This window comes from Rattus norvegicus, chromosome 14 (genome assembly GCF_021556685.1).
Source record: "Rattus norvegicus strain SHRSP/BbbUtx chromosome 14, alternate assembly SHRSP_T2T, whole genome shotgun sequence".
NCBI lineage: Eukaryota > Metazoa > Chordata > Mammalia > Rodentia > Muridae > Rattus > Rattus norvegicus.
The window spans coordinates 43,226,514-43,471,762 of record NC_141547.1 but is presented as its reverse complement, the minus strand read 5'-3'; the positions used below and the strand labels follow the sequence as shown (position 1 = coordinate 43,471,762).

General features: G+C 43.6%; 6 protein-coding genes, 1 long non-coding RNA gene, 1 other non-coding gene and 2 pseudogenes across 12 annotated transcripts in view; 5 read left to right on the top strand and 5 right to left on the bottom strand.

Moving 5' to 3' along the window:
* Nucleotides 1–8,023: 8,023 nt before the first annotated feature.
* Nucleotides 8,024–10,156, bottom strand: LOC148001334 (uncharacterized). Its single transcript, XR_015637437.1, has 3 exons — nt 9,909–10,156; nt 8,359–8,528; nt 8,024–8,185 (listed from the first exon to the last, which is right to left on the bottom strand). It is a non-coding gene; the product is annotated as an uncharacterized LOC148001334 (long non-coding RNA).
* A 224-nt stretch (nt 10,157–10,380) lies between these two features.
* Wdr19 (WD repeat domain 19) lies at nt 10,381–72,722 on the top strand. The gene is given in 36 exon segments (NM_001191679.2): nt 10,381–10,444; nt 13,466–13,557; nt 13,910–13,975; nt 17,369–17,494; nt 26,975–27,090; nt 28,547–28,662; nt 33,970–34,050; nt 35,062–35,174; nt 35,490–35,663; nt 36,493–36,563; nt 37,196–37,368; nt 37,456–37,570; nt 38,357–38,463; nt 39,306–39,428; nt 40,957–41,106; nt 41,888–42,035; nt 42,158–42,362; nt 44,674–44,833; nt 45,010–45,120; nt 47,312–47,421; nt 53,130–53,187; nt 54,490–54,630; nt 54,709–54,791; nt 55,176–55,259; nt 56,368–56,514; nt 56,983–57,107; nt 58,879–58,991; nt 60,561–60,629; nt 62,288–62,365; nt 64,192–64,288; nt 65,588–65,712; nt 68,244–68,325; nt 69,476–69,626; nt 70,173–70,296; nt 72,025–72,101; nt 72,383–72,722. Coding segments are annotated over 36 exon segments (4,026 nt in total). The 5' UTR covers nt 10,381–10,438; the 3' UTR covers nt 72,492–72,722.
* A 2,806-nt stretch (nt 72,723–75,528) lies between these two features.
* Rfc1 (replication factor C subunit 1) lies at nt 75,529–150,400 on the bottom strand. Its single transcript, NM_053547.1, is given in 25 exon segments — nt 75,529–76,862; nt 78,035–78,226; nt 79,734–79,947; nt 81,975–82,120; nt 85,430–85,547; nt 85,666–85,820; nt 87,137–87,235; nt 87,561–87,656; nt 88,684–88,821; nt 88,996–89,087; nt 90,705–90,819; nt 92,054–92,166; nt 92,806–93,163; nt 93,507–93,611; nt 96,491–96,670; nt 99,349–99,456; nt 102,183–102,454; nt 104,573–104,660; nt 105,644–105,721; nt 111,366–111,443; nt 112,312–112,544; nt 120,287–120,409; nt 123,279–123,354; nt 131,950–132,078; nt 150,315–150,400. Coding segments are annotated over 25 exon segments (3,396 nt in total). The 5' UTR covers nt 150,318–150,400; the 3' UTR covers nt 75,529–76,775.
* On the top strand, nt 124,725–124,853 carry LOC120096833 (small nucleolar RNA SNORA77). Its single transcript, XR_015637769.1, has one exon. It is a non-coding gene; the product is annotated as a small nucleolar RNA SNORA77 (small nucleolar RNA).
* Nucleotides 150,401–163,914: 13,514 nt separating the features above from the next.
* On the top strand, nt 163,915–164,505 carry LOC108352828 (40S ribosomal protein S13 pseudogene; annotated as a pseudogene).
* Nucleotides 164,506–165,991: 1,486 nt separating this feature from the next.
* On the top strand, nt 165,992–217,851 carry Klb (klotho beta). 2 transcript variants are annotated; one of them, XM_087582520.1, is made up of 5 exons: nt 165,992–166,768; nt 202,625–203,129; nt 207,942–208,210; nt 211,323–212,466; nt 215,779–217,851. In XM_087582520.1, the coding sequence occupies exons 1-5, from the start codon at nt 166,667–166,669 to the stop codon at nt 216,165–216,167; spliced, it is 2,409 nt and encodes an 802-aa protein (XP_087438646.1). In that variant the 5' UTR covers nt 165,992–166,666; the 3' UTR covers nt 216,168–217,851.
* Nucleotides 169,948–170,469, bottom strand: Rpl32l5 (ribosomal protein L32 like 5; annotated as a pseudogene). The gene has a single exon (XR_015637436.1). The product of XR_015637436.1 is annotated as a ribosomal protein L32 like 5, transcript variant X2 (transcript).
* Nucleotides 217,852–219,758: 1,907 nt separating the features above from the next.
* Rpl9 (ribosomal protein L9) lies at nt 219,759–223,003 on the bottom strand. Of its 2 annotated transcripts, none has more exons than XM_087582701.1 (8): nt 222,948–223,003; nt 222,492–222,630; nt 222,289–222,404; nt 221,768–221,863; nt 220,844–220,976; nt 220,449–220,529; nt 219,959–220,073; nt 219,759–219,837 (listed from the first exon to the last, which is right to left on the bottom strand). In XM_087582701.1, exons 2-7 carry the CDS (start codon nt 222,535–222,537, stop codon nt 219,967–219,969), a joined length of 579 nt encoding a protein of 192 aa, XP_087438827.1. In that variant the 5' UTR covers nt 222,538–222,630; nt 222,948–223,003; the 3' UTR covers nt 219,759–219,837; nt 219,959–219,966. The 2 variants fall into 2 exon arrangements, with proteins under 2 accessions (XP_087438827.1, NP_001007599.3); NM_001007598.3 differs by having other exon boundaries at nt 222,492–222,538; nt 222,948–222,970.
* Nucleotides 223,004–223,110: 107 nt separating this feature from the next.
* Lias (lipoic acid synthetase) lies at nt 223,111–240,360 on the top strand. Of its 2 annotated transcripts, NM_001012037.1 has the most exons (10): nt 223,137–223,244; nt 223,692–223,861; nt 225,507–225,600; nt 226,725–226,805; nt 229,019–229,233; nt 231,127–231,255; nt 233,437–233,582; nt 234,961–235,031; nt 236,198–236,309; nt 239,900–240,360. In NM_001012037.1, exons 1-10 carry the CDS (start codon nt 223,200–223,202, stop codon nt 239,956–239,958), a joined length of 1,122 nt encoding a protein of 373 aa, NP_001012037.1. In that variant the 5' UTR covers nt 223,137–223,199; the 3' UTR covers nt 239,959–240,360. The 2 variants fall into 2 exon arrangements, with proteins under 2 accessions (XP_087439207.1, NP_001012037.1); XM_087583081.1 differs by lacking the exons at nt 225,507–225,600; nt 229,019–229,233; nt 231,127–231,255; ... (2 more) ...; nt 236,198–236,309; nt 239,900–240,360 and having other exon boundaries at nt 223,111–223,244; nt 226,725–226,809.
* A 4,362-nt stretch (nt 240,361–244,722) lies between these two features.
* The window catches only part of Ugdh (UDP-glucose 6-dehydrogenase), a 23,479-nt gene continuing 22,952 nt past the window's right edge, over nt 244,723–245,249 (bottom strand). Inside the window, 1 exon segment of the mRNA NM_031325.2 lies at nt 244,723–245,249. This exon segment is cut by the window's right edge and continues 308 nt beyond it. The gene's annotated coding sequence lies outside the window, so the exon portion shown is untranslated.

Genomic DNA, 245,249 nt, shown 5'->3' with positions numbered 1-245,249 from the left:
ATGTTAAGATTCTGCTCTGTGTATTTACAGGTTGTTATTAATGTTCTCAAGGGATGGATGGTACCGGGCTTTGTATGTTTAAGTGGGCAATTATATCTTATCAATTGGATCTAAGATTATTGTGCTGTGTGTTCTTTAATGTGTAGATTTAAGTGTAATGAAGTGTGGGGTGACTGGTCTGGCGACTGGCCACTGTGGATTTGGGATGTATTTCTGCCAAGATATCTAGCAGATACCTTGGGGCACTGCGTTGCCGGACCTAGCGAGGTAAAAGACACCAATACTTTTTTTTTATTTTTTATATTTTTACAACAACACACAACCATCTGTAATGGGATCCAATGTCCTCTTCTGCTGTCTGAAGACAGCTATGGGATACTCATATACATAAAGTAAATAATTAAATCTTTTTAAAAGTTTGAATAGAATGTGCTCCCTCCTCTGTAGAACAGTGAGGGCTGCATAGGTTAGTGAGCTTGCGTGCATTGCAAGCACACAATTGTACTTGTGAAGAGGAAAACAAGCTTGGGACAAACTGAAGTGAAAATTTCTGGTTGTGTCATGTGATGTGGACTCATGTGATGTTTGGCAGAAGCAAGACCTGTAAGAGAACACATGATGTTTGGAGAGTGTGTAAGTAGGACACCACAGACAGTGATGGACAGTGATGGTCAGTGATGGACAGTGATGGGGCACTTGCATTTCTTGCAGACCAACATTTGGTTGGTCTTGCTTCCTCACTGATCTTTCACTTTCTGAGAGACACACGACAGAGAACTTCTCCGTGTGTTCCTGATGGTTATGGTCACGCCCACTGACGGTGCAGATTTGGTGAAGGCCTGGCTGTTTTTGTTGGATCATGCCACGGGTGCTGATTCCTGTTTGGTGAACTGGACTGTTAGCAGTATCCTGATAGCGGACATTGAAATCTCCCCAGAGAACTCCTTCTAAACAGGTCCATGTCCCCTTGTTCTATTTACCATCTTTTCTCCCCTGCCTTTGGAGGGTGGGCTAGAAGGGGGCTCAATGAGAACCCTTACTAAAGTAGGTTTTGAAAAATCTAAGCCTACAACAAGTTAATAATCAACGAAAACATCTCATTCTAGGTTGGGTCTGAGTTCCTGGGTCTTGTGATCTAGGGATGTGGCCACAGGTTTTTGTGTGCACCATGAAAAGAGTAAATAATTCTGAGTATAAGAGTAGAGAATAGATGATTAACCAGTCTAGATGAACAAGACTTCAAAAATAAGACGTAAAATAGATGACGAGCTGTTTCTTGGTAATGTTGTCAGCTAAGCATAGGAAAAACTATAGACTGGCTTGCTTAAACTTTGTTGATCAATGACAAAAGGATTATTGCTTTGGGGTTGCAGTGAACTTGTGGAGAGAAAGATAGATGAGAAATGTTTAGCGAGTGTTGCCTTAGTCCTTTGTCCTGCCCAATGTCCCCCTTGGGGACAGTGGGTGAGGTGATGTGGAATCAACAACTCAGACTCTGGGAGCAGGTGAAAATGCAGGGGCAAGCTCCTTCATTAATGCTTGGGGAGCACCCTTTCTACCCTCTACCCGCATCCCATTGTTCCCAAGCAAGCGTGTCCTCCAAACGGCAGTTCCCAGTTGGCTGTCGTGTCTGCATCACCAGTCTCTGGGCTCTCAGCAGGCTTCAGTTTGGCTCTCATGAGCGAGTTGCCTCCACAGCTGCTTTGGCCTCACTTGTTGTTTACCCAGAACATTTATGAGAAAGCGCTACCACCTTGTCAGTGAGCCTGCCGTTCCTCCCACAAGTTAGGTGTGCGTTCCAAAAGAAGAATACATAATCAATAATCATTTGTACTTTCCTTTTGTACAGTGGTTTTAAACTGTTCTTGAAGGATATTTACTTGTGATTGGTTTTGGAGAATATTATCTTGTGACTATGAGGTAATCTTTTTTTCTTACATAGGGAATTTTTGTCTTAGGTGGTATATAAAGGGTAAGAGAAAATAAAGTTGTTGGAGCTTGCTCACTGGAGCTCGGTTCATCCACCAAGTGTGTGTGCCTGCTTGACATCATCACCAACGCCACGTCCCCTCCTTGGATCACTGAACAGACATTGTTGGAGTATGTGTGGCCTTGAGCTTCGAGGTCTCCTATATTCAAGCTATACCAAGTGTAGCACATAACTGTTTCTGCTGCCTTTGGATCAAGATGTAGAGCTCTCAACTCATTCTCCAGCACCAAGGCTACCTGCATGGCCGCCGTGCTTCTCACCATGACAATCATGGACTGAACCTCTGAAACTGAAGCCAGCCCTGACTAAATGTTCTTTTTTTAGGAGTTGCTGTGGTTACGGTATCTCTTCACAGCAATAAAACCCTAACGAAGACAGTAGGCCTGAACATTTTAGAAGTTAACCTAAGGGTAAAAATTTAAAGAGTATTTTTTTTTGGTTCATTTTTTTCGGAGCTGGGGGCCGAACCCAGGGCCTTGCGCTTCCTAGGCAAGCGCTCTACCACTGAGCCAAATCCCCAACCCCTGCTCTCATTTTTTTTAAGAGCTGAAGTATACTTTTTCTAGCCACCACCCTGCTCCCACCATTTAGTTAAACTGGCAAAGTAGTCACTTCATGGGCATAAAGTATTGGTTTGTTTCTGTGATAATTTTCCTGGCTCATCCAACCTATGGTGCACAAGACTCCAAAGATTAAACTTTGGGGAGTATATATATGAGCTAAAAACAAAAAACAAAAAACAAAAAACTACAGTTCTATATTTTAAAACTTGCTCTCCCAGGAGTGGTGAAACACTTACAATCCCAGCACTGTGGGATAGGGATCTGAGGTACATGAAGATCAGACCATCAAGATCATCCTTGGCTGCACAGTGAATTTGAGCAGACTGGTATATATTATACCCCAACTCAAAAAACAAAAGTTCTGAAGATCATTTATAGAGGACTAGAGAGATGGCTCAGAAGTTAAGGGCACTTACTGCTCTTGCAAATGACCTGAGTTCAATTCCCAGCACCTGCATATCAGCTCACATCTGCAACTCCAGTTCCAGGTGATTTGGTGCCCTCTTCTGACCCCCAATAGAACTGCAACTCATTATACACACACACATAGACAAAATACTCATACATATAGAATACAAATTTTTGAAATTTTATTTACAGTATATTCTTTATAGGATATTTTAAATTATCATATATCATAGGATGTGTAATAAGGATAATGTCTTAGTCATATTTATAGAATATTTTTATTTCTTGGTATGATGTCACACTGTTATTTGATTATCCATCTGCCTCAGTATGGCAAGAATTTTCAGATGCCAATTTAAGGGCTTAGGGGTAAAATTTTAAAGGTCCTATATTCATTTAATGTTAGAATGAAGTCATTACAAATGATTCTGTGCTTATAATTTGCTGAAAGACTCTGTATGTCTTGATTACCCAATAAAATCTACCAGGGTACAAGGGCCCTATGAGGTTAAATGATGGTACAACACTGTCCAAGGAAGCCAATTACTTCAGCATTTGCCATCCAGAGCTTTAAATCTGAAGAACAGCCAAAATCAAGTCTTCATTTTTATAACTATATAAATGTCATCTAAATGTGTCCACCACCAGCTTTCCCAAAAGCAGCATGCCATAAATACCACGCTGCATGTGCTCATTGATATGTGCTGCTGGGTTGTCGCCTTGGCTTAATTACAGACCTCTAACAATAGTGGACTTTCAGTGGCAAGTACAGTGTGTCAGCCACTGCAGCTTTAGTGAGTACGTGCTGTCCTTTGGCTGATGACGGAGGAACATTTGCAGCCTTGCACTGTTGTGCTAAGTTGCATCCCCCCCCCCTTTTGAATGGTCATTGGTATCAGCACCATCCTCCTTGCTGTCAGTCTCCATGACTGCAGCCTCTGGTACTTTTGCAGCCTTTAGATACACCACATTAGCATTTCTGTCTTCCTCACCAGAAGACCGTTCCTTTCCCTTTCAGCCACATTCAGATGGTTCTACCGTGGCATGTTCTGGCCAGTTCTTTTGGTACCTATTTCTGTTCTATGCATGTCCATCATGATATGTGATACTGTTCCCCCAAACAAAGACTTGCAGTGACCTAGTTTTCATCTAATTAGACCCAAACCCAAGGGACCTACTGGTCCAGGGCTGCAATGAAGCCCCGCAGGAAACTCTGTCCTGAAAGGCGGATGGGATGGGAGCACCTGGCAGGTGCTACCTCAGAGTATCGGGAGGGACTGTCACAGGTGTCTACCTCCTTGCTTAGGCTGGCAACTTCTAGAATGTCTGGCTTTTTATTAAGATACATTCCTAGTCTGACTCATGAAATTATTCTTTGCTTCTATTTGAGAAACAAATTCAACTCCTTTTGGTTTTGTGGTTGGTTTGAAGTAAGATCTCACACAGCCTATGTTGGACCCCAGATTATTAGAATGGATGCTGCCCTCAAACTCCTGATCCTGCTGCTTCTACTCCCTCAGCCTTGGAATTACAGAACTACATACTGGGAATCTTTGCTTCCTGAGGAGGGGGGATCTAATCTGTTTAAGATCAGAACTCTTCCAGCGCTTGAGAGGCAGAGGCAGGCAGATTGTGAGGTGAGTCTGAATCCAGCCTGATCTACATAGTTCCAGGACTGCCTGGGCTACATAAAAAGACATTGTCTCAAAAGACAAAATGTTTATCCCGTTGCACTGTCTTGCTTCTGACTTGTGTTGGTGCCTGTGGTAAAAATGACCATAAATTCGTTGTGGCTCTCCCCCTCAAGAGGTCCAGTATATATTTCCATTCCTCTTGAATCTATGCTGGATGCGCACGTTGCTTAACCAATAGGATGTGGTGGGCATCACTTCCTGCCACTGCACCTTCCAGTTTTGCCTCCTATGACTCACTTATGGGAGTCCATAAACTCAGAGTCCAGCCACTGTGTTCTGAGGAGCCCAAGCCATAAAGAGAAACAGCATTCAGCAGGCTACTTGTGAAGAAGCCTTGACCGATGTCTCCAGACTTCTTAAGCCGGTGACTAGCATCTAACATCATATGCATGAGCTATCTTGGATCCAAGCACTACGCTTACAAAAGTCACACAGAAAAACAATCACAAAGAGCCTAGTCAAATGCAAACTGTGCAATAATAAGACAGTCACGCGGAAACAGATGTTAAACTCACTATAACTAGTTTTCATGTTGACTGACTCTGTTGGACTCTACTGGGAGAAGCTGAACATTTGCCATTCCAGACTTCTGTCCATAGAGGCATATACCTCGCTTCTTACATACACTGTTTTAACCTTTGTGGTAGAGAACAGAGTGCCCAGACCACCCTACTACACTTATTTATAATTACTAATATGAATATGACATTTGTATGGCCTTGTGAAACAAAACTATATTCCTTTATTAAAAAAACCTTAAGCTAGGCAGTAACAACATACTTGTAGTCACAGCTACTCAAGATGCACAGACTAGAGAATCACTTCAGCCCAGGAGTTCAAGACCATTCTGGGGAACACAGTAACATTCTATCTCAAATAAGACCAAAGTCAACACCATTTTCTGCCTAGAAAACCTGTCCCTCTTCATGCTCTCTCTTATTGTGTATATTTTAATTTTTCTTCCTTTAAAATTAAATTTATTGTTTGTTTGTTTGTTTGTTTGAGGTGGGGGCATGCCTAAGTGTCACAATTTGTATGCACATGTCAGATGACAATTGCAAGAGTTCTCTTCTTCCACCATGTGGAAACCAGGTATTGAACTCTGGTCATCAGACTTGGCAGCACCACTCTTTTTTTTTTTTTTGTTCTTTTTTTTTCGGAGCTGGGGACCGAACCCAGGGCCTTGCGCTTCCTAGGCAAGCGCTCTACCACTGAGCTAAATCCCCAACCCCGGCAGCACCACTCTTAACCGGTGAGCCATGTTGCAGGTACATCTATTACCTAATGAATATTTGACACAAGGAAAGATAAATATGTCAATATTATCACATCTTGAAGGTGCTTGTCACTGATAATTTTTAGTTTAAATCCAGTTATTTTGTGTGTATGGGTATTTTGCACTGCCTGTGTGCCTGGTGTGCATGGAGGTCAGAAGATGTCAGATCCCATGAAATTGTAGTTACTGATGATTCTGAGTTGTCATGTGGGTGCCTGGGCAGTGAACCTAGATCCTCTCCAAGCTCAGCCTGTGGTCTTTACTACTGAGCCAATTCTCCAGTCAGCCGCTGCCACTGGTATTAAGTACATAAATTAGGAATGCTCTCTAATATGATATAACAACTGGACTAATTACGGTTTTACTGAGCAAGAGTGCTACTAATTTGTAACCCAAGTTTGCTGCCCAGATCTTAAAATGCCCTTTCCTTAGGTTTTATGAAGTTCACCTGTCTTTTTTTAAAAAGCTTACTTGAGATGAAATGTATACACCACTAAATCCACCATTTTGAAGTGTGCAATACCCAACAGTCACAGAATTGCAGAACCAGAACCACCATGTAATAGTCTAAAATTTTCATCACATTTCAAAAAAACACACACACTGCTGTTTTTCTATATGTAAAATTGACCATTGAATGGAGTCCTAGGTGTCTTTTTCTCTGCTTTTGTTCAAGATAGTGTTTCTTCTTGTGGCTCTACCTGTCCTGGAACTCACTCTGTAGACCAGTCTGGTCTCCAACGCAGATATCTGGCTGCCCCTACCTCCTGAGTGCTAGAATTAAAGGTGTGTGCCTCCATAGCCCAGCAATATAACCTCTTCTCGTAAGCAGCTTCTTCCTCTTCATTTGTTTGAGTTGTTATAATGTGTGCTAGTCCTCAGTACAATGGATTATCCATTCACCTCCTGAAGAACACGTTGGTTTCTTCAAATTTTAATAACTATGAAGTTGTTATAAATGCTAATGTCTGGGCTTTGAATGGTATGTTTTCATTTTGTTTGGGTAGATACAAGGAGTACAAGTCCTGGGTCATATGGCAAAGATACCCTTAGCTTGGTAGGAAAATGCCAAACTCTCCTCCAAAGAAACCATTTGTCATCTGTTGAGCTCTTCTGACTAGGATTTGGTCAGACATGTTTTATGCATATTTCAAAATCTTTGGTTTTTTGTTTGGATTTAAAGTTCTTTGTTTTCTTTATTGGTGTTCGGTTAGGTTTATCTTTTGCACATGTGTGCATTTGGAGGTCAGAGGACAGCTTTCAGGATTCTGTTCTTTCCTTCTAGCATGTAGTGTTGAAATTGAACTGAGAATGTCAGTGTTGGCAGCAAATGCCTTCACTCCTGAGCCATGTCCTGGCCCTGCCTTCAATTTTAATGAAGTTCCATTTATCTAGGATTTCTCCTATGGATTGTTCTTTCACACTATTCTCAAAACGAAATCACCAAAACCAAGATCGCTTAAGACTTTCTTCTATATTGGCATCTTAGTTAAGTTTTTACTGCTGTGAAGAGACACCATGACCAAGGCAACTCTTAAAAAGGCAAACATTTGATTGGAGCTGGCTACAGTTTCAGAGGTTCACATGGCATCATACAGGCAGACTTGGTGCTGGAGGAGCCAAGAGCTCTGTATCTTGATCCAAAGAGAGTCAGGAGAAGACTCTCACTGGGCGGAGCTTGAGCACTAGGAGACCTCAAAGCTCACCTACACAGTGACACATTTCCTCCAACAAGGCTACATCTATTCCAACAAAGCCACACCTCCTACGAGTGCCACTTCCTGTGGATCGAGCGTATGCAAACCACCACAATGGTCTTATTTACAATTTAGCATTTCATCTGGTCTGCAGTACCAATGGTTTCAAGTATTTTTTGTGAGAGACTTCTTTCAGATTCCCTTGCACGTGGACATACAGTGGTTCCAGCACCGTGTGTTAGAAAGACAATCCTGCTGCTTCATAGTGCTGCTCTTGCTCATCGTCAAAGATCAGTTGCCTACATCATTTTGGACCTTCCCCTGGGATGTGTTGTGACCTACCAATGTGTTTGTCTCTTCTATCGTCATTACCACACAGTCTTAAGCACACTTAAAAAAATTTTCTTTTTACATTTACTTTATTTAATTGCAGTGGGGAATGTGTGCTGGGCATACATGTGGAGTTCAGAGGGCAACTTGTAGAAGTCAGCTCTTTCTACCACATGGACCTAGAATCAAAGCTGGCAGAAAATGTCTTTACCCATCTTATTGGTCCACTGAAAATAATTGAAAAATAAATAATTAATATTAGTGCACATGTGAGATGCAGGACATGCGTGGTGGCCAGAGAATGACTTTGTGGAGGTGGTTTTCTCGTTCTACTCCAGGGATCAAACTGAGGTTGTCAGGTTTGCACAGTAAGGGTTTTTTACCTGCAGAGGAAGCTCACCTGCCCTGCCACAGTCCCTTGATGGTGAAGTCTTAGAATAGGTCTTTAAATCAGATAGTCTCGGTGCTCCTTCTCCTTTAACAATGGAGTGGTTATTTGTAGCTGTGCCCATTTAAAAACTTAAACTGATCCCAACAGCGGTGTGCCTGTTCTGCACCATCTGCTTCTCCCTATAGATTTCAGAATCCACTTGTTAGTAAACCGGTTAGGATCTTATAATTCCACTAAAGCTACAGACCAACTTGAGGGAAAACTAGCATCTTACAATTCCGAATCTTATGATGGGTTATATGGGTTGCCTCTTCATTTTAGTGCTTTTAACTTTTCATTACATTTACTTGTGTGTGCTGGCACACGTGCCATTGTGTCAGAGGACAACTGTGGTAGTTTGTTCTCTCCTTCCACATTATGTTGGCATTCTGCTGTTTCCTGGGATTAAGTCGTCAAACTTGGCAACAAGGACCCTTACCCACTGAGTCACCTTGCAGCCCTTTGAATTCTTTTAATATGTGTCTTCAGTTCTGGACTGTTCTTCATACCGATCATGTAAATACGGTGCTAGACTTGGGGCTGCATTACATTTTGGGTGGCATTCATATAAATGGCACTGATCTTTTATTTCTGATCTGCTCGTTGCCGAAATAGAGGGGTGTGACTAATCTTTGTGTATTAAGATTATATCCTAAAGGCTTGATATAATTAGCTGTCTCTCTCTGTGTGTGTCTCTCTCTGTCTCTCTCTCCCCCTCCCTCCCTACTGATTTTCTACACACTCATACACATCATCTACAGTTTTTCTACCTCCCTCCTCAAACAGTCTGCTCCTTTTTTCTTCTTATTGCATTAATAGAACTTCCACCAGAATTGAGAAAGAGTCACAAAAGGGAACATCCATGCCTTGTTCCTAGTGGGACCGCTTTCAAAATTCTTAGCATTAGGTACAACATCATACTGTTTACAATTTCTATTGTATGGGTTTTTGTTGTCTTGCTTTTGCTTGTTGGGTTTTGTTTTTTAAGAATTTTACACGTTAAATTTTGTCAAATGCTTTGTTATAGCTATTGATACAACCATGTAGGATTTTTTTTGTTGTTGTTGTTGTTGTTTGGGTTTTGGCTTTTTGTTTTTTGTTGTGTTTTTTTTTTTTTTGGTTTGACAGTGTGTGTGTGTGTGTGTGTGTGTGTGTTGTTTTTTCCATTTGCCCGTTACTACTGTGACAGGGTAAGACAGTGCAGAAGTTTCTCCATCTTGTATACTTACTGAGGCCTTTTTAGGCTTGACTACAATTTTATCTCATTGATGAAAAGTCCTGTGGAAAATTGCCCTACTCTATTCTAGGAACCCGAGGTTCTGATGCCCCGCTAGTGTATCTTAGCTACAGTTAAACTGACTGCAAAAATCCCACTCCCCTCCCTCCAGCTAACTGCTTACGCTTAGCTAAACTTCTTGTTTACCAGGCTCAAATTCTTTTTTTTTTTTTTTAACTATCCCTCCCCAACCACACTAGTTAAAACTGCCTTAATGATCTTGAAAGAAAACGACTTCTCATACCTCATCTCCTTTAGGGCAAAATCAAAAAAAAAAAAAAAAAAAAAACCCTGAAAGAGAAAGTGAGAAATGATACATTAGTTTCTCCAAGCCTTCTACATGTGGACCTTGTAGAAGCCGTTTGGCTCATGAGCCAATTCCTACTCCAAATTTGCAAACGTCTGAGTTCTGCTTTTTTTTCTTTACTGGAATCCTCTTCCCCCATCTACCAGTGGCTTCTGCTCACAGAGCTCAAGACCCTATCCGTCCGCAAGGCCCGCCTTCCTGACAGCCTGACCCAATCAGAGCTCAGGCAGGAAGTTGACCAGTCTCCAAGCATTCAACTTCCCGGGGCTTAGCTCCACCTCCATCACGTGAGTCTATCTACCCTGCCCATCTCTCTCAAAGGAGGGCGCCAAGGGAGCCACGCCCCACGTTCGCTGATTGGTTGCTGTTTGCACGGTCTCCTGGGTGACGAGAACGCGGTAGCCGGGTGGGGGAGTTCTGTTGCGCCTGCGCACTTCCAAGATCGGGGTTGCCGCTGGAGCCTTGAAATGAAGGTAAATAACTTACAAATGCCCGCGGGATGAGAAGACGCGGACCACCTCTGTATTTCTTCAGCTCTCGGAGCGCGACTCTGAGGAGTTTGTGTCCTTGTGCCTCCTTGGAAGTGCTGAGGAGTGGGGAATGCGCCCCGGGAGCGGGCGGGAGGGGATGGGCTTTTAGGGATGAAGGGAAAGCAAACTCTGGAGAGCGGGCCGGAGAGGGAGGCCTGTGGCCTCTGGAATCTGGTAGAAGCCTGATATGAGGATGCCCGAACTATTCAGCGCCTGGAACCAGTCGCTGTGGAGGTGACCCGATATAGCGAGCTGCCTCATTTCTTGTGGCTTAATCCTGGGCAAAACAAGCCCAGAGCCCTAGGGAGAATAAAAAGTCTCTAAAACAGTAATCAAGAATTGCTTGTCCTGTGACTTGTCCTGTGTGCAGAACCCTGGTCGCTAGAACACATGATGGAGAAATCTGCACACCTATGTGCGTCCTCCACTACACTCAGGTTTTCTGATTGGGTTTGTTGTGAATTACACCGGGCCAGCTGCTTCACTCCTGTGATTTACCTCAGAGATACCTACCCCACACTGCTCTGGCAAAGAAATGGAAAGTCCGATTTTAAAATGGTTTTAGCTTTCCTAAAGCTTCTCCGTGGCTCTTGTGGGTTCGTTGGAATTGGCAGATAATTTTGCATGACTTGCTTCTGAAGGGTGATTCACTTTCCAATGTGGAGTGTCAGAAATCAGCAAATACTATTCTCTTTATAGTTGAAACTCCTGTGCTTGAGAGTTACGATGACTTGCAATAAGCATACCTTTGGTTCTCTGGTTGGAAAGCTGTAACTTTTATCTCTTGAATGTACCTAGAGCAGCTATGACTCTGTGGAAGGAAACAGTGTAACCTGTAAGATCACAGCCCAAGTCAGATCTGCCATGGAAGGAATAAAGTCAGGTTTAAGGATGATGTATTCCCACAGATGCAGAAGTAGGATGCTCTTGAATACCTGAGTGTCCATGCCGGACAAAACCCATGTGTGCTTGGGATCATAGCGCACCTCTACTTTAAGTTGCGGCTCCAGGACACTGGTTTTCAGGATGTGGGCACAGAGTATGTTCAGATAGCATTGGAGGGGTTGTGTTGTCACTCAGATCAGAATCTTCTGCCACAGTATCTAAGCTGCATCTACCTGGATAAGAGTGTGATTGATTAATCTACAGTATTTAAATCAAATATGTCTTCATCTAGGATCATGTTCCTAAGTATTCTATATTGTAGCAGTCTGATATAAGAATAATATAAGTCAATGAAATTTCAAATTTTTTACTAAATAGCAACAATAAAATTGTTAAGGAAACAGATAAAAGTGTGATAATACATTTTGTTTTGCTGAGTATCTCTGAAATTTATATCATCATATAACAAAAATTATCAATGAAGCCAGCATTCATTGGTGTCAGTGAATCAGCCCACATCTCCAATCCCATTACTCTGTGGAGCTAGAGGCAGGTGGATTCCTTGAGTTTGAGCTTAGCTCTGTCTACATAGTGAGTTCCAGGATAGCCAGGGCTATACAAAGAGACCCTATCTGAAAAACAAACAAATTGTTCATGGTATCATTTGTGTTTCTCATAGTCTTTGAAATCTGACATATTTTATAATTATGACAAATGCAACTATAAGGACCTCAGTAGACTGTATCAATGTAAAGGTTCCCCACGTGATATATTGCCCAGCAAATGTGCAATGTAAATATATGATGAAGAAATAGGTTAAGTAGTGAGTAAAAGAAGGAATTTTTTTGTACTTTTTTTTTTTTTTTTTTTTTTTTTTTAGAGCTGGGGACCGAACCCAGGGCCTTGTGCTTGCTAGGCAAGTGCTCTACCACTGAGCTAAATCCCCAACCCCCAAAAGAAGGAATTTTAAAGGGGCTGTAAGCATCTTAGGTCTACCCAAGACTTTTAAATAGTAATTTTGATCAACTTAACCCCCAAATCTGTGTCACATAAATTCATGTTTAAATTCTTTCAGCATGCATAAAGCACGTGACATGTTTTTATAAACATGGCATGTTTTTATAAAGTTAACAATTGAAGACATTTAAAGGCATACACCTTTAATACCAAAGGCAAAGGCAGGTGGATCTTTATGTGTTTGAGGCCAGCCTGCTCTAAATAGCAAGTCCTAGCCAAAGCTACATATTGAGATGCTGTCCCAAAGCAGTTAAATAAAAGAACAAAACAAAGTTCTATGATAATCTCTCTTTTACCTTGAAGTCTGTTCTAGTTTCATTCTGTTGCTGTGATAAAGTTACCTGACAAAAACAACTTAGGGGAGCAGGTTTAGTTCAGTTTACAGTTCCAGATTATAGTCCATGGAGAAAGGGAGGCACAATGGCAGGCGCTTAAAGCAGCCAGTCACATCACACCCTCAGTCAAACACACAGAGAAGTAAAGGCATGCATTCCTGCTTGCTTGTTCTCAGATCATTTCTCTTTTATAATTCAGGACCCACTGCCTAGGGAATGGTGCCTCCCACAGTGGGTCTTCCCATATCAAGATAGGCCAACCCAGTGTGAAAGCCCCTCATTGAGCCTGTCTCCCCAGGTGCTCCCAGGTTGTGTCAACAGTTAAAGCTAACCATCACAAAGTCCGTTCTGCTGCACCCACTACTTATATAAGTTCATTGACGTTGGTTTTGTTTTGTTCAGTTTTTAATTTGTTTGTTTGTTTTGAAACAGGGTCTCACTCTGTGTCCCTGGCTGGCCTGTAACTCTGTGTAATCTAGGCTTGCCTGCCCTCACACTCACAGAGATCCCGCTGTCTGCCAGGGGTTAAGCCACCGTGCCTGGCTCGTACATTTATTTATTTATTTATTTATTTATTTATTTATTTATTTATTTATTTATTTATTTTTGAATAAACATCATCATTCATTCTGCATTCTACATATCTGCATGATTAAACTTTGACATATTTTCTGACCAATTCCTCATTTTTTTAAGAATGTAAAACTCATGTTTATTTATTTTTTAGCGCGTTTTCTCCCTGCTAGAAAAGACTTGGCTTGGTGCTCCAATACAGTTTGCCTGGCAAAAGTCATCAGGAAACTACCTTGCAGTAACAGGGTAAGAAAAGAGTGAGTTTGAAATAGTGGCTGTGTGTGTGTGTGTGTGTGTGTGTGTGTGTGTGTGTGTGTGTGTGTGAGAGAGAGAGAGAGAGAGAGAGAGAGAGAGAGAGAGAGAGCGCTCACCTAAAGTGTGCTCATACTGTCTCTTCCGTGGAAATTCTTGTGTGATCGATCTGTAGTAGAAAGAAACACTACCATTAATATCACAGCCTTTTCCTTGGTCATAGCCTTTTAAAATACAAATTATAAAACCACCATGAGAGAACACTGGCATCAGATGAAGTCTACTTTTTAAATGCATGGATAAATAAGCAATATTGAAATAACTTTTTTGTTCTACTTGCTTTCAGAGCTGACTCTGTTGTTAAAATCTTTGATCGCCATGGCCAAAAACGAAGTGAAATTAGCTTACCTGGGTAAGTGCAGGGTTGGACTGAAAACATCAAGCTTTGCTGCCTAAAGCAACAAGAAATTACTGTCTTAAATCAGACTGCATCTGGGCTCTCCAGAGGACAGGTCTAACTCCCAGCACCCACATGGCAGGTCACAACTGTCCAAGATCTGACATCCTCACCAAACATACACACAGGCAGAACACCAGTGTACATAAAATAAACAATAAAAATTAAACCAAATGAACAGCCCCGTCTGTTCTTTTTGTTTTGTTTTCTCTAATTATAAAAAGGATTGCTTTCTTTAGGCCGAAGTTAGTAAAGCATGTGTGTGTCACGAGTTAGAGTTTATATCTGCATACATACATAGTCACAGGGAAGCTTTCTGTCAGTGTGATAAGTGAGTCCAAAATGAGGTTTCTCTGGGGCTGGGGAGATGACTCTGTGGTTAAAGCACTTGCCCCACAAACAGGAAGACCAGAGTTCAGATCCTGAGAACACATAAATACCAGGGCAAGGGGAGAATGGTGGTTCACCCAAAGCCTACACACACACACACACACACACTCTCTCTCTCTCTCTCTCTCTCTCTCTCTCTCTCTCTCTCTCTCTCTCTCTCCCCTACACATGAAAATGAAAACAAGATTACAAAATAAGGATTTTCCCATTAGGAATACCCAATCTGTATCTATTTTGGCCTTTCCTCTCCAGCATATCATTAGAGAAAAGTTCCTTAGAGAATGAAGATGTCTTCGGCTGTTGGGAATCACTGTGAGTTCAGTGTAGAGTAGGCACTCAGTAGAGTAGGCACTCAGCGGGTACTAACGTGGAGACTCCCTGGCCCCAGTGGACTGTGCTGCTGTGCTTTTCACTGACTCTCTGCTCTCATAGTTCCCTTTATCTGTTGCCCATCTCTCCAAGTCAAGTGGTTTCCTTCCCCAGCTTCTCCCGCCTGTCTGCCTCATCCTTCTGAAGCGTGTTTCTCCATCTCCCACGCTCCTCAGTGTTGCTTCTGATTAATGTATTTTGAGAAATGAGATTAAATTAGTTACTTAGTGATTATGCCTAAAAGAAGGCACCCAGTAAAAAGGCTGCCCTGAGTACATTGTGGGAGCTTCATTGTTTATCTGTGACCCCTGTTTCACTTGTATAAGGACCTCATCTAAACTCTGCAGCTGGATTCCTGCTAGTTGAATTTGACCAGAGAGGATCTCCAGACCGATAAAATGCTAATTGTCAGTCTTAAGTTGGCAAATGATAACTTTGTCAACGATTTGAAAACTTTGCAATTCTATGCTCCCCAAAATTTCTAAAACTGTTAAAGGAAATTAACATTCTCAAACACATCTTAACCATTTGAAAAATAAAGTAATTGCCAATCAAAATGTAAATCAAAGTATGTTTTAGCCACTACCCAAGAGCAAAGAGTGGCCAGTTGAAAAATAGCATTGTATAAATGAAGTCTGTTTTTTTGAGAATTGGAGAAATTATAAAATTAAAAAATTACATCTATGATATATATATATCATCTATGATATATATATCATCTATTATATATATATTTCTGAGATAGTATCTCATATAGCCAGGCTTGCTTTGAACTCGGTATGTAGCTGCGGATGACCTTGAACTCCTGATCTTGCTCACTCGTTCCACCAAGTGCTTGGTACTGACTGTCTAGTTAGGGTAACTGTTGCTCTGATAAAACACCATGACCACAAGCAAGGGGGAGGGAAGGGTTTATTTGACTTACACTTCCATATCACTGTTCATCATTAAAGGAAGTCAGGATGGGAACTCAAAAAGGGAAGGAGCATGGAATGAGGAGCGTTTTCTCGGCTGCCTTCACATAGAATTCAGGACCATGAACCCAGAGGTGGCCCCACCCACAATGGGCCAGTCTCTTCCCTATCAATCACTTGTTAAGAAAATGCTCTATGGGCTGGCCCATAGCCCAACCATATGAAGGCTTTTTCTCAGTTGAGGCTCTAGCCTCTCTGATCACTATGGTTTGTGTCAGTTGGCATAAAACTAGCCTGCATAGCTGGGCCCTTGAAACACAAACAAGCCATTGTTAAGCCATAACCTTTCCCTCCTTGTTCATCCCTAAGACCACACATTAATAAACACATCACAATATAAAGTCCCACATACTTAAAAAGTTCCACAGCCTTTAAAAATTCAAACACTTAGAAATTCTGTCTCTTTAAAATATCCAGTCTTTTTTCAAATCCAGAGTCTTATAAAAGCTAATGTCTCTCAACTGTGGGTTCCTGTAAAATTAAAAAAATAAGTTACTTTTTACTTTGGGAGGGAAGAACCAGGGCACAAAGGAAAACCAAACTCCAACTGTAATTAACTCAGTGCCCAGTGTCTAGGATCCATTTCTGGGCTCCTGGGCTCCTCCAAAGGCCTTGGGTCACTTCTCTGGCCCCTCCCTTGGCAGCACACACAGCTTGTCTTCTAAGCTCAGCCAGAGTCCACTCCACTGCTGCTGCTTTTCTTGGTGGTCATCCCATGGTACTGGCATCTCCAAAGTGCTGGGGTCTCTGCTGTAACTGGGCTCAAGTTTCACCAATAGCCTCTCCTGGGCTCTCTTTATGGTACCAAACCTCAGCTTCTCGTGTCCCCTTCATCCTGGGCCTTCAACTGCTACTGAGGCTGTAACTTCACCAAAGTCCCCTCCTAGCTTCTCACAGTGCCAAGCCTTAGCTGCTGTCCATGACCCCTTCATCCCTTCAAAACCAGTACCAGCTGGGTGATATTATACTGCCAAGTTCTGTGGCCAACATGAGGTGCAACCTTAGCCGCCTCTGGAACACAGCTTCTGTGTGCTGAGGAATCACTTCCAGAAAATTTTACTTCAGTGATGCTGGTCTCTTCTAAATCACTGCTAATGTCTCAGCTTCAGCGAACCAGCATCGATTATCCCAGCAAAGCAAAGGTGGTTCTGGAGTTTTGTTAACCACAGCTGACTCAAGCCTCAGCTGAGCTTCACTCAGAATGTGCATTGGCCCAAATAAAGTTCTTGACACTCAGAACTGCAGAAGCCGGGCCTCCACCCCCTATATCTCTACCTTCCGCACGCCCACAGAATACCTCACCAAGCTTTAAACTCTCAGTGGCTTTTCTAGACCAAAGTTCCAAAGTCCTTCCACAGTCCTCCCCAAAGCAGCATAGTTCTGTCCGTCACACAGTACCTCACTATCTCGCTGCCAACTTAGGCTAACTAGAGCTTCTACTGCTATGATAAAACCCCATGACCAAAAGCAGGATTTATTGGGGAGGAAAGGATTTATTTGGCTTATGCTTCTATATCATGATCCATCAGAGAAGGAAGTCATAGATGGCTGGGTGTCTGTTTCTTCCGTCTGACGTCCGAGACATGGATAGTAATGGCATCCTCTTTCCTAAAAGCAACTGTGTTGCCATGGATTGGGACAAAGATGGTGACATCCTGGCGGTGATTGCTGAGAAGTCCAGCTGCATCTATCTATGGGACGCCAACACAAATAAAACCAGCCAGCTGGACAACGGCATGAGGTGAGGACACCTTCGCTTACTAAGTGGTGATCTTAGCGCTTCTGTCATTTTGTATCATTTTATTAATGTCAGTAATTGCACTTTTATTGGGATGTATATATATGGATACACACACACACATAATGGTATTTTAACAGATGCATGCATTGTGTACTGGTCACATCAGTGTAATTAGCAATTCCCAACTTTGTAGTTATTTTTAAATCACTGAGCAATGTTACTGTTTGCTGTCTTCCAATTATTTTTGAAGTTTGCACTGAGAAATGTGACTCTCTGTCCTTTTACTGCTGAAAGTGTTTACTGTTCTGATTTTGGAGACACAATGATGAATCCTCCTCCCCTTTTTTTTTGAAGTTGTCTTTTTGGTGTTTTGTTTCATTTTGAGACAGGATCTCATGATGTAGCCCTAGCTGTCCTGGAACTCACTATATAAACTAGGCTGGCTTAGAACTCACAGAGATCTGCCTGCCTCTGCCTCCTAAGAGCTGGGATTAAAGGCATTTGTGTGCCACCATGCCTGGCCATGAGTTCTTGTTATTGTCTTGCTTTGCTTTGGTTGTGGGTTTTTTGACACAAGATCTTACATAGCCCAAGCTGACCTGGAGTTCATTGTGTAGGTAAGGATGACTGAACTCTAATCCTCTTGGCCCTGCCTCCTAAGTGCTGGGATTACAAACCTACACCTGTATTAATTTTCTTATGAAAGAAAAACCCTATTTCTTTTATGGTTGTTGTGTGTAATCCTCCCATTAATTAGAATAAAGATGATTTGGCCACTCATGGTGGCACATACCCTTGATCCCCCAGGAGCAGGCAGATCTCTATGAATTCGAAGCCAGCCTAGTCTACATAGCAAGTGCGAGGACACACAGGACTACATAGAGAAACCCTGTCTTAAAAAATAAAAACAAAAGAATAAAGATGTTATGACTGTGAAATAGCTTCTTTTTATTAGTTAGTTAATGTATTTACTTTACATCCCAATTGCAGCTTTGCCCCCTCTCCTCCCAGTCCCTCCCTCTCACTCACCTCTCCCACCCAACCCCTCCCTTTCTCCTCTGAGAAGGGGAGCCCTCCCATGGATATCAAACTGCCTTGGCATATCAGATTGCAGTAGGACTAGTGCATCTTCTTTTATTGAGGCTAAACAAGGCAGCAGTTAGAGGAAAGGGATCCAAAGGTAGACAGCAGAGTCACAAACAGCTCCTGCTCCTTCTGTTAGGGGTTCCACGTGAAGATAAAGTTGTACATCTGGGGGCTGGGGATTTAGCTCAGTGGTAGAGCGCTTACGTAGGAAGCACAAGGCCCTGGGTTCGGTCCCCAGCTCCGAAAAAAAGAACCAAAAAAAAAAAAGTTGTACATCTGTTGATATGTTCAGGGGGCCTATGTCCATCCCATGCATGCACTCTGGTGGGTGGTTCAGTCCCAGTGACGCCCTACAAGCCGTTACTTGATTAGGTTAGTTGATTCTGTAGATTTTTTTGTGTGTGTGTCTTTGTCCTCTCTGGCTCCTTCAATCTTTTCTCCCTCTCTTCCACAAAGTCCCTTGAGCTCCACTTACTGTTTGGCTGTGGGTCTCTGCATCTGTTTCTATTGCCTGCCGGGTGAAGCCTTTCAGATGACAGTTATGCTAGGCTCCTGTCTGCAGTTATAGCAGAATATCATTAATAGCGTCAGGTGTGGGGTGTTCTCTCTCTCTTGGCATGGGTCTCAAGATGGACCAGTCATTGGTTGGCCATTCCCTCATTTCTGCTCCTCTTTATTCCTCCCCATCTTGTAGGCAGGACAAATTGTGAATCGAAGGTTTTTATGGCTGGGTTGGTGTCCCCTCCCTCATTGGAAGTCTTACTAATTACAGGAGGGGCTGTTTAAGGTTCCATATCTCCATTGCTAGGAGTCTTAGCTAGGGTCAACTTCATAGATTTTTGGGAGTTTCCACTGTCATAGGTTTCTAGTTCATCCCAGAGATGCCTCCCACTGATTCCAGTTCCTTCCCCAGTTTTCTCTCTCTCTCCATCCTCACTACACTTCTTTGGATCTGTGGATTGTAACATGGTTATCCTGTGCTTTATGACTAATGTTCACTTATAAGTGAGTACATACCATGTTTGTCCTTCTGGGTCTGGTTTATCTCACTCAGGGTGATCTTTTTTAGTTCTATCCATTTGCCTGCAAATTTCATGATGTCACTGTTTTTAATAGCTAAGTAATATCCATTGTGTAAATGTATCACATTTTCCTTATCTATTCTTTGGGTAAAGGACATCTAGATTGTTTCCAGTTTCTGGCTACTATGAATAAAGCTATTATGAACATAGTAGAGCAAGTATCCTTGTGGTATGATGGAGCATCTTTTGGGTATATGCCCGGAGTGATATAACTGAATCTTGAAGTGGAACTATCCTCATTTTCTGAGAAACCACCAACTTGATTTTCAAATGGCTATACAAGTTTGCACTCCAGCCAGCAATGGGGGAGTGTTCCCCTTGCTCCATATCCTCACCAGCATGTGCTGTCACTTGAGTTTTTGATCTTAGCCATTTTGATGGGTTTAAGATGACTCTCAAAAGTTGTTATGATTTGTATTTCCCTGATGATGAAGGATGTTGAACATTTCTTTAAGTGATTCCTGGCCATTAGAGCGTCCTCTGTTGAGAATTCTATGTTTAACTCTATACCCCATTTTTAATTTAGGTTTTTGGGGGTCTTGAGGTCTAATTTCTTGAGTTCTTTATATATTTTGGATATCAGTCTTCTGTCAGATGTAGGGCTGGTGAAGATCTTTTCCCATGCTATAGGCTGCCATTTTGTCCTATTGACAGTGTCCTTTGTTTTACAGAAGCTTTTCAGTTTCTTGAGGTCCCATTTATTAATTGTCGATCTTAGTGCCTGAGCCATTGGTGTTCTGTTCAGGAAGTTGTGTCCTGTGCCAATGCGTTCAAGGCTATTCCACACTTTATCTTCTATCAGACTTAGTGCACTGGTTTTATGTTGAGGTCTTTGATGAACTTGGACACAAGCTTTGTGCAGGTGATAGAGATGGATCTATTTGCATTCTACATGCAGATTCAGTTAGAGCAGCATCATTTGTTGAAGATGCTTTCCCTTTTCCATTGTATGGTTTTGGTTTCTTTGTCAGAAATCAAGTGTCCGTACGTGTGTGGATTTACTTCTGGTTCTTTGATTTGATTCCATTGATCAACCTGTCTGCCTTTATGTTACTACCATGTGGTTTTAATTACTATTGCTCTGTAGTACAACTCGAAATCAGGGATGGTGATATCTCCAGAACGTCTTTTTTATATAGGATTGTTTTAGCTATCCTGGGTTTTTTGGTTTTTCATATGAAGTTAAGAATTGACCTTTCAAGGTCTGTAAAGAATTGTGTTGGAATTTCGATTGGAATTGCATTGAATCTGTAGATTGCTTTTGGTAAGATAGCCAATTTTTTTGCAATATTAATCCTGCCAATCCATGAGCATGGGAGATCTTTCCATCTTCTGAGGTCTTCTTCAGTTTCTTTCTTCAGATCTTTCACTTGTTTGGTCAGACTCACAGCAAGATATTTTATATTATCTGTGGCTATTGCGAGGGGTATTATTTCCCTAATTTCTTTCTCAGCCTATTCGTCATTTGTATAAAGAAGCACTGCTGGGGTTTTTTGTTTTGTTTTGTTTCTTAGTTAATTTTGTATCCAGCCACTTTGTTGAAGGTATTTCTCAGTTATAGGAGCTATAGGTAGAATTTTTGGGGTCACATATATACTATCATATCATCTGCAAATAGTCTCCTTTTTAATTTGTATTCCCTTGATCTCCTTTAGTTGTCTTATTGCTCTAGCTAGACTTTCAAGTACGATATTGAATAGATACAGAGAGAGTGTCCTTGTCTTATTCTAGTTTTTAGTGGAATTGCTTTAAGTTTCTCCCCCATTTTATTTTATGTTGGCTATTGGCTTGCTGTATATTGCCTTTATTGTGTTTAGGTGTGCAGATCCAAGGTGCATATCTTTAAACACAATAAAATCAACTGTGATCTCTCCAACACTTTTATCATGAAGGGGTGTTGGATTTTGTTGAAGAGTTTTTCAACATCTAATGAGATGATCACGTGGGGTTTTTTTCTTTCAGTTTGTTTATATGGTGGGTTACATTGATGGATTTTTGTATGCTGAACCATCTCTGCATCCCTGGGATGAAGCATAGTTGACGATGGTGGATGATGTTTTTGATATATTCTTGAATTTGGTTTGCAAATATTTAATTAAGTATTTTTTGCATTGATGTTCATAAGGAAAATTGGTCTGAAATTCTGTCTTTGTTGAGTCTTTGTATTGTTTAGGTATCAGGGTGACTGTAGCCCCATAGAATGAATTCCGCAATGTCCTTTCTATTTCTATTTTGTAGAATAATTTGAGGAGTATTAGTATTAGCTCTTCTTAGAAAGTTTGGTAGAATTATGCCCATCTGGTCCTGGACCGTTTTTGGTTAGAAGACTTTTAATAACTGTTTCTATTGCCATATGTCCAGAGCCACCCATCTGCTCATGCCTTTCTTTACCTGAGCTAGGTGTTTTCCACTTCATGGGCCCTTGTTTCCAAGTAACATATGTGGGGGTTACCACCGGCAAAGAATACTGGAGACTTTCTGCTAGCTTGCTTCTACACAAGAATGAGTTTCACTCTATTGTTAGTTAGAGATATTGAAACTTATTGTAGGTAAGAAGTTTCTGGGAAATCAAAACTTATACCATTGGTTTCTGATGTGATGAATGTTTATCATTACCCTGACTACCAGTTTGTGTTATGTGATTTTTTTTCTGCTTATGAGCAAGTGCTTTTTGCTTGATTAAATGAGACTTGATCAGACTACTGTCTTGTCTCCAGTTCTTGCGCCTCTTGTCCCATCCATCCCACTCCCCTCTCCAGGGTCTCCGTTGGTATTCCCGCAGGCCAGGACAGCCACAGGGCTTATAGATCTTCTTAAATTGTTTGCCTGATCTTGATTTAACTTTGGCAAGTGGTATTGAGCAAACCATCTATTTCGTTTAGGTTTTTCAATTTTGTGGAGTAAGGTTTTTGAAGTAAGACTAATGACTCTTTGGATTTCCTCAGTGTCTGTTGTTATGTACCCTTTTCATTTCTGATTTTGTTAATTTGAATATTCTCTCTACCTTTTAATTAGTTTTGCTAAGGATTTGTCTATCTGGCTGATTTTCTCAAAGAACCAACTCTTAGTTTCATTGTTTCTTTGTTCTCTTCATTTCTTTTTTTTTTTTTTTTTTTGGTTCTTTTTTTTGGAGCTGGGGACCGAACCCAGGGCCTTGCGCTTCCTAGGCAAGTGCTCTACCACTGAGCTAAATCCCCAACCCCTATTTCTAATATATTAGCTTCAGCCTTGAGTTCGATTGTCTCCTTCCATCTAGTCTTCTTGGGCATGTTTGCTTCTTTTTGTTCTAGAGCTTTCAGATGTGCTGTTAAGTTGTTAGTATGATATCTCTCCAGTTTCTTTATGAAGGCACTTAGTGCTATTAACTTTCCTCTTAGCATTTCATTGTGTCCAGTAAGTTTGGGTATGTTGTACCTTCATTTTCTTTTTCATTGAATTTTAGAGTCTTTAATTTCTTTCTTATTTTCTTGCTGACAGTGATCACTGAGTAGAGAGTTGTTCAGTTTCCATGAGTGTGTAGGCTTTCTGTTGTTTCTGTTGTTGTTCAAGTCCAGCTTAATCCTTGATAGTAATAAAATACAGAGAGTTTTGATCTTCTTGTACATGTTGAGGCTTGTTTTGTGACCCAGTATGGTCAGTTTGGAGAAGGTTCCATGAAGTGCAGAGAAGAAGGTGTATTCTTTTGTGTTTGGGTGAAATGTTCTGTAGATATCTGTTAGGTCTATTTTATTCATTACATCTGTTAGTTTCATTATTTCTCTATCTAGCTTCTGTCCAGAATGACCTGTTCATTGGTGTGAGTTGGGTGTTGAAGTCTCCCACTATTAATATGTGGGGTTCAATGTGTGATTTAAGTTTTACAAATGTGGGTGCCCTTGCATTTGGGATATATTCAGAATTGAGACATCTTCTTTGTTGATTTTTTATATAAAGCATCCTTCCCCATCTCTTTTGATTAATTTTGGCTGAAAGTCTATTTTATTAGATATTAGAATAGCCACTCCAGCTTGCTTCTATTTGCTTGAACAATCTCTGTTGCTGAGGTATGTTTCTTGTATGTAGCAGAATGATGGATCTTGTCTTCATATCCACTCTGTTAGCCTGTGTCATTTTATGGGGGAATTGATTCCATTAACGTTGAGAGTTATTAATGACCAATATTTTAAATTCCTGTTAGTTTGATGATAGTGGTTGTGGTGGTGGTGGTGTGTGCCTCCCTTCTTTTGGTTTTGCTGGTGTAGACTTAATTTATTTCCTATGTTTTCTTGAGTGTAGTTAGCTTCCTTGGGTTGGAATTTTCATTCTAGTATCTTCTGTAGGGCTGGATTTGTGGATAGATACTGTTTATATTTAGTTTTTAATGAAATATCTTGTTTTCTAAGGTGATTGAAAGTTTTGTTGAATATAGTAGTTTTGGGCTGGCATCTGTGGTCTCTTAGAGACTGCAAGACATCTACCTAGGCCCTTTTGACTTTTAGAGTCTCTCTTGAGAGGTCAGGTGTAATTCTGAAAGGTCTGCCCTTGTATTGTATTTGGCCTTTTTCCCTTGTAATATTTTTTCCTTTGTCTGTACATTTTATGTTTAGTTTATTATGTGGTGGAAGAATTTTCTTTTCTGGTCCAATCTATTTGGTGTTCTATAAGCTTCTTGTATGTTTATAGGCATCTCTTTCTTTAGGTTGGGGAAATTTTCTTCTATGGTTTTGTTGAAAATATTTTCTGGACCTTAAAGCTGGGAATTTTCTTCTTCTTCTATTCCTATTTCTCTTAGGTTTGGTCTTTTCCTAGTGTCCCAGATTTCCTGGATGGTTTGTGTCAGGAACATTTTAGATTTAACATTTTCTTTGACTGATGTATCAATTTCTTCTATTGTATCTTCTTCACCTGAGATTGTCTCTTCCATACCTTGTATTCTGTTCATGATGCTTGCGTCTATAGTTCTTGTTCTCTTACCTAGGTTTTCCATCTCCAGGAATACCTTCTTTTAAGAAGTCTTTCAGTGAACATACTGAAAATGACAATGATCAAACAAAATTTATATGGAAAATCTGGAGGTGAGATGACAGCAGTGGTGCACAACGAAAGCCCCTACATCAAACAAAGTAGACAGCAAGGGCATGGCAGAGCGTGCTCTCCCCTCCACGTGTCTCCTGAAAGAAGAGTGCAGGCCATTCACTCAGCATGCATTTGTTTGTTTGTTTAATTTATTTGGTAAATGGGTATGGATGTGTGCATGACAACATGCATGTGTAGATGACTGTATGCATGTGTGCATGACTGTGCATGATTGTGTGTGTACACTTGTATGTGAATTCCAGGGATTGAATTTATGCCATCAAACTTGGTAGCAAGTGTGTTTACCTGCTAAGCCAGACCTGCAATAAAATTTTAACTAAATGTTTACTTTATTCACCTGTTATTGCAGCTAACATTTCATATACTTTATTAGTATTTCACTTCCAAGTATCATCATATAAATGACCTTTCAGATTGAATTCAGTGATTCAAATTGTATCAGCTGCACACTGAAGTTTTGGTGCTCTCATTCCAGGTTAGCCAGGCAAAGTCTTCTCCCACTTAACCTTTATCCTTACTCAATGTTATGGGAAATAGAGAAAAAGAGCTCTAACACACACACACACACACACACACACACACATATGTATATATACATATATATGTATATATATATGTGCTCAGCCAAGATACATCCTTTTTAAGGTTATGAATTGCCAGTAGTTCCTCCAATTTTATATGCCATGTTATTAAAAGCTACTTGTCATCCCCCTGTCCCTTGTGAAATTGTATGTGGTGCCAGTTGTGTGTGTGTGTGTGTGTGTGTGTGTGTGTGTGTGTGTGTGTGTGTGTGTAGACCCAGGACTGATCACTTGATCACTCTCTACCTTATTCACTGAACCCAGAGCTTACCAGTATGGGTAGTCTAGCCACCTTGCTCTGGGGATCCCACTCACTCCTGTCTAACCAGCACTGAAATTACAGGCAGGCCCACTAGGCATTTACACAGATTCTAAAACTCCAATCTGCTCCCCTCACACTTGTGTACCAAGCACTTTGTCTACAAAGCCATCTTCCTAGACTTCAAAAACTACCATAAAAAAACAAACCAAACAAGAAACAATGCTTACATTTCCTGTCACCACTCTAGAGCCAGTGGGACCTGGGAGAGACAGGAGCTGATTATCGAGGTGGAATAAAGTCTCATGCAAGAGCCAACTTTATTCAGAGCATCAGACAATTTATTCTCTGAGGGTTAAGTAGAGTCATGTAAGAAAAGTGTACAGTCACAAGGGCAAGCTGCATGAGGTGAAGACCACACAGGGCAGACAAACTACACATTGCAGAAACATGTTTTTCCATGGGGTACATAAATAAATGACAGTAGCCAGTTGTAATGAATGATCTGAAAGAAATTCACTCCTATCTACTGCACCTGGGAGGAGCATGCACATACATTCCAAAAACAGTTCTGTGTTTTGAAGAAACTGAGTTCTTAAGACTCTGTCTTATTTTCTTGTGGTTTTCTCACAAGCACTCAGAATTCTTCTCATTCAACTCCATTCTTGGGCCATGTTCCAACAGTTTTCACTAAAAATCTTACCATAATTATACTTAAGACCATTCTTAGTAACACAAATCACCCTGTGAATTTGAGGTTCTGTAACAATTGATGTCTAAATTCTATTATTATTATTATTATTATTATTATTATTATTATTCTACCTGCTGCCAATTTTTTTACTCTGTCTCCAATTTTTCTTTTAAACTTTTTATTTATTTATACTATATATAAATTTTATCTTCTATGTATGGTCTTGCCAACATGTATTACTGTGAACCACATGTATTCCTGGTGCCTTCAGAGGCCAAAAGAGGGTGTTGGATCTCCAGCAACTGGTGTTACAGACAGTTGTGATTACCATGTAGGTACTGGAAATCACACATGGGTCCAGCAAGTGTGCTTAGCCTCTGAGCCATCCTCTGCCACCTCCAGAATTCTTTTAGCATGTAGTCTTCATCTAAAAACCATAAACTGTGTGAGTTTTCTGTTTGTTTTTTGTTTTGTTTTGTTTTGTTTTTTTTCGAGACTGAGTCTTACTGTGTAGCTATGGCTGGCCTTGAACTCACAGAGATCTGCCTCTTGAGTGGTAGGATTACAGCTAAAAGCCTATGAACTGTAATGTCACTCTTAAGCTTATAAGCAGAAGTTAAAGTTATACATGAAGTATTTCTCAGAGGATTCTTAAGGGGTTATGATTGTGAATTGTTCTGTAATATATATTTAATGTTACAGGGATCAAATGTCTTTCCTTCTTTGGTCAAAGATTGGAAGTTTCCTGGCTGTGGGGACCATTAAAGGAAATTTGCTCATTTATAATCATCAGACATCTCGAAAGATTCCTGTTCTTGGTAGGTTCTGCCTAGAAACACTGCTCACGTCTGCAGTGATTTTCTGAAAGTCGGTTCCATTGTCTCAGACTTCCCTGAGATGGCACAGAAAAATGTGTAGAGAAAGGTTTCCCTGGTCCGTCTAAGATATCTGTCCAAGAAGATCCCTCTCCTGCTTGCTAAGATTTCCTGAAGTGCCCAGGGCAGACTGAATTAAGGTCAGCATGTGTCTTTGGCCATCAGGACATTAACAGTCCGCATTTCCCCTCTCACACCCAGGCTCTGTCTCTAGACATGGAGTAGCTCATATGCGTATCAACGCCTGTTGACCCACATGTTAGTTAGTTTTAGTCAGTGTGGTTGTATTATACTATATACAAGTTTGAATCCACATAGTAAGTGAACCAAAAAATCCTTACCCGACCTGGTCTCCAGTTGAATGTAGACTTTGGAGTGTGAGTAGTTTGCCCATTTGACCTTGCATGGAGAGCTCTGGCTCCTCCCCACTCTGTTCACTTTGAAGGTCGACCCTTTTCATTGTACCTTCACACTGACGAGTGGTAGAGAGAGCAGGGCTAACTGCATGCATGTGGCCAGGAAAGCATGCCCACCACTAAGGGAGGCAGCAAATGCTGGCGATAGCGGCACCTACAGGACACTTGAGGAAGTGCTTTTCATTAAGAGCAGTGAGTCGTTTCAAATTATTTTCACATGTATCTCTTTAGTATTAATTTTAATTCTTTTTCTTTTCTTTTTTTCGGAGCTGGGAACTGAACCCAGGGCCTTGTGCTTGCTAGGAAAGCGCTCTACCACTGAGCTAAGTCCCCAACCCCTTAATTTTAATTTTTAATGATGAAAGATAAATAAAAGCATCACTAATCTATTGTTAAGACCAAACTAAAATTTTCTTCCAGTTACAAAAATCAACTTTTTCCATATGAATTGTCTGTATGACTCCTGTAGACCAGGCTAGCCTCGAACTCAGAGACTTGCCTGCCTCTGCCTCCCAAATGTTGGGATTAAAGGTTCTTATATCAAAGCTGACTTACCATGCACAGTAAAGTGAAGAGAACTTTACTGCTTGGAGATTTGCTGCCTTTAAGATATTATAAGTTTGGGTTGGGGATTTAGCTCAGTGGTAAGGCCCTGGGTTCAGTCCTCAGCTCTGGAAAAAAAAAAGTTTTAAAAAGATAGTACAAGTTTGGTTCTGTGATAAATCAACAAAATTTGTAGAGGGAGCCATTTTTCCTGCTTAGGCCTGTGTCTGTTATCCAGACAAAAAGTTGTTATATACCATTATTTTAATTTCTAGCTTAGTGATGAAGTATTTGATATAAGCTTGCATAGGCACTAAGGCTTTGATGGGAGTAGATCCCCTGGTCTGTTCAGTCCCACAGCACTTAAGATTAGCATCATGCATTTTATATTTATCCATTTTGAGAAGTCCAAATGTCAGCAAAAATTGCCTCTTTTTCAGGAAAACATACTAAGAAAATCACATGTGGATGTTGGAATACGGAGAATCTCCTTGCTTTGGGAGGCGAAGATAAAATGATTACAGTTAGTAACCAGGAAGGCGACACAATAAGACAGGTAACACGCCACCACACGCCACCGTCTCTCTATGTGACACTTCACTTTTCCTTGTAATAAACAGCTTTTTGTCAAATCAATGTATAAAGGTCTATCTAAATCACTGTGTGTACTATGCTTATGATTCCGTATTTTTAAAGATACTGATATCATTTATGTGTGTGAGTGAGTGTGTCTGCCTGCAGTTATGTACATAGACCGTGTGCACGCCTGGTTCCCACTGAGGTCAGAAGAGGAGGTCAGAATTCCTGGACCTGGAGTTACCGATGTTTACTAACCACCACGTGGGCACTGGGAGCTGAACCTGGATCCTCCGCAAGAGCAGCAAGCGCTCTTAACTGCTGAGCGTCTCTCCAGCCCCAGTTTTATGTTCTAAGTATCAGAAACCTTTGTCTGTTCCCACGCATCCATACATATGTGCAGCACCCAGATACACGGGAACACACACACACACACACACACACACACACACACACACACACACACTCCTTGTTTATGTATTACTTGGATTTTTTTCTTTTTCTTTTTTTTTTCTTTTCTTTTCTTTTTTTCAGAGCTGGGGACCAAACCCAGGGCCTTGTGCTTGCTAGGCAAGCGCTCTACCACTGAGCCAAATCCCCAACGCCGATTTTTTTCTTTAAAATGAATAAGTTAGCTATTAAAGGAAATATGTTTACCCCTTTGGTATCAAATGGATTATCAGCTCTGTGGTTCCAGTCAATATGTTTGTAAAGTTTTATTTATACATGCATGCTGATAAATGTCAAGAACTAGAGAATTGTGGACTTGGAATCAAGCTTCCTGATGCTAAAGCCAATACCTTTAATGGATATGTTAAATAGTTTCTGAAGTAATCCTAACTAAATCTCAATTAAGATGAAATCCATCTTTTGTTGAAATTTCCCAAACTTGATTTGATTCTAAGAGGGTCTCTTCTTGCCCTAGTGTACTGTGTAGTCTATACCTCGGTGCCCTAGTGTACTGTGTAGTCTATACCTCAGCACCCTAGTGTACTGTATAGTCTATACCTCAGTGCCCTTGTGTACTGTGTAGTCTATACCTCAGCGCCCTAGTGTACTGTGTAGTCTATACCTCAGTGCCCTTGTGTACTGTATAGTCTATACCTCAGTGCCCTTGTGTACTGTATAGTCTATACCTCAGTGCCCTAGTGTACTGTGTAGTCTATACCTCAGTGCCCTAGTGTACTGTGTAGTCTATACCTCAGCGCCCTAGTGTACTGTATAGTCTATACCTCAGTGCCCTTGTGTACTGTGTAGTCTATACCTCAGTGCCCTAGTGTACTGTGTAGTCTATACCTCAGCGCCCTAGTGTACTGTGTAGTCTATACCTCAGCACCCTAGTGTACTGTATAGTCTATACCTCAGTGCCCTTGTGTACTGTGTAGTCTATACCTCAGTGCCCTAGTGTACTGTGTAGTCTATACCTCAGCGCCCTAGTGTACTGTGTAGTCTATACCTCAGCACCCTAGTGTACTGTATAGTCTATACCTCAGTGCCCTAGTGTACTGTATAGTCTATACCTCGGTGCCCTAGTGTACTGTGTAGTCTATACCTCAGTGCCCTAGTGTACTGTGTAGTCTATACCTCAGCGCCCTAGTGTACTGTGTAGTCTATACCTCGGTGCCCTAGTGTACTGTGTAGTCTATACCTCGGTGCCCTAGTGTACTGTATAGTCTATACCTCAGTGCCCTTGTGTACTGTGTAGTCTATACCTCGGTGCCCTAGTGTACTGTGTAGTCTATACCTCGGTGCCCTTGTGTACTGTGTAGTCTATACCTCGGTTCCCTTGTGTACTGTCTGTGCTAGGCTGTACTGGCTGAAATGCTGCAATGTCTGCTTAGGCGCATGGATAAACCCTCCTTGGTCTGTACTATACCCACAACTGGAAATGGGATGCATTCATCAGCTGCTGCTGTATAACAAAATATCTCAAAATGTAGAAGCTTAAAACATCAGTGTTTCATTGTTGTTGACAAGGAGTCCAGATGCAGGATCTCCCACAAGGCCGTTTCTAAGCTTACTCACATAGATGTTGGTAGAGTTCAGCTCCTTGCAGATTTCTGTTCCTATGCAAAATCACACTGTACACTGTAAGTCCCAATCCCTTGCCAGGTGGATCTCTCCCGTGCTGTGGTTGAATGTGGTTTGTTGCCCCAGGGTTCGTGTGTCTGAAGTTTGGTCTTTCATGTACATACTGTGGAGAAGTAGGGAAACCTTTGAAGAGGTGGAGCGTAGTAGGAGGTGATGGAGTGTGGACAGGAAGGAATTCGTGTAGCTTTTTGGGACTCTTATAACTAAGCAAAGGTTGTTGTAAGACATTCTTCACCTTCACTATGACTTTCCTATTCACACACACCCCTGCCGTGATACTAGGTAGTCTCCTAAAAGACACATGGCCTTTCCTGATAGGTTACCAAATTTTGTGGTACAGCTTTTATGCCTTCCTTATAGCTTTGGGCAATCAGTGGTAGCAATCAGTAAAACTTTAGACTATGAATCTTTAAGAGACAGAAAACAACCTAAATCAGACAGAGTGCAGGCGAAGTTTATCCCAAAGGTGTGTGCTCAGTTCACGAGGCCCTGTGCTCGGTCCTTAGCACCAGTAAATAAGTAAGTAAATAGTAAGCGATTGCAAGTCCCGCATTATGTAAGGCCATGACAGCTGTGGTGGTGTGTTCTCCTGGCTTCCTCGTGTAGCAGTAGAGAAGTGGGTGGGTTACCCAGGATGCTGGCTCCCTTCCACCCCAGCTTCTGCCCTCTTCTAGGATGCATCCTTATTTGCCCGCTGGAAGCTACTGGCCCCAGATGACATCTGCATTTCAGCCCAGGGAAAGGAGGAAGGGAGGCAAAACACAAGAAATCAGTGAAGGAGCTGGGCCAAAAGCAGCCATGTTTGTTTCCATTGCTGTCTTTTAAATGGGCCACAGCTCAGTCATGTGGTCACACCGGCATATGTGCTCGGGCACGTGTGCACATGTGATGTACTTATGCACATGAGTGCATAAGTGTGCTATGTCACAAGAATGGAGAGTAGAGAACAACTTTGTGGGTCAGTGAGAACTTCTGCCTTTTTATGGATTCTGGGACTCAAGCTCAGGTCGTTGGGCACATATGTCAAACACCTTTTATCCATCGAGCCATGTCACTGCCTCAGACTAGAATAGTCTTTAAGAATCTTCTGGCATTCTCAACACTGTTTACTCTGACATGAGTTCTAGTAACCTTACAGTTTTGATCATTCTTTCTGGTGCCCTTTAGAAACGGAACAGTAGATACACTGCTTACGTGCTGCGCGGCCCTGACCCAGGTACCCGCACTGGACATCCCCAGTGCCTACTTGCACTTTTTGTTCCCAAGAGTCATGAAATGATCTTGGGATATATTTTCTACAGTGCATCACAGGAGATCATTACATTTGCCAGTATGTGCTTGCAAGATAATTGTTTCCACTTCCTAACCTTAAGAAGTCTCCTTCCAAAGTTAGGGCTCTCACTGAAGGTGTCCCGTGCTAGGCGAAGTGCACCTCACGTGTTTTGCCTCTTTTGCTGTGTCTCTGTTGTGGTTCAGAAAATCACTCCAGCATCCCTTGTGTGCTTTCACTTCTGTTACTCTGCTCAGCACGTATCTTCCTTCTGGAGGCTAGAGACCACTTTGGACGTCCGTCTTGTTTTGGTTTTGCAGCTTTAGGGATTGAACCTAGAGTTGTGTGCTATGCCAGTGCCCTACCCCTGAGCTTCGAATCCAGACAACTGCATTTGCATTTGAGACAAGGCCTCACTCTATAGCCCAGGCTGGCCTGGGACTCATTACATAACCCAGGCTGGTTTTAAACACATGGCCATCCTTCTGCCTCAGCCTCCTGGAAATCTTAAGTTTTGTTAATTCTACATTTTATTTTTATAAAATACTCAGTTGTTCTTTTAAAACTCTGATTGAACTATATGAAAAGACAATGTATGCATGTGTAAAATAATTATTACACAATAATGATGAAACTCAGCATCATAGAATATGAGAGCCATGCTGAGACATCATCCTCACCTGTCACGCTGACAGATGACATTTGATGTGACCGCATATTCTATTGGGGAAGCTATAGATAAAAATGATAATGCCCTTCAGGATGGACCTTTGAGAAAAGCAGACAAAACTATACAGGCAGTACCAGCCAAACAACACCATTTCCAGAACTTCACCCAGCAAATGGGTGTCCTGCAGCACACAGTACAGTCTGCCAGCTGCAGAGATGGCTCCGCAGTTACGAGCGCTTGCTCTTGTTCAGGGTGGGGTTCAATTCCCAGCACCCACACAGAAGTCTACAGTACGTCGTCACTTCAGTTTCAACGCCCTCTTAGGACTGAGGGCACCAGGCACACGCATGGTGTGTGGACACACATGCAAGCAGAATCATACACATAAAGCAAATCTTTTTTTAAAAAAAAGCTATTGAAAAATAAAAATACAGTCTTCCAAAACTTCTAAATGTGCCTTTTCTCCTTTTTATGAGTAACCTCCTGTCTCTTTAAAGTGTTTATTATATAACCTCATTTGCGCTCTCTCTCTCTCTCTCTCTCTCTCTCTCTCTCTCTCTCTCTCTTGGTTGTGTTTTGGAGACTGTGGATGTCTTACTCCTCTGTGAATTACATTACTTTAAGCTCACTGTGGTCAGTTTGTCGGTGGAGCACTTGGCTGGGTACTTTATGCTATGATGGGCCTGGCTCCTTCAGCTTTTTATAGAAATTCCCCCTGCGGGAACTTCCAGACTGCTTAGTGTGTAAACTGGAACCCCGGGCCACTAATAAGGATAGGAAGGCAGGTTGAGGGTTGCATTTTTGAAATGAACATGTTTTTCCTGACCAGACCACCACCCAGGAAGTAGGCTTCCCTGCTGCCCCCTGTCTCCAGGCTGTGCCGGGCTGCAGCCTGAGCATGCTCACACCCGCTCTGCTTTCAGTGGGGCATCTGCCGATGAGCTCTGTAAATTCTTCCTTGAGCTTTTCTGTCTCCTTAAAAGGACATGTTCTAATTCATCCAAAATTTCTAGGTATTTGTGACATGATTCTAGGGTTTACAATCCAAAATTAGTCATAAACAGAAGCAAACTTTATGCTTTATTAATGATATCTGGAATTAATCTCTAAGGTTTCTTTTAGAGAGGGAAGGAATTGTGAACTGAAACTAGGACTTCAGACATGCTCAGCGCGTGTCCTGTCGCTGAGCTCCAGCCTGGTGAGAGTGATTTGATTATTGAGTTTGTTCACGGTGATGACACTTCTTGCCCCTGTAGACACCAGTGAAATCAGAGCCAAGTGACATAAAGTTCTCCACAAGCAAGACAGATGAGCGGATCTCCTCTGCCGAAAGCACAGTAAGCATCCAAGTTCAAGCCCACGCCCACACTGTTTGCTAGTTTCGCAGAGTATTCAACTTCCTTTTCTCATCTGCCTTGGACTTTGATAAATTTATTGTTTCTTTAAGCAAGATAAGCCTTAGTCTCTCAGACCTAAAAAACTGTATTTGTCATTGCTATTTGCCTCACATCCCAGCAGATGAGGACATTTCCTCTTATGGCTGGGGTTTCTGTGCCCATTCCTATGGCAGCGAGACATAGAAGTCCCTTTAAGAATAGAAATGCTGATTTCTATGTGATTTAAGATTTTTTTCACATTGTCAAATGGTAAACAGAGCTCTGAAAATCATAGCTTATGTTTCTATAACAGGTACAATTTCCGTGCAGGATCCTAGAGTTCTGATAATTTTCATAATCAACATGAAAATGTGTAAGGAGGTGGTGTTTATTTCCTGAAAGACTATGTTTTAAATTGATACTGTTGTGCTTGATGACATTTTAGAATCCAGGAAATACAGCAAGGTGTCATCTCTAACGTAAGTTAGGATGCACTTCCCTCCCTGACATTAGGGTGCCCTCCGGTGACAACTGTAGTTTGAACACAGGGATCACACAGCCACACAGCAAGTGATGGAGAGTGATGCTGAAATCAGCCGGCTTACCCATAGGAATGCACATCTCACCTGGCTGCCTCACAAGCCAAGCGGCCTCTTAGAGTGAAAGATTCTGTACACCAAAGTGCAGAAAAATTATGCCCGAGTCACTCTCCTAAACAGCCCAAGATCCGAGGAGAGGCACAGAGGCTTCGAAAGACTGTACTCAGAGAGTACAGTGAAAATCCTAAAGCCAAAGGCCTTGGCCAGACAACATCGTTGTTAGTTAGGTTTTATACTAGTGTTAGCAGTTTTAGCACATCCAGCTTTGCTTCGCTGTGTTCGTAATGGGGTTCAGCTGTTGGGACTTGTTTGTTGGTCTTCTCATGAGATGCCGAGTAATTCATTCCGCCCATCTCCTGATCTTTTCTGGTAGATAAGTGCGGTAGTTGGCAAGAAAATGTTGTTTCTCTTTCATCTGAATGAACCCGATAACCCGGTTGATCTGGAGTTTCAGCAAGCCTATGGCAACATCGTCTGCTATAGCTGGTACGTAAAAACCTAATTATAGAGAAAACGTGTTTTTCTCTTGCCTATTATGTCTAAGTCCATCTATAATATGGACTTGTATTCTGTATATGATAACCTTGTATTCTGTATATGATAACCTTGTATTCTGTATATGATAACCTTGTGTTCTGTATAAGGCGTTTTTCTCATTGCAGTCTGAGTTTATGTGTAGCACCATGTTGTCTGATACATAGTAGGGCCTTGATGAATTCTATTGTATCACATTTAGGTTTTTGTCATTTTGCCCTCGATAGCGTGTCTCCTTTTTAATCCTTTATCACTTTGCTGCCATAGGTATGGAGATGGCTACATCATGATTGGTTTTTCCCGTGGAACGTTTTTGGCTATTTCTACTCACTTTCCAGAAGTTGGACAAGAGATATTTAAGACTCGTGACCATAAGGATAATCTAACCAGTGTGGCATTGTCACAGACTCTGAACAAAGCTGCCACATGTGGAGATAACTGGTTAGTTAAAGTCACATATTTCTGGGAATGTGGGGGATACTCAAGAGAATCAGCAAAACTTTGCAGTTGATGTGCATGTGACCCACACACTTTCTCGGACTCTTTGAACATGTTTACAATGAGAAAAGCTTTTTTTTTTTTTCCAGAGCTGGGGACCGAACCCAGGGCCTTGTGCTTGCTAGGCAAGCGCTCCACCACTGAGCTAAATCCCCAACCCCGAGAAAAGCTTTTAAGTTCTCTACTTCCTTGTCCATACTCACATGGTCAGCGCTCACATCTCTTGATACCGTATAGTGAAATAGCAAGGTTGTGGAACAAAGACATCTAAAGGTCGTATGCCTCAGAGCAAAAGAATAAAGTGGACTATGCTAGAAAGTCAATCTTGACACTAAAATGGGCATTTCAGATTACATGGGGCACACTCCACCTGCCTCTCCCCTATCCAGCTATAAACCAGGACGGGTATACAGACCGAAGGGCTTTGAAAGCTAGTAATAACAGTCCAATTAAAGGACAAGACCAGAATTTAGAGTGCCACCAACTCAGCAGGGCATCCTCCATTTGTCTGCCAATCTTTCCTAGCCAGTACACACAGCAGCCTGACCTGAAAGTGGGCTCCAGAGCACAGATAGAGGCCGGTGAGGAGGCCATTGACTCTGAGCTGTCGAGCTGTCGCTGCAGAGAAAAGAACACACAGAAGGATGAAAGAGGGGAGGGAGGGTCCAACAGCAGGGCCTGGAGTGGGAGGGCAGGATGTGACTGAAATAATATATAAGAAAGCCAGAATGAGGCCCGTACAAATCTATGCTCCTTTTTCTTTACTTTTCAGCATAAAAATCCATGATCTGACAGAACTGAGAGACATGTATGCTATAATTAATCTGGATGATGAGAATAAAGGTATTGACCTTGCTGAAGCCAGTTGGTATTTTGTCGTCGTCGTTGGGAAGAATCATGATAGTTGTGTGCTTTGCATTCTTGTGGAAGGAATTAAAATTAAAACCTTTCCCTGAAGCACCTTAAAATAGTTTCTTTTAGGAATTGGGTTAAATCGTACTACTGGACTAAACAGTTGGAAGTACACTTTTGGATCAGAAGTATATAGCAAACTTTACCCCAATCCCAGTTGTACAAAGCATGTATCCTTTTGTTCGAGCCACAGGGAAATGACTCAGCACCCATATTCTCTTTTTTTTTTTTAAGATTTATTCATTTATTATATATAAGTACACTGTAGCTGTCTTCAGACACACCAGAAGAGGGCATCGGATCTCTTTACAGATGGTTGTGAGCCACCATGTGGTTGCTGGGAATTGAACTCAGGACCTCTGGAAGAGTAGTCGGGTGCTCTTAACCGCTGAGCCATCTCTCCAGCCCCCCCATATTCTCTTAATAATGGATAGTGAAATGGCAAAATGATTTAGGGAGAAAATGTCTAAAGTGTTTATGCCTTTACAAGAATATGTTTATTTGCTTGTCTGCAGCAGTATATTGTATTTTTGAATGAGAGTTTATTTTACAAATTGTTTTAGGGCTCGGTACCTTATCCTGGACTGACGATGGTCAGTTGCTGGCACTATCTACCCAGAGAGGCTCACTGCATGTCTTCCTGACCAAGCTGCCCATCCTCGGGGACGCCTGTCACACAAGGATTGCATATCTCACCTCCCTCCTTGAGGTCACCGTGGCCAACCTCATTGAAGGAGTATGTAAACTGTATGGTCTGTCCTTTGTGTATAAGTCAAAGCAGCTGTAGCAGTTAGTCCACTACTATTCTAATACTGTGTTGTAGGAACCGCCAATCACAGTTTCTGTGGATGTTGAACCCAACTTTGTCGCAGTAGGGCTCTATCATCTGGCCGTGGGGATGAACAATCGAGCTTGGTTTTATGTCCTTGGTGAAAATGGCAAGTCTAAATCCATGTGTGTTCTTGTACGGAGTTCCATTTCTGTGGCATTTGAAAAGCTCTAGAAGTGATGTCTAAACCTGAGTCCTCCACTTGTCTTCATTCTGACATATTTCTTAACTTTGTTTCCACTCTAAAATCTTTACATGACTTCTAGACAGACTGTGTTCTTTGCTCCTGTAGTAAAGACAGCATGGTATGAGAGTTTCCATTACGGAGGCCCTGGCTTTGAGGTCCCTTTCTGTCTCTGCTAAAGGACTTAGCTACCCTGTGAACTTGACTCTCTGGAAGATAAAGTTACTTTAAAGGGATCAAGAAGCACAGGAGGTGAAATTAAGTGAGTGGCCTCACTCCACACAGTGCCGTTGTTGAGGCACACATAAGCAGAAAGTGCATAACCGACAGCCTCCTTCTTGGTTTTGTTCTTTGAATAATGCTATTAACATATAAGGGGAACTTGGTCTTTCTTTTCCCAACTCTGGATCGGATAAAAAGCCCAGGAAGTGACATCTTAAGTAGGAAACTGTTGACTTCTTGTTACTTAAGCATCATTTGTGTTGCTTGTGATCTTTATTTGTTACTGTTTTGTTCCTCCTGGGCCACTAGGGTACCCCAAGGGTAAACTTATTTGGCAGCTAAAAGAGGCGTTTTCTTTAGAGTGGCTGAAATAAGGTTTAGTTCAGAAGATCCTTGCCAAATATACATTAAACAATCATCTGCAAATGCATAAATGCAGTGCTTTTACCTATAATTTAATGTGTTTAAATGTTTTTGAAATTATGACAGTTGTCAAAAAGTTAAAAGATGTGGAATATCTGGGAACAGTAGCCAGCATCTGCCTTCATTCTGACTATGCTGCTGCACTGTTTGAAGGCAAAATCCAGTTACATTTGGTAAGTATAATCTTCATATCCTGGAAGCCTAATTTGATGTCCCATTCCCAAGTCCCTTGGCCAGGAAACAAGAATGTGCAGACTAGCTAGAACCCCGTGTGGGTAAAAGACGCAGTTGACTTCTTATCACCGTGTCCTGGAAGCCTGTATCCAGAGTGCTACTCACAGCATTCACTGTAATAAAATGGCCTGGGTGGTGATTTGCATCTACATGGAACTGTAGGTGAGCTGTGAGCACCTAAAGAGAACGCACTCACTGCTCTAAGTGGCCATGGTGCACATAGGGATCCATCACTGCTCTAAGTGGCCATGTTGCACATAGGGATCCATCACTGCTCTAACTGGCCATGTTGCACATAGGGATCCATCACTGCTCTAACTGGCCATGTTGCACATAGGGATCCATCACTGCTCTAACTGGCCATGTTGCACATAGGGATCCATCACTGCTCTAACTGGCCATGTTGCACATAGGGATCCATCACTGCTCTAACTGGCCATGTTGCACATAGGGAGGGATTCACCAAACTGCCTCTTGAGCTGTTCCAGAGACTGGCCCCTCTGAGGACAGCGTTCTAGACCAGGGCATCTATGCACACATCTATTTCTTGACTCTGCGTGTGGGAAGGAAATCTGCAGCTGGACAGCAGCTGCATATAAATCTCCCACTAAATAAAGGATGCTCAGAGATGCCTCTGTGGGCCCGCTGTTTTGTGCATAGGCTGGCCTAAGGGAGAGTCTAAGGGAGGAGTTGAACTGGGGAAAGACACTTTCCCTAGCTGTACACCTGATTTACTCAGATAAATCAATGAACTCCTACATGGGACGTCTTTATGTTTTAGATAGAAAATGAAATGTTGGATGCTCAGGAAGAACGTGAGACCCGGCTCTTTCCAGCAGTGGATGATAAGTGCCGGATTTTATGCCACGCCCTGACTAGTGATTTCCTCATCTATGGAACTGATGTACGTATTAGCTTCTGGAAGGCAGAGCACGGACAAGTTCTAATTCTCACTTTACAGTCTCCGTCCTCTTCCTGTTTTTCCTTCCTTTTACTGAATCCAGTACAATAAAGTGACTGACATTTATATACTTCTGTAGAGCCTGCGGCGTGAGCACTTGCTGATTTTAAGCAATTTTGATTGTGTAGTGCAAAGGCTGGGCTCAAATCTGACTTGTGGGACTCTGTCAGCTCCGCTATCTGCTGGTTACCATGTAGCTCTTCCAACCGGGCTTTCCTTCATGTGTACTAACGTAGTCTCCTTTTCATATTGTTAAGATCACTTGCGAAAGCTTGGGTTTAAATGTAATCTCGGTTTTTGGGGGGTTTGTTTGTTTGCGTTTTTAATATATTTTTAATTTAAATCCTATGTGCATGGGTGCTTTGCCTGCATATTATCTCCATGTATCACATATGTGGCCTCTGAGGCCAGAAGAGGATGTCAGATCCCCTCATATTAGAGTTACAGATAGTTGTGTGTCACCACTGGTACTGGGAATTGAACCCGTCCCCTGGAAGAGCAACCAGTGGCCTTAACCGCTGAGCTCCCTCCATCCCACTGTACCCCAATTTCAGGTTTGGGAGGTCTTTGTTTTGTTTAGTCTTTTCTGCAAGGTGGCCTCTTCCCATGTAGCCCTGGCTGACCTGGAACGTTCTGTGTAAACCAAGATGGCCTTGAACACACAGGGATCCACTTGTCCCTGCCGGTGCTGGAATTTAAAGGCATGCACTACCTGGTTTCTTGTTTTCTATAGTACTTTTGTCTAGTTTTCATATCAGGTAATACTCCTCAAAGAACAAGTTAGTCATCTCCAACTCTCTGGAAACATTTTGAGTTGTGTAGACACTTTTTCCCTCTGTGTTCTGTAGGTCCCACCAGTGGAGCCTGTCAGGCTCAGTGCTCCCTGAGCAGCTCCCTGGTGTGGATGTGGCGGTGTACATGGGTAGAGTCAAGCTCCAGCGGGTGCGCACAGCCAAGCCAGATGGGCACACAGCCGGCTACCTGGAGTCTGCGGTCTCACTAGACTCAAGGAGCAGAACCATAGCCAGGCGGTCCAGAGTCAGTTAAACAGAAGTGCATGGCTGTGTGCATCCCTGAGAGCAGGCAAGAGTCTGCTTCATGTACACTTGCCAAGGACCTGGACAACCTCTCACAGGCTTGCCGTGGGGACGGTGCAACAGATTGTGTTGTTTAATTGGGTTTAAAGTTTCCCTAGCAAGTCGGAAATCTATAATGATTTAGTGATTGTGACCACATATCACTAAACACATTACAGTCACTTCTGAATTCCCATTTTATTTCTCCACAGTCCATACCTTCCAAATATATTAAATGCATTAGCCTCTTCCTTTACCAAGATTATTAATATTTTTTCTTTCAAAATTATCTTCTGGATAATTTTTTTGTGGAAAGTCAGTATTTTCTTAACCACATTTTACAGCTCCTTGATGAGACCTTGGTTTTTTTCTTTTTGTTTTTGTTTTTTTTTTAGACTGGCATTATTCAGTATTTCTTCATCGAAGATTGGCAGTTTGTTAATGATTACCGGCATCCTGTTGGTGTGAAAAAACTATTTCCTGATCCAAATGGAACCAGACTGGTTTTCATTGATGAAAAAAGTGATGGATTTGTTTACTGTCCTGTAAGTCTAGAAAATTTGAAAATGTGGGCTGAGGTATAACTCAGTGCTGACAAAATGTTTGTCTAGCAAAGTGTTTGTCCCTGGCTCAGTCTCCAGTGCTAGGAAACCAAACAAAAACTCAAGATGCTCAAGTTTTTAATGCAGTAAAGAAAGAGTGTGGTTGTCATTTCGTCTGTTTCTGAGACAGGGTCTCTCCACTATGTAGCCCCGGAACTTGCTATATATATAGACCACTCTGGCCTTGAACTCATGGTGACCCACCTGCCTCTACCTCAGGGCTGGGATTAAAGGTGTGTGCCACGATGCCTGTTCAAAAGTTTCTTTTAATGAAGTATTCACCAAGTAAAGTTTTCTCTTCCAGGGAGCTGAGGATTAAAGTCCTTTGCTGTCTTCTTTGTAATTTCCTGTTAGTGAGCAATGTCAGGGGACACGTTGCTGTGGAGACTGTATGTTATTGTTCTGTGTAGCCCAGGCTAGCCTCAGCTGTTCAAGTCTTGACTCAAAAGTAAACAAACTGGAAAGTTGTTCCACACATCGTAGCAGTGTTTTAGTAACTTGGAGCCATCGTGTCTAAACTTACAGTTTTTCTTATAAACTAGTCCAGCTTTATGACAATCTGGATTTGCCCGGTAGTTATCATTCTGTTTGAGCAGTTGTGGAGGTAGTGATGCTGGGTCAGAGACGGGCTGGGAAGCCATGGCTGCTGAGGCCTCAGGCAGCCTCTTAACGGGTGGTTCGTAATGTTGGATACTTGAGACAAATTTGTGAGTCGTATTTGTAGGTGAATGACGCGACCTATGAGATCCCAGACTTCTCGCCAACCATTAAAGGCGTCCTTTGGGAGAACTGGCCGATGGATAAAGGTGTATTCATTGCTTATGATGATGACAAGGTATACACCTATGTGTTTCACAAGGACACCATCCAAGGTACCAATCACTCACTGTACTTTTACTGAGAAATGAGTTTCCGTTGTAGTGAAGTTGAAGGCTTTCTGCTGTTTGGGCCAAGCGTTAGTCTGCAGTGTTAAGTGGTCTGCTTTCTGATACAGGATCCAAGGTCATTTTGGCTGGTGGCACTAAACTGCCCTTCTCCCACAAGCCTTTGCTGTTATACAATGGAGAGCTGACCTGCCAGACTCAGAGTGGGAAAATCAACTCCATCTACCTCAGCACCCACAGCTTCCTTGACAGCGTAAAAGACACGGAGCCTCCTGACCTGAGGCAAATGCTGATGCAGACCCTGATGCTCAAGCGGTAGGTAGGAGCGGAAGTGACAGAGCAGCTCTTTGCCTTCGTGGCCTAGCCAGCAGACGTGCACAGCTTCGCTCATGGATAATAGATAATGGGTATGAGCGGCAGGAGAGGCAGCTTGGGTTAAGGTGCTCGCTCACAACATGAGGACCTGAGTTTAGTTCCCAGAACCCACGCTGGAAAGAAGCTGGGTGTAATGGCGTAAGCACAGCTGGGCTGCTGGGCTCTCTGACCAGTCAGCCCAGCCTGCATAACAAGTGTGGGTCAGTTATAGACTTTGTCCCAAGAGCAAAGAAAGGGTAGATGACATTTGAGAAACAATACCCAAGATTGTCCTCTGGCCTCCGGTGCACACTGTACCACACATACATGTACACCTAAGATACACAAACATGTTCACACATACGTATACATATACACATAATAAAGACCATGGATGTGAAAACACATGTAGATTCTAAAGGAAGCACTATTGTCTGATATGGCCTTTATAAATGCTCTACTCTGAGCAAAACTCACAGAGCCACAAATAGCCCTGTTACTGGAAAGTTCTAATTAAACAGTGAAGTTTGACTTTTGCCTTGCTTGAGATTCCTTTTTCCTTATTTTTTTTTCCTTCTTATGTAGGGCAACTGGGAGTTTCTTGTGGCTCTAATTCTTTTGACCATGTCCTGAGTAACTCCTCAGGGTTCTCTAATTGCTCTTCACACATGACTCTCCCCACCATTATTATTGTCAGTCTTATCACCCACGTAGACTGGCTGCAGACACTGTCTTCATGGCTAGGGCTTCAGCTTAGTATACGGCACTCACCTATTGTGCTCGGGGCCCTGGGATCCATCCCTGGCACAGTTCAAAGCAAAACAGAAAGGTCAGCTGTCCTCAGTAGCCAAGGGTAGTGGTCTGCCCTGCAGTCCCAGCGCTTGAGATAATCTCAAGTTTTAGGCCAGCCTGGCCTATATAGCAAGATCCTGTGTCAACAGAATAAAACAAATCTATCTTCAGTTTAAACCTGTATTTATAACTTCCTACCAGTCATTGAACTCCTCAGACCTGTCCTGATTAACAACATCATCTTCTAGAGCAGTGCTTCTCAACCTTTCTAATGTTGTCACCCTTTAATACAGTTCCTCATCTTGTAGTGACCCCTAACCATAAATTATCCTTGTTGGTACTTTGTAACTTTATAATTTTGCTATTGTTATGAATTGTTATGTAAATATCTGTTTTCTTTTTTATTGTTGTTGGCTTTTTGAGACAGGATTTCTATGTACAACATCCCTGGCTTTCCTGGAACTTACTTTGTAAGCTAGGCTGGCCTTGAACACAGAGATCCAACTGCCTCTTCCTCTTGAGTGCTGGGAATAAAGGAATATGCATTTCTGAAGGTGTTAGGAGACCCCCATGAAAGGGTGGTTTGACCTCCAAAGGGGTTGCAACCAACAACCAACAGGTTGAGAATTGCTGTTTTATAGATTTCTATTTTTCCTCTACCTATTACTGTGTATTTATCTAAACACACACACATACACACACACACACACACACACACACACACACACACAGGGAGGGGGAGGAGTCATGGGGAAGGAGTGGCAACAGAGAACATCTGTGCCTGCACATCTATTTGCTGAACTCTGAACTGTATACATTGTGTAGGGTTGAGGGTGGGTTTGTTTTGTTGTTTGAGCTACAAATTCGCAAACTCACAGAGATCCTCCTGCCTCTGTCTCCTAAGTATTGGGATTAAAGGTATGTGCCACCATGCCCAGCCTTATTATATTTAAGTGAGAACAAAAATAATTTCCAACTCTATGTGGAATTTTAAAAGTTAGAATTAGGTGTTAATTGGTGGTGGGAAGGGGCTGATTACAGAGAGTAAATTCTGACTATGAAGAAGGTAAGAAAGGGGGTAGAAGATGTTGCACCAGCCTGGGAACCTGAGCTCACACCCCCACATACATGTGTCTGGGGCTGCCTAGCCAGCCTTATTCCAAAGCCATGAGATCCACACTCAGCCTAAGTCTCTGTCTCAGGCGATTAAGGGGCTAGAGCAGGATACTTTATGTCCTCCTCCAGCCTCTGTGGACACACACAGCTGCACATACATACATACACTCCACACACATACATCAAGACGGTAAGAAAACAATGCAAAGAAAAACCGTTTGTCTTCCATAACTTGCAAGTGCTAATTATAGGTTAAGAAATGTTTTGAGATTTCCCTAGCATGTAATGTCTGGTGACATGCTGTCCAAGAGTCCTTACTAGGCGACAGGCAGAGCAGTGGTTCAGTTTGTGCACTCAACCCTAGGTTTCCTGATGCTTGGGATATATGCAAAATGCTAAACGACCGCACTTCGTGGAGTGAGCTGGCCAGAGCCTGTCTGCATCACATGGAGGTGGAGTTTGCCATTCGAGTTTCCCGGACGATGGGGGACGTTGGCACCGTGATGTCCTTGGAACAAATAAAGGTATGCAGTAGTTCATGAGTCACTAGATCACAGCATAGATGTGGCTTACTCAGCTTTTTACGTTTTCGTCTCAATTCAAACAACTGAATAGGTGGTCTGATAGCTCTTCCTCCTGAGCAAAGCCTTTGAAAGTGAAAGCCTTATATTTCTTCTCACGACACTGCTTTTCCTTGTAGGGAATTGAGGACTACAATCTTTTGGCAGGACATCTCGCCATGTTTACTAATGACTTCAACCTGGCTCAGGACCTGTACCTGGCATCCAACTGCCCGGTGGCAGCCCTGGAGGTATGACAGCAAAGAGAACAGGCAGTCACCCTTCTCTACAGTCAGACTTGGCAGCGCCAGGCACCACGTGGCTTCCTCTCCTGACGTGTAGACATTCAGCTTTCAGAGCCCCTGAGTACTCATTAACTTCAAAACCACTTTCATCCTGCATTCAGTGGAGGTATAAAAAAGGCATGGTGTTGTAGCACTGCTAAATAATTCAAAGTCTAAATGTGTCCAAAGAGAAAAGGCTGTGTATAACTTACAAACTGTAAAAAGGAAAGTAGATGTCGTTTGTTGCTTGTTCATGTTGCCCAGGTGCTGTCCCAAGCTCCTGACCTGTATTACCTCATTTAACCCTCTCAACAATCTATCTTATAGACTAGTACCGTTATTTTCTCTATTTCCCACATGAGGACCTTGAAGCACATTGATCTTCTAGTTCCTGCATGGACCTCTCCTCTCTGTGAGGAGCTGACGACTGCAGATGGGGAACAGAACAGAATGTGGGGCTAAGTTCAGAGTCAGAGGGGAAGGGAGCCTGCAGACACAGACTAGCAGTTGAAGGGCATAGACTAGCCGGCTCTCAAGAGGCAGACAGGAGGAGTGCTGGAGTTCAAGGTCAGCCTGGCCCAAATAACAAGTTCTAGGTTAGCCAGGGCTACATAGCAAGACTGGGGGGGGAGGGGTTGAGGCACATCTGGATTCAGATCCCACCTGTTTGTGACCTTGGGCATGTCCTTTGACCTCTCTCAGCTTAGGTCCTTCTTCTTTAAAGTGTGGATAATGATGCCTAACCCTCAGGGTGGTAGGGCAAGAAAATGAGTTTAGAGTACAATAAATTAGAAGTAATTTATATAACAAGCAGTAGCCAGAAATAAGCAAACAAACCTCGAACTTCTGGTCATCTTTTCTCAAAGAAAATAGATTGCATCTATCTGTTACAATATATTTATATTCTAATATATAATAAAACATGATATTAGCTTCATAAAGGCCCTGAGGTGACAGTTCAGAACCAAGGGCTAATGGCACCCTACAGTTCCTTCAGCCTCCCTTAGCGAGACAAGTTACTTAGGAAGAAAGCCCTGCCTCCCACCTGCTCTCCCTTGCTGGCCATGCAGCCTTGTGTAAGACCTGGCCTGACTTTGCTTCCATTTCTGGATCTATGAAATGGACACAAGAATATTGCAAAAGATAGTTGTGAAAAATGAAATAAGTTCATGTTCTAGACCAGGACCAGGTAAGAAAATAGCACTTGGAAAGATTACTTACGAATTCTTTACAGTTTAAATCAGTGAGGAATGAATTGGACACATTCTTCAGTAGTGACCTGGTATATTGTTTGCCAAATACTTGTAAGACACCACAGGATCCAGAAAGGAAGATGCTTTATATGTTGTGGTTTCTGTTATTCATGTTGCAACATAGCTTCAAATCACCTAAGAAGCCATATCAGGGGCCAGAGAGATGACTCACCTGGTAAGGCGCTGGCCACCATGCCTGGTGACTTGTCTTTGATCCCCAGAACCCACGTGATACAAGGAGAAAACTGACTCCTGTGAGTTGTCCTCTGACCTCCGTACACACAGTAACACACATGTGCTTATGCACACAGACATAAATAAATGTAACTTTAATAAAAAAAAGAAAGAAAGAAAAGAAAGAGAAAGAAAAAAAAAAGAAAAGGTGCATCAGTTCCAGCCAAGTTAGTAGCTCATGTCTGCAATCCCAGCAAGAAACAGACTTAGGAAGGTTGCTTTAAGTTCAAAGCCAGCCTGGACTATGTAGTCTTATTCCAGGCCAGTCAGGAACGCATAGCAAAATCCTGCCTCAGCAATAACAGAAGGAAGGAAATCAATTTCTAAAGTGTTTCCTAGGTTTTTTATTCGTGTCCTTCTATGGTGAAATTTTCAGTTAATTGATTATATTAGCTTTAATTTCTCACTATTGGAAAAAAATACTAAAAAATAAATTTTTTATTAGATTTTGTTTTGAGAGGAGCACAAGCTACCATACTAGCTAAGATTTTTGTCCAGTCTAGAAGACTCTTGTACTGCCTTTCGGACTATATCTTATAGCAGTGTCTTTGTAAATAGAAAGTTTTATTATTTAAGGAAAAAAATGTAATTCCTTTTACTAAGCCTGGCTCTCTGCGGTGACTTTAAAAAGCATGTTGCCTTCTGGACCTTAGGGCTTTGTTTTCCAACAGATGAGGCGGGACCTGCAGCACTGGGACAGTGCTCTGCAGCTGGCGAAGCGCCTGGCCCCAGACCAGATTCCCTTCATCTCCAAAGAGTATGCCATCCAGCTGGAGTTCACGTAAGTCCTGCCTCTGGAGCTTCTCATCAGTAGCTAATTAATGCACGCTACAGTTCCAAACTGTCACAGTTTAGAAGGCTCTTCTTCAATAATGGGGGGGGGGTGTTAGAGTTAATGAGAAAGGAGCTGGGAGTTCTGCATCTTGATCTGAAGGTAACCAGGAAAGATGGGTGTCCTTAGACAGCTAGGAGGAAGCTCTTTTCTGCAGTGGGTGGAGCCTGAGCATAGGAGGAGGCCTCTTAAGCCCAGCCCCACAGTGACACACTTCCTCCAACAAAGCCACACCTCCTCCAACAAGGCCACACCTCCTCCAACAAGGCCACACCTCCTCCAACAAGGCCACACCTCCTCCAACAAGGCCACACCTCCTCCAAGGCACATCTCCTAACAATGCCACTCCCTATGGGCCAAGCATATTCAAATTACCACACTAGGTTATTTATCAAGACCAGAAAATTCAGGCTAGAGAGACAGCTCAGTAGTAGTTAAGAGCACTTCTCCAAGGACCCAAGTTTGGTTCCCAGCACCCACACTGGGTGGCTCACAATGGCCTGTAAGTCCAGCTCCAGGGAAATCTCTCACCTCTGGTCTCTGCAGTTATCCACACATATGTGCACATACTCACATGCATAATTTAAAATAAAGTAATCTTTTGAAGAAGAAACTTCTCATAGATGTAGAGATGGAGAAACCCAAGTCAAAGTCACAGCATTTGGTAAGGTTTGTTCTTGAATTTTTACACTATGGAATGCTAAAGAATAGGAGAGAAAGAGAGTATTCCCTTCCACCTTTCAGTCATGGTTCCAGTGACCTAACGTTCCTATCTCCTGAATGCCATCACAGCAGCAGTTAAGTTCCAACATGTGGAGGGCAGGAGCAGCATCATGAACTGAATTGCATATGGGTGAGAACTGAGCAGTGGTGAACGCTGAGGCAGACGCTCTCCTGAGGATAGCAGCCACTGCCTTTGTAGTGCTGCATGACAGCCCATGGCTCTGAGTAACTAGGACGTTCTCATATTCTTAATTGTGGAGTCATCTCAGCTGCCAGTACTCTTAATTGACACACTATCTTTTTTCTTTCGGTGCTGCATAAAAGCAGTCTTAGAAGTACTCAATAGTCAGTCTTAAGTTAACGTCCAGCTGTGGTCACTGTCCCCAAAGCACAGGGCTGCAGAAGGTATAGCCATTTGTTTTCAGAAATAAACTCACACAGGCACTGACAACACTGCAGCTGGATATTTATTAAGCTATATTCCAAATTTTAAAATATTAGAATTTGGAAAAATGCTAGTCTGTCATATTTACTTAAAAAACATTTTAATATAATTCTGTATTATTTTCATACAATGGATTCATGAAGGATATTATCACACATAATTTATACACACAAACTTTAGTCGTGTAAATTATTATGCCAAAAAAGTACTCTTTTATTTCTAATTAGGATTCCTCCTTTAGTACTTTTCTGCTTGGCTCTGGAGAGATGCTCAGTGGTTAAAAGTACTTGCTGCTTTCCAAAGGACTTGGGTTTGGTTCCCAGCACCAAGTCAGATGGTTCTCAACTGGTCCTGGGCACCAGATGCCCTCAACCAGCCTTCCCAGAAACCTACACACATGTGGCTGTGGCTCACAGGAACAAACCCACGCACATACGCACACACGAATAAAAATAAATCTTTAACATTTTCTGTTCTTCAGGTAAAAGATTTTGGATATATTTCTTTTAGTCATTCTTGATTTAAGATTGCCATATTTTTCCCCTAGAAAGTAAATGCATAGGGCCAGAGAGATGGCTCGGTGGTAGGAACATTTGCTGCTCATGATCAGGACCCAGGTCCAGTTCCCAGCACCATCTCAGGTAGCTCACACCCACCTACAACTCCAGCTCCAGGGGAATCTGATCATCTGGTTCAGTGGTTCCCTACACATGCCCACACACACACGCACACACGCACACACACATGCCCCACACACACACACACGCACACACACACATTCCCCACACACACACACACAAACACACACACACACACAAACACACACACACACACACATGCCCCACACACGCACACACATGCACACACACATGCCCACACACAAACACACACACACACATTCCCCACACACACACACACAAACACACACACAAACACACACACACACACACATGCCCCACACACACACACACACACGCCCACACACGCATGCACGCATGCACGCACACAGTAAACCCAGGGTCTAGGATGTAATTAAGTGGCAAGGTTGATTGTTTAGCATGTGAATTAAAAACAAAAATGTTGTGGGCAGTGGTGACGCAGGCCTTTAATCCCAGCACTCAGGAGGTAGAGGCTGGTGGCTGGAGTTTAAGGCCAGACTGGTCTACACAGTAAGCTCCAGGACAGACAGGACTACACAGAGAAACCCTGTCTCAGAAAAGGAAGGGAAGAGGAGGGGAGGAGACAGGAGGGGAGAGAAAAGAAAATTTCAAATGTAGAGATATCAGAATCTCCGTACACTGCATAAGAAACCAGACACAAACATCCCTGGGAGGTCCTTGGAGCACGCAGAAGACTGACTTTTACGTCTTTATGGCTTTTTTTTTGTAGCCAGCTCTCCCACTTTACCTGACTTGAGTTAGCTCCGACTGGGTCAGTCAGAAGCTTTACTTTGGCAATGGCACATGACCATGAGACTGTGTACTCTCACCCCTGACCCAACACAGCCAGCCCCTAACAGCTCAAAAGTGTCCCCAGTAGTAACCTGAGTGCATGCTCTCCTCAAGCACCCAAGTGGCCTCCACCGCTGATCTCAGTAGCCAGGGCTCTTCCAAGCCCTCGTTGTATTAGCAGGGCGGGTCTGTTAGACCCTGAGAGGCCTAGCTCTGCGGTGGGGCTTACACTAGTGAGCTAGGAATGAAGGCATGGTAAGGGCGGGAGCTAAAAATAGACGCTTCCAAAGTCTTAATTTAGAGTCTCCTAATTGAGCAGGACACTGGGCAAGAGACTAACTCTTCTTGTCAGGAGGTGTCCCCAGGTGGGCTGATATAATTGGACCCAAATTAGACATTCCCACTCAGGAAACTTGCTGACTGTGAAGCCCTGGGCTGATGAAGAAAGTCTTCCTTTCCGAAGCCTTTCATCTGCCAGTAGATTCAGAAACTGAGCGAGCCTCACAGAACCTGATCGTTCCCCGACACTGATGAAGGGGCTCTGAGTGGATCTTAATGCCATCAGAGCTAATTGACTACAGCGGGGGGGGGGGGGGGGGGGGGTTGCTCAGAGGAAGACAGCGCAAGTAAATGTCTTGTGCAAGTCACTGTACTGAGAAATGCAAATAAATCAGTCTGTCAGACCAGAGCCTCAGAAACATTGTTCGTTTGCAATGAGACGTTTTTATGCAACCCCAAGTTTTACAAACCCCCAGGTTTACAAAATCAAATATTTGCTGTTAATTCAGGAAGAAATATACTTTTAAACAGTTCTTTGGTGCTAGAGCTGTGGTTCAGGGAGTGCAGTGCTTGCCCTGTAAACACGAGTACCAGGGGAGGTGGGGCATCCCAACTAGATGGTGGGCCCCAGGCTCAGTGAAAGATCCTATGGCTTTCATGGCTTTGACAATTACTGGGAGTCACCCCAATCTACTCTTCTAACTGCCGGCCTGGCATTGTCCCCAGCATTGTCCCCAGATATCTGCTGTTTCTCTTGGTCATGTGCTCACCATCCATGATCGTTCATCCCCCTCATGGTGGCTTCCCTCTCTCCTCCTCCTCCCCCTCCCCCTCCTCCTCCTCCTCCAACACCCACCTACCTCTAATTTCTCCAGTAATTGTCTGTAGCCATTCTTATTTAACCAAGAGTTTTAAATTAAGGAACAAGGTTTGCACAGCAAAAGCTGGTAAACTTGAGAACTCACTCGCAGGCCTAGACCTCAGTACAGAATTTAGCATTAGAATGCATAGCAGCAGACCAACCCTCAACCCTCACCTGTTCAGAAACTGGTGGAGGCCTGAGAGAGCCCAGCAGTTCAGAGTGCTTGTTCTTGTGAGAACCTCAGTGAGGTTCCCACACCCACATGATGCTATAACACAGTTCCAGGGGACTCAGTGTCCTCTTCTAACCTCTAGGTGTCGGGCACGCACACACACATACATATATGAAGGCTACATACACTCAAGACACATAAAGTAGAAATAATAATGCTTTAGAAAGTAATGTGAAACACAATAGAGACAGATGCCTGAGGTCAGCCTCCGGCCTCCACATATGCATACAAGGTCATGTGCAATTTTGAAAATCGAATTTTCACAATACAATGAGTGATATACTAATTTGATACTTACATGCTGATGAAATGTGGTAGAAAAATGGTCAATATTGTTTTCCACAGTTCAACCATGGTTAAGCTCTAGTTATGCCTTTATAGTTCTGTAAGAGCAGAAGACCTTATGTATAGTGATATACGGCCGATTCTAACACCCATTAGCTTTGGACCTGAGTCAGGGGCTTCAGGCAGCCTTATGGCAGCATGGCAGGAGGCATGCTCAGTAGCATGTGATCAGAGCCAAGGCAGCAGTGACGTCACAGGCCCTGGCATGAATGAGCTCTGCCGGAAACACCTTGGGTTCCTTATGTGTTTGATTTGAATTAATTTTTTACTGCTTTTACTGAACCAAATGCTGTGTGAGCTCCACACCCAGCTATGGGGCCATGACCCACAGTTGACGAAGCTGGTTGTAGAGTTTCAAGTCTGTGTTATTTTCAGTCTTGGGTACAGGAACCATGTTTCTGTTCTGGATCCTCGGTGTACTCAAAGACATGTGTTGAAGAGGTGGTCTCCCGACCATCATCAGAGAGGTGGTAGAACTTTTAGGAGCTGGGGCCTAGTAGAAGGAAGTTAAGTCCTTAGAGCATGCCTCAAACACTGTACTGGTCCCTGGACCTTCCTCCTCCTCTGCTCTGTGGCTACTGTGAGGTGAGCAGCTTGCTCCATGATGTGCTCTTGCCCGATGTGACAGGCAGGGGTGGAGTGAGCATGGATTGAAACCTCTGGAAAGTCCAATCCAACAAAGTAAGTTTACTTTCCTCAGCTATTTTGTCAAGCAACTGAACACACTAGCACAATTACGTCATAGGTGATCCTTTAAATCAAATATTTGTATGTGTATGTACACACACACACACACACACACACACACACATGTGCATGCATCATAGCATATGTGTGAGGCTCAGAGAGCAACTTGCAGGAGTCACGTCTTTTTTATATGTCCTGGGAATCAAACTGAGGTCAGGCATGGCAGTGAAAGCCTCAGCTGCTGAGCCGTCTCACAGGCCCCTACCCAGATTCTTACAGTGTGCATTCTTACAGATATTGGGCATTTGGAAAAACTAGGTCTCTAGGACTATGTGCTTGTCATTTGTGCCCTTAAGGAAGTAATTAACTAACAGTGACCCATAAAATGCACCACAGAGCTCCTGAAATGCCTAACACATCACCCGGTAAGCACCTTAGGACATAGCACAACCACAGTGTTTGGAAGTAGTGAGATAAAAGCATGCTACCCTTTGGATGGACGCTGGCGTCCGTGTAGAAAAGCATTTTTCCTGAGCCATGTGGTGACAGTATCTTTAAAGTTTGTGTGTGTGACTAAAAGACTTAACTATGGATTAATTCACGATTAATTCACTGTGCTCTTTTTCCTTTCAGAGGTGATTATGTAAATGCTTTGGCTCATTACGAGAAAGGCATCACCGGGGATAACAAGGTAACCTGGCATAAGTGCAAGATATGCCTAATGGTCCAGGCGTGTGTTTTCCGTTTTGTTTTAAAATCTGCGTCTTGTTTGCATTTAGTTATTCAGAGCAGGGAGCCTAACTGTCCAGTTGATTAACACTTTACAAGAACCTGCATAAATCGCTTTAAACTCACAAAACTAAAGATGGCAATATATTTTATATCTGTTTGACATTACAGCCTTGATGCAAGCTTCTGACTATGAGTGAAGTAAAATTTTTATTTCACCTCATTTATAAGCCAATATCATTCAGTGAACAAATCGAGGAGAAAGCCTGGTCCATCGTGAGTTACATCACATGATGAGACTCTGAGGGGCCGTGTGCACTGGCTGGGAAAGGCCATGGGAGGCAGGCACAGCTCTGCACACACGAGAACCAGGTTGATCTTTGCCTGTTGAGTTCTTTTTTAATCCATATCATGTACAGATGTGTCACAGGCTAACTATGATTTCATATGGCTTTTGCTCTTATGAAGGCTCGGTAATCTCCTTGGCTGGAGAGATGGCTCAGTGATTAAGAGCACGGGCTACTACTCTTCCAAAGGTCTTAGCTTCAAGCCCTAGTACCCACATGGTCACTATTGTCCTCAACTCCAAGCACATATGGTACATAGACACATGCAAGCAAAATACTCATACACATAAAGTAACAAAATAAAATTTTTATTAAAAAGTCATATATGGGGGTTGGGGATTTAGCTCAGTGGTAGAGCGCTTACCTAGTAAGCACAAGGCCCTGGGTTCGGTCCCCAGCTCCAAAAAAAAGAAAAGAAAAAAAAAGTCATTTATATGCATGATGTTTGTATCTATGTGTATTTGTATATGTGTATGTATATTGGATTACCTAGAGGTTTAAGAGTAACCAGAACTGCTTAGAGAGACCTTCTGTAAACATGGAAGGGTTATAGTTGTCTTTAATGACTTAAACAATTCTCATACATAGTACAGAGATCTTCAATTTAATTAATGATTCCCCTTCTATTTTATTTATGGCATTTATGCTATAATAACCAGTATATTGCTTCTGGATATAACTTTATACCAAGTGGTATAAAGGCATCCTCACAAAGAATCGCAAAACTTCTAAGTATAGAAGACCAAAACCTCTGAAAAGAAACAAGAACTTTGTATCAGCTGATTTTTTTAAGTGTTAATTTCGAAACTGTGAGAGTTTCTTAAATGATAAATGAGAGTACGCTGTAGCCATTGGCTGGGAAAGGACGCCATGTTAAAGTAGGGTAGGATGTGCTAGCGTTTGCCTTGTCGTCACAGGAACATGATGAGGTGTGCCTGGCCGGAGTGGCTCAGATGTCTATAAGAATGGGAGACATCCGCAGAGGGGCAAACCAGGCCCTCAAACACCCCAGCAGGGTCCTGAAAAGAGATTGTGGTGCCATCCTAGAGAATATGAAGGTACTCTCTGTCTTCATAAGTATTCCTGTGCTCAGCTCATAACAAATTCAGTAGCCTAAGTTTCCCTTATCATTGCAGCAATTTTCAGAAGCTGCCCAGCTGTATGAAAAGGGCCAGTATTACGACAGAGCTGCCTCTGTCTACATCCGCTGCAAGAACTGGTAAGGACTGGCCAGGTCTTGTTTCCAAGTCGATTTGGAAAGGGGTTTGTCTGGGCTCTTCCTGCTGCCTATTCTGCTCTCACACTGATTCTGCCTGCCTTCTCTGTAGTTCTCTGTAGACGAGCTCACATCCATAGTCAAATAAAGTTTGGGAAAACAAAACCCTATTCTCATGAAAGAGTTAATGCACTCACCTTTATCTTCCCCACCCACTGGTGGGGGGTGGGGAGGGAGATCAGGAGAAAAGGCAGTTAAATCCAGATTGTGTATAGGAGCCAAGATGTTTGCAAGCTTATAGCTGCACTTGAGGAGAGCTGATACTTGGTCGTGGGCAACTACTCCTGGTTGAAATGGTGTTAATATCATTCTTGACTCTGTTTCTAGGGCAAAAGTTGGCGAGCTTCTACCTCATGTCTCCTCTCCTAAGATCCACTTGCAGTATGCCAAAGCTAAGGAAGCAGACGGAAGGTATGTGCCATTTCCCAGGTCTGTAGAACCCTGAGAGTGCGGCTAGATAGGTTAGCCATGTGCATACAAGTCAAGCAGAGAAAAAAGACATCTAACAAGGACAGGACTGTAAAGACTTTCTAGCATGGCAGACCTGTTAGTATCCAGATACCGTCTGCTGCCTCCTCTACATGAGGCTAAGTACTGGTTTGGGCACAATATGGCACAAACATGGTAGGAAAGATGCCTTCAGCATTCAGAAAGAGCAGAGAATGGATACATGAATCCCATACCGTCTAAGCCACAGAGCAATACTAAACAACAATGAAGAGGGACTAGCTTAAATGTGCTGAGAATTTCTACAACTTAATGGGTACAAGAAACTAAAAACCAGGACTGGGAAAAGCCTGAGGGCAGAAAGATCCAGGGGAGGAAATGTAGTTATGAACTGTACTCCTGAACACTGAGTTCATCCCTGACAGTGATAAGGGTGTGACACCAGATTTAATGTTTATCTTTGAACAAACAACCATGCTATCAAAGTGCTCTGGTTGTATTTAGCTGATGGAAGTTTAAATTTCTACAGCCCTTGAAAAGTGATTTCAGAAGTGTCTGTCGAAAAGCCTTTATAGCTTAGTAATGCCTTCCACTTTAGGAAAGCAACCTTGGGAAATAGAGATACACCTGAATGTCTTGCTGAAATTGGAACAGTAGAATTAGTCTGAGCTGAGAAGTCTTGAGCGCCACCTAGAGGTGAACTCAAAGCTCAAAGATTCCGTATCTTCATGCCTGTATCGAGAAGCTTTCTGTAATTTCCGATTTCTAAAATAATTCCACACTGCTAGTGCAGTCTTCCCACTTGAAATACAGAAACACAGTAGAATGTAAACAAATTACATACTTTTACTTCATAGAAGAAAATAAAATTCATTATTGATCCTTTACCCCTCTTTTTTCCAATCCCTAAAAAAGAATGCATTTTAGTAGAAGAGTTCCTGGCATTTGATCCTGAAGGAGAAGTTCAAGAAAATAGCACCTGCTGTGACCACAATACATATGTGTCCCCACGTTTGCTGACCCCCCAAAAATGACAGCATGAGAGAGCTGACATGAACCCCGTTTCTCACAGGTACAAAGAAGCCGTGGTGGCCTATGAGAATGCAAAGCAATGGAACAGTGTCATCCGCATCTACCTGGACCACCTCAACAACCCCGAAAAGGCCGTCAGCATCGTCAGAGAGACCCAGTCTCTGGACGGAGCCAAGATGGTAGCCAGGTGACAGCACATGTGTTCATTTGGACCTTTTACAAGTGTAAAAGAAAGAGCCCCTCTCCCCTCACCAAATGTATAAATTCTGACTATTATGGTCAGCATATGAGAATATGCCAGTCAGGTATAAATAGATAATGCAGAACTGCAGTTATGAGATAAATTTTTATTTTTACCTGTTTAAAAACTGTTTGGTTTTGGTTATGGTCTTGGTTATATTCTCATTACTGTGATCAAGTACCTGACAAAAGCAACTCACGGGAGGAAGGGTTTATCTTGGCTCACAGTTCATGGGATCCCTGCTGAGCGATGGATGCTGGCCCCAGCTCACTTCTTCCTTTCACTTAATCTGGATCCTAACCCATGGACTGGTGCTACTCACATCTGTGTGGGTCTTCACACTTCAGTCCAACTTAGAAACTGCCTCAGACAGACATGACATGAGAGTCAAGCTAACTAAAGTCATCGTCATAGGTTCTTTCTACAGCTTGGTGACTATGGATCCGCCATCCAGTTTCTGGTCCTGTCCAAATGTAACAATGAAGCCTTCACCCTGGCTCAGCAGCACAACAAGATGGAAATCTACGCCGACATCATTGGTAAATGCCATTACTTTACTTTCCCATAAATGTGATCACAGGGACCCTGGCCTTAGGTCTAAAGCTTGGATGGGTGTGCACACCGGCACTCCTGTGTAACTTATGCGTGCAGACACAGATACAGAGACATTAACCTGCTGGGTTCCAGGGTCCTTACTATCTAATGGTAAGGGGGATTATTACTCATTTGTCAGCCACCCACACTAAACTCTGTCCCCCTTGAATAATGACCCTTGTCCCCAGCCTCTGGTGATCATTATTTTACTTTGTCTTTATGAATTTGACTATTCCCAGTATCCCATATAAGTAGAGTAATAAAATATTTGCTCTTTTGTGAGTGTATGCCCCTATGAATTAATAAGAGCATGAGAAAAATTACTTCAGACTTCAAGGGAACACATCAGCGGGAAGTCATTAGGTAACTGGACAACATAGAGGCCTGATGAGAAAAGGAAGGACAGACAAAATCAGTGTCAGACCTGGAGGTTGAGGCAGGAGGATGGGCTTGAGGCTAACTTGAGTTCTAAGGCCCAGTCATGGATGGATAGTTGGGTGGATGGATGGATGGATGGATGGATGGATGAATGGATGGATAGTTGGGTAGATGGATGGATGGATGGATGGATGGATGGATGGATGTTTGGATATTTGGATGGATGGATGGATAGATGGATGGATGGATGGATGGATGGATGGATGGATGGATGGATGGATGTTTGGATATTTGGATGGATGGATGGATGGATAGATGGATGGATGGATGGATAGATGGATGGATGGATGGATGGATTTTGGATGGATGGATGGATTTTGGATGGATGGATGGATTTTGGATGGATGGATGGATGGATTTTGGATGGATGGATGGATGGATGGGTGGATGGATGGATTTTGGATGGATGGATGGATGGATGGATAGATGGATGGATTTTGGATGGATGGATGGATTTTGGATGGATGGATGGATGTTTGGATATTTGGATGGATGGATAGATGGATGGATGGATGGATTTTGGATGGATGGATGGATTTTGGATGGATGGATGGATGTTTGGATATTTGGATGGATGGATGGATGGATAGAACAGCAAGCTGGATTGTGCTTATGTTGGGTATCTAATTTGGCTTCTGGTTGTTCTGAAGCCCTAGGTGGGTCATAGCTAAGGTTGCACACTCAGTGGTTGCTTTTGTTTGACAATGTGAGATTCAGACTCTGAGAATAATAAGTTCTGATGAATAATAAAATATCATAGCCCAAATGTCCACATAAGCCTCATCCTTTCCTCTCATGATTCCTGTTCTGAGTAAAACAGAGGCAGGACAGTGTTACTATCTGAAGTAATTATGATGAATATGCTTTGTGATGAAAATAGACAAGGTGGTAGAATTGCTGTTCGATCCTGAAGGGCTTTTAGTCTCCTGAGTTTTTTAAGTTTGGTTGGTTGGTTGGGTTTCGTGTATGTGTGTGTGTGTGTGTGTGTGTGTGTGTGTGTGTGTGTGTGTGTGTGTACACTATGATGTGGGAGGGAGAGCACACATGTAACTGTGTTCGGAGGCCAGAGGAGAACCTTGTGGAGTTGGTTCTCTCCTTCCACTTTGAGTAGGTTTTGGGAATCAAACTCAGGTCCTCCAACAGGAACAGCATTGTACTTCCCCCAGCCATGTCCCCTGCCCCAGCCTCCTGTCTTCAGACATCTCTCATCCATACTGTTTTTAGATTGGCAATGAGGTGTTCTACTCAGATGCTGTACTCCCTGAACGTGTGTTGTAGGTGCTGAAGACACAACTAATGAGGACTATCAAAGCATCGCCTTATATTTTGAAGGAGAAAAGAGACATTTTCAGGCTGGAAAATTCTTCTTGCTGTGTGGCCAGTATTCACGGGTTGGTATTTGCCAAGGAAACATACCCTGACACCACAGGAGTGATTGTAGGAAATTAGAGTATTAGAATATTAGATGCCAGTATGCTCCCAGACACTGAGACTTGAAATCTCAGCATGGCTTCTCTTGGCACTGGAGGTCAGCCTGGGCTAAGTACATACTATCAGTGAGCTCCCACATCACCCCTCAGAGCCAGCTTTGAAATCTCCTCCCTCGCACATACATACACAGGCTCCCCACAGTCTCTCACTTCTGCCCCCCTTTAGTCTAAGTACCATCAATGTAACCCCAAGCCAGGTTTCCCTGCATCCGGTTACATAGTGCACTGTGCTCCAGCCTCTAGTCTCTCTGCTTCTAAGTCATCCTTTTGCTCCCCTAGTAGAACTCACTTTGCCTAAGGCAGGGAGTACAGTGTCCAAAGTAGAGGCACTGGGGTCAGGTGACCGTGACCGCTGGGTCATCTGCATCTTGCCTGAGGCAACAGGTGCTGCTGCAAACTACAAACTGGCAAACTGCTGCCACCCAGGAGGCTGAGCCCGAAGTGCCCAATCACAGGATCCTTCAAGAGAAACAGAAGTCTAAGTCTTCCCACTTCAAGATACAGGCCCAAATATTTGTATAATGCCTCACTGACCAAACATGTCTGTGAATGCTGTCAGTTTGTCATTTGTGGCCTTTTAGAAGATGTCCAGACTCCATGTCTGACATGCAGCCTGGGTATCCCACGCTCGCCTCAGCGGTTTCTGTGGAAGTACGCCTCACTAGACACTTGCAGCAACACCTCGCCAGCCTCGACCTCCATCTGTTTCCTCAGTGACTACCGCAGACTTCTTCGTTCTGCACGTCTTTGTCCCCCGGTGACCTTCGTGTCATCTCTCCACACACACAATCATCTTTGCCTCCTCAAAACACCCAGAACCAACTTCCCACATAGCCTTTGTCTTGTAAGTTTCTTCACAAGTGTGTGTTTACAAAAAGACAGCACTGTGTTGGTGTCACCTGCTGGCACCTCTCTCCTCAGAGTGCATCGTGTCAGGCTCCTCCTACTGTTCTTCCCAGACCCCAGCCCAGTCCCCCCAGGACAAGCAGGGTGACAATATATGTTAAATGAAGGAACTGGGAATTCAGCCATAAGCATGTCTGGCTTCATGAGAAGCATACATAAGGCAAAACCATGAATTAAATAATTAAATCTTCCAATGAAAAAGAACACATTTTACATTTCCCTTTCATCGCAAATCAGAACTAGAGTCCTCATCTGAGTCCTTCCATCTTTAAAAACTAGACTCAGCCTTTGAAGTAGATCTGCCAGTGTGGTAGCATACACCTTTAGTCCCAGCATTTAGGAGACAGAGGCAGCCAGGTCTCTGTGAGGTCACAGCCTGGTCTGCACGGTGAGTTCCTGGCCAGCCAGGGAGAGAGACACTGTCCCACAAAAACAGGCAGAAGACCCAGGCTGCACAGGCCCCTGTTTGAGATCAGGCACTCACCCGTTTCACCTGTTTTAAAAGCTGACTTTCCCAGTGCACCAGGCCTGACAAATTCTAGCTGCTGCCCTCTCTCATTTTAGGCACTGAAGCACTTCCTGAAGTGCCCAAGCTCAGAAGATAATGTGGCCATAGAAATGGCGATCGAAACTGTAAGTCAGTGCTGAATTGAAGCTTTGAAGAGTGCCAAGAACTCCTTGTTTGTTTGTTTGTTTGTTTGTTTGAGCCCTTGGAGGAGGCAGGAATTGAGCTCAGTTGGTAGAGTGTACTCAGGGAGCCCTAGGTTCAGTCCCCAGCACTGCTTGGTGGCACATGCCTATAATCCCAGGAAGCGGAGAGAGAAAGATTCAGGATTATCATCTGCCACATAGTGAGTTTGAGATCAACCTGGGCTACCTGAGACCCCTGTCTTAAAACCAAACAGAAATGTCAAATACATGGAAAGATGTACCAAACTGAACAACAAACTCCTTATAGCCATTGTCAAACTGATGGCAGTCAACACACAATCCTCATTCACAGCCCCATCCTCTTTCCTGAGTTGTTTTCCAGCAAACAGGTTTTATCCTTTTCTATCAAGGTAAACCATCCAAGTCCTGAAGACCTACCCTGAAGGTCGTCCTTTGGGTAGAACTTGCTTGTAGTAAATTTGACAAATGTTATTCCATTCCCCTAAGCCCAGGTCTGCAGCTTTCACACTGGGGGAGGTGAAGGCAAGACCGTGAATCCCAGGAACTTGCTGGACGGCCAGCCTGGCTGAAATGGCAGCTTTGGGCATAGTCAGAGACCCTGTCTCAAAAACATAAGGTGAAGAACACTGGAAGAAACCTGACATTGCCATTGGCATGTGGTCCACACACATGCATACGTACGCATATCTGTGAGCGTGTGTGCGTGCACACACACACATACACACACACACACACACACACACACACACACACACACACACCAATGTTTGAGTTCAGACTCTCAGATTAGAATGCTCAGCCTGCATAAGATCTAGTGTGTACTCAAGATATGGAGCTGCTAGTCACTACTCTTAAGAGGGGTTTTGGTGGTGGTATTGGTGATAGTGGGCTTATTTTTTTAATTTATCTTTATGTGTGTGGGTGTTTTGCATGTTCATATGTCTGTACATCACCTTTGTGCAGTGCCTGTGAAGGCCAGAGAGCGTCAAATCCCCGGGACTGAAGTTACAGATGGCTGTGAGCTGTCTTGTGGGTGCTGGGATTTGAACACAGAAGCCAGTGCTCTTACCTGAGCCAACTCTCCACCCTCTGTGTGTCTGTGTGTGTGTGTGTGTGTGTCTGTGTGTGTGTGTGTGTGTGTGTGTGTTTAAGATTTATTTGTGCATATGAAGGAGGAACCAATGGAAGCCAGAAGGTGCAATATCTCTAAAGCTAGAATTATAAGACAGTTGTGAGTTACCTGATGTGGGTGCTGGAATTAAACTAGAGTCCTCTGGAAGAACAGCAAATGCTCCTAACTGTTGAACCATCTCCCCAGCCCCTCAATGTTTTTATTGAAACATCCACGAAGTATATCCTCTGTGTATACACAGAAAAGATCCACTTTGATACAAGCAGCTAAGAAACGCTAAAGCCTATAAGGATGTCATTTTATTGAGGAAGACTACACAGCAGTGAAAAAGGACTCCAGGAAACTGTGTTTCATGTTTACTCAGATCGTTAGTTTTTTAAATTCCATTTCCTTAGCAGAAAGTTGTTTCATCTTCTACCCAGCCCTCACTCCCCATCCCTGCTAAGTTTCAGATGCAGATTTTGATGGTTTCTCTCTTGTGAAACAGGTGGGCCAGGCCAAAGACGAACTGCTCACCAATCAGCTGATAGACCACCTGATGGGGGAGAGTGATGGCATGCCAAAGGTACGAGAGGTTCTGCAGTGTGGGTGTCCGTGCCTAGTATTGTCTTCTCTGGACTTCTGTTCACATGTCATAACTTGGCAGACTTATACAGGTGTCACCCTGAAAGTAGCCACAGTCATGTTAGGAGGTGGCATAAATGCCACATGGACCTGTGCAATAGCTGGCCCCCATGTAACAGTCCCCCCATGTAACAGTCCCCCCATGTAATAGTTCTCCCCCCATGTAACAGTCCTCCCCATGTAACAGTCCTCCCCATGTAACAGTTCGCCCCATGTAACTGTCCTCCCCATGTAACAGTCCTCCCCATGTAACAGTCCTCCCCATGGAACAGTTCGCCCCATGTAACAGTCACCCCATGTAACAGTCCTACCCCCATGTAACAGTCCTCCCCATGTAACAGTCCTCCCCATGGAACAGTCCTCCCCATGGAACAGTTCGCCCCATGGAACAGTCCTCCCCATGGAACAGTCCTCCCCATGGAACAGTCCTCCCCATGGAACAGTTCGCCCCATGGAACAGTCCTCCCCATGGAACAGTCCTCCCCATGGAACAGTTCGCCCCATGGAACAGTCCTCCCCATGGAACAGTCCTCCCCATGGAACAGTTCGCCCCATGTAACAGTCACCCCATGTAACTGTCCTCCCCATGTAACAGTCACCCCATGTAACTGTCCTCCCCATGTAACAGTCCTCCCCATGTAACAGTCCTCCCCATGGAACAGTTCGCCCCATGTAACAGTCACCCCATGTAACAGTCACCCCATGTAACAGTCCTACCCCCATGGAACAGTCCTCCCCACCCAGTTTTTTTTTCTTTTTTTTTTTTTTTCGGAGCTGGGGACCGAGCCCAGGGCCTTGCACTTGCTAGGCAAGCGCTCTACTGCTGAGCTAAATCCCTAACCCCTCCACCCAGTTTTTAATAAACTGTTACAATTTTATTTATTCTATAAATTGTGTAAAATAATCATTGAACCTGTTGGCTTAGCACTGAGTCCTAAAAACAAGTGTTTTTCCATATTTTTAAAATTGTAGAATTAATATAAAGTCATATTAAACATAAGTATAAATCACTATAAGGTCAGGGTGTAAAAGTGCATGTGAGAATCCATAGTCCCTGCAGGTTACTGCAGGAGATCTGCCTTCCCCATTGGTGAGGAAAGGTGTGATGCCCGAAGAAGTGCCCCAGAGCCCTTTGTACCCCTCTGCCCTCATGTGCAAAGCCATCTGCTGTGACAGACTCTAGTCACTGGTGTGGAGAGACAGCAGTGCCCTCATCGTAGGGAGGAGCCTGACTCTTAGTGCCCCTCACCTTATCGTACAGATGAAGTCATGGAGACCCAGAGGTGCTCGGTGACTTGACAAGACAATCCCTTGTTTGCTGTCCCACACCCTCTCCCATTATGTCTACTAATTTTAGTAACCTGGAAACCAGTCCTGAGTACACAGTGAAATTCTTCCATTTGGAATCAAGGGGAAAGTGGTCACTGGGTATTATAAACAAGATGTCTATGGGTGTTAAAACGTTCGTTCTCCAGCCCAGGAGAGGCTGTGTGGAGCAGGCCTCCAGGAAGAGTGCAGCTGGGTCACTCTGCTCCAGAGCCTAACTGTCCCTTTCTGAATAAGGAGACTGAAGGATTAGCTCAGTCACACTTCCTAACCACTTAAAATAAGTGTCTGTCGATACCAAGCCAAGCCAACTCACTGGCCTTTAAAAACCTCCTTCTGTTGCTGGGAGCTCAGTGTGGTTGTGACGGAAAGGCACAGTTACGGGTGTTTCTCCACTTGGCTAATGAAGAGAGTGATGTTTGCTACTGGTTTGTGCTCCAGGACGCCAAGTACCTGTTCCGCTTGTACATGGCACTGAAACAGTACCGAGAAGCAGCCCGGACAGCCATCATCATCGCCAGAGAAGAGCAGTCTGCAGGTCCGTTCCTAACACTAACTGGTTTCTGAGGTGCTAGGGCTCAACCCCCGAGCTACTTCTCCAGCACCAGGTCCCTCCCTGATCAGTTTTTCTACCCAAACAGGTAATGGAGTAAAAGCCAGAAGAGAGTAGCTAGCTTATAGCCTAGGCTTGCTCTGACCCCAGAGAGCCAGCAGATCTCCTTTTCCAGGACTCAGAGAAGGAAAACGCACTCCCTGATCCAAGGGATATGCAGTAACTGCCGAGGCCCTTTTGCTGGGCTGTTTCTTCCTTACATGTGCAGTTTGTCTCTAGGACCACTCCTGTCCTCTCAGCACCCCACAGCATTTCCCTCAAACTGCATGTACTTGGCCTTCACACATAAGAGATGTTGGATATCATGTTGTATCATTATGGACCTGGTTCTTCATAACCTTCAGAACTACTTCCTAGAGTCTGGAGACTAGTTCTGTTCTCTTGTGTGTTCTGTAAGTACTTATTGAATACGTCAGTGAACCTGTCTGGGATCATCACTCGTTTGCTTTCTGCTCATGTTGATCTGACTCCTGCTGTCTCTCAGATGCATGCCAGGAACTCAGGACCCAGAGAGACCTGGGTGACAGCTCTGCCCCTGAGGTTCATGAGTTCAGAGTTGTTATTCAGGGTGACAAGTGCTAGAGTAGAGAAAGAAATATGAGCAGAAGGGAGCAGGGCCTCCTAAAGACGAGGTGTGGGCAGAGATGGAGGATTGGGGCTGAGGATAAGATTGGGTAAAGGACTGGAGAGCAAGAGATGAGGCTGCTGCCTGCCTGGGAGGCCAAGAGGGCTGGGAAGGACAGGCCAGCTCCAGCAAGGGTGTGAGCCTGTGCTCAGAACTTTAACTTGGCTGGACTGCCTTTAGGGAGGTCTGCTGTTGTGGTACTGGGGGTTGCAGCCTCTCACACAGTAGATAATCCTCAGTGGAGCTGTGACACCATCACACTGAAGGGCTGGGGTGTGGCCTGGGGGTGTTGGCTTGGAGTAAGGCTTGAAGTTTTGGAAACTCTGACCTCCTGATGAGGTTCAGAGGAAGGTTAATCAGTACAGGGCTACGGAAGAGTATGGGGGTTCTAACTATGGGCCTGAGGAGGCTGAAGGACTCAGGACTCAGTGCACTTTGGGGATAACCTCTTAGACACCAGCATTTTTTCCCAGTGACTCACTGGATGTTAGTACCATCAACAAAATAGAAAAACCTGTTAGTAGCATGACATACAAGTGGACTTAGTTGTAAGGTGAGGTCTTACATCCTCTGCGGTAATACCATTTTCTCTTTCCAAGGCAACTATCGGAATGCACATGATGTTCTTTTCAGTATGTATGCAGAACTTAAATCCCAGAAGATCAAAATCCCCTCAGAAATGGCTACCAACCTCATGATCCTGCACAGTTACATACTCGTGAAGGTGAGGCCGATGGGAGTGGAGTGGGATCTAAGCTGCCAGGAGGTCTGTTCCCACAATGGAGCCTCGTTCAGGTGCTCCTCCATCTCAGCCGTCTCTGTCTCAGTCCCTATTCTCAAGTAGCAAAAGCAATGTATAGGCCAACTGCAGTGTGGCCTCCTTTATATACCAAGGACAAGAAGTGAGTAGGACAACAGGGACTGGTAAGGGAGCAGCGGGAGAGCCGGGCAGTAGTGGCTTCCTCCTGGGAAGGATGAGACGGGGTGGGGGTTCACGGCACCAAATTCTAGTAACGGGAGGAAGAAAGCTGGGGGCAGCTTCTGCCATGTGTACTTTCCCATGTTTTGGTTTTGTTGTTGTCTTTGAACCAGGGTCTCTCTACGTAGGTCAGGCTGGCCTGTTACTAAATGTATATTGGGCCTTTTTGTTTGGTTTTGGTTTTATATTCTCTGTAGGTGGGGAATGAGCAGGGCCTCGTACATAATAAATAGACAAGCACTGCATCCCAGCCCTACCTAGGGTTTTCTCTTTGTTCTGTTATTAGCTTTAAGATAGTCCTGCTGGTTTTTCCTGGCTGGTCTGGAACTTACCACGTAAACCAGGCTGGTTTTGGAACTTTCTACCTCTGCTTCCCTATTGCCAGTGCTAGGATTTTAAGCATGTGCCACCATCCCTAGTTCCTCTGTTACTAAGATTTACTTATTTGTATTTTTCATTGTGTGCGTCACACACACACACACACACACACACACACACACACACAGAGCATACAGAAACCACAGGCATTAGATCCCCCTGGAGCTGGATTACAGGCTATGATCCACTCAACACTGGTACTGGCAGCGGATCTCTATCTGAAGTCTGTCAAGCCATCTTTTTAGCTCCCCCCATATATATATATATATATATATATATATATATATATATATATATAACACTAAGGTCTTTATAAAGACGCAGACAGGCTTCAATTTACTTATTTTCCCAAAAATGTCAGTACTACCAAATTTCCTCTCTCTACATTGGTGCTAAATCAGTTTATCTGTCCAGCCCAGAGAGCTCATTTAACCTTGATAGCTCCTCATACAGTCATACAGTCAAGTTACAAAGGATTAAAGTCCTAATTACCAGCTAGTTACTGTCCAACAGAACTTTCTAGTAACAGAACAGTTTACGCTGACCACTGTGCTGGCCCCTTGCCTGGCTGAGGAACATTTGACATGGAGCTGGGGCAGCAGGTAGCATAAACTTTTAACTTTGTGTAAATGTTAGATTTGCATAGCCATGGTAGAGCCTATAGGGCCGAAACACTAATTCTAAAGAGTGGGTATTTAGATCCCAACATTCAGCTCTGGGAGTGCAGTTCCCTTGGGCCATCTGGAGGGACCTCCTGGGGCGAGAGAAAGCTGGAGAGGCAGAGAGGTCTTTGCCAGCTTCAGGCATAAGGAATGATGCCAGTGTCTCAGGAGTGCATACCCAGCAAAATGAAGGCAGAAGTGAAGAGAAATTCAGTCAGCTCTCCTGGGCCTGTCACTCCCTCCATGGCTGAGCATCCTTGTGACTTCACCCTTAGTGTCCCGTCTCTCACACTAATAGGGAGCACTGCCAGAACTTTCTAAAATCTGTGGCTGGTATCAAAACCACTTAACCCTTGGGCTGGGCATGTGGCTCTTTTAACCCTAGCACTTGGGAGTCAGGAGCAGGTGGAACTCTGAATCCCAGGATGGACTGACTGCTCTACAGAGTGAGTTCCAGGACACACAAGGCTACCTAGAGAGACCCTGTCTCAAAAAAACCAAACCAAAACAAGGCAGGACAGCGGTGGTGCACACCTTTAATCCCAGGGTTCAGGAGGCAGAAGCAGGCAGATCTCTGAGTTCAAGTCTACAGTGCAAGTTCCAGAACAGCCAGGGGCTACACAGAGAAACCCTGCCTTGAAAAAAAGAACAAAACAAAGATGACAACAAAAACAAAACAGTTTAACGCTGTCAAGGCTGAAGAGATTAATGCAACATTGTCACAGTATCTTTGTGGCTTTGAGGCTGGGCATCTCTGCCTCCTCCACCTGCCTCCCATCCCACCGTCAGCCCTCTTTGTTTCCCAAACCCCATTCATGGTTGCCTCGCTCTGGCCCTCACTTCCCGCCCGAGGCGGAACTCACTTCCTTTCACAAGCCTTCCGCTCTTCCCCCTTAGACCTTGTCTCACTCAGCTCTCAGGTCTCATTGCAACCTAGCCAATCTGTTGGCTCCGTAAAGGCCAGTTTACCTGTTTTACATAAACGATGGACTGACCAAGGATCTGAGTTTACCTTGGGTGGCCCAGGACAGAAGACAATACTGAGCGTAGCTGTGTGCCAGGGACAGGCTGTTGAAGGGAAAATAGGAAGCAGAGCCCAGTACCAGAAGTCAGGCAAGGCTTGAGAATCTCAACTTAGCCATGTTCTGGACCACAAGCAAGGAGTTGTTTGGGGAATGCAAGCATGGACTGGAGCTAATATAAGGCTGCAAGAACGAAAGGTATAATTTGTTTCAGATTCACGTTAAGAGTGGAGACCATATGAAGGGGGCACGAATGCTCATTCGGGTGGCCAACAACATCAGCAAATTCCCATCACGTAAGTTCTGCCCCAACAGGGCTCTGTGCACACCTCAGACCCCAGACAGCTGCTGATGCGTGCACTTCCCCTAGGCATGTTCACAGTTCCGTGTGGTTAGATCTTACCCCCATGATTTCAGGAAGCAGTAGGCTGGGGTTCCTAAGACCACCCCAAAATTTGACACTTCCCCCAGAGCCTTGTACTCCCAGACCTCTGCAAGGCTGAGCACGTTAGTGTAGTAGCTAAGGTCTAAGGCAGAAGAACAGGGTGCCTAGAGCAAAGCCTAAAAGAAACCAAGTGCAGGAAGAAGCTTTTCAGAGTCCCCTCTGGGGATGATCACACAGGACCTGAGTCATACTCCTCCCCCAGGGCAAGTTGGGACACTTACGTCTGAAGTGTGTGTGCCAGGAGTGCATTACATTTGCAACCCAGGGCTCCTGCTGGCAGCTGGTCACATAGGAGCCTTCTGCCTGGCGTGTTCTCACTGCCAGAAAGCAAGTACCACCCCACCCATACATGAGTGCCTCAAGCCCTGGTCAGTCCTGGAAATGGGGACCTTCCCCAAAGCTAGGGCCCCAAAGGCAGGCCCAGTGTTTAAGGTCCTTCTATTGGTAACTGGCTCTGAGCTTGTGCGTACATGTAACTCCTGTCTTTATTTTATAGTAAGCCAGGGCAGAGGGAGGTAATGTGCCCACGATCACAGTGGTATCTCATGTTTCCAAGCCAGTAGGACATGGCTTCTGGGAAAGGTCCCTCTCTCCAGGAAGGCCTGTCATTAAACATTCTTAAATGAACAGACTTCATCACACAATGTGGCAGGTGTCAACACACTTGTTGTAAAGAACTAAATATTAAACATCTTAAGCCATTTGATCTGTTACAGCTGTTTAATCACCATTTGGTGTTAATAACATGTACGTGAACGCACAGCACTAGGTTCCGATAGAACTTTAATCTCTGGATGCAGAAATTTGAACCTCACTTAACATGTCACTTAAAATATTTTGGTATTTCCTTCAACTGTTTAAAAATGTAAAAACCATTCTTAGTTCTGGGGTCACACAAAAGTCTAGAGGGTCCGAGTTCACCTCCCTGTTGTCTGTTTTTGAGTTATCTCACGTAGCCCAGACTAGCACGCCCTCAGCACTTCCTGCTGGCTCTTTTGCAGACATCGTGCCTATCCTGACGTCTACGGTGATTGAGTGTCACAGGGCAGGCCTGAAGAACTCTGCATTCAGCTTTGCAGCCATGCTGATGAGGCCGGAATACCGCAACAAAATCGATGCCAAGTACAAAAAGAAAATTGAGGCGATGGTCAGGTAAGCGAACAGCCACTTCTACTGCCCAATCCCAGCTTCAGGGGTAGGCTTCAGATGGAGCTTCTAACTTACACGTGCTTCATAGAAGAGTGAGACGGGGCGAGTCACCACTGATCTTCAATTTTTAAAAAGGAATAAGCTATTACAGTCCTTTGAACTACACTTACATGAAGTGCTCTAAAGCCAAACATGGCTTGTAGCCACTGTACTGGACAGTTGAGAATTAGGACAAGCACACTGGCCTGGATGTTAGCATCGCTGGTGGCCTTTACCATCAATACACACAAGATGCAGAGGGAAAATCCCACTTGCCCACCAGCAAGGAGACGGCGAGGCCTTCTGTGCTCCGTCTCCCTGTGCAGGGCTGGGAATGCCAGCTGGGCCTGCCAGGCTCACGCACACTTCCTCTTCTCGGGATCTGCGCGCTGGCTGCCTAATAGCTGGGAAGTATTTGAGCCTGTGAAGAACTAGCTCTTCCAGATAGCGCTTTCTCTTTTCCCACTGCACTGCAAGGAATCAAGTGGTATTTGTAAACGCTTTCTCCAGGAGGCCGGATACCTCAGAGACAGAAGAAGCCACGACCCCATGTCCCTTCTGCCAGTTTCTTCTCCCAGAATGTGAGCTGCTCTGCCCTGGCTGTAAAAACAACATTCCCTACTGCATCGCAACAGTGAGTCTCTGTAATGGCCCCTTCTACTTCTGCACTTACCTGACGTGTCAACGTTCCCTTCACTTTCCATATCCATACGCTCTTCTGACCCATTCACCACATTTAAAAATTCCATGGTGGGCAGAGGTGGGGTTCAGAGCACACAGGAACCACAGGGGTGGAGGAGGGCCCTCTTCAGGAGTGCTAGGCAGCATCAGGGTTGTGCTTTCACACTTTTTCTGCCACTTGCTGGCTTTGTAACTCTGCCATCTGTTTCTGCCTGTGTTACCTTTGCGCCGAGGTCAGCTGCACTGGTGAGGTACCACACCTGGCATCCCATGGCATTTGTTTTTTTTTTTTTTTTTTTTTTTTTATTAACTTGAGTATTTCTTATATACATTTCAAGTGTTATTCCCTTTCCCGGTTTCCGGGCAAACATCCCCCTCCCCCCCTCCCCTTCCTTATGGGTGTTCCCCCCCCAACCCCCCCCCCATTACCGCCCTCCCCCCATAGACTAGTTCACTGGGGGTTCAGTCTTAGCAGGACCCAGGGCTTCCCCTTCCACTGGTGCTCTTATTAGGATATTCATTGCTACCTATGGGGACAGAGTCCAGGGTCAGTCCATGTATAGTCTTTAGGTAGTGGCTTAGTCTCTGGAAGCTCTGGTTGCTTGGCATTGTTGTACTTTTGGGGTCTCGAGCCCCTTCAAGCTCTTCCAGTTCTTTCTCTGATTCCTTCAATAGGGGTCCTATTCTCAGTTCAGTGGTTTGCTGCTGGCATTCGCCTCTGTATTTGCTGTATTCTGGCTGTGTCTCTCAGGAGCGATCTACATCCGGCTCCTGTCGGTCTGCACTTCTTTGCTTCATCCATCTTGTCTAATTGGGTGGCTGTATATGTATGGGCCACATGTGGGGCAGGCTCTGAATGGGTGTTCCTTCAGTCTCTGTTTTAATCTTTGCCTCTCCCTTCCCTGCCAAGGGTATTCTTTTTCCTCATTTAAAGAAGGAGTGAAGCATTCACATTTTGATCATCCGTCTTGAGTTTCGTTTGTTCTAGGGATCTAGGGTAATTCAAGCATTTGGGCTAATAGCCACTTATCAATGAGTGCATACCATGTATGTCTTTCTGTGATTGGGTTAGCTCACTCAGGATGATATTTTCCAGTTCCAACCATTTGCCTACGAATTTCATAAACTCGTTGTTTTTGATAGCTGAGTAATATTCCATTGTGTAGATGTACCACATTTTCTGTATCCATTCCTCTGTTGAAGGGCATCTGGGTTCTTTCCTCCCATGGCATTTGTAACTGGTAGTTTTATTTCACCATTAAGACATCAGGCCGGTGTGGATGGTACACACCTTTAATCCCACTACTCGGGAGGCAGAGAGGCAGGCAAATCTTGGAGTTAAAGGCCAGTCAGGTCTACAGAGCTACACAGAGATATCCTATCTTAACCTCACCTCTCCAAGACCCACCATCAGAAAATTAAAATGTCAAATTGGTCCATCCCTTAGCTGATGTAAGCTGTATTTGAAGGGACAGAACTTCACATGCTGAAGTAAAAAGCCAAAGCTTAGTCCATCTTTAAACGTGAGCCTGCTAGGTCAGTCCAGCTCCAGCCCTTCAGCTGCTCTTTCTAGGCAGTCGCCAGCGCTGTACACGAGCAATGACGTCCTGTCAGAAGCCTGGCTGTGGCTGTGGCCTGCTCGGTGTTCAGAGATGACAGACTTCACTCTTACGGTTTCCAGGGCCGACACATGCTGAAAGACGATTGGACAATGTGCCCACACTGTGGCTTCCCTGCGCTGTACTCAGAATTCAAGATGTAAGTAACACAATCCCAGTACCACAAGGGAATTCAGAAACAGGGCTTTTTTTTCTGCCACTCCTTTGCTTTGAGGACCCCTCACTCCATATCCCTAAAGATCCTTAGGGGTCCTTTGAAGGACCTTCTGTAACCTGAGAGCATTTTCCCAGAGAATCTTGTCACTCTTCGTGGATGGACATGTTAAGAGGAGGTGGAAGATTTTCCCATTAGCTTAACCCAAAGATAAAGACATGTTAATTATATATTTCATTTACTCTGTATTTATCTCCCCAAAACAGATTGCTAAACAGTGAAAGCACGTGTCCCATGTGTTCAGAAAGATTAAACTCCAGTCAACTGAAAAAAATTACAGATTGCACCCAGTACCTACGAACAGAGACGGAGTAGTCAGCAGCAGCCCAGGTGAAGGCCTGCACGACCTCCTTCCAGGCCCCGAAGCCCAGCACCTACAACGCAGCTTAATTCTTCCTTGGCACCGACTCCTTTCTGTGTAACATGTAATTGTCAAAGTTCAACGGCCCTGACAAGCTTTTCTTTTCTTTATTTAAATGTTAAAATGCAGGTAATAAGGTTTTCCAATTGGCAAAGGTAATTTAGCCAAGCAGCATCATGAATTCTAACTAGAATGTATTTTATCAAACTATGACGAGTTTTTTTTAATCAACCCCTTAAAACTAGAGCCAGTTTCCTTTAAATGCAAGCTTCTCAGTTGACGATTTACTACACAAAGTTTGACTTCCAGATATTTTTACGTTTCTTTTCCTAAGTCTTGTTGTAGCCACACAAAGCTACATACATACTCCTCCCACCTCACTCCAGGGTCAAGGACTTTCTCAGGAGAAGGGGAGGGGAGGGAAGAGGGATCCCTAACCTGGTTAAAATGGAATCCTAGGTCACAGTCACGGGTTCATCTCCTAGTCTGTGAGTCTGACTCAGTGTGTAGGAAGCAGGGCAGGGCGTCATTTCATGTGCTTGTCGGCCATGTGTACGTTTCTCAAAGTTCTTAGTCCAGTTCAGAACTGGCCTGCCTTTATAAGTCTATGTCAGTTTTATGATGTAATACTTGCACATATTGTTACATATTTGTGGGCTTTTTCACTTTCTTGCTATCTTTCCAACACACAAAAATACCAAGCTCAGGTCATGAGAACCCCTTTGCCCCATGAGCTATTTCACAGGTTTTGAAACCAGGTTTCACCCTAGACTGGGCTGGCCTTGACCTTGCAGTGTCCTCCTGCTCCACTCCCAGGTCCTGGGATCACAGGCTTACGACACCAGCCTCACCGCATTATTATGAGGATGTCTGTTTTCCTTTTCAGAAGGGCCTCCAATCTAGTTAGCTTTTCCTTAGTTTTCTAAATACTCAAATTTTATCAAATGAATTGTTCTTCCCTTTATTCCATTTAGTAGGTTATATTGATTTTTGAGTGCTAAAATCAAGTGTCATTCGGGGGATAGATTCACCTCAGCATGACGTGATTTCTAGCCATCCCCAGCATGGTGCACACACAGCGAAGGCCCTGAATCTAACCCGGCAAATTTCTCTTTCACAAGCACCCCAGCTGCTTTCCAAAATCTCTGGGCAGTTAGTTGCTTGTTGTATTCTGTCCCGACTTTACAGCACTGTGGGGAGATAAGTGTGTATCTCTGCCATGTTAATGGAGCCCTCAGGCTCTATCCAAATCCTGCCCTACATGGACACATGTGACAGATGATGGAAACTGCCACATCAGAGCTCTTTGAAGCCATGTCTTCCGTGAGCTGGGATTATACACTGTCATGTTGTCTCCTTATACAGTGAGCACTGTTGGAGCCACTGCTCCCTGGCTGAGAAGGAACCTCTGTCTAATTTCAAGCAGCCTCAACATTTTCAAATCCCTCACAGGAGATTCCATGGTAATGTCCAGTAGCATGTGGTATAGCACTAGTCAGGAAGCGCCATATTGTTTGTCTGAAAGTCGGGAAATGGGCAGGAAGTCAGCTTTATTACCAGGAAGGCCATTTTACCTGAGGCCCTTCTAAAGGTATCTGTTTGTCCCTTTCTTAGACAGTGCAGCTGAGTAGATGGCATCTCCCCTCAGGAAGCTGTGCCCACCCCCCGGTAGACATAAAAGAATGATTCATGAGACAGGCCAGCTACACTGAGCTGCTGCTGTGACTACAGCGGCACAACCTGCTGTTTACTCCAATTGTACATTTCCTCTTCAAAGGCCTGCATATTCTGTGCTCTGTACCATTAATAGTACATGAATTGTAAATACCAAGATTTTTCTAATAACTTTTATATTTAAGTGTCTCCTTTAAAATAAAATTGTTGACTAGATCCTTGTAACATTTTCCTGGACTTGGATACGTGAAGGAGATAGCTTAGCTAGGGCAGATAACACTGCACAAAGTCATCTTTTAAAAGTGAGTAAGCTTAGTGTCGCCTGCTCATCCTGCTGCACACAGTGTAGACTTGTATCAGCTGATTTCCTGTTGTCTTCCTGGAGGTGAAGTGTCTTAAGTGCCACACTCACTCGCAAGACATCTGTACTTTTCTTGCCATGACCTATGACCAATGTCACCAAAGCCTGAAGAGCCAACAGACATGAGTCCCCGGAATCAGGTGATTAGGCTTCACATACAGTAACCAGCAACTGAGCATGAGCATCAGTACTTAGGGACCAAAGTGCCATGTTTTCTGGTTTCTGAACACCCACCTTCATGGCTCCTGCTGTACCTGTTGTCTTAGGGGCTCACCACACAATACAACTTAATAAAAACACCTCCTCACCCCTGGGGAGGAGTCCTGGCCACCCGGCACCAGGGAGACAAGCAGGCCGCACTCTGAGTCACGAGTGTCAGCTTTCACGTGTGAGCACACTCATTCCAGAACTACAGGAAGATAACTCCAAGAGGTCAAATAGTAAAATTTATCTAAAGGACTACGGGAGATTGTGAGACAGCATCTAAGCAGCCATGACTCGATGTTCTCCATGGAGTGCTCAGAGCACAAGGGCACCACAGGTCACGTCAGGAGCTGCTAGGACTCAATCCCACGCAGACATTTGGGTCCTCATCCTGCTCCCACCTTCCTTTCCTTGCACCCTTACTTCATTCACGTTTAGGGGCTTCAAAGGAAGAACCCAACAGACTTCCATTACTATCCTCATGTATTAAACAGCATATTTACCATTTCTAAACTTTATTCATTTAAATTATAAGTGAACTGAGTGGGCAAGCACTATGCTTTGTTCTGAAAGCAAGCGGATTACCAGGCCATTCCTGGAATGCTTCTCCAATGGAGAAACATGACCTGTTTGTCTCAAAGTAACAGAAATGGAAGAATGTGCACTCGAGAACCATCTATATCCTCTGGGTGTGGAAGCCCTCACTGCAGCAGCCAATTTCAGCACAGAAGAGAAGGGCAAGACTCAGTAGGCTCAGGCTTAAGCAGTGTTTTATTTCCATAATGAACCGATCTCCACGAAACACACTCCACTGGTTAACACACTTTCAACGTCTCCAGGTCTCGTCTCCCAACAATGCCATGAGTCCTCAGAGACAGAGCATGGTCCTTCCTTTATATTCTTTTTGGCATTTACCTCACAGAGGCAGCATAGACCTCTGAGCACTTTCTGATTTAAAAAGAACTAAACAGCTAAAGGCCAGGTTATGGCCACAGCTCAGGGTCCTTCAACAAGCACAGTTCTAGACACAATCTGAAATTCCAGTAGGGCTTATAGACGCCATCACAGGACAGCATTTCCCGGCCAGAATGAGCCTGTGGGTCTGACCCAGCCTAGACTCTGTTTCAACCTGAGGGTTAAGACTGCACGGGGACAGGAATGTGTAGCAGTCCCGTGTCTACTCACCCTGACTAGCCAAGTGGCCTGAGACTACCTACAGCAGCAATGTGGTCAGTGCAAAGGGATGCTGGGAACTTGAGCTCTGACCCTTCACTTGCAGAACTGCAATTCACAGAGTTAGTAAGAAATGCTGAATATTGTAATCCAACCAAATTAATAAGGAGAGTATTATACCAGCATAATAGTTTGCTCTTCAAGGTGACAAAAGTGACCCATGCATCACATGGACACCTGATTCCTGATGCACTCTTTGCGAGATACCTGACTACAGACCAAGAATGCTCGGCTCCAGCTGATGGGTGCTTTGGATTAAGGTTTATTTACAGTTTGACCATAAAATAAGAGCTACCATGTTTTTTAAAAAAAAAAACAAAAAAAAAAAAACAAAAAAACAGCATCAGCCCTCTAAGGCCATTGGAATAAACTTAAGCGTTGGCCCTCTAAGGCCACTGGGATAGACTTAAGCTACAGAAGAGGCCTCAGTCCTGCTGCACCCAGTCTTGGTATGGTCAACTAAAATCTGACTCCAACACCTGTGCACTTCTACTTTTGAGTCTTAAGTCACCTCGAGTCCCAGCAGTCTAACAGTTGGCAAGGGCACTGCAGGGCTGAGACAGTCCTGTCCTCCTCTATAAGAGGTGCACGAGAGCTGGCTATAGACCTTCTCGCTGTACCGTCCTTTACAATGAGACCACCAGGCCACTCCACTGTGCTACACCAAACCTGTTACTCTGGCAAAGGGTGAGGCTTTCGGTCTCTAGACCAGCTGAATTAGTCGAGAGGGTAAGTTAAAAGCAGTTATTGGTAATGAACAAGGGCTTCATTTCTTCGAATTTTTTCCTTTTCCTTTTTTGGACTCCTTCTCTTTTTCTGATTTTGAAGGCTTTGAAGATCTCGTCTTTTTCTGCTGGAGGAAACACACAGTTAATACCCTGATGAGTAATGACACACCAACGTAACCTTTCCCTACAATATAACTAGAAAAGCGAGGTCACGCCAATGCCTCTGAGAAATGACAAGCAAGTTTTCAGCCCTGAACGGCAACAGCACAGGAGCTAAGCTGCACCTCGAGTGAGCCAGGCTCCTGGATTTAGAACACAGTGTTAGGAAAGCCAGAACAAACAAGTGAGGAACTTCCCTTTCTTTAAATCTCTCACAGGACATCTAAGCACAGTCATTCTGTGAAGAGAGAGGAAGCCAATTCAATTGCAAAAGGCCTCTGTCTCCACAGGCATGCTACACAGGAAGACAAAGTGAAAGGTGGAGGAGGCTATGCCCCTGTCTCAGGATTCCATGCCCCATCTAACCTCTACTAGCAAAGACAAACAGTTTTACTCTGATAAAATTTTATATGCAATTTCATGGCTACCACAAAACACAAGAAACAAAAGTAGGCGAAAGGTTGAAAGTGTTTTTCTGTTAATGCACCTGTGGTTTGAAAAGCATATACTAATATATGCTTATGCTAATACATGCATATACTAATATATGCTTATACTAATACATGCATATACTAATATATGCTTATACTTACAGTGCTTTTCTGGGGCATCTGAGATGACTCCAGTAAACACTTCTTGCATGAGCTTCAAAACCTAAGCTCAGATCCTCAACAGCCACACAAAAGCAAGGCATGGCAAGCAGCACACATCTCTAACCTCAGTGCTAGGGAGGGGGACACATGCAGACAGACCTTAAGGACTCGCTGGCTAGCTATCTAGCCAAAGGAGCAAGCTCTGGGTTCACTGAGAGGCTCTGCCTCAAAAACTAGATAGAAATAGAAAGACACTTGACCTCTAGGTTCCACATGTGCTTGAACATACACATGCACACACACACACATGTGTACATGTACTCTTCCTATAGAACAACATAACTATGATGGCCTATTTTCATGCCATAAGTTCACTTAATAAAAAATGAGGCCTATCCTATCACCTTCAATTAAACCGAGCAGGACATGACTGTCTTTCCACCTCACCACACTACCTGCGGAGCACGCCTTACTACCCCATGGCACTTTACACAGAAGGGAGCCCATCTCCTCTGAGGTGCCCTGCCGAGCGCTGAGTACACTACCTTGATCATGGCATCAGTCTCTAGGGCATCCTGCTCTTTCTCATCAGACTGAGTGGCATCTTCCTGTGACTCTTCATTGTACTCAGAATCCAGTGCTGGACCTATGCTGGGCCTCGATGCCTTTACCACCTGAAGTGAGTATGGGGTCAGGTGGGCCTCCTTATTATAGGCTCTTGTGAAGGCTGCTTTCACCTAAAGTCAGAGAAAAGAGGTTACCTGAGCGCTGGACAGCTCTAACATCAGTTAAGTACTGAGAACCTGGGGAACCCCTTTAAACTATCTGCAAACTAGTTACATAGAAACAGAAGTATATCCATTCCCTATGTGTGTTCCTCGAGATCACGTATACTAAGAGATCTTGTGTATACTAAGAGATCTTGTGTATACTAAGGGATCTTGTGTATACTAAGAGATCTTGTGTATACTAAGCACCCCCACCATTACTAAGCTGCATCTCCATTTGTTTTTATTTTATTTGAGAATTTTGAGCCCACAGCTCAAGGGGAAAAAGAGATTAAGAATCAATGGTTCGGCAGAGTGGCTGGCACACCTCTGGAATCCCAGCACTCGGGAGGTAGAAGCAGATGTATCTGAGTTCGAGACCAGCCTGGTTTACAGAGCAAGTGTCCAGACAGCCGGACTACACAGAGAAACCCTGTCTCAAAACAAGGCAAAACCAAAAACAAATCAGTGGTTAGTCTCTGAATCAAAAAATAAGTCAAAAAGAGCTTACTCTAAGACTCAAGTTGGTCTTGACTACAAACCATGGAAACTGGCACCCGTGGCAGTAGCACATGCCTGTAATCCTAGCAGCCTGCGGAGACTAAGGCAGAAGAACACAGGTTCTGGGGTTGCCTGGGCCAAATACAACACAGTGAAGGTCACTCTGGGTAACCTGGTGAGCTGGAGAGAAACCTCAGCACTAGAGTATGTGTCTGGTTTGCAGAAAGAACTAGGATCCATCTCTAGTTCTGGGAAAAGAAAACCAATCTGTTCGTCTTTACTATGGTAACAGTGGTTGCTTCGGAGGACTAAGTAACTTTAATAACCCTAACTTCACGCTTCAAAAGGCAGCCCGCATCCCAACAAAGGAAGTCTACTGTAACAGTAAACTCAGGCCACTGAGCCAGGTAAAGATCTAGAGAGGACAAGTCACAGAGAAAGTCCTCTACAGCAATCCACGGGTGCAGGAGTGAGGCACCAGCCCGTGTTCCTGTCACATCACTGGTGGTCTCCTTACAGACATACCGCCATGGAAGGGTGCAGTGAGACAACGGTGGGTCAGCAGGCCGACTAAGAAAGGTGCCATGCTGCACATTTACAATCCCTGAAGCAGGATTCGGAATTCAAGGTCAACCTAGTGAAGAAAAACTTACAGAAGCCCTCAGGCCAAGAACACACTCTTCCTTTCCCCTCTCACTGATTCACACGTGCCCTCAAGCTCACCCTATTGCCCATCAAGGACATATGTGCACTTGGAGCTCACACTTGTCCTCTTGCTTTTGCACTCAACTTGAGGGCAAGATAAAAATACAAATGTAGCGTGAAGTCTCTCAGTCTTCTCTGACCACTGTCCAGGAAGGTAGCAGACATTCAGGGGGGAGGAACAAACTGTCTACAGTACCCAGAACACCCTCAAGCACTGCTAGCACAGCATGGTCATTTCCAACTGACTGTGGACAGTGGCAGTGCATCTTACCTTGGGGTCCAGCTTGGAAAAGGTACTGGGCTTGCCCCCCCAGCTGCTAACTTCCATGATGTTGTCAAAATCTTCTTTCACCAAATAGTATGTATCCATAAGTGTGACAACACGCTGAACCCCTTCTACTCCTTGTGAGGTCAAGGGTCGTACAAGTGCGTCTCTGATGTGTGACAGGTAATCCATGTTCACTGTCCTTTTGCTGGAGTAAGTTCTGAAACAAACAGAAGGATAAAATGTGTATTTTTTAAATCATGTCAATGGCACCCTATCTCTAAATCTCCACATTAGATCACCAACACCCATGAATCAGGCACAGTTCAAGGTTTTTATCTTTTAAGCAAGTAAACATTTTATAACACGTAAGTTATTTCACAGGTCCTTTTACTGAATACTATGTGGTCCTAGGAGAAGAGCTCTTAGGGCAGCCAAATGGCTTAAGGGGTAAAGACACTTGTCATGCAAGCCGAGGTGCATCCCATTCTACAAATGGCCCTCCACAAGCACTCTGAGCACGCAAATGAAGATATGCAGTAACACGAGCAGAAATGAGTCACTGAAATACACATTCATACCACAAAATCAATGAACTGAAATATCATGAAAAGTTTTTAGCCAAATATCATGGTACATGCTTTCAACCCCAGTGCTCTGAAAGAAGGGGCGAGGCAAGCAGGAAGAGGGAGGGGTGTGTGTGTGTGTGTGTGTGTGTGTGTGTGTGTGTGTGTGTGTGTGTGTGTGAGATTTTTCATTTCAATCAGACCTTGTAAACTGGGCATGAATTTCTATGTGACCCTAAACCGCTGATCCAAATGTAATAGCATTCAGTGGGACACCTAGCCCTCCTCCCCACAGTACTCAAAAGCGGTTTTCTACTTCTTTGCTCTGTGACTAGAAAGCAAACACGATTCTAACTTCCACCTTACTCTAACATCCCAACAATTATATCCCTGTGCTCACCCTTACCATAGCCAAATATATCATTCCCAGTCCCAAAATATTAAAGGCATAAGGAAACCGCAGTTAGATTTCCTTTGTTATGTGCCACTCCTGTGTGAGTGAGTGTTTAATATCTTGTGGTTTCTGACTGTAAAAGACAAAATTATATAAAATACCTCTCTTGCACTTCCTCATGCCTATACTCTGAACCTTCCTGTCTGGATGGAGCAAGGTTTCCCCTAAATCCAAGATTCTGCAGAGCTGGAAATGGCCTATGCCATCCAGAAGCAGGGAAACAGGCTCTGGACTGCTGAGAACTAGTAGAATATTATCAAGAAATAACTTTCTGGGGCTGGCTCAGTGGTTAAGAGCACTGACTGCTCTTCCAGAGGTCCTGAGTTCAAATCCCAACAACCACATGGTGGCTCACAACCATCTGTAATGAGATCTGATGCCCTCTTCTGGTGTGTCTGAAGACAGCTACAGTGTACTTAAATATAATAAATAAATCTTTAAAAAAAAGGGGGGGGGGCCTGGAGAGATGGCTCAGCGGTTAAGAGCACTGACTGCTCTTCCAGAGGTCCTGAGTTCAATTCCCAACAACCACACGGTGGCTCACAACCATCTATAATGGGATGCTCTCTTCTGAAGTGTCTGAAGAGAACTACAGTGTACTAACATATAAATAAAATAAATAAATCTTTAAAAAAAAAAAAACTTTCTGGTGGTACATCACTTTAATCCCAGTACTCCAGAAGCAGTGAGAAGCAGATCTCTATGAGTTCAAGGCCAGCCTAGTCTATAAAGCAAGTTCCAACCCAGCCAGGGCTGTACAGAGATCTTGTCTCAAAATAAACAAAAAATAAATAGTCCTCCTGTAAAAACAACTGAGCAAAATAATATTTCTAACAGTAACATCTATCTTTTCATAATTGCTTCTGGCTTCAAGCCTGGCAATTTTATGCCTAGGTACTTTAAGCTTGGGGGACCACAGAGTAGATATGGAAGTGACCCCTAGCAAGCCCAACACAGCCTGGTGACTCCCCTATCTCCCTTGCCACAGAGCAGCACCTTCAAATCTCCATGACTCTGACATGCACGGCAGCCTCCACTTACAAAGACCTGGTAACTCCAGCACCCACCTAGGAAACCCCTCAGGGAGACCATAACATGTGGTGTTTTAAGCCATTCTGTGCACAGCAGCAACAGACAACCGCAGGTGGCTGAAGACTGCTGACAAGATCTAGAAAAGGCACCTACTAACAAAATGACAGGGGGGCGGGGGGCACGGCTGCTGCTTACCTAAGACTCATGTGCAAGGACAGGTCCTGAACAGTCCGATCATGCTTGCCCATAGACGAGTGCTTTCCCAGCCAGCTTGGGAAGCTGGGAAACTGAGACATGTAGCCCCTCATCAACTCTCCAGGAACAACGCTGGCGTAAATGGCCTGGGAGGAAAGGAGGAAAGTAGACATCGAACAGTCCAGGATTTAAATTTGGTACAGGCTATTTCTCTGGCAGCTCTGCATCCTCACTGTGAGGTATAGAGTAGAAACTGTCCAACTGGAGCATCTGAAGGTAACGCAAAGTGAGTTATAGGACAGGAAGTCATTACAATGGAGCTCTCCCAAGTGAATGCTGGATGCCTTGTAAAAGCAAGAGAGATCAAGCATACATAGTGCATGCTCATGTGCTCGCGCGCGCGCACACACACGCACACACCTCCTGCCTTGTGCCACCATAGCACCCCGTGAGCAAGCTACAGGCTCCTCATCTCCCAAAACTAGGAGCTCAATACACTTCTTTTCTTTAAATCTCATCCAATTTGTGGGCAGTACATTATAGCAATTGAAAATGGTGCAGCAGTCAAAATGGTGCAGCAGAAAGAAATGGGCCACTGATTGCAGTGCACTCGCTTCCTGTCCAAATTACAGGTATAGGAGGCGCCCCCCATAGAAAACAGAACATAGTGACTGGGGAGACAGTTTAGGTAAAACGCTTGCCACCCACGCATGAAGACCTGAATTAGATCCCCACCACCCGTGTGAAAAAGCAGGCATTTGGGGCTGGGGATTTAGCTCAGTGGTAGAGCGCTTACCTAGGAAGCGCAAGGCCCTGGGTTCGGTCCCCAGCTCCGGAAAAAAAGAACCAAAAAAAAAAAAAAAAAAAAAAAAAAAAAGAAAAAGCAGGCATTTACACTGCTCACTAGTAACCTCAACACTGGGGAGGAAACAAGAGGCTCTTTGGGACTCAATGACAGGCCACCAGGTCATCAAGACACTGTCTCTATTTCAAGGGGCTAGAGAGATGGCTTAGTCATTAAGAACATATACTGCTCTTCCAGAGGAACCTCATTTAGTTCTTAGCATCCACACTGGGCAGCTCATAGCTGCCTCTAATGTCAGTTTCAGGAAGATCCACTACATCTGCCTCTATGGGTACCCACACTCATACGCACACATGCACCCAGCACATAGACGTACATGCACTTCAGTAAGTAAATCTATGGAGGGAGAGGGAGAGAGGTCGGCCTGGAGAGGACGGCTCAACAGTTAAGGACACTTACTGTTCTTGCAGAAGACACGCACAAGTAATGTGTGGTTCACATCCACCTCTAACTCCAGCTCCAGAGAAGTGACACCCTCTTCTGACTTCTACATGCATCCACCACATGCATGCGCACACACATTCTCCCTCCTCTCCCCATCTCAAAAGAAAAAAGCTAGGCATGGCAGTACACACCTTTAATCCCAGCACTTAGAAGGCAGAGGCAAGCAGATCTCTCAGATGACAGGCTGGTCTACAGAGAGTTCAGAATTCTAGGACAGCCAAGGCTATAGAGTAAGACCCTGCTCAGAAAAAACCAACAACACCAAACCAAACACAAACCAAGGTAGACAGCACCAGATGAATAATGTCCTTTGACCTCTGGCCTCCTCATACATAAGAATACAGACACGTGGGCTGGAGAGATGGCTCAGCGGTTAAGAGCACCCAACTGCTCTTCCAAAGGTCATGAGTTCAATTCCCAGCAACCACATGGTGGCTCACAACCATCTGTAAAGAGATCTGATGCCCTCTTCTGGTGTATCTGAAGACAGCTACAGTGTACTTAGATATATAATAAATAAATCAAAAAAAAAAAAAAATACAGACACGTATTCTAGCCTCTTCATACATGTGAACGCACACACGCACTCCAGCCTCCTCATACATGTGAACGCACACACGCACTCCAGCCTCCTCATACATGTGAACGCACACACACACTCCAGCCTCCTCATACATGTGAACGCACACACGCACTCCAGCCTCCTCATACATGTGAACGCACACACGCACTCTAGCCTCCTCATACATGTGAACGCACACACGCACTCTAGCCTCCTCATTCATGTGAATGCACCCAGGTACTCCAGTGCACAGAAGTGAAGTGGATGGAGAAGGACAGAGGGAGAGGGAATGAGCATAGGAAGAGACTTCAATCAACCCAGGTCTCCAACTGTCTCAGAGGTCTTCCTGGCCTTGACCAACTGATCTCAGAATACCTGCCACTTCCCAGTTGCCAGTCTCACAGCACAGAACCATTTAGTATAAGCAAGTGACCACACAGGGAGATTAGAGTGTGGACTAGCTAGCTGAAAACAGGATAATCTACCATCCAAGGAAGGTCCAAAATAAAGGAGCCTTCTTTTCTGAAGGTTTTTACTATACTTTCCATAAATGTATTCTCCTTGATTCTACTAACATTTTCTCACAAGGTTCCTCTAGATGATCTTTATGAACTGTAGAAGGTAGAAATACTTCATCAGGAGGACTGACTAGAATTAGTCATCCTTCTGTAGTCAAATAGGGGAGCTTTCTGCAGTATTTTCCTATTAATACTAATGGTTTGGCAAACTTTCTTCTTTTTTTCTCTTTTTGGGAAAGGAAAGGGTGTTCAGACAGGGTTTTGCTGTATAGCCATGGCTGTCCTGGGACTTGCTCTTTAGGTCAGGCTGGCCTCAAACTCAGAGACCTGCCTGCCTCTGGCTCTGCTGGGATTAAACTCGGAAAGTATTGTCATTTAAATTCTGTGGAGTATTTACCTGTGAGTGCACACAGAGATGGAACCCAAGCCGCGTGCACACAAGATAGACCTCCACCATTCATCTGTGCCCACGGCTCTGAGGATCGGGTCTATGTGGCGTGTTGTTGGTCTGAGCAACAATGATCTCCAGGAAATATCCCACCCCTGGTTTTATTTCTTTTGTTTCTGAGACAGAATCTTGATAGGGAGCCTGGTTCCCCTGGTACTCACTCTGTGAAGCAGACTGGTCTCAGACTTACGGCAGTCCTCCTGTGCCAGCCTTTGCTGGGATTACAGGTTTATGTCACCATACCGCCTTGCCTGCCTTCTCTATCACAGCCACACATTTGCTTGAAAATGAGAAATGATGCCTCATTCTTAAGTACAGACATCTTCTCTATACACCTTTAAAACACAGATTCTATATATATTTATCATATATAAATATAAATGCAAAATATTTATAAATAATATAGGGATGTGTGTGTGTCTGTGTGTGTGTATGTGTGAAAAACAACAATTAAAAACAAACTCAGCTGGGGATTTAGCTCAGTGGTAGAGCGCTTACCTAGGAAGCGCAAGGCCCTGGGTTCGATCCCCAGCTCTGAAAGAAAAAAAAGAGCCAAAAAAAAAAAAAAAAAACAAACTCAACTACAGGAACCACAGCTAAGGCAGACCCCACACTTACCTGTGTGGGCAGAAGACTCCAGTTTTGCTTACTCCGGATCTGATTGTCCACTAAGTCACCGTCACATATGCTATCTGCTGCCCGGCTTAAAAGCATCAAGTGCTTTTTCATGTCACCCCTGCAGAAAAGAGACAGTCTGATTATACCACCATCCACTCCCAGCCACTCCTGCACAAGGACCTGATCTATGGTGCTTCAGAGCCCTGATCCTGCCCCTCACTGCCCTCAATGCTCACCCTGCAGCCACAGGCTTTACATGGAGGTAGTTCTCCTGGACAAAGAGGGGTGCAATGGAATAGTCATGGAAAAAGAGATCCGATTTGTCCATCAGTGACATGTGTGCAGTCTCCTCTCCAGCTGCAAACACTTTCCGGGTGACATCAAATGGGCCCTGCCAAGAAGGGGCAGAGAATGACTGAGTGACCAAAGCCTAATGCTGGTGCAGACACTGGAGCAATGGGCATCTTCACTGCCTGCTGTGGAGAATGGTACCCCACGTTAAGGGTCCCAAATGACCTAGAATCATGTTTACACAAAACCCTGCACATAGTTCACAACACTTTTACCACAACTGTGGAGTCTGGAAGTACTGAGATACCTCCTCCGGGGCTGGAGAGGTGGCTCAGCGGTTAAGAGCACTGACTGCTCTTCCCCAGGTCCTCAGTTCAAATCTCAACAACCACATGGTGGCTCACAGCCATCTATAATGAGATCTGATGCCCTCCTCTGGTGTGTCTGAAGACAGCTATAGTGTACTTATATATAATAATAAAATAAATCTTTAAAAAAAAACAAAAACTTTCTCCAAGGGTGGAGAGATGGCTCAGTGGTTAAGAGCACTGACTGCTCTTCCCCAGGTCCTGAGTTCAATTCCCAGCAACCACATGGTGTCTCACAACCATCTGTAATGGGATCTGATGCCCTCTTTTAGTGTGTCTCAAGACAGCAACAGGGGTCGGGGATTTAGCTCAGTGGTAGAGTGCTTGCCTAGCAAGTGCAAGGCCCTGGGTTCGGTCCCCAGCTCCAGAAAAAAAAGAAAAAAAAAAAAAAAAAAAAAAAAGACAGCAACAGTGTACTCACATACATTAAATAAATAAATCTTTATTTTTAAAAAAGAGGAAGGAAGGATTTTGAGTCAGAGCACAGGGAAACTACTGCAGAGTTCTGCAAGGGTAGAGGCACGCCACTGTCCACCTGTCAAAAGACAGAGACTGCAATATCGAGCATGAACCCTAGTAAACTACGGTGTGTCCAGTGTAAATTTACTACCTGAAACTCTGGTGCAGGATGCTTAATGAGAGAGGCAGTGTAGACTGGGGAAGCTTGCATGGGAAGTCTCTGTGCCTTCTACTCTACCTCCATCTATAATTTTGGACTAGTAAAACAGCAAAGGCAAGTGAGAGAGACCTCTAGATTTGGACGTTAAACTAAGCCACTTGAAACAGACTTCCCAATAGTATAATCATGCAGGCCACATATGCAGGCAGAAGGTCCACTGGGGCAAAAAATCACTCTCAGTGATGAAGCATGGGACTTAACTTAAAAATTCCCTTTTTCAGAAACCTGTAAAAGATGGCCACATTTGAGAAAAAGCACACTGTCTGCGTCTGACAAGTCTGTGAGCTCTACATTATGTCTACAAAGCTCATATAAGCAGGATAAGAAACACAACTTCATAATGTAACTAAAAACAGAAACTCATCTTACCAATCTGATGTCCTTCTTGGCCCTCTGAGAATCAGCCTTGGCTTGGTCATAGGTTAGGACCTTACTCTGTGCACACCACATACTGAGATTGTGTAAAACCTGGAAAAAACAGAAAGAAGACAATGCCAGGGTAAGAAATGGCTGCTCTTCTCCTATCCTGTGCAAGTTTCAAGAGTGGGAGGCTAAAGTCCTGGCAATTGCCAAGAGCTGGAAGCTGACTCAGCTTCTCTCCCAACACCCACATGGCAGCTCACAACCATCTGTAACTCCACTTCCAGGGAATCGGATGCCCGTTTTTGGCCTCTGCCAATCTAGGCACACAAGTGGTGGTCAATATGAATACAGGCAAAATACCAATCCACATAAAATAATAAAATTAAATTTAGAAAAGTAACAACTTCCCCAAAATATATATCTAACTCACCTGTCTGACATCTTGATTAGCTCCCAAAATTATTTCATTCATAGCTGGAGGTGGGATCTTTAATCCCTCTTTAAATGCAATAGACAGCATTGCACTCTGAAATTAACAAGCAAGGAAATTATTATTGATATTTTTTTAATGACTAGCACCTAAAATTCTATAAATATTTATGAGATACTTTTAAAAATTGACCCTTGAGCTGAGTGTGGTTGCTCAAGCCTTTAATCCCAACACTCAGGAGGCAGAGGCAGGCAGACCTCTGAGTCCAAGGTTGGTCTGGACTACAGAGATAGTTACAGAACAGCCAGGGCTCCACAGAGAAACCCTGTTTTGAAAACAAATTGACCCTTGAATTTTGAGTGAGCAATCATCATATCTTAAATATACCTCACTGGCTACAACACTGACACTGCCTAAAGTTAAAAATCAACCTTTATATAAATATAATAATGTCATTTAAAAATACTCTGGGCCAGTGTACAGGCTAGTTTTTTGGTTGGTTCTCCCCATCCCCACCCCCACCCCCCGGAGCTGAGGACCAAAACCAGGGCCTTAAGCACTCTACCACTGAGCTAAATCCCCAATCCCATACAGGCTATGTCAACCTGACACAAGCTATCGTATGCCTCCATAAGATCAGGCTGTAGGCAAGCTGGCACAGCATTTTCTTAATTAGTGATTAATGGGAAAGTGCAGTTCATTATAAGTGGGGCCACCCCTGGGCTGGTTGCCCTGGGTTCTATAAGAAAGCAGGCTGGGCAAGCCATGGAGAACAAACCATTCAGCAGCACTCCACCATGACCTCTGCCTTAGCTCCTGCCTGTTTAAACTCCTGGCTTCCTGGCTTCCTTAGGTAGTGAACAGAGATGTGAAAGTGCAGGCCAAGTTGTCTTATCACAGTATTTCATCATAGCGACAGGAACCCTGAGACAACAAGATGGCTCAGTGGGTAAAGGCACTTCCCATCATGCTAGGTGCCTGAGACTGATCCTAGAACCTGTGGTAGGAGAGAACTGGCACCCAAAAGATGCCCTATTACCCCCACATGTACACCCTATCGCACGTGCATGAGCACACGCTCCCCAAAACACTTTTTAATTCTTTGCAATTACAATCATCATACCTTAATCTGTTCAACTCGAGGTCTTTGGAAACGAAGATCAAAACAATAATGAACCAATGAGCGGATTTTGGGGTGATTTCTATCATTGCACATACAAATGATGGGAATTTTCGTATGCTTTATCAGGCCTATTAGCTCCTAAAAGGAAATTTTAGAATATAAAATAATTATTTTTAAAAATAAGATATTCAATAGATTTTAGTATTTTTTTTTTAAAAAAAAGCTCTCAACTGCTACAATTATCCACGCACATAACTTATTTTCTTAATCTAAAAGCCAACAGGAAGACAAAAGCCCCAGTGCTTGTGTTACCTGAATTCCACCCCTGTCCTCATTGCCCGCCATGCCATCAACTTCATCCATGATGAGAGCATGCCTCGCACTTACAGAAGGAGATGCTCCACCTGACCAGGTGTAGGAAAGGGCAGAACACAGTAATATTCAACACACATTTAAATGCCAACAGCTCCAAGAGTTAAGCCATAAAAAAAATTCTCCCAGCCCCTCTGCATTTCCAGTGTCTCTTCCCAACAACTCTCTTAAAGCCCATGCAGAGATAGCCAATACATATTTAAAACCTGTCTGCATAAAAATATGTACCTTACGGTTTTTCACTTAATAAATTTTGGTCATTGATCTATTTCCATCCATCCATATATCAATAACACCTCTCTTCCTTTTAAGATTTATTTTATGTATACAGGTGTTTTGTCTGCACACCAGAAGAGGTAATGTTTACCCCAATAACACTTCTTTTTAATGTAATTTAATATTCTCCTTTAAAATATATAATAATGTAGTTTATTGATAAAATATTAAGATGCTTCTAAGCTTTTATATCACTAATATCTAAATATCCCCATATGTGTGCATGTGTCTACATGTGGGACTATAATATGTGTTTATGTCTTCATGTCTGTATGTGTGTCTATATGATGAGAGCATGTGGTCCACCTGTATGTATATGTATGTCTATGTGCGTACATATATATATATATATATATATATATATATATATATACACACACACATATAACATTATATATATGTTTGTGTGTGTATATGTACATGCATGTGTCAGTATGTGTGTATATGTATATACCATTCTGCACATATTAAATATAATGACAGCTAAATTCCAAGAATTGAAATTCATAGATTAGAAATTATGTATGATTTAGAATTGAGGAAAAATGCCAGACTGCTAAAGAGTTGTATTAACTAACACTTCCACAGCCACGTACAGGAAGTAATATGGAGACATTGCTCATTCAGAATAGTATCTGCCTTGCAAATCCTAGAATATACAGGAAAATCTTGGGCGTGGTGATGTGCACACTTCACACCCTCACACCCACACACAAAGCGGGGGCGGGGGGGAGGTATTTTCTGAGCAATTTCTTTCAAAAACTAATTTCTAACATTAAAAGTACCATGGTTCTATGCAACTCTCCATAGGCATGTGGACCCTTGCCTGATACACCTTCACTTCCCCCATGACATCCAGCCCTCCAGGAACACCTGTCACAACCTTACCTTCCACAGCGATCACATCTTCTAGCTCCAAGTTGGCCCTTTCATTCTCCAAGGGTTTCTGAATAAATATCATCCTTTCACTGCCCCAAACATGATTACCTCCTCAACCGCAGGCCTTATCACTCATGTGAAACAGTGTATTTCTTTTCCCCATTCTCCTTTACAAGATTCACCTATGAATTGTCTAACATCACATACCAAAAAAGAATGGGTATGCACACATTTTTATCACATTCTCAGAAACCTCTAAGACCACAGAGCATAACTAATGCTCCAAAAGAGTTGTGTCAGGGGCCTTTCCTTTCTTGATGCCTCAGGATGCTTAGCACACAGGAGTGCTCACTAAAGAACACGGAAGTGATTTGTTTTCTTAACCACATCTATAGCTCCAGCTCAAAAGGGCACATACATATATAAAGGGCACACACTTGTATAAAGGGCACACACTTGTATAAAGGGCACATACTTGTATAAAGGGCACATACTTGTATAAAAGCCTTTGATGCTGGTGTTGTTCAATGACTCAGCAACAATTGCTTTCAGACTGTTCTTACTCCGAGTATCACTCGCATTTAGTTCCACATAACTGTAGCCCAATTCCTAGTCAAAATATTAAAAATCATTATTAACACAGTGCAAATAATCCTGGGCGGTAGCTAATTAATAAACACAAAGGTTCCAAAAGTCACATTAAAAATGAGTAAAAAAATATTAAGTATGATATCAAAAGGCAACAAATTTAATTATTTCCCATAGCATTAGAGATTCTTTTTTTTTTTTTTTTTTTTTTTTTTGAGCTGGGGACTGAACCCAGGGCCTACCGCTGAGCCAAATCCCCAACCCCAGCATTAGAGATTCTTAAAACACCATACAGACACACAACACACACAGTTTAGTCCTAAAACCAAAGCTGGTAAGCTATGTATGATGGCTCGTGCCAGGTTATTAGACCACCTGCCTCTATCATGGTGGGTGTATTCAAATAACCCTTACTTAATAATGGCTGTCTTAGTGAGGGTTTCTATTGCTTCGATGAAACACTGTGACCAAGAAGCAAGTCAGGGAGGACAGGGTTTGTTCGGCTTACACTTCCATATCACTGTTGATCATTGAAGGAAGTCAGGACCACCAGCCCAGGGATAGCAAACCCACAATGGGCTGGATCCTCCCTCATTGATTACTAATGGAAAAATGCCTTACAGCTGGATTTTACAGAGGTATTTCCTCAACTGAGGCTCCTTCCTCTCTCTCTGAGGTCTGGCTTGTGTCAAGTTAACACAAAATCAGCTAGTATGTGGCCCTAGAAAGTAAGAGGGGGAATGCAAGGAGGGCACCAGGACACAGGCGGACAAACTAAGAAGTTGGCAGTGCTGCAAGGAAAAAAGGAAAAGCATGCTACACAGGGCTCGGTACCACCTGCAGCCATGGCGTCTACTGGGCCCCTAGTAACACATCCTCTACCTATAAGGGAAATGGATGCTTTTGTAATAGCCAATAGAATAACAGGTCTGAGGTGCTTTTTTAATTTCCTTGGTTTTTTGAAAAAGATTTATCTCTCTGTGTCCTGGAACTCACTGTGTAGACTAAGCTGGCCTTGAATCAACAGATTCACCCGCCTCCCCAATGCTGGGATTATAGGCATGCACCACCACACCCAGCCAGAATAATAGCTTTTTTTTTTTTTTTAAAGAAATGACAAACATCACTAAAGCCAAAGAAAATTCTAAAGCTTGACCTTAGAAAAATATACACTGTAGGTACAGACAGACAGACAGACACACACACACACACACACACGAGCTATCTGATCACTGCACTATGACAGGGCACCAACCTGACACACAAGAGAAGCTGTAGTGGTTTTGCCAACACCTGGAGGGCCAGACAGCAGTGCTGCCTTGAAACTGGAGCCATCATCTTTGCTGGCAACTTTGCCAAATTTTGCTGCTAGGGAAGAGAAGTTCCAGAGTATTAGCGTGCACATCTTTCAGACAAAACAAGCAGAAGGAACCCTCCGTGAATGCCCAAGAGCACCCCAGAGCAGAGAGGAGAGTGAACCTACTGCACTACCAACAGCAAACGAGACACAGGCCACTGTGCTGAGACACAGGCCACTGTGCCGGTGCTTAATTCTGCTACTTCTGGTTTCCTCCAGGGCCCTGAGCACTCTCTCTCTCTCTCAGGCCTTCAGACACTGGCACTGGTTTTTCTTCCAGCCCAGTAACACACACATCCCCTTAACCCAGCTCTGCTCTGGGCTCCGAGTCTCCTCTAGGGCTGAGCACTCGCATCCTCTTTCCTGAGCACACACCAGCATTTCTAGAGCTCCCTGCACTCACCCTACCACAGGACTCGCACATGCATTTTAACAGCCGGTTCATAATCTCCCCCACTCGCTGGGGGCTCCTAAAGGGCCTGCTTTGTTCACAGAAGCACCCCCAGGGCCTAATACAGCACTTAGCCCTGAACAAGACTCAGTAAATACTTGCTGACAGGCAAATGAACCGTGCATGAGCAAGACCATGCATGCAACTGAGCATTACATGTTGACAGACACACACAGAATGACTATAGTTGTGAAATCACCATGCTTTTTCTCTTCTGGAGAACTCTTGTGCCAGTTTCTGAGCCAGCGTAGCAGTTTGTTGGCACAGCTCTGGTCACCCTGCTGTCCGATTATGTTCTTGAGTGAGGTGGGCTTGTACTTATCCACCCAGAGCAGGCACTCCTCTCTGCTGGCACTGTGGCTGCCATGAGGCTCCTTGGCGTCCAAGCCCCTCGGACACACACGTTCCTCCTCCTTCACTGCCTTCCGAGGGCTGTGCTTAAGGGGAGTCAGCTTGCTCTTTTTAGGCTCCAACTCCCTCTTGGTTGGACTAAGTTTTCTTTTTCCCTGATCATTTTTTTGGGGTGTTCTCTCCAATTTGGACTTTTCTTTCTTCATCTGAAGAGGAAATCAAAAAGCCTGATGAAATACCAAAGATTTCTATCCTGCCACACATACTCCAGAGGCAAACTGACATAGCCAAGTGAGCTACTGCAGCTAGGCTGCTGTCACAATGGACGATCAGTGTCTGGAGTCACCACCCCCCAGCCCATGCCCAGAAACATGCCCAGAAAGCCAACACAGTGACCATTTTTAAAATAAAAAGATAGGGTCATGAGGTAAACAACAACTTCTTTTAATGCCTCCTCATTAGTTTTAGACAGCAGCACTGTCTGTCACTGTCGCCATGAGATGGGAGGCGCTATACATCACCTTCAATAAACCAGCTTGTCTTACACACCTCAGCCTCAGCAGCGATTTCGTACTTGGATTTTTTGCCCGGCATAGTTCGAATCAGATCCAACAGGCCGTCTTCATCAAGGATTTTTGTTCCCAGAGCTGCTGCCTGTTGATTGAAATACAAGTCATCAGAACTGCATCGAAACAGTTCTTTCTGTAGCAGAAAATCATTTTAAGGCCTACAGTATGAAGAAACACACTGTTAACTAAGTAATGCTGTAATTTACTTTTAATTATTTTTAAGATTTATTTTATTACTTTGGATGTTTAAGTGTTTTGCTCATATGTATGTCTGTGTACCATGAGCATGCCTGGTACTCAAAGAGGACTTCAGATCCCCTGGAACTAGAATTATGGACAGTTGAAAGTGCCATGTGGGTGCTGGGAATTGAACCCAGGCTCTCTCCAAGAGCAAGAAGTGCTCATACCTGCTGAGCCCCAACACTGGAATTTAAAAGAAAAAAAAAATCACCTCAAAATTATCAGTAAAGATGAAATCCAGTAATGGATATATGAATTATGAAAGAGGTTATAAAGCTAGTTTTCCTAGTTTCAACTCTGTTGATGGTGGCACAGGCCTTTAATCCCAGCACTTAGGAGGCAGAGGCAGGTGGATCTCTGAGTTCAACATCTACAGAGCTGTTCCAGGACAGCAGGGCTACACAGAGATCAAAAAAACAAAACAAAAAAACAAACAAAAAGGGGAAAATGTAAATAAATAAATAATCAATACTGAAAGCACTAAGTTCGTTGTGGCGCTCCGGCTTCAGAAGGGCTATTCTCACTGCACAAACGCTCCTATGAGATAGACAGGGTAATGCCACTACACAACACATTTGCAAATTCTTTACCGTTTAAAAACAACCATTAAAAAGAAATGGGACTAAGGATGTGGCTCAGTGGCTAAGTGTGCTGGGTACACAAGCGAAAGAACCTGAAATCAAATCCCCAGTGCCTACATCAAAAGCTGGGTACAGCTGTGTATGTACTTCTAACTGCAGCTCTACCAAGGTGGAGACAGAGGTAGCTTCCTGGACACTGGCCTTGGCCCAGGTTCAGTAAGACTATCTCAAAGGAATAAGGTGGAGAGTAACAGAAAAAGATAAGTAACATCCTCTTCTGCCCATTGCTCCAGCACACGCACGCACGCGCGCGCGTACACGCACACACACGCACACACACACACACACACACACACACACACACACACACACACACACAGAAAGAGAGAGAGAGAGAGAAATGATTGAAAGGCAAGGAAATACAGATTTTGAGACCTACTTGAACTATGAAGCAACAACGTGGCAAAGAATTTAGATAGGAGAGAGAGAGGAGAAGATCAGCCATGGCACTACATTCCTATAATACCAGGACGAAGGAAACAGGTAGAAGGATCCAAGAGTTTAAGACCAGCTTAAGCAATGTGGCAAGATCCTTTTCCTCAAGGAATGAAGGATTAAAGATGTATTTCAGTGTATCTAGCATGTACATGGTCTGGGTTCAATGTCTAGCACAGACAGACAGACAGACAGACAGACAGACAGACAAATAAGCAAGCTCCTTAAAGATGGTATTTTAGGGCTGGCGAGATGATTCAGCGGTTAAGAGCACTGACTGCTCTTTCAGAGGTCCTGAGTTCAATTCCTAGCACCCACATAATGCCCATCTGTAATGGGATTCAATGCCCTCTTCTGATGTATCAGTGATGGTGTACTCAGATAAATAAAATAATAAATAAATTCTTTAAAAAAAAAAAAATGGCATTTTAGTTACAGTTCCTACTATGAGAAAACACATAACCAAAAGCAACTTAAGGAACTTGCTTAAAGTATGTCACTGAGAAAAGGGAGAAAGACAGGAGCTCAAACAGGGCAGGAACCTCAAGGCAGAAACTGATAGAGGACGGCTGCTTACTGGCTTTCCTCTCACAGCTTGCTCAATCTGCTTTCTTATAGTCCCAGGACCAACAGCCCTGAGGTGAGAGTGAGCACCACCCCCAGTGAGCAGGGCCCTCCCACATCAGTCATCAATCAAGAAAATGCACCTCAGGCATATCTAGTGGGGCATTTCTCAACTGAGGCTCCCTCTTACAGAATGACTCTAGTTTGAACTGACATAAACTAGCCAGCACGAGTGAGTGCAGACCAGAGTGGTGTGGCATCATTACTTCTGTGGCTCTCTTTACCTTTGCTCCCTAGGAAGGAACAAAGTCAGGAGAACCAAAGTCCAGCTGTTCCATGCCCTCTTACGACTGACTCGTGTGGCAATCATTTCCATACCCTCTGGCTAGCAGGACTCAGTATGTCCATCTCTGAGGGATACTGACTTGGAGCAGCACCCCCAATCAGAAGCCATGTCAATCAATGAGGCAGCATCCTGGAATGCTGCTGGGACAGAGCCTGTAAGACCCATCCCAGCTATAATGACCATCCCCAATGCTCTATTTCCTGCCTGGCAGACAGCTACCTCACAAGCACAAGGCCAGGCTTGATGCCCATAAGGCTGACAGAGGTTGTGGCTGGGACTCTCTGGGTTAAGCTCCTGAGCTGCTGAAACATCCTAGCCAGTGACTACCACCTTGTCAGGGCAAGTTAAACCAATTAGTCAGGTATCGTATAACTCTACTACTGACCTGCTTCTTCCTCACACTTCCAGTAATGAAACGGTAAGATAGGATCTATAGCGGTATGTATCAGAAAACTCAGAACTTAAAAAAAAAGAAACTAAGTTTGTATGTTAAAAAATTTTAAGTTTTAAATTAGAATATATAAAGTCAAGTAAACTGCAACTATGTTTCCAACTGAGTAACCAAACTGCTTGAACCAAACTTCACCTTGAAGTAAACTACTACAGTAGTCCCAGCAGACAACACAGCATGTGGGATGCAGAGAAGACAAATCTGTAGGGTGAAGGCCAGGGCAGTACCGCAGTCACACTGCCATACTGCAGCAGGCAGGCCCCGTGAGAAGAGGTAGCGGAACCCACCTTGTCACTCTTGGACTGCCCGCTGTCCCGGCCCATGACGAGGTAGCTGGTTTTCTTGCTCACGTTTCCTGTTACTTTCCCCCCATAACGTTCAATTAGAGACTTGGCTTCTTCTCGTTCGATGGACTCCAGCACTCCGGTGATCACGAACGTCAGGCCCTCCAAGCAGTTTTCAGCTCCCTACAAAACCGAGAGAATGGAGCAGAGAAGAAATTGTAAGGACGCTTTTTCCAAAGGAACAGTGGCAGCCGAGGCACCAGCCATCATAACAACCCCAGCAGGAAACCTGGCTAGGAAATTACAATGGAGCTTCAGTGAACCCTGGGGTGAATCCTGTTGAACTCCTTACATAGCTAACTTTGAACAGATATCAAAAGAACAAAGAGAACATACTGTTGGCAAACATTCAAATTGCCTGCTAGTGCCCTTCTCCACTTTCCACATTTAAATCAGTGATTAGTTCTGCACCTCTAAGTAAACAATCAAATGTACCCAGCCCACTGACGCCTGCTGCTGCGGCTGAAGCCAGCTTTGCTTCTGGAAAGCTTATCTAGTATGAGCTCTCCCCACTCCCTCTGAGAGAAAAGCAGAGAAACTGCTAGAAACATAAAGGTAGGAATGCATCACCCACGCCCCCTGGAAAGATAACAGCTAATCTAAGAGCTGACCAGGCTTCTTTCCTCCTAAGTCTGAACTGCAACTCTCTAAGGTGACAAATTTTTAGTTTTTATAATAAATCAGCTAAATTAGACACCCAAACAGATTACATAAGGAGTACACGATATGCTGTGCTCCTTATTACTCTGACCAGAACTGAGATTGGTAAAAGAGGAAAGTTTTGAAAAGAAGTTAAACAAAGCTCGACACATACCCCAGCATCGGCCTGATCAGTCCCCTCCACATAACGAAGCTCCTGCATTTCAAAGCCAACCTCCTGTGTCCTGAGTGTTCTACCTCCCCTGTCCATCCTCCTTTATCTTCAGAAAATGGCAGGCCTCCCAAGGGTATCAACCAAATATGCCATATCAAGTTGCAGATAGGCAATATGTTAATATTTATATTATTAATATTTTTAGCCTTATATTAAGGCTGGACCAGGCAACTCAGTACGAGGAAAAAGGTCCCAAAATCTGACAGAAGAGTCAGAGACAGCCCCTGCTCCCTCCAGTCACTGCATCAGTGTCTCCACTGTTCTACTCATCCTGTTCTTGCTGAGGTCAGCAAGGACCACTACTCGTTTTACTTGGGCAATGGACAAGATTGCATCTGTCTTCTCTTTGTTGGAACTTCCATGACATGATGGACCATAACAATCACTCATCCTAAGAACACCCTTTCTCACTCCCTTCTCTTCTTTCTCTGTGCCTGCATGAGTGGACGCCCTTTCTTTCTCTTCCCCCACCTTCCCTCTCCCTGTGGTGACTCCCCTGGCCTCAATCCTTGGGGCCAATGAGCTCACAGCGTCCCAGTAAACCTGCCTTTAATATAATCTAAAAAGACAAGAACACCTGTTCTTGCTTGCACTACTCTGATGCCACCCATCAGACTTTCTCACGTCTGTCTGTGCCTGCTACTCATCAGGCCCACTTTGGTTTTCACGGTCCATTTCATAAAGAACTGTGATAAGGCCCTCCACTTGGCAGCCAGGGTTTCTTAGATGACAGTTCTCCCTCCACACTAGCGACACACTAATACTGTAGAGGTTCACGTGCAATCAATCCCTCACAGTCACTTGTCTACTGAGCACCCCCACAAAGATACATCACCTAAATCACAACTCAGCCAACATCAAAACACTCTGCCTTGATTTACCCAGATGTTTGTGCCATCACCAGATCATTTCTGGAACCCACTCAGCTATAGTTCTCACTTCCTATTATCGCCAAGTCCTATATGTTTGTCCTGTTTCATTAAAGACCATGTCACTTGGGGCTGGAGCAATGATGCAGTGGTTAAGAGCAATGGCTGGAGGGGCTGGGGATTTAGCTCAGTGGTAGAGCGCTTACCTAGGAAGCACAAGGCCCTGGGTTCGGTCCCCAGCTCCGAAAAAAAAGAACCAAAAAAAAAAAAAAAAATCTCCCAAAGAAAAAAGAGCAATGGCTGATCTACTAGAGGGCCTTAGATGGATTCCCAGTACCCACATGGAGAGCCACAGCCACTGTAGTTTCAGTTCCAGGGGATCAGTGTTCCCTCTAGCTTCTGTGGGCACTGCAAGCACATGGTACACATACATGCAGGCAAAGCTCCCATATGCATGAAATAAAAATAAATAAATCTTTTGTGCATGTGCACACATTCTCTTCGGGACTTAGAATATGCCTCTATGGTTAAGTGCTCTTCCAGAGAACCTGGGTTTAATTCCCAACACCCACATGGTGGCTCTCAACCGTCAACAACGCTAGTTCCAGGAGCTCCAACATTCTCTCTGGCCTCAAGAATGCACCAAGCATGTACATGGTGCATAGACATACATGTAGACAACCATCTGAAAATCCAGTTCCAAGTTCTTGAAGAACATCTTGGACTCCTTTCTCAAAGCACATAACAAAATTACTATCAGATAGGAAGGCACTCGCCATGCCATTCCTTAAGCTCTGAGTAGCACAAAGACAAAGACACGGGACTTCTCCCCAGTGCATGGAAAGGCACATCCCTCCTCAAGCTACTCACTGTCTACAGGAAGACATCTCAGTGTCCACAGCATGAGTCAAAATGTGAACATAAACATCTAGTTCAGAAAACAGCAGCTGACACTTTCTGTTAGTACTGGTTCATTAGCTCCTTGCTGACGTAGCAGTGAATGCACACCAAAACCATGAAGCATTCTCACAGAGCAGCACACTCTTCGTGACCCTTACCTTGGGTATTTCTTTGGAGCCCAGGGCTTTGGGACCTTCTCGATTTAAGTAGCTTCGATAAGCTTGATAATTGGTGCGCTTCTTTTCAGAATCTTCTGGGCTTACAGACTTTGGGCAGAAGAAAAGAAAAAAGACATGTAAAATTAAAATGTGCCTCAAAAAAATTACAGAAAATTCTATTTAAATATTAGATAATTTACATATATTTATATATATTACAGATAACTTGCATATATATATGTATATATATATATGTATATATACATATATATATAAATAAAAATAATATCCACTTCTAGGTTTCTGATCCAGAGATACTGGGTGTGTCTAGGACATGTGTATTAGGGAGGGGTCTCCTAAATAGCTTTTAGAACTATAACACTGTGTCATTATTTATTCTTTCCAATTTCTATTTTATATTGCTTTAACTTACGAGAGTAAGTCCAAATCTCTTGAAGTAGACAAAATATTATTTTGTATAAATAAGTGACATGATCAATAAGATAGTTAAGCTGGTTATGAGTTAAACTATTACAGCTCATCCTAGGATCCAAGTCCCCTGCTGCTATTGTTGTTGAGACAAGAACCCACTGTGTAGACTAGGCTTGCCTGAAAATCACTATGGAGACCAGGCTGGCCTTGAACTCAGAGATCTACCTATGTCTGTCTCCAGAGTGCTAACATTAATGGCATATACTATCATATCTGGCCCCAATCCTACTTAACAATCATTCTCACCCATTGAAAGGGCCACTCAAATTATGGGGGGGGGGGGGGATCTAATTATAGCTGTCTCAATTATGTACCCTGGAAAGCCATATTTTTTTTTCCTTTTTTTCTCCATCTTTATTAAATTGGGTATTTCTTATTTACATTTCAATTGTTATTACCTTTCCCAGTTTCCAGGCAAACATCCCCCTAACCCCTTCCCCTCCCCTTCTATATGGAAGTTCCCTTCCCCGGAAAGCCATATTTTTAACAAGATTCAAAATATGATCCCATAAACCAACTAGGAATGCTATTCATTTGTAACAGTAATTCTTCTTTGTGAAAGTCTGAAATTAAAAGCAACTTTGAATTGTCTACATGCCTGACTGCCTCCTTGTTTGTTCTGAAACAAGGTCTGTCTCACTATGTAGCAGAAGCTGGCCTTGAACTATCAACCTTTCTTCCTCAGCTTCCCAAGTGCAGAGATTACAGGTATGCACCACACCTGGCTATAACTGAAGCATATTCAATTACTATGTCAGAATTATTTGACTAAGATCATTTGAATTTACTAAACTCTGATGCCCCCCCCAACTACTTAAGTATAAGTTCTACATTACTTCTAGTCCAACTACAAAAAACACCATAAAAATGACAGTATCACTTTTTAAATTTTTATTTCCTCCTTCCCCCAAAAATATTACTCTTTGTAAACTTCCCCATGAACTTTAGCATGCCTGAAGAAAAACTCCCCCTGATAAATATTTATTGAAGAAAAATCTGAGGCCAAAAAGTTAACTGATGCTTCAAGCATGTTTATGAGAATTTCCTGCAAACAAAAGCATTTCAACATCTTCACCACTTCACAGCGCGCGCGCGCACACACACACACACACACACACTGGTGATGAGCAGTTAAAATAGGCACTATTCTGCCTTTAATGCTAAATGCCTAAGAGGCATAATGGAATAATGGTTTCTTCTTGTAGATCTAAAGTGCTTCCAAACTGGAAATTCAAAACACCATTATCAGGTTGGAGAGATGATCAGCAGTTAAGAGCACTGTTCCAGAGGTCCTGATTTCAATTCCCAGCACCTACATGGTGGCTCACAACCATCTGTAATGGGATCCAATGCCCTCTTCTGGTGTGTCTGAAGACAACTGCACTGTACTCATATACATAAAAATAAATAAATCTTTAAAAAAAGTTTATCTTAAATATATCTAAAGACAAAGAAAATTTCTTTTGAAGTGCTAGCTGTCTCTTGAGAGGCTCTGCCAGAGTCTGACAAATACAGATGTTCTCAAACACCATTGGACTGAAAACGGGGCCCCAATGGAGAAGTTAGAGAAAGGACTGAAGGAGCTGAAGAGGTTTGCAACTCCATAAGAGGAACAACAATATCAACCAACCAGACCCCTCTGAACTCCTAGGGACTAAACCACCAACCAAAGAGTACACATGGAGAAACCCATGGCTCCAGTCGCATATGTAGCAGAGGATGGCATTGTCTGGCATCAATGAGAAGAGAGGCCCTTGGCCCTGTGAAGGTCAATTCCCCGTGTAGAGGAATGCCAGGGCGAGGAGATGGGAGGGAATGGGTGGGTGGGCAGGGGAACACTCTCATAGAGGCAGGGGGAGGGGGAAAGGGATAGGGGGATTCCAGAGGGGAAATCAGGAAAGGGGATAACATTTGAAATTATGAAAAAAAAAAGAGAAAATTCCTTTTGTGGTTCTGAGGGCCACAGATAGGTAATCTTAGAAAAGTTACTTAAATTCTTTCAGCCTGTTTCTTCATCTTTACAACAAATAACAAAAGTAAATACTCAAAGATTATTGTGAATATTATGGAATATAATTTATGTATATGAGCATTGTTTCATATATATAATAGCGATACATATTGGCTCATTTCCCATATTAATAATGAATATTCTTGAAGCGATTTAAATGAGATGTCTTCTGGGGACCAAACAGGGAGTCAAGTATATTAAGCAAGCACCTGACCACTGAGTTACACCCCCAGCTTCAAATTATGTTTTTACAACAACTTAGGAACATGATAAACAATCCAACTAGAAGCGCCATGTACTCCTAAATTACACACTTTCATAAAGTCCCTACCTCTCTTTTAGTTGGAGAGCCTTTCGTTTTCCTAGGAGTTGTTTTCTCTCCTTTGGGCTCAATGGCACTTTCTCTTTTTGCAGCCAGCAGTTCTGTTTCTTTGTAAGAATTTTCTTCTTGTGCTTTCATAAGAGCCAGCTTGGAGCTGGCCTTGAGAGAGGAGCAGGCTTCCTTCTGGTGAGCTGATCTGCAGGGCTGCTTGGTGCCTTCTGAGCCTCTACCCTTGCCGTACTTAGCAGGACTGTAGGTCTTTCTTCCAATTGAGAAATGCTCTGCTTTTACAAAGGGAAAACCACGTTTGTTATTTGGGGAATATGACAGCCTACATCAACATTTCCTTCAGCTTTCAGCAATGTGATTTTAGTACCACATAGTATCACACTATTTCAAAACACTTACTACTTTAGTTTACACAGCATACTTAATTTTTAAACATATATTCACACAGTATTTCTTTGTGACCAGTTCAAATCAAGAATTGTAATTTTAAATACAAACTATCCATGTGATATATTGTAAACAACACTGAGAGAAATGGATGTAGTCCAATAGTACACTACCTGTCCACCAATGCACTAAGCCTGAGATCAAACCCAAATGGTGTGAAAAGACAATGATGTCCTTCCATAGATATGCTATAAAATATACAGAGACAAAACATATTGACTGGAATTTGTTACACAGAATTCTGTAGCAGTGAGAAACCCCAAATCCTGAGTCATCAAGGCTGAAAAGTACCACACAAGCAGATTTACCTCTATAATCAGCTCATCTATTATTAGTCCCCCACATCTGCAGGCTCCACTCACGGGTCAGCCAGCCATGAAGAGAAAATACTTTAATTGTGTATATACAAACTATGTACATCTATCCTGATGACGATTGTCTAACAATCAGCACATAACTACTTGTATGAAAGTAATCTAATAATGGTTTAAAGTATATTGGAAGCCAAGCTGTCTGTAAACTATATGTAAATTCTACCCTTTTGCATAAAGAGGCTGAGTGTCCACTGACATGGGAACCCACATGGGTCATGAAACTAATGTTTCACAAACAATGAGGGGGCATCTAGGCCATAGGTTTAATATCCCAACTACTCAGAAGGCAGTGGCAGAAAGACTGTGGCTTTAAGTGTAAAGCACAGAATGATTCAAGTCCAGCCTGGATAACTCAGTAGAACCTTATCTCAAAGTAAAAAGTAAAAAGAGAGCTGAGAATATAGTTCAGAAACATCACTTAAGTAGCATGTGCAAAGCCCTAGATTTAATCTCTTGTATAGCAAAGTAAACAGAACAGGGTAAGAAAAGGCAAGGGGTGGGTGACTGCATCAGTAGATGGTGCAGTATCAGGACCAATGCAGAACAGGCCATCCAAGATAATCTGAAGAGCTTCAGATGGTCTGATGACCCAGAGGCTGACCCTGTGACACTTCCTCTAGCATGAAAAGCTCAAGTCATTTGCTTCTGTGTCACCCCACAATAAAACACACATACCAATGGGTACTCATACATTAACAAAGTGTATCTCAATACAGTCTTCATAACATTAAATGCAGAAGGGTGTTCTCCTCCAGTATTTAGCTTTCAAAGTGCAGATAATCTTTGACTTAGGACTGTTCAACTTAAAAGCTTTCAACTTTATCTTAGAGGCAAAGGGGAGAGGGGATGGGCTAGGGTTGTGGATGGGAGACCAGGAAGGCGGACAACATTTGAAATGTAAATAAATAAAATAGCCAATAAAGAAAAAGTTTTCAGGCTGGAGAGATGGCTCAGCAGTTAAGAGCACTGACTGCTCTTCCAAAGGTCCTGAGTTCAATTCCCAACAACCATATGGTGGCTCACAACCATCTGTAACAGAATCCAGCAATGCCCTCTTCTGATGTGTCTGAAGAGAGCAACAGTGTACTCACATAAAATAAATAAATCTTTAAATTAAAAAAAAAAAAAAACCTATGTCTATCAATTTAAAAAAAAAGAAAAAGTTTTCAACTTTTTGATGGTACAAAAGAAACATACGAACAGCAGAGAGATGGCTAATTTTGAGGTTTGATTTTATAGGAATGTGACTGTAAATCAGACTGCCATCTCTGTGGGTTCCACATGCATGGATTCGGCAGCCTCTCCAATATCAGGCATCAGAAGTGAGATTCCCCAGTGCGCTATGCTGCTGACACTCACAAGGCTGGACACTCAGCTGCACTTCTCACTATGACATGATTCAACTGCTGACAGAGGCTTGGAGCACAAGCACATCATGAGCCTAGCAGTATCGTCATCTAAATGGAGCAGTTCTCTGAAACGTCCACCAGACAACTGGTGAGAGAGAAGAAGGGTTAAGCAAAGCTAGCAGCATTCTCTTCTGCAGAGACAAGCGAGCGCCATCTTTACCGTTAGCAGGGCTCTTCTGCTTTGCTGCTTTGCTTAACTCAGCTTTGGCAGGTGAAAATGATTCTCCCTCTTCAGAGTCCTTTCGAGCCTAAAACAAGTTTTAAAAGTGTCAGAAGTATTAAGTAATAGGAAAACTATTGCTATAAAATGTGTTGTTAAAACGAATTAAATTTTAAATTTAAGGGTCACCTTCCAAACCAGCAAGATACCACAATAAACTGCCATCCATTTATCCACAAAAATTACCACAGCAAAGGAAATGTTTAATTACTTCATTTCACTGATAAGGAAACATGTGGAAGATTATGGCAATAATTCAATAGACACCTTGTTTCACCCAAGTCTCCTAACCCGGAAATGGAAGTCTTATTAGTCTTCCTTTATCTCAACTCCCAAACTACTAATACAATATCATGCAGCTGCATACTAAAATAGAAACAAACAAAACAAAACAAAAGCAGGAAAAAATGATAGTGATGACTCAGAGGTTAAAAGCATGAACTACTCACTCTTCCAGAAGTCCTGAGTTCAATTCCCAGCAACCACATGGTGGCTCACAACCATCTGAAATGGGATCTACTGCCCCCTTCTGGTGTGTCTGAAGACAGCTACAGAGTACTCATAAATAAGTAAATCTTTTTAAAAATCCCTTTGATAATAAAGGTAAAAGCCACTGTGTGAGGCAAGCTCTGCTTTATTTCTTGAAACCTTTTAGAAACAATAACATTGTAAATGATACACACACACACACACTGTAAATTTAAACCATGTAGCTAGTGGGAAGGCTCAGCAGATAAAGCCATCGTCCCACATATTGCACCTACACAGGGACCTGAGTTCTGATCCCCAGCAACCATGGGAAAGCCAAGCATGGCAGTGCACTCCTGTAACTGCAAAGCTGGGAAGGACACAAGGAGGATCCTGGAGGCTCACTCCCTGGTCAGCCAACTTAGAAGAAATGGGAAGCTCCGAGGTAACTGAGGTGGAGGGTGAGACCTGACATCTATCTCTGGCCTGCACATGTACACACATGTACACACATGTACACACATACACATGCCATAATGCTACCTTTTTGGTCTTAGGTTCTTCATCCAACAAGGCCAGTGTTCTTGCAAATTCTTCATCTTCATGCAACTGCCTCTCCAGCTATAAAAAGCATAACACAGTAAGATGCTTTTGGCTTTTGTACCTAAAAGTTTTTAAATGTGTAGTTCATATGTTTAGAAAAAAAACAGAAAAACTTCCTAAAAATAAGTCAAGTATCACATGTTCTACAGCATAATAAAGTTAGCATGTTTCAAATTTGTTTATTTCATTTTTAATTATTTATTGTGTATGTGGGTATGGATGCCATGGCACAGGTAAGGAGGTCAGAAGACAACTTGTAAGAGCTGTTTTTCTCCTTTTGAGCCCCAAGTACTGAACTCCAGCCCTCAGGCACTTTCATCTGCTGAGTCACCTTACTGGCCAATGGAGGTACACGTGCTAAAGTGGAATTTCTTCATAAAATCTGAGGTCACATTCTCTCTTAATGTTCTTAGTATAACTGTTCTCCTCATTATGTTTTATGCTTTGTTTATTTGTTGGAAGGAAAATCTCATGTGTATACTTGCATCTATATGTGGGTATGTACACGAGTGCAGAGACCAGATGAGAGCATCAGATCTGCTGGAACTGCAGGTATGAATAGCTCTAAGCTACTGACACTGGTGCTAGCGAATAAACTCAGGTCCTCTACAAAGTCATTACTAGCTCTGAGTCATCTCTCCAACCTCGCCCACCCATCTTTTCTTTTCTTTTTTTTTTAAGATAGGGTCTTACAACACAGTGGCTGGCTAGGAAGTCAGGATGTAGACCAGAATGGCCTCAAACTCACTGAGCTCTGCCTGTCTCTGCCTCCAAAGTGCTGGGATTAAAGGCGTGCACCACCGCGCCTGGCTTATCCTCTCCCAGCCACCCTTGTGGAAGGCCCTGTCTCATTATGTCGTCCTGGATGGTATGGAAGCTTTGTTACACCAGGCTTTGGACTCCTGAAGATCATGGAGCTCTGCCTGCCTGTGGCTCTTCCTCTTGAGTACTGAAGTTAAAGTGTGTCCAACACACCCAGCTTGCTTCATGTGTTTGAAGCTCTAGAAGAATCTCTGGATTGAATCTCAACCTAAGGGACTGAAAATATGGCTCAGCAGTTAGGAGTACATACGGCTCTATAAGACAGCCCAGGGTAGGCTCCCAGGACTGGTGCTGGTAAGTTCAAAACTGTAACTCCAGCTCCAAGGAGTCTGATGCCTCTGACCCCAACGGGCAACTGTATTCATGCTCATACCCAAACAAACACACACACACACACACACACACACAAGTAAAAATAATAAACCTGTTTAAAAATCTCAATCTATAAGAAAAATAATCACCCATGAGACACGTAAACAGGAAATCTAAGAAATTTAAATTTTTGTATCTAATATAGGGAGATAGCTGAGCAATTAAGAGCTCTTGATGCTCTTCAGAGGACCCTACTTAGATTCCCAGCACCTCCAAGGCAGCTCACAACTGTTTGTAACTCCAGTTCCAAAGACTCTCCCAGGCTCCACATCACCAGGCACACATGTGGTACAAATATCTATGTAGACAAACCCCCATAAGCATAAAATAATAAAAAAATTTACAGAAGAGTATTTTCTTTGTGTATGATAGTAAGAACAGACAAATACCATCAGCACTTTAACTACCAGGACTCTATCAGCACAGAGACACCAGAAGCACCTATCACTGCCAAACACTTCTGCTTTCAGCAGAACAGAGCTGAAGACCAAACAATGAAACACACTTCTCATTTTAAACTCACCTCATGTGCCTGGTAAACCTAACCGCCCAGCCTAGTATCCAACAAATCTTACATTATTCAAACAAGAAAAGTCTGCAAACCACCCAGTCTGAAAGAAGGCTGAAAGCTAGGACAAGCTTGATGAGAATGCAGTAAACACGTTCTTCCTTGTAATTAAGAAATGAAGTAGCCACACTGGACAAATAGATCACTAGAAGAGACCACATGCTTACTTACCATGTGCAAGTTTCTCCATTTCAACTCCACTAGCAAAAAGTGTATGAACCCATGCAAAGTAGGGATAAAGGAAGCAGACAGGGCACCCTTACGTGCTTCCTGTACTAGTATCTCTTTTCTACAAATGAACTATATACCTAATTACTGAAGTCAATGTGAACATCTTAATCACAGAAGTAACTGCAACTCTACTAGCAGCATCCAAGGGTTTCTTAACAACACCACTTTTCCACATCATACTCGGTATTATATTTATGGTAACAGAGATTCTGGGTGTTTTAGAAGGAACTGATATACTGATATACTTCCATTAGAAAATGCCAGGCAGGGCTGGAGAGATGGCTCAGCGGTTAAGAGCACTGACTGCTCTTCCAGAGGTCCTGAGTTCAATTCCCAGCAACCACATGGTGGCTCACAACCATCTGTAATGGGATCTGATGCCCTCTTCTGGTGTGTCTGAAGACAGTGACAGTGTATTCACATACATAAAGTAAATAAAAATAAAAAACAAGAAAGGGAGGGAGGGAGGGAGGGAGGGAGGGCAAGAGGAGGGAGGAAGGAAGGAAGGAAGGAAGGAAGGAAGGGAGGGAGGGAGGGAGGGAGGGAGGGAGGGAGGGAGGGAGGGCAAGAGGAGGGAGGGAGGAAGGAAGGAAGGAAGGAAGGAAGGAAGGAAGGAAGGAAGGAAGGAAGGGAGGGAGGGAGGGAGGGCAAGAGGAGGGAGGGAGGAAGGAAGGAAGGAAGGAAGGAAGGAAGGAAGGGAGGGAGGGAGGGAGGGAGGGAGGGCAAGAGGAGGGAGGGAGGAAGGAAGGAAGGAAGGAAGGAAGGAAGGAAGGAAGGAAGGAAGGGAGGAAGGGAGGGAGGGAGGGAGGGAGGGAAGGAGGGAGGGAGGGAGGGAGGGTGCCAGGCAGTGCACACCTTTGATCCCACCACTTGGGAGGTAGAAGCAAGTGGATCTCTGAGTTTGAGACTAGCCTGGTCTACTGAGCTAGTTGCCGGATAGCCAAGGCTACACAAAGAAACCCTGTCTCAGAGGAAAATAGGAAAGGAAAGGAAAGGAAAGGAAAGGAAAGGAAAGGAAAGGAAAGGAAAGGAAAGGAAAGGAAAGGAACGGAACGGAACGGAACGGAACGGAACGGAACGGAACGGAACGGAACGGAACGGAACGGAACGGAACTTATTACTTGGTTATGGCATGTAGTAAAGGACCCTGTGTTTAACACAATGTTTATTGTCATTGACTTCATGTGGCATTTGATATACTGACTTCAGTATTTGATAATGGACAGTTACCATGAATAAAGAGATGTAAAACTGGAGACGGGATTCTTAGAAGATAATTAGGAAAGACTATCAATGATTAACATCCTGAAAGTCTTTCATTAGATTAATAATTTACCCAAAGAGTCTAAAAGAATGTGATAGAAATAGGAAAACAGGGGACTGTGATGTCCTTTGGTTCTTTGGGAAAAAGTAGATAATCCTCTACTGTTCGGCAAAGATAAGGCAAGTTAGGTTCCTGAGAATGACTTCACATGGCCACTCTCACTACAGTGAGTCATCAGGACACCTGGTTAGAGATAATATAATTCCATATAACCAAAAACAAGGAAGATGTTTTGGTTTTGGTTTTTGTTGTTGTTTTGAGACAGGGTCTTACCATATAGTATTGGCTGGTCTGGGACTTGCTATGTAGACCAGACTGGCCTCAAGCTCTTTTAGAGATCTGTCTACCTCTGCTGGGACCACCATACCCAGCTAAAGAATATTTGTAAAACACTAAGTGTGAAGTGTCCGGCTAACAACATGAAGAACCATACAGGGTACTACAACAAGCGCTGAGACATAATCAGCCCTGGGGACAGGACTTGAAAGCTACATATAGAAGGCATCTTTATCACAATTTCAATAAACAGTAACAGTCCTGGGAGTTTAGGAACAGGACACCCACTCTAAGAAACAGGGAAGGGGTCCACAAAGCCCTAACAAAGCTTTAGACGATGAGCACTCCCGGTGAACTTCATCCGTACTCAGCATCTGCAAACGCCCGCTCGTCCAGTCTTCCCACCCCTTTCACCACTCCCTTAGTCCCTCTGCCAGTCCTCTTCATCTCCAATCTGAAGACCAATCCTAAAAGTGTTTTTCTTCAGTTTTTCTCCTCAAGGTGTCATACAGGTGTACAAGTATTAAGCCCCACACAAATGCTAATCACTTCCAAATACTCAACTTCAGCTGAGTGCTAGGCTTGTCTCCTCATTCCTCCACTACCTCCTCTTTTTAGTTCATTAATGTATATCTGTGTGTATGCATGGGTGTTCATGTGGCGCACAGAGAACAACTTTTCTTCTACCTGTACATGGATCCCAGAAATCAAACTCAGGTGGCCAGGCTTCCATGTCAAGCGCTTTAAACTGAGCCGTCTCATGGCCCCCAGCACAGAACTCCTAACTTCTCTGTACCTGCATCCTGTGTTCTGATCTTCGTAACAGCATCACTGTCCATCCAGCTGCTCAGGTCACCTCTTACCATCTCTCCCACTTCCACCCTGACACAAGCCAACATCTGCCATACCCTAGCAATCCCACGCTGGTCTGCTTTTGCCCATGCCCAACCACTGGGAAAGACTTCCATTATCCTGTCTGCATTACAGAAGCCAGTATACTTAAGACCCACCAAGTCATGCCACTTTATTAAAGACTCCAATGTGTCTATCTCACAGAAGCTAAATCTGAAGTCCTAACCAATCAAAGCCCCTTTCCTAGGTACTGAAGATCCATTGTGACCTACAGGACTTGCTGGTAGCTACCCGTCCAAATCACCTAACTTCCTTCTCACTCATTTGTGCAGCCATACTGATCTCCTGAGCACACTTCCTCTTTATGATGCTTACCCTTGCAGTCCTGTGCTTAGTGGGGACTTGAGTAATCAGCAGTGGCTCCCTGTGCTTCATTCTCTGAAACAATGCACTCCCTCCCTACCTGGAACTCCGCTTGCCCTCTTTGCATGCTTGTGACTTCCCAGCATCTTGTTTTCCTCCTTGTAATCACCTACTACCTACAGCCAGGCTAGGAACTCAGTAAGTGATCAATAAATCCTCTTCAAATAAGGGTTTACAGCTCTAACCAAAAGCAGGTTTCTAAGTCAGTGTATATAGTAACTAAGGCCACTGGACAGGGTATGTATGCTCAGAGTGAAAGCAAAAAGAAGACAGGAGAAAACGAAATTCTTTCAAATACACTAAGAAGCCTCCTATTCACAGAACTTCATAACTTTTACATAAATAAGTATGTCAGAAACATCATTTATATTCTACAGGAACTTATATTCTCATATACTTTATTTTTTACACCGAACTCCTAATGAGGCTCAATTTAAAATTAGAGTAGAGCAATCCTGAGCTAATCATGGCTGTGCACCACTACAATCCCAATACTCAGGAAACTAAGGCAAAATTGTGAGTTCAAGGCCAGCCTAGCCTACACAGTGAATTCTGGTCCTGCGATGGATGGATGGATGGATGGATGCATGGATGGATGGATGGATGGATGGACGGACGGACGGACAGACGGATACACGGGGATGGACACATACAGACAAACAGATATACAAACAGACAGACAGAACTTATTTAAAAAGAGAAAAGGATTAAAACCACCTTGACTGTTTGCCTGGCTAACATGAGTTCCAAGCTAACACGGAGCGGACATTGATAATTAACTGCGACGGTTATACCTCTGCATCTTCATCAAGCTGCAGCTGCTTGGCGATGGCCTCATCATTTAATCTGGAATCATCTGGGGTTTGAGAAGACTGTATTCCAAAGAAAATCAAGCAAGATAAGCATAAATCCAGCTAAAAATAAAGTTTTGGGCTTTTTGGTTTTTTTTGGTTTTTTTTTGTTTTTCTTTTTTCTTTTGGAAACACTAACTAAACACATTAGTGAGAAATAGGCCACAATCCATGCAGCCAAAGTCAAGTTTGTGGCTGTTCTGGTAACATCCAATCTCATAAAGACTACTCTACAGACAGATGACTATCATTTTGTTCTATTGATATGTTCAAAAGAAGTGTGCACAGCACCCACACTATAGGTTAATGCTTTGGCCAGCGAAACAGTCTAAAATATTAGCAAATCACTGTCAGCATGGACAGTCGTGAAGGCACAACGAATCAGCGCACACTACAGCTGATGTACCTGTAGGTCCATTTCCTAAATGGCCAGGGAGAACGAATTCAGTATCTGTCAAACTAAAGATCAGCATGGGTGCACTCTGTTAAAACAACATATTATCCCATTTCAAAATGCAATGTGTAAATCAACAATAAAAAAAGTTTACACTTTGAAAATTCCATTTAAACTCTAAGAACCAAGACTTTTTCGTATAATTAAATGTTTTCCTGCTTTCGAGTACAACACACACACACATATTCTAATTCCCATATCTTCCAGAATGAGGATGATATTTATCTACATCACACAAAACTATCTCTATTAATAAAGCATGTTTACTTTATGAATCCCAAGGTTAGTATCCATGAATGGATATCAATTCCATTATGTAGCACAGGCTGGCTACACTAATGCTCTTCTTGCCTCAGTCTCCCAAGTGCTGAAGCTTTGGTGCACACCAGCACACCCAGCAACTCTCACACTCTTGCTTGCAAGCCAAACACTTACCTCTTTCTTTTTGCTCGCCACCATCTTCTTCCCAGATCTCTGGACACTTTCAGTTCCAAAATAATCAAGCACTGATGTCGGTGTTAGTTTTATTGGTGATAACGGTTTACTCTTAGTCTTAGTGTTTTCTTCATTCTTTTTCACGTTTGATGCTCCAAGGTAACTGTTTGTAGATACTCCATTCTCTTTTGATTTGGAGGCTGCCTTTTTACATAAAAAGTCATCGTCTTCATCTTAAATGGAAAATATTTTTGATAAAGCATAGGTCTTAATTATATAAACTAATCATTTTTACCAGCTTTAAAAAAATAAACACCTAATACCTTGAGTTGTTTTCTTCTTCCTATCCTCTGGATCTAACAGACACTCTGCCGTTTACAAGGGCCAGGTCTATGGCTGGCTGCACAAACATTCATAACACACCTACTATATACCAGGCACTGAGGATACAACTAAGGGCTAAGAAAAGATACAGCAGCGAAAGATGCATTCCCAGACCTCACAGAATGCATAGTGTCCAGGAAAAGAAGATACATTAATTTTATACATATTTACATACATGTATGTGTATATAAACAAATACACACATTTTATCTTCAAGCTGCATGAAGAAAAAGTGAAACAAAATAAAAGTAAGGAGTGATTAAGGATACAAGAGGCCTGAAGTCCAATCTCCAACAGTGACTCTGTACCTCCAAAAAATGAATGATTAGAGAGGGGATAATTCAGTGGAAGAATACCTGCATAGCACACATAGGAGACCGCAGGTTCACATCCCAACACCATAAAGGAAAAGGAAAAAGAAGGAAGAAAGGAAGAAAAAGGGAGAAGGGGGGGGGGAGGGGAAGGAGAAGGAGAGAAAATGTCCAAGAAACTGTTCTTTTTGATAAAAGCAATCATCAAAAAAGCCTATTCTTGGGAGCTCAAACTCAAGGCCTTATGTATACCAGACAAGTACTCTCCCCTTAGCTATAAGCCTTTGGCTTTTTATTTGGTTTTGGTTTTCTAGGTAGGGTTTCTCTGTGTATTCCTTGGCTGTCTTGGAACTCACCAAGTAGACCAGGCTAGCCTTAAACTCAGAGTTCCCCCTGCCTCTGCCTCCCAAGTGTTGGGATTAAAGGCATGCACCACCACTGGGCTTCTCAATCCTTTGGTTTTTGAGACAGAGTCTATGTAATTCTGGCTGGCCTTGACTTTCCTACATAGCCAGAGCTGACCTCCAACTCAAACTTCCTGCCCTAATGCTGGGATTTCTAGTATGACCTAACTTACCTGACTAGGGAACATCTCTTTGATAAGCAACATCTGCACAGAGCCATGCAATGAAGACACCTCTACAACAACAGTCAGATAGTGTGAACTGTAAGCCCCAATTACAGTGCTCCCAAGTTAAAGGCAGTGTGGCTGTAGGTAAGGATCAAATCCTATAGGACTCCCTAGCTGATAGAAAGGAACTCGGGTGGCAGCACGGAAGCCTAAGTAGCATAGCACATGTTGGTTAAGTCTTGTCCTCTGGAGGGGACACTGCAGAGAGGGAAGCCATCACAGTTCCAGACAGGATGCTGACTAGGGTGGTACACAGGGTGGTGAGAAGTCCAGACCGGCCACACACATAATGAGGGCTGACATCTGACAGTTACCTAACCATTCATTTAAACTGTTTGTCTTGTTACACTTTATATCCAAAGGGAAAAAAATCCAGCATCCAGGGAGATGCCTCAGTGGGTACAAATGCTTTGGTGCCAATCCTGAACCTGCATTCCATCCCTGAGACCCCTGACTCCCACATGTGTTTTAACCTCCAATACTCACTGAGGCACATGCCCCCATACATACACACACACACACACACACACACACACACACACACACACACACACACACCCCATCCCATATGGGAAACATTTTATCACCAGCCTCTTAAAAAAGCCTCCTTCCCCTTTCTGCTCCTCAGCTACCACATACTCCACACTGTTGTGTTCAGTCTTGTCTAAAGCCTAGATAGGATTAGAGAGAAGATGGCTCATGGTTAAGGCCATTTGTTCTTGCAGAGAACCCAGGTTCCATTCCCAGCATCTACACAGTAGCTCACAACCAGCTGTAACTCCAGCTTCAGGAGAATCCTATGCCCTCTTCTAGCTTCTGCAGTTACTACACACAAGTGAGATATATACATATAGATATATATATATACATATATATACATACATACACATATACATATACATATATATACATACATACATATACACACAAGCAAGCAAACATAACCACAAAAATTAAAAAATAAGTACTTTTGGGGATGGGGATTTAGCTCAGTGGTAGAGCGCTTACCTAGGAAGCGCAAGGCCCTGGGTTCGGTCCCCAGCTCCGAAAAAAAGAACCAAAAAAAAAAAAAAAAAAATAAGTACTTTTTAAAAGAAAATATTATAAAAAAATTATTCTTTAAAAAGTCCATAAATAGCTGGAGGGGAGGGGTGGCACACACCTTTAATCCCAGCACTTGGGAAGCAGAGGCAGGTGGATCTTTGAATTCTAGCCCAGCCTGGTCTACAAGCAAGTTCCAGGACAGTCAGGACTACATAGACAAACTAAGCCATGGGTGGGTGGGTGAGGACACCATAAACAAAGCAGCCACGTAATGAAGTGTCTGAAAATACTATCCAAGCACTTTGCCATAGTGATGGAAATCTAACTACCATAACAGTCTGTAAGTCACGGGACAAAGGCATCCTGTCATGGTGCCTGGATAAAATCAAAACCTCAAGAAAGAACAACTCTATCTCTATACCAACTAGCCACCTTAAACCCCCCTCAGTCTTTAGTGGTTCTAAGGCTTATGTAAAAAGAAGGCAACAGAGGCTCTGTGGCCAGTTATGGTGATACAGCCCTATAACTCCAGCGCCTAGGAAACTAAGGCAGGAGTAACTCCAGTGAGTTCTAGGCCAAAAAGAATCCAACAGTGTAACTTGCTTCCTACAAAGACACAATCACTTAACAGGTTTTGCTTGGGCCATCCTCAAGTAACATAAACCTTCTATAGTCCTGAACAATGTACAGGTAAAACATTCCTGTTTTCTAGTAAAGCTGATTTGTTTCTGTCTGTTAGAAGCCAAAGCAAGCTGTTTTCTCCTCCCCAAAAGCTGTAATGAAACTCTGATAAACAGATCCAAGTCAGATTTCTGACAACTACTTGAAAATCAAAGGCAACTCAACACTTAAAATTTCCCTCCAGGATATTTGTCTCCTTGTAAAAACACCATTTATTTTTATTTATAGACAACATAATCTCAAGTGCGGTAACAACGACCGACTAAACTAGCATTTTCCAACACAGAGTAGAGGAATTGCCTGGGAGAGGAGATGGCTCTGCCACTCTGAGTTAGCCACACTCATCTGTTTGGAAGGATAATGATGAGAGAGAAGGGAATAATGGGAAGGTCTGCAATCAAATCTATTTACAAGCCAAGCAGGACAAACAAATCTAATTCTGGAGCTCCTGCTGCTCAGTTTGGCCTCTGCAGATGGATCTGACTGCCCTGATGCTACGATTCTCTTGGAATCTTCTGGAACATTCCAGAATCCAATTAACAGGGAGATTTCATTAGAAAGATTAAAAATAATTGACTTAGCAACAAGTGAAATCTAAGTAGGGAAACTAGAGTGCAAAGTGTACATATAAAGTGCCTTTTCACCGCTTCTCGAATCAAACCCTGCACTGTCATCTTGGTTTGGAAGGGTAGAGGAAGGTTCAGTTGTTAAGGCTAAAAAATACATGTTATCTAAATGAATAGAAAAGTACTGAGCGGATACCTAGGTTCATGGGTGTGTGCTAAGTGAGACAGACAGTCTCTGCAAATAAGCAGAAAAGCAAAACTGATGGAGAGGCCAGGGGGTCTCATTAATGAATGAGCAATAAACCCTCTCAGGGTCAAAGCAAGTCAGTGAAAAGGTTTCTCTCTTTTGTGTATCACACTCCACACTGTACATCCTGTGGGGAGAAGTGGCCCAGGCAAGTTAAGACACTGAATAATGAAAAAGTAGCATTCGCCGAGTTGATTTAAAAATGTTAATCTAACTACTTCAGTCAAGCTCAAAATCTCTAAACTTAGATTCTTCTATGTAAAATCCTAATATGCAAATTAGTATTGATTCTCAAAAACTATAATCAAATCAACAGACAGTTCTCTTAAGAGACATTTTCTGCTACAACCGTTCCATACTTCACTGGCAGCATCTGTAAGAAGCTCTCAAACACATAGAATATTATGCTTGTTGCAGCATACACAAAACTGCCTAACTCTAAAATTAAGCAAAGAAAAATATTATACCAATCCCCATGATATTTTCTGCTATTTTCCCAAGTTTTGGTTATGAACCTTATAGGGCACCCTAGAAAGTATAGCACCTCCACTTTTTCCCCCAAATTAACTCTCATCATATAAGTACACTTCCCAAAGCACTGCCTCCAGAATTACTGTAAAGTTAGCATTAAAAGAAATGAAGACAAAGAAAAACTCTAATTTCTTCAATCAAACAGCAGCTGCTGGTGAAACTGAGTAAGGCAGCCTTTGGCAATCAAACTCAAGGCCTATCATTTCATTAAAAACTAAAAAGTAAGCACATTCAGTACAACAAGTAAAGGTTAGCTACAAGCATTGTTTTCCTTTTTCTGTAAATTGGGAAATTAATGAGGCTAAACTCATTTTTTAAAATTTTGACAAAGACATAGGACAGATTTAATCAAAGTGATGATAAAATATTCCTAAAGCTGAACTGTAAGCCTGGATGCTTACTAATATAAACAAAAATACTTGGCATGCATACGATCCCTTCCGTCCTTCTCAGGAAGCTTAGAAAGCACTGCACGGAGCAAAGACAGCTCAAAGTTGAAGAGCACATAGTCTGGTCCCCAGCAAGCACAAAAGGCAGCTCACAACTGCCTGTAATCTAGCTCCAAGGAATCAAATGCCTTCTTCTGGCATCCGTGGGCATCAGCGTTTACATGAACACACGCCCTCCAGAACAGACCATAAACATACATAATTAATAATGAAATCAAGCTGGGGATTTAGCTCAGTGGTAGAGCGCTTACCTAGGAAGCACAAGGCCCTGGGTTCGGTCCCCAGCTCCGAAAAAAAGAACCAAAAAAAAAAAAAAAAAAAATAATGAAATCAAATTATTTTTTAAAGTACTACACAACAGAAATAAAGTGTAGGCCATATATATGTATATATATATATATATATATATATATATATATAATCAAAATAGCCACATTTTAAAAAGATAAAGACTGGGTACTGTAACTCAGAGACAGAGTGTAGGTCTAGCATGCTCAAAGCCCTACGTTTCATTCCTAGCATCTAAAACAAAAATGTAAAAACAAATCAAAAATTTGGGTTTTGTTCTGCTTTTAGTTTTGTTGTTTTTCAGACAGTGCCTCGCTATAGCCCTAACTGACCTGGAACTCACTGTCATAGGGTTTTACTGCTATGAACAGACATCAAGACCAAGGCACCTCCCTCTTAGACAGCATTTAATTGGAGCTGGTTACGGGTTCAGAGGTTCAGTCTATTATCATCAAGGCAGGAGGCATGGAGCGTCCAGACAGGCGTGCTGCAGGAGGAGCTGAGAGTTCTATATACTTATCATAGCTGCTATGAGACCGGCTCCCAGGCAGCTAGGATGAGTGTCTTAAAGCCCATGCCCACAGTGACACACCCATTCCAACAGGGCCACACCTCCTAATGGTACCACTCCCTGGGCCAAGCATATAGAAACCATCACACTATGCAGTCTCACAGGGATCTACCTGCCTCTAATTTCCCAAGCGCTTGTATTAAACGCTTGTGGCACCATGCCCAGCAGCAATGGTTTGAACTCAAAACCAAGTAAACAGGACACAGTGTTGCATGCCTGAGGTCTCAGCACTGGGAGGAGGAAAGCAGGGTGATCAGAATCAAGATCGCCCTTAGATCCACAGACTAGGCTAAATGACAGTCTGTCTTCAACATAGAATATCACTAGTTTCTACATTTCAACTTTATGGGGCTGGAGAGAGAGCTCAGCAATTAAGAGCACATACTGCTCTTACAGAGAACCCAGGTTCAATCCTAGCCTCCACATGGGAGCCCACAACCATCTGAAACTCCAAGAGTCCCAAGGGATCTGACATGCTCTTCTGGCCTCTTCGGGCACCAGGATCAAACATGGTGCAAAGTTATACAAGAAGGCAAAACACATAAAATGAAATAAAAAATATAATTTTAGAGTCCTATAGGGAAAATAGAATACCATATAAGCATCATAGTAGGTGGGTATGATAACTAATCTGCCAACCTGAGGAGACCTAGAATCACACGGGGTCAAAACAGGCCTTTGAGTGAAATACAGATTGAGAGAGGTGGAAGATCCACTGTGAGCAAGACTAATCTGGGCTCTATGATCTTGGAGTGGATGAGAAGAAAGCAAGATGAGCAGACATTCACCCCTCTCTGGTTCAGAGTATTGTATCACAGCAACAGAAATATAACTACCATAATGGGTACATTGTACCCCAAAATTTTTAACTAAAACAAGGACAATGCTTTCTTTTACACACACATGCCATGGGCTGATTGGAATGAGTCAGATGTGGTAGCATACACCTGTAATCCCACACTTGGAGAGGCTGAGATAGGAGGACTGCTGTGAGTTCAAGGCCAGCCAGGGTTATAGAGCAAGACCATGTCTCAAAAAAAAAAAAAAAAAAAAAAAAAAAAAAAAAAAAAAAAACAGAAGAAGGGGAGGGGAGACTATAATGGAGAAGGGAGAAGAGACTGTCTACTGGAGGGAAAGGAGATAGTCTAGTGGAGGAGAGAAAGGAGTGTCTACTAGAAGAGGGAAAGGAGACTGTCAGTGGAGGACGGAGAGGAGACTGTCTACTGGAGGGAGAGGAGACTAATAGAAGAGGGAGAGGAGACTGTCAGTGGTCATAAAAGTCTCACATAAGATACTAGCATCTCTTCAGAAGACTGCACTAAAAACTATCCTAGTGAATAGAGAATCTGTATTCAGAGCCTCAACTGAGCCTTTGTGTACCTAAATCAGAAGATACAGATAGCCTGGTCCACAGTTAAAGGCAACTGACATTTTCAGGGTGCTGGAAAGCTTAATCACACCACCTTTAGTTACACAGCCCTATTACCATACTGTTTCCCTTAACCCTCCCATGAATCCAAACTGTCACACAGGTAGCCATGTTAAAGGAACCTCTTAAATATTGCTCAGTGTACCTAAGCAGATATTTAGCAACAGTAAAAAAGCATTAAAACCACTAATCTATCCCCATTTTAAGAAACACATCAGTCTATTAAATGTTTCAAAAAATAGTTCAAGGGCTGGAGAGATGACCCAATAGTTAAGAGGACTAGCTACTGCTGGGCGGTGGGTATGCACACATCTTTGATCCCACCATGTAGGGGACAGAGGAATTTCAAGGCCAGCCTAGTCTACAGATCGAGTTCTAGGAAAGGGCTACAAAGAGAAACGCTGTCCCAGGACAGGGTTTTGATCCCCAGCACCCATAGAAAGGCTCACGGCAGCCTATAACTCCAGTTCCAGGCGATGCAACACTCTTGTGTGAACCCCACAGGACAGACATATATGCAGACAAAACAACTATACACATAAAACAAAAATTCTTAGTTCCCATAGTGGGAATTTAGCTCAATGGTAGAGCACTTGCCTAGCAAGTGCAAAGGCTTTAGGGGTCAGTCCTGGCTCTGAGAAGAATAAAATAAGACAAAATATTCCCCCAGGGACAGGAATAGAGCTCAGTGGTGGAGTGTTAACCTAGCATGCATGAAGTACTGGATTTGACCCTCACCAGTAACCAAACCTTTACCACAGAAGAAATTTCAAAGATGATGATGTCCTTCCTCTGATAGATATAATAAAAAAAAAGACAAAAGGAATACATTCAGTACCTTACCTGTCTCAGAAATATAGGTAACAGGATCCTTCCGAGAGATTTTACCAGGTTTACAAGACACTGGCAATTTTTCTGATTTCTTTTTAGCATTTTTTACTTGCACTGTCTCCTCTGATTCTGAATCTACAAGAGAAAAATTAAAACTGTAAAAATATCAGTGTATTTTTAAAGTAGCCATTATAAGCCAATCCCCTAAGAAGCTTGTCTTGAATCTTTACATTACTTTATTTATCCAGTAATAAACTCATGACTAGATTCATATCATATCATTATTATAACAATAGCCACAAACTAACTGGCTTAACAAACTACACATGTGGCCAGAGACATGGTTCAGTTGGTAGAAGTCCCTGTTGCCAAGCCTGCTAACCTAAGTTCAGTCCCCAGGAACCACACAGCAGGAGAAAGTCAACTCCCCCAAATTACTACCTGTCCTCCACACACACAATGTTATCACACCCACACACATACAAAAGAAAAAGTCTACATAAATACATTATCTTTAACAGTTGAGCAATGGCTGACACAGGTGTCATGGGGGCATCAGCAGGGTTCCCTGGGGAAGAATCCATGTCTTTGCCATTTCCACTTGCCTAGCGGATGCCAAGAAACTAAAGAAACTAAACATAGTGGCAGGGGCCAGGGAGACTGACAGTTAAAGCTTGTCTGGGATTCAAGTGAGTTCAAGGCCAGCAGAAGCAACCTTAGTGACCTTTAAGAGAGCTATGAATATAGTTCAGAGGTAGAATGCCTACACAGCATATGCAACCATGTTCATCCCTTGGACCACACACATACTCACACAAATAAATATCCTCAAGCAGACAGAGTGCTACCATTTCAATGATTTCTGACCTCCTTACACATTTTTGTTATGGGAGTGAGGGGTTAAGACAGACTCTCTCTAAGTAGACCAGGATGGCCTCAACCTCACAGGCCTCTCTGCCTACAAGTACTGAGATTAAAGGAGTGTGCCTTCCTACACTATTAATCTCTCTCCAAATCCCTTCTGCCTCCTACTCCTTAGGTGCACTGAGCCCGTCTTACTTTAGGGTCCTCCGAGCCAACCTGCAGCTCTTCTTTCATTTTGCTCTACAGCCTAAGAGTCACAGGTTCTAGGAATTAACTGTGGGTCTTTAGGAGACAGCACTCTAATACTCTGCTTACCTGGACAGACTACATAATACAATTTAGAGCAAAGCATAAGCACCTAGCAGGGCCTGGTACACAGCTCACCATTCATAAACTCACTGTCCTTCCTCTTCCTTTCTCTACATCTAAAAGTTTTGGTTGGTTTTGGGTTCTGGCTCTGAGACAGGTTTTTACCACAGCCCTGGTTGTTGGAGATCCACCTACATCAGCCTTCCAAGTGCTGGGATTCCAGGCTTGGTTACCACATCCAGCTCATGCTGCTTTACATTGGCGCTTAACAACTGTTTCCAAGAGGAACACATATGCACACTCTCAATATCTCTATGATAAAGTGCACTGAGTAATACTAGAATACTCTGAAAAGTCAGTCCTGAGCTGTACGATCACTGTAAAAGTCACACAGCCTGCATGCTGCAACACACCTGCAGTCTTAGCTACTGCACATGAGGCAGGACCAGCCTGGGCAACAACAGTAAAGCCCACCTCAAATATATACATAAAATCAAAATAAAGAACCAAAAAATTAACACCACACAAATGCTTCCTTAGCTACATTATTTACAACCACTAGGCAGCCAGGGCAACAAGGGTAGCACCCATCTCAATAAATAAATAAATAAACAAATATCTAAATATCAAAATAAAGGATAAAATATTAACAATACACAAATGAAATGCTTCCTTAGCTACATTATTTTATATCCACCAGGCATTAACTGCACATGCCTTTAATTCCAGAATTTGACCATGTAGGTAAGATCAGGAATCCTGTCCTTATCAGCCATAGGGAACTTAAGGCCAACCTGGGCTACTTGGGACCTTGACTTAAATAAGGAAGAGGAGGCCAGATAAAATGAAAATTAAGTCAGGTGTGAAAGACTGCAGTTCCAGCTGTTTAAAAGCCTAAGCGAAACAACCTGTTTCAGTAATGCAAACAGAGCTGGGGATACAGCTCAATGGTAGAGTGCTTGCCCACCAGGCAGAGGGCCTCAGTTCAATCTGTGGCATTGCAAAAAAAATCAATGAATGAATGAACGAACGAACGAACAAATGAACGAGAGAGACATGGGTTCCCGTTCTCAAAACTATATTTAAAGAAAATCCTTCAAATTGAGTTTATTACTTTTTTCTATAGAAATGAAATTACCAAGTCTTCCCATCACACATAGAAAATCAATTTTAATTATTTGCTTTGGGGCCAGTAAGATGGATGGTTCAGCAAATAAAGATACCTACCACCAAGTCTGATGATCTAAATTCAATTCACTAAGAACTACATAGTGATAAGAGAGAACAGATTCCTAAAAGTTGGCCTCTGACCTCCATGCATGCCATGGTACACATTCCCACAAACACAAATTAATTAATTAAATGTAACCAATATTTACTTCAATAGCAGCATTGTAAGGTACTTTTTTTTCAAATTCAACTTCTAGAAATTTCATCTTGGAAAAAAAATTGATGGAAATATTTTTTACAATACGGGGTGAGAATACAGATCAGAGGTAGAACACTAGCTTAGCACATGTAAGGCCCTGAATCTGATCCCTTCACCAGACAGACAGACAGACAGACAGACAGACAGACAGATGAGCAAGCCACACTCACAGTAAATCTGAGACCTGCTACATACTCTTTATCCCTCATAAAGAAACCTTCAGTACATTAAAATATATAGGCTCTGTGGCTTTGCCATTAAGAACTGTTCCAAGGACTACCCACTGGGGCTCTCCCCACACAGTAATTATCATTGAGACTTGTATGTCTCAGACATCAGTTTGGAGATGCAGTTACATGGGAAATAAAAAACTTTGAAGCCTTTAAAAGTCCTCAATATTACCTGAGTCATAGATGATCCTCTTTTTCTTGTTGTGCTGCTTTGGTCTGGAGGCATCCTCTTTGCAGGGATTATTAACCTGTAGACAACAGCAGGGCATAATTAGAACAAAGGAAGCCTGTGCAACTTAAGCATTCTCATTAGACCTGGGCTTAGTAGCTTCCAACTGAAGCAATTCTGCCCCATGGAGATGTCTGTTGATACTAGAGACACTGTTTAATCACAAAGTGGGAGGCACAGGTTTTATAGCACCTAGAATAATAATACATCATGTGACACTACACTCATCTAGCCCAAAATGTCAGGAATGCTCTTGCTGAACTGCATTAGGAGAGGAGATGTGGTTTGCAAATGCTTGGCCCAAGGAGTGGCACTATTAGAAGGTGTGCCTTGTTGGAGGAAGTATGTCACTATGGGGATGGGCTTGGAGACCCTTCTCCAAGCTTCCTGAGGATGCTGTCTGCTCCTGGCTTCAATTGGGTGAAGATGTAGAACTCAGCTCCTCCTGCACCATGCCTGCCTGGATGCTGCCTTCCCGTCTTGATGATAATGGACTGAACCTCTGAACCTGTAAGCCAGCCCCAATTAAATGTTGTCCTTTATAAAACTTACATTGGTCGTGATGTCTGCTCACTGAAATAAGACCCTAACTAAACTGAAGCAATTCTGCCCCATGGAGACATCTGTTGATACTAGAGTCACTGTTTATCACAGAGTGGGAGGCAGAGGCTTTATAACATCTAGAATACACCATGTAACACAACACCCATCTAGCCCAAAATGTCAGGAACACTCTTGCTGAATTGCATCAGGAGAGGAGACTTACAGAAAAAGCTACACTATTATCAGCTACACACTCTAACTAACCCACATACAACAAAGAGTAAAAGGACATCAGACATTGCAGGGTCAAGAGGCTTATTAGAGCCTGCACGTCCCTGAACGCCTTGGCCTCCAGGGTGGTACTACTGAAAGGGGGTGGAAGCTTCGGAGGTAGAGCCCAGTGGAAGGCCCTAAAGGGAGAAGAGGACCCAATCTCTCCTTCTGCTTTTCTGTCTCTTGGTCATGAGGACCATTCCACTTTACCACATGCTCCCACCATGATGTGTTCCTTCGTCAGAGTCCCACAGCAATGAGGCAACAGGTCACAGATTAGAAACCTCCAAAACTCAGAGCCAAAATAACCTTTCTCTTTCTAAGTAGATTATCTCAAGGTATTTTGTGAGAGTAACAAAGCGGTGGACAATACATAGGACAGGTGCTTCCTAAAAATTCAAGATAAAAACAGAAATAAGCTAAGCTGGCAGCCCATCACTAGCACGTGCATGCTGAAAATTTGAAAGCGGGCCAAAAAGGTTAAATATATTTATAAACATCACATTTCTAACATACTCATATTTCCAAAATTTATCAAGAAAGTAGACAAGAGAAAAAAATGATCACTTAGATGAGAATATCTATGTACTTGTGTCCATTAAGATAGAATCTCAAGTGCTTTTTCCATCTGCCAAAGAAACAATCCGGGTGCTGTGGCTGCCTCCACTTATCAGGGGCAATACAGCAGCCGGGGACACAGCCTAAAAAAGAAAGAAAAAAGAAAAAAGAAAAAAGAAAAAAGAAAAAAGATGAAAAAAAAGATAGAATTTCAAAAACATAAGAACAATCAATTAGTTTCAAAAACTAAGGCAAAGGAAGCATTACAATTTACACACACAACAAAGAAGTCGATCTGCAAAGTAAACTAAAGGCAAGTACAGTAACGGTAAAGAGCTGAAACGGACATCTAACCAAGTCATATCCTTCCTAGAGATTCTGCCCACACCTCCAGCTTTCTCACATACTATTTAATAAAATAGCTACAAGGACTTAAAAGGTAAACATTTTGAAAGGCTAAAGAACCAAACCAAGAGATCACCTGCTGAACATATAACAAGAAGCAAGAATTTCAAGCCTGAGTTTGATCAAGATAACTACATGCTAAATCAAAAGAACCAACATTCTTGTGGGAAAATAACAGAATCCAATACAATAAAACCAAAATAATGAAAATAAGAAAACGACTTGTATGGTTACATCAAGACAATGAACCAGGGGCTGGAGAGATGGCTCAGGGGTTAAGAATACTGGCTGGGGGTTGGGGATTTGGCTCAGTGGTAGAGCGCTTACCTAGGAAGCGCAAGGTCCTGGGTTCAGTCCCCAGCCCCGGAAAAAAAAAAAAAAAGAATACTGGCTGTTCTTCCAGAGGTCCTGAGTTCAATTCCCAGCAACCATGGTGGCTCACAACCATCTGTAATGCCCTCCTCTGGTGTGTCTGAAGATAGATACTGTGTACTCATATATAAATAAAATGAATAAATCTTTTAAAAAAAAAAAAGACAATGAACCATAAAGGATCCAGATATCTGATCAAACATAACTCCTAAGTTTGTGTGAGGTGAAATAAAGACGTCCCTCCCCAAAGTAGTTGAGCCTTATCTTAGCTGAAGTCCTGAAAAGAAAAGCTGGCCCTCCTGGAATGAGAGAATTCTTCCTGCCTGACCTATAGCAAGGACATCTGCTTTTTCCTGCCTTTCCACTGGAACTGGACTATCACCTCTGTGGCCTCCAGCCTACTAGATTAGACAGACCCATGAGCTCAGCTATTCTGATCCTCAGGCCTTACACCTGGACGGCAACTCTACCATCAGCTCTCCTGGATCTCCAACTTACGAACTGCAAACCTTGTAGGCTTCTTCAACCCTCTGAACCTAGTAATGAAGTAGTTCATGAATTAGCCTTAGTAATGAATCTAGAGTTGTTTATACCACTGGACTGCTTCACTGCAAAGCCTGGCCAGAGTTTTACTTCTAAAACATGGAATACTGCTATTAAAAATGTATCTAAAAACCAGGGACTGAGTAGAGACTGGAGGGATCTGACATACATGCTAGGAAAAGCCCAGAGTGCCATGAAGGAGCTGTGAAGGGTGGTGTGAGTCCAGTGGGGCTTGTGGAAAAGAATAGAGCCACAGGGCAAACCATCATCTCAGAAAACACGTCCATCTCTATCAACAGCATGAATGAGAGTCTAGCTCAGTGACAGGAAGACCTTGCCTGACTCGCACAAGGCCCTACACTTGGTCCTCAATGTCACTTTAATAAAATGTAAAGAAAAGAAGAAAAATGAAACTTAAAGGCCAACCCACTATGTTTTCTGATGGAAACAGTAATAGGCTTTTGAAAACCACAGTAGAGACCTGAGATGGAGCCAGGCAATGCTGGCACAGGCCTTTAACCCCAACATTCAGGAAGCAGAAGCAAGCAGATCTCTGAGCTTAAGGCCAGCCTGAAATACAGAGTGAGTTCCAGGACAGTCAGGGCTACACAGAGAATCAGTCTTAAAACACAAAAATAAAAACAAACAAATGAAAAACAACAACAAAAAACTTGGTTGTCCTCAGTGAACTAGATTGTTGGGGGGAGGGCGGCAATGGGGGGAGGATAGGGAGGGGAACACCCATAAAGAAGGGGAGGGGGGAGGGGGATGTTTGCCCGGAAACCGGGAAAGGGAATAACACTCGAAATGTATATAAGAAATACTCAAGTTAATAAAAAAAAATAAATAAATAAATATCCATAAAATTAAGAAAAGAGAAAAGATATCATAGGCAAGAACCTGAAATAGTCGATCATTCAGAATCAAGAACTGAAACAAATGAAATATAGACATGCTCACCTGCTAAAAAAAAAAAAAACAAACTTGGTTGTGTCTGGACCTGAAGGTGGGCGCACGCTTTTGATTCCAGCACCAACAAAATACAAGCAGGCAATCTCTGTGAGCTGGAGACGAATGGCCTAAGAGGGAATTCTAAGCCAGTGAGCCAGAGCTAGACCCTTCTAGTTCATTTAAAACAAGAGAGAGAAAGAGGGAAAGAGAATGAAATGAATTTAGATACGGACTAGAGATGGTTCAGCAATTTAAAACCCTTGTTGCTCTTACATAGGACCTGGTTTAACTCCCAGCACCACATAGTGGCTCACAGTCATCTATAACTCAGTTCCTCTTCTAGCCTCTGCAGACACCAGGCGTACAAGTGGTACATACATATACATGCAGATGAAACATACATATAAAATATATTTTGAAAAATCATTTGGTTGTGTTCCAACACTCTATGAAAAACAAGAAAATTCAGTATTGAACTAAAGAGACTCTGAAACAGAATGTTGAAGGCACAAGTTGGGTTCTGACAACTTACGGTAAAGTTGGTAAACTAAAGAAAGGTGAACTAAAGTACTACTAACCAAAAAACAACTATAACTGGATGACTTGGAAAATCCTTAGGACTGTCCACATTGTAAAGATGAGATAGCATAGTCTGAAAAAAGTATCAAGGGTATAGCAGAGCTATCATTAGATACTAATATGAGCAGAAACACTGCCAATTTCAACTAAGAAGATTAAAAACAGTACAAAACAAAGAAATCCGCCTGACTTCTTACAATCCACAGATGGGCCAATAAGATTATTCCTAAGATATCATCAGGACTGACTCTTCACTGTCGAAGGTTAGGGGCACCATCTTGGTTTCAAAAGACCAGACAGCCTTTACCTGAAGCCTCAAAGCAAAAGAGCACTAAAGGTTCACAGGGACAAGACTGCTGCCTAGGCTTACAGGAGTAGAACCCCTGTAGGTCTGCAAGAGAATATAAAACCAGGTTACTACTACTGTACCTTAAAATATAATGGCATTTCCTTTGTTAGCCTCTGGGCTTAGCACTTCCTTCTCAAGGATGGAAATACCCACTCTGTGTCTGTACCACTATTACATATGGTTTCCCAAGAACTTTTGCCTAAAAATGACTTATACCTTCAAACCTTATCTATATTTGACTTAGATGAAATTTAAATGATACTAGTCTTTATACCTGATGGGAAAATGAATATACTAGGAAGAAGGTATGACTGAAGTAGAGTTCTTTTAGGTGTTCATGGATAAAATGTTATAGAATAGACGTTTACATCCCCAAATTCCTATGTTGGAGCTCTAGTCCTTAATCCTAGCACTCAGAGAACAGAAGGTGGACATTGTGAGTTCAAGGCCAGCCTGCTCTCCATAGTCAATTCCAGGGTCTGGGCTTCAAAGTGAGACTCACTCCAAAAAAGTAAGTATAGTTAAATGATTAAAGAAGGGGGTACGGTAAGGTCCTTATCTGGCAGGATCAGCATCCTCGTAAGACTAGCAGCAGAAGGCTCAATCTCCTCTTCTCTCCTTCTGGGTACAGACACCCAAGAGTGAGGGCACAAGGAAGACAGCATCTGGAAACCAAGAGCTCTCACTAGAAACTACATCAGCCAGAGAGACCCCTGATCGTAGACACACAGGCCCCAGAACTCAAAGTAAATGTCTGCAGTTTAAGTCACTGGATCCATAGTATTTTGTTGGAACATCAGGACAGACTCAAGAGCAAAGGCACTTAGAGACGAATCCTCATATATTCCAGATACTGGAACTTTAAAGTGACTACTATAAATATACACAGAACAGAAAAACTATTAAAAAAAATCAACGGAAATTCCAGAATTAAAATAAATACGATTAAAGTAAAAATACTCTTAAAAGAAAACTGGCAATGAAGAAGAGTCAATGAAGCTGAAGAGTTAAAGAGTAAGTGTGGTGGTCCCAGGCCTCAGGAGCATCACTTGATCCCATTAGTTCAGGACAAGCCTAAATGACACAGTAACTCTTGTCTCTGAAAGACATAAAGAATCTTATGCAGCCTGGGGGGGAAAAAAAAAATCAACAAAAAAGGAACAAGTCTCGATGATCACTGAGGCTCTACTAACAGTCTGTGTATTTGTAATTTAAGAGTGACCAGGTGTGCTAGCTCACATCTGTAATCCTCTAATCTCACTCAGGAAGTTGAAAGCCTGAGTGCCAGAGGTCAAGGTCAATCTCAGCTACAGAGCAAGTTCCAAGCCAGCCTAGGCTACATGAGACTGTCCAAGAGAGACACAGAATTAATGAAACAAAGTATATAAATAATAGCAAAGAGGTTCCAAATTTGACAAAAAAAAAAAAAAGAACAAAAAAAAAAAAAAACCAACATTAATGTAAATAAGCTCATGGGGCTGGCAAGATGACTCAGCCGTTAGAATACTTGCTGCTCTGACAGGACCTAGGTTTGGTTCCAAACACCCACATAATGGCTCACAACCATCTGTAAATCTAGTTGTGGGGCACGTGGCACCCTCTTCCTTGCACACCAGACACATACACTGTGCACAGACATACATGCAATTAAAGAGTCATACATATCAGCCTTAAAAAATAGCAAAGCATGCTGGCTCACACCTTCAATCCAAGTACAAAGGGGAAGAAGTGGGCAGATTTCTGTGAGTTCAAGGCCAGCCTGGTCTATATTGGGATTCAGGAATTGCCACACAAATCATTTAGACTCCAGTCTCAGTTAAACAGAGCTGGTTTATTGAAAGCCCACTCCAAGACTGATGGATCGTGACTAGGGAGCTGAAAGCTACTACCTCAAACGTTTCTCAGGGCCAGCTTATAAAGAAAAAAACCCACAATGAGCCCATACACAGTATGGCAGGGTGGTCAGCCCTGACTCAGAATAGTCTGGCTAGCTAGACAGAACAGTTCTAACTGACCGTAAGTGGAACTTATGGTTGTGGAATCTCAAAACATAACAGGGTATTTATTCAACATGATCCTGCTCTGACTCTCGTCAATGATATGAAATAGTTGACAGATATATTACAACAACATTATAAATAGGTGGCAGGCATGGAACAAAAGGGCTCTAACTATGCTGGGGAGGGGGAGGGTGCGCAGGTCTCAACAGTCTATATAATCAGTTCCATATCAGCCAAAGCAATTTAGTAAGACCCTGTCTCAAATAAATATATAATTGTTTTAACAAAAAAATGGTAAAACATAAAACCACACCTACGAGGTTATAGCATGCCAAATGTAAAATTTTTAATGGGATATTTGTTAAGATGCAAAACTAAATATGAGAAAAAAAATTACACACCAAGAAAACAATATAAGGGCTGGAGAGATGGCTCAGCAGTTAAGAGCACTACTCTTCCAGAGGTCCTGAGTTCAATTCCCAGCAACCACATGGTGGTTCACAACTATCTGTAATGCGATCCGATGCCCTCTTCTGGTGCATCTGCAAACAGCGACAGTGTATTCATATAGATAATAAATAAATAAATCTTTAAAAAAAATAAAATAAAATAAACTATTTTAAAAAAAGAAAGAAAGAAAGAAAACAATATGAAAGACTCCTATCTCATCAAATGGGGCAAAGCACAGAGGAATATCTTCAAAGGGTCAAAACAGAAGACTGGCCACTCAAAATTTTATACCCAGCAAAAATGTCCTTTAAGATGAATGCAAAAACACACTCTCATACACACTTACAGCTTCTGTCAGAAACAGAACTATACTACAAGAAATTTAAAGAAAATTCTTCAAGTTGCAAAAATAGTATCAGAAGAAAACTCAGTTTTTCAGTGAGAAGAAGTTTTTCAGTTTTTCAGTACCAGATATGTATACAGAATTTTAAAAAGCCTTCTCTGTACTCTTTTTGTTGTTGCTGTTTGTTTTGTTTTTCTCAGACAGGGTTTCTCTATGTAGCCCTTGCTGTCCTATAACTGTACACCAGACTGGCCTCAAACTTGGAGATCCACCTAGCTTTGCCTACCGGGTGCTTGTACTAAGGGTGCAGCCACCACCCAGCTCTTCCTTGTAACTTCTTTAAAACACATAACTGTTAAAATCAAAATCACAATCAATTGTGGAATATAAACATATGCACGTATAACATATAATACTGATAAATTAACTTACGGAATCATAAAACCTCTTACAATTTAAATACAGTGCAATAGTATTAATTCAAATACACCATTGAAGTCATTTTCTACATTCTACAGCAGCACAGCTGACCTTCTTTGGATCCAAATAACAGAGAATGAATTTTTCCTGCAAGGCATCATACTGAGTCTAACACTATCTACCTGCGGACAGGTCCTTATGCCTCTATGAGCAAATCTGTTTTGTTTATTTAGGTATTTTCTGGTTTGGGGGTTTTTTTGTTTTGTTTTATTTTTGTTTTTTGAGGCCCAGGCTGGCTTCAATCCAAGATATTCCTGCCTCATACTCTTCATCTTCATTATTTCCAATACATGCTATGCCACCACAGATGGCAACTTTTGATCTTAAAAAGGAAAAGTTTTGTTAGTTTGGTTCTGTTTTGTTGTTATTACTGTTGTTTTTAATGTGTGTAGGTATTTTGCCTGCATATAAGTCTGTGCACCATGTGTATTCCTGATGTCCATGGAGGCTAGATGAAGGCTTCAGACTCTGTAAGTGGAGTTACAAATGGCTTTGAGCCACCATGTGCTAGAAATTGAACCTAGGCCCTATAGAAAAACACCCTGTGCTCTTAGTTGTTGAGCCATCTCTCCAGACCAAAATGCAAACTTTTAACAACGAAAAACAGAGCTGAAGAAGGGGACAACAGGCCTGAACACAGCAAACTACAGAGCTAAACAGATTAGCCTGTGATGTTCTTCCTCCTCAGCTTACCAAGCTGAATCTCTAACTACAGCACTCCAGGTTCACTGGACAGCTCACACATACAAACTTGACAAGCAAACTGACCTTGGCTTCCTTTACTCCTTTCTTTCCTTTGACAGTTCCCTCCGAAGGTTTTGTCTTCTCATTCTTCTTTACTGTCTCATTTACAGGCTTTTTTCCACTTGATATAACCCCAAAGAATTTCCGAATGTCCTAAAAACAGAAGAGAAACATGTAAATATTAAATATATAATATTCTAGTTTCAGTCACTAACAAGACAACCTTACTCAAACTGGTCTAACCAAAGTCATCTCTCCAAAGCAAGGTCATATATATTCAACAGCATTCTTTTTATAAATAAAGCCATCTGATAAAATTACCTGAATTAAAAATAATTTTTCTGGGGTAGGAGAGATGGCTCAGCAGTTAAGAACATGGACTGAGTTCCTGAGGTCCTGAGTTCAATTCCCAGCATGGTGGCTCACAACCATCTGTAATGGGATCTGATGCCCTCTTCTGGTGTGTCTGAAGACAGCTACAGTATAGTTGTATACATAAAATAATATTTTTTAAAAAATAATTTTTCTAATGTAAAGTAATATTAATCCTCAGAATATAACCAAAAACAAGGCAAAAATAAACAAGTAAAACTTTGGTCTAGTGGTGGTGGCACACATCTTTAATCCCGGTACTTTGGAGGCAGAAGTAGGTGGATCTATGAGCATGAGGCCAGCCTGGTCTACAGAATGAATTCTAGGAGAGCTAGGCTACACAGAGAAATACTGTCTCAAAGAAAAAAAAATTAATAAAGAGTCTGAAGAGATAGATGGCTGAATGGTACAGCACTTACTGCTCTTGCAAGCGAGCTGAGTTAAATGGCTTACAACCACCATCTAACACCAGAGGGTCAGATGCCCTCTGGCCTCTATAGGCATCTGCATGATGTGGTACACATAAACTCACACAGGTACGTGTACACACACACACACACACACACACACACACACACACACACAGACACTAAGCCATTTTTGACAATGACAGCACAGTTCTGAGAGGCAGGTCGAAGGCAGTGACTGGGAACGCATACACCAATCCCATCATCCCAGGCGGATGAGAAGACTCCACTCAGCACCACCCACAGTCACAGGATATATACAGCCCAGATCATTCTGAGAAACTAGGAATGTTGACAAGATTTTTCTCTACATAATTCTTGTCAAACTCTAAGAGAAAGAGTGCCTACTATAATATGCTCTTTAATTACATGAGCCTGGGTTAAACTACAGAATTTGAATTAATCACACAAAAACTTTACAATATAACTGAACATTAAAAGCATTCAGTTTCCTTATTATTTAACATAGACATTGTCCTTCCTTTCCCTTTTTGTTTTATTTTTATTTGGTTTTGAGACAGGATTTCACTATGTATCCAGTTATACAGGAACCCACCACATAGGCCTGACTGACCTCCAACTCATAAGAGATAACCTGCTTCTGCCCTCACCCCCAGGTGCACACCACACACTCAAACCCTACCTTTCTCCAATTTAGTTCTGAAGAAACAACTATAGAAAGGAACAAACCGGGTTTGGGGATTTAGCTCAGTGGTAGAGCGCTTGCCTAGGACGCGCAAGGCCCTGGGTTCGGTCCCCAGCTCCAAAAAAAAGAAGCAAAAAAAAAAAAAAAAAGAAAGGAACAAACCTTAGAATCAAGAAGCCTAGGTTCATTCTACTTGTGTGATCTTGGACAATTCCTTAATACCTTAATCTGTTTTCTGATAAGCAAAGCACATTCATTATACCTACCCTTTATAAAATGTAAATATGCATCTCTTATTATTTTGGCTCAGCAAAAAACTTCTTCAATTCATTTTGAGATATTATCTACTCACATCACTGAAATATCCCATTTTATAAACTATTTATAAGCAAAGGTATAGGATTTCATATCTTCCTTTCCAGATCTCCCACCATATAAAAAGTTCTAATTTATTAACTAAATCTAAGTTTAAAAAGTATTGCTGGGGTTGGGGATTTAGCTCAGTGGTAGAGCGCTTGCCTAGGAAGCGCAAGGCCCTGGGTTCCGTCCCCAGCTCCGAAAAAAAAGAACCAAAAAAAAAAAAAAAAGTATTGCTGCCAGGTTGGTGGCATGTGCCTGTAATCAAAGGGTAGAGGCTGGAACATCAGGAGTTCAAGACCAACCTTAGCTACACGGCAAGTTCCAGACTCGTTTAGGATATAAGAGTTTCTGTCTCAAAAATAAGCAAACAAATAAATGCATAAAGAGGAAGTCAATGTAATGGCTCAGCAAGGAAAAGCTGAGCTCAGTCTCTGGAGCCCAAGGAAAGGTAGAAACAAAGAAATAACTCTACAGGTTGTCCTCTGACTACCACATGTATGTGGCATATGTGCTCCCACATAAGCATCTCTCTTTCTCTCTTTCCCTCCCTCTCTCTCTCCCTCCCTCTCTCTCTCTCTCCCTCTCTCTCTCTCTCCCACACACACACACATATAATAATAATAATAATAATAATAATAATAATAATAAATAATTTAAAAGTAAGTGAATAAAACAAGCCTATAGCCCTTGGCTATAAAACTCCAAAACAGACATCTGTGTCAAGTGGTGAAGAATATGGCAATAAAGAAAGTCACAGTCATAGGTATAATTTGCCAAGAACTGAGCTTGAGGCTGACTACTTTATTGCTTCTGAAGGAAATGACAGTTTCTAACCAGTCTCACTCTTTAAAATGGTACAGTGATTTTTTCACTCAAACTGGGGGTTTCTTAAAAACACATACAAAGGAAAGAAAAAGAGAAAAGGACAGAGAAGAGACAGTGCCAGTGACTCCACAGAAACAGCAAAACCCTAAGTTAATAATTAGGAAGCAAACAAGACAGCTTGGCGGGTAAAGACACCTGCTGTCAGCCCAAGGACCTCAGAACTAAAAACTACACAGAGAAAGGAGAGAACCAACTCCCACAAGCTGTCCTGGTTTCTCCAGCTATACAATAGCACATGCACACATACATACACAGAAAGAAACAAAATAGAAAAAAATATGATAATTAGGGTTCTGGTTTTCAACTTGTTTTTTACACCACAGACTGAAGAAAACAAAACATTGAGAATGAAAGGACTGGCAGGACAGTGCAAATGTAGGAACGTCTGCCCTGCACTTTGTCTGCTCACAATCCTTCTCTTACTCCACCAGACTCCTCAATCCCCAAACTGACAGCAGCACCAAGGTGACAGCACTCTCATCTATCTTCATATACACTAAATCTACACTTTTGCAAAGTTTTCACTAGAATGGAAGCTATCTCCATCACCAGTGTAGAACTGTTTCCACTGTGAGACAGTGAGGCCGTAAGCATAAACATGCAAGGTGAGTGACTTAGCTTCTGCAAGTCACCTTACCCTCCCAAGTAACACTTCCTGTCCAGTGTTCCAGGTCCTCAATGCCTTAATGAAATGCAGAACAGGCCAAGTCACACACCAAATAAAGGGTCAGGCCCTCTCTCAGCTGCCAGTGAGAGTTCTGCTGAGAAGTGAGTTAGAAAAGAACTAATTTTTTTTCACATTTATTTGTTCTGTATGTGTGAACATGTACATGGGCACACATCTGTGGAGGTCCAAGGACAACTTTCAAGAATCAGTTCGCTCCTTCCACAACATGGGTCTCAGGAATCAAACTCAGGTCAACAGGGTTGACTGCAAGTGCCTTTTGTCAATAATTAATCCAGGCAACCCAAGAAAAAGAAATTATTTTTAAATTTACTTTTATAATTTTGACAATGACCTTCTAAGCGGACTAATATGATGTTCCAGCATCCATAAAGACAGATTTCCCAGGCACCGCCGTGCCTGTAACCTCATCTGTAACTTCACTCAGAAGGCTGAGGCCAAAGAAATGTTAAGTTCAATGCCAGCCAACTACCACAGAGTTAAGTGCCTGTCTTAAAAGCAGAAAGTTGGAGTGGACATGTGGTTTAGTGAGCAGAGTGCCACCCTACCAGGCATGAAGGCCTGGGTTCCAGCCCAGCACCACATAAAGGCAGGTGTGGTGCATTCAGGAAGGGGAAGCAGGAAGACCAGTTCAAAGCCAGTGTGAACTGCATAAGCGAGCCCATAACTCAAAAAAATTAATTAACTAAAAATTCTGACTACAGAAAGTGAAACAAAAGATATCATACACAAAAATATGTACAAGAAATATATAATGGGGGGTTGGGGATTTAGCTCAGTGGTAGAGCGCTTGCCTAGCAAGTGCAAGGCCCTGGGTTCAGTCCCCAGCTCTGAAAAAAAAAAAAAAAAAAAAAAAAAAAAAAAAAATATATATATATATATATATATATATATATATATATATATAATGAATGGGCTTCTACAAATCAATGAAAGACAACCAAACAGAAAACGGAATAAAAGCTATAGGGAAATTATAAAAGAAATGTAAATACCAACAAAACATGCACATACCTTTCGCCCTATGATGACATTTCTAAAAGAAATGAGAGAGGATAGACAAGCATATACTTCTCTTGCAGAGGACCTGAGTTTGGATTCCATATCTCATGGCTCACAACTCTGTAACTCCAGTTCCAACAGATCCAAAACCCTCTCTGGTCTCCCAGGTGACCTGATCTCACATGCGCACACACACACACAATTTTTTTTTTTTTTTTGGTTCTTTTTTTCGGAGCTGGGGACCGAACCCAGGGCCTTGCGCTTCCTAGGCAAGCGCTCTACCACTGAGCTAAATCCCCAACCCCCACACACAATTTTTAAAAACGAATTTTAATAAAGTATAAAGGAGCTGTGTGTAGCAGCACACATCTTTAATCCTCTCACTTGGGAGACAAAGGCAGACAGAGCTCTATGAGTTCATGGCCAGCCTACTCTACATAGAGAATTCCAGGCAGAAAGGAAGGGGGGGGGGGATCTGGAGGTGGGAGCAGCTGAGTGTGACCCCCCCCCCTTTTTTTCCCTTGGTGATTATTAGTTTAAAAAACAGGGAAATTCAAGCAAGACAAAAAATTCAGGCAAAACTCACACAAAAGTTACATTTTAGCAGAGATAATGAAAAGTAAGTAAATTTCTCATGTCTTACTTACAGCAACTGGACATAGACTTATGTCTTTTGATGAGCCTGTGAGGTAAACAGTTAAATATGGTAAATAAAATTAGAACATGGGCTGGAGAGATGGCTCAGCCAGTTAAGAGCACTAACTGCTCTTCCAGAGGTCCCGAGTTCAATTCCCAGCAACCACATGGTGGCTCACAACCATCTGTAATGAGATCTGATGCCCTCTTCTGGTGTGTCTGAAGACAGCTACAGTGTACTTACATGTAATAAAGAAATAAATCTTTAAAAAAAATTAGAAGATAACCCCATTTTAAATGAGGAAGTAGAACAGATAAGACAAAACAAGGTCTTGAGAAATTCAACACTTACTAGGGAAGCAGAGACAGATGGATCTCTCTGGGTTGGGACCAGCCTGGTCTACAAAGTGAGGATAGTCAGGGCTACTCAGATGGATCTCTGTGAGTTAGAGGCCATCCTGGTCTACGAAGTGAATTCAGGATAGCCAGGGCTACTCAGAGAAAATCCGCAGGAAAAAAAAATCCTTCTGTCAATTTAGGTAGCACGCCTAAAACCTCTGAAACTGAAAGCTGATCTTCCATGTCCAAATCCCGTCCAACCTTCCACTCGACTCTGACCACCTAGCAATACCTCCTAGTGACACCGGCCTATTCCCGTACGTAACTCTAAGGACTATGCAAAAACAGACATAACCTACCATTAACAACTTTTCCCTTGACCTACTTGATCTATACACTTAGAGGATGGCATAGTGCCGAGGACTCAAGATGCAAAGTGAGCACCCTTTATGAGAAAAAGGCTCTTGTGAAGCTCTTTTGGAGACAAGTGAGTATCTAAAGACTCTATAAGTATCTAAAGGCGGTATGGTGGGAAGTCAATGGCAATCATAAGGCCATCAGAGTACCAGAACCGCCTGGCACAGGACCTGAGGGACACCGCCTGAACCTGGCCTTACCATGACTGTCAGGTGCATCAGGTGGTAGTCATCAAAATTTAAGCTTGGCAACACTTCTACAGGTTCTACACACAAGGCCTGAACTCTAGATAAGCAGGGTGCAATATTTAATGATCACTTGGGCTCAGAGAGACTTGTCTGTTGACAATGCTGTTACATCTGTTTTTACACCACTTTGGGTCAACCAGGCCTTCTGCTTCTCACCTCCCAAACACAGATACCCAGGCAAAGCTCACCAATAAGCAGAAAAACAAGGAAGCCAGCTTTAAGCCTTCATAAAAATATGCAAGCAGATCTCTGCAAATGGAGGGAACGAATAGCTCCGGCTGGGTGAAGGACTACCTGCTAGTGATAACGCTAAATGAGAAGACATATCAAAGAAGGAACAAGGAAGGAGGAAAAACATAAAGCCATCTCCAGCAAAGTGATCTTAAAGTTGACAATGACGGTGTAAGTGACTAGACAGAGAAGTGCCTCAAGACATGGAAAGGTGGCACATGCCTTTAATCATTTCAGAGCCAGCCTGGTCTACACAGTGAGCTCTAGGACAGCCAGAGCTACATAATGGAGACCCTGTCTCAAAAAAAAAGGAAAGAGAGGAGGAGGTGGGGGGCAGGTGTGGTGACACCACCTTTAATCCGAGTGAAAGCAAGTGTCTTTCTGTGAGTTCAAGTACAACATAGTGAGTTCCAGACCAGTCAGGATGTCACAGAAAGCTCTTATCTCAAAAGAAAGGAAGGAGTGGAGAAAGAAGAAAAGATAGGGGGAGGAGATGGGAGAGGGAAAGGAGGGCAGGGGAAGAAGAAGGGAAAGAGAGAAATGAGGATGAAACTAGGCATGGAGATGCACGAGTGCAATCCCTAGCATTCTGAAGGCGGGCCACTGGAGGATCAGGAATTCCAGGTCAGATCAGCTTTCGAAGCAATTCAAGGCTATTTAAGTCTACATGAGGTAGGTGACAGCATCAGAAGTGGAAAAGGCAGAACTAAGCAAGAAGACGGGTAGACCAGTGGAAAGGACTACTGGTAACCCTGTGCCCGGACTTCTTCACAGTCGCCATAAGCTAAAGCTCCACTTGGTCATCTGTATCCTGGGAGGATCACTTCCTCACCACATTACACAGGTAATGCTGCCATCTAAGACAGTGACAGAGACAGCAAAACAATCCCTGACTCACTCAGCCTCACAGTGGGAAGGGAAGATCACACCTTGCTGGGCAGGTAGGAAGCAGCAGTCTACAATCTTGTCCTGGCCCGACAGAAATTCAAGGATGGAGGTGCTAGAGAGCTCAGTGGCTAAAGTGTGTGCTGCTCTTGCAGAAGACCTGAATTCTATTCCCAGCACTCATGTAGGGAGGCTCACAACCCCCTGTAACTCTTGCTCCAGGGGATGAGAGTCCTCTTCTGGCCACAACAGGCACATGAACTCACAAGCACATACCTACAGAGATGCACACATATACATAATATAAAAATAATATGTCTAGGGCTGGAGAGATGGTTCAGCAGTTAAGAGTACTAGCTGCAGGGTTGGGGATTTAGCTCAGCGGTAGAGCACTTGCCTAGCAAGCGCAAGGCCCTGGGTTCGGTCCCCAGCTCCGAAAAAAAGAAAAGAAAAAAAAAAAGAGTACTAGCTGCTCTTCCAGAGGACCCAGGTTCAATTCCAAGCACCCACATGACAGCTCTCAAGTGTCTTTAACTCCTGTTCCAGGATATCCAACACCCTCATGTATGTTTATACATACAGTCAAAATGCCAATGTACATAAAATAAAAATAAATAATATAAGAATAAATAATAAAATAATTAGAGAGAGAGAAATTCAAGGGTGGGCCTAGAAAACTGTAGAACCTTTGATGAAAGAATGAGTCAAAACAGAATAGAAAGGGTTAAGAGGCAGAGCTCAGATCAGGTGTTCTGCAAGGCATCTCAGGAGTAATGCTGGTCAGTGCCTGCAGCGGTGCCTGGAGCAGGAGGGCATGTGTGCCTGGAATGGCAGGAGTGCCCCAAAGGTTCTTGCAACTATGCAGGACCCAGACGTGACTGCGGCCTTTCCAGACGCATCAGACAGAGAAACAGGTAAATATGGCAAATATCTGAACACCCAAAGCTTATGAATCTCATCAGTAAATGTCCAGTTAACTTTAGAGTGATGCAGCCTTTCCTCAGCTCTCATCTAAAGAGCACAGACGGTCTTGGCCATCCCTAGCAGAACTGCACTTTGATACTAACCTCTACCCCTTGACCAAATACAGCCTGACACTGTTACAATGGCTGGATACCTGGGCACTCGTTCGAACCATGTTTTTCTAATAGGAATTATAAATTTTTAACTTTTTACAGTTCTGAGGGCTTGAACCTGAGGTCTAGACTGCCCACACTAGACAAGTACTCTAACACTAAGCTCCATTCCCAACCCATTTCTTATCTTTGAGACAAGGTTCATTAAAAAGTCCAAGCTAGCCTTGAATGTTACTCTGTAATCTTAAACAGGGCTTGAAGTCTCTCTGTGGCTGCAATTACAGCTTGCACCACCAGGGATGGCCTGATACTTTTTAAACTTTTCATGGTCTTCAGTGACTGCCATGAAAGGGTAGTTCAACAACCCCCCTCCCCCTCCCCCCCTCCCCCGCCAAGGGGTTCTGACCCAACAAGTTGAGAACTGCTACACTACAAAATGATAGTAACTCTTACCTTATTGATATTTTTATTGGAATTAGTTTAGTCAAACATCAAGTATTTATGGAAATGTTAACATATGCCAGACACTGCAGAGCAATTAATTTTAAATTTTATTAAATGGAAGAGAGATGATTCAGTACTAAAGAGCACTGGCTGCTCTTCCATAGGACCTAGGTTCGAATCTCAGCAGTCACATTGTGGCTAACAACCATCTGTGGGTCCAGGTCCAGAGAGTCCAACACCTCTCTTAGCCTCTTATGGGCACTACAGTCACATGGTACACAGACACACACAATAACATCCACACACAGAAAATAAAAATAAGTTAAAAAAAAAAAAAACCTTACTGATAGTGATGCACATCCTTAATCCAAGTACTTAGGGCAGACAGATCTCTTAAGTTCAAGGTCAGCCTGGTCTATATAGTGGGTTGCAGGTGAACTAAGACTATATAGTGAGTCCCTATTTCAGAAAAACAAAAGAAAAAATAACAATGCAAGACGACTAATAAATTGCTAATCAAAATAATAATATGTGTACTAAAACAATCTTTACCCAGGCGTGGTGGCACACATATGCAATCCCAGCATAAGGGAAGCTGAAAGCAGGACTACCAAGTTCAAAGCCAGCCAGGGCTACATAACAAGTACCAGGCCAGAAAGGGTTAGACAGCAAGACCCTGTCCCATACCCCTCCCCCAGAAAATCTTTGATTGGGATTTTTATTATGACTGTATTTGCTTATTTTTGTTTTAAGAAAATGTAAGAGGAGGCTACGGAGACAACTCAGCTGTAAGAGTGCATGCTATGCAAACAAGAGGGCCTAAGTTCAAATCTCCAAACCCCACACAAAGATCCAAGCATGAGTGCACACATCTGTAACCCCAGCACTGAGATGGGAGCATAGATAAGAGGACTGCTGGGGCTGGCTAGCTCGGGGTTCAGTGAAAGACCCTAGCTCAAAAGAATAAGGTGGAGAGAAATAGAGCAGGACTCCTCATACACTTGGACCCACGCTGCACCCCCTACACACACACACACACACACACACACACACACACACACACACACGAGAGAGAGAGAGAGAGAGAGAGAGAGAGAGAGAGAAGAGAGATGAAATTAGCACTGTGTATTATTCTGAACTAAATTATTAAAATTCACCTTCTATATTAGATCCGCATGCCTGACTCCTGTGTCACATTACCATATTGTAGCTATAAAAGATGAAAACAACTTTCACTTTTAGTAGGCCATTTCCTCTCCTTCAAAATTGGCTTTTAGCCACACAAATTACTTTTTTTAGAAATCAAAACTGTCACTATACACAGCAGACATTCTTGACTTAGCAAAGTCCAGCACTGCCTCAAGCACTTCCCTGAGGAGGACACATGAGCTAATAACCACCAGCACGAGATGACTACAAGGGGCACAAGACACAGCTGTAACAGGTTCTGGGAAGAAAACTATTCTACGGTCCCTCAAGATCCCTCATTCAGACTTCTAAACACCTTGAACAGGCCAGGATCAGTGCTCAGTGCTCAGAAGAAATGACACAGGAAAGAGAAAAGCACAAACAAAACAAAAACCCCTCCGCCCTCACAGAGCCTCCATCTGCCCTCTGGTCTGTCCTCAGAGAACAAAAGCTGAGCCAAAAAATGAAGCCCAGCCAGGAAGAGAAACAGGCTCTTCTCAACAATGGAAAAAAAAAGTTTGTTTGTTTGTTTGTTTGTTTGGGGGCTTTGTCTGTGTAGCCCTGGCTGTCAAGGAACTCACTCGCTAGACCAGGGTGGCCTCAAACTCACAGGGATCCACCTGCTTCTGTCTCCCAAGTGCTGGGATTAAAGGGGTACATCACCAGGTGACAATGAAAAATTCAGAGGATATAATAGTCTCATAAATACTCATCATAGACATTTTCAGGTTCCTGATCCAAAATTACAAATTAAAAACAAAAACTGAGCACAACATAAAAATAATTATCTAACTCAGGTTTAAAACTGTAAGGTTCTTTTCACACTGCCTAAGGTGGGATAAGTGAAGTGTCTGAGACTGAGTGTGCCTGCTTTTTTTCAGAATTCTGACATTCACCATAGCTAACATACTGTGATTATTGTTTTTATTCTTCTAGAGGTTAACATTTTGCAAATTATTTCTAATTCAAAAATATCAAACTTCAACTATCTATGTGACTTAAACCAAAAACAGACCTACGATATAATACAGTAAAACACCATGTTTCTATAGGCTACCTTACAGTCATGAAAAAAAAAAAACTAAAATGAACCAAGGTTCCACATGTAGCCCTGACTGGTCTGGAGTTGGCTATGTCCACCTCAGCCTCAGGAGCCTCTGCTCTGCCTTCTGAGTGCTGAGATTAAAGGTGTGTACTGTCACCACACCCAATCATGAAATGTTTTAAGTCATGAATAAAATGACTTTTAATAAATTTATTTAATGAGTATGAGGGTTTGCCTGCATATATGTGTATATATCACATATGTGCCTAGTGAGTGCCTCACGTCTCCTGGATACAGAGTTAGGGGAAGGTTATGAGCCTCTAATGTGGGCACTGGGAACTGAACCTGGGTCCTCTGCAAGAGCAGCAAGGGCTCTTAACTACTGAGCCATCTCTCTAGAACAGTAGTTCCCCACCTTCCTAACATGCTACGTCTTGATAACTAATGTTGCTACCATTACGAATCATAACGTAAATCTGTTTTCCAGTGGTCTTCAGTGACTCCCATGAAAGGGTAGTTCAATAACCCCCCCAAGGGGTTCTGACCCAACAAGTTGAGAACTGCTGTACTACAAAATGACAGTAACTCTTACCTCATTGATATCTTTATTGGAATTAGTTTATTCACACATCAAGTATTTATGGAAATGTTAACATATGCCAGACACTGCAGAGCAATTCTCTGCCCCTGTGGCATCTCCCCTTACAGAGACTGTCAGTGACAAGTAGCCCATTCAGAAAATGTTCCAAAAAATGTGTATATGAGCCAAAGAAACAAGACACATGGTCTTCGACCAGCACACCAGACATCTTTAAACATTCATAAACCTGATGAGTTATATTTCCCCAGAAATATTCAAAACCAAACACACATACAAAACTCTAAATACAGGTGTGGGATGTAACTAAGGATAAAGTGTTTGCCTATAATCCATAAGGCCTTAGGTTCGTTCTCCAGCACTGAAGAGGTGGGAGTAGAGGCAAGGGACAGGAGAACTAGTGTAATGGCTCAGCGGGTGAAGGTGTTTGTCACCAAACCTGATACCTAAGTTCAATTCCCAAGACCCACACCTATAATTTGCCTTGACCTCCACACATGTACTATGGCAGGCATGTACACACACACAATAAATTAATAAAATAAATCAGTAAATAGGTGTAATTGGTCATAAATAAATTGTAGCTGGGTAAGGTGACACATTCCTGTAATCCTAGCACTTAGAAGGGGCAGGCAGTAGATGGAACTGAAGTTCAAAGTCATTTTCAGTTCCCCGTCAGCCTGGGATATATGAGACTCATAGGTAATAAATAAATAAAGTCAATGGGTTTAAACCACAGAACAAGCCTAGAAATTGTTAGCCCTACTAGGAAACTGCGAATGCCAAGAAGTCATTCTCTAGCGAAAGCTTTAAAAACGAAGAGTGGGCCAACAGTGGTGGTACAGGCCTTTAACCCCAGCACTCAGGAGGCAGGGAAGCCAAATCTCAGAGTTCCCAGCCAGCCTGGTCAGAACTAAACAGAGAAACCCTGTCACGAAAACCCATAAATAAGTACATTGACCGACTGATTGATTGAAGGTTGGGACTGGAGAGATAACTCACAGTTAAGACACTTTCTATTCTTCGGAACCTGAGTTATTTCCTGCATTCCTGTCAAGAGGTTTATAGTCAATCACCTGTAACTCTAGCCTCCAAGGGCCACTCACACATATGGCATTCACTCAGACACACACAAATACATGTAAATAAAAATAAATATTTAGGGCTGGAGAGATGGCTCAGTGGTTAAGAACCCACGCACTACTCTTTCAGAGGTCCTGAGTTCAATTCCCAGGTCACAACCATCTGTAATAGGATCTGATGCCCTCTTTTGGTGTGTCTGAAGACAGTGACAGTGTACTCATATAAATAAATAAACAAATCTAAAAGTAAATATATAAATATTTAAATTGAAGACTGTCCTAAATATAAGGGGGAAATTGCTAATCAATACTTCAAATAGGGAGTCTGAGGCAAATTCAAACCCCTGGACTACTTGCTGAAACAACAGAGAGAAAAGCGGGGACAGGGACAGAGTGGCAGTTCCCATCTTCAGGGTATAATTAACAATCCTGCAAGATTAGAAAGAAGTGTTGCAAATACAATTATGGTAAACACAGATCAAACTAAATTACCAGACTTGGGTCATGTACTAAAAAGGAGACGGGTACGTTTTCTAATTTTTAATCTGACTAAGACAGAGGGAGATGAGAAAGGAGGGAAGGCACAAATCATGTGACTGTCATTTGCCTTTGATGCTCTGCAGAGCAGCTGCCACGGCAGTACACATTGGTCTTACTTCTCTGTTTTAAAATTAGCAAAGGAATAAAAACATTGTTTAACATTCTAAATGGCCCACCAAATTCACAAGAAAAATTATCATCAACATATTTCACAAAAGCTAATCAAATATTTAATAAGCTTTTACTTTATAAACCACTAAAATGCAAAACTCTATCTCTTTTCTTTTCTTTTGGTTTTGGTTTTTCAAAACAAGGTTTCTCTGTAGAGCTCTGGCTGTTCTGGAACTCACTCTATAGACCACCCTAGCCTTGAACTCAGAGATCCTCCTGCCTTAGCTTTTTATTCTTTATTCATCCCTGTTTTATATCAGGTATGAAATGTAAACATCCAAGTTTATTCTCTATTTTTTTGAATAAGGGTTATCTGGCTTTTGTCTGTTTTGTTAGGTTTTGTTTGTTTTTCTGAAACAGGATTACTCTGTAACAGAACCCTGGCTACCCTGGACTCTCTTTGTAGATCCCACCAGGTTGGCCTTGAACTCATAGAGATCAGCCTGCCTCTGCCTCTTAGGTGCCAAGACTAAAGGTATGTGCCACCAAGACTGGCTTTGGCACCTGTTTTGTAATAGACTATTGATGATTATCTGACACCTCTGTCAAAAGTCAAAAAGCGGGAGACCTCAAATTCAACAACTCCCAGAGCAAAAGTGAATCTCTATCTACAGATGAGCTTCAGAAGGGAGGGAAAGTCCCTAAAATGGTGTTATGTGTCTATATGCATTTCTGCCGGTCAGAAAATTTGCATACCTCTCACCACATTTCTTAAAGGGAACTGTGGCCCAAGTAAGTTAAGAACTATTGTCCTATAATATAACTTATGCACAGGTGTTCGATAAACACTCATTAAATTGAAATTTATTCTTGTTCTGTTAGGCTTCTTTTTGTGATAACTGCTAGAGGACCAAATTGAATACCAATATAATGTATAAATTTACTAAACATTTCCTTTATCTTTTTATGTGAATAACTGTTTTGCCTGTGCATATGCATGCATACCATGTAAAAGCCTAGTGCCCTTGAAGCTCAGAAGACTGAATCCTCCTCAAACTGGAGCCACAGATGGTTGTGAGCTTCCACATGGCTCCTCAGAATCAAACCCAGGTCCTCTATAAGAGCAACAAGAGCTTTTAACAGCTGAGCCATCTATCCCACTCCAAATACATGTGTGTATGTATGTATTTTATATGTATGTATGTGTACATGAGTACAAGTACCCTCCAGGACCAGGTACTTTGAATCCCTTGGAGCCGGAGTTACAGGTAGCTGTTAGCCACCTGATATGGGTGCTAAGAAGAGAACTAGAGTCCCCTCTGCAGGAGCAGCAGGCACTCTTAGCACTAAGGGAGGCAGAGGCATGAGGATCCCTGGAATTTGCTGTCCCAGAAGAAAACAGCAAGCTGGGTCAATGAGAGACTCAATCTCAAGAAGATAAAGCAGAGAGAGGCACTAAGCAGCAGAGCCACTGTCTTCCTCTGCCTCTACATACACAGACACCGAGAGAAAAAGGAAAGCCCAAAGAGCGTAAATGCTCAGAAAGTTCACCTACCATCAGAAGCATCTATGATGCCCCTATCCTTTTTTCTCCTAATTTTCTGAGATAGGGTCTCATGAACTGCAGGCTGACAGGGACCTGTGTAAAACTGTGTAAAGACTGAACTTTAACTCCTGAACTTCTGCCTCTGCTTCATAAGTATGGTTAAGAGCACGCCCAGCCTTTTATGCCCTTAAAAACTGATGTAAACACCTACGAAATGTTTCACTAAATAGAAAGGACAGACTGGACATGGTGGTGTGCATACTTTTGATCCCATCAGAGACAAGAGAGGAGAGGCAGAAGTATCTCTTAGTTCAAAGCCAGCCTGGTTTACATAGCAGTTCCAGATCACTCAGTGATACACAGCAAGGCCCAGTCTCAAAAACAAAACCTTATGTGATTTTCTAGTATCCTTTCTGAAAGGCAGATTACTGCAGTTGGAACAACTATATGCCTACTACATGCCAAGCTCCAGAATCAAAGCTGTACATACACTGTTTCTCTCACTGAACCAGCAGCAGATGATTCAGAGAGGTTGGCTGGTCATGAGCTCCAGGGATCCCTCCCTCAAAATTGGGGTGACAAATGCAAACAACTACACCTGAGTGCTGAGGACCCAAACTCAAGTCCCCATGCTTGTAAGGTAGGCACTATGCCAAATGAACCATCTCTCTGGCCCTTAACTTGATTTAATTCTGCACATAATCAATTAAAAAAGGCTGGAGAGGTGGCTCAACAGTTAACAGCACTTGCTGCTCTTACAGAGAACCCAGGTTCAATTCCCAGCACCCACATGGCAACTCACAGCAACCTGAAACTCCAGTTTCAGGAAATTTATTTAACACCCTCTTCTGCCCTCCTCAGGCATCCAAACATACATGGTATACATGCATGCATGCAAACCCTTAAACACATAAAAGTGTGTGTGTGTGTGTGTGTGTGTGTGTGTGTGTGTGTATTTAAACTTTTTTAATTAACTTAAGAGGTCCAGGTTGCTATAAGCTATCATATGGGTTCTAGAAACGGAACCTAGGTCCTCTACAACTATGCCATCACACACTTATACACATATAGTAAATAAATTTTTTTTTTTGGTTCTTTTTTTTCGGAGCTGGGGACCGAACCCAGGGCCTTGCGCTTCCTAGGTAAGCGCTCTACCACTGAGCTAAATCCCCAGCCCGTAAATAAATATTTTTAACGTTAAGTTATTCGAGGTAGTTATCATTCACTGCATCCTTTTTGCAAGTAGAAACCAAGAAATTAAGCTACTTCCTGGGGTCCAGTTCACACCAGTAATCTAGCACTTGGAAGTGTGAGAGTCACAGAAGTTAATTTACTTGTACAGGTCTAGATACTAATATTAACTATTAAACAGTCTTTACCTCATACTCCATCATCAAAATCTCATTAACTTTCCACAATACCAAAATACCTAAATTCCAAAATGTAACGCTGATCGTTTTAGGGGGGCAGAATAATGTAGTGGTCAAAAATGCCTAGGTTCTCTAGTTTAACCACCTACTAGTTGTATGGCAAACTGTTTAAAAAGTATCTTTACTGTTATAAAACTTGACTGTGGAGGGCCTACAAGTTGAGGCAAGAGGATCATGAGTTCAGATGTGCCTAATCTATAAACATTTTAATTTCAAGACCTGATACATGGTACTATTACCCAAAATTCTCCTTCAAAATGAACTTGGAGCTGAGCATGAAAGCAAGGGACTTTAATCTCAGTACTCAGGAGGCAGAGGCAGAAACATCGCTGTGAGTTCAAGTCCAGCCTGCTCTACATAGTAAGCTCTAGAACAGCCTGGACTACGTAGAGACCCTGTCTCAAAAAATAAAACAAACAAAAACAAAACAAAATGAACTTGGGAGGTTTGAGATATGGTTCAGTGAGTGGGAACACTTGGTTCTCTTGCAAAGAACCTGACTTCAGTTTCCATCACTCACATGATGGTTCACACCCATCTATGACTCCAGTTCTGTACTCTTCTGACCTTCTTGGGACCAGGACTGCATATGCAGCACATACATGCATGCAGACAAAACACTCATAATTTTTTTTTAAGTTTTTCCAAACAGGATTTCTCTGTGTAGCCTTGACTATACCGGAACTCACTCAATAGAGCAGGCTGGCCTCGAACCTATAGAGATCTGCCTGCCTCTGTGTCCCAACTGCTGTGATTAAAGGCATGCGCCACCTATAAACTGCAAAGGAATGACTGGAGAGATGTCTCAGTGGTTAGAGTACTTGCTGCCTTTCAGAGGACATGAGTTCAACTCTAATTCCAAAGGGTTCGACACCCTCTTCTGGCCTCTGATGGCACCGGGCATGTATACTCACAGAAATATATTCAGGCAAAATATACACACTACAAGTTAAATAAAAATTTAATGAACTTGGGGGCTGAAGAGATGGTTCAGTGGTTAGCAGTGCATACCGTTCATTGCAGAGGTCCTGACTTCCATAAATAACACCCACAGCAAGCCATGCAAAACCACCTGTAACTCCAGCTCCAGAGGGTCTGACACCCTCCTCTGGCCAACATGGGCCCTCAAACACATGTATGCATACACAAACACAGAGACACACATGACTAAAATAGGAATAAATCTTTGTTAGAACAACACTTCAGATGAATTTCTAGAAGGTATTTAAAGCAAACAACTCACACATAATCCAGAAAATAAAAAGGCTGACTCCCGGTGGCTACCATCACTATCTTCTCTCCCCAAGAATTAAAAACAGAGCTGAAATTTTTTCCAATTTGGTATAACACTTTTCTCCCTTGAATGCTGGTGTTCTGACAAGCTTAATAATAAAAGTATATATACATGTATACTTATGTGTGTGTGTGTTATATATGTGATTGTTAAATATCTTGTGGATTAGCTCAACATCTTCAGTTGTTCTGTATGTTAAAGATGATTTCAAACTTGTAACTATCTCCTATGCCAAGGACTATTTCACTTTCGATCTATTTAATGTTCACTACACAGAATTATGTATTGAAGTTGGAACAGAGGGTTTTTTTAAAAAACTACTTTTTGTAACAGGTGATAAGAGATGACAACTGTCAAATACATAACGTCCGTGTTTTTTATTCCTGGTAAACCAGGTTATCCGTTCAAGTCCTATAAATTATTCTAAACAAAGTAAAACAACTTCCTTGTGTCATCAGCTCTCTAAACGGCTGAGACGTACTTCAGGAAGCTGATTAAACCTGAAGGCCCGAGCAACTTCTCCCTGAGAAAGGCAAGCGTCACATTCTTCCTCGCAAAGCTTGAAGTCACGACTTAAGGAAGCATTCCAACAGAGATTTGGTACAATGCTGGACACGAAAGTAACTTTTAACGCCCCGTCCAAATTCTTCTTCCTCCCTTCCCCGAAGAGTCGGGAGGTGGGGTGTGAAAGTGCCGCGTAGCAGCCACATCCCTGCACGCTGCGTCCCTGGTGCGCCCCGAACCCTAAACGGGGCCCCTCGGAGCACTCTGCATGGTCCTCCCCACCCAGCACCGCGGCGGCGTCCCGTTCACACCCCGCCTGCAAAGTCTCTGTAGTTGCACCGCCTCCCGGGTGGCTCACCATCGCAGCCCCACGACCGAACAGGAGCAGGTGGGCAGGCCCGTGACTGGAGGGGTATCCGTTATCGCCGCTCGGAATACATTGGCGCCAACAACTTCTCCCGCGAAGTAGCAGACGCTCAGGCGGCGCGCGGTGATGACGTCGGAGGCGCGCTCCCCGCGGCCCCGCCCCGAGGCGGGAGTTGCGCACAGCCTTGGCAACAAGAGGGTTGCTAAGTCTGTAAGACACTGAATACGTGAGCGATCCTAACAGAGACGCCCAGTTTGGGATCTGAGACTGACTTCCTCTAAGGCGGGTTCCCAGGTGGCTTCCTTCCCCTCCCCGTACACGTGCTGCAAAGGCAGTCCTCTGTAGCGGCTGCCAGAAGTGGACGAGTCTTTTTTACTGTCTTTTCCCCCAGAGCGGAGAACCGAACCCAGGGCCTTGCACTTGCTAGGCAAGCGTTCTACCACTGAGCTAAATCCCCAACCCCTCTTTTTTACTTTTTATATATTTATTTATTGGAGATGGAGTCCACGAGTAGTAGTCAAAGAAGAGCTTTCGGGGAGCCCTTGTCTTCCATCGCGTGGTTATATGTTTGCATTTAAGGGACTGTTTACATTAAAGGAATATTTTTGTTTATTGGGGAGGAGCTGTTTTCTGAGACAGAAGATCATGTATTCCATCCTGGTAAACTATGTAGCTGAGGATGACCTTAAACTGATTTTTTTAACTGCCTCCCAAGTGCTGAAATTTCAGATATATGCCAACATTCCTGGTTTACGCAATGCAAGGGATCAAACTCAGAGCTACTGTGAATGCATGCAACCGACTGGGCAAACCCCAGCCTCAATGGCTTTGTTCTAAAACTACCAAGCTAAGAAAACTAGCCCCTTAATTCCTTCCTAAAGCTTCATTCAGTCACTTAAAGAATAGTGAAATCTTTGAAGCCACTACATACCAAGATACACCCCCACAGGAAAACTAGAATCAGGAAAGATTTAGGATAAGCAAGTCTCAGCAGGGAGGGAGGAAGTAGGCCTGCCTCCACCACCCGGCTGCTGGGATTACAGGGGTGGGGACTCACATGGGCCAGTAAGCTTCCTGTGAGTAAATAAGCAACTTGGTTGTGGAATAGAAAGTAACATTCACATACAACTTCAAGAGAAAACATGAGATTATCAAAGAATTTAGTGACGAGGACAGTATCCAACTTTGGCCTTGGCTTTGAAATCTTTTTCTAACCACTTCTTGTTGGGTCTTGTCATTTTGTGACACATATCTACAGGGAAAGGCAATAAAGCCTTCAGGAATACAAGAGTTTTTTGGGTTTTTTTTTCTTTTCTTTTTTTTCGGAGCTGGGGACCGAACCCAGGGCCTTGCGCTTGCTAGGCAAGCGCTCTACCACTGAGCTAAATCCCCAACCCCAAGAGTTTTTATTTACTAGGTGTCTATCGCAACATGATTTTGGTTTGGTTTTTTTTAAATTTATTTATTTATTATATGTAAGTACACTGTAGCTGTCTTCAGACACCAGAAGAAGGCATCAGATCGCATTACAGATGGTTGTGAGCCACCATGTGGTTGCTGGGATTTGAACTCAGGACCTCTGGAAGAGCAGTCAGTGCTCTTACTGCTGAGCCATCTCTCCAGCCTGATTTTGGATTTTATTTATTTATTTATTTTTCCTCTTTTTTCGGAGGTGGGGACTGAACCCAGGGCCTTGCACTTGCTAGTCAAGCGCTCTACCACTGAGCTAAATCCCCAACCCCTTATTTTTTTTTTTTTTTTTTTATAGACAGGATTTCCCTGTGTATTCCTGGCTAGCCTTGAACTCAATATGGATTCACCTGCCTCTGCTTCTCCAAGTCTGGGATTAAAGGTCAACAGCACACCCCGCATTTTTTGTAACATGTACCCCACATGCACCTTTGCACTGTTCCAAGTTAAAATTCACCAACAATAGTAATCCCCAACTTAGAAACATGTGAACTGTCACTGGTGAGAAGGGCTTCCCTGCGCGTGGGTCCCTCTGTGGCAGTCATTCTGTTACTGCTCTACTGTGTAATGGTTACGTGACCACGTGACCATAGAGAAGTAATTATTTATTCATTTTATTTATATATGAGTACACTGTATCTATCTTCAGACATACCAGAAGGGGCATCAGATCCCATCACACATGGTTGTGAGCCACCATGTGGTTGCTGGGGATTGAACTCAAGACCTCTGGAAGAGGGGCTGGGGATTTAGCTCAGTGGTAGAGCGCTTACCTAGGAAGCGCAAGGCCCTGGGTTCGGTCCCCAGCTCCGGAAAAAAAAGAACCAAAAAAAAAAAAAAAAAAAGACCTCTGGAAGAGCAGTCAGTGCTCTTAACCATTGAGCCATCTCTCCAGCCCTATACATAATTTTAAAAATAAATCTTTTCCAAAATAAAATAAAACCCTTACTTTAGTTATGGTTTCTATTGCTGTGAAGAGACACCATGTCCAAAGCAATTCTTTTTTTTTTTTTTTGGTTCTTTTTTTCGGAGCTGGGGACCGAACCCAGGGCCTTGCGCTTCCTAGGCGAGCGCTCTACCACTGAGCTAAATCCCCAACCCCCAAAGCAATTCTTATAAAGGATATTTCATTGGGGCTAGTTTACAGGTTGTGTCCATTATCATCATGGCAGAAAGCACAGCGCTGGCAGACCTGAAAGTTCTATATCTTCATCAAAAGGAAGCCAGGAACAGACTGTTTCTAGGAAGCTAGGAAAAGGGACTGCAAGCCCATCCTCACAGTGACACACCTCCTCCAACAAGGCCATACCTCCTAATATTACCACTCCCTGAGCCAAGCATATGCAAACCCCCACAACCCTAACCATCAAAAATGAAAACTTGCAACTGGGTATACTGGCTCACACCTTTAATCCCAGCACTTGGGAAAAAGAGGCAAGAGGGTTTCTATGAATTCCAGGCCAGCCTGGTCTATATCGGAAGTTCCAGGACAAGCCAAGGCTATATAGAAAGACATAATCTCAAAAAAGAATGAAAGAGGAAACTTTATGTTTTTGTATCATATTATTTGCCGCATTTTTTTCTTTCTTTTCCTTTTTGAGACAGGATAGCTTGTATCTTAAACTGACCTCAGACTTGCAATGTAGCTAAGACTGGTCCTGAATCCTCCTGCATCCACTTCCCGAGCGCTGAGTCAGATTATAGACCTACACTACCACATCCTTTTTATGCTGTGCTTGGGATCTAACCCAGGGCTGTTTTTCGATAACAGCCAATGCCATTAACTGCTGAGCCTTCTCTCTAGTCCCTGTTTGTTGTTATTTGCCCGTCTGTTTTTCCTAATGATTGAAGACCTATTGAAGACTATTATACAGTACTCAATACTTTTTTTTTATCCTTAAAAGAAAGGCTGTGGGAAATCCTTTTTTATCAACAAAGCCGATTTTATGAAAATCAGAACTATTTTCCTTCCTTAGGAAGAAATACTAGGGATATTGTCTATATTCCATGAAAAACTCTGTCCCAAAAGTTAGAACATTGACAATAGGATCTTTCTTAGTTGTTCCTCAACTTGTAAACAGTTAGATCTAATAGTTCCTAATACACATACATAAGCCTCATCCCCTGACATACAGACAGGTAAGGCGGTGCTATGAAACATCTGGAAATGGCATAGAAGCAGGGTTCAGTAGCTGATACACCGCCCTCCTTTATATGCTAATCACAGCTGAGTGTGACTCCTGTATCAGTGCCTGTCTCCCTTAACTTATCTAAGCCATAGGACTTGCTCCTGACTCACTTTGAAACCATCCTCAAGAGCACAATGGTCACATTGTCTTTCACTAGACTTTAAAAAAAATCAACAGAAATCAATAGAGTTTTCACTGTGCCACAACAAATGACCTTCCACCCTCTGGATAAATATTTGCAAGTTCTGTTTCATTGGGTTTATTGGAATGTTTTCCTGACTGTCTGTCAGGCAGTCCCTCTGTAGTCTGAACCAAGCACCTAAATGACCTTGAAGCTATTTGGGAACACAATCATAATCAGTCACTACTCAGAGGCACATATTCTAATTTAGGAAATCAGGCATGAACGACATTAATGATCCTAATTCTTGGGATGATACCCAATTAACATGTTAACTCGAGTGGTGGTTTTTATATCCTATAAGTGATAGGAAGTTTTCGACAAGCAATCTACACATTCACTTACATGAAAGGGAACTTTTCCTCTTAAATTAATAAGATAATTAAAAATGTATCATTTCGCAGTTAACACACAAATTTGATTATGCATATAATCTCAAATTATAATTCCCTAAAATATTCATTGGCCATTGTTATTTTGTCTTTCTGCTTGACATTGAACCCAGGGCCTCTCACCTGCTACACATCACCTCTGAACTATAGCTCTGTCTTTTCTGTTTTGTGGTTATTTAGAGATAGCGTCTGACCAACTTACCTGGAAGGCCTTGAACTTGTTGAAGGTTTGTTTTGTTCTGTTGATTTAGGGGAGGGGTTGTTTATCTTCTAGCCCAGGTTGAACTTGAACATGCTATGTAGGCAAGCATGACCTCAAACTCCTGATCCTCCTGGCTCTGCCTCCCAAACAGCTGGGATTACAGGCCCACACCACCCAGCCCAGTTCTCACTGTCAATCTTTTTTTTTTTTTTTTGGTTCTTTTTTTTCGGAGCTGGGGACCGAACCCAGGGCCTTGCGCTTCCTAGGTAAGCGCCTCACTGTCAATCTTAAGGGCATGTATAGACAGAGCAATGAATATTCCAATAGCATTTTGAGGTGATAAGTATAATCTTTTTTTGCATACACTGTAAGTCAATGCCGAGACTGCTATTGACTCAAAGAAAGGAGACTCAATGAATGAAGGAAAATACTACAATCTCCTTACAAACTCCTTGCAATAGGAAGACTGACCACATGGGGGATACTGTAGGTCTCTTAGAACTTTCTTGGTTTTAGACCTGTGTCTAAATGCATGTGTAGTATACATGCCTATGTACATGGAGTGTGTGTGTGTGTGTCTGTGTCTGTGTGTGTGTGTCTGTGTCTGTGTGTGTGTCTTGTGTGTGTCTGTGTCTATGTCTGTGTCTGTGTGTGTATGTGTGTCTGTGTGTGTGTGTCTGTGTCTGTGTCTGTGTGTGTGTGTGTCTGTGTCTGTGTGTGTGTGTCTGTGTGTGTGTGTCTGTGTGTGTGTGTGTGTCTGTGTCTGTGTGTGTGTGTGTCTGTGTCTGTGTGTGTGTGTCTGTGTCTGTGTGTGTCTGTGTCTGTGTCTGTGTGTGTGTGTCTGTGTCTGTGTGTGTGTCTGTGTCTGTCTGTGTCTGTGTCTGTGTGTGTGTGTCTGTGTCTGTGTCTGTGTCTGTGTGTCTGTGTCTGTGTCTGTGTCTGTGTCTGTGTCTGTGTCTGTGTCTGTTCACATACAATGGACTTAGGATATAGAAGACCAAGAATGATATCAGGACCCTCCAGGGATCGCTCAGTGATCTGACTAGCAGTGAGCCAGTTGGCTTCACAGTCCTGCTAAGAGCCTAAACTATCTGAAATACAGTTGAGTAGAGTGGCAAACACCAGAGGCACCAGAGGCAGAGATTGGAGGATCCCTTGAGTCCTAGAGTTTGTTTAAGACCAGCCTGGGAAACATAACAGTATCCCATTCCCAAAGGAGAGGGAGGACGAGCAGGAAGAAAAGGAGGAGAAAGAAGAGGAGGCGTTGAGGAGAGAAGGGGCTAGAACAAGCAGTAAGTCTTTGATGATGCAAGCCCAGAGTCCTCACTCAGAATCCCAAAGCTTCTCAATAGAAAGAATGTGATCCCATGACGATCTTACCCATCATCTTCCTTGCCATGCAGTTGAAATAAATTGAATGCATTGATCCTCTCTGTATTTTTGTCTTTTAAGCAAAAGGCCTTACAGGGTCTGTCATGATGCTGTGTGCCTGTCCTCTCAGCCCTTGGTAGGCTTGAGAATTGAGACCAGCCTGGGAAAGGTAGAGAGATCCTGTCTTAAAAAGAAAACACTGCCAATGAACATAGGCCTGAATTATTTACCTGATTGATCAACTGAACAGAATTTCTCGGGTTGGGGATCTAGCTCAGTGGTAGAGCGCTTGCCTAGGAAGCGCAAGGCCCTGGGTTCGGTCCCCAGCTCCGAAAAAAAAAAGAACCAAAAAAAAAAAAAAAAAAAAGAATTTCTCTGTGCAGCCCTGGCTGTCCTGGAACTCACAGGGATGGAATTACTGCCTCAGGAAATGCCCGTCTCCAGGGTCCTAGGGTTAAAGGTGTATGCACCCCTACAGGTCTGAATTTAAAAGATCTAACACAAGGAGGTCTAATAAGGTCTTCTACAAAATATACATAAAAAATATTGCCAGATCAGGTATGCATACAACTTTAATCCCAGCACTTAGGAAGCAGAGGAAGGCAGATCTCTGTGAGTTCAAGGTCAGCCTGGTTTAGAGTTCCAGGACAGCTAGGGTTCTGTTACACAGAGAAACCCTGTCTCCAGGGTTGGGGATTAAGCGCAGTGGTAGAGCGCTTGCCTAGCAAGCGCAAGGCCCTGGGTTCAGTCCTCAGCTCTGGAAAAAAGAAAAAAAAAAAAAAAGACAAAATAAAAAAAGAGAAACCCTGTCTCCAGAAAACAAAAAAATAAAAAAACAAAACAAATCAAAAGTCTTGCATGAGGATAAAAGCAGGTGAATCTTTGTCAGCTGGAGGCCAGCCTATTCTACATAGCAAGACCCTAACTCAAAAGGAAAATATTGCAAATTAACACAGACCTGAATTAATTAATATAATTAATATAATTTAATTAATTAATATATTTATTTATTTATTTATTTAGCAAGTTCCAGGACAGCCATGGCAGGGACCAGAAAGATGGTTTATCAGGTAAAGGTACTTGCTACCAAGCCTGATGACTTCAGTTGCGTTCAATTCCCAGGATCCACATGGTAAAAGGAGAAGCCAACTCTAACACGGTGTCCAACACTGTACATAAGCACCTACGAGAAGAGAGACACACAGAAACTAATTAACAACAACAAAGCCCTCAACCATATAGAGTGTGGTTCAGTAACACAGAAGAGAGAAGATAGATCTAAACTGCCAGCTTTTGTTTTAAAAAGCTAAAACTTTAAAAGCCTTTGTTTTAGTTAAAATGCCACCTATTGGGGAGGTGGAGGATAGCAGATCTCTGTGAGTCTGAGGCCAGGCAGTTACACATCGTGAGTTCCAGGACAGTCAGAGCTACACAGAGAAAAATGTCTGTAAATAAATTAATAAATATTTTTAATCCTTTGCTGTCTAGATTGTAAAATATTACACCTCACTTTATGCTTTTATATAGATACCTTTCTTAAATGGTCCTTTGGCCTCCATATACACACATACACAAAAGGTTTGCTGTTTTATTGATATAAAGAGGTGCTTATTCAGGTCTAAATATTAACCTAGGCTAATATCATGACCTCATCTCAAAACAAACCTTTAAAATTGAGAGCTAAGCAGTTTCCTGCCTCAATAGTCCCAGCTTCCCAGATACTCCGGAGCTGAGGCAGGAGGACTGCCTGAGTCTAGGAATTTGAGGCCAGTCTGGGCAACATAGCAATCCTATCTCAACAGCAGCAGCAGCAGAAGCGACAACCATCATGCATCAAGCCTGGGATCACGCTAAATTAAATAAACTAGACACAAAGGAAAAGTGCTCCATTATCCTGCTAATATAAGGTTCATGGAGTGGTCAAATTTATAGACATAAAAGAGAAGGATGGTTGCCAGGTGCTGGAAGGATTGGGGGTGGGCAGGAATTACTCACTGGGTAAAGAGTGTTAGCTAGGGATAATAGGAAGTCTGGGGGTAGATGTTGGTGTTTACTATCTGGGTTTTTATTGAGATTTTATTGAGTCTGTAAATCAAATTCCATAGAAAATTGACTATTTTGTTGTGTTGTTGGGGGGGTTGCTTTGGTTTTGGTTTGATTTGGTTTGTTTGGGGAGGGGGCGATTTGTTTTTCTGTTTTGTGTGTTTTGAGATAGGGTCTCATTATCCCAGGCTGGCTTCAAGCTTACTGTGTAACACCAACTTCAGTTTACAGAGTGTTGGGGATCAAACCCAGGGCCTAGTGAGGCAAGGCAAGCACTCTATCAACAAAACTCCATCCCTAGTGCCTGAATAACAGAAAGAAATCATATAGCATGAGTTTTTCTTTAAATCCATGTAACTGGACTATCTCCATTTATATAGATCTTGTTGTTGAAACAAGTCACACTTAGCTCAGGCTGGCCATGTATCTGAGGATGAGCTTCAACTCCTGATCCTCCTGCCTCCGGCCACCAAGTGCTGGGATTACAGGAACTCACCACCATCTAGCTTGTTCCTACTTTAAGGTCTTTTTATTAGAGTTTTGTGGTTTCCCTCAAGAAGAAAGTATTTAAGTTCTCATTTTGTTTTTTACTTAAGATTCCTCTATAAGGAAAGGTAATATCGGGGAACCATAATAGGCTAATGCAAACAGAACTTTCTTCTTTTCACACGTGCATGTATATATTGTGTTAGTGTGTGTGCACATGTATGTGTGTGTATGTGTGTGCATGTGTATGTGCATGCATGTGTGTGCATGTGTGTGTATGTGTGTGTGCACGCTCGAGTACGCTCTCGGGAGACTGACCGCAGCAGTCTTTGTCTTCACTAGCCTTAGCTAGCCAGCTTGCTCCAGTGTTTTCCCCTAATCTCCACCTCCCAAGCACTGGAACTTCAGGGGGTTACCACACCACCTGGCATTTATGTGAGTTCTAGGAGTCCTCAGTCTTGCTGCCTGCATGGCAAGCAGTTAGCTACTGAGCCATCTCCCCAGACCAATTTTTTTTTTGAAGATTTTATTTTATTCTAAGGGAGAGTCTCGTGTAACCCAAGTTTGCTTCAAAATCACTAGGTAGCAGAGAATGGCCTTGGATGTCTTTTTTTTTTTTAAATATATTTTATATGTATATGAGTGCTTCATCTGGAAATGCCTACACGCCAGAAGAGGGCATCAGATCCCATTACAGATAGTTGTGAGCTACCATGAGCTACCATGTATGTGGCTGCTGGGAACTGAACTCAGGATCTCTGAAAGAGAAGTCAGTGCTCTTAACTGCTAAGCCTTCTCTCCAGCCCCGGACTCTGAACTGCCCTTCTTCCCGCTTCCACTACTCAAGTGTTGAGATTACAAGCATGCACTACCATTCGGTTTATACGGTTTATACGGCGCCGAGAACTGAACCCAGGGCTTCAAGCATGCTAAGCAAGAACCCCACCAACTGAGCTACATCCTTGCCCTGGCACTATCGCTTTTTTTTTTTTGTTTTTGTTTTTTTTTTTTTTTTTCTCTTTTTTCGGAGCTGGGGACCGAACCCAGGGCCTTGCGCTTGCTAGGCAAGTGCTCTACCACTGAGCTAAATCCCCAACCCCATGCACTATCGTTTTTAAAATGTAAGCTAACTAATTTACTTTGTGTGCATGGTAAGTTTGTGTCCACGAACATATATAAGAGTGCTCCCAGTCATGCCTTCTCATGCAGGGGACTCAGGAAGAAGGGTGTCCTGCTCTATTACTCTCTACCTTATTCCTTTGAGACTGGGCTTCTCACTAAACTTGAAGCCATCGGGGCTGGGCAGGGACTGGGGGTGGGGCCTGGTTAGGCGGCCAACTGAAGCTCTGTTTCTGCATCTAATGACCTCTGTGTAGAAACAGGAATGTTCTTTCCTTTCAGGCCTCTAGAGTTTGAGTCTCGAGTGTCTGAAGAGAACAACAGGTTGCTCACACTTTGTAGAATGGAGTGCTTCTCCGGATCCTGATGACGTCAGGGTTTGAGAAGCTGCTGCCCCTGGAATTGGATGCCCTTTCTGCCATGGGAGTCAACAGGGCAGTCTCCTTTCATCATTCTCTACACCCATGATCTAGAGTTTTAAACTTATTTCTTTATAGTTTGTGTATATTATACAAACAAAGCATTTTTGTGTGTGGAGAAAAATTTTTTTTGCCTTCTTTACTCCCTCAACACTGGTGCTATAGACACCTTTACCATGCCGAAGTTAACAAAACAAAGCTAAACTAAACCCAGGGTCTCACTATGTGGCATTCACAGGCCCAGAACTCACTAAATAGACCAGGCAGACCTAAATCTCACAGAGATCTATCTGCCCGCCTCTGCCTCAAGCCCTGGGATTAAGGTGTGCTCCATCCCAGCCGGCCCCATGTTGAGCTCTCTTTTTTGCATGTGTACTGGGAATTCAAACTCAGGACCTCAGACCTGCACAGGAAACCATATTCCCAACCCCAATAGAGCCTTTCCAATGTCCAATTTTAAGTTTTATTGCTAGTGTACAAGAAAGCAGTTAACTGGCTTTTCCATGTTACCTTTCATTGTATAACCTTAACACAGTTGTTCATTTGTACCAGGATTTTCAGTTGATTCAGTTTGGGAATTTTTTGCATAAACAATCGTGATCACCTATGAACTTACAGTTTTATTTGTTGCTTCCTAGTGGGTGTGTTTTGTTTCTTTTTCTTAGGTGATTGGATTACCTAAGGATTCTACTGTGGCACTGAATCAAGTGAAGAAGATAGAGTATTAGGGAAGCCCTAAGATCAATCACCAGGACCACTCTCACACACAAGCAGCGATGAGAGGCCACATCTTTGCCTCTTCCTGCCTTGATGGGAAAGCATCTGGTTTTTCATCAAGAAACTTTAAACTCACTACGACGATGCAAGCATACACATTCTGTTTAATCTTTAAATGTTTTTAGGTTAAAATTTTTTTAGGTTTATTTATTTTTTTCTTATTTTTATGTGCGTGCATCTGTTTGCCTGTATATATGTATACAATTTGTTCAATCGCACTGGTTAGCTCTGCTCTCCAATGCATCTTCAGTCTACGACTAACTACACTCTTAGTTCTACCGTAAACATTTCAATGTCTCTGTATATTCTTCAAAAATGTTAATTATCCCAGTGGAGCACACTGGTCACAGTCATCGCACATGGGCTACTTGGGAAAGTCCTGTCTTAGAAGAGAAAAACTGCGGGGTTGGGGATTTAGCTCAGTGGTAGAGTGCTTGCCTAGGAAGCGCAAGGCCCTGGGTTCGGTCCCCAGCTCCGAAAAAAAGAACCAAAAAAAAAAAAAAAAGAGAGAGAAAAACTGCTATATTCATTAACGCACAGCAGCCATGGCTACTTACACAAAACCAGCACAAGAGCCACTCACCGTGATGGCACATGCCTTTAATCTAGCACCCGGGCAGGTCTCCATGAGTTCCTGGCCAGCTTGGTCTACGTAATGAGTTTCAGGACACCCAGAGCTACACAGTGAGACCCTGTCTCAAAAAGAAAGAAAGAAAGAAAGAAAGAAAGAAAGAAAGAAAGAAAGAAAGAAAGAAAGAAAGAAAGGAAGGAAGGAAGGAAGAAAGAAAGAAAGAAAGAAAGAAAGAAAGAAAGAAAGAAAGAAAAAAGGCCTACACACAATCAAACCAGTCAATATTCCAGCAAGACTGGGGGGAGCTGTTTTTTTTTTGTTTTGTTTTGTTTTTGGTTTTTTTTGTTTTTTTTTTTTTTGTTGGAGCTGGGGACCGAACCCAGGGCCTTCCGCTTCCTAGGTAAGCGCTCTACCACTGAGCTAAATCCCCAGCCCCCTGGGGGGAGCTGTTAATAGTTGATGATCTCTGGGGGAGAGCCAGTTTTCTTTAAGGGTGTGACCCTTCCTTGGTTGACCATTCTCCCACGGGTGATTCAACACCCACGAGTATATGGGCAGAACAAATTGGACTCAACAGATATCTGGGAACTCAAAGCCATCATGGTCTATATAGAAGGTTCTAGACTGGCTTGTCTCAAAAAAAAAAAAAAAAAAGGCTGGGAAAGAAATGAGGCCAGAGTGTGGGGTGGAGCTCCGAGAAGTTAGGGGGAGGAATGTGGGATGAGATCAAATTTCCTCTTATGCATATGTGAAATCTTTTTTTTTTAAATAGCAGAATTTATTTCAAAAGAGGAAAAACAATTGAGTCATTATTAACTTCCAAACTTATTGGATCAAAAAATTACAAAAAAAATTTAGGTTCATGATGTGTTGAAAAATTACTACTGGACTAAGATACAATTAAACCATTATGACTTACAATCTTTTATTTATTTATTTATTTATTTATTTATTTATTTATTTATTTATTTATTTATTCTATAGAAGTACACCGTCTCTGTCTTCAGACACACCAGAAGAGGACAGAGGACATCAAAACTCATTACAGATAGCTGTGAGCCACCATGTGGTTGCTGAGATTTGAGCTCAGGACCTCTGGACCTCTCTTTTTTTTTTTTTTTTTGGTTCTTTTTTTTCGGAGCTGGGGACCGAATCCATGACTTATGATCTTAGCCACACCTTTTTTTTTTTTTTGAGAGAGAGAGAGAGAGAGAGAGAGAGACCCTCAAGCGTTAAACACACTAGGATACCACTGAGCTATGTCTGCATCCCCCAACCTCTCTCATATTTTGTTGTTGTTTAGTTTCATTTATTTTGGTTTCAATTTGGTTTGGCTTTCTTAAGGCAGGGTCTCATCTTGCTACGTCATCCTGACTAGCCAGAACTTGCTATTTAAACCAGTCCGACCTCTAACAGAGATCTGCCTGCCTCTGAGTGCTGAGATAATCAAGAGAAAGGGGTTTACGGTCGAACAAAGACTACTGAGAATTTTACTGTGTCTTTTGTTGACTTACGAGATGTGTTTTGATAGAAACACGCAGGCTCTCATGGAAACAAGAAAGACCAGTCTAAATCCAACCAAACTTTGGGGCGTCAGAGAGATTTTCCAGAGGATGTAGCTGGGCTTTAAATCAGACATGAGCTAAAGGGAGTACCATAGCAAACGGCGAGAGAGCACCTAGGAAAGCCCTAGGCTACACTGGATGCGGACAGCATGGTCCACGTGACGCTAAAGAGAAGTGTGCTGCATGAAGTCTCATGATGAGGGAGGAAACCGAGCCGAGTCAGAACAGTACTATAATACTACATCTGAGTATCGCTTACTGGACTCTTTCCCCTTCACATAAAAATAATGTTTATTCACTGGAAAGGCTGAGGCTGGACAGATGACAAATTCCAGGTTAACCTGGACTACACAACAAAACCCTATCAAAAAAAAAAAAAAAAAAAAAAGAAAGAAAGAAAAGAAAAGAAAAGAAAAAGAAAAACCAGCCAGTGTGGTGCACGTCGGTAATCCCAGCACCCATGAGGCTGAGGCAGGAAGAGCTCCAGGAGTTCCAGACCAGCCTGAACCATAGACTAAGAGCCTGTCCCAGAATATTTTTTAATTTAAGTTTATTGAGCACTGACTGTGTGTTAATCTCTGGTCTCAGTGCCTTACCTGTGGTAACTCTACCCTCATAATAATCCATAAATAGATTCTTATTATGCTTCTTGGGATTTTTGTTTGGTTTTATTTTGTTGTTGTTTTTGAGACTGGGTCTCACCATGTAGCTCTGGCTGGTCTGAATCACTGTGTAGACCACCCGCTTCTGCCTCCCAAGTGCTGGGATTAAAATTATTCACTATCGGCTGTCAGACCTCTGCCATTATGGGTCGCATGCAGGCTCCCGGGAAGGGCTGTCCGAGTCGGTGCTGCCCCACCGCCGTAGCGTTCCCACGTGGTTGAAGATGATGTCTGATGACTCGAAGGAACAAATTTACAAGTTAGCCAAGAAAGGTCAGATAGGTGTGGCCCTGAGGGTCTCACATGGTGTAGCACAGGTCCGTTTTGTGACTGGAAATAAAATCTGGAGAATCCTTAAGTCCAAAGGCCTTGCCCCTGATCTCCCTGAGGATCTCTACCATTTAAGCAAGCAGTTGCGAAAGAAAGAAAGAAAGAAAGAAAGAAAGAAAGAAAGAAAGAAAGAAAGAAAGAAAGAAAGAAAGAAAGAGAGAGAGAGAGAGAGAGAGAGAGAGAAAGAAAGAAAGAAAGAAAGAAAGAAAGAAAGAAAGAAAGAAAAAAGAAAGAAAGCAGTTGCTGCCCGAAAGCACCTTTAGAAGAACAGAAAGGATAAGAATGTTAAATCCCGCCTGATTCCAATAGAGAGCAGGATTCACCTCTCGCTACTATAAGATTAAGCGGGTCCTCCCACCCAATTGGAATTACGCTTCGTCCGCAGCCTCTGCTCTCAGGGCATAAATGCTGTTGTGTACACAAGCAATAAAATCACTTTGAGTAAGTTTAAAAAAAATGCACCAACACACATTCGTTGTGTACTATTTCTTATGTAGCAGGAAACTGTAGTGCAGAATTGAGTGGGTCAGACAGGGCCTTGTAGTGAAACTGAACAAAACAGTTTAGGTGCCTTGCTGAGCAGGTGATGCAGGCCTGAGGCAAGGGGAATTGCCACAAGTTCAAGGCCAGCTTGTACTACATATCAAGTTCATCAGTAGCATAATGAATCCCTGCTTTAAAATAAAAGTAAAGAGCTGGAGAGATGGCTCAGCGGTTAAGAGCACTGACTACTCTTCCAGAGGTCCTGAGTTCAATTCCCAGCAACCACATAGTGGCTCACAAAAATCTGTAATGGGATCCGATGCCCTCTTCTGGTGTGTCTGAAGACAGCTGCAGTGTACTTAAATAAATAAATAAATAAATAAATAAATAAATAAATAAATAAATAAATAAATGCAAAAAAGAGAATGGGACATATTGCCCAGTGGTAGAGCACTTTTTTAGCATGCACAAAACCTAGGTTTGATCTCCAGTACTGCCAAAGACATTAAATTCGTAGGTCCCAAACTCAATCTATCTCCCATATCCAGTGTCATGTAGCCCCAGCCGACTTCAAATTCCCTGTGTAGTCAAGTATGACCTCAAACTTCTGTTCCTCTTGATTCTACCCCCAAAGTGCTCCGATCAAGAAGCACCTGGCAACTTGGGTTGGTTTTGGGGTCTTTGAAATGGAGTCTTGCTCTGTAGCCATTGTGGCTTTCAATTATGTAAACTAGGCTATCCTTAAACTCAGCAATCCTCCTGTTCCAGCCTCCCAAATGCAGGACTGATACGCATGAGCCACCCCACGATCAACTAAGTTTACCTGAAATAGATATCATTAAGATTATTCTTATGTGGTTGGGGGATTTAGCTCAGTGGTAGAGTGGTCCTCAGCTCCGAAAAAAAAAAAAAGACAAAAAAAAAAGATTATTCTTATGTGTGTATGGTTTTGGTCAAAGTGTAATACGCTGCTTTTAATTATTTACTTCTGGCTATGGACTTGTATGTCAAATTGATTTTCCTAAAATGGGAGATGATAAAATTATCACTCAAACTCTAAAAATAGAAAAGTAGATACTCAATAAAGTAGAACTCAATAAAGTTCAAAACATTCAGAAAAGGTCTTCGGCCACCTGAGAGACTACACAGAAAACGCCATTCTCGGGCACCATTCTCGGGCACCATTTCCATACGTTTATTTAACACATTCAAATTAGTGTCCGGGATGCGTTTTCGCCCATCTGACTTTCCTCATCTCAAGAAGCCGACACATGCTGTTGACGGCGGCAACGAGGCCACCTCCCTCAAATTGTGTGGCTCTCATGACCCATCCTAAGTCTCCCCGGTCCAGGCTAATCATTGACAGGGCTTTACAATCACAGGCTTTTACTGGAGCGCTGATAAAGACAGTCCAGCAGTTCGTGGCAAATGAAGACAGGCTGTGCAGCAGGGTCTCCAGGGAATGAATGGGTTTTCTTCAGCTCTGATGAAAGAAGCACACGCTCTAGGAAAACAATGTCCAACGGAGCACTGCAAAGATCTGCCGTGCTGTCTGCATTGGTTCTGCTGCGAGCTGTTACCGGCTTCTCTGGAGACGGAAAAGCAATATGGGATAAAAAACAATACGTGAGTCCGGTAAACCCAGGTCAGCTGTTCCTCTATGACACTTTCCCTAAAAACTTTTCCTGGGGCGTTGGGACCGGAGCATTTCAAGTGGAAGGGAGTTGGAAGGCAGATGGAAGAGGACCCTCGATCTGGGACCGTTATGTCGACTCACACCTGAGAGGTGTCAACAGCACAGACAGATCCACTGACAGTTATGTCTTTCTGGAAAAGGACTTGCTGGCTCTGGATTTTTTAGGAGTTTCTTTTTATCAGTTCTCAATCTCCTGGCCGCGGTTGTTCCCCAACGGAACAGTAGCAGCTGTGAATGCAAAAGGTCTCCAGTACTACAGAGCACTTCTGGACTCGCTGGTACTTAGGAATATCGAACCCATTGTTACCTTATACCATTGGGATTTGCCTTTGACGCTACAGGAAGAATATGGGGGCTGGAAAAATGCAACTATGATAGATCTCTTCAATGACTATGCCACATACTGCTTCCAGACCTTTGGAGACCGTGTCAAATATTGGATTACAATTCACAACCCTTACCTCGTTGCTTGGCATGGGTTTGGCACAGGTATGCATGCGCCAGGAGAGAAGGGAAATTTAACAGCTGTCTACACTGTGGGACACAACCTGATCAAGGTACTGTACAGCTGGCTTCTCACAAGAGCTTCAGAACAGGGGACTGGGCTAAAAGAAACTTTCTTTAAAGGGGTAGTTTACCAAAAATCAACACCACTAAGTTCACGCTAACTTACAAATTCTATCTTCCAATTTTATATTTAAAAGTCTCATTTTCCAATGTTGGTACTACTATATTGATTTAATTTCCCTCACAGCTGTGCTTTAAGGCCATTTTTAAACTACGCGGTTATGTAGTTTGATGTGAGAATAGGAGTCTAGTTTTATTCGGTAGGAAAGCAGCACTTTATAGATCGTGTTTTTCTGACAGTACCTCCCGATGGCAGAATAGTGTTAACACACAATCATTCTAATATTCCACATAATATTGTTGCTCCTGTGCTTAGGGGTACTTAGCCATAGTAAAGGGAATTGCCAGTAGCTCACCTGTGCATATTAAATGCAGAAAATGAAATGATTTACAGCTCACATTTGGCACTACATAGGTTCTATAACAAAACAGCTGAGATAACATGTGTTGGGAGCTAAATGAGACCAACAAATATAAAACATGGGAAGAAGAGGCTCTACAGGGGGAGAGGTATTTAAAATAGGGTATTTCAGAAGCCAGCGTCTATACTGGGAAAAGCTCCATGTATCAAAACAATAGTGAAAGTGCATGAAAAATAACAGTCCCTACTGCAGACCCAGTGCAGGCTCCGGAAAGCACTTTCTGTATAACTCGTCTGACCCTCAGAACGGCCATGAAATAGGCCCTCCATTCTCATTATTCCCCTCTTAAGGTTGGAGGCTCAGCAAGATCAAACTCAGCCATGTCCATAATAAAGTTCAGCTGCTGTGAACATATTTATGATTGGCAGTGTTATCCACAGCTCTTTATTTTAAATCTCTTTTATTAAAGGCTCATCTAAGGACTTTGGAGGGAACGTGGCCTCACAGGAGTCTGACATCTGGAAACGGAGTTAACTTCATTCACTTGAGAAAAATAAATGAAACACTTGTTACATTTTTATGATGAAAGGAAAAGGTTATCAATAACATTTTATAATGTGTGAGGGGAAATTTATTCTAAGGAATCAAAATTTTGAATATATAGGGTCAGAAAAGGCCCTATATAAAACTGCTCCAGCTAACCACCTTTTTTTTCCTTTGGATTTTGGATTCATGTATATATATACATATATACATATATATATTATATATTTAGCCGGATGGTTTCAGTCATGTTTCCCTTAGCAGGAAATTAATCTCAAGCTCATTCATTACATCCAAAATAGCTGTAAAAATGTCTTATTCTCATGTTTCCCTTTTTCCTCTACATCATCAACTCTACTTTTTTCTGAAATTTACGTTTGTGCATGACTACATGTGTGTGTGCTCGCTAGTAGGTGCTTGTGAGCCTGTTCAAACACACAGACACACACACCGTCCTTGTGCACGTGTCATGGTACGCTTGCAGAGGTCAGAGGACATCTTGCTGGAGTTGGTTCCTTCCTCCCACCACGTGGGGCCTGGGGAACAAGCTCAGGTCATCAGGTTTAGTTCACAAAGCCATCTCCAAGGACTTTATTCGTAAATAGTCATGTTGCCCCAAGTTATTTCTCCATTGTCCTTAAAATTTCTAAACCACTAGCCTAGATAAATGGCCAAAGGAGTCCCTTGAAATCAGCAAGACAGTGAAATTCTCAGCATAACCCAGTGACCTATCGCACCAGAGAGAAATCTTGCAATGCTTTGGTAGCCTGAAGTGAACTTGTTTCCTACAGGTCTCCTCTCAGCCCTTTCTTTAACAAAAGAAAAAAAGAGATTAATCTGATATTTTATGCTACAGTATTTTTCTTTCTTGTTCCCCTTGTGACCCAGGAGAAGCATTCCTTAGAATTAATTTTTACTTCAAGAATATGTATTAAGGGGTTGGGGATTTAGCTCAGTGGTAGAGCGCTTGCCTAGCAAGCGCAAGGCCCTGGGTTCGATCCTCAGCTGGGGGGGAGGGGGAATATGTATTAAACTAAAACTAACTTAAAACCCAGTTGTTGTGTATGGATTGTAGGATGTTTTAGACTCTGCTTCTCAGAGGTTTTTGGAAAACGTATGACCAATTTCTAGTTCTAGAATGATCTTGAAAAGCTTGTCCAATTTGAAGAGTCCTAGTTTAGAGGAACCGAAATGGTCCAGCTCACTACTTGGGATTTAGGCTTTTGTTTGCTTGTTTGCTTTTGTTTTTAAGATGAAGCCTCACACAGACAGCCCTGGTTTCCCTTGAATTTGTTATATAGCTGGGGACAGCCTTCAAATTGTTACTTTCTGCTCCCACCTCCTGGGCCACAAATACAGTCTGGACGACCAGCCCTGGTTTACGTAGGTGTTAGAGATCAAACCTAGTGCTTTGACACACTGGGCAAACAAACTACCAACTGAACCACATCCCCAACTGCAACCTGAGTCAGATTATGTTATTAAAGACACTTCGAGATTCCTTACCTCTGGCATGAATTTCCCATGGTCCCCCCTACCAATGGATGTTCTGTGTTTGGAACAGAATAAGGATGGATTTTGGTTTAGCCATTTGTGAGCATCTAATCAACTTAACTCATATGCAGTTCTCACACCCTTACAAGGGAGCTATTATCGTGCCTATTTAACAATTATTTTAACAATAACATTTGAAATATGTACCATGTTGAGTTCCCTGCATAAATACTTTGATGCCTTCCCAAGGCTTTTGTTACCTAACCCTTAAAAACCCCCTTTCTGGCCTTCTCCCATCCCATTATCAGATCACCCTCTGTAAGCACACAAGTCATAATGTAACCCAGGTTTACCTTGCTAGTCCTCCACACCCAGCCTTTCTAGCACGTTCTATCCAGATAGAAGACCTTTCAAAATCCTGCTTTTCCCATCCAACACTGTGACAACCTTGCTGTAGACAGTCACCACCTCAGAGGTAACTGCCCCTTCTCTGGGCTCACCGCAGCCATATCAGTTGATCCTTTCTTAAAATGCATTTTGCCTGCATGCCGGATGGTGTTAGAGTTATAGACAGTTGTGAGCTGCCACGTGGGTGCTGGGAATTGAACTCGGGTCCTTTGGAAAAACAGCCAGTTCTCTCTCTTTTTTTTTTTTTTTGCAGTTTTTGTGGTTTTATTTGAACACAAAACAGGCACACAAGCCATCTATTCATTCTCTGCGCTGCGTAGCCTGGCGTTGAGATTGGTGACTCTGATGGCCAGCTGTGCTGCTCTTTCTACGATGGCTTTTCGGTTCTTAGAGGACACATTGTGAGCAATCTCAGCACAGTAAGATTTGTTGCACATCAGCAGCACTTCCAGCTCCTTGACATTGTGGACCAGAAACTTCCGGAAGCCGCTAGGCAGCATGTGCTTGGTTTTCTTGTTACTCCCGTAACCAATGTTGGGCTTCAGGATCTGGCCCTTGAATCTTCTCCGCACCCTGTTGTCGATGCCTCTGGGTTTCCGCCAGTTTCGCTTAATTTTCACATATCGGTCCGACTGGTGCCTGATGAACTTTTTGGTCCTCTTTTTGACGATCTTGAGCTTCACCAGAGGCTGAAGGGCAGCCATGATGCCGCAAAACAGATGGCAGCCACCTCGCAGGCAGCGCCGAGGAAGAAGGACAGTCAGTTCTCTTAACCACTGAGTTGTCTCTCCGTCCCCTAATCCCTTTCTTTCTCTTCAGTTAGCCTAAGAGTTCCCAGGGACTTTTGTTGCTGCTGCTATTGCTTGTGTTGGCCCCCTTTGCTTTGTGTTTTTACATTCTACTTATTTGTATGCTGAGGCACCGGTGTGGAGTTTGGAGGATGACTTTTAGGAGTCATTCTCTCTTTTTGTCATGTAAGTCTCAAGGATGCAGCTCAGGTCCTCAGGCTTGGTAGGAAGTTCTTTTCCCTGCTGAGCCATCTGCCCTGTTTGCTTGCTCTTAGATCTTCTGTTTCCAGTATCTAACACAGAACGTTTGGCACATGTTACAGTACATACAGGCTTCTAACGTAATCTTTTTTAAAAAGATGTGTTTATTTTTATTTTATGTGCACTGGTGTTTTGCCTGCATGTGTATCTGTGAAGGCCCCAGAACCCCTGGAGTTGGAGTGACGGAGAGTTACGAGCTACCTTGTGGGCACTGGAATTGAACCCAGGTCTTTGAACAAGCTGCCAGTGCTCTTGAACTGTTGAGTCATCTCTCCAGCCTCTCTAACTTAATCTTTGTAATCACAGAACCAATGTCAAATTCAATCTTCCTGTTTCGTTGTATTGTTGCTAATTCTTGAAATATTACAGATATTAATCTGGTGGTGTATTAGTCAGGATGTTGCTGGTTGCAAGTGACAAATTGAATTCAAGCAATTTTGCTTTAAGCAAAAAGGAGCAATTTCCTGGCTGACTGAGCAGAGATAAGGGCCTCAGAGGACCCTTTCCTCCTCCGTCAGGTCTGTCCCTTCTTATGGGTTGACATTTATAGAGTAAAGATTTTACCTGGACAAGATGACTTAATCCTAAGAGTTCTTTGTGAATTTGAGGCCAGCCTGGTCTATGTGGAGTTCAAGGCCAGTTAAGGCAACAGTGAATCCCTGTCTCAAAATTAAATGAATAAATTTTTAAAAGAGCAAGAAAGAGATCAGAGATCTCTTATGTTCAGTTTTAAAAGTTCAACAGTCATATGGGTGTGGCAATATATGTCCAATCAATCCTGACTCAGGAGTTGGAGGCAGGAAGATTGTGAGTTCAAGGCCAGCCTGGGTTACATAGTAAGAAACTGTCTCAAAATACATATGAAGTAAATACACGGGACTCAGCTGGTAAAGACCCCTGAAGCCAAGAGCGATGGCCTGATGGAAGGAGAGAACTTCCACACCAGGTCTGTGGCACGCATGCCCTGACACACACAAACGTACAAAGGCATACATGTCCACAAAATAAATACGATGTAATTTTCAAAATACAGAAGAAACATTTCATAGAGAGTTGGTCTATGCAGGTGGGTCCTTCTTTCTTGGATCATCAAAACCCCAAGAGTTCACATAGAGTAATCAAGAAAATAACGGCATTTGTTTTACATTCTATTTTTAAGTCAATAAATACAACCAATAAGAAGTTTGATGGGCTGGAGAGATGGCTCAGTGGTCAAGAGCACTGACTGCTCTTCAAGAGGTCCTGAGTTCAATTCCCAGCAACCACATGGTGGCTCACAACCATCTGTAATGGGATCTGATGCCCTCTTCTGGTGTGTCTGAAGACAGCGACAGTGTACTCATACATAAAATAAATCTTTTAAAAAAAAAGAAGTTTGCAAACTTCTCCCTTAAAGTGGAGCATCTTAGGTAGACAGCCTCAGGGCCCGAGGTGTGAGTCTTAGGAAGCAGCCACTCCCTCAGTTCACCCCCACGAAGCACTGCTGGCCTCTGTGTTAGCTGGGACCATTTTGTGGCTTAGAAATGTTATCTTTCATAGACATACACTGCTGACACAACGTGAGGATTTCTCAACCCCAGAGCTGTTGACATTTGGGGCCGGGTAACTTTCTGTTGAGATGGACTGTCCTAAGCACTCTACGATGTCCAGCAACCCTGGGGCCTCTGCCAGCTACAAATCTCCCCACCCAGCCTGTTCCCTCAGCCTGAAGCCAGCTTGCTTCAGGCTTGTGACAACCCAAAGTGTCACCAGACATTGCCAAATAACATCACAGCAGTCAAGAGCCCTTCCCTTTCCTCTGCTTCTCAAAACCCAGTGACTTCTGGTTACTGAACAAGTGGTCAGATGAAACATGACCAGGATGCAAGGCATGGGGAGATGACAGCACTGCCTCATGGAGGTTCTCACAGGATCTGTAAATCACATGTTCGACCTCCAAGTTAACTTGTGCACTAGTCTATTTTCAAAGAAGACACAATACATCTGGGCATGGTGGTGCATGCATGCCTTTGATCCCAGCACTCAGGAGGCAGAGCCACATAGATGTGAGTTTGAGGCCAGCCTGGTCTACAAAGCAAGTCTAGGACTACCAGAGCCACACAGAGAAAATCCTGTCTCAAAAAATAAAAACAAATAAAAACAAATGAACAAACAACTAAATCAAAAAAAGAAAGATTCGGTCCCCAGCTCCGAAAAAAAAAAAAAGAAAGAAAGAAAGAAAAAGGAGAGGGGGTGCTGGAGGGGTGGCTCAGTGGTTAAGAGCACTCTTGCAAAAGGACCAGAATTCAGTTCCTAGCACCCGCGCTGGGTGATTCCCAAGTGCCTGTAACTCTGGCCCGAGGAGATCCAGAGACCTCTTCAGAACTTTGAGGGCACTGCACTCACACGCACTTACACAAAGACACACACATATAATTCACAGAATTTAGAAAGCAAATCTTGGGCTGGAGAGATGGCTCAGCGGTTAAGAGCACCTGACTGCTCTTCCAGAGGTCATGAGTTCAATTCCCAGCAACCACATGGTGGCTCACAACCATCTGTAAAGAGATCCGATGCCCTCTTCTGGTGTATCTGAAGACAGCTACAGTGTACTTATATATAATAAATAAATAAATCTTTAAAAAAAAAAAAAAAAAGAAAGCAAATCTTAAAAATAAATGTTTTTAAAAGCTGGGTGTAGTGGCACACGCCTTTAATCCCAGCATTTTGGAGTCAGAGGCAGGAGGATCTCTGAGTTTAAGGCCAGTGTGGTCTACAGAGTGAGTCCTAGAACAGCCAGAAATATACAGTGAGACTCTGTCTTGAAATGTTCCCTGCCTCAAAAAAAAGAAGAAAAAAGCAAAATATGGTGTTGCACGCCTGTAATTTTAGCACTTAGGAGGCTGAGGCAGAAAAATTATGAGTCTAAAACCAGCCTGAGTTATATGGTAAGACTATCTCAAAAATATAAAAATGGGGGGTTGGGGATTTAGCTGGGGTTGGGGATTTAGCTCAGCGGTAGAGCGCTTGCCTAGCGAGCTCAAGGCCCTGGGTTCGGTCCCCAGCTCCGGAAAAAAAAAAGAAAAGAAAAGAAAAAATATATAAAAATGGGGGAGGGGACAGCTTAGCAGGTAAGGTGCTTGCTGCCAAGCCTGATGACCTAAATTCAACCCCCGAAAACCTACAGGCTGATAAAAGAAAACCGACTCCCAAAAGCTGTCTGCTAACCTCCACGTCACACCATAGCAGCCGAGTACCCATACACGCACGCTCGCACACGCGCACACACAAGAAAATGTAACTAAAAGAAAAAAAGTACATATGCCGGACATAAAAAGCACCCCTGAATATATACATTTTAAAATGCATTTTAGTGTACATTCACTTCTAAAACTAGATGTGAAAATACGCCACAAAATGCTTTCTCTTATATAAGTAATTTAAATGATGTGCAGTGTTTATTAGATAAGAAATGCCAGTGTTTGCATTTGTGTGTATTATAACTCCCCCCGCACCCAGTGCTGGGGATTCAAACACAGTCAAAGCTCTGTCACTCGGCTACATCAGGATTTTAACCACTGATAATTTAGTACGTAGATATTTTGCTTTAAATTTACTTTTTTTTTCTGTTTTTTTTTCTTTTTTTTTTTTGTTTTTTGTTTTTTTTAAAGACAGAATTTCTCTGTGTAGCCCTGGCTATTCTGAAACTCACTCTACTCTATAGACTAGGCTGGCCTTGAACTCACAAAGATTCATCTGCCTCTCCCCTCTGAGAGCTGGAATTAAGGCACATGCCATCACTGCTTTATAGTGTTTACCTGACATGGTAGCACACACCCTTAATTTCAGCATTGGAGAGGCTGAGTTACATGGCTGTGAGTTCGAAGCCAACCTGCTATGCTTAGCAAGACACAGGACAGCTAGGGCTACATAGACATTTTGTCTTAAGAAAGAAAAAAAAAGTATTGTGTTTGTTGGGGGTGGGGCTGCTCATGTGCTGTGACTCAAGGGTGAAGGTCAGCAGACTACCTAGGGGAATCAGTTTTCTCCTACTCTGTGGGTCTCTGAGATCAAATTCACACCGTCAGGCTTGGCAACAAGCCCCTTTACCCACTGAGCCATCTCACTGACCCTAAATTTATGTTAAATGAACTTTAAACCATAGTCCTCAAGAACACAGTTTTCCATAAAGGGTAACCTATGTCAACACTTTTTTGTATGCCACACACAAACACTGACTATCCTTCCGAAATTCCTCAGGGATCAAGGGATTGCTTCACACTGTGAAAGAGGCACTTAGGGCATTAGGGCACAGCATGTTGGGAAACTCTCCTCTAGGTCAGAACCTTACTGGCTTCTTCCTGAGCTTGGAATAAGCCGGTTTCTTCCTCATTTTCCCACCTCCTGAGGAGTTGGCTGCCGTACTTCTTTACACCATCAGTTGGAGAAACTTGCGTTACGGACACACGTTAGGTATATGACGAAGAATTAAATAGGTTATTTTAATGATTTTTCTCTTAAAAATATAAACATTTTGTCACACCTACTTTTTTTTTTTTTTTTGATTGTTTATGGGAATTTAGACAGGGTTTCACTATGTTGTTCTGGCTGTCCTGGAACTCACTATGTTGACTGGGATGACCTTGAAACCACAGATATCCACCTGCCTCTGCCTTCCCAGTGCTTGAATTAAAGGCCAGTACCATCATGCCCGCTGTTAAATTTTAATATGTGTGTGGTGGGATAGCCTATAATCCCAGCATTGGGAAGTACAGGCAGAGGGGCCAAGAGGTTACCAACTGCATAGCTATCCTGAGCTACATGAGACCCTATCTCAAAAGGCCAAATGAATTTAAAAAAAAATAAAAAAGCCAAGTGGTGGTGGTACATGGGTTTAATCCCCACACTCAGGAGGCAGAAACAGGAGATCTCTGTGAGTTCGAGGCCAGCCTGGTCTATAGAGCAAGTTCCAGCACAGACGGGACTGCACAGAGAAACCCTCCTCCCACAGAAGGGCTGGAGAGACAGCTTAGTGGTTTAGAGCACTCACCGCTCTTGCAGAGGATCTGTGCGCTGGTAGCTCTCCAGCCCCATCCCACGCCTCCTCAGGCCCTCCTCAGGCAACCACACACACATGGCGAGCTCACACACAGCAGAACACACATTAATACAAACAAAATAAGTCTTATAATTATTAGGTGAATAAGGCTCTGGGTTTGACCCCAGCATCCCCAAAAAGAAAAAAACAAACAAAAAACTTTATTTTTATATATATAAGGCATATGCTATCACTGCTTTATTGTGTCTACCTGATATGGTAGCACATTTATATTGTATATATATTTATTTGTATATTTATATTTATAATATATATATTTAAATATATCCTGGATTGTGAAAGCGGAGTGGTGAGAGTTCACAATTTTCATTTGCAAAGGTAAAATACACTTGATCTTAGCCAAAAGGCCAAGAAGCGATGCAAAGGTAAAATAAAACAAGAAATAAATATTTAAAAACAACCGAGGGCTGCCAAGCCTGATAACCCTGCCCCCACGGTGGATGGAGAGAAGCAACTCCCATATGCAGTCTTCTGTGTCAAATGGTGGCAAATGCTATCCCCATACACAAAATAAATCTTAAAGATGTAGTCGAAACTTAAAAGAATAAAAGTACAAATAAGGGCTGGAGAGATGGTTCAGCGGTTAAGAGCACTCACTGCTCTTCCAGAGGTCCTAAGTTCAAATCCCAGCAACCACATGGTGGCTCACAACTATCTGTAATGGAATCTAACACCCTTTTCTGGTGTGTCTGAAGACAGCTACAGTGTACTCACATATAAACAACAATAATAATAATAATGTATAAATAATAGAAACAGCTGGGATAGTCTTAAAAGAGTAAACATGTTTATAATCCCAGCCCTTGGGAAGCCGAGGAGGCCAGCCTGGAGACATGTTAAAGAAGAAAAAAGAAACCTTCTTTATATAGTTTGTTTTTTCTTTTTTGGTTCTTTTTTTCGGAGCTGGGGACCGAACACAGGGCCTTGCGCTTCCTAGGCAAGCGCTCTGCCACTGAGCCAAATCCCCAACCCCTAGTTTGTTTTTCTTAAAAGTGCTGTTGAAATTCTTAAGCAAAAGTTTGTGTTAATACTACAAAAACAAGGGGCTGGGGATTTAGCTCAGTGGTAGAGCGCTTACCTAGGAAGCGCAAGGCCCTGGGTTCGATCCCCAGCTCCGAAAAAAAAGAACCAAAAAAAAAAAAAAAAATACTACAAAAACAACTGGGAAAACCCTGATTCCCATGGTTTACTAAACTTCCTTTGCCCACACACCGCAGAACCTCCAGTCTGGAATATCAGGAAGGCTACGGGGTCTGAGATGCACCTAAGTAGATTAGATATCACCTTTAAATCTCTCCCAGCCAAGCCCCCCCAATATCTTAAAAAATACAGTGTTCAAGTGAAGGGCAGAGGAGGGTTTTGGGGTGTCCTTCTCAACACTTTCCACCTTACTCCCTTGAGCCAGGATCTCTGAAAGCCCCAGAATTCCTCTGGTCTCTGCCTGCACAGCTCAGCATTGGTGCAGACCACGCCCCGCTGGTCCTCACTTGGGCGCTGGGACTAAACTCTGATCCTCCTATTATACAGCAAGTGCACGGCGCTTTGCTAGTTGTTTTTGCTTTTTTGTTTTATCTTTTTTCTTTCTTTCATTTTTTTTCTTTTTTTTTTTCTTTTCTTTTTAAAGACAGGGTTTCTCTGTGTAGTTTTGACTATTCTGGAACTCACTCTAGCCTCAAACTCACAGAGATCCACCTGCCTCTACCTCCTGTGTGGTGCTGATATTAAAGGCATGGGCCACCGCTTGTCCGGCTGCAAGTGTGTTTGTAACTACTAAGCTATCTTTGCAGCCTCGACAGGATAGTTTTTGAGGTCCCATTCTTCAAGCATGGTAAAACTTTCCAACGCTCCTTTGGGAAAGTTATAAGATTAATACAACCAAAATTCGGGGCCGGGGATTTAGCTCAGTGGTAGAGCGCTTGCCTAGGAAGCACAAGGCCCTGGGTTCGGTCCCCAGCTCCGAAAAAAGGACCAAAAAAAAAATACAACCAAAATTCAATTTTGCTGCAATTGGACCTAAAAGACCTGTTTTTAGCTACCAGATATATGAACTAATTACTGCGTGACTAACATTTTTAATTATTTGTTTAATTTTACGTGTATGGGTGTTTTCCCTACACATATACCACATATGTATGCGGTGCCTACGGACCCAGAAGAAGATGTCAGATTCGTTGGAACTGAAATTACAAACCATTGTGAGCCACCATGTGGGTGCTAGCAATCAAGAGCAGACAGCGCTCTGAATCACAGAGCCTTCTCCTTGCTAGTCCTAACACATTTCATTTTGAGACAGGTTCTCCGTGTCAGTGGTTCTCAACCTGTGGGTGGAAACTCCTTTGGGAGAGGAGGTGTCAAACAACCCTTTCACATTTGGAAAACAGATATTTACATTACAATTTGTAATGGTAGCAAAATTACAGTTATGAAGTTGCAACAAAAATAATTTTATGGTTGGGGGTCATCGCAGCATGAAGAATTGTATTAAAGGGTTGCAGCATTAGGACTTTTGAGAACCACTAGTCTATAGTCCTGGCTGTCCTAGAACTCTCTATGTAGACCAGGATGGCTTCAAACTCACAGAGATCCACCTGTCTCTACCTCCTGAGTGTTGGCCCTAGCAGATTTTAAAATAGGTTTTCTCATTTGTCTTGATAATAGTAATTTTATTTGCTCAAAATTTTAGTGTCCCATTAAAGGGATATTAGACCACTATATGTGCCCTTATCAAAATTATTTAGGTTTTAAGTAACTTAGTTAATATAATTCATTTCATTCTCTAATGCCATAGATCTTACATTATAATCACATAGTCTTTTCATTTGAGTCAAGTTCTTACTGTTTAGCTCTGGATGGCATGAAATTCACAGAGATCCTCCTGGCTCAGCCTCCAGAACTGTGCAATCAAAGGCATATGCCACCATCCCAGAATGCATCTTTTTAAAAAAAAATAAAAATAAAATGTAGGGAATACTAACCTGACAGATTTAAAGTAACACTTTTGAGCCATTGGGATGGCTCAGGGGCCAAAAGCACTTACCTCAGAACTGGCAACCAGCATAAGAGGAGAGGACAGAATCTGAAAGTTGTTCCCTGACCTCCTGCTCTGAGCTTCTCAGAACTCTCAAATCAGACTTCCAAAAGAGGGGGGGAGGGAGGAGGAGAGGGGAGTGGAGGGGGAGGGGAAGGGGAGGGGGGAGGGGAGGGGAGGGGGAAAGGGGAGGGGAGGGGGAGGGAAAGGAAGGGAGAGACAGAGGGAGGGAGGAAGGCAGGGGAAAGAAAGAAAGGAAGGAAAGAGGGAAGAAAGGAAGGGAGGGAAGGGGGAAGGAGGGGAAAGGAAGAAAAGAAAAAAGAATGATTAATTTTTTTTCTTCTGCCATGTGGTTCCCAGGGATGGAACTCAGCTAGGCCGCCTCCTACAAGCACCTTTACCAGTTTAGCCCATTCCCCAACCCTGGGGTCCTTATCTATTTAGTTACCTTTGTCAAGTTTGTTGTCTGAAACAGGATTTCTTCGTGAATGCGAGGCTGGCATTGAACTCCCAGGACTCTGGCCTCAGTCTCCTGAGTCCTAGAACTTCAGGTTTATTTCCACGCCTGGCTTTGTAGCCACTATTAGCCCCTGAGATGCTTTTGATCAAGTTTGATCACATTTAAATAACTGATAGAACAGCTTGTGGAAAATTGCTGAAGACAGTTTCTACACCCACAACACTCAGTTATTTCTAAGAGTCACAGACCTAAAGGCTAAAAATGGCCTTCTAAAACGAGTAGTAGTATTTACCTTTTCTAACCGTTAAGTAGAAAACGTTAAACATCAGTGAATGATTAACAAGAGTTTCAATAAATATAATGATAAATGATCATAGAATAGCATTGCAGCCTGGTCTAAACAGCTTTGAACACACTCATCCGTGGAGAATAAACCAGTTGGAAGTAAATGCTACGAGTTATGGAAATGGTAATGGATGCTTTGAAGGCATGATTTGAGGGGAACTAGCTTCACTCTGCACTAAGTCATTTACCACGAAGTCTTGGAAGAAAAAAATCTCGACATTAGAAAACAGTACGTAGGCTAGGTGTGACGTATGCCTTTCATTCCAGGCAGAGACAGGAAGATCTCTGTGAGTTAGAGACCAGTCTGGTCTACAGAATGAGTTCAGCCAGGGCTACACAGAGATCCCCTGTCTGAAAACAGCAGCAACAACAACAACAAGTCCATAAAAGTACCAGGGGCTGAAAAGGTGACTTGGGGGATGGGGGGGGCCGGGGGGGGCCGGGGAGAACACTTGCTATGCTTGCTATGCAAGCGTGGGAGTGGCTGTGCTGGTGCCTGTAACCTCAGCACTGTAGGGGGTGAAGACAGAAGTCTACCGAGGCCTGCCCTCACCAGCTTGCCCTCAGGTTCACTGAGAGACTGTCTCATAAGGCAGAAAGTGATCGAGTAGAATATTCCATGTCTTCCTCTGGTCTCTGTGTTGGGCACATGTGCAGGAGCACCTGTATACATGTGTGCATACACTGCAGGCACATACAGCACACTCATGAGCATATATGCACGATAGTAGTAGTAGTAGTAGTTGTAGTAGTAGTAATAATAATAATAATAATAATAATAATAATAATAATAATAATGATAGTAATAGCATAAAGTTTCATTCAGCCATTGAGCCTTGCAACTTCAGCAATCTGCTAGATATGCCGAACATGGCCTAGAACTTTCTTTTTTTTTTTTTGGAGCTGGGGACCGAACCCAGGGCCTTGCGCTTCCTAGGCAAGCGCTCTACCACTGAGCCAAATCCCCAACCCCAGAACTTTCTAATTTATCAGTCAACTGTGACTGAATCCCAGAATCACCTAAAGTGGTCCTTGAGTGATCTGACGGTATCATTTGAAAATGTGTGGGAAGAAGCCAGCAGTGGGTGAAAGCCAGGATCTTTGAATGTTGGCTGTTTTAATATGAAGGTGGTACCCTGCCAGGTGTATAGGGTGCACTTGCACTGGCATTCTGGAGACTGAGGCAGAAGAAGCTAACCTGGTTTATGTAGTGAGTTTCAGATCAGCCAACGCTACGTAGGGAGACCTTGTCTCTAAAAGCTAAAATGGAGGGGACTGGGCAGAGAAAGGGATGCTGTGGCGGTAGGTACCGCCTGCCTCCTCTCTTAACCAGAGATTAGGGCCAAAATCTTAAACAGAGGCCAGCGCTGACTGTTATCTGATCCGCTTTCATGTTAATCCAGTGTGCATCAAAGCCTCCTCCCTTTGCCTTATGTTGAACATCAACACGTTACCTTTGGGTGTAAAACCCTTCCCACGCATGCGCAATGGAATCCAGAATAACTGAGCTTCACGTTTACATTCCTTACATCTTTTCTTTTGACATTGTCGAAGTTTAGGAAATCTGCGGGAACAATGACGCAAAACAGTTCAACTCCCTAAAGGAAACTTTCTAACTTCTCTTGACTTTGAAAATTCTCATTTATTTATCTTTAAAAATAGGGGCTGGCTAACCCAAGCTGGCCTCTGATAGAAGATCCTCCTGGGTCAACCTGTCAGGATTACACACGTGTGCCGCTAAGCCTGCTTCTCTGGACCTTTTCTTTCTTTTTTTTTTTTTTTAAAGGATTTTATTTATTTATTTTATGTATGAGTATACTATGGCTGTCTTCAGACATATGTCTGGGCGTCAGATCCCATTACAAATGGTTGTGAGCTACCAGGTGGTTGCTGGGAATTGAACTCAGGACCTCTGGAAGAGCAGTCAGTGGTCTTAACAACTGAGCCATCTCACTAGCCCATCTGGACCTTTTCTTTTCTTTTAATTAAAAAAAAAAAAAGTTTGTTTACATCTCAAAACACTGTCTCCTACCCAGCTCCTCCCTCCCAGAGTCCCTCCCCCATCCCCTCTCCACTTCTCCTGAGAAAGTGTGTCCCTCCCACCTGTATCTTCCCCTCCATACCTCCCACCCTGGCATATCAAGTCTCTTCAGGGTTAGGTGCAATCTCTCCCTCTGCAGCGGGACAAGGCAACCCTACAGTCCAGCCTGCGTATGCACTTTGGTGGGTAGCTCAGTCTCTGAGAGCTGCCAAGGGTCATCTCTGGATATTTTTCAAACTATAAATACAATATATTTTATTGGTTAACCAAACTGCATTGAAATACATTGAGTTAGAGACACAGGTCTCTTGTCTCTTTACCCCCTGATCCCATACCCAAAGCGTAGCAACTTGATCAATGTCCAAAAGGTTTTGTATATTTAATTTGTCTTTTATTTTATTCTAGTTTTTTGAGACAAGGTCTCACACTACTGTAGACCAGGCTGGCCTCAAACTCAATGGAGACTCTGCTTCCAGAGTGCTAGGGTTAAAGACGTATGCCACCACAACTGGCTTCACTCACTCACTCACTCACCTGTCTAGTTATCTACCTAGCCATATGTTTGTTTGTGTCTTTTTTTTTTTTTTTTTTGGTTTTTTTTTTTTTTTTTTTTTTTTGGTTTTTTTTTTTTTTTTTTTTTTTTTTGGTTCTTTTTTTTTTCGGAGCTGGGGACCGAACCCAGGGCTTTGCGCTTCCTAGGCAAGTGCTCTACCACTGAGCTAAATCCCCAACCCCGTTTGCTTGTGTCTTAATTAGGGTTTTATTGCTGTGAAGAGACACCATGACCAAGGCAACTCTTATAAAGAAAGACATTTAATTGGGACTTGCTTACAGTGTCAGAGGTTGAGTCCATTACAATCATGGTGGGAAGCATGGCATCCTCTAGACAGACATGGCATTCTAGAAGGAGCTGACTGTTCTACATTTTTATCCAAAGGTAGCACCAGAAGGAAACTATCTCTTCCGAACTGTTCAGAGTTTGAGCGTAGGACCTCAAAGCCCACCCTCACAGTAACCAACTTTCTCCAACAAGGCCACACCTACTCCAACAAGGCCATACCTCCTAACAGTGCCAATTTCCGGGGGCCAAGCATATACTAACTATCAGTTTGTTTGTTCGTTTTTCTTGTCTCAAGTTTATTTGTAAAACCAGCATAGGACACTGGTCATCTGCACATAGTGTGTAGATGGTTGTGCCACACCAGTCGTCTGTCTTCACACTGGCAGGAGCCTTTTCTATGGGGCCTTCACAGGGGCCTGGGCACCTTTGCGAACCTGAGCTAGAGCTGAAGCCTGGGCCTAAGCTGGAGCTTTGGCCACTGCCTTGGTTTGAGCCTTGGGCTTTGGTTGGCAGATCCTACAACCCTTGGTCATGTGGCTTTGAATCTTCTTCCTAAGCTTGAGGTCAGCGATGAAAGCAAGACGGCTGAGTTTGTGACTGGGGTCCTTTGGCATCTTGGGCTTGACGGCCTGAGGCTTCACAAGGGCCTTGATGGCCTCTGCTTGTGCACTCACTGCCTTGGCATTGCTCACCTGCATCTTCTTTAGGCTTTTCTTGTTGTGCTTCTTGGCAAAGCATATGTTTCTCAGGAACTTGGGGTCAACCCTCTTAAGAGATTTGTATCTTTGTGACCGGGGTTTCTTGCTGCCATTTGTGTGACATTTGCGGAACTGGTTGTGTGTGGTGTGGTTCTTTGACTTGGCCACGTCTGTGGTAACACACAGCTCCCCAGTTTGTTTGTTTTTAAATTTAAGACTCGTCTCCTGGGCTGGAGAGATGGCTCAGCAGTTAAGAGCACTGACTGCTCTTCCAGGGGTCCCGAGTTCAATACCCAGCAACCATATGGTGGCTCACAACCATCTGTAATGGGATCTGATGCCCTCTTCTGGTGTGTCTGAAGATAGCTGCAGTGTACTTATATATAATAAATAAATCTTTTTAAAAAAAGAAAAAAAAAAAAAAAAAAGAAAGAAAAAGACACTGTCTCCTGTCCCCCAGGCGATTTTCTTGACACCAAGACTGACCTTGAACTTCAGTCCGGTAGTTCCCCAGTGCTGAGATTACAGGTGTGGGCACCATGCTGGGTTTTGTAGAGATCAATCCTAGGACTTTGTTCCAGCGGTTTGGGTTCTTCAGAACATACTGGAAAGGCAGGACTGTAGACATTCTTCTACGCTACTTATTTCTATTAGCTGCCAGAGCTCCCCTGAAGGCAGGGCCCGAGCTGTTCACCTTTTCTCTAAATGTCTACGATGGTGTCTTACATCTTAAAAATAAACATTTGGTGCCAGGCATGGTGGTGCATGCCATTAGTTTCAGAAGCAAGAGGTAAAGGCAGGTGGGTCTCCATGAGTTCAAGGCCAGCCTGGTCTATACAGGGAGCTTGGGGACAGTCAGGGATGCATAGTAAGACCCTGTCTCAAAGGAAACTGCAAACTTGTTTTGCTTAATGAAAAGCAAAGCAGGAGTCAATGCTACACGGTCTCTGTGTGTTTGGTCCTGAGGAGGGGCCCAGCTGGAAAGCAGGATGAAGGCCAGACAGAGCTCTGATTCTTGGCTTTTCTTGTCATGTTTCCCAGAGGCTCTCTCTCTCAGTGTGCCATATCCATACGATGTTCCCCTTGCATTTTCACAGCCCAGTTTACTCACCTTCCAGTCAGTCTCAGAGGAGGAAGTACACCCCAAAGGAACGTAAACAAATTTACATGATTCCCTGGTAATGACAGTGAACTAGAAACTGAAGGACTTTTATCTGGTCCTAGCCTTATCACTGAGACGTGGGCAAGTTACTTATCTGTTCAAATTTCATCATCTTCATATAAAGTGGAAAAAATATTTATACTGGTTATGGAGCCACACACCTCTAATCCCAGCACTTGGGAGGCAGAAGGAGGCAGATCTCTGTGAGTTCCAGACCAGCCAAAGCTATATAGAGACCTTTTCTCAACAAAACAAAACAAAACTTTAATTAATAAAATATTCTCTAAACTTAGGCAACAGCCAAGAACTGAAGCAGGACAGCCTAGGCGTGATTCATTCAGTGAAAGAGATGGGGTACCTAATTTCTCCACCCTCTGCTTTCCTGCCCTTTATTTTTTATTTATTTATTTTTTTCCGGAGCTGGGGACCGAACCCAGGGCCTTGCACTTGCTAGGCAAGCGCTCTACCACTGAGCCAAATTCCCAACCCCTTTCCTGCCCTTTAAAATAGGGGTGACAGTGTCTGTTTCATAGGACTTAAAGTGAGTTTAAATGCAAGAGCAGGGGCAAGAAGACAGCTAAATGGTTAAAGCACTTGCTACAGAAGCATAAGGACTGGAGGGACTAGAGTTCAGATCTTCAGAACCCAAATAAAGACAGAGACAAGAGATTGTCAGAGCAAGCTGGCCAGCAAGTCATATCTGTGACCACACACATACACACACACACACACACACACACACACACACACACACACACACACAGAGCTGTGCTCTCACACATATAAAACATATGCACACAGAGAGAGAATTGAATGAATGGATGAGTGAATGAATGAATGAGAAAGCATGCACAAATGAAGCACCTGGGACATTTGGTGTTAGAAATGTGTTCTTACTATTTATATTATTACGTTTCCCCTGTTCCCCTGTGCTTGCAAGGCAAACACTCTACCACTGAGCTAAATCCCCAACCACACATTTCCCCTGTTCTTAATGTCACCACTATTGGGCTGGGGATTTAGCTCAGTGGTGGAGCGCTTACCTAGGAAGCGCAAGGCCCTGGGTTCGGTCCCCAGCTCCGGAAAAAAAAGAACCAAAAAAAAAAAAAAAAAACAAATGTCACCACTATTCTTTGTGATGGTGAAAGTCTGTTGCCCCTAGGAACATGCGTGCACTTTTCCTTGTTTGGGGTGGTGCTGTCTAAGCACTGTGCAGACACCACATTCCTGCCCTTCATGCCTGACGTATAAAGATCATCATCTTCCGGGGAAGAGTCAATGCAGGGTGCTCTGAGGATTCATGTCGCCTCTGCCACCGCTGAGGAAAACATCCAATGCTGGTTCTAGGAAAGAAGCACAGGGATTTCCCCATCAGCACATGCTGTGCTAGGCACTCAGACAAACACGTGGCTTTCCAATTTGGGTTAGTAGGCTTTGCCGGCGGGTCCTTTATGAGCTCTCTAGAGAGTTCTGAATTCCAGAAACACATAGATGCAAATTAGGAAAGTGATACTGTCCTCCCAGGATGAACCATAATGCGGCATACCTTTATCCCAGCAGCAAGGAGGTTAGCGGTTTGTTTCCAGATTGTTCTTTCCTGGTGTGTTTGTTTTGATAAAGTCTCATTCAGCACAGCCTGGCGTGGAACTCACTATGTAGCCAAGGTTGATATTAAGTTTCAGATCCTTCAGACTCCCCCTCCTCCTGAGCTCTGTTGCAATTCTAGGCATGCCAGCACACCAATGCATGCCTGCGGACAGTTGAACTGAGGGTTTCTCTCATTCTAGGAAAAGCCCCTCAACCAACTGTGGGTCATCTGTCTGCTTCCCAGCAGTTCTCAGGGTGTTTAGTTCCAGCTCATGATCTTGAGGGAAGCAACCGAGGACTCTAAGAGGGAAACCATTGTTCAAGGTCATAAACCTAGGTAACAGAACCAGAAGCAAAGCCCAGATCTCTTTCTTTCAAAACTGGGGTCATTTGGCCAACAGGAGGATGTAAGTGAGGGATATGTTCATATCATGCTCAAGGATGATTTCTCTGCAAACAGAACTGTCAAGGTTTGGCAGCAGGTGGTCAAAGAATGCTCATACCAATGGGCAAAATGTGTGGCAAGTGATTTGGGAATAGTCAAAGCAATCCTTTCTTTCTCTCTCTCTTTCTTTCTTTCTTTCTTTCTTTCTTTCTTTCTTTCTTTCTTTCTTTCTTTCTGTTTTCTTTCTTTTGTTTTGAAAAGACCTCCGGAGAGGACCTTTCCCTCAGGAGGAGACCCCAAGCGCCCAATGACCGAGCCGAGGCCACTCGGATGCAATCAGCAAGAGGGTTTATTGGAAAACACAGGTACCTGTAGGCACACAGTCTCTTCGGAGGACTTGCGCGCCCAGCAGCTCCAGCATGGGGCTTTTATAGGGTTTGGGGAAGCAGAAGCGGGCGTACAGAAGCAGATGCATAGTTACGGGGATTGGTGGATTCAAACGAGGCATATAGACATGTTCACATATGATTGGTTATTTCACAAGATGAGGTAATAAGGTATAGCTACACACATTGGCAGGTTTGAATCATATTCGAATGAGGTTGTAACATGGTAAGAGTACGTGCGGGCTGGGACGTCCTGAATGTCGGGGGGGGGGGGGGCTAGGGACTTATCCCTTCCTGCCAGATCCGGTACTCCTAGTCTGTTCTGTATTCCTTTCCTTTTATGGTCTGTTAGTTTTAACGGTGACTCGGCCCTAGGTATCTGGGCGTGCCTGGGCTTGTTCAAGCCTGTTGCAACTCTGAGTTAAGACTCATGGGGTGGGTCTTTCATTTTCCCCCATTTTCTTTTAGACTTGAGTAAAATCCTTTAATCAAATCGAATTCTAAGGAATCTCTTCCTGTTGTCTTACCCTCTGGTATTGTTGGGTGAGAACAAGCGTCTGAATGACTGAGAGTCTGTTCTTTATGAACTGCATCAATCTGTTTAGAATGCAGGGGCCAAAGAGGAGGATTAGGAGGAGGATGATTAAGGGTCCCATCAAGGTGGACACCAGGGTAGCAAACCAAGGGGATCGGTTAAACCACCCCTCGAACCAGCCTTGTTGGGAATCAAACAGCTTCTGTCTCTGGGCCAAGCGTTCTCGGAGCTTAGCCATGTTATCTCTCACTAATCCTGTATGGTCTGCATAGAAACAACATTCTTCTTTTAGAGCAGCACATAGCCCTCCTTCGCGAAGGAACAGCATGTCTAGCCCTCTCCTATTTTGTAAGACTACTTCAGACAAAGATGTTAAGGACTTTTCTAATGCACTCACGGATTCCTCAATAGCTTTTAGATCTGCATTCATGGCTGCTTGTAGCTGATGAAAGTGACCCGTCTCGATGAGGGCGGTGGTCCCCGTCCCTATACCTGCAGCCATTCCTCCTAAGGTGATTCCTCCCAAGAGTAGAGCTAGGGTCATGGTGATGGGTTCTTGCCTGAATCGAGTCAGCCTCTCAAAATGTGAGTATATGTACTCGGGCCCATGGTAGGTGACCTTAGGCCAAATTTCTACCAGTACACAGTAGTCTGAGGATCTGCGGAGGATTGCGGCGGAGATACAAGGTGTCAATCCAGTGTTACAGGCCCAATAGGTGCCTGTAGGAGCTGCTAGGTAGTAGCTTCCAGTGGGGATCCTCTCGGTGATAGCGCAGAGGACCTGGTGAGTGGGGGGTATGGTCCCTATACAGAGTCCCTGTCCTGAGACTTCCGGCAACGTCAGCCTATGGCTAGGGAGGGTTGTGCAGCTGGCCGGGGCTGTAGTCTGATTAGTATAATTCCCCATGACTGCCACACCCTCATAATAGGGCGGGCTAGAGACCAGGCACAGCCAGCATTCTTGGGTCTTGTCAGGTTCTGAATAATTGAGTGCCAAGTATGCCCCGGTCACTAAGTTGATTAGCCGGTCTCCCGTTCCTAGCAGCTGAGGGGCCGGTGTGGAAGGGTCCCTAGTCGGGGAGGGAGTTGTCAAGATATCCCCGGAGTTCTGAGTGGTGTTTAGCCATAGTGGGGGTCCGACCGGGGGGCAGTGCCGGTGCTGGTCGGGAAGGGGGCTTTTGATCCATGAGGACTGGGTTTGGACCAATCTCTTGTGTGACCCGTTCTCTCACCAGTTGGAGGGAGAACAGGAGTCCTGGGTTAGTTTGGCCAGGGGTATACAACCGTATCCCCCACCTACGCCCCACCTTCCAATCTATGTTTTTACCTTGATCTGTGAATTCTATTGTAATTCGAGATTCGCCTGGAGTCTCAGGGGAGAAGGCCACTAAGTCCCCCTTCTTGGTCCCCCACCATCCTCGAGTGTAAGTCTCACACCCCCACTTAGCGGAGTAGAAGGTCTCAGGACCTCCGCACTCCCGTGTCCTCTTACCTCCGGGACAAGTATACCAATCAGAGTGTCTGCAGGGTGGGTATGAGTTGTGGGGAGTCCGCTCAGTATGCTCCCAGGAGTCCTTAGCCAGTTGACAAAGGTCGAAAGTCAAAGGGGGCCACCAGGTTCCTTCAGCATGCTTACCGTTAGCTAGGACTTGAGACCAGCCCGTCTCTAAATTAGTTATTATCCAGGACATATTATATACCTGGTGGGGGCTAGCCCCCAGACTCGCCCCAGCCCTAGTCCATAAGACAGTTAAGAGCAACAACGTGAAAATCTTAGCTTTAGGGGGTTTTGAGTGCGTTGAGCCTTCCATGTCTGGGGTGCGATGTTGTGATCTGCCGTTTCCTCAGGTCGGGCTGCCTTGGCATGAGATGCGTGGATCCAAGCCGCAATTCCGTCTACCTTCAAGGCTGTCGGGGTAGTCAGGAGAACTGTATAGGGCCCTTTCCACCGAGGCTCGAGATTCTTGGTCTGATGTCTGCGCACCCACACGGTGTCTCCGATCTGGAACGGGTGCGGCACCGTCGGTTGTTCAAGCCTGTCTTGGTAGGCCGCGGCTAGAGGTTTCCAGATGTCTCTCTGCACGATTTGTAGGGCCTGAAGATGTGCTGCCAAGGAAGGGCTATTAGCGAATTCAGCGATGTTTGAATCAAAGAAATTGATAAATGGGGGTGGGGTCCCGTATACTATTTCAAAGGGAATCAGGCCATGGGAGCCTGGTGTATTCCGGGCCCGGTATAGGACTAGGGGTAGTAGGGACACCCAATCCTTTGAGCCAGTTGCAAGCGTTAATTTAGATAAAGTCTCCTTAATTGTTCTATTCATGCGTTCTACCTGTCCTGAACTTTGGGGTCTATAAGCACAATGTAACTTCCAATCAATCCCCAATAACTTGGCCACCAACTGACTTACCTGGGAGACGAAAGCGGGCCCGTTATCTGACCCCAATACTTGGGGCATTCCATACCTGGGGAAGATTTCTTCGAGGAGCTTCTTGGTCACCACCTTGGCCGTTTCATGTTTCGTGGGGAAAGCCTCTACCCATCCGGAGAAGGTATCTATGAACACTAAGAGGTATTTGTGTCCGTACATACCAGGCTTGATTTCAGTGAAGTCAATTTCCCAGTGGGTACCAGGCCGATGTCCTCGGGGACGGACTCCTTGTCCAATTTTAGCTTTTCCTGGGTTTACCTGAGCACAGGCCCTGCAGCTTTCAGTCACCTCCCTCAAGGCCTGATCTCGTCCCAGGAGGTAGGTGTCAATCTCTTCTCGTCTTAAGAGGGTCTTCATCTTCTTGAGTCCCAGGTGTGTTAATTTATGTAGGTAGGAGATTAATTCAAAGGTCATCTTTGTAGGCATAACTGTTTTCCCTGTGTAGACCCACCGTTTTAGTTGTGGGCACCAAACGGCCCCCATTTTCTGTAGGAGCTTTGTGTCCTCCGTGGTGTAGAGCCAACCGGTCTGTTCCGGCTGTGGAGACGTGGGTTGATCTTGGTCTTTTAAGGACAGAACTTGGGTGCCCATGGCGGCCTCACGCGCTGAGACATCAGCTAGCCGATTTCCCCGTGCCTCGGGGCTGTGTCCCTTCTGATGCCCTGGGCAATGTATAATGCTCAGTCTTTTTGGTAGGAACAGAGCTGCCAGGAGGGCCAGAATTTCAGTCTTGTTCTTAATGTCCTTACCCTCAGATGTGAGCAGCCCTCTTCTCCGGTAGATCTCTCCATGGATGTGTGCTGTAGCAAAGGCGTAGCGGCTGTCTGTATATACATTCAGCCTCTTACCTTCTGCCATTTTGAGCGCCTGGGTTAAGGCAATGAGTTCAGCCCGCTGTGCGGAGGTACCAACAGGCAAGGCGCTTGCCCAGATCACTTTGTCCTCCGTAGTGACCGCGGCTCCAGCTTTCCGTTCCCCGTTCACCAAGTAGCTGCTACCATCGGTATACCACGTATGGTCAGCATCCTGGAGAGGTCGGTCCGATAGGTCTGGTCTGGTTCCATGTACTTCTGCAAGGATCTGCAGACAGTCGTGCTGTTCTGCCTCCTCTGGCAAAGGAAGCAGAGTGGCTGGGTTGAGAGCGACCACAGGCCCAAACTGGACCCGTTCCGCATCCAGTAGCAAGGCTTGGTAGTGGGTCATGCGGGAGTTAGAGAGCCAGCAGTCAGGGGGCTGTTTTATCAAAGCCTCCACTGCATGGGGTGCCAGGATGGTGAGTGGCTGACCCAAGGTCAACTTCCCAGCGTCTTTAGTTAGGACGGCAATGGCTGCCACCATTCTCAGGCATGGTGGCCAACCGGAGGCCACAGGGTCTAATTTCTTAGACAGGTAGGCTACCGGGCGCTTCCAGGGTCCCAGTCTTTGTGTTAGGACCCCCTTAGCATACCCTTGCTTCTCATCCACAAATAGTTCAAAGGGCTTGGTGATGTCTGGGAGACCCAAGGCAGGGGAGGACAGCAAGGCCCGTTTAATGTTATCAAATGCCTCCTGTTGTTCTGCCCCCCACTGGAAGAGCACCCCCTGTTTAGTGAGAGGGTACAAGGGGGCTGCCATCTCGGCAAACCCAGGAATCCAGAGGCGGCAGAATCCCGCCGTTCCTAGGAATTCCCGTAGCTGTCGGCCATTTCTTGGGGCTGGGATGTTGGCCACGGTCTGTTTCCTAGCTGGAGTCAGCCATCACTGTCCGTCCCTTAGTTGATAGCCTAAATAAGTAACCTGGGTCTGGCAAATTTGAGCCTTTCTGGCAGAAGCTCGATAGCCCAATCGCCCCAAAGTCTGCAAGAGGGATTCTGTTCCCTGGTGGCATGCTGTCTCAGAAGTGGCCCCTAGAAGAAGGTCATCAACAAACTGAAGAAGTATAAGAGTGGGATGCTGGACTCGAAAGTCAGCCAAGTCCCGGTGTAAGGCCTCATCAAAGAGCGTTGGGCTGTTTTTGAAACCCTGTGGTAACCTTGTCCAAGTCAACTGTCCCGAAAGCCCCATTTCAGAGTCTTTCCACTCAAAAGCAAATAAGGGCTGGCTTTCTGGGCTCAGCCGGAGGCAGAAGAAAGCATCCTTTAGATCTAAGACCGTATACCAAGTATGAGTGGGAGGCAGGGTGCTGAGTAGGTTATAAGGGTTTGGGACAGTTGGATGAATATCTTCTACTCTTTTGTTGACCTCTCTCAAATCTTGTACCGGCCTATAGTCTCCAGTGCCGGGCTTCTTAACAGGTAGCAGAGGCGTATTCCAGGGTGACCGGCAAGGGACTAGGATGCCTTGGTCTAAGAGCCTCCTGATATGTGGCTTTATGCCCTGATAAGCTTCCCATGACATGGGGTACTGTTTAATGGAGACAGGAGTCGCGGTGGCCTTTAACTGGATAATTAGGGGAGGCTGTTGGAGCGCCAACCCCATCCCGCCAGTCTCCGCCCAGGCCAGTGGGAATTTCGTGACCCAAGAGTCTATTTCTGGAGATTTTGGCTTGTCCTGTTCTGGTTCATATAATCTATATTCATCTTCTAACTGAAGGGTTAAAATCTGAAGAGGAATACCGCGGGGCCCGGTTACTCGGGTCCCTCCTTCTTCAAAATGGATCTGAGCTTTTAATTTGGTAAGCAAGTCACGGCCCAGCAGAGGGTATGGGCAGTCCGGAACATGTAAGAAGGAATGGGTCACCTTACCAGTAGCCAGCTGAACCCGTCGATCTGTAGTCCAACGGTATCTCTTGCTGCCAGTGGCTCCTTGTACCCAGGCCGTCCGGTCGCTGAGTTGTCCAGGGGTCTGGGTGAGGACTGAGTGCTGGGCTCCTGTGTCCACCAGAAAGGTGACTGGCTGCCCCCCAACTTCAAGAGTTATCCTGGGCTCAGGGGGGGGGCTCCTGGCCCTGACCTCCCTAATCTTTATCTAGGGCCAAGAGGGAGGTCTGTGGGCGGGGTCTTCGGAGCCCGCTGGGTTTCTTAGGGCAATCTCTGGCCCAGTGTCCTCTTTCTTTGCAATACGCACATTGATCCTTATCTAGCTTTGGCCCCTTTCGAACTCCCACCCTCTCTCCCCTTTTCTCTTGACCCTGAACTACGGCGGCCAAGATTCGACTCAACTCTCTGCTTCTTTTTCGGTCTCTCTCATCCTTTTCTCTACGTACTCTATCTTCCTTTTCTTCTTGTGTCTCTCTCTTGTTATAAATTCTTTCTGCCTCCTTAAGTAAATCCTGCAGTGTATACCCTTGTAAATTTTCTAGTCTCTGTAGCTTGGCCCTGATATCTGGTGCTGCCTGCCAGATGAAGGACATGGAGACATTTGTCATTTGTCCTGGATCATCTGGATCATAAGGGGTATACATGCGATAAGCTTCCTTAAGTCTCTCTAGGAAGGCTGAGGGAGTCTCCGCAGCCTCTTGTACCACTTGTTTCACCTGAGCCAAATTGGTGGGGCGTCGTGCCGCCCCTCGGAGACCCGCTAGGAGCAACTGGCGATAAAGGCGTAGGTGTCTCCTACCTTCAGCCGTGGTGAAATCCCAATCAGGTCTCGTAAGTGGGAATGCGTCATCGATCTCTTCCAGGAGCAAGGTGGGGCGTCCATTGTCCCCCAAAACATGTTTCCTGGCCTCTAAGAGCACTCTCTGCTTCTCCTCAGAGGTCAGGAGGGCCTGTAAAAGTTGCTGTATATCATCCCAAGTGGGCTGATGGATAAGCAAGACAGATTCTATCAGGTTGGTGAGAGCCACCGGATCCTTAGAAAAGGGGGGGTTGTGTTGTTTCCAGTTATATATGTCGGCCGCTGGGAACGGCCAGTATTGCATCTGGCCGCCAGCCCCTTGTCTAAGCGGAAAGGCCTGGGAGGTGGAGTCTGGCGTCACCTCGCGTCGTCCCCGAAGTCTTCCAGCCACAGGGGAAGGGGCCGCCTCGAGTCGAGGTCTAGCAGGCGGCTCCACTTCCTCTTCTCTTGGCGGGGCTGTAGGTACAGGGTACGGTGGAGGTTCTTCCAACAGGAGATCTATAAGGGGGGAATTTGGGTCCTCTGGGAGGACAGGTTTCGGGGGAGGGACTTTGGGAGACTCTTCCTTAGTTAGAGCAGGATAGAGAGAGGAAGAAGCAACCAAAGGGTCAGGTGGGCTTGGGGAAAAAGGTTTAGGGGAAACAGGAAGCCAATTCGGGTCCACAAAGGGTTCTGCCCAAGGAGGAGGGCTAAATGCCAAGCTCTCCCAGGTGACAATGTAGGCCACCTGGTCAGGGTGTCCGTACGGCTTCTGGCGGAAAATCAGGTCCTTAACCTGCAAAATAGTGGTCTTGTTAAAAGTGCCGTTCACCGGCCATCCTACATCGTAAGTGGGCCACTCGGACGTGCAGAGGGTCTGCCATTTTCCTTTCTTGATCTCGACCGACTGATTACGTGCTCGGTCTCGGACGTCCTTCCAATGGTCTAGAGTGAGACTCAAGGGGGTTGTTAGCGATTGTCCCATGGTAGCTTCAAAGAAAATTAGGGCACAAATTAGACAGACAAATCCAACGATCAGACAAATAACAGACAGACGCACCGCGCGGCTTCGACGTAAAACCCAAAACAAAGAGTCAGATGGAGGTGCCGAGGGTCCGGACCCTCTCCTCCAACCAAAACCACGTATCCCTCCGATACGGGCTGAGCCCCAAAGAACCGGGCTCCAGACACCCTTGGAACGTCTTCCAGGGCTGCGGGGGGAGAAGTCCGAGCTCATCAGCTCCTTCTCTGACCCGCCCAAACGGAGGCGCTGAGGGTCCTGAACCCTGAGACACCGAAGGCCCTGGGCCTTCTCCTCCGACCAAAACCCAGATCTGAGTCCAAAACTGAGAGGAACTGAACACGCGCACAGGACAAGACAAGACAAGACAGGGCAAGACAGATGCCGGCCGGCTTACCTCCCGGTGGGTGGTCGGTGATCTCTGGGCGGAGGATCTCCAGGTCCCAGGTGAGCCCCCAAAATGAAAGACCTCCGGAGAGGACCTTTCCCTCAGGAGGAGACCCCCAAGCGCCCAATGACCGAGCCGAGGCCACTCGGATGCAATCAGCAAGAGGGTTTATTGGAAAACACAGGTACCTGTAGGCACACAGTCTCTTCGGAGGACTTGCGCGCCCAGCAGCTCCAGCATGGGGCTTTTATAGGGTTTGGGGAAGCAGAAGCGGGCGTACAGAAGCAGATGCATAGTTACGGGGATTGGTGGATTCAAACGAGGCATATAGACATGTTCACATATGATTGGTTATTTCACAAGATGAGGTAATAAGGTATAGCTACACACATTGGCAGGTTTGAATCATATTCGAATGAGGTTGTAACATGGTAAGAGTACGTGCGGGCTGGGACGTCCTGAATGTCGGGGGGGGGGGGGGGGGCTAGGGACTTATCCCTTCCTGCCAGATCCGGTACTCCTAGTCTGTTCTGTATTCCTTTCCTTTTATGGTCTGTTAGTTTTAACGGTGACTCGGCCCTAGGTATCTGGGCGTGCCTGGGCTTGTTCAAGCCTGTTGCAACTCTGAGTTAAGACTCATGGGGTGGGTCTTTCAGTTTTTGAAAGTATATATATGGTTCTATTTTAGTAGTGAGCCAAGAATATGCACTTTAATGAGCTTTCTTTTATTTTTTATGTTTTATTCTTTCACAATTTATTTTTTTCAATCACATTACATCCAATCAAGGTCCCCACCTCCCTTCTCTCCTCCCAGGCATGCTCTTACAAATCCCTTCCCCTACCTTCCCCTACTACCCTCTCCCCTCAGAGAAGGGGACCTCCTTTAGGTACCACCCCACCCTGGGACATCTAATTCCAGCAGGAAAAAGTACCTTCTCTCCTCCTGAGACCTAACCAGGCAGTCCAGGTATAGGAAAGGGATGCAATGAGAGGCAACAGAGTCAGAGACAACCCCCACTCCAATTATTAGGGAACCCACAAGAACACCAAGCTGCATATCTGCTACAAATGTGTGTGTGGGGGGGTGTTCAAAGCAATTCTTAGAAATATGCTACTCAGGGCTCAGTGGGTAAAAGCATTTGCTGCTAAGCCTGATGACCTGAGTTCAATCCTCAGGACCCAAAGGATGGGAGGGGAGAATGGACTGCTGCAAGTTGTCCTCTGGTCCATGTGCTTCTGCATGCACACACTCTGGTCCATGTGCTTATGTATGCACACACTCTGAATCATGTGCTTGTGCATGCACATACTGTGGTCCATGTGCTTATGCATGCACACACCTGTGCTTATGCATGTACACACTCTGAATCATGTGCTTGTGCATGTACACACACCATGTGCTTGTGCATGCACACACTCTTGTCCATGTGCTTGTGCATGCACACACTCTGATCCATGTGCTTGTGCATGTACACACTCTGGTCCATGTGCTTGTGCATACACACACTTAGGCACCTGCACATACATGCGTACTTGCACACACACACACAAGTAAATAAATGCTTTTTATTCATTTTACTTTATATGTATTTGGATATCTATATAACATATGTCTGTCTGGTTCCAAAAGATCAGTTCCCCTAAACTGAAGTTGCAGATGTCTATGAATGTATGTAGATGCTGGATAAAATCTGAGTCCTTTGGAAAAACAGGCAGTGGGCATGCTTAACCTCTGAGCTATCTCTCTGGTTCCAATAAATGTGCCATTGTGGGTGGGGTGTTCAGATAAGGTCTCTCTGTGTAGCCCTGGATGTTCTGGAATTCACTCTGTAGACCAGGCTGGCCTCAAACTCAGAGAACCACTTGCTCCTGCCTCCTGAGTGCTCGAATTAAAGGTGTGAGCCACCACTGCACAGCTACATGTAACTTTTAAAAATTAAAAACAGTCAATCTGTCCAGACAGAAAAGAATTCAAATAAATTAAAAGTCACCTGTCCAAAGGTAGTTACTACAGCTCTTCTTGTGACAGGTTAAAAAAAAAAAAAAAAAAAAACCCGAAGCAAAACAAGCTGATTTCTATCAACATTCAGTGCTGACCACGGAAGTCATATGTCATCAAATCAGCATTAAGACAATTATCAAGACTACACCATGGGGGCTGGAGAGATGGCTCAGTTCATATGAACTGACTGGTCACATGGTGGCTCATGACCATCTGTAATGGATCCTATGCCCTCTTCTGATGTGTCTGAAGATGGCTACAGTGTGCTCACATAAAATACATACATAAATACATCTTTAAAAAAAAAACTATGGGGCTGGAGAGATGGCTCAGTGGTTAAGAGCACCGACTGCTCTTCCTGAGGTCCTAAGTTCAAATCCCAGCAACCACATGGTGGCTTACAACCATCTGTAATAAGATCTGATGCCCTCTTCTGGTGTGTCTGAGGACAGCTACAGTGTACTCATATACAATAAAATAAAATCTTTAAAAAAAAAAAAAAACTACGCCATGGAAAAATTTTCAGCTGATGTCAGCAGGGAAATACCCTCTAAAAGGTAGATGGGAACACAGAAATGTAAAAACATTTTGTTCTGTTATGGAGACTTGGTTTGCTTGCTTATTCTTTTGTTCCTTGGGCTAGGATCTCAATACATAGCCAGACCAGGGCAGAACGCACTATGCGGCCCAAACTGGCCTCAACCTTACTTTCATGCTCCTGCCTCAAGCCTGCAGAGAGCTGAAATTGTAAGTGTGTGGCACCATGCATGGTGACGATGATATTTTAAAGTAAAATATAAGTTTTTTATTTTGTTCTCTACTCAATCAATAGCCTTAACAACCAACAAACTTACAAATTACATGATGATATTTTGACCAATATGTATGCGACTAAAATCTGTCAGATTTGGGGGTTGGGGATTTAGCTCAGCGGTAGAGCACTTGCCTAGCAAGTGCAAGGCCCTGGGTTCGGTCCCCAGCTCCAAAAAGAAAAAAGAAAAAAAAATCTGTCAGACTTTGGAAAATCAACTTTCTATATTATTATTATTATTGTTATTATTATTATTGTTATTATTATTATTATTATCAGTAGTAGTAGTAGTAGTAGTAGTAGTATTTTGGAGGCAGGGTCACATTATATAGGCCTGACTCACTTGGAACTCTCTACATAGACCAGGCTGGCCTTGAACTCACAGAGATCCACCAGTCTCTCCCTCCCAGGTGCTGAGATTAAAGATATGCACAATCTCATACCTGTCCCTGGAAAATTGAATGTCTTTTATTTATTCATTTTCATGTATGCAAACAAAATATCTTGATCATACCCATCCATCCCCCACCCCGTCCCCCCTCCCCCCTAGGCACCTCCAAGAGGTAGAAAATTAACTTTTCAAATAGCCAGCAGTCCCTTGATGCTCTTAAATGCCATCACCTGTCTTCAAGCCAACCATTGCACCATTGTCTCTCCATGTCATCCCGACTTCTTCATCTCTGTTTTAATTATCTCCCTTGCTTCCCATCACCCATCAAATTTATCAGTCTGGACTTCTGAAGGACTCAAAGCAATCAGCCTGTTGGACATGGAAGAGACCTGAATAAGTATGAGATGTTGGGGCCTCTACTGTCCCTCCAGGGTATTGAGTCCCAAGAGCTGATTCAAAAAGAGAAGGCAGGGGTTGGGGATTTAGCTCAACAGTAGAGCGCTTGCCTAGCAAGCGCAAGGCCCTGGGTTCGGTCCCCAGCTCCGGAAAAAAAAAAAAAGAAAAAAAAAAAAAAAAAAAAAAAAAAAAGAAAAAAAAAAAGAAAAAAAAAAAGAAAAAAAAAAGAGAGAGAGAGAAGGCAGCTAGGTTCCTGTCAAGCCTCTGAGTCTAAAGAACAAAGGTTGACACGCCCTTCAATCAATCATTCGAAAGGTAGATGGCTTTGGACAAGATAGAAGGTAACCTTGGAAAACCATGGGAGGTTATGCAAGGTGACAGAGTTGTGGTTGCAGTCCCTTTGCACTGTCCCAGCAGATTTCTGAGTACCATCCATCCACACAGTTGCAAGATTCAGGTCAAATGGATCATCTCAAGGCAAAACTTTTTCCCTGTGATTTGGCCACAGAGTCAAATCAAAACCCTAAGTGCTGCAGAGAGAGCCTCCCCCATGTTCTCTAATGAGAAACATCTTTACCTTTAGTCTGGAGCAAAGATAACCTGAGATACCTCGATAGCCTATGCAAACACCAGCAACAGAGCAAGAGACCGGGGAAGCACGAAGGTCGCCTTGGCGCTATGGCCGCATGTGCACACTGAGTATCTAGAAATCCAGATTGCGGGGTTGGGGATTTAGCTCAGTGGTAGAGCGCTTGCCTAGCAAGCGTAAGGCCCTGGGTTCGGTCCCCAGCTCCGAAAAAAAGAAGGAAAAAAAAAAAAAAAAAAAAAGAAATCCAGATTGCAAATGCTTTGCAAAAATGCAAACCTGTTGCCCTCTAAGCTGTCCTGATTCCTGTTTTAATGCTGATGTGGCCAAGATTTTGTCATGGCTGAAGGCATCTTTCCTATAATCACTGAGAAAGACAAAGAGCTATTTTGAAGACACTCGCCTTCGTGTTCTTCCCTATCTGGCTGGTTAATCTTTGTTAGTTTTCTAAAACCATTTAATTATACATTGATTCATTCGTTCACTCACTTATTAGGGGAAGGGCGTGTGTATACTACAATGCATGAGATCAGAAGAAACCTTTTAGGGGTTGGTTCCCCACTTCATGTAGCCCAGGCTAACCTAGGACTCCTGATCCTCCTGCCTCTACCTCCCAAGTGCTGGGATTACAGGTCTGTGGTGCTCTTTAGTTTCCACGCCTGTGTGCACAACCCCAAAGGGAGTCGCTGATCGCTGTGTTGTCTAAGGATAAAAAGCGCTAGATTTGTCAAGGGCTAAGTGACTACAGTGAGATAGGAGTGTCCCCTTGGGTCTACCATCCGCAGCTGTAAAGAAAGCAATCCTCAGAGCTTCCCCAATGATTTTAGCCACAGAATAGCTCAGGAAGAAAGCACTTCCATTCCTTTATTTGATAATTTCACACAGTCTATTTTAATATTCCTTCCCTATCTGAGAGAGGAAGCGTCTTCATTCCTGTTCTTTTTCTCTCTTAAAAACCAGAAACAAAACAACAACAACAATAAAAAAAAAAATCCACTAAAAAGCATGGAGTCCAAAAACCAAGGGTTGGCTCCATGGGGTCTGCCCAGAAATGTGCTTGACATAGCCATCATGAGAGGATTTTCCTCCTCTCAGCATTTGTTATTTACAAATTGCTTCTTCACTAGGGTTGGGACTTTTGCCTCCACTCCTTCTCTGTGTCAGGTTTGATCTTGAATCTGTGAGTTCATGGTAATTAATGCAGACACACAAGGTAGAGAGTGGCAGACTTTGGAGTGCTTGTTCCTTAATGAGATGACTTTATGACACACACCCTCTCCCAGCTCATGAGTCAGGGATCTATGCAGAAGAGGAGGCCAAAGAAGTTGCAAGAGCCGGTGGTGGTAGACAAGGTTAAGGAAACAGCATTTTCCAGACGAAAAAGGCAGATGGGTATATATATGAACTCAGAGACTGTGGCTCAGACCATTGATGGCAGCCTGCTCTGGTCTCTGCTGGCTCCTTGTAGAAACTGCAATGGAGGCTAGAACATGTCTCTGAGGTGACAGCATGCTTAAGATCCTTGGGCTTGGCGTCACATAACATTGATTCCTGCAGCAGCAGAGGCAGGCAGATCTCTGTGAATTCGAGGCCAGCACAGTCTACAGAGTGAGTTCTGGGACAGCCGAAGCTACATGGTAAAACTCTGTCTCAAGTAAGTAAGTAAGTAAGTAATATAAAAATTAAATTAATCCCTGAAGTTGCATATGACAGTCCACACCTGTAACCCCAGAACTTGGGAGGTTAGAATAGGAGGACTGTAGGGTTGGGGATTTAGCTCAGTGGTAGAGCACTTGCCTAGCAAGCACAAGGCCCTGGGTTCGGTCCTCAGCTCCAGGAAAAAAAAAGAAAGAAAGGAAGAAAGGAAGAAAGGAAGAAAGGAAGAAAGAAAGAAAGAAAGAAAGAAAGAAAGAAAGAGAGAGAGAGAGAGAGAGAAAGAAAGAAAGAAAGAAAGAAAGAGAATAGGAGGACTGTGGGTTGGAGGCTAGCCTGGAGTACATTGAGAGTCCTTGTCTCAAAAGGAAGGAAATCTTGGGCTGATTTGGACATTTTGGTGCAAAATTGTTCCAGGATCCTGCAATGAAAAGAGAGAGAGAAAGGGGAGGAACTGCTGACTGAGGACAGATTGCTAAGGTAATATCTCAAAATGTCTTCCTCTAGGGGCTGGGGATTTAGCTCAGTGGTAGAGCGCTTACCTAGAAAGCGCAAGACCCTGGGTTCGGTCCCCAGCTCCGAAAAAATGAACCAAAAAAAAAAAAAAAAAAAAAAAAAAAAAAAGTCTTCCTCTAGAAAACTTCCCTAGGATGCGGCTGGAAAGACAGCTCAGTACTTACAAGCACTGGCTGCTCTTCTGAAGGACCCAGGTTCAATCCCCGGCACTCACATGGCAGTTCACATCTGCTTGTAACTGCAGTTCCAGGGGAGTTGACATGCTCACACAGACATACATACAGGCAAAACACCTGTGAACGCTCTCAGAACGCCCTCACAAACCAGGCATGGTGATTCCAGTATTCTGAAGGTAGAGGCCAGGGGTCAGAAGTTCAAGGTCGTAATCCTCCACTGTATATCAAGTGCCAACCCAATCTCTGCTATATGAGATCCTGTGTCAGAAGAAGCAAGTCAAATCCTGTGGAATGAAGCACAGTGGTCATGACCCTCATGGAGGGCAAACCCATGGGAGGCCAGAATAGAGAAGCAACTTTGAGCATTTCCTTTCTAGAACCTGCATTGAGTCTCTTTTGGTCTCATCTCCTTTAGCTCATGGCTGGTGAACTACACATCTGGGTTTTAGGTACTTTTTTATGTTTTTTTGTTGTTGTTGTTGTTTTGTTTTGTTTTGTTTTGTTTTGTTTTGTTTTGGAATTTCCTGCATTTCTCTTTCAAACACCTCACTCTTGTCTTCCCAATAAAGAACTCCCCAAGAGCCTGGTCCAAGCTGATGTTTCAGCCTTTGTGGGCAGGACAAGCCTGACATTAAGTGCTCAATAAACAAATACAGGTTCTGCTATAAGAGAGCACAGCCGGAAATGTGAAATAGTAGCAACAGTAGGCGCTGAGGCTGAGGTAAACCTGTCAGGCATTGTTTTAAAGACATTTGCAATGTTAATGAATCCTCTCCTCACAAAGCCAGAGTCATGGGCTGTTAATCCATTTACAGAATATGCAGCCTACACTGACCTTCTACATCAGGACCAAAGGAAGGGGCTGAGGAGATATCTCAATCAGCAAAGCGCTTGCCACACAAGCATGAGGGCTTGAATTTAATCTGCAGAACTCATTAAAAAAAAAAAAAAAAAAGGGGCTGGGGATTTAGCTCAGTGGTAGAGCGCTTACCTAGGAAGCGCAAGGCCCTGGGTTCGGTCCCCAGCTCCGAAAAAAAGAACCAAAAAAAAAAAAAAAAAAGAAAAGAAAAGAAAAGAAAAAAAGCCAGTCCCTTCAAACAGCTCAGAGGGTAAATGAGCTTGCTGCAAAGTCCGACGACATCAGTTTGTTCTTCTCGGAACCACGTGGTGGAAGGAGAAAACCAACTCTCCAAGGTTGTCCTCTGACCTGGACATGCAAATACACAGACACACACACACACACACACACACACACACAGACACACACACACACACACACACACACACACACACACACACACACACACAAATAGGTGAATGTTTTTTTGAATTGTCCAGGATTTACTAACCATGGTCCAGCCTCAGCCAGTAAGCACAGTAAAGACCGTCGGTGTTTTCTTTCCCATCAGGCGCATTCGAAAGTGTGGCATAACTACGACAAAAACTTCCGCCCTCATCAGAAGGGTTGGCTCTCCATCACCTTGGGGTCCCATTGGATAGAACCAAACAGAACAGAAAACATGGAGGACGTGATCAACTGCCAGCACTCCATGTCTTCTGTGCTCGGATGGTTTGCCAACCCCATCCACGGAGACGGCGACTACCCCGAGTTCATGAAGACGAGCTCCGTAATCCCTGAGTTCTCTGAGGCAGAGAAGGAGGAGGTGCGGGGCACTGCTGACTTCTTTGCCTTTTCCTTCGGGCCCAACAATTTCAGGCCCTCGAACACCGTGGTAAAAATGGGACAAAATGTATCACTCAACTTAAGACAGGTGCTGAACTGGATTAAACTAGAATATGACAACCCTCGAATCTTGATTTCGGAGAACGGCTGGTTCACAGATAGTTATATAAAGACGGAAGATACCACGGCCATCTACATGATGAAGAATTTCCTCAACCAGGTTCTTCAAGGTTGGTTACCCCTTCGGTTCAATGTTTTGTTTTGTTTTTTTTTTCGGAGCTGGGGACCGAACCCAGGGCCTTGCACTTCCTAGGCAAGCGCTCTACCACTGAGCTAAATCCCCAGCCCCTGGCTCAATGTTTTAAAAGTTCGTGTATATATGTTTGCTTGTGCGAGTGTATGCCGCCTGTGTATGAGAGCTCTTGGAGGACACAATAATGCATCTGGTAACCCGGAGCTGGAGTTACAGGCAGTTGTGAGCCACTGATGTTTGTGCTAGGGACCTAACTCAGGTCCTCAGGAAGAGCTGCAAGCTTTGCTAAGTGTTACGTCATCTCTCCGTCCCCTCGGGGTTTGTGGTTGTTTGTTTGTTTGTTTGTTTGTTTAAGTTGCGATTGCTGTTGGTGTTGGGTTTTGTATTGTTCACTGTTGACTGAAATATGTTTGTGAGGGAAAGGATTCCCCATAACCCAGATTAGCTTTGAGCTCCTTCCCAAATGCTAGGATTACAGGCACTTACCCCCACACCTAGCTGTTTCATTCTTTATAGGGGACAGAGTCCCTGTGGAGATATGTTTAAAGTTTCCCATCAAGAGTGATTTATTGAAATCATGATTCTTTCATCGTGACATGGTTGAACAATGAAAGGTCTGAGGCAATGAAAGTTCTAATGAAAGGCCTGAGTCACTTCTGCTCTTGGAGATTTCTGTCAACCTAAGGTCACCTCAGTCACTACTCAGGCAGTGACACCTACAGGCTGATGGGAACAATGGGGCCAAAGACAGCTCAGTTTGTGTCCCTGTCACGCTACCTGACTGTTATCCCTCTGGATCTTTCTCCAGCTGGGCAGCTCCCCTGAGAAGCCCTGAGTATGGGGGCTGGGGAGATGAGTCGGAGGGCAAAGTACTTGTTATGCAAGCAAGAGGACCTGCATTTGATCCCCAACACCCACATAAAACAGGCAGGTGCAGGGCTAGTGAGATGACTCAGCTGGTACAGGCATATTGCCACAGCCAGAGCCCTGAGCCTAATCCTGGGGCTCACACAGAGGAAAGAGAGAAGTGTTCAATAAGTTGGCCTTGGGGTTGGGGATTTAGCTCAGTGGTAGAGCGCTTGCCTAGCAAGCGCAAGGCCCTGGGTTCGGTCCCCAGCTCCAGAAAAAAAAAGTTGGCCTCACATGTGCACTGAGGTATCACTTACCCACAGAGAGGCACCACACACATACATACATTCACACATTCAAGGCACCACATAATACACAGGCATACACACATACCACACATACACACACCTACCTGTACATATGCACTCACCCACACATATACACTTACCTCCACACAGGTAACACACACACACACACACACACACACACACACACACACACACACCCTCCACCACAATACATAAAAATGTAACTTAAGGGGCTGGGGATTTAGCTCAGTGGTAGAGCGCTTACCTAGGAAGTGCAAGGCCCTGGGTTCGGTCCCCAGCTCCGAAAAGAAGAACCAAAAAAAAAAAAGTAACTTAAATAAGTCCTAAATGTGGAGAGAAATTCCAGCTCCTGCCGAAAAGTGATTTCAGGAAGAGTTTTTAGAAAGAGCAAATCCCTCTCCCAGTCTCCCCTCTCACCCGACTCTGTCAAAAGGAACAGCTTAGAACACAGGCACACCCAGTGCTGGGCCACAAGGACACGCAGGGAGGGTGCCTCATAGGACACTATGTGCATCCTATGAAGTTGCAAAACACCTTCAGCTCCTTCAGTCCTTTCTCTAACTTCTCCATTGCAGACCCCATGCTCAGTCCAATGGTTGTCTGTGAGCATTCGCCTCTGTATTTGTCATGCTCTGACAAAGCCCCTCAGGAGACAGTTGTATCAGGCTCCTGTCAGCAAGCACTTCCTGGCATCAGCAATAGTGACTGGGTTTGGTGGCTGCATATGGAATGGATCCCCAAGTGGGGCAGTCTCTGGATGACCTTTCCTTCAGTCTCTGTTCCAAATTTTTTCTCCATATTTCCTCCCTTGAGTATTTTGTGCCCCCTTCTAAGTGTTCTGAAGCATCCACACTTTGGTTTTCCTTCTTCTTGAGCTTCATGTAGTCTGTGAATTGTATCTTGGGTATTCCGAGCTTTTGGGCTAATACCCACGTATCAGTGAGTGAGTACCACGTGTGTTCTTTTGTGACTGGGTTACCTCACTCAGGATATTTTCTAAGATCAACCAACCAAACCCTCCAGATCTCCCAGGGAGGGACCCATGGCTCCGGCTGCATATGTAGCGGAGGATGGCATTGTCTGGCATCAATAGGAGGAGAAGCCCTTGGTCCTGGGAAGGCTTAATGCCCCAGTGTAGGGGAATGCCAGAGTGGTAAGGTGGGAGTGGGTGTGTGGGAGGGGGAGCATCCTCATAGAAGCAGGGAGGAGGGGGAGGATGAGGGGAGGGAGAGTGAGAGGGGGCATTTGAAATGTAAATATGTAAAATATCCAACTTAAAAAAAAAAAAGAAAAAAGGGCTGGAGAGAAGGCTCAGTGGTTAAGAGCACCGACTGCTCTTCCAGAGGTCCTGAGTTCAATCCCCAGCAACCACATGGTGGCTCACAACCATCTGTAATGGGATTTGACTCCCCCTCTTCTGGTGTGTCTGAAGACAGCTACAGTGTACTCATATACATTAAATAAATAAATCTTTAAAAAGAAAAAAATTTAAAAAGGGCACATGTGCAGGTCCCTGGGGTGGGGGTAGGCAGAAGGGGTCTGCCTGTTCCATCCCCCCTCCTAGCACTACACCACCAAGGGACCAGAACCACGACTTGCTGAGACGCACTTGTCTTTTGGAATATCTTGTCATGGTTTTCTACCTTTCTTTCAAAGAAGGATTTTCTCTCTTTTTTTTTTAAAGATTATGTGTATCAGTGCTGTGTCTGCACATACACCCATGTGCCAGAAGAAGGCATCGGATCCCATTATAAATGGTTGTAAGCCACCATGTAGCTTCTGAGGATTGACAGAGCTCTCACTGCTTGCGGAGACATCTCTCCAGTCCCTGGATTTTCTACCTTTTAGAAAAACAATGTTGGGAGCTAGAGAGATAGCTCAGTGGTTAAAGGCACCATCTGCTCTTCCAGAGGTCATGAGTTCAATCTCCAGCAACCACAAGGTGATTCATAACATCTATAATTGGATCCGATGCCTTCTTCTGGTGTGTCAGCAACAGGATGCTCATATACATTAAGTAAATAAATCTCTAAAAAAAAAGAGGGAGGGAGAGAGAAAAAAAAAGAACAGAAAAACAATGTTAATGATATTAAGACACACCAAAATGCAGAGATGAGGCATTTCTCTGAGGGAAATGAAAGGGCTTTTTGTTAGTTAGTTTGTTTGTTTTAAGAAAAATGGTTCAAGTAGGGAATGAGATGGCTCAGCAGTTAAGAGCACTGTCTGCTCTTACCGAGGTCCTGAGTTCAATTCCCAGCACCCCTAACCCTAACCTATCCATCCACATGGCAGCTTACAACTGTCTGTAACGGAAGTTCTACCGAGTTTGATGCCCTGGATATAGACACACAGTTAGCTCACAGATAGACATGCAGACAAAACACTCCTACGCGTGGAATAAAGTTAATATAATAAAAAATTTAAAATGACTCAGGGCTAATTTCAGTTTTTATTGTAGACCAGGTTGGCCTCGAATACAGAGATCTATCTGCCTGCCTCTGCCTCCAGGATGCTGGGATCAAAGTCGCGCACTGCTACACCTGGCTCCCAGCCAGAGTTTAAAAGCTGAAAAGGTCCTTAGAAAACATCCTTTCCAATAGTTTCCTTTTGCAAATGAGGTAGCCAAGGCTCTGAACCTTGCCCAACAGCTCCCGCCTGCCCAAGACACAGAGATGCAGCAGGACCTGGCCTCAGGCCTGTCGCCCTTCACCCAGCCACCTCTCACACCACTTCCATGATTTCCAGCTACACTTTGCTGAGATGTCCCGAAAGCTGCTGTTTTCAGTTCCTGAAGGACAATTTCACAGAATGGACTGTTGTACACAAACAGGAACCAGCCCAAACTCGGACTGAGAAACTCTAGGTCACCAGTCAACATCTATGTCCCTAAGGCTCTGAAATTGCCATGCCCCAGGACACAGATCTGCACCCTAAATATCACTCCCCCAACCCCCTTTTTAAAGATTTGAGACAGGGTCACACTCTGTACCTCTGCCTGGCCTGGAACTCAATATGTTGACCAAGCCAACCTTGAACTCAAAGATCTGCCTACCTCTGCTTCCAGAGAGTTGATATTAATTAAAGGCATATACCATCCGTCATACCCTGATAAACAATGTGGTTAAAAATGTTTAACTGCCAGGAAAAATGTTCTTTTTTTTTTTTTTTTTTGGTCTTTTTTTCGGAGCTGGGGACCAAACCCAGGGCCTTGTGCTTCCTAGGCAAGCGCTCTACCACTGAGCTAAATCCCCAGCCCCAGGAAAAATGTTCTTAATGAGCTCTTTCAACTATCATTTACCAGTATAAGGAGTGCATATTGTTTATTTATTTTAAGTGTAGGGCGCATGCAGAAGTCAGAGGACAACTTTGGTTGAGAGATTTGCTTCTCTCCTACCATGCAGGTCTCTGACTCAGGTTATCAAGCTTCATAGCAGATGCCTTTACTGATACAGCCATTTTGCTGGCTCCAAACCAACAATTTTTGCTTAGATTTAAAAGGCCTGATATTTAGGGAAAGCATTGCTTTTGTAGTGTGTTGTGGCCTGGCACGTTGTAAATGAACTAGAATGTTTAGGCCTCTGAAAAATCTTTGCTTCCTTTTTTCTTTGTAGCAATAAAGTTTGATGAAATACAAGTGTTTGGTTATACGGCTTGGACTCTCCTGGATGGCTTTGAGTGGCAGGATGCCTACACGACCCGACGAGGGCTGTTTTATGTGGACTTTAATAGTGAGCAGAAAGAGAGGAAACCCAAGTCCTCCGCTCATTACTACAAACAGATTATACAAGACAACGGTTTCCCTTTGCAAGAATCCACACCAGACATGAAGGGTCAGTTTCCCTGTGACTTCTCCTGGGGAGTCACTGAGTCTGTTCTTAAGGTAAGTGACTACTTCCAAATTAACCACACACCAGGGGAGATAGTATACACTATGTTTTTACGAGTGTTACATGTAAGGATATCTTAGTAATTGTTCTATTGCCGTGAAGAGACATCATGACCACAGCAAGTCTGGGGTCTTCAAATTTATTGTCGTGGTAGGAAACATGACAGTGTGCAGACAGACATGGTGCTAGAGAGGTAGTTAAGAGTTCTACATCCGGGGGTTGGAGAGATGGCTCAGTGGTTAAGAGCACTGGCTGCTCTTCCAGAGATCCTGAGTTCAATTCCCAGCAACCACATGGTGGCTCACAACCATCTGTAATGAGATCTGATGCCCTCTTCTGGTGTGTCTGAAGACAGTGACAGTGTACACATATACATTAAATAAATAAATCTTAAAAAAAAAAAAAAAGGAGTTCTACATCTGGAAACAAAGGGAGCAGGAAGAGACTGAGACACACTTCCTCCAGCAAGGCACATCTCCTAATAGTGTCATTTCCTATGAACCCATAGTGGCCATTTTCTTTCAGACCACCACAGATGCTTTGCTTGTATATACATCTATCTGCCTGATAACCACAGAGGCCCTAGAACTAGGGAGATATATATATCTCCAAGCCTGAGTTGTGATTTTTAAAAAGTTTATTGCATTTAATTGTATATACATGTGGTGCATATTGTGGTACATTCAGAGGTTAAAGGACACATCTGTGGAGTTAGTTCTTTCCCTCTACTTTTTATGGGTTTGAGGGATTGAACTCAGGTCTCCAAGCTTACTGAGTAAACGCCTACCCCTCTGAGCCATGCCAGCCTGAACCCACTATTTGTTTATTTAGTTTTTTCAAGACAAAGTTTCTCTGTGTACTCCTAGCTGTCCTGGACCTCACTCTGTAGACCAGGCTGGCCTTGAACTCACAGAGATCCACCTGCCCCGCCTCCCGAGTGCTAGGATTAAAGGCGTGCCCAGAGAGCCCACCGGTTTTTCTTATGAAGTAGTGTGTTTCAGATCAGCTCATCACAGGTGTATGCAATGCACTTTGTTCTTTTTACCTCCCTTATCTTCCTCCTAACGGCCCTTTCCATTTGGGGTGCATCTTTATGTGGTCTCTCTCACAGATAATCTACAGCTAGTGTTCTTTGGAGGGTTGTAAAGCACAGTGTATTTTGTTTGATCCTGCCTTGTTTTGTGGTAAAATGACCTTTTGTAAACACCTTTGCAATACCGGGATGCTCTGAATTTTTCAAACCACCGGAGCTGGCCTAGGCTGGGAAGACTGCTCAAGTAATTCATTATACACAGATTGAACTCCAAGCTCACGTGACCAATGCTTTCTGAGTTTAATGTTCTAGATTACTGGTTGGCAGATGGCAAGTGGGCAGTAATATGGCTTTGTAATTAGACTATGAAAGATGACACATGAAAAAACAATTGGAAGGAAAATATTTACCAAAGGTTAATTATTAGTTTTCCAGGTGCATTTAAATTCACTGGCCAGTAGGGAAAGTGCTTTAGCACAAGTACAGAATTTTTCCTTGCTCTAATTAATCTTGAATTTGGAAGTGTTTTTCTTTTTTCTTAAAGAATTATTTATTTTATGTATATAAGTACACTATAGCTGTCCTCAGACACACCACAAGAGGGCATTGAATTCCATTACAGATGGTTGTGAGTCACCATGTGGTTGGTGGGATTGAACTCAGGACCTCTGGAAGAGCAGTCAGTGCTCTTAACCACTGAGCCATCTCTCCAGCACTGAAAGTGTTTTTCTTAAGTCTTTTTGTTTCATTCTACTTTATCTTATTTTTGGTTTTTTTGAGACCAGGTTTCTGTGTACCCTTGGCTGTCTGTAACGAAATCCAAGTCATCTTACCGCTCTACAGTGGTTTCCAGCTGAGACACCGTCCTTCCAGAGAGGTTCTCTAGTTCTTAGACTACACTGGGAAGTGGGTGACACAGGACCATCCATGTATGGTTGTGTGGTCCAAATACAAAGAGGAAAATGTGGGGCTGAGACTGTGGTTTAGTTAGTACAGTGCCTAGCATGCGGGGGCTCTGGGTCTGACCCCCAGTGTTGCATGAAGGGGGTTAGTGGCATATACCTGCAACTCCAGTGCTTGGGAAGAAGGAACAAGAGAAGCAGGAGTTCCAGGTCACCTCAGGTTCTTTAGGTTTAGGGCTAGCCTGGGCTGTAGCCACCTAACCCCACCCCCACACCAAACATAGGAAGAAAGGAAAAGGGAAGGGAAGGGAAGGGAAGGGAAGGGAAGGGAAGGGAAGGGAAGGGAAGGGAAGGAAATCAGAAAAGTCCATGACTGTTGGAGGTGGAAAGCCCTGAAGATCAAGGATTTGGGCTCTGTTCACTCTTTCCCCTCATAACCTTGCATAGAGAGAACATTCCACAGTCTTGATGCGGAGCATGTGCTATGCTCAACAGACACAGCACAAACATGTGATGTTCTTGAACCTTCTTCCTTCATTGTATTTTTGAAATGTTTAGGAGATGGGGTATCTCCTATACAGCCCAGGCTGGCTTCAAACTCATAGCAATCCTCCTGCCTCAGCCTCTTGCAATTATATTATAGGCATGCACCACTATTCTGAGCTATCATCCCCATCCCTCAGCCACTTTCAGGGATGGTGTGACAACCGGCCTCCTCTGAATGCATGTGCTGCTCAGTGACTCCTTTATAACCTCACCTGTGTCATCAGCTTACGACAGGGCTTAGACTCCGTCCTTCAACTGAGGGTACCAAGCTAATTTCCTGATGCATTTGAACTGTCACATGAGATGTTATATAACCTGGATTTTTAGGTCATGTGAGCTGGAAAATGGCTTATTAGGCTTTTCTCAAACAGCTGGTCTTCCTTCCCTGTGTGCGGTTCCTTCCCGGTATTTCCTGGCCTCCCTGGAGCATTGAAGGGCTAGAAGGATAAAAAAAAAAAGTCCTTTCTCCCACATTACCAGCAGAATAAACATCCTGAATACAGACTATTATGAAGGACAAAGTTACCATTTGTCTTGTAGTGAGAGGCTCAGCTCTTCCCATCTGACAGGTCGGGATCTGCCAGGAGCTACATTTGATTTACCTGGATGCGTTTGTTTCCACAGCCGGAGTTTACGGTGTCCTCCCCACAGTTTACTGATCCTCACCTGTATGTGTGGAATGTCACTGGCAACAGATTGCTATACCGAGTGGAAGGAGTCAGGCTAAAAACAAGACCGTCCCAATGCACAGATTATGTGAGCATCAAAAAACGAGTTGAAATGTTGGCCAAAATGAAAGTCACCCACTACCAGTTTGCTCTGGACTGGACCTCTATCCTCCCTACCGGAAATCTGTCTAAAATTAATAGACAAGTGTTGAGGTACTATAGGTGTGTGGTGAGCGAAGGACTGAAGCTGGGCATCTCCCCTATGGTGACGTTGTACCACCCGACCCACTCCCATCTAGGCCTCCCCATGCCACTTCTGAGCAGTGGGGGATGGCTAAACACCAACACAGCCAAGGCCTTCCAGGACTACGCAGGCCTGTGCTTCAAGGAGCTGGGGGACTTGGTAAAGCTCTGGATCACCATCAATGAACCCAATAGGCTGAGTGACATGTACAACCGCACGAGTAACGACACCTACCGTGCGGCCCACAACCTGATGATCGCCCATGCCCAGGTCTGGCACCTCTATGATAGGCAGTATAGGCCGGTCCAGCACGGGGCTGTGTCGCTGTCCTTACATTCCGACTGGGCAGAACCTGCCAACCCCTATGTGGAGTCTCACTGGAAGGCAGCCGAGCGCTTCCTCCAGTTTGAGATCGCCTGGTTTGCGGATCCACTCTTCAAGACTGGTGACTACCCGCTGGCCATGAAGGAATACATCGCCTCCAAGAAGCAGCGAGGGCTGTCTAGCTCAGTCCTGCCGCGCTTTACCTTGAAGGAGAGCAGGCTGGTGAAGGGGACCATCGACTTTTACGCACTGAACCACTTCACTACTAGATTCGTGATACACAAGCAGTTGAATACCAACTGCTCAGTGGCAGACAGGGACGTCCAGTTCCTGCAGGACATCACCCGCCTGAGCTCGCCCAGTCGCCTAGCCGTAACGCCCTGGGGAATGCGCAAGCTCCTTGGGTGGATCCGGAGGAACTACAGAGACATGGATATCTACGTCACAGCCAATGGCATTGATGATCTTGCTCTAGAGGACGATCAGATTAGAAAGTACTACTTGGAGAAGTACGTCCAGGAGGCTCTGAAAGGTAAGCTTTGGAGCATACAGAGAGGTGAGGTGGCAGAGGAATATATACTTGACAGCAGTGAAAACCTAGGCATAAAATTCACCACCGAGGTTCAGTCTTAGCAGGACCCAGGGCTTCCCCTTCAGTGAACCAGACTATGGGGGGGGAGGGCGGCAATGGGGGGAGGGTTGGGAGGGGAACACCCATAAGGAAGGGGAGGGGGGAGGGGGATGTTTGCCCGGAAACCGGGAAAGGGAATAACACTCGAAATGTATATAAGAAATACTCAAGTTAATAAAAAAAAAAAAAATCAAATAACCAAAAAGAAAAAAAAAAATTCACCACCGACTCAAGACCTGAGGCCCCCGGCTCTAGTCCATTGGATTTCTTCCTTAAAATAGGCCTTTATGATTGAATTTTAAATTTTTTGTTTTGTTTGTGACCATGTCTGTGTGGTCCTGTCTTGAAACCTGCTATGTAGACCAGGGTGGCCTTGAACTCAGAGTTCTGAGTGACCCAGCCTCTCTGCCTTCTGAGTGATGGGATTAAAGGCACATGTACCATCATGTCTAGCTAAATTTTTAATTTTTACTTTCATCATTAATGTTTTTTAGACAGGGTCTAAATAGTAACCTGAGTTGACCCCTATCCTGCTTCTGCCTTCCAAGCAGTGTCATTATAAATCTAGGCCACCACATCTGGACTTTTACAACGTGCCATAATCTCAATACGTAAAGTGGCAAAGCATTTTCTCCCCTGGGAAATCTCACTTCCCAAGAAAAGTGCCATCTGTTTTGGATTATTTCCAGCGAGCTTCCTAGATATTCCTAATACAGTTGAGCTGAGGCTTATAACTCTTTTGCCTACAATTTTTTTGGGAGGGGACTTGAACCCAAGTTCCATTTGGCTGTACTAAAAAACTACATCCCCATATCCCTAATTTTTATTTTTATTTTTTTGTGGAGCTGGGAATTTAACCAAGGACCTCGTACATACTCGCCAAAACACCCTACCACTGATCACTCACCAACTTTCTCTTTGTGGTGCTGGGGTTCAAACTCAGGGCTTTATGTGTGCTAAGCAACCAACCTCAAAGCAGTCACATAACTGGTTTTCTTTGTTTCAAGACAGGGTCTCGTATATCCTAGGCTGGTCACAAACTTCTGCTCTCCTGCCTCCCCCTACACTTGCAGGCATGTGTAATCACACCTGTCTCAACCTTTTTAAAACATTGGATGTGTTCCATGTCATCAAATCAATTTATTTATTAATTATGGATGCAGCATTTGCCTGCACATATACCTGCAGGCCAGAAGAGGGCACCAGATCTCATTACAGATGGTTGCGAGCCACCATGTGGTGGCTGAGATTTGAACTCAGGACGTCTGGAAGAGCACCCAATGCTCTAACCTCTGAGCCATCTCTCCAGCCCCATTATTAAAATTCTTTCCTTTTTCTTTTTCTTTTTTTTTTTTTCCGGAGCTGGGGACCGAACCCAGGGCCTTGCGCTTGCTAGGCAAGCGCTCTACCACTGAGCTAAATCCCCAACCCCCATTATTAAAATTCTTATCCACCACCACCACCACCAAAAGAAAAACAAAAAAACAAAACAAAGAAAACCCCAAAACAACAACAACAAACTACTCTTAGGAATGTGCTGGGTGGTGGTGGAACATACCTTTAACGCCAGCACTCAGGAGGCAAAGGCAGAAGGATCTCCAGGCAAGGCCAACATGGTACAGAGTGAGTTCCAGGAAAGCCAGGGCTACAGGAGAAACCCTCTCTCAAAGAACAAAAACAAAGCACCACCACCACCTCCACCACCACCACCTCCTTCTCTTCCTCCTCCACCACCACCACCCCCACCACCACCTCCTCTTCCTCCTCCACCACCACCACCCCCACCTCCTTCTCTTCCTCCTCCTCCTCCTCCACCACCACCACCACCACAACACACACGAACACATGTACGCATGCACACACAACACATCTTCATGCATTCAACCATCCTTCTTTAGGTGAGAGTAGCACCTCACTGAAACATTTATTTGTAAAGAAATTATTTCTAGGGGCTGGGGATTTAGCTCAGTGGTAGAGCGCTTACCTAGGAAGCGCAAGGCCCTGGGTTCGGTCCCCAGCTCCGAAAAAAAGAACCAAATAAAAAAAAAAAAAAAAAAAAAAAAAGAAATTATTTCTAATTACTTCCTTAGAGTAGATTGCCCAATATATGAAAATATTGTGGGACTGGAGAAATGGCTCAGCAATAATGAACACTGGCTGCTCTTCCAGAGGACCCAGGTTCAATTCTCTATACCCACATGGCAGCTCACAGCTAGATGTGACTCCAGCTCCAAATTCGACACCCCCACACAGACACACATGCAGGCAAAACACCAATGTGCATAATAAATAAATTCATTTTAATAAAAAGAAAAAATATTGTGGCAGAAATTCTCAACTTGGGGGTTGAGATCCCTTTGGGAGTCAAGTGGTCTTTTCACAAGGTCACATATCAGATATTTTTACATTATGATTCAGAACAGTAGTAAAATTAGTTATAAAGTAAAAACAAAAATAGTTTTATTGGTGGGGGGGGGCGGGTCGCCACATCATGAGGAACTGAATTAAGAGGTTGCAGCATTAGGAAGGTTGAGAACCAGTGTTATGGAGATTAGAATAACAAACAAGGACTAGGAACACAGTTAAGTTGGTAGAGTCTTTATCTTGCGTGCACAAAGCCCTAGGCAGATCCCTAACACGAATAAGCTGGGTTTGGGGGCAAGAGCCCCCTCCAGCCCTCTGGACAGAGTGACAGGAAGACCAGAAGTTAATAGTCAATCTCAGCTTACACAGGGAGTTAGAAGCCAGCCTGGAATACATGAGACCTTGTTTCCAAAATAAAATCTTCAATGAGTCGTGACTTCATAACTTTTTATTTATATGATCTTGGTTGCAATGAAGTTTTAAAAATTGTTTTATATATATTCCAAATGTTACCCTGCTCCCATCCCCCCTCCAAGAGTTCTTCACCCCGTCCCTCCTCCCCTTTGCCTCTGAAAGGGTGCTCCCCCGCCCAAATTCTTTTTTTTTTTTTAATATTTATTTATTTTATGTATGTGAATACACTGTAGCTGTCTTCAGACACACCAGAAGAGGGCATCGGCTCTCTTTACAGATGGTTGTGAGCCACCATGTGGTTGTTGGGAATTGAACTCAGGACCTCTGGAAGAGCAGTCAGTGCTCTTAACCACTGAGCCATCTCTCCAGCCCCCCCAAATTCTTAAAGTTACTTTACTATCCATTTGTGATCAACAATGTTTTTTTTTTTTCCAGCATATCTGATTGACAAGGTCAAAATCAAAGGCTACTATGCATTCAAACTGACTGAAGAGAAATCTAAGCCTAGATTTGGATTTTTCACATCTGACTTCAAAGCTAAATCTTCTGTACAGTTTTATAGCAAGCTGATCAGCAGCAGCGGCTTCTCCTCTGAGAACAGAAGTCCTGCCTGTGGTCAGCCTCCAGAAGACACAGAATGCGCCATTTGCTCCTTCCTTACACAGAAGAAACCACTCATCTTCTTTGGTTGTTGCTTCATCTCCACTCTGGCTGCACTGCTATCAATCACTATTTTTCATCATCGGAAGAGAAGAAAATTCCAGAAAGCAAGGAACTTACAAAATATACCATTGAAGAAAGGGCACAGCAGAGTTTTTAGCTAAACTATCATTTCTGTCAGTTTAAAGATTCACTCCAGTTCCGCCTACTGATAACTTACAATGAGAGACAGCTCTAACCCAGGTGAAGACAATCGTTGCCTTTGAAGTGTGGTTCAAATCATACCTTTAGGTACCGACAATCAGTGAATCAGTTCTTGGAGCTGAAGATATCCAACAGTAACTCTGGGCATGACCCTGAACATTGCTTCGGGAAGTGTGAATCGCTATTTCACATCCCTTTTTCTCGGTAAATAGCAATCTATTCACGGCAAAGAAATTAATTTTAAAAAGTGAAATCTTGTCTTAGACTTCGTAGTTTAAACCTGCTTTGACGTCATTGTTGTTTTGAGACAGGTCTATTACATAGCTCTGGCTTTCATGAACCTTGCTATGTAGACCAGGCTAGCCTCAAAGTCTTAGGTCCGCCTGCCTCTCAGCCTTCTGAGTACTGGGACTAAAGGCGTGTATCACATGCCCAGCTAAAACTATTTAAACCTGACAGTCAGGGACACACTCTCATCACGTCTGACAAGGTGCTGTTGGTTAGGTCAGGGCTGTCCTCAGATGGAATTTACAGACACAACAGGGCTTTAGCTCACACTTGTCCCCAGGCCAAGCATAGGCTCTAAACACACCAATGCTAGCTTTCAGGCACTTCTTAAACATCCAAGTTTGTGAGCTCTCTCTCACTGGACTTGTAATTTTTTTTCTATTTATTTTTTGTGGCTTGGTGAGTGGGTTCAAGACAGGGTTTTTCTGTCCTGATACTTGCTCTGTAGAGACCAGGCTGGCTGAAACTTAGGAGCTCCGCCTGCCTCCCACGTGCTGAGATTAAAGGTGGACACCACTATGCCCAGTTTGGACTTCTGATCTTAAAGGAGCTTCATGGGTGGAAAGATGGCTCAGAGGTTGAGAGAACTGGCTGGTCTTCCAAAGATCCTAGTCCAATTCCCAGCACCCGCATGGCAGCTTACAACTGTCTGTCATCCCAGTTTTAGATCTGACACCTTCATACAGACATACATGTAGGTAGAACACCAATGTACACAAAATACCATCCCCATGGGGCTGGGGATTTAGCTCAGTGGTAGAGCGCTTACCTAGGAAGCGCAAGGCCCTGGGTTCGATCCCCAGCTCCGAAAAAAAAAAAAAAAAAAAAAAAGAAAAAAAAAAAATACCATCCCCATTTTAAAATAAAGTGGCATTACCCCTATTTTGCCCTTTTTTTTTTTGAGGTGACACGATTTGCCACACTGAGCAAAGTTTAAAAGATGGATTACCAATAATGATCAAAGGATCATTATTTGTAGTTGTGCATTGTTGTTACACACACACGCACACCCAGAATATCTGGAGCCAGTCACATTATCCAGTCATTGTCAACCTTCTTCAGGAATTTAGAGTCAAAGAAAAGTGGCTCTTCCACAAAGAGTCTTAGTGATAAACCATAAACTAAAATGTTAAAGTGATTTTTAATTGCATTTCAGATCTATCTACTGTTAAACCTAAGGCATAACTAGGATTCTTTTTGCATTTTTCAAGACAGCGTTTGTGTAGCACTGGCTATCCTGGAACTCTCTGTACACTAGGCTGGCCTTGAACCCACCTGCCTCCGCCTCCCAAATACTGGTATTAAAGGAGTGCATCACCACTGCCAATATATTAAAATTCTTATAATCAGCACTAATTAAAGTGTTTTGCCTCCATATGTATGGATGTTCACCTGGCACTTGACCTGACTGCTCTGCAGGGGCTACACGCGCTCCTAACGAGTGTCTCTACAGCCACACAGGTTTCTGTCACTTGAATTCACTCCAGAAGGGTTTTAAAAATCACTTCTATAAACCTCCATGCCTCCGTCTAAGAGCTAGGATTACACGTGTACTACCATGCTAAGTTCAGTTTTCTATTAACCATCACTTTTTTGTTTTTTTGTAAGATAGGGTCTCACCCATTATACAGCTGAACGTATGTATATATATGCACACATACACGCACCCCTCAGGATAACCTCAACTCCCTGATCCTCCTGCCTCAACTCCACTGGAGGGGCTACAGGAATATACCACCACATACCCGACTAAAACCTTCCCTATTTAATGTCTTCTCATTAAGCTAAGTGCAGAACTCCTTCCCAAACTTACCTTGCTGAGTTCCCCAAATGTAAAGTACCTAGCCCAATGGTTTCTGCTGTCACACTTTGGGGAAGGATATGAAAACCATGAACTCATGATCACTAGAAAAGGAAAAGTTCTGAGTAGCTACAGAAAAAAAATCTCATTTTACATATTCAATAAAACCCACTTCTCATTAAACCTTTAAACTGGTGTTTAACCTGTTAAATGAAGTACCTTGTGTCTATCTTAACCTTCAGTGCTATACCAAATGACCTGGTTAAAGCTATTTATACTGATCATTGGAGGTCAACAGATTTTGGCAATTTTCTTGTCACCTAAACTGGCCAAATACATAGCTGACACTAGTTCTTCCTTAAACCCCTGCAAGGATAGGACTACAGACAGGATAAGTCACATCTAGTAGCTGGAACCCTGTTAATCCTAGGCAAGCACTGTTAACTCAATCTAGCCCTTCAAGACAGGGTCATAGCCTTGAATGGCCACAAAGCATCTTTTTTTTTTTTTGGTTCTTTTTTTCGGAGCTGGGGACCGAACCCAGGGCCTTGCGCTTCCTAGGCAAGCGCTCTACCACTGAGCTAAATCCCCAACCCCCACAAAGCATCTTAAAATTACCAGAAATTGAGTAGCAAATGCTCTCCATCAGTCCAGACATTCTAGTTTTGGTTGTTCTAAGGCAAAGCTGTGGATGGTGGACACTACAGCGCTACTCTTGCATCTTGCAGAGTTTAGCTCTCAGCACTCACAACTCCAAGCGGTGACAATTCTGGCTCCAGGGAAACACTTGGAAATATATTCAGACATAGGCAGACTCGGCACTGCCTGTTCCCCAGCACTGATGAAGACATGCTGCCCTGCCTCAAATGCAAGGCAAAAGGGCAACAGACACCAATTGCACTTATAAAGGACACCGGTTTCCAAGCTATCAAGGGCTGTGTTGTGGTACTTGCCTACAATCCAAGCATTGAATAGGCAGAGATAAGGTGAAGTCTGAGGCCATCATAGGAGACCGCCTTCTCCAAGAAGTTACAGGTCTAGAACTAATCGAATATGCCTAGCATTCAGTTTTGGGTGACAGGTCACTTGCCCAGTTGGATGGGGAAGTAATTCACACAAGCATCAAGTCTGTTACAACCCTCTTGCTTCAACCCCCATCACCTCCGTGCTAGAATTACAACTCTACAAAGATAAACTCCAAAGAGAAACCACCACGACCTCTATTTTCCAGCTCTTACTGAGACAGCCCTGCCCACCCAACACTCAATGTTATGCCTGGGTGAAGTCAAACAGCTCTAGGTCCTTCCTCAAGAGCTATCCTCACTCAGCATTCACTAGGAAGGTTGCCTGTCATTGCTACTTTAGGCCACTTGTTTCCATGAAGAAAAAACCCAAAACAGAAAACATTGTGTTGCTTCAGTATCAGTTGACCCATTAAGTAGTAAGATCAAGGACACACAAATCAATATATAAGTCTTTTATTGTTTCCACAGAGCCCAAACTGTACTTGTTATCAGGATCTTGTTTCTGAAGCTAGGAAACTGTAAAAAAAAAAACCAAATATACAAAATACTTTTGTCAATATTCCTGTCCAGAAAGTTCTGTAATCATTTTCATAGCATACTACATTCATCTGAAACAGTCATAGACATGGGTGCCCACCTGAGGTCTCATTCGTCAGGCTGCTGGACGGTTCCCTTCTCAGAAACATAGATGCCATCCAAAAACTTCCTGATATCCTTGTTTTTAACTGTTGTGGCTTGCTGAATCAGAGCCGCTACACAGGAAGAAGTACACAGCCATTATTTCACTACCAAATTCATCTCAAACAAGGCCAAGTAACTGGAACTCAATCCCTGGAGCCTACACAGTGGAAGGAAGAAGGAGGGACTCCTTCATGGCCCTTGGATCTCAACTGAGCACAGTGGCACACACCCCAATAAACAAAGCCAGCCATGTGCCACCCATTTTGAACTTGAAACACAAACATATAACCATTTCCTATTCATGATACAAAGCACAGTATAAATTGCATACACAACAGATTCACAATGATTTTTTCTTATTTCTCAGAAGTTTTAAAACAGAAATCAGACACAAATTCAGCCTCAAGGCTCAGATAAAATATTATAACAGACATTAATATACACACCTGAATTTGAAACAAGTTCAATATCATTTCCTTCAAGGATTAACTCATCCTTCTGGGCTTGAGAGACAGAACAAGCAACACCTGAAAGAGGTGTATTCAATAGCGTTAACAAGAGAACTCTAAAAATTACAAGAAACAAATCAAGTTCTTTAAGATTCAGAATTGGACTTCTGAACACACTGTTATCACAGATGACAAATGTGACTCCCAGACCCCACAAAAACTGCTGGATCTTACAACTATTTCAACATACTCCCTCTTCAGGAAAAGTTCAAGTGATCAGAACTATGAAGTGCTGAAATACCTTCACCACATCAAACACAACCATTCTATCCAAGACCCAAGGACAACGAACTGTAATAACTTCCCCGTCATCTCCGAAGGTGCACACATACCTGTCCTCATCCGAACCCTCCGGATGTATTTTTCACCCAAGAAATTTCGGATTTCAACCAGAGACCCATTCTCCTGAATAACGACGTTGATAGGGAAGTGAGCATACACAGACCTCATCTTGTAACGGAAGCCCTGGATCAAATAAGCAAGCTGTGAGCAATCTTGAACAAACTCAGTTTTCAGTTCAGGCTGGCCTAGATTCTGAAATTCCTCTTCAGCTTATTAAAGCTCCTGGGGGAAGCTTTGCTTTACCGTCTCCTCAAGAGCACAAAGGGTTTGGGGATTTAGCTCAGTGGTAGAGCGCTTGCCTAGGAAGCGCAAGGCCCTGGGTTCGGTCCCCAGCTCCGAAAAAAAAAGAACCAAAAAAAAAAAAAAAAAAAAAAAAAAAAAAAAAAAAAAAAAAAAAGAGCACAAGAGCCTCACTTTTGGCATTAGGATATGGTGGAGTTACCATAGACACTACCAGATAATAAAGGACTTCAGACTATTAGGCTAAATAAAAGTCCAAGTTCTTCACGGGAACAGGGAGCAACAGGGAAGCATGATCAATCAGGCACACAAGAGACTTAAAAAACAAGGTGTATTTATGAAACAAACCTCTGCAGCACTAACTGTATTTTGGGAGAAAAGATTTGGAACAGTGACTTCAGATATGCACAAGTCAGACCTTTTCTATCCATTAGTCCCACACACCAACCAGTAATTCTTATCTCCACTATAACATACCTACCAAAAAAACCCTGAAACTGAAGTGTAGGAGCCTGCCCAGCAAATTCTTAGGTTTGATCTGTGGTACACCCCACTCTCCAAAACCTGGGTGTAGTTCGTAAGAGTGTATCCTGCCCCTACACATTTATATTCACAAAACACATCCAAGAAACCTCTTCCAAAGGGTTAAAAAGCATTGTGGGGGGCCGGCTTACCAGTGTCACACCCTTGATCATGTTCTGAACATGACTGCAGATGGTTCTGACAGTGGCCAGTTCCTTCCTGTTACCCCACCACTTGTCAACACGGAGCTGTAACAGAACAAAACTTTAGAATTAAAACAGCATTTCTACCTGGTGCATACAAGAGCATTCAAAAGACACAAATGCACTGTATGTCACAGTGTCACTTGCTCAGGACACAAGAGGGACGGTATACCTCACCCCTAAACCCTGAGAACACAACCAAGTTCACTCAGAGAAGAACTGAGTCTGAAAAGCCACTCAGCCACATGTGGGGAACATCTGTTACCCGGCTTCCCAGCATTGGATTTGACTTTATAATTTCACTGAAGCTAAATCCTAATTTCAAGCACCCAATCGGTATTGTTCAAAGTCACCCCTCTGCCTCCCCCCAGTGCTGGGATTAAAGATGTGTGCCACCTCGCCCGGCCAAAGGCACCAAGCCTCATGCTGTTACAAACACCTGAAGTATCAGAAGATACTGAAGTTCTTACCCTTTTCTTTTTCTTTCCAAGAAGACTCAGCTCTACATTGATGTGATTGAAGTCCCTCCTCAGAGTTCCTCTGGGGCCCTTCACAATGACTGTGCGCCCCTTCAGAGTGATGTCGACTAGAAGAGAAGATGAACTCGTGAGACCCCAGGCAAGGGACTAGAGCATGCAAGAAATATGTCAGAGCAAAGCGTGAAGCCACCTACCATTTTCTGGAATGTCGACAGTCTGATTGCTGAGAATGGTCTTCATTCTGAAACACAAACACCCGGGTAAGAAGGCTGGAGCAGGGAACGTTCTACACCAGACACCGAGCACAGTTCCGCTCCAAACGGAAATCGCCAGCTAGGAAGACAAGCAAGCCGGCAAGACACGAGTGGGTCCGTGACAAGGAGTGGCCTGGGGGTGCATGGGTCGGGAATGAGCGGGCACCAGAGAAGTGTTAGGAAGTCCGGGACGGCGAGCCATGGCGGAATGGCTGCGGCCGGGGTGGGACTGAAAGCCCGAACGCAACTTCTAGCTCGCGCCACCAAATCCAAAGGGCGTATGTCGTGCAGGGGGACAGTCGGGACAAAGATTCGGGGCATCGGGTCCATGCCGCTGGGGTCCCCAAGAGAGGATGGGTTTAGATTCCAAAGGAACGCAGGCCCTAACCTCCTCACCTCGCAGTAGATGGGGCAAAGAGAGAACGTCCTTCGTCATCACGTTCTTGTAATCCGTCAGGGCGCTGGCGTGTTGCGTCACGACCGAGCGACGGTTTAAGGCAAAACTACTCGATCACCGAGCTAGTCGAGTCGCGCAGGTTCGACGATCGCGTATTGCGTCATAAGTAAAGCGACGGACTTTGAGACCCGTCCTGTTCCGGGGGTGCTGGTTCCTCGGTCCCTTGACCCTCCTAAGATCTAAAAGAGGGGATGGCTTTACGCTGCTGGGATGCAGCTCGCAGCCTGGGGTCCCGGGTGAGCGACAGGAACGCCATTGCTTATCTCAAGTTCAAAACCAGGGAAATCGTTCCAGATATCTTTTTTAAAGCCGTGGCATATCTTAAGTATTGCAAACTTGTTAACATATTTTTAATACCCGTCTTAGGAATAGAAGACATGAAAATGTGGCATGTTAAGCCACTTCCTAAGGTTTTCTGATCTATATTTAGCAGTTATATTTGATCTGATCCCTACTTTTTCCCATTCGTCAGGGCTGAGTGTCCATCAGGGTCCCTGTAACCTAGGCTGGCTTGAAACTAAATTCTTAGATCAATTCTTAGAGTCCTCCTCACTCTGCCTCCTCTGAGTGCTAGATTACATGTTTGTGGCTTGCGGTTCTTCCACCCTGAGCCTTTTTCAGATTCTGATGAGTAGTTAAATCGTTTTACATAATTTCTGAATCAGTTCTTTGGCTTTCTGTAGATATTTGGAAGATATGCGTGCTCGGTTAGAGCATTAAGTTCTTTGCCAGATGAGAAAAAGAAATTTTTGCATAATGGGCCAGACCTTCAAGATTTTGTATCTGGTGATCTTGCAGACAAGAGTACCTGGGATGATTATAAAGGAAACTTAAAGCGCCAGAAAGGAGAAAGGTAATTGAATATGAGAGACCATTTTGATTTTGTGCACTGTTTTTAATCAAGCTTTGAATAGATTTTTCTGCACCCTTTGACCATTTTTCTTTGTCCTTCATAAAATGACCTGACCATTTTATACTGCCATATCCCATTTTATATCTAGCGTCTACTTGAGAAAGTATAGGTTTTCCTCTTGATAAACCTATTTATTTACCTTATTTATTTATTTGGGTTTTTGGAGATAGTTTCTCCATGAAACCCTAACCCAGGCTGGCCTCAAAACTGAGATCTACCTGCCTGAGATCCCAGGCGCTGGGATTAAAAGTGTATACCTCCACCCCCAGCTCTAATGTTCCTTTCCTGAGAAAGTTTACATATAGCCTATGGTTATTTAGTTGGTTTGGTTTTTGTTTGTTTGTTTGTTTTTTTTTTTTAAAGATTTATTTATTTATTATATATAAGTACACTATAGCTGTCTTCAGACACACCAGAAGAGGGCATCGGATCTCCCTACAGATGGCTGTGAGCCACCATGTGGTTGCTGGGAATTGAACTCATGACCTCTGGAAGAGCAGTCGGGTGCTCCTAACCGCTGAGCCATCTCTCCAGCCCTGTTTGTTTGTTTTTGATGATGTACAGTTGCCTGCATACAGAAGGCTTTGGATGCCAGATTCATAACACACAATAAGCAAATAGTAACAGAAGCGTGGTGGGGATTTGGTGTACAGTGTTGTTTTCAAAAATACTTATCCAGGGGCTGGGGATTTAGCTCAGTGGTAGAGCGCTTACCTAGGAAGCGCAAGGCCCTGGGTTCGGTCCCCAGCTCGGGGGGGGGGGGGGGGGGAAGCTAAAAATACTCATCCAGGGGGCTGGAGAGATGGCTCAGTGGTTAAGAACATTGACTGCTCTTCCATAGGTCCCGAGTTCAATTCCCAGCAACCACATGGTGGCTCACAACCATTTGTAATGGGATCTGATGCCCTCTTCTGGTGTGTCTGAAGATAGATACAGTGTACTCATATATAAATAAAATGAATAAATAAAAAAATACTTCTCAAACAGCTTCTAGATCAGGGAAAACTAGGGATATAGCTTCCATTCCAAAGGTTAGACCTGTCTTTTTTGTTGGTTTTTTTCATTTCATGGCTTAAGTCAGAGTTTATATAGTCTGGGCTAGCCTTGAAATTACTATGTAGTTAGATTTGACCTTGAACTCCTGATTCTCCTACCTATTTGGATTAAATTGTAGCAACACAGATGTGAACCACTGAAATTAGCAAATTGTCTCCCTTATTAATGACTAGAGCCTAGAATGCAGGATAGATAGTGTGCACTTGGGTTCTTTCCTTATTCTGAGTTACTGTAGTAATTTGTAGTATTCACAGGGAAGAATATGCTAAAAGGCATATCCTTCCTTTAATTAGAACAGTATAGCAATGTACGTTTGAAGGTAGCTATAAGCATTGCACCCACTTCGACTCCATTATCAGTGTTTTCTAAAGCAGCTTAAACAGACCGAAATTTGAGTCTTTGTTCTTATTACTATAAAGGAAATGAGTTAGTTCAGAAATATGGAAAAGGCTATCCTGGGAATCTGCTAGAGCAAAGGTACATGCTTTCCACAGGTTGGTAATGGACCGTTCTCTCTGGCTTTCCCTAGGTTAAGACTACCTCCGTGGTTAAAGACAAAGATACCCATGGGTAAAAATTACAATAAGCTGAAAAATACGTTGCGGAATTTAAATCTCCACACAGTAAGAGTGTATTTCCTCTTTGTCTCACCCAGCATCTGTACTGTTTCCCCATATTTGTAAAGGGTTTTTTTTTTTTTTGAGGGTTTTTTGTTTTGTTTTGTTTTGGGTTTTTTTTTTTGTTTTTTTTGTTTGTTTTTGTTTTTGTTTTTTGAGATACAGTCTCATTAGGTGGCATAGGCTGGTCTGGAACTCACTGTATAGGCCTGTTTGTTCACAAACTTGTGATTCTCCTGCCTTACCTTCCCGGGTACTCAGATTATAAAATGGGTGGTGCCAGATGAGATGAGAAAGAATTGATTGATGAGTGTATAAAAGCAGCAAAGAGAGCAGATAAAGATGAAAAGTGAAGTGTTCTCAACAGTAATTAAAAGGTACATAGACGATTAGGGTGGGAGTGCATCCCAGTGTCGTCTCGTGTGTAAAGCCAAGTCTAATTTTCCTACAAGACAAAAAAAGGTGATTAATTTCTTCTGAACTCTGTGGGAAGCATAGGCAGTCGTTTAGATAATCTGACTGTGGGCTGCAGAGATGGCTCAGTGGTTAAGAGCACTGACTGTTCTTCCAGAGAGCCTAGGTTTGATTCCTAGCACCCACATGGCAGCTCATAACCATCTCTAGTTATGGTATGAAATCAACTCTAGTTTCAGGGGATCTAACACTCACTCTCTTCTGGACTGTTTTGACGCAAGGCATGCATGTGGATCACAGGCATACATGCAGGCAAAAAAATCTATACATACAAAATTATAATAAAAATAATTTTTGTTTTTCCTTTTTTTTTTTTTTTCTCTTTTCTTTTTTTTCGGAGCTGGGGACCAAACCCAGGGCCTTGCGCTTGTTAGGCAAGCGCTCTACCACTGAGCTAAATCCCCAATCCCCTTTTTTGGTTTTTTGAGACAGTGTTTCTGTGCATAGCCCTGGTTGTCCTGGAGCTCACTACGTAGACCAGGCTGGCCTTCATATCCTCCTGCTGCTGCCTCCCAAGTGCTGGCACTAAAGGCATGCACCATCACCACCCAGCTACTAAAATAATCTCAAAAAAAAAAGGACCACTAAAGAACCTAATACTCCATTGTTGGTAGGTCGGTCCTTTCAATCTGATGCATCGTTTCCCTTTTTCACAGGTATGTGAGGAAGCCCGATGTCCAAACATCGGAGAGTGTTGGGGAGGTGGGGAATATGCCACCGCCACAGCCACGATCATGGTAAGGCAACCTGGCCTCTACAGCTTAGTTCAGGATGGTATGGAGATGTCTAAACCCTCAGCCTAAAAACGTGAACTGTGAATGCCCAGTGAGACTCTTAGCACATATGAGTTTATGAAAATCACAGAGAGACCCTGATGATCTTGTCACATATGTGACTTCACCCTCTCTGAATTAATCTGTTATTGGATCTTCCATGTATCTGATATGGAACTCTTTGGTGCCTTAGGGTATGTGTTTGCATTAATGTTTGGAAATATTTTTCATAATTATATGTCTTGTGTATCTATCTGTGTGTCATCTACTTACCAAGCAGTACTTCCAGTGGAACCCCACTCAGATGTGCCTTCATCTTTCTCCTGAATAGCCAGATGGCTCAATGGGTAAAGTCACGTACCGTGAAGCCTGGTAACCTGAGTTCAACCCACAGGACCCACCAGTGGAAGGAGGAAACCGACTCTCACATGCTATTCTCTCATGTCCTAGTGTTCTCACACGTGTGCATACCCATACCCACAAAATAAATAAAATGCCACTTAAAAAAAGAATATATTTTTAGCTGGGCAGTGGTGGTGCACATCTTTAATCCCAGCACTCAGGAGGTAGAGGCAGGTGGATTTCTTGAGCTTGAGGCTAGCCTGGTCTACAGAGTGAGTTACAGGATACTCAGGGCTACACAGAGAAACCCTGTCTCAAAAACTTTTTTCCAAGTCATTTCTTGTTGATTATTGAGTTGTAAGGAATCTTTGCAAACTATGAGGTTGTAAAGAAAAGCAATACAACAGACCTGGTACCTCTGGTTAGACTTTATTTCTAGTTTGTTTGTTTGTTTGTTTGTTTGAGACAGGGTTTCTTTACATAGCCCTGGATGACCTGGAACTCACTCTGTAGACCAGGCTGGCCTCAAACTCACAAGAGATTTGCCTATCTCTGCCTCGCAAGTGAGCACCATCACCCATCTTAATTATTCTTAATTTTGTGCCTATGTATGTGAGCAAGGTGCATGTAGAGGGCATAGCCACTTGTTTACTCCATGTGGGTGCTGGGAACTGAACTTGGGTCTTCTGAAAGAACAGTCCTCTTAAACACTAAGCCATCTCTTATTTAAATTCTGGTTGCACTGTGGAACCCAGGCTGACCCTGAACTCATGATCTTGTCTCAACTTCTCTGGTGCTAGGATTGCAGGTTGGCTTTAGGCTGACATTCTGTTGTTGTTGTTGTTGTTGATGACGGCGACGACGACTACGACAATGGTTGCATACATGTGGAGATGTGTATGGAAGTCAAAGGACTGTTGTTGTAAAAATATAAAAATAAAAAAGTATTGTTGGTCTTTTACCCCGCTAGGCCCACGCCGCGGTGCCCCAGATATCTGCTAGATATCTTAGCGGAAACACATCCCAGCTGCATACTTTCCTACACTCAAACCCTCAATAAAAGATTAAACATACAAAGCCCAGTACCATCCATCCCTTGAGAACATTAATAACAATCTGTAAATACGCAGAGCAGAATCTTTTTTTTTTTTTTTTTTTTTTTTTGGTTCTATTTTTCGGAGCTGGGGACCGAACCCAGGGCCTTGCACTTCCTAGGCAAGTGCTCTGTACATCACTTGTCACGGCTCCTCTGCCCCTCTCTCCCTCTCTTCTCCTCTCCCTCAGTCTCCTCCTCTTCCTTCAAAACTTCTCTCCCGCCCATGTTTTCTTCTCCTCCAATGATAGGCCTCCTTCTATCCTGTACCTGCTCCTCACCAGTACTTTACAAATTCAATGGAGAGGTAGTTCTGGTGAAGTCACCTGAGTTCTGAGTCCTTGACTAGGCTACTGTCGTTGGGGCAGTGGAATTAGCATCAAAATACAGTAACTTCTGGGCAAACCACAACAAAGGACTTCCCACCTTTGCCTGGGATCTGAGAATCAAACTCACTTGCTTGCAAGTGCCTTTCCCCATTAGCCATCTTGCTGGCCCCTTAAATTATAAAATGATCTGTTCCCTCTGGTCCCATAGTCCCTCCAGTTCTCTTAGCACTTACTTAAGTATATCCTTTCTTTATCCACATTTCTTATTTCTTAACCAGATATCATTTAATCATGAATGTTTTGGATTCTTGATACACAGAACCAGTCTGATGACATTCTTGCCATTTATTATTGGCACTGTACTCTTCAGAGTCATCTGCCTTCTTGATATAAATTGTACATCTCTATTCTAGTTGATGGGGGACACATGCACAAGAGGTTGCAGATTTTGCTCTGTTAAGACGGCAAGAAATCCCCCTCCATTGGATCCCAGTGAGCCCGACAATACGGCCAGAGCAATCGCAGAGTGGGGTCTGGACTATGTTGTGCTGACGTCTGTGGACCGAGATGATGTGGTCGATGGGGGAGCTGAGCACATTGCCAAGACAGTGTCATGCTTGAAGGAAAGGTACTTGTCGTCGTCCCCCCCCCCCCCCCCCCCCCCCGAGCTGGGGACCGAACCCAGGGCCTTGCGCTTCCTAGGTAAGCGCTCTACCACTGAGCTAAATCCCCAGCGGTACTTGTTTTCTATTTGTTAATTTTTGAGGTCTTTTTTTCCCCTCTCTCTTTCCTTTTTTCTTTTTTCTTTTCTTTTTCTTTCCCCTTTTTTTTTGGAGACCAAATCTGTGTAGCCCTGGCTGTCCTGACACTCATTATGTAGACCAGATCAGCCTTGAACTCACGGAGAAGCACCTGCCTCTGCCTCCTAAGTGCTGAGGGTAAAGACGAGCCGTCACACCCAGCCCAGCACTGAGGTTTAATAGGTCACCACTGAAGAGTGAGTTCGTTGCGGATACAGCTTTGTGGTAGAATGCTTGCCTAGCATGCTTAAGGCTTTAGGTTTGATGCTTATCCCCTTCCTCACACGTCTTTAATCCCAATATTCAGGAGGCAGAGGCAGGTAGATCTCTAAATTCAAGGCCAGCCTGGTCTATAGAGTTCCTGGACAGCCAGGGCTACACAGAGAAACTCTGTCTGGAAAAAGACAAAGAAACCGTGAGTTGCTCTTGCAGAAGACCTGGGTTTAGCTCCCAGCTCACATGGTGGCGGACAACTGCCCTAACCTCACAAGGGAGGCAGCACCCACTTCTGCCCTGTGAGCACTGGACACACACTGAATGCATATGCATATACACAGGCAAAACACAGGCGGAAAAGAAAGATCTCTAGAAGAATAAAAACGTAAAGTAAGATGAGATAAACACGTGTCTGGACACAGTTTTCATTTTTATCTATCTGTCCTGCCAATTTTACTCATAGTCTACATTTCAAAAACATTAAAAAGGAGCAAAGTTGATAGATTGGTGGCACATGCCATTAGTCCCAGGGTTCAAGGGCAGAGACAGGAAGATCTCTGAATTTAAAGCCAGCCTAGTCTACATAGCAAACTCCAAGCCAAACGAGTCTTTCTACTTGTTACAGTTCAAAAAATATATTTTGTATTTTTTCAGCTCATAAAATTTCTTTCGAAAGCCACTATTGCATCTTAGGTGCGATTTTTTTTTTTTTTTGGTTCTTTTTTTTTTCCGGAGCTGGGGACCGAACCCAGGGCCTTGCGCTTCCTAGGTAAGCGCTCTACCACTGAGCTAAATCCCCAGCCCGCGATTTTTATTTTTTAAAGTCAGTTTCAGAGTTGCACACTGTGATCTTTCAGTCTCTTATTCACAAGGGGACAAGTGTGGTCTTTCCTATCAGGGAGCAGCTGCACTGCGCCTTTGGATTTGCCAGAAGCTCTGTGACCTAGTTCACATTCCAGGGCTTCGTGAGATAAACACGACCACCACAGACACGGGAAGATTAATGTTTGAATGATATTTCATTTAAAAAAAGAAAGAAAAAAGAGAAACAACACAAACCAACTCATGAGTCAGCAAACCCAGAAACCGTTTTGAAAGCGGAGAGCATGGTGAGATGTTTGCTAGAGGCGGTGAGGAGGACAGTGTCTGATGAGTTACAGAAGAACCAAAGTTGAAGAAGGTGGCGCTTGCAACCACACAAAAAACATCGCAATTCGTTTTCCAAACAGTAAGATAATAACGATAATAATTATGTTTTATATTTTGGTTCCTTTAAATGAGTTTGCTTTTTAGTCACCTACTCCAGTTAGGTTTAAAAGTCAGGTTCCTGTTCTTTCTGCAGTAGACGTCCTGATTGTGATGCCCGTGCAGTCCGCTCACTGCTCTCAGGGCTTTCGTGTAGTTGCTCACTTAGGACCCATTCTGTGTCCGTGCCTTCCTTAGCAAGACTGTGAGCAACAGACCTGCAGCTCTCCTCAGCTCAGTGCTTACCTTCTTCCTCCTAGGAATCCAAAAATCCTCGTGGAATGCCTCACCCCCGACTTCCGAGGAGATCTGAGAGCTGTAGAAAAGGTGGCGCTGTCTGGACTAGATGTGTATGCACACAATGTAGAGACGGTTCCAGAATTACAGAGGTGATTATGTGTTAGTGGGTCACAGCACACTGTGAACTCTCACTTTGCAGCAGCTCCTTCCTTTCCCTCCCCTTTCCTTTCCGTCCTCTCTTGCACCTGTCATTCTTTCTTTCTTCATGAATTAGTAGAAAATCAGAAAAGATAGCCACCAAGAATGAGTGACCAAGGGCTAAAGAGATGGCTCAGTGATTAAGAGCACACAAGCTTTGGCAGAGCTCCTAGCACTCGCTTCGGTTACCTGTGGCTCCAGCTCCAGGGTGGTCCAGTGACTCTGGGCTCCACTGACACCTGCACTCATGTGCACACCCCACACAGGCACATACATAGACACTATGCTCTATTCGTCCTATTAATTTTGTAGTTATGAATTATGAAGGACTGTTGTTCTACATAATGAGTATATTCAGATTTCAGAAAAATTAGCTTTTTTTTTTTTTTTTTTTTGGTTCTTTTTTTCGGAGCTGGGGACCGAACCCAGGGCCTTGCGCTTCCTAGGCAAGCGTTCTACCACTGAGCTAAATCCCCAACCCCAAAAATTAGCATTTTAGCTGCAGACAAAATTAAAAATTTCCTCCAACTTTATTGGGTATTTGGCTGTGATTTAATTAGCTACTCTCCATTGTTCTGTGTCTCAAGTCTACAAGAAGTTGCAGTGAATGGTACCAAGCATGTTGCTCCTGGATTATAAGCACAGCTTTAATCCAGTGGAGAAATATTTTGTAAGAAATTATTTCAGGCTGGCTTAGAGGACTCAGTGGGTGAGGTGCGTGTTGGTAAGCCAGATGACATGAGTTCAATCCCTGGAACCCACACGGTGGAAGGGGAGACCTAACTCCAGTCAGCTCTCCACAGGTGCCATTGTGGGTATTTACACACATTCACAGGCACACATACATACACAGATGAAATAAACAATAAAACAGATGTGTGAAGTGTAGTGGCACACAACTGTCATCCTAGCCCAACACGCGTGTACACCCATGTGTGTCTGGAGGTTGAGGATTGAGGGCTGCAAGTTCAAGGCCAGCATGGCTAGCATGACTGTTTCACAGTGTTAGTTTTCTATACTGTTAGTTTTATAGTTTTTTTAAATTGCTGTTTTTAAACATGTGTGAGTGTGCATGTGTGCAAGGACACGAACATCTATGTACAAGTCAAAGGATAGCTTATTGGTTGTTAGTTTTTCCTTGTATATGGGTATATTGCCTGTGTACTGTGTGCATGCAGAGCCCCTGGAAGCCAGAGGCTAGAAGGTGATACCAGTCTGCTGGGTCTACCGTTAGAGACAATTGTTAGCCCTTGTGGTACTGGAAATTGAACCTGAGTCCTCTAGAATAGCAGCCAGAACACAAGGCTCCATTAGAATTCAGAATTCAGCAGGGGGCTGATCTTATATTAGTTACGTCCAGCCCTTTGCCTTTCTTTGCATTTAAGCCATAGTATTTTGGCCATTGTTGAAGGGTACCACGCTTCCTGTACCGACCCTGTGTCGATATTGCCAGTAGTGGGTGCTAGTTTCCCTGGTTTCACTTCAGAAACATTATCCTTCCAGTGAAAATTCCAGAATGCTTTTCCTCCAAGCCTATGGTGTTATTACTTGCCAGCAGAGGGCAGTCCAACCTGCAGGAAAGAAATGCTCATAAAAGTTTCAACCCCCAAAGTGAGCCTTCCCTCCTTCTGCCTGGTTTCTTTTCTTGCTAGAAGTCATTATAATTTTGTGTTTCAGAATTCTAATTTCTCAGTGTATAAACAGAGTGATTTCTAGTCTGGTTTTCTCTGTCTCAAGACTTTGGGAGGCTTGACAGACCTAGGAAACCCAGAGAAGGCTGGTTTTGTTTTCAATGTTAATAAACTTTGTGCACAAATGACATATATGCTCAGTGAACCGTATATGCTAGAGCAGTGGTCCTCAGCCTTCTTAGTGCCGAGACCCTTTAATACGGTTCCTCATATTGTGGTGACCCCAGCCACAATATTATTTTTGCTGTAGTTCACCAGTGTAAGTTTGCTACTGTTATGAATAGTAATGTAAATGCCGGTGTTTTTGATGGCCTTAGGCGACCCTGTGAAAGGTTGGAAATGCTTGCTCCTCTAGAGTGTGCTTCTGGTCTTCCGGCTTGGTTGTATAACAGTGCAGTTGGTTGACCTTGTTTTGTCACTGAGAGCCACCCTGTTTTCCAGGAAAGTCCGTGATCCCCGGGCCAATTTTGACCAGTCTCTTCGTGTATTGAAACATGCCAAGGAGGTGCAGCCTGATGTTGTTTCCAAAACATCAATAATGCTGGGCCTCGGTGAGACAGACGAGCAGGTCTATGCCACGATGAAAGGTAACGGACAGGCGCTGAAAACAAAGCCCTCCATCCAGTTCCCTGAGGGGCAGCAGGAACTGCTTTCTAAAGCGCCTGTTAGTTTGCGCCTCCTCCAAGGTCATAAGAGCTGAACAAAGCTCCTGGAGCTGCGGCTAGGGCAGCAGGGGCCTCCCTGCCTCCACGTCCAGAACCAGAAAGGACGTGGGCACAAACAGCAACGTGCAGGAAAGGAAGCTCTTAGATCATGGAATGGTGTGCGTTTAGGCCTCTTCATCTTTACCTGTTCAGTGAAAACGGGATTTTATCCACTCCTCTCTCTGCCGCTGGGTGGTTTGAGAGGCAGTTAGGTACCAGGCCTTGGTGGATAAGGAAGATTCTGAAGCCATGTCTGTAGCTTAGAGGTAGGTGCTTGCTCACCAAGTACAACTGGCAAAGAAGGATTCTGGTACACCAGAGGTCAGGCCACACTCAGCGAGCACATCCTGCTCACCAAGGAAAACCCTAATAGAACATGTTGGGCCCAGACGGATGCTTTTACTTCAAAATAGTTGTTCTATTGCCTTTTTTTTTTTTTTTTTTAAATTCAGGTAGAGTTAGAGTTATTAAGAAAAGACTTTAGGGCTGAAGAGATGGCTCAGCTATTAAAGGTTAAGTTCATAACCAAAAAGATAAGAGTTCAGTTCCTAGCAACCATGGCTATCTCTCCAGCCATCAAGAAAAAAGAAAAAACAGTAAAAAGGATTTTTTTTTTTTTGGTTCTTTTTTTTTTTTTCCAGAGCTGGGGACCGAACCCAGGGCCTTGCGCTTCCTAGGCAAGCGCTCTACCACTGAGCTAAATCCCCAACCCCATAGTAAAAAGGATTTTAACGTAGGCTTGAGCATGGGCATTATTAGAGACACAGTAAAGGAAAGGTAACACACCTCCAGGCTTGGGCATGGATTCTCAAGAGTCATCTCCCTTCTCCTTTTATGCCTAGCAGACTTCCTGCTCTAAACCCTCTCGTCCTGTTTTAGCTTCTGTTTGATAACATTAAATGCATTTGTCTTTTCCCCGCTCTGTGAGCCCCCAGCCGTCCTGGAACTTTGTCTGTAGAGCAGGCTGAGCTTGCACTCAGAGATCCGCCTGCATCTGCCTCCCATGTGTGGGGTTAAAGGTGTGCGCCACCAGGCCCAGCCTTAGATTTTCCCCTCTGTCTCTCAGTTCCGCACTACTGTGGTAATCATTGCTGTGTTCTCATCGGAATCCATGGTGCTTTTGAATGAATGGGTTTTCTCCTGTCTTGTATTGCCTATGACAGTTATAGGTCACAGCATGCAAGTCCTCCTCCTGGACCTGTGCTTAGATCTGTAATTGTAGCTAACACCTGCTAAGTGGAGTCTTTGCCTTTCCCCTCAGCTCTCCGTGCAGCCGATGTGGACTGTTTAACTCTCGGGCAGTATATGCAGCCGACCAAGCGCCACCTTAAGGTACGAATGTCTTGAGTTGCCAATGGTCCTAGTGATTTGAAATAGATCTTCATTGTCCCCAGGTAGAGATTAGAAACCATTAGCTTTGTAGGATAGTGTCCGCGTGTATGTAGAAGTTTCCATCTTACTCACACCTAAGACAGCGCGCTGGTACTTACTGTTAGCAAACTGCTCAAGAGTTAAGACCCAGGAGATAGTATTCCCGGCATTTGTGGTCCTGTGACTTGGTACAGTTGCCTGCAAGACAAAGCTGACTAAAGAAAAGGAAGGCAGTTCTCTGTCTCTATAACAGAGTGTTTATTTACTGGAGAACTGTGTTGGGTAGCATCATGTGCTCTAGTGAGCTCTTAGAGCCCCAGGTTCAACCCCTAGTACTGACAAATAAAAAAAAGAAAACAGGCCAGGATTAGTGCTAAACAATATACAAGATAATTGGTCTTGTCCTCAGGCATCTTATACAAAGTCTTGGAATGATGTTAAAATGCTTGCAGACTGAGGTCAAGTCCCAGAACCCACGTTTGTTTTTTCCCTTAAGTCAGGCATGGTGGAATGTGCTTATAATCCCAGCACAGGGGTGATAGAAACAGGTGGATTCCTGGGGCTCATTGGCCAGCCAACCTGGTCTTCTTAAGAGTCCCAGAGGCCCGCAGCAAAAGAAGGTGAAAAATGCCTGAGGAACAACTTCCAAGGTTGTCTCTGGCCTATACATGTGTGCATGAGCACCCACCAAAGTGTGCGTGCACACACATGCATGTATACACACATACAGAATCTCATAGGCATGACCTGCTCTGGCTTCTACTATTAATAAATGAAGAACAAGGGGCTGGGGATTTAGCTCAGTGGTAGAGCGCTTACCTAGGAAGCGCAAGGCCCTGGGTTCGGTCCCTAGCTCCGAAAAAAAGAACAAAAAAAAAAAAAAAAAAAGAAGAACAAATATAAATGATCTGTATATTCTTGCTTCTTTACCTGTCGGAACCGCTAATATAGTACAAAGTATTGTTTCTTCCTCTCTAAATCCTCTATGATTAACTCAGATAGAATCCTACAGAGGAGAGGGAGGGGTCTGGATAAATGACGAGCCATCCTGAGTACATGGGTGTAGACTTTATATAGAATCAGAATTACTAAGAGTTCTGGAGTCTAAAGTGACTGTTTACATCAAGGTTGAAGAGTACGTTACTCCTGAGAAGTTCAAATACTGGGAAGAAGTAGGAAATGAACTTGGATTTCACTACACTGCAAGTGGCCCTTTGGTGCGATCTTCATATAAAGCAGGTAAGCCTAAGCCTGACTGCAGGAGGTGGCTCTGTACCCACTACCTCCCCACAGTGATGTTCCACCCCACAGCACTGAAGCCCTAAAGCAAATTACAGTGGGAATAAAAAGAGGTCTTTTTTCCTAGAATGTCTTTCATAGCTTTGTCATAGGGTCATATTAAAAAGCTTCTCTTTGGAGAAAGGAGGGAGAGGGAGAGAAGCTGTAGCAGGACAATATGGCGGGTGGTGTTTAGATTCCACGCTGTACCTTTACAGGTTGTTACAAATGTTTTGTTGTTGTTGTTGTTGTTATTGTTGTTGTTGTTGTTTTTGTTTTTTTTTTTTTTCCGGAGCTGAGGACCGAACCCAGGGCCTTGCGCTTGCTAGGCAAGTGCTCTACCACTGAGCTAAATCCCCAACCCCGTTAGAAATGTTTTTAAGGGATGGATGTGTATTGGGCTTTGTATGTTTAGGTGGGCAATTATATCTTATCAATTGGGCCAAAGGTTATTGTGTTGTGTGTTCTTTCATGTAGCAATTTAAGTGTAAGAAAGTGTGCAGCGGCTGGTCTGGGCCGCCACCGAGTTGAGATGTGTGTTTCTGGCATGGAAACCTGCCTTGGGAACTAGATAGGCAGAGAGATTGCTGCCAGGCTCAGAGAGAGGCCTTCGGCAGTGTGATATGGGATAAAGCAAAGAGGGTGAGAGGCTTTGCTGATTGAGAATTAAGATAACCAGCAGATATCTTGGGGCACTGAGGAGCCGGACCTAGTGGGGATAAAAGACAACCTTACTTTTTTTACTTTTTATATTTTTACAACAACAATGTTGAATACATGCAAACATTTAAAATAAAAGATAAAAATACTTAAAAAAAAAAAGCTTCTCTTTAGCTTCATTTGTTTCTCGTACACGTCCTCACTGTTCTCAGCCATTTGACAACAACACACACCATTTGCATAGCCGGCTATCCCATGCGTGACTTTCAGTAGCAGATCTCCCAGGAACAACAGCGCATGGCGCGTGTGATGCAGTTTTCTAGGAAATGTATATTCATTTGCCAGTGGTGCCAGCTTCATCCCCATGCTGTTGATTCCAGTTCCACGTAAACATCGAAAGCCCATCACCTTGTTGCTTGCACAGTTAATCTCCTTGTTGATCCCCCGACATAAAAGGGAAAACTAAAATCATTTTTTTCTTAAACAAGTTTTCAGTAGTTTGACCAACCTATTTTTTCATTTTTGGTGTGTAGCTCTTGCTTTGGTCAGCTGACTGAGCTGATTATGAAAGTAAAGACACTTTCCAAGGGATTAAAAAGTCACTTGGAGCTAGGAATGCAGTTCAATGGTAGAGTTCACACCACACATGCTTGAGGCCCAGTTCAGTTCAGTTCTCAGCAGCACAAGAAGAGAGTAGCAAAGAGGTCAGGTGAGTCCGGCTGCAGCACTAGCATTTGGGAGGACAGAAGAGGAAGCTGTCCTCCGTTAGTTAGGTCAGCAATTGGGATTGGTAAACTAGGTGTTTTGGGATATATACAAAATATGTTAATACTATTAATGGTCATTTAAGGGATTTCTGTGTTCACTGACATTTGAATCACAGATATAAGTTAGAATTCTGTTTAGAACAACAACAAAAAAAAAACAACTTTCTTTGTTGTGGGTGTTACTCAGTATACCTGTCAGGGATCTCAGTGTAGGCATGGTGCTGTGTGCTTGTATTCCTAGCCCTGGGGAGGAGGTCAGGCCACCCTCAGCTATGTGGGGAGGTCAAGGCCAGCTTGGGCTCCAGGAGACTCCTGTTTTTAAAAATAAAAAAACCAAAGCAAAACAGGAAAAGAAAATAAATTTAAGATATTCTCACGAACAGCTTATCCTAGTTATAAGAGCCAAGAATTTGAACTCTCTGTTATTTCTTAAATAGTAATAAAGCATGAAGTTGGGGTGTATAGGAGGAGTTGGGGGTTGGGGATTTGGCTCAGTGGTAGAGCGCTTGCCTAGCAAGCGCAAGGCCCTGGGTTCGGTCCCCAGCTCCGGAAAAAAAAAAAAAAAAAAAAGGAGGAGTTGGGGGTAGAGTCCAGGGGAATATGATCAAAATGTGTATTCATGTTTGAGATTCTTAGAATTAATAAAAATTCCAGGAATTTGGTTCAGCACTGACTAACAACAGGCTGTGAATTAGAAGTGAGACTTAAGCAGGATGGCTGTCAGATTGGAATACATACATATCATACATACAATACATATAATGCATACTATGCATACATACATACATACATACATACATACATACATACATACAATAAAGAGACTAGAACCAATATTAGCTTCTAGAAGTGGGTACCTAGAGTAATATTTATTTAGTTTTCTGTCTTTTCTTTTTGTGGTGGGTGGTTTTTTTTTTTTTTTTGTCTTTTTTTCGGAGCTGGGGACCGAACCCAGGGCCTTCTGCTTCCTAGGCAAGCGCTCTACCACTGAGCTAAATCCCCAGCCCCGGTGGGTGGTTTTTAATTTCTTTGTTTATTTGTGTAGCGACACAGTCTCACTGTCTAGGCTTTGCTGACCTGGGACTCATGTAGATCAGACTGACCTTAAACTCACAGAGACCTGCCTGCCTGTGCCTGCCTCCAAGGTCTGGGATTAAAGGTTCGAGCAGCCATGTGCAGCATAAAGTAATATTTAAAAGGAAATTTCCAACATTTGTAAGGAAGTGAATTATGATCTTTTAGTGCTTTTAAAGTCACTGCTAAAAGATAGAATTCTGGTGTGTAGAGAGCATTGGGGCTCAGATGATGGGCTCCAGTCTGGTGATATCTGTTCTGTGTCACAGTACGCACAAGAGGCTCGGATCCTGGGTGATCTTTTCGGATGTCGGTTGCGTTCAGGTCGTACTTGTAAGATGACAGAGAGGAGTGACCTCTCATGATCCTCATAAGATGAAGCCTCTGGGGCTGCGCTGCAACAGGAAACGCTGCGCTCATCTGAAGCTACACTGAACGGAGCCTCATGGGCGGAAGGGAGTGCGCCCCTCAGCGCACTAGCTCAGGCCCCACTCACGGGCGGGAAGGAGAGCTCTGGCTTCCCTGGAGGGGAATGAGGGAGTTAGCGATTTCCCTGCTCAGCTGCAGGGAGCTCTGCTTTATAAGCATCAGATCCATGCTAATGATGGCGGAACCGCTCTCTGGCTCTCTGAAACAACTCTGTCAGCCATGAGGAATAGTCAGCCTTTGCAGGGGATGAAGGCACGCAGAAGCAGCCCACGGGGTTGGCCGGCCATCTTGCAGAACCCTTGGTTATTGGAAGGAATAATAGTTGAGTGTCTAGAGATGAATCAGTCCTTTTGGTCCCCGAGCAGGCCTGGGCTGTTACAGAGAGAGGAAAGGGAGGGAGATGTGGTAATGCATTACAATCTCAAAAACTAGAAATTAAACCAAAACAATTGGGGAAATGCCAAAGATAAGGAATACTTAGAAGATAAAAATACTCCTTTGAGAGCTGAGAGGAGGGAAATGCCAGTAAATCCAGTGTTCTTTGTGAGGGTGGGATTCTGAAACAGGAGCTTGTTGCTGACTACTTTAGGATATTAATGTATTCTTATTTTTCCTAAATAGGTGAATTTTTCCTGAAAAATCTAGTGGCTAAAAGAAAAACAAAAGTTTCTAAAGTTTAGCCAAGACCTTCCAGATCATTGGAATGTTAAGATTTCACTTCCGGTTGGTGTGAGAGCGGTGCCATCCTGTCAGGATTCCTGTGCATGCAAACCAGCACCTGGTCTGAAATGTCTGATGTCTGGTCCAGGCATAATGGCATATACCTGTAAGTCCACCCAGGCCATCCTGACTTCCTGCGGAAGACCCGATCTCAAAAAAAGGAAAAGAAAGAGAAAGGAAGAAAGAAAACCGTCTGTAAGCTATACACACTTAGTGATGATAATTCATTTGACTTCTTACCAACCTTTGTCCTCATCCTTGTCAGTGATGTGATCATGGAACATCTTTGAATGGTTTGCTGTGGCCATTGTAATTTAAAAGTGTATTAACATTTAGAAGATCTTATAAATCACAGTAACCCATATGACATTTCTTTTCTTAAAAAAAGATTCATTTTTATTTGCGTGCGCGCACGTGTGTGAGTGTGTGAGTGTGTGTGTGAGTGTGTGTGCGTGTGTGAGTATGAGTGTGTGAGAGTGTGTGAGTGTGTGTGTGTGAGTGTGAGTGTGTGAGTGTGTGTGAGTGTGAGTGTGTGAGAGTGTGTGAGTGTGTGTGTGAGTGTGTGAGTGTGTGTGTGAGTGTGTGCGTGTGTGAGTGTGTGTGAGTGTGTGTGTGTGAGTGTGTGCATGTGTGTGTGGTACATGTGTCTGTGGAGGCGAGAAGAAATGTCTTCTGGAACTGGACGGAGTTAGAGGAATACATGCATCCACACACAAATGGACTCTGTGCCACATAATAAATAATCTTTTTAAAAACCTGCAGAGATAAAGTCAGCACCAGTGTGGAGTTAGAAAGGGCTCATGAGCTCCCACTCGTGTCAGTAGCTGAGGAGAGGAGCCAGTTTTCTTTAAGGGTGTGGCCTCTGTGTTGACCCATACTCTAGAGCAGAGCTTCTCAACCTTCCTAATGCTGAGACCCTTTACTACAGTGCCTCATGCTGAGGTGACCCCAACCATAAAATTATTTTTGTTGCTACTTCATTACTGTAATTTTTGCAACTGTTCATGAGTCATAATGTAAATATGTGACATGCAGGATATCTGATATGTGACCCCAAGGGGTTATGACCCATGGGTTGAAAAGCAGTGCTCCAATGCCTGGCTCAGCACCCATGAGGATAAGCCAAAATGCTAGGCTGCTCACCATTCTGGAGTCTAGGAATGGGGAAGATTGGAGAGTTACTGAAGCTAGACCTCTAGCTGACTCCCCAGTCAGTGCTTCCTCATCCTTCCTTTGGGGTAGAGCCTCCTCCTCTCACAGGGATATGAGCCAGCATCCCAGTCATTGCATACCCATGCACTCAGTGATGTCCAGAAATGTCTGAAAACGGGGCTGGGGATTTAGCTCAGTGGTAGAGCACCTGCCTAGCAAGCGCAAGGCCCTGGGTTCGGTCCCCAGCTCCGAAAAAAAAAAAAAAAAAAAAAAAAAAGAAATGTCTAGAAACCTCCAGGCCAGCACTGGCTCCTTCCTACTCTGTTTTATTGAATAACATGGTCCCTACTGGTACCCCTTGCTATCCTTCATTATAATGGGTTCCTTACAAAGGGAAGCACACACATGTGTGCACAGGACAAAACACAAAGATACACACTTGAGCCTCAGCAGTTGGGAGGAAGATTGCTGTGAGTTGAAAGCCAGCCCTGGTCAAGGCCCTTGCCTTAGTTTGGGTTTTACTGCTGTGAACAGACATCATGACCAAGGCAAGTCTTATAAATGACATTTAATTAGGGCTGGCTTACATTATCAAGGCGGGTAGCATGGCAGCATCCAGGCAGACATAGTACAGGAGGAGCTGGGAGTTCTACATCTTCACCTGAAGGAAGCCAGGAACTGATTAGGCGTCTTCAGGCAGCTAGGAGGAGGGTCTCCAAGCCCACCCCCACAGTGACACACTTCCTCCAACGAGGCCACACCTGATAGTGCCACTCCCTTGGCCAAGCATTTGCAAACCGACACAGCCCTTTTTATCTGTCCTTCCAAATTGGGTGTGGACTTTTTGTTGTTTGTTGAGACTGGGTCTCTTGTAGCCCAGGCTAACCTCAGAGTGGCCATTTAGTCGAAGATGTCTCCGGATGTCCTGGCTCTGTCTCCTGAGTGGTGTGATTACAGGCCCCTAACACTAGCTGGACAAGAATACACACTTAAACTCAGCACTTAGCAGGCAGAAGGAGAAGAATATAGTGTTTGAGGCCTGTCTAGATTGTGCAGCAAAGCCACCCCAAAATCACCTTCCTTACCTTCCCCAAGCAGTCCTCATATTCCTCAACTCCAGCTAAAACCAGCCTTTATTATCCTCTCTGTTGTGTTGTGTTCTGAGTCAGGGCCTCACAGTGTAGCAAAGGTTATCCCGAAACTCACTTCAGTAGTCCCGGCTGTCCTGGAACTCATGGTTTCTGCCTGCTTTACCTCCCAAGTGCTCACTTTACAGCGAGGGAGCCACTCCACTTGGCCTTGTGCCTCTTTTTGCTAATTTTTAAAATAAGGTTTATTTTTTAAGTTATTTGTATGTGTGTTATCTTACATAGTTATTTTTATCTGTGTGTGGGTACCCGTGTAGGCCAGAAGCACTGGATCCAACCAAGCTGCATTCCTGGCCCTTTATAATAAGTATTGACTTACTTAAAAATCTTACATGAGGCTATCCACATTACACACTTTACAATATAGCCACATAAAAGTTCCTTCATAAGATAAGGAATAAAGACAGGATTCTGAGTCAAAAGGTAAGTTTGAGCTTTATTACTTTAGAAAGGACTTCCTCAGGACGTGGCTGTCCACAATTCTGCCTCCCTGTGCCAGCGTTCTCTTAATAACAATCTACTTCTGATATTAATGTTCCTGGCAGCAAGAATGACGAACATCTTCAAACAGGGTATACTAATCATGGGCATTTACACTGCCAAGCAGGAAGTGGGTGTCAGATCATTTAATAGTTCAAGAAAAAGCCATTAGAAACGATCAGTCTTCAACTCCTTCTCTCAAGTTGAGGCAAGCCTTGTACTTTGGATCCTCTCATCTTGGACACCCAAGACTGACATTTACTGTCCTGCACCACTAGGACCAGATTTATTACTGTGTGTATCTGTGTTCATGTGTGTGTGTGTGTGTGTGTGTGTGTGTGTGTGTGTGTGTATGCCTGGGGAAGAACAGCAAGTGCAGCTAACCACCAGGACATCTCTCCAGTCACATTTGTTTGGCTTTTTGAAACAGGATCTCATGTAGCCCAGGCTTGTCCCATTATGTAGTCAAGGCTATCCTTAAACTCCTGACCCTCCTGCTTTATTCTCCAAGTCTGTCACTTCACTTGGCTTTACTCATTTAAAGTTCTTATTGTATCTCTACCATGTGTGTCCAGAAGAACACATCCCAAAGGACAGTGGAGGTCAGAGGACAACGCCACAGAATCAGGTCTCTTCTCCACCTTTACACAGGCTTCAGGGATCAAATGCGGGTTTGTGGAGCAAGGACTAAACCATGTTCCTGGTCCTTAGCACTTCCTTTTTACATTTTAAAAACCATTTTCTTTTACATTTTAAAAAAAGTTTGTATTTTGTGAGTGTAAACTCTGCATTTGAGCGCACACTGCTTTAACAGGACATCTCTGGGGCTATAATCCTACCGACAAGCAAATTCTAATCCATGACTTACTCTCAGGAGTCTTACAAATAAAGGTTAATCCTTAAACCAACATGAGTTCTTCTAATGTCTGCAAAGCTTTTCTGAGAGGCCAAGTAGCCAATAGTCTTTATGTTTTTGTAGGCAGGTGACAAAGTTAAGGCTGTTGTGTAGGAAATTTTATAAGCATTTAAATGTAACTGTAGGGCCAGAGAGGTAACTCTGGTTGAGAGCACTTGTTTCTGTTCCCGGCACCCACATCGTGGCTTATACAGCTGCCCATATTTCTAGGTTCAAGGGCTCTGATTTCAAGGGTCTTCAATTTCTATTTTTTTTTCTTTTCTTTTTTTTTTTTCGGAGCTGGGGACCGAACCCAGGGTCTTGCGCTTGCTAGGCAAATGCTCTACCACTGAGCCAAATCCCCAACCCCCTTCAATTTCTATTTTTAATCAAACAAGTCCTAAAGGATGAGACATGTATTTGCTTAACAAAGTTTATAATTCCTCAGTGCACACAGTATAAAATGGAAATAGGACATCACCAACCCAAGTGAAAACAACCCTGCAAACAATTCATCAAGAGAACAGAGGGTTGAAGCTATGTCTTACCCAATGAAACCACTTACTGCTCTAGCAGAGGCCCTAAGTTCAGTTCTCAGTACCCACATGATGGTTTACAACCATCAATAACTCCAATTCCAAGGAATCTGATGCCACACATAGGAAAACACTCATGTACATACAAATGAGTAAACATACAACATGGTTAATGTAAATGGGAAAGCACACAAAATTCTTTAACCACATCCTGGGCTAGCAAGGTGGCTCAGGGAGGAGGGTACCCACCACTAACCTGCCATGGAGTTCCTTCTGGCCCCCACACACACAGACGGGTATATGTAATACTTGTTTTGAAAAATGCTGAGGTGGCTGAGTGGATGAAGGTGCTTGCTGCAAAGCCAACCACTGAGCTGGAGTCCAGGAGTCACATGGAAGGAGAGAGCTGATCACTCTTAAGTAGTGCTGACCTCTGACCTCTGCACATGTACACACCCCACATCCCCTCAAATCAATAAATGAACATAAGATAGATGTAAATTGGAGATCTTTCCAGTTTACACATGAGACTTTATTGGTTTTCTTAATTAAAGGAAAAAAATTGAATTGTAATAGAAATAAATCAAAATAAAGGTAACAAACATGTCTTGACTCATAGGTGCAAATGTGACAAGCAGGTACAGAAGCTAAGAGGCAGGACGAAGTAGACCATAGACTGATTTCCTCCTCAGGCTGAATTTTCAAAAAAGAAAGCACTGCCCGAGTTACGCATGGAGAGAAAGACAGAGTGGTTTTGGGAGACACAAAGACAACTAAAACCACTAATGACATAATCTCATTAAAACAAAAGTCCAGAGACCTTCATCAGCCATCCTAGCACAGTGATTTCACGGCTTCGAAGTCCCATTTAGTGATAAGCAGAGACAACAGGTAGGGAAATGAGACTGCCTTTCCCTTGTGTTATTACAGTGCAGTCTGTAACAACCTGTAATGCTAAAAAGTTCAAGGTTTCATTTTTATTTTATAAAAACTGACATTTAAACCAACATGATTGTTTTCCATCCATTCAGTAACTGAGA

Bases quoted from the DNA above. Each gene is read 5' to 3' on its own strand.
- Klb (XM_087582520.1), top strand. From the start codon at position 166,667: ATGACTATGCCACATACTGCTTCCAGACCTTTGGAGACCGTGTCAAAT. The intron at 203,130-207,941 runs GTTGGTTACCCC...TTTTCTTTGTAG, and splicing joins CCTCAACCAGGTTCTTCAAG to CAATAAAGTTTGATGAAATA. The intron at 208,211-211,322 runs GTAAGTGACTAC...TTGTTTCCACAG, and splicing joins TCACTGAGTCTGTTCTTAAG to CCGGAGTTTACGGTGTCCTC.
- Lias (NM_001012037.1), top strand. From the start codon at position 223,200: ATGGCTTTACGCTGCTGGGATGCAGCTCGCAGCCTGGGGTCCCGG. The intron at 231,256-233,436 runs GTGATTATGTGT...CCTGTTTTCCAG, and splicing joins ACGGTTCCAGAATTACAGAG to GAAAGTCCGTGATCCCCGGG. The intron at 235,032-236,197 runs GTACGAATGTCT...GTTTACATCAAG, and splicing joins CGACCAAGCGCCACCTTAAG to GTTGAAGAGTACGTTACTCC.
- Rpl9 (XM_087582701.1), bottom strand. From the start codon at position 222,537: ATGAAGACCATTCTCAGCAATCAGACTGTCGACATTCCAGAAAATG. The intron at 221,864-222,288 runs GTAAGAACTTCA...GTTCTGTTACAG, and splicing joins TTGGAAAGAAAAAGAAAAGG to CTCCGTGTTGACAAGTGGTG. The intron at 220,977-221,767 runs GTAAGCCGGCCC...TATTTGATCCAG, and splicing joins TGATCAAGGGTGTGACACTG to GGCTTCCGTTACAAGATGAG.